This window comes from Festucalex cinctus, chromosome 7, assembly GCF_051991245.1.
Source record: "Festucalex cinctus isolate MCC-2025b chromosome 7, RoL_Fcin_1.0, whole genome shotgun sequence".
Classification (NCBI taxonomy): Eukaryota; Metazoa; Chordata; class Actinopteri; order Syngnathiformes; family Syngnathidae; genus Festucalex; species Festucalex cinctus.
In genome coordinates this window covers 30007868-30296225 of record NC_135417.1, presented here as the reverse complement: position 1 = coordinate 30296225, position 288358 = coordinate 30007868, and the positions used below count along the sequence as shown (strand labels likewise).

At 41.8% G+C, this 288358-nt stretch overlaps 1 protein-coding gene and 1 long non-coding RNA gene across 7 annotated transcripts; both read right to left on the bottom strand.

Annotated features, from left to right (window-relative positions):
* Positions 1–77020: 77020 nt before the first annotated feature.
* On the bottom strand, positions 77021–79413 carry LOC144022592 (uncharacterized). The gene is made up of 3 exons (XR_013284370.1): positions 79056–79413; positions 78815–78869; positions 77021–78739 (listed from the first exon to the last, which is right to left on the bottom strand). It is a non-coding gene; the product is annotated as an uncharacterized LOC144022592 (long non-coding RNA).
* A 54162-nt stretch (positions 79414–133575) lies between these two features.
* On the bottom strand, positions 133576–287649 carry ddc (dopa decarboxylase). Of its 6 annotated transcripts, none has more exons than XM_077526806.1 (15): positions 287525–287649; positions 273851–274059; positions 266213–266326; positions 266007–266126; positions 236856–236990; positions 219934–220077; positions 216918–216984; positions 216204–216298; positions 183087–183154; positions 178089–178277; positions 175055–175131; positions 173957–173976; positions 173757–173855; positions 146556–146657; positions 133576–135799 (listed from the first exon to the last, which is right to left on the bottom strand). In XM_077526806.1, the coding sequence occupies exons 2-15, from the start codon at positions 274049–274051 to the stop codon at positions 135641–135643; spliced, it is 1590 nt and encodes a 529-aa protein (XP_077382932.1). In that variant the 5' UTR covers positions 274052–274059; positions 287525–287649; the 3' UTR covers positions 133576–135640. The 6 variants fall into 6 exon arrangements, with proteins under 6 accessions (XP_077382932.1, XP_077382935.1, XP_077382930.1 ...); XM_077526804.1 differs by lacking the exon at positions 133576–135799 and adding an exon at positions 145224–145655; XM_077526807.1 differs by lacking the exons at positions 133576–135799; positions 178089–178277 and adding an exon at positions 145224–145655.
* Between the last annotated feature and the right edge of the window lie 709 nt (positions 287650–288358).

The window sequence follows — 288358 nt, the reverse complement described above, 5'->3', positions numbered from 1 at the left end:
CTGTATTGCCTTTTAAATTGCTTTTATTGAATAAATGATTTGAAAAACATAATCCGTTACAGACAATGACATTTTTTAAATTTGTTGAAAGAACATGATTTTTGTCCTCCGCATGGTTTGCAGGTAAAAAACCGGTGTCGCCGAACAAAAGCAGATACCATAGCATCATTCTTGATTACATCGTCGGTGTAGCAGTCCATCACATCCTGGTAAGACTCTCCACACCCTCTGTGGCTCAGGTAGTACACACAATGAGGGCCGCAGGCCGCTGACAGTTCATGTTGTAACTGGCGATTATGGTAAATTACACGGTTAGAATACTTTTCCAGAAAAGACTTTATACTTTGTGGGTAATATTTAAAATCAGGGGGAAAGCCGAAGGGGTCGAAAAAAGATGCAGAGTCGTCCTTTTCCAAGGTGAGCGCCAACCAATGTTCTCCGGGTTTAGAGCGGGGGTGTGTATTAACTATATAGTATATGGGGGGCGAGGGTTTCAAGGAGGATAACTCGTCCGAAGAGTAAACGCCTCCAAATAAATGTCCTTGTAAACGTGTCATCAAACTCTCCAATTCCCTTCCGTTCATCTCCTCAGTAATAGTCCATTAACACTTCCCTCTTCGAGTTAATTTCTAAAATAGAGTCGTAACAAGCGTACACAATAAGTGTGGCGGTATGGGGAAGCGGGGTCCTGAATCTCATCTCCAATCTGAGTGTACCGCTGGACACAGGGGATAAAGCCTCTGTGTCCTGGTTAGGATTTAGATTAAAGGCAAACAGAGCATAGCCTTGTTGAAAGTCTTCGTGGTCTATACTTAGAGGTAAATCTTTTAAAAACCTCCCCGTCGAGGAAAACAAGTTATGAAACTCGCGCACTGCGTTTCCTGCGTTAAATTGGGGTTGAAACGCCTTAGATGGGATCTGCCGCCCTTCTTGAGTTAGGGCTAGGTATTCAATATTGTGGTGGGCAAAGTTAAAAGGATTTAAATTCTTCCGCCCCACAAAAGCGCTGTGATTGACGAGTGCTAAAACCACATACTTTGGCGTATGTCCCAAAAAGAGATTGTCTTGATGGCAGATCCTCGATAACTGGGGTATAGAGTAAGTCTTTACGTTGATCCTCGATAGGGGGTACAGCGCGTTGTCTTTGTGGAGAGCCGCTGCGTGACCCAAAGAAACGGCCGGTGCGACCGCTACTTTTTTTACAAAAAGGGTGGCTCCTATTATCTTCAGAGAGCAATCAGCGTCGGGGGGACTCATTAAACAAAAATCATCGCTGGCTCTTGTTAGCTTTAGCCTTAGATCCACGTTATTTAAGAGGTATCTCTCACAAAAGAAAATATCCGAGTGAATGGGGCCTAGGAGTTGAAATTCCCTGGACCCCTCAATCAATTGGGCTCTGTGAACCAGCCCTTCATTAACATCGTTGCCCGTGAGCGATGTTGAATCCATCCGCCCTCGTGTATCTTTGAAGAACATGGCTGTGCTAAATTGGCTTTTGAGAGAATCCTCTGAAAAGTTTAACAATGTTTCAATCATAGCAAGGGTGAGTAGCGCTTGATTGTGAGATGAGTCTATCCCCTAATGTAACATCTACTTGGGTAAAGATTGTGTTTAACGGATAGTTAATGATGCCTACGTGGTCGGTGGGGCCCAGATGAGAGCCGTCTCTGTGTGTTACTCGCAAACGCAGGTAAAGCATTGTGTCCGAGAGATCCATATATTTAGAACCGTCCCCCGGTATGAAGAATTCAATGGGTCCTTGCTCCGTCAAAGCTGATAAGGGTGAAATTTCGACGTATTGGCTTTGTTCTATCGAAAGTTGGGTCATTGGGGGTGAGAACAAATCTAATTCCGACAGAGTGCATTCTTGCGACTTGTGATGTAAAAGAGCCATTTTCGTCAGATTGTTTAAGAGAAAATGTCGGCGTTGCTTCTTCGGCGCTTCCTTCTTGAGACTGATTTCCTTTTGACTGCACGCCTACGCTTTTTATGAGTAACCAGTCTCTGACCTATCGGTCTCCTCGAAGGTCTTCGAGCCAAAACCATTAACCCGGATCCATCTTGATTCTTTTCTCTTCTCTGTATTCTTTCCATCGCACGTCCTGCTACATCCATGGCAATATTTTTAGCCGCCGACTGCAGGTGAGGTTTCGCTACTGTAAAACCTTTTTTGACTAAAGGTACGACAAAACGGAAAAGTTTAGAAAAAATGGAGCCCAAACCTCGCCCATATTGCACAGGGGCCCCGTGAAAACCCGGAAGCGACCCTCCTGCTTGGGTTTCGTAATAATTAACAAAGCGATACAGGTCAGGGTGTGTCTCCATCACGACCATTGTTTTTTACCTCGGTTTAAAATGCAGGGTAATAATTATCTTTCCGTATTTAAAATTAACCGGCTGATTCTGATCCGTCTTAATCTGTATTCCTACTTCTTCAATATGTCTCCTACTAATAGGCAGGTAGTAAGCAGGGTTGAAAGTTTTAAAAATAAACTCCCCGTATCTCCCTTCGATCGGAACAGTCCTCAATAACGGAGCATAGGCATCCCCTACCGTCTGGTGTTGCACCACGTCTGTATAAACGTATAAATGGTATTGACCCGCCTTTATATCGGCTGGGTACGGGGCAGGTAACCAATTAGGTTTTATAGTAAACCATTGTCCTTCCTTCATACCAAGTATGTAAGCCAACGGTGCATTAAAGCGGATCTTATAACATCCGGTTGACGACATCCAAAGAAATTTCCGCATATTAATATTGTAATGGAGTAAAATTTGGTTGCCTATTTTATTTTTTATAATATACAGAACCGCCTCTCGTAGCTTGTCAAGATCTTCATATTCCCCGGATGTAATATCTAAGGTGTGGGTTACAAATTCGTTTTTATCAGACCCCCTAGCTGTCTCGGAGTTCTTTGCATCCTTAGCTTTGGAAAGCGTCATATCTTTTATATAGAAAGTAGTCTGGTTTTCGGGTACGTTTATCCAACTACGAGGGTATGAAATCTCAGTCAGGGCCACCTCCCAACTTCCTTCGAGATCAATGTGTTGGGCCAAATTCACTCTGAACTGTGAGATTGTGTTGTCCGTATACACATCCATACTAGCGTTAGAAGGTAGAGTAACGTAGAATCCTCCATCGTGTAAGGGATCCATGCCGGCTTCTGATACAAGTTGTATTTGAAACTCTTTTTTAAACGTCTACAATCTGAGAAGCGGGGACCCAGCTATCGAATTTCGAGGGCCATCCCTTCCAACGAACGAGGAATTGTCTCTGCCCCCTCATCGTGCGCCTTTTAAGGATTTTCTCAATATGGAATGTGTGGTCTTTTGATACGCTCACCTTCTGTAATTCACCTTCGTAAAACGATCCTTCTATGACATCCCCGTCATAATCTTTCAGTTTGTAGACGGGTGGAAAACGAGGAAGACATTCAGATATGGTAAACAATTCGTCCGTAAAGCTCTGCTCGTATTTTTTATCAAACACTCCTCTTAATTTAGATATCCTCACCACATCTCCTGTTTTAAAACGCATTTTTAATTTCCCACTTTGCTCTATCGGCATATTACCGTATAGATTCTGGAAAACCTGTTGAGTATTTCCGTCAGTAACTTGATTGGGCTTCATTTTTATACTTTTATGGTAGCTTTCGTTATAACTACTTACTAAATCTTGTACGACGTCGATATACCTGCGTGTGTTTCTGGCCGTAAAATATCTCCACATTCTAGTTTTTAAAGTTCTATTAAACCTTTCAACAACCTGGGCTTTCAGATCACTGGCAGTAGCAAAATGAACAATGTTGTGTTTTTTCATCAGGTTCTGAAAATGTCTGTTAAAAAATTCTTTACCCGCGTCGGTCTGTATTTTTCGAGGCGTCCCACTCTCAGACAAAACAGATTCAAAAGCTTTAACTACCTGCGGAGCCGTCTTATCCTTCAAAATGCGTACGTAGGCTTTTTTTGAAAAAACATCGATGACGGTCAGTAAATATTTAAATCCATCGTTGACGCCAGCCAGGGCCTGCATATCGCAGAGGTCTGCCTGAAATTGATTCAGCGCCCTTGGGACAAAAACCCTGTTTCGTGGGAAATTGATTCTAGCGGGTTTGTGTAAGGTGTAGGCATCTTGCTCGATTAAGAAACCCCTGACTCGATCACGATTTACTTTTTTACCCGTAACATCCTGTACACCTAAGTGTAAACGCTCTACACCACCAAAACTGGCCGGGTGTGAGGCATCGTAGTAAAGCTTCTCCATACACTTCCTCTCAGCCATCATCATCAGAAAATGAATTTAAATGATATATGCAACGATTATTTATTGATAAATTCACACAGACATGACTTCTTTTGTTTTTTTTTGGTTTATTACATGATTTCCATAGTATAATCATACACAATAGTAAAAATGATTACATGCATAATGCTAAAAGGCAATACTAAGAATTAATATACTCAAGGACTCGGGATAAGACATAGGGACTAACTTTTAATTCAACGACGGTTTGAAATTCTTTTAATTCAACAGGTAAGTCTAAAGGGTAGTTATTTTCTAGACAGTATTTTGCAGAATCAACAAACAGAGTCAAAATTGTTACCAGGTGACCTACACCCACGTCATCACACCATGCATCCAGAACGGCTTTAATTGTATTGGCCAAACCCAAATGACTCTCGTTCACAACACGTCTGACGAAACAATCCCAAGATACATGAAATAGCGAATGAGACAATGATCTGACTTTTTGCATAATCAACAACATTTTGTCAATTCGTCCGTCTCGGTCAGAAGTATGTAGAATGGTTCTCTCCAGAATGTCCGCCCAATTACACAAACCGTAATATCGAAACAACAATTTTCTGAAGATATTCCCCATCGTGTGTCTCTATTTAGAATTGTAGTACTTGTCCAGCAGAGTCTTGAGGTCGTTCGACAGCGATCCGGGGCCTTCAAGGGCGTCCAGTTGCTCGAGCTTGTCGAGTATCTTCTTCTCTTGCTCGAGATCTAGCAGGACAATCTCGGCCGCTGTCTTGACCTTTTTAATGTCGGTAGTCAGATGAAGCAAGTTCAACATGTAATGAATGCTGGGGAGGAATTTAGGCGTGCACAACAATGCTATCACACGATGATAATGTTTCCTAAAATACTCATCATCGTCTATTTCTAGACACTGGTGCTGCCTCTGGCTGGGATGGTTGATTAAACAGCCATTACATTCATCTCGACTGTATTTAACTATAACTTGATTGAGGAGATGTCCTATAGTCTGTTTTATACAGTTGTACTTATCCCGACACAGCCAACTGTCCGGGGGCCCGTTCCAGACAAGGTCCCAGTCCTTGTCAAGGTTTGTAGGTGAAGGCAAAGCTGTTGGCGGGCACCCCTCCACAACGTCCCCGTCAGAGGTTAGTTGCTGCTGAGGCTGCTGCTGCTGAGACTCCTGAGGCTGCTGAGGAGGTAGGTGTTCGTGCCGGGTATTGAGTTCCTCAGGAGTCATCAGCAGTTGTGAATACTCCAGCGAGGCAATGTACTCATCGGTCAGCTGCACTTCTTGAGAGTTCTCCGGCGGAGGGGTGTTCTCGTCGGCAGTCGCGGGGTACTGAGAACAGTCCAACTGCTCTCGCTCAAGGTGGGTCGCGGCTGCCTCAACGTCCTTTCCCTCATCAAAGTCAGAGCTGTCTGTCTGCGTACCTTTTGAGACTTTAAGCCGCGATCCTTCCACCAGAGGCACCACACTCCGGGGACCCAGAGGCGTCCACGATGTTGGCAGGCGTCTGGAACTCTGTCTGGTAGGAGGCATCGTTGTCGTCGTTGGCTTTTTCAGGCAAAGTGTAGTCCGGCTGGAGACTCCTGCTCTTATATTACATAGGGGCGGTTATATGGGAGGGATTTGTTGTAAAGAGGCGTATTTTCCCATTGTCTAAGTGGTAGGGGGGCTGTCCTTGAGGGGGGTTGGCTTATGACGTCAGAGTAGGCGGTTCATAGGGGCGTTGACTACTCAAACGTCAACGCCTTCCTTACACCCACAATGTTTCGCCAATGCCGGCTGTCCAAAAAGAGGGTGGAGATTTTTTCAGAGTGCGCATCCATCCTCTCATTCCATTCAGCCAACGGTAGGGTCAAAACCCTCAAAAAAACACCACATTCAGTGTTAAATGCTTCCAAAGTAAAAAACAGTTCATTCTGATTTGTGCGATCACCAGTCTCTATCAGGTTGTTAGAATCAATTTTCACCTTAAAAAACCAACGACCTGTAGGCGTTGTCCTCGAGACCCATGTAAATGTTAAAACATTCCATGGTTCAGACGACTTCATACATTCTTTCCACACTCGAGGTACCAGTTGATTTAATATACCCCAGTCATTAGAGTTTAGAGTCCCATAGCCACTAGGTGATGTATTTTCAACACCGTCCATGCTAAAATACAGACACAGCTCACCCATCTCGTAAAGGAAGCGGTATCCCCATGAGGCAGATGGATCCAAAGACCATATTTCCTCCAAAGACTCTGCGGGGGGTTTCTGAATACGTCGCAAAAACATCTGCTTCTTACGCGGCGCATCCAAAATCGAGTCGGTCCCAGTGCGTCCCATCTGCACTGAAACATTTGTCTCGCTGATTACATTGATTTTCCCCGCCATCCTCGCTGTAGCTCTATCGGACTGTTGAAGCGCTTGTTATATCCTTTTTACCCATACTAAACCACTCCCTCCGATCACGTCATTCAATCTAATTATTATTCATTATTCACTCAATCTAGGGGGGCGTGCACCGGATCCGGAAGTTAACCAAACAATTAGCATTTGAACCCGGGTCAGCCATGATATCTGCAAAAACAGGTAGGAACACCACCTACACATCATCCATCTTCATTAAGGGGTCATTAATCTTCATTAAATGACATCAGGAAGTCATTAAGGGTCATTCATCTTCATTATATAACACCTGGAAGTCATTAAAGGTCATTCATCTTCATTAAACGACATCCGGAAGTCATTAAAGGTCATTCATCTTCATTATACGACATCCGGAAGTCATTAAAGGTCATTCATCCTCATTAAACGACATCCGGAAGTCATTAAAGGTCATTACCCCTCATTAAATGACATCTGGAAGTCATTAAAGGTCATTAACCCTCATTAAATGACATCTGGAAGTCATTAAAGGGTCATTAATCTTCATTAAATGACATCAGGAAGTCATTAAGGGTCATTAATCTTCATTAAATGACATCAGGAAGTCATTAGGGGTCATTAATCTTCATTAAATGACATCAGGAAGTCATTAGGGGTCATTAACCCTCATTAAATGACATCAGGAAGTCATTAAGGGTCATTAACCCTCATTAAATGACATCAGGAAGTCATTAAGGGTCATTAACCCTCATTATATGACATCTGGAAGTCATTAAAGGGTCATTAATCTTCATTAGGGAGGGGTCATGACCCACACATGACCCCCCTAATCTAATTAAGAATGTCATCCATCAAATTTTGACAGAAGCGGCCTTGTAATATTCTCTCTTACCATTATTATTAGGGCCCGAGCAGCTACCGCTGCGAGGTCCCTATTGTTTTTCGATCGGATTATTATTATTATTAGGGCCCGAGCAGCGACCGCTGCGAGGTCCCTATTGTTTTTCGTTCGAATTCTTCTTCTTCTTCTTCTTCTTCTTCTTCTTCTTCTTCTTCTTCTTCTTCTTCTTCTTCTTCTTCTTCTTCTCCGTAAACGATCGCGATTTTGGGTACCTAAACATTGCTGAGCTCGTTGAAGGGATCCAGTTAAAAATTGGTCAGAAAAGCCTTAAGATGTTGATCATGCCCAACACCGAATATTGTAACTTTTCGCCAAAGGGCGTGGCCGCTACGGTGCCGCAAAGTCTGAAGATTTTTCGTGACAACAAAAGCTGCATTAACTTGACCGAGATGATGCTATCTTCTCAAAATTTTACACAATTGATGAGAGTCCAGCCCTAAAGACATCTACGAACATATATTTCATCTTACTGATAGCGCCACCTACTGGCAAATTTTTTTCTTACGATTTTTCTTCAATGTTTTTCTCCAACCACGCTAACTGGACCTACCTCATATTTGCTCAGATGAGGGTTTCGGCCTTCATGCTGTCACAACACGAAGTTTGTGAGTTTTCGCGAATCGCTGTGGGCCTGGCTAAGCGCTGTTCGCCAAGAAAACAACGCCAATTTTGAGGGCCTAAACCGGCACAGAAACACATGAAACTTGGCACACACATCTGGCCTGGCAAAATGAGCAATTTTTTATCGTCGATTGTGCTATTTTTACAAAAATGACTCAATAGCGCCCCCTAGAAAATTTTAACGAAGCAGCCCCGGTTGTACGTTTAAGCAAGATCTACGAAAATTTTTAGGTGTATGAGGGAGCCAAAGACCTACAAAAAAAAGTCTCTTGGACCCATTTGCTAAAATGAACAGGAAGTGAGCTACGAATTTTTGAATGTCCCATTTTTGACGATTTTTGCACATTTTGAGGGGTCATACTTTTGCCCACTTCTCCTACACGTTTTATCCGACTAACTTAAGACTTGACCTGGACAATGCCAAGACCTGAGCCAGCAACAGACGGAAAAATCTTGACCCTTGGAAATACTGTATGATGAGGGCGGGGCATCAAAATTTGTGTTTCGCACTGAAAAAGGATATGCTTAATAACTCCCCAATACATGCTCCAAAAAATCCCAAACTTGACATGTATGTTTATCGTCAAGGCCTGAAGGTATCTCTATGACAACATTCAGTTATATATGCAGCGCCGCCTAGCCCTTGAGGCATGAAAACAAAATTACCCCACTTACGGTATCTTTACAAAAATTGTAAACTCATTCTCAGTGTGATAACTAAGTCATTTATGAATATTATTTTACTTTCCACCACTCAAAATGTTCACTGGCATCAGACCGATCCAAACATAGGTATTTTTTATTTAGTTTTATTTATTTATGATAGCCTCTATGGACGTTAAAAGCAGTATCGTGAATGAAGGATATGCTTAATAACTCCTCGGTGAATGCTTCAAAAAATCCCAAACTTGACATGTATATTTATAGTCAAGGCGTGAAGGTATCTCTATGACAAAATTCAATTATAAATACAGCGCCACCTAGTCCTTGAGGCATAAAAAAAAAACACTTACGGGATTTTGTACAAAATTTGTGAACTCATTGTATTATAACTTCGTCATTTATGTATGTATATGTACTTTTTTATTTTGTTTTATTTATTTTTGATAGCCTCTATTGACAATAAAAGCAACATCGTGCAATGAGTATGAGCGATGATGGGTATATATACTTTTGGAAAAAATACCAATCAGGTCAACTCATTCCCAAAAAATAAAATAAGACGCTGATTTTTGCAGATCTTAACAATCACCAAGACCCATTGAGCTTGACACACACATCACACCTTGCAAAAAAAATCCACATGTAAAGGTTTATCATGCCATGTGCAAAGAAATTTTGCTCCTAATGTGCCAGTACCCCAATGTGCGAGTACCCCAACGTGCAAGTACCCCAACGTGGCCCGGGCTGCGAGGGCCCTTGATAGCTGCTCGCAGCTCTAGTTAGGGCCCGAGCAGCGACCGGTGCGAGGTCCCTCTTGTTTTTGTAAGAATTCTTCTTCTTCTTCTTCTTCTTCTTCTTCTTCTTCTTCTTCTTCTTCTTCTTCTTCTTCTTCTTCTTCTCCGTAAACGATCGCACAAAAAAGACAGTGGAAGCCATTTCCTAAAATGGAAGTGAGCTATGAATTTTTGAATGTGCAATTTTTGCCCATTTTGGCACATTCACTGTGGTCATACTTTTTCCCCCTTTGCAAATATTTTTCAGCCAGTTGACTTCAAACTTGCCATGTATCATCTCAAGACCAAACACAACAACTGGGCAAAATATCTTGACTTTTTGGAATACTATATGACAGGGGCGGGGCATCAAATATTGCCTTTAAAATTTAATTTGTCCAGAAAGACAAAATGCTGAATAACTCCCATGAACAAGCTCCAAAAAATCTCAAACTTCTCATGCAACTTAATAGTCACGGCCTGAAAACATCTATATGATACAATTCTGTTATATATATAGCGCCACCTAGTGGTGACAATAAATGTCATACTTTACGTTTTTAGCTACTGTGCCAAGCTCTTTGAAGGGATCCAGTTGAAATTTGGTCAGACAAGCCTTAAGATGTTGATCATGCCCCACACCGAATATTGTAACTTTTCGCCAAAGGACATGGCCGCTACGGTGCTTCTCAAAATTTCACACATTTGATGAGAGTCCAGCCCTTAAGACATCTACGAACTTATATTTCATCTTACTGATAGCGCCACCTTCTGGCAATTTTTTTTCAATGTTTTTCTCCAACCACATTAACTGCACCTACCTCATATTTGCTCAGATGAGGGTTTCGGTCTTAATGATGTCACAACACGAAGTTTGTGAGTTTTCGCGAATCGCTGTGGGCGTGGCTAAGCGCTGTTCGCCAAAAAAACAACACCAATTTTGAGGGCCTAAACCGGCACAGAAACGCATGAAACTTGGCACACACATCTGGCCTGGCAAAATGAGCGATATTTTATCCTGGATTGTGCTATTTTTACAAAAATGACTCAATAGTCAAGTCAAGTCATTTATGAATATTCTTTTACTTTCCACTACTCAAAATGTTCACTGGCATCAGACCTAACCAAACATACATATTTTTGTTATTTAGTGTTATGTGTTTTTGATAGCCTCTATGGACATTAAAAGCAATATCGTGAATGAAGGCTATGCTTAATAACTCCCAGGTACATGCTCCAAAAAATCCCATACTTGAAATGTATATTTATAGTCAAGGCCTGAAGGTATCTCTATGACAAAATTCAGTTATAAATACAGCACCACCTAGTCCTTGAGGCATAAAAAAAAAAAAAAGCCTCACTTACGGTATTTTTGCAAAAATTGTAAACTCATTGTAAGTGTGATAACTAAGTCATTTATGAATATTCTTTTACTTTCCACCACTCAATGTGTTCACTGGCATCAGACCGATCCAAACATATGTACTTTTTTTATTTAGTTTCATTTTCTTTGATCGCCTCTATGGACAATAAAAGCAACATTGTGCAATGAGTACGAGCGATGATGTGTGTATGTATACTTTTACGAAAAATACCAATCAGGGCAACTCATTGCCTAAAAATAAAAAAAGACGCAGATTTTTGCAGATCTTAACAATCACCAAAACCCATTGAGCTTGACACACTCATCACACCTGGCAAAAAAAATGAATAAAATCCACATGTTTATCATGCCATTTTCAAAGAAATTCTGCTTCCAATGTGCCAGTACCCCAATGTGCAAGTACCCCAATGTGCAAGTACCCCAACGTGGCCCGGGCTGCGAGGGCCCTTTATAGTTGCTCGCAGCTCTTGTTAGGGCCCGAGCAGCGACCGCTGCGAGGTCCCTATTGTTTTTGTAAGAATTATTATTAGGGCTCGAGCAGCGACCGCTGCGAGGTCCCTCTTGTTTTTGTAAGAATTCTTCTTCTTCTTCTTCTTCTTCTTCTTCTTCTTCTTCTTCTTCTTCTTCTTCTTCTTCTTCTTCTCCGTAAACGATCGCATTTTTGAGGGTCTAAACATTTACGAAAACTCACCAAACTTTGCAGTCTCTTCGGGCCCGGCGAAAAATTTGATATTATGTAGTTGTCATAACAATACGACTCTATAGCGCCCCCTAGCGTAGAAAAATAAAACCCAATCCCGGCCCGTTTGACCTAGAGCTACGAAAATTGCCAGGCACGTGTAGCACCCCGAGACGCACAAAAAGGTCAGTGGAAGCCATTTCCTAAAATGTACAGGAAGTGAGCTATGAATTTTTGAATGTCCAATTTTGGCCCATTTTGGCACATTCACTGAGGTCATGCTTTTTCCCCCTTTGCAAACATTTTTCATCCAATTGACTTCAAACTTGGCATTTATCATCTCAAGACCTGAGAGAACAACTGGGCAAAAAATCTTGCCTTTTCGAAATACTATATGACGGGGGCTGGGCATCAAACATTGCTCTTTGAAGGGATCCAGTTGAAAATTGGTCAGACAAGCCTTAAGATGTTGATCATGCCCCACACCGAATATTGTAACTTTTTGCCAAAGGGCGTGGCCGCTACGGTGATGCAAAGTCTGGTAATTTTTCGTGACAATAAAAGCTGCTTTAACTTGACCCAGATGATCCTATCTTATCAAAATTTCACACATTTGATGAGTGTCCAGCCCTTAAGACATCTACGAACTTATATTTCATCTTACTGATAGCGCCACCTACTGGCAATTTTTTTTCTTACGAATTTTCTTCAATGTTTTTCTCCAACCACATTAACTGGACCTACCTCATATTTGCTCAGATGAGGGTTTCGGTCTTCATGATGTCACAACATGAAGTTTGTGAGTTTTCGCGAATCGCTGTGGGCGTGGCTAAGCGCTGTTTGCCAAGAAAACAACACCAATTTTGAGAGCCTAAACCGGCACAGAAATGCATGAAACTTGGCACACACATCTGGCCTGGAAAAATGAGCAATATTTTATTGTTGATTGTGCTATTTTTACAGAAATGACTCAATAAAGCCCCCGAGAAGTTTTTAACAAAGCAGCCCCGGTTGTACGTTTAAGCAAGAACGACGAATATTTTTAGGTGTATGAGGGAGCCCAAGACCTACAAAAAAAGTCTCTTGGACCCATATGCTAAAATGAACTAGTGAGCTACGAATTTTTGAATGTCCCATTTTTTTTTACGATTTTTGCTCATTTACAGGGGGCATACTTTTGCCCACTTCTCCTACACGTTTCATCCGACTGACTTCAGACTTGACCTGGACCATGTCAAGACCTGAGCCAACGACAGGGAGAAAAATCCTGACTTTTCGGAATACTATATGATGAGGGCGGGACATCAAATTTTGTGTTTTGCAATGAAAAAGGATATGCTTCATAACTCTCCGGTACATGCTCCAAAAAATCCCAAACTTGACATGTATGTTTATAGTCAAGGCCTGAAGCTATCTCTATGACAACATTCAGTTATATATGCAGCACCACCTAGCCCTTGAGGCATGAAAAAAAAATACCCCACTTACGGTATTTTTACAAAAATTGTAAATTCATTGTAAGTGTGATCACGAAGTCATTTATGAATATTCTTTTACTTTCCACCACTCAAAATGTTCACTGGCATCAGACCTAACCAAACATACATATTTTTGTTATTTAGTTTTATGTGTTTTTGATAGCCTCTATGGACATTAAAAGCAATATCGTGAATGAAGGCAATGCTTAATAACTCCCAGGTACATGCTCCAAAAAATCCCATACTTGAAATGTATATTTATAGTCAAGGCCTGAAGGTATCTCTATGACAAAATTCAGTTATAAATACAGCGCCACCTAGTCCTTGAGGCATAAAAAAAAATGCCTCACTTACGGTATTTTTGCAAAAATTGTAAACTCATTGTAAGTGTGATAACTAAGTCATTTACAAATATTTTTTACTTTCCACCACTCAATGTGTTCACTGGCATCAGACCGATCCAAACATATGTACTTTTTTTATTTAGTTTCATTTTCTTTGATCGCCTCTATGGACAATAAAAGCAACATTGTGCAATGAGTACGAGCGATGATGTGTGTATATATACTTTTACGAAAAATACCAATCAGGGCAACTCATTGCCTAAAAATAAAAAAAATACACTGATTTTTGCAGATCTTAATCACCAAAACCCATTGAGCTTGACACACTCATCACACCTGGCAAATTTTTTTTAAAAAAATCCACGTTTATCATGCCATTTTCAAAGAAATTCTGCTTCCAATGTGCCAGTACCCCAATGTGCAAGTACCCCAACGTGCAAGTACCCCAACGTGGCCCGGGCTGCGAGGGCCCTTTATAGCTGCTCGCAGCTCTAGTTAGGGCCCGAGCAGCGACCGCTGCGAGGTCCCTATTGTTTTTGTAAAAATTATTATTATTATTATTAGGGCCCGAGCAGCTACCGCTGCGAGGTCCCTATTGTTTTTCGATCGGATAATTATTAGGGCCCGAGCAGCGACCGCTGCGAGGTCCCTATTGTTCCTGGAAATCTTATCAGGGCCCGAGCAGCGGCGAGGCCCTCTTGTTTTTGTAGGAATTCTTCTTCTTATTATTATTATTAGGGCCCGAGCAGCGGCGGCGGCAGTGCCGCTGCGAGGCCCTATTGTTTTTGTAGGAATTCTTCTTATTAGGGCCCGAGCAGCGGCGGCGGCGGTGCCGCTGCAAGGCCCTATTGTTTTTGTAGGAATTCTTCTTCTTATTAGGGCCCGAGCAGCGGTGGCGGCGGTGCCGCTGCGAGGCCCTATTGTTTTTGTAGGAATTCTTCTTATTAGGGCCCGAGCAGCGGCGGCGGCGGTGCCGCTGCGAGGCCCTATTGTTTTTGTAGGAATTCTTCTTATTATTCTTCTTTTTCTTCTCCGCAAACAATCGCATTTTTGAGACACTAAACGTGAACGAAAACTCAACAAACTTTACACGCACATCAGGCCTGGCCCTAAAGTTTTTGACATACTATATGACGGTGGCGGGGCATCAAATTTACAGTTTCAAAATTCTTACTTAACGAAGCATTGCCGGTGGTATGTTTAATCTAGAGCTACGAAAATTGGTACACATATGTAACCGACTATGATCTTCAAAAAAGCCTGTTGGTGCCATATGCTAAACCTAACAGGAAGTCCGCCAGAGGCGAGGCATCAAATTTTCTGTTTCAAAATTCTTACTTAATGAAGCATTCCCGGCTGTACATTTCACCTAGAGTTACCAAAATTTTAAGACATATGTACCAGCCCTCAAGGTACAAAAAACTCTTTTTGAACCATATGCTAAACCGAACAGGAAGTCCGCCATTTTGATTTACTTTGGAACGTGTTGCCATTTTTTGGGCCATATCATAGGGGTCTTATTTTAACGAACTCCTCCTACAGAATTTATCCGATCATCTCCAAACTTGGTGTGATTCATCTTAAGATGTTGAAGATGAAAACTTATTGAAAGCTTTTTATTTCGTCGCACGCTGTTGCCGTAGCATGCACAGTTTGCAAAGGAAAAAATTCCTTCTTAATGAAGCATTCCCAGTTGTACGAAGCAGCTAGAGCTACGAAAATTTGGAGACACATGTAACAGCCCACGATGTACAAAAAAAGTCTCTTGGTGCCATGTGCTAAACCCAACAGGAAGTCCCGTAGGGGCCGGGCATCACATTTTGAGCTAAAAAACTCCTCTTTAACGAAGCATTCCCGGTTGTACGTTTCACCTAGCGCTATGATAATTTAGAGGCATACATAAGAGCCCACGATGTACAAAAAAGTCTCCTGGAACCATCTGCTAAACCAAACAGGAAGTCCGCCATTTTGATTTACGTTGGGATTTGTAGCAATTTTTTGTGGCCTTTTTTCGGGGTCATATTTTAACGGACTCCTCCTACAAAATTTATCCGACTGTCTTTAAACTTGGTGTGCTTCATCTTAAGATGTTTAAGATGCAAAGTTATCGAAAGTTATTTATTTTGTCGCACGCCATTGTCATGGTGATGCATTGTTTGCCAAGTAAAATAATGCTTTTTTTTTTGTCTAAACATGTGCAAAAACTCATGAAACTTTACACACACATCAGGCTTGTCATAGGCATGAATATTTTAGAGATTTCTGATTCAATTTGCAATACATGGTTCAATAGCGCCCTCTAGACATTTTTATGAAGCTTTTGCAAATGTTTTGTATTTTATGATTCAGCTTGATTTGTAAAAATTGGGTACCTATCAGCCTAAGACTTACAAAAAGGTTTCTAAAGCCATATGCTGAATCAAACAGGAAGTCTGCCATTTTGATTTACTTTGGTATTTGTAGCCATTTTTTGGGGCCTTTTATAGGGGCCATATTTTCAACAGAACTTATCAGATCGTCTTCATTCTTTGGCGTGTTTCATCTTAAGATATTTAAGATGAAAAGTTATTGAATTTTTTTATTTTGTCACACGCCTTTGCTGTAGCCATGCATTGTTTGTGAAGAAAAATGCTTCTTTGAGAGTCTAAATATGGGCGGAAACTCACAAAACTTTGCACACACACCAGACCTGTCTGGAACATGAATATTTTATTTAGATATTTGTTGTGCAATTGTAATAAATGGCTCAAGAGCGCCCTTTAGACATTTTTATGAAGTATTTCCGTTTATATGATTCAGCTAGATGTGTGAATATTGGCAGGCATGCCGAATATATTCAAAAAGTATTCTATATAGCCATGTGCCAATCCATTTTGATTTTATTTTGTTAATTGTGCATCATTTTTGGCCTTTCCATGAAACTTTACAAACACAAAGCATGGCAAAAACGTTTACAATTTAGATGGTTTCCTATTTGACAGTACCCCAACATGCCAGTACCCCGACGTGCAAATACCCCAACGTGGCCCGGGTTGCGAGGGCCCTTTATAGCTGCTCGCAGCTCTAGTTATTCTTCTTTTTCTTCTCCGCAAACAATCGCATTTTTGAGACACTAAACGTGAACGAAAACTCACCAAACTTTACACGCACATCAGGCCTGGTAAAAAATTTGATATTTTAAAGTCGCCATACATGATAACAGAAAAATGGCTCCTTAGCGCCCCCTACATAGGTTAAACGGATCCCTGTCCCGCTACGATTGTCCGACGGCTATGAAAATTGTGTGGCACCTGTAGCACATCCCAATGAACAAAAACCTCTATGAAGTGTGTACCCTAAAATAGACAGAAAGTGAGGTATGAGTATTTAAATGTCCAATTTTTGCCAATTTTTGCACATTTACAGGGGTCATACTTTTGCCCGCTTCTCCTACACGGTTAACCCGATTGACTTCAAACTTGGGCTGTACCATCTCAACACCTGGGACAACATCATGGTAAAAAATGTAAAGTTTTTGACATACTATATGACGGTGGCGGGGCATCAAATTTACAGTTTCAAAATTCTTACTTAACGAAGCATTGCCGGTGGTATGTTTAATCTAGAGCTACGAAAATTGGTACACATATGTAACAGACTATGATCTACAAAAAAGCCTGTTGGTGCCATATGCTAAACCTAACAGGAAGTCCACCATTTTCATTTATTTTGGAACGTGTTGCCATTTTTTTGGCCATTTCATTGGGGTCTTATTTTAACGAACTCCTCCTACAGTGTTTATCCGATCATCTTCAAACTTGGTGTGATTCATCTTAAGATGTTGAAGATGAAAAGTTATTGAAAGCTTTGTATTTCGTCGCACGCTGTTGTCATGGCATGCACTGTTTGCAAAGGAAAAAAAAATATCCTTAAAGAAGCATTCCCATTTGTACAAAGCAGCTAGAGCTACGAAAATTTGTAGACATATGTAACAGCCCAAGATGTACAAAAAAGTCTCTTGGTGCCCTGTGCTAACCCCAACAGGAAGTCCCCCAGGGGCCGGGCATCACATTTTGAGCTAAAAAACTCCTGTTTAACAAAGCATACCCGGCTGTACGTTTCACCTAGAGTTACCAAAATTTGTAGAGGTATATAACAGCCCTCGAGGTACAAAAAACTCTTTTTGAACCATATGCTAAACCTAACAAGATGTCCGCCATTTTGATTTACTTTGGAATGTGTTGCCATTTTTTTTGGCCATTTCATAGGGGTCATATTTTAACAAACTCCTCCTACAGAGTTTATCCGATCATCTTCAAACTTGGTGTGATTTATCTTAAGATGTTGAAAATGAAAAGTTATTGAAAGTTTTTTATTTCGTCACACGCTGTTGTCGTGGCATGCACTTTTTGCAAAGGAAAAAAAATCCTTCCCAGCATTCCCAGTTGTACGAAGCAGCTAGAGCGATGAAAAATTGTAGACAAATGTAACTGTAAGGACTCGACCGAGTCGATAAAGAACAGATCCCAAAAAGGCAGGCTCGGAGGAGGAAAACAACCTCGATTTATTCTTTTGGAAAAACCGAAAGCACAAAGCTTGCGCGCAGGCAAGACAACGAAATTTTCAGCGGTGCCCCTGCACACAGGCGAGGGACACGGCAGTAACAAAGGACACTTGCAAAAGGCAAGGAGGAATTGGAAAACACAAAACTCCTGCAAAAGGCAGGGAACAAGAATGTAACAAAAAGCGCTTGCAACTGCAAGGAAAACTGACATAACCAAAATCGCTTGCAAACGGCAAGGAGAACTAACGTAACAAAAAACACTTGCTAACAGCAAGGACTAGAAAAACTTAAATCACTTGCACCCGGCAAGGACGACACGAAATGTACACGGAATCAATCACACGAGAATAACAACAAAAGGCGACGCGGAAACACACACGTGAATATAAGTAAACTAAAGACGACGGCAGATTCAAAAAACTTTACCAACAAGGAAACGCGGAGAACACTTGGACACGAAGATGAGCAAATAATAATCCGACAGCGTGCAGTGCTGCTAGGAGTCCTTTTAAAGTCTTGATTGCCAACTTGATGCAGGTGTGGGGCTGGGAAACGCCCCCCTCGTAATTGGCACTGAAAACACACACACAAGAGCACAACAGGGCTGAGAACCGAACCATGACAGTACCCCCCCCTCAACGGACGCCCCTTGGCGGACCACCTGGTTTATCAGGATGCGCAGCGTAGAACGTGTCGAGCAGAGACGGGTCAAGGATCCAGGAGCGGGGGATCCACTGGCGCTCTTCAGGTCCATAGCCCTCCCAGTCGACCAGGTACTGGAAGCCCCGGCCCCTGCACCTTGAGTCCAAAATTTCTTTGACCGTGTAGACAGGGTCCCCATCGACCAACCTGGGAGGAGGCGGAGCAGGAGCGGGAGGATTCAGTGGGCTGGGGGTCACAGGCTTAAGGAGGGAGACGTGGAACACTGGATGCACTTTGAGGGAGGAGGGCAGTCGGAGCTTTGCAGTCACAGGGTTAATCATGGCGAGAATCTCGAACGGTCCAATGAAGCGTGGACCCAATTTCTTAGCCCCACCAGCCAGTCGCAGGTCCCGGGAGGAGAGCCAAACCTTGTCCCCAGGTCGGTAAGCCGGCTCTGGCCGCCGCCGGCGATCAGCAATCTCTTTGTTGCGGTCAGCCGTGCGGGACAACGCCGCTCTGGTCTCCCGCCACACCTTGTGAGCCCGCCGTAGATGGTGTTGGACCGATGGGAGTTCTATGGAGCCCTCCTGTGAAGGGAACAGGGGTGGTTGGTACCCGTAGGCCGCCCTGAAAGGTGAGTGTCCCGTAGCTGAAGACGGCAAGGTGTTGGTGGCGTACTCAATCCAGGGTAGATGCGTGGACCAGGATTCGGGGTTGTGCAGGCAGACACACCGGAGGGCGGCTTCCAGGTCCTGATTGGCCCTTTCTGTTTGGCCGTTAGTCTGTGGGTGATACCCCGATGACAAGCTGGCTGTGGCTCCCAACAGTTTACAAAATCTTCTCCAGACCTGGGCTATGAACTGCGGCCCACGGTCAGACACCAAGTCCACCGGCAGTCCATGTAGCCTGAACACGTGCCGGATGAGGAGTTGTGCTGTCTCCCAGGATGAAGGCAGTTTGGAGAGAGCTATGAAATGTGTAAGCTTGGAGAACCGGTCCACCACGGTCAAAACTACTGTATTCCCTCTTGACCTAGGGAGGCCAGTGACGAAGTCTAGGGAAATGTGGGACCACGGCCGCGAAGGAATGGGTAGAGGCCGCAGTAGTCCCGCCGGAGGCTGGTGGGAAGATTTCCCGCATGCACAAGCGGTGCAGGCCTTGATAAACTCGGTGATGTCCTTCCTCATTTCCGGCCACCAGAACCGTTGGCCGATTAGGGCGAGAGTCCTATGAATACCCGGATGACAGGCGACTCTCGAATTGTGACCCCATTGCAGGACCTCCGCCCGCACTGGGTCCGGGACAAACAGTCTCCCGGCTGGGCAGTCCTCCGGGATGGTGATTCCCTCCAGTGCCTCCGTGACCCTCTTCTCCACTTCCCAGCATACCGCGCCCACAAAACAACGTTCTGGCAGAATAGGTTCCGTCCCCGTCTCGGGAGAAGCCACGTCATGCATACGGGACAAAGCGTCCGGCTTCTGGTTCCGGGAACCCTGGCGGTAGTCCACGACAAAGTGGAATCGGGTGAAGAGTAGGGCCCAGCGTGCCTGTCTGGAGTTGAGTCTCTTAGCTGACCGGAGGTACGCCAAGTTCTTGTGGTCGGTCAGTACTTGGAAAGGTTCCTTTGCGCCCTCCAGCCAGTGTCTCCATTCTTGAAGCGCCAGGACGATCGCCAATAACTCCCGATTCCCCACGTCGTAGTTGCGCTCTGCTGGACTTAGACGCCTGGAGAAGAAGGCGCAGGGGTGGAGCTTCCCATCTTCTGGCGACCGCTGGGACAGGACCGCCCCCACTCCTGAATCCAACGCGTCAACCTCGACCACAAAGGGGAGATCAGTATTAGAGTGGATCAATACAGGTGGATTTATGAACAACTGCTTAAGTTCAGAGAAAGCCTTCTCGGCGCTAGGTGTCCACCTAAACGAAACTTTGCTCGACGTTAATCTAGTCAGTGGGGCGGCCCGTAAACTATAATTCTTAATGAACCGGCGATAAAAGTTGGCGAAGCCCAAAAACCGTTGCAACTGCTTACGAGTTGTGGGACTCGGCCACTCGACCACGGCCTGTGTCTTAATCGGATCTGCTCGCAATTGCCCCCCCTCAATAATAAAGCCCAAGAACTGTACAGACTTCGAATGAAACTCGCATTTTTCCGCTTTGACGTAGAGTCGATTCTCCAATAGGCGCTGGAGAACTAGGCGAACATGTTGTCGGTGCTCGTGCTCGTTTCGCGAGAAGATTAGAATGTCGTCTAAATAGACAAAACAAAAGACATTCAACATGTCCCGGAGGACATCGTTAATTAGGCACTGGAACACCGCGGGCGCATTCGTTAACCCGAAAGGCATGACGCAATACTCAAAATGCCCTAGGGGAGTCTTGAACGCGGTCTTCCATTCATCTCCGTCTCGGATGCGAACTAAGTGGTATGCACTACGCAAATCTAACTTGGAGAAGATTCGGGCAGACTGTAACGGAGCAAATGCCGAGTCCAACAGCGGAAGCGGGTACTTATTCTTAATGGTAATATCATTCAATCCCCGATAATCCACACAGGGACGAAGGGTCTTATCTTTCTTCTCTATAAAGAAGAACCCCGCCCCCACGGGTGATTTGGACGGACGGATCTGACCATTGGCCAGCGAACTCGAGATATATTCCCGCAGGGCTTCTTGTTCCGGCTGGGATACTTGATACAGGCGCGAACTCGGAAGTGGCGCATTGGGGATCAGTTCAATCGCACAATCGTATGGTCTATGGGGCGGCAAAGCTTGGGCACGGTCCTTACTAAACACCTTCCCTAAGTCATGATATTCCTCCGGAACCTGATCGAGGCAAATAGCTTCTGGAGCCGGACTTACCGGCACCGTGGTTGTCCCTTCTGCCGACCGCAAACAGTGGGCGTGGCAGAAAGGACTCCAGTTCTCCAACGCGGGCTTATCCCAATCGATGTCGGGATTATGAGTCTTTAGCCAAGGGAGCCCCAATACTAGCGGAGCAGCGCGGGATGGCATAACGAAAAAACTCCTTTTCTCAACATGATTCCCCGACAGTCTCAAGGTAAGTGGACCGGTAACATGACGGACCTGTGCTAGTAACCGCCCATCGAGGTCAAAAACCTCCTTAACCTTTTCTAATGGTTCCACCGTGCTCCCCAACGCCTCGACCACACACGGGTCGACGAAACAATCGTCGGCCCCCGAATCTATGAGTGCCTTAATCTTTAGATTCATACCGCCATCGGACAATTCCCCTGACAATTCTAACCGTCGAATCCCACCACTAGTCCTACACGAAAGGCTGGGTTCGGTTCTCCCCGGTAAGTGCTTACCCTGGTTCGAGTCAATTCCGGACTCCTGGGTCTCCTTGGCACGTCCCCCCAGTCGTGTGGTCGGTTGTGTCCGACGTTGTGGTTTCGCGGGGCAGGAAGCCACCCGATGCCCTGGTTGACCACAATAGAGACAGGCTCCCGTGAGCCACCGACGGCGGCGCTCCTCGGGATGCAGGCGTCCACCTCCGACCTGCATGGGCTCCCCTGTGCCAGCTGGGGTGCCCGGAAGGGAACGTGCTTCCGCGTGGTCGACAAGGCTGAGTCCAGTCATGCGGGGGTTGGCGGATGGCCCATGCCGCTCACTGATTCGCTCTCGGTGCCGCTCTTGTAAGCGGTTGTCCAACCGAATGGTGAGCTCAATAAGTCCCTCGAGAGAGTTCGTATCGTCACGGACCGCCAGTTCATCTTTGAGTACAGAATTCAATCCCCGACGAAAGATACTTCGCAAAGCACAGTCATCAAATCCGCTCTCCGCGGCCAGAATACGAAACATGATCGAGTAGTCAGCGACGGATCTTTCTCCTTGCACTAAGTCTAACAACCGACCTCCGGCCTCCTTCCCCTTGACTGGATGGTCGAACACACGTTGAAATTCAGAAACAAAAATCGGGAAGGAGGACCGGAGGTCTGGTCGTGAGTTGCTCCCCACCATCGCCCATGTAGCGGCTTGACCAGACAGGAGGCTCATAATAAAAGCAATCTTAGATGGGTCACGAGCGTAGGTATACGGTTGCTGGTCGAAAATAAGCGAACATTGATGCAAGAACTGACCGCAACCACCCGGCTGTCCGTCATAGCGCGACGGGTGGGGCAAAACGGGTTCCCTTGGAGCTGCTGGGGAAGCCAACGTGGCTGAGTCCGTTCGCAGAAGTTCCGAGTCTAGTACTCCGCGGGAACCGAGCTGCTCGAGCCTCGCGAACATCTGCTCGCACCGGTGAGCAAGCCTGCCTACCACCTCTTGGAGTCCTACCAAGGTGGTCTCGGTTTGCCCAACCCGTTGCCCCTGGCTGGCCAACGCCTGTCTCACCTTCTCCGAGTCGGCGGGATCCATGGTCGGATTATTCTGTAAGGACTCGACCGAGTCGATAAAGAACAGATCCCAAAAAGGCAGGCTCGGAGGAGGAAAACAACCTCGATTTATTCTTTTGGAAAAACCGAAAGCACAAAGCTTGCGCGCAGGCAAGACAACGAAATTTTCAGCGGTGCCCCTGCACACAGGCGAGGGACACGGCAGTAACAAAGGACACTTGCAAAAGGCAAGGAGGAATTGGAAAACACAAAACTCCTGCAAAAGGCAGGGAACAAGAATGTAACAAAAAGCGCTTGCAACTGCAAGGAAAACTGACATAACCAAAATCGCTTGCAAACGGCAAGGAGAACTAACGTAACAAAAAACACTTGCTAACAGCAAGGACTAGAAAAACTTAAATCACTTGCACCCGGCAAGGACGACACGAAATGTACACGGAATCAATCACACGAGAATAACAACAAAAGGCGACGCGGAAACACACACGTGAATATAAGTAAACTAAAGACGACGGCAGATTCAAAAAACTTTACCAACAAGGAAACGCGGAGAACACTTGGACACGAAGATGAGCAAATAATAATCCGACAGCGTGCAGTGCTGCTAGGAGTCCTTTTAAAGTCTTGATTGCCAACTTGATGCAGGTGTGGGGCTGGGAAACGCCCCCCTCGTAATTGGCACTGAAAACACACACACAAGAGCACAACAGGGCTGAGAACCGAACCATGACAGTAACAGCCCAGGATGTACAAAAAAGTCTCTTGGTGCCATGTGCTAAACCCAACAGGAAGTTGGGTCCCCCAGGGGCCGGGCATCACATTTTGAGCTAAAAAACTCCTCTTTAACGAAGCATTCCCGGTTGTACGTTTCACCTAGCGCTGATAATTTGCAGGCATACATAAGAGCCCACGATGTACAAAAAAGTCTCTTGGAACCATGTGCTAAACCAAACAGGAAGTCCGCCATTTGGATTTATGATGGGATTTGTTGCCATTTTTTGTGGCCTTTTTCAGGGGTCATATTTTAACGAACCCCTCCTACAAAATTTATCCGACTGTCTTCAAACTTGGTGTGTTTCATCTTAAGATGTTTAAGATGCAAAGTAATCGAAAGTTTTTTATTTTGTCACACGCTGTTGCCATAGCAATGCATTGTTTGCCAAGTGCTGCTTTTTTTTTTTTCTTTTAATTTATACATGTGTGAAAACTCATGAAACTTTGCAAACACATCAGACTTGTCATGAACATGAATTTTTAGAGATTTATTGTGCAATTTGCAATAAATAGCGCCCTCTAGACAATTTTATGGAGCATTTCCGATTGGATGATTCAAGCGCGAAATAACTAAAGATGACTTGACTTGACCTAGATTTGTGAAAACTCAGAGGCATACCTATTAGTCTAAGACCTACAAAAAGTATTCTGTAGCCGTATGCTAAACCAAAAAGGAAGTCCGCCATTTTGAATTTATTTTGGGAATTGCACACCATATTTTGCGTTTTGATTAAACTTTGCACACACAAGGCTTGTCAAAAACATTTTAGATGGTCCTTGTCCTATTTGACAGTACCCCAAAGTGCCAGTACCCCGACTTGCAAGTACCCCAACGTGGCCCGGGTTGCGAGGGCCCTTTATAGCTGCTCGCAGCTCTAGTTCTTCTTCTTCTTCTTCTTCTTCCTCTTCTTCTTCTTCTTCTTCTTCTTCTTCTTTATTCTCCGCAAACGATCGGGATTTTGAGTATCTAAACATTCACGAAAACTCACCAAACTTTGCACACTCCTCAGGCCCGGCGAAAAATTTGATATTATTAAGTCGTCATAACAACGCGACTCTATAGCGCCCCCTAGCATAGAAAAATCAAAACCAAGCCCGGCACGTTTGAGCCAGAGCAACGAAAATTGGCAGGCACGTGTAGCACCCCGAGACGCACAAAAAAGTCTATTGGGACCATGTAGCTAAAATGTACAGGAAGTGAGCTATGAATTTTTTTATGTCCAATTTTGGCCTATTTTGGCACATTCACTGTGGTCATGCTTTTTCCCCCTTTGCAAACATTTTTCATCCAATTGACTTCAAACTTGGCATTTATCATCTCAAGACCTGAGAGAACAACTGGGCAAAACATCTTGCCCTTTCGAAATACTATATGACGGGGGCGGGGCATCAAATATTGCCTTTAAAATTTCATTTGTCCAGAAAGAGCAAATGCTTAATAACTCCCATGTTCAAGCTCCAAAAAATCTCAAACTTCTCAGGCAACGTGATAGTCACGGCCTGAAAACATCTATATGATAAAATTCAGTTATACATATAGCGCCACCTAGTGGTAACAATAAATGTCATACTTTACGTTTTTAGCTACTGCGCTGAGCTCGTTGAAGGGATCCAGTTGAAAATTGGTCAGAAAAGCCTTAAGATGTTGATCATGCGCCACTCCAAATATTGTAACTTTTCGCCAAAGGGCGTGGCCGCGACGGTGCCGCAAAGTCTGAAGATTTTTCGTGACAATAAAAGCTGCATTAACTTGACCGAGATGATCCTATCTTCTCAAAATTTCACACATTTGATGAGAGTCCAGCCCTGAAGACATCTACAAACTTCCATCCATCCATCCATTTTCTTGACCGCTTATTCCTCACAAGGGTCGCGGGGGCTGCTGGCGCCTCTCTCAGCTGGCTCTGGGCAGTAGGCGGGGGACACCCTGGACTGGTTGCCAGCCAATCGCAGATCTACAAACTTATATTTCATATTACTGATAGCGCCACCTAGTGGCAATTTTTTTTCTTACGAATTTTCTTCTACGTTTTTCTACAAACACGTTAACTGAACCTACCTCATATTTGCTCAGATGAGGGTTTCGGCCTTCATGATGTCACAACACGAAGGCTGTGAGTTTTTGCGAATCGCTGTGGGCGTGGCTAAGCGCTGTTCGCCAAGAAAACAACGCCAGTTTTGAGGGTCTAAACATGCGCAGAAACTCATGAAACTTGGCACACACATCTGGCCTGGTAAAGTGAACAATATTTTATTGTTGATTGTGCTATTCTTACAAAAATGACTCAATAGCGCCCCCTAGAAATTTTTCACGAAGCAGCCCCGGTTGTACGTTTAAGCAACATCTACGAAAATTTTTAGGTGTATGAGGGAGCCCAAGACCTACAAAAAAGTCTCTTGGACCTATATGCTAAAATGAACAGGAAGTGAGCTACAAATTTTTGAATGTCCCATTTTTTTATGATTTTAGCACATTTACAGGGGGCATACTTTTGCCCACTTCTCCTACACGTTTCATCCGACTGACTTCAGACTTGACCTGGACCATGTCAAGACCGGAGCCAACGATAGGTGGAAAAATCTTGACTTTTCGGAATACTATATGATGAGGGCGGGGCATCAAATTTTGTGTTTCGCAATGAAAAAGGATAGGCTAAATAACTCCCCGGTACATGCTCAAAAAAATCCCAAATTTGACATGTATGCTTATAATCAAGGCCTGAAGGTATCTCTATGACAACATTCAGTTATAAATACAGCGCCACCTAGCCCTTGAGGCTGAAAAAAAAAATACCCCACATATGGTATTTTGTACAAAAAATGTAAACTTATTCTAAGTGTGATAACTAAGTCATTTATGAATATTCTTTTAGTTTCCACCACTCAAAATGTTCACTGGCATCAGACTTATCCAAACATATATATTTTTATTTATTTTTGATAGCCTCTATGGACATTAAAAGCAATATCGTGAATGAAGGATAGGCTTAATAACTCCACGGTACATGCTCCAAAAAAAGTCCCACACTTGACATGTATGCTTATAATCAAGGCCTGAAGGTATCTCTATGACAAAATTCAGTTATAAATACAGCGCCACCTAGCCCTTGAGGCTTATATAAAAAAAATAAAAAATACCCCACATACGGTATTTTGTACAAAAAATGTAAACTCATTCTAAGTGTGATAACTAAGTCATTTATGAATATTATTTTAGTTTCCACCACTCAAATTGTTCACTGGCTTCACACCGATCCAAACGTATGTACGTTTCCATTTTGTTTTATTCATTTTTGATTGCCCCTTTGGACAATAAAAGTAACATTGTGCAATGAGTACAACGAGCGATGATGTGTATATACACTTTTACAAAAAATACCAATTAGGGCAACTCATTGCCTAAAAATAAAAAAGGACGCTGATTTTTGCAGGTCTTAACAATCACCAAAACCCGTTGAACTTGACACACACACTGGCAAAAAAATATTCTACATGTAAACGTTTATTATGCCATTTTCAAAGAAATTTTGCTTCCAATATGCCAGTACCCGGACGTGCCAGTACCCCAACGTGCAAGTACCCCAACGTGCAAGGACCCCAACGTGGCCCGGGCTGCGAGGGCCCTTTATAGCTGCTCGCAGCTCTAGTTATTCTTCTTCTTCTTCTTCTTTTTCTTTGTTATTATTCTTTTCCGCAAACAACCACATTTTTGAGACACTAAACGTGAACGAAAACTCACCAAACTTTACACACACGTCAGGCCTGGCGAAAAATTTGATATTTTAAAGTCACCATACATGATAACAGAAAAATGGCTCTGTAGCGCCACCTACATAGGTTTAACGGATCCCTGTCCCGCTACGATTGTCCTACGGCTATGAAAATTGTGTGGCACCTGTAGCATATCCAGATGAACAAAAACCTCTTTCATGTGTGTACCCTAAAATAGACAGGAAGTGAGGTATGAGTATTTGAATGTCCAATTTTGGCCCATTTTTGCACATTTACAGGGGTCATACTTTTTCCCGCTTATCCTACACGGTTAATCCGATTGACTTCAAACTTGGGATGTACCATCTCAAGACCTGGGACAACACCATGGTAAAAAATCTAAAGTTTTTGACATTCTATATGATGGTGGCGGGGCATCAAATTTACAGTTTCAAAATTCTTACTTAACGAAGCATTGCCGGGGGTACGTTTAATCTAGAGCTACGAAAATTGGTACACATATGTAACAGACTATGATCTACAAAAAAGCCTGTTGGTGCCATATGCTAAACCTAACAGGAAGTCCGGCAGAGGCAAGGCATCAAATTTTGTGTTCCAAAATTCTTACTTAATGAAGCATTCACGGGCTGTACATTTCACCTAGAGTTACCATAATTTGAAGACATATGTAACAGCCCTCAAGGTACAAAAAACTCTTTTTGAACCATATGCTAAACCGAACAGGAAGTCCGCCATTTTGATTTACTTTGGAACGTGTTGCCATTTTTTGGGCCATTTCATAGGGGTCTTATTTTAACGAACTCCTCCTACAGAGTTTATCCGATCATCTCCAAACTTGGTGTGATTCATCTTAAGATGTTGAAGATGAAAAGTTATTGAAAGCTTTTTATTTCGTCGCACGCTGTTGCCGTGGCATACACAGTTTGCAAAGGAAAAAAATTCCTTCTTAATGAAGCATTCCCAGTTGTACGAAGCAGCTAGAGCTACGAAAATTTGGAGACAAATGTAACAGCCCACGATGTACAATAAAGTCTCTTGGTGCCATGTGCTAAACCCAACAGGAAGTCCCGTAGGGGCCGGGCATCACATTTTGAGCTAGAAAATCCTCTTTAACGAAGCATTCCCGGTTGTACGTTTCACCAAGCGTTATGATAATTTAGAAGCATACATAAGAGCCCACGATGTACAAAAAAGTCTCTTGGAACCATCTGCTAAACCAAACAGGAAGTCCGCCATTTTGATTTACGTTGGGATTTGTAGCCATTTTTTGTGGCCTTTTTTAGGGGTCATATTTTAACAAACTCCTCCTACAAAATTTATCCGACTGTCTTCAAACTTGGTGTGCTTCATCTTAAGATGTTTAAGATGCAAAGTTAGCGAAAGTTTTTTATTTTGTCGCACGCCGTTGTCATGGCGATGCATTGTTTGCCAAGTAAAATGCTGCTTTTTAGTGGTAACAATAAATGTCATATTTTACGTTTTTAGCTACTGTGCCGAGCTAGTTGAAGGGATCCAGTTGAAAATTGGTCAGAAAAGCCTTAACATGTTGATCATGCCCCACACCGAATAGTGTAACTTTTCGCCAAAGGGCGTGGCCGCTACGGTAACGCAAAGTCTGAAGACTTTTCGTGACAACAAAAGCTGCATGAACTTGGCCCAGATGATCCAATCTTCTCAAAATTTCACACATTTGATGAGAGTCCAGCCCTAAAGACATCTACGAACTTATATTTCATCTTACTGATAGCGCCACCTAGTGGCAATTTTTTTTTAACGAATTTTCTTCTACGTTTTTCTCCAAACACGTTAACTGGACCTACCTCATATTTACCTAAAAAAAATCCCAAATTTTACATGTATGTTTAGAGTCAAGGCCTGAAGGTATCTCTATGACAAAATTCAGTTATATATGCAGCGCCACCTAGCCCTTGAGGCGTGAAAAAAAAATTACCCCACTTACGGTATTTTGTACAAAAAATGTAAACTCATTCTCAGTGTTATAACTAAGTCATTTATGAATATTCTTTTACTTTCCACCACTCAAAATCTTCACTGGCATCAGACCTATCCAAACATACGTATTTTTTATTTATTTTTATTTATTTTTGATAGCCTTTATGGACGTTAAAAGCAGTATCGTGAATGAGGGATATGTTTAATAACTCCTCGGTACATGCTTCAAAAAATCCCAAACTTGACATGTATATTTATAGTCAAGGCCTGAAGGTATCTCTATGACAAAATTCAGTTGTAAATACTGCGCCACCTAGTCCTTGAGGCATAAACCCCCCCCCCCAAAAAAAAAACACTTAAGGTATTTTGTACAAAATTAGTGAACTCATTGTAAGTGTTATAACTAAGTCATTTATGAATATTCTTTAACTTTCCACTACTCAAGATGTTCACTGGTATCAGACCAATCCAAACATATGTACTTTTTTATTTTGTTTTATTTATTTTTGATAGCCTCTATGGACAATAAAAGCAACATCGTGCAATGAGTACGAGCGATAATGTGTATATGTACTTTTGCAAAAAAAATACCAATCAGGGCAACTCATTGCCTTACAATAAATTTTTTTTAAAAAAGACGCTGATTTTTGCAGATCTTAACAATCACCAAAACCCATTGAGCTTGACACACACATTACACCTGGCAAAAAAAAATCTACATGTATATGTTTATCATGCCATGTTCAAATTAATTTTGCTCCTAATGTGCCAGTTCCCCAATGTGCAAGTACCCCAACGTGCAAGTACCCCAACGGGCCCGGGCTGCGAGGGCCCTTTATAGCTGCTCGCAGCTCTAGTTATTATTCTTCTTCTTCTTCTTCTTCTTCTTTATTCTCCGCAAACGATCGCGATTTTGGGTACCTAAACATTCACGAAAACTCACCGAACTTTGCACACTCCTCAGGTTCGGCGAAAAATTTGATATTATGAAGTCGTTATAACAACGCGACTCTATAGCGCCCCCTAGCGTAGAAAAATAAAAACCAAGCCCGGCACGTTTGAGCTAGAGCAACGAAAATTGGCAGGCACGTGTAGCACCCCGAGACGCACAAAAAAGTCTATTGGGACCATGTAGCTAAAATGTACAGGAAGTGAGCTATGAATTTTTTAATGTCCAATTTTGGCCTATTTTGGCACATTCACTGTGGTCATGCTTTTTCCCCCTTTGCAAACATTTTTCATCCAATTAACTTCAAACTTGGCATTTATGATCTCAAGACCTAAGAGAACAACTGGGCAAAAAATCTTGCCTTTTCGAAATACTATATGACGGGGGCGGAGCATCAAATATTGCCTTTAAAATTTCATTTGTCCAGAAAGAGCAAATGCTTAATAACTCCCATGTTCAAGCTCCAAAAAATCTCAAACTTCTCAGGCAACGTAATAGTCACGGCCTGAAAACATCTATATGATAAAATTCAGTTATACATATAGCGCCACCTAGTGGTTACAATAAATATCATACTTTACGTTTTTAGCTACTGTGCTGAGCTCGTTGAAGGGATCCATTTGAAAATTGGTCAGAAAAGCCTTAAGATGTTGATCATGCCCCACACCGAATATTGTAACTTTTCGCCAAAGGGCGTGGCCGCTACGGTGACGCAAAATCTGAAGATTTTTCGTGAAAATAAAAGCTGCATTAACTTGACCAAGATGATCCTATCTTCTCAAAATTTCACACATTTGATGAGAGTCCAGCCCTGAAGACATCTACAAACTTATATTTCATCTTACTGATAGCGCCACCTAGTGGCAATTTTTTTTTCTTACGAATTTTCTTCTACGTTTTTCTACAAACACGTTAACTGAAACTACCTCATATTTGCTCAGATGAGGGTTTCAGCCTTCATGATGTCACAACACGAAGTTTGTGAGTTTTCGCGAATCGATGTGGGCGTGGCTTAGCGCTGTTCGCCAAGAAAACAATGCCAGTTTTGAGGGTCTAAACATGCGCAGAAACTCATGAAACTTGGCACACACATCTGGCCTGGTAAAATGAACAATATTTTATTGTTGATTGTGCTATTTTTAGAAAAACGACTCAATAGCGCCCCCTAGATTTTTTTAACGAAGCAGCCCCGGTTGTACGTTTAAGCAAGATCTATGAAAATTTTTAGGTGTATGAGGGAGTCCAAGACCTACAAAAAAGTCTCTTGGACCCATGTGCTAAAATGAACAGGAAGTGAGCTATGAATTTTTGAATGTCCCATTTTTGACGATTTTTGCACATTTTCAGGGGGCATGCTTTTGCCCACTTCTCCTACACATTTCATCCGACTGACTTCAGACTTGACCTGGACCATGTCAAGACCTGAGCCAACGACAGGCGGAAAAATCTTGACTTTTCGAAATACTATATGATGAGGGCGGGGCATCAAATTTTGTGTTTCGCACTGAAAAAGGATATGCTTAATAACTCCCCGGTACATGCTCCAAAAAATCCCAAACTTGACATGTATGTTTATAGTCAAGGCCTGAAGGTATCTCTATGACAAAATTCAGTTATATATGCAGCGCCACCTAGCCCTTGAGGCGTGAAAAAAAATACCCCACATACGGTATTTTGTACAAAAAATGTAAACTCATTCTAAGTGTGATAACTAAGTCATTTATGAATATTCTTTTAGTTTCCACCACTCAAATTGTTCACTGGCTTCCCACCGATCCAAACGTATGTACGTTTCCATTTTGTTTTATTCATTTTTGATTGCACCTATGGACAATAAAAGCAACATTGTGCAATGAGTACAACGAGTGATGATGATATACACTTTTACAAAAAATACCAATCAGGGCAACTCATTGCCTAAAAATAAAAAAGGACGCTGATTTTTGCAGGTCTTAACAATCACCAAAACCCGTTGACCTTGAAACACACACAGGCAAAAACAATATTCTACATGTACAGGTTTATTATGCCATTTTCAAAGAAATTTCGCTTCCAATATGCCAGTACCCCAATGTGCCAGTACCCCAACGTGCAAGTACCCCAACGTGCAAGTACCCCAACGTAGCCCGGACTGCGAGGGCCCTTTATAGCTGCTCGCAGCTCTAGTTAGGGCCCGAGCAGCGACCGCTGCGAGGTCCCTATTGTTTTTGTAAAAATTATTAGGGCCCGAGCAGTGACCGCTGCGAGGTCCCTATTGTTTTTGTAAAAATTATTATTATTATTATTATTATTATTATTATTAGGGCCCGAGCAGCGACCGCTGCGAGGTCCCTATTGTTTTTGTAAAAATTATTATTATTATTATTATTATTATTATTATTATTATTATTATTATTAGGGCCCGAGCAGCGACCGCTGCGAGGTCCCTATTGTTTTTCGTTCGAATTATTATTATTATTATTATTATTATTATTATTATTATTCTTCTCCGTAAACGATCGCATTTCTGAGTACCTAAACATTCACGAAAACTCACCGAACTTTGCGCACTCTTTGGGCCCGGCGAAAAATTTGATATTATGAAGTCGTCATAACAACGCAACTCTATAGCGCCCCCTAGCGTAGAAAAATAAAAACCAAGCCCGGCACGTTTGAGCTAGAGCAACGAAAATTGGCAGGCACGTGTAGCACCCCGAGATGCACAAAAAAGTCTATTAGGACCATGTAGCTAAAATGTACAGGAAATGAGCTATGAATTTTTTAATGTCCAATTTTGGCCTATTTTGGCACATTCACTGTGGTCATGCTTTTTCCCCCTCTGCAAACATTTTTCATCCAATTAACTTAAAACTTGGCATTTATCATCTCAAGACGTGAGAGAACAACTGGGCTAAAAGTCTTGCCTTTTCGAAATACTATATGACGGGGGCGGGGCATCAAATATTGCCTTTAAAATTTCATTTGTCCAGAAAGAGCAAATGCTTAATAACTCCCATGTTCAAGCTCCAAAAAATCTCAAACTTATCAGGCAACTTAATAGTCACGGCCTGAAAACATCTATATGATAAAATTCAGTTATCCATGTAGCGCCACCTAGTGGTAACAATAATTGTCATACTTTACGTTTTTAGCTACTGTGCTGAGCTCGTTGAAGGGATCCAGTTGAAAATTGGTCAGAAAAGCCTTAAGATGTTGATCATGCCCCACACCGAATATTGTAACTTTTCGCCAAAGGGCGTGGCCGCTACGGTGCCGCAAAGTCTGAAGATTTCTCGTGACAACAAAAGCTGCATTAACTTGACCGAGATGATGCTATCTTCTCAAAATTGTACACAATTGATGAGAGTCCAGCCCTAAAGACATCTACAAACTTATATTTCATCTTACTGATAGCGCCACCTACTGGCAATTTTTTTTCTTACGATTTTTCTTCAATGTTTTTCTCCAACCATGTTAACTGGACCTACCTCATATTTGCTCAGATGAGGGTGTCGGCCTTCATGCTGTCACAACACGAAGTTTGTGAGTTTTCGCGAGTCGCTGTGGGCGTGGCCAAGCGCTGTTCGCCAAGAAAACAACGCCAATTTTGAGGGCCTAAACTGGCACAGAAACACACGAAACTTGGCACACACAGCTGGCCTGGCAAAATGAGCAATTTTTTATCGGCGATTGTGCTATTTTTACAAAAATGACTCAATAGCGCCCCCTAGAAATCTTTAACGAAACAGCCCCAGTTGTACGTTTAAGCAAGAACGACGAATATTTTTAGGTGTATGAGGGAGCCCAAGACCTACAAAAAAGTCTCTTGTACCCATATGCTAAAATGAACAGGAAGTGAGCTACGAATTTTTGAATGTCCCATTTTTGACGATTTTTGCACATTCACAGGGGGCAGACTTTTGCCCACTTCTCCTACACGTTTCATCCGACTGAGTTAAGACTTGGCCTGGACTATGTCAAGACCTGAGCCAACGACAGGGGGAAAATTTTTGACTTTTCAAAATACTATATGATGAGGGCGGGGCATCAAAATTTGTGTTTCGCAATGAAAAAGGATATGCTTGATAACTCCCCGGTACATGCTCCAAAAAATCCCAAACTTGACATGTATGTTTATCGTCAAGGCCTGAAGTTATCTCTATGACAACATTCAGTTATATATGCAGCGCCACCTAGCCCTTGAGGCATAAAAAAAAAATACCCCACATACGGTATTTTGTACAAAAAATGTAAACTCATTCTAAGTGTGATAACTAAGTCATTTAGGAATATTCTTTTAGTTTCCACCACTCAAAATGTTCACTGGCATCAGACTTATCCAAACATATATATATTTTTATTTATTTTTGATAGCCTTTATGGACATTAAAAGCAATATCGTGAATGAAGGATATGCTTAATAACTCCACGGTACATGCTCCAAAAAAAATCCCACACTTGACATGTATGCTTATAATCAAGGCCTGAAGGTATCTCTATGACAACATTCAGTTATAAATACAGCGCCACCTCGCCCTTGAGGCATTTATATATATATATATATATATATATATATATATATATATATATATATATATATATAAAAAAACTCACATACGGTGTTTTGTACAAAAAATGTACACTCATTCTAAGTGTGATAACTAAGTCATTTATGAATATTCTTTTAGTTTCCACCACTCAAATTGTTCACTGGCTTCACACCGATCCAAACGTATGTACGTTTCCATTTTGTTTTATTCATTTTTGATTGCCCCTTTGGACAATAAAAGTAACATTGTGCAATGAGTACAACGAGCGATGATGTGTATATACACTTTTACAAAAAAATACCAATCAGGGCAACTCATTGCCTAAAAATAAATAAGGACGCTGATTTTTGCAGGTCTTAACAATCACCAAAATCCGTTGAGCTTGACAGACACTGGCAAAAAAAATATTCTACATGTAAACGTTTATTATGCCATTTTCAAAGAAATTTTGCTTCCAATATGCCAGTACCCCAACGTGCAAGTACCCCAACGTGCAAGGACCCCAACGTGGCCCGGGCTGCGAGGGCCCTTTATAGCTGCTCGCAGCTCTAGTTATTATTATTCTTCCTCTTCTTCTTCTTTATTCTCCGCAAACGATCGCGATTTTGGGTACCTAAACATTCACGAAAACTCACCGAACTTTGCGCACTCTTTGGGCCCGGCGAAAAATTTGATATTATGAAGGCGACATAACAACGCGACTCTATAGCGCCCCCTAGCGTAGAAAAATAATAACCAAGCCCGGCACGTTTGAGCTAGAGCAACGAAAATTGGCAGGCACGTGTAGCACCCCGAGACGCACAAAAAAATCTATTGGGACCATGTAGCTAAAATGTACAGGAAATGAGCTATGAATTTTTTAATGTCCAATTTTGGCCTATTTTGGCACATTCACTGTGGTCATGCTTTTTCCCCCTTTGCAAACATTTTTCATCCAATTGACTTCAAACTTGGCATTTATCATCTCAAGACGTGAGAGAACAACTGGGCAAAACATCTTGCCTTTTTGAAATACTATATGACGAGTGCGGGGCATCAAATATTGCCTTTAAAATTTCATTTGTCCAGAAAGAGCAAATGCTTAATAACTCCCATGTTCAAGCTCCAAAAAATCTCAAACTTCTCAGAAAACGTAATAGTCACGGCCTGAAAACATCTATATGATAAAATTCAGTTATACATATAGCGCCACCTAGTGGTAACAATAAATGTCATACTTTACGTTTTTAGCTACTGTGCTGAGCTTGTTGAAGGGATCCATTTGAAAATTGGTCAGAAAAGCCTTAAGATGTTGATCATGCCCCACACCGAATATTGTAACTTTTCGCCAAAGGGCGTGGCCGCTACGGTGACGCAAAGTCTGAAGATTTTTCGTGACAATAAAAGCTGCATTAACTTGACCGAGATGATCCTATCTTCTCAAAATTTCACACATTTGATGAGAGTCCAGCCCTAAAGACATCTACGAACTTATGTTTCATCTTACTGATAGCGCCACCTAGTGGCATTTTTTTTTTTCTTACGAATTTTCTTCTACGTTTTTGTCCAAACACGTTAACTGGACCTCCCTCAGATTTGCTCAGATGAGGGTTTCGGCCTTCATGATGTCACAACACGAAGTTTGTGAGTTTTCGTGAATTGCTGTGGGCGTGGCTAAGCGCTGTTCGCCAAGAAAACAACGCCGGTTTTGAGGGTCTAAACATGCACAGAAACTCATGAAACTTGGCACACACATCTGGCCTGGTAAAATGAGCAATATTTTAATGTTGATTGTGCTATTTTTACAAAAATGACTCAATAGCGACCCCTAGAAAATTTTAACGAAGCAGCCCCGGTTGTACGTTTAAGCAAGATCTACGAAAAATTTTAGGTGTATGAGGGAGCCCAAGACCTACATAAAAGTCTCTTGGACCCATATGCTAAAATGAACAGGAAGTGAGCTACGCATTTTTGAATGTCCCATTTTTGATGATTTTTGCACATTTACAGGGGGCATACTTTTGCCCACTTCTTCTCCACGTTTCATCCGACTGAGTTAAGACTTGACCTGGACAATGTCAAGACCTGAGCCAACGACAGGGGGGAAAATCTTGACTTTTCGAAATACTATATGATGAGGGCGTGGCATCAAAATTTGTGTTTCGCAATGAAAAAGGATATGCTTGATAACTCCCCGGTACATGCTCCAAAAAATCCCAAACTTGACATGTATGTTTATCGTCAAGGCCTGAAGTTATCTCTATGACAACATTCAGTTATATATGCAGCGCCACCTAGCCCTTGAGGCATGAAAAAAAAATACCCCACATATGGTATTTTGTACAAAAAATGTAAACTCATTCTAAGTGTGATAACTCAGTCATTTATGAATATTCTTTTAGTTTCCACCACTCAAAATGTTCACTGGCATCAGACTTATCCAAACATATATATATTTTTATTTATTTTTGATAGCCTCTATGGACATTAAAAGCAATATCGTGAATGAAGGATATGCTTAATAACTCCACGGTACATGCTCCAAAAAAAATCCCACACTTGACATGTATGCTTATAATCAAGGCCTGAAGGTATCTCTATGACAACATTCAGTTATAAATACAGCGCCACCTAGCCGTTGAGGCTTATATAAAAAAAATTTAAAAAAATACCCCACATACGGTATTTTGTACAAAAAATGTACACTCATTCTAAGTGTGATAACTAAGTCATTTATGAATATTCTTTTAGTTTCCACCACTCAAATTGTTCACTGGCTTCACACCGATCCAAACGTATGTACGTTTCCATTTTGTTTTATTCATTTTTGATTGCCCCTTTGGACAATAAAAGTAAACATTGTGCAATGAGTACAACGAGCGATGATGTGTATATACACTTTTACAAAAAAAATACCAATCAGGGCAACTCATTGCCTAAAAATAAATAAGGACGCTGATTTTTGCAGGTCTTAACAATCACCAAAATCCGTTGAGCTTGACAGACACTGGCAAAAAAAATATTCTACATGTAAACGTTTATTATGCCATTTTCAAAGAAATTTTGCTTCCAATATGCCAGTACCCCAACGTGCCAGTACCCCAACGTGCAAGTACCCCAACGTGCAAGGACCCCAACGTGGCCCGGGCTGCGAGGGCCCTTTATAGCTGCTCGCAGCTCTAGTTATTATTATTCTTCTTCTTCTTCTTTATTCTCCGCAAACGATCGCGATTTTGGGTACCTAAACATTCACGAAAACTCACCGAACTTTGCACACTCCTCAGGCCCGGCGAAAAATTTGATATTATTAAGTCGTCATAACAATGCGACTCGATAGCGCCCCCTAGCGTAGAAAAATAAAAACCAAGCCCGGCACGTTTGAGCTAGAGCAACAAAAATTGGCAGGCACGTGTAGCACCCCGAGACGCACAAAAAAGTCTATTGGGACCATGTAGCTAAAATGTACAGGAAGTGAGCTATGAATTTTTTTATGTCCAATTTTGGCCTATTTTGGCACATTCACTGTGGTCATGCTTTTTCCCCCTTTGCAAACATTTTTCATCCAATTGACTTCAAACTTGGCATTTATCATCTCAAGACCTGAGAGAAAAACTGGGCAAAACATCTTGCCTTTTTGAAATACTATATGACGGGGGCGGGGCATCAAATATTGCCTTTAAAATTTCATTTGTCCAGAAAGAGCAAATGCTTAATAACTCCCATGTTCAAGCTCCAAAAAATCTCAAACTTCTCAGGCAACGTAATAGTCACGGCCTGAAAACATCTATATGATAAAATTCAGTTATACATATAGCGCCACCTAGTGGTTACAATAAATGTCATACGTTACGTTTTTAGCTACTGTGCTGAGCTTGTTGAATGGATCCATTTGAAAATTGGTCAGAAAAGGCTTAAGATGTTGATCATGCCCCACACCGAATATTGTAACTTTTCGCCAAAGGGCGTGGCCGCTACGGTGACGCAAAGTCTGAAGATTTTTCGTGAAAATAAAAGCTGCATTAACTTGACTGAGATGATCCTATCTTCTCAAAATTTCACACATTTGATGAGAGTCCAGCACTAAAGACATCTACTGACTTATATTTCATCTAACTGATAGCGCCACCTAGTGGCAATTTTTTTTATTCCGAATTTTCTTCTACGTTTTTCTCCAAACAAGTTAACTGGACCTACCTCATATTTGCTCAGATGAGGGTTTCGGCCTTCATGATGTCACAACACGAAGTTTGTGAGTTTTCGCGAATTGCTGTGGGTGTGGCTAAGCGCTGTTCGCCAAGAAAACAACGCCAGTTTTGAGGGTCTAAACATGCACAGAAACTCATGAAACTTGGCACACACATCTGGCCTGGTAAAATGAGCAATATTTTATTGTTGATTGTGCTATTTTTACAAAAATGACTCAATAGCGCCCTCTAGAAGTTTTTAACGAAGCAGCCCCGGTTGTACGTTTAAGCAAGAACGACGAATATTTTTAGGTGTATGAGGGAGCCCAAGACCTACAAAAAAAGTCTCTTGGACCCATATGCTAAAATGAACAGGAAGTGAGCTACGAATTTTTGAATGTCCCATTTTTGACAATTTTTGCACATTCACAGGGCGCAGACTTTTGCCCACTTCTCCTACACGTTTCATTTGACTGAGTTAAGACTTGACCTGGACCATGTCAAGACCTGAGCCAACGACAGGGGGAAAAATCTTGACCTTTCGAAATACTATATGATGAAGGCGGGGCATCAAAATTTGTGTTTCGCACTGAAAAAGGATATGCTTAATAACTCCCCGGTACATGCTCCAAAAAATCCCAAACTTGACATGTATGTTTATCGTCAAGGCCTGAAGCTATCTCTATGACAACATTCAGTTATATATGCAGCGCCACCTAGCCCTTGAGGCATAAAAAAAAAATACCCCACATACGGTATTTTGTACAAAAAATGTAAACTCATTCTAAGTGTGATAACTAAGTCATTTATGAATATTCTTTTAGTTTCCACCACTCAAAATGTTCACTGGCATCAGACTTATCCAAACATATATATATTTTTATTTATTTTTGATAGCCTCTGTGGACATTAAAAGCAATATCGTGAATGAAGGATATGCTTAATAACTCCACGGTACATGCTCCAAAAAAAATCCCACACTTTACATGTATGCTTATAATCAAGGCCTGAAGGTATCTCGAAGACAACATTCAGTTATAAATACAGCGCCACCTAGCCCTTGAGGCTTATATATAAAAAAAAAACCCACATACGGTATTTTGTACAAAAAAATGTAAACTCATTCTAAGTGTGATGACTAAGTCATTTCTGAATATTCTTTTAGTTTCCACCACTCAAATTGTTCACTGGCTTCACACCGATCCAAACGTATGTACGTTTCCATTTTGTTTTATTCATTTTTGATTGCCCCTTTGGACAATAAAAGTAACATTGTGCAATGAGTACAACGAGCGATGATGTATATATACACTTTTACAAAAAATACCAATCAGGGCAACTCATTGCCTAAAAATAAAAAAGGACGCTGATTTTTGCAGGTCTTAACAATCACCAAAACCCGTTGAGCTTGACACACACTGGCAAAAAAAATATTCTACATGTAAACGTTTATTATGCCATTTTCAAAGAAATTTTGCTTCCAATATGCCAGTACCCCAACGTGCCAGTACCCTAACGTGCAAGTACCCCAACGTGCAAGGACTCCAACGTGGCCCGGGCTGCGAGGGCCCTTTATAGCTGCTCGCAGCTCTAGTTATTATTATTATTCTTTATTCTCCGCAAACAATCGTGATTTTGGGTACCTAAACATTCACGAAAACTCACCGAACTTTGCACACTCTTCAGGTCCGGCGAAAAATTTGATATTATGAAGTCGTTATAACAACGCGACTCTATAGCGCCCCCTAGCGTAGAAAAATAAAAACCAAGCCCGGCACGTTTGAGCTAGAGCAACGAAAATTGGCAGGCACGTGTAGCACCCCGAGACGCACAAAAAAGTCTATTGGGACCATGTAGCTAAAATGTACAGGAAGTGAGTTATGAATTTTTTTATGTCCAATTTTGGCCTATTTTGGCACATTCACTGTGGTCATACTTTTTCCCCCTATGCAAACATTTTTCATCCCATTGACTTCAAACTTGGCATTTATCATCTCAAGACCTAAGAAAACAGCTGGGAAAAAAATCTTGCCTTTTCGAAATACTATATGACGGGGGCGGGGCATCAAATATTGCCTTTAAAATTTCATTTGTCCAGAAAGAGCAAATGTTGAATAACTCCCATGTTCAAGCTCCAAAAAATCTCAAACTTCTCAGGCAACGTAATAGTCACGGCCTGAAAACATCTATATGACAAAATTTAGTTATACATATAGCGCCACCTAGTGGTTACAATAAATGTCATACTTTACGTTTTTAGCTACTGTGCTGAGCTCGTTGAAGGGATCCAGTTGAAAATTGGTCAGAAAAGCCTTAAGATGTTGATGATGCCCCACACCGAATATTGTAACTTTTCGCCAAAGGGCGTGGCCGCTACGGTGACGCAAAGTCTGAAGATTTTTCGTGACAATAAAAGCTGCATTAACTTGACCGAGATGATCCTATCTTCTCAAAATTTCACACATTTGATGAGTGTCCAGCTCTAAAGACATCTACGAACTTATATTTCATCTTACTGATAGCGCCACCTAGTGGCATATTTTTTTCTTACGAATTTTCTTCTACGTTTTTCTCCAAACACGTTAACTGGACCTACCTCATATTTGCTCAGATGAGGGTTTCGGCCTTCATGGTGTCACAACACGAAGTTTGTGAGTTTTCGCCAATTGCTGTGGGCGTGGCTAAGCGCTGTTCGCCAAGAAAACAACGCCAGTTTTGAGGGTCTAAACATGCACAGAAACTCATGAAACTTGGCGCACACATCTGGCCTGGTACAATGAGCAATATTTTATTGTTGATTGTGCTATTTTTAAAAAAAAAGAATCAATAGCGCCCCCTAGAAATTTTTAACGAAGCAGCCCCGGTTGTACGTTTAAGCAAGAACGACGAATATTTTTAGGTGTATGAGGGAGGCCAAGACCTACATAAAAGTCTCTTGGACTCATATGCTAAAATGAACAGGAAGTGAGCTACGAATTTTTGAATGTCCCATTTTTGACGATTTTTGCACATTTACAGGGGGCATACTTTTGCCCACTTCTTCTCCACGTTTCATCCGACTGAGTTAAGACTTGACCTGGACCATGTCAAGACCTGAGCCAACGACAGGGGGGAAAATCTTGACTTTTCGAAATACTATATGATGAGGGCGGGGCATCAAAATTTGTGTTTCGCAATGAAAAATGATATGTTTGATAACTCCCCGGTACATGCTCCAAAAAATCCCAAACTTGACATGTATGTTTATCGTCAAGGCCTGAAGCTATCTCTATGACAACATTCATTTATATATGCAGCGCCACCTCGCCATTGAGGCATAAAAAAAAAAATACCCCACATACGGTATTTTGTACAAAAAATGTAAACTCATTCTAAGTGTGATAACTCCCATGTTCAAGCTCTCAGGCAACATAATAGTCATGGCCTGAAAACATTTATATGATAAAATTCAGTTATACATATAGCGCCACCTAGTGGTAACAATAAATGTCATACTTTACGTTTTTAGCTACTGTGCCGAGCTCGTTGAAGGGATCCAGTTGAAAATTGGTCAGAAAAGCCTTAAGATGTTGATCATGCCCCTCACCGAATAGTGTAACTTTTCGCCAAAGGGCATGGCCGCTAAGGTAACGCAAAGACTGAAGATTTTTCGTGACAACAAAAGCTGCATGAACTTGGCCCAGATGATCCAATCTTCTCAAAATTTCACACATTTGATGAGAGTCCAGCCCTAAAGACATCTACGAACTTATATTTCATCTTACTGATAGCGCCACCTAGTGGCAATTTTTTTTTTTTACGAATTTTCTTCTACGTTTTTCTCCAAACACGTTAACTGGACCTACCTCATATTTGCTCAGATGAGGGTTTCGGCCTTCATGGTGTCACAACACGAAGTTTGTGAGTTTTCGCGAATTGCTGTGGGCGTGGCTAAGCACTGTTCGCCAAGAAAACAACGCCAGTTTTGAGGGTCTAAACATGCACAGAAACTCATGAAACTTGGCACACATATCTGGCCTGGTAAAATGAGCAATATTTTATTGTTGATTGTGCTATTTTTACAAAAATGACTCAATAGCGCCCCCTAGAAGTTTTTAACGAAGCAGCCCCGGTTGTACGTTTAAGCAAAAACGACGAATATTTTTAGGTGTATGAGGGAGCCCAAGACCTACAAAAAAGTCTCTTGGACCCATGTGCTAAAATAAACAGGAAGTGAGCTACGAATTTTTGAATGTCCCATTTTTTACGAATTTAGCACATTTACAGGGGGCATACTTTTGCCCACTTCTCCTACACGTTTCATCCGACTGACTTCAGACTTGACCTGGACCATGTCAAGACCTGAGCCAACGACAGGGGGAAAAAATTTTGACTTTTCGGAATACTATATGATGAGGGCGGGGCATCAAATTTTGTGTTTCACAATGAAAAAGGATAGGCTTAATAACTCCCCGGTACATGCTCAAAAAAATCCCAAATTTGACATGTATGTTTAGAGTCAAGGCCTGAAGGTATCTCTATGACAAAATTCAGTTATATATGCAGCGCCACCTAGCCCTTGAGGCGTGAAAAAAAAATACCCCACTTACGGTATTTTGTACAAAAAATGTAAACTCATTCTCAGTGTTATAACGAAGTCATTTATGAATATTCTTTTACTTTCCACCACTCAAAATCTTCACTGGCATCAGACCTATCCAAACATACGTATTTTTTATTTATTTTTGATAGCCTTTATGGACGTTAAAAGCAGTATCGTGAATGAGGGATATGCTTAATAACTCCTCGGTACATGCTTCAAAAAATCCCAAACTTGACATGTATATTTATAGTCAAGGCCTGAAGGTATCTCTATGACAATATTCAGTTATAAATACTGCGCCACCTAGTCCTTGAGGCATAAAAAAAAACAAAAAAAAAACACTTAAGGTATTTTGTACAAAATTAGTGAACTCATTGTAAGTGTTATAACTAAGTCATTTATGAATTTTCTTTAACTTTCCACTACTCAAGATGTTCACTGGTATCAGACCGATCCAAACATATGTACTTTTTTATTTTGTTTTATTTATTTTTGATAGCCTCGATGGACAATAAAAGCAACATCGTGCAATGAGTACGAGCGATGATGTGTATATGTACTTTTGCAAAAAATACCAATCAGGGCAACTCATTGACTTACAATAAAAAAATTTAAAAAAGACGCTGATTTTTGCAGATCTTAACAATCACCAAAACCCATTGAGCTTGACACCTACATTACACCTGGCAAAAAAAAAAAAAATCTACATGTATATGTTTATCATGCCATGTTCAAATTAAATTTGCTCCTAATGTGCCAGTTCCCCAATGTGCAAGTACCCCAATGTGCAAGTACCCCAACGGGCCCGGGCTGCGAGGGCCCTTTATAGCTGCTCGCAGCTCTAGTTAGGGCCCGAGCAGCGACCGCTGCGAGGTCCCTATTGTTTTTGTAAAAATTCTTCTTCTTCTTCTTCTTCTTCTTCTTCTTCTTCTTCTTCTTCTTCTTTATTCTCCGCAAACGATCGCATTTTTGAGGACCTAAACATTTACGAAAACTCACCGAAATTTGCACACTCTTCGGGTCCGGCGAAAAATTTGATATTCTGATGTTGTCATAACAATGTCACTCTATAGCGCCCCCTAGCATAAAAAAATAAAAACCAATCCCGGCACGTTTGACCTAGAGCTACGAAACTTGGCAGGCACTTGTAGCACCCCGGGATGCACAAAAAGTCAATTGGGACCATGTAGCAAAAATGTACAGGAAGTGAGTTATGAATTTTTGAATGTCCAATTTTGGCCCATTTTTGCACATTCACTGTGGTCATACTTCCCCCCCCTTTGCAAACAGTTTTCATCCGATTGACTCCAAACTTGGCATTTATCATCTCAAGACCTGAGAGAACAACTGGGCAAAAAGTCTTGCCTTTTCGAAATACTATATGATGGGGGTGGGGCATCAAATATTGCCTTTAAAATTTAATTTGTCCAAAAAGAGCAAATGCTTAATAACTCCCATGTTCAAGCTCCAAAAAATCTCAAACTTCTCAGGCAACGTAATAGTCACGGCCTGAAAACATCGATATGATAAAATTCAGTTATACATATAGCGCCACCTAGTGGTAACAATAAATGTCATACTTTACGTTTTTAGCTACTGTGCTGAGCTCGTTGAAGGGATCCAGTTGAAAATTGGTCAGAAAAGCCTTAAGATGTTGATCATGCCCCACACCGAATATTGTAACCTTTCGCCAAAGGGCGTGGTCGCTACGGTGCCGCAAAGTCTGAAGATTTTTCGTGACAATAAAAGCTGCATTAACTTGACCGAGATGATCCTATCTTCTCAAAATTTCACACATTTGATGAGAGTCCAGCCCTGAAGACATCTCCAAACTTATATTTCATCTTACTGATAGCGCCACCTAGTGGCAATTTTTTTTTCTTACGAATTTTCTTCTACGTTTTTCTACAAACACGTTAACTGAACCTACCTCATATTTGCTCAGATGAGGGTTTCGGCCTTCATGATGTCACAACACGAAGTTTGTGAGTTTTCGCGAATCGCTGTGGGCGTGGCTAAGCGCTGTTCGCCAAGAAAACCACGCCAGTTTTGAGGGTCTAAACATGCGCAGAAACTCATGAAACTTGGCACACACATCTGGCCTGGTAAAATGAACAATATTTGATTGTTGATTGTGCTATTTTTAGTAAAATGACTCAATAGCGCCCCCTAGAATTTTTTAACGAAGCAGCCCCGGTTGTACGTTTAAGCAAGATCTACGAAAAGTTTTAGGTGTATGAGGGAGCCCAAGACCTACAAAAAAGTCTCTTGGGACCATGTGCTAAAATGAACAGGAAGTGAGCTATGAATTTTTGAATGTCCCATTTTTTACGATTTTTGCACATTTTCAGGGGGCATACTTTTGCCCACTTCTCCTACACGTTTCATCCGACTGACTTCAGACTTGACCTGGACCATGTCAAGACCTGAGCCAACGACAGGCGGAAAAATCTTGACTTTTGGAAATACTATATGATGAGGGTGGGGCATCAAATTTTGTGTTTCGCACTGAAAAAGGATATGCTTAATAACTCCCAGGTACATGCTCCAAAAAATCACAAACTTGACATGTATGTTTATAGTCAAGGCCTGAAGGTATCTCTATGACAAAATTCAGTTATATATGCAGCGCCACCTAGCCCTGGAGCCGTGAAAAAAAAATACCCCACATACGGTATTTTGTACAAAAAATGTAAACTCATTCTAAGTGTGATAACTAAGTCATTTATGAATATTCTTTTAGTTTCCACCACTCAAAATGTTCACTGGCATCAGACTTATCCAAACATATATATATTTTTATTTATTTTTGATAGCCTCGATGGACATTAAAAGCAATATCGTGAATGAAGGATATGCTTAATAACTCCACGGTACATGCTCCAAAAAAATCCCATACTTGACATGTATGCTTATAATCAAGGCCTGAAGGTATCTCTCTGACAACATTCAGTTATAAATACAGCGCCACCTAGCCCTTGATATATAAAAAAATGAAAAATATCCCACATACAGTATTTTGTACAAAAAATGTAAACTCATTCTAAGTGTGATAACTAAGTCATTTATGAATATTCTTTTAGTTTCCACCACTCAAATTGTTCACTGGCTTCACACCGATCCAAACGTATGTACGTTTCCATTTTGTTTTATTCATTTTTGATTGCACCTATGGACAATAAAAGCAACATTGTGCAATGAGTACAACGAGCGATGATGATATACACTTTTACAAAAAATACCAATCAGGGCAACTCATTGCCTAAAAATAAAAAAGGACGCTGATTTTTGCAGGTCTTAACAATCACCAAAACCCGTTGAGCTTGACACACACACTGGCAAAAAAATATTCTACATGTAAACGTTTATTATGCCATTTTCAAATAAATTTTGCTTACAATATGCCAGTACCCCAACGTGCCAGTACCCCAACGTGCAAGTACCCCAACGTGCAAGGACCCCAACGTGGCCCGGGCTGCGAGGGCCCTTTATAGCTGCTCGCAGCTCTAGTTAGGGCCCGAGCAGCGACCGCTGCGATGTCCCTATTGTTTTTGTAAAAATTATTATTATTAGGGCCCGAGCAGCGACCGCTGCAAGGTCCCTATTGTTTTTGTAAAAATTCTTCTTCTTCTTCTTCTTCTTCTTCTTCTTCTTCTTCTTCTTCTTCTTCTTCTTCTTCTTCTTCTTTATTCTCCGCAAACGATCGCGATTTTGGGTACCTAAACATTCACGAAAACTCACCAAACTTTGCACACTCCTCAGGCCCGGCGAAAAATTTGATATTATGAAGTCGTTTTAACAAAGCGACTCTAAAGCGCCCCCTAGCGTAGAAAAATCAAAACCAAGCCCGGCACGTTTGAGCTAGAGCAACGGAAATTGGCAGGCACGTGTAGCACCCCGAGACGCACAAAAAAGTCTATTGGGACCATGTAGCTAAAATGTACAGGAAGTGAGCTATGAATTTTTTAATGTCCAATTTTGGCCTATTTTGGCACATTCACTGTGGTAATGCTTTTTCCCCCTTTGCAAACATTTTTCATCCAGTTGACTTCAAACTTGGCATTTATCATCTCAAGACCTGAGAGAACAACTGGGCAAAACATCTTTCCTTTTCGAAATACTATATGACGGGGGCGGAGCATCAAATATTGCCTTTAAAATTTCATTTGTCCAGAAAGAGCAAATGCTTAATAACTCCCATGTTCAAGCTCCAAAAAATCTCAAACTTCTCAGGCAACGTAATAGTCACGGCCTGAAAACATCTATATGATAAAATTCAGTTATACATATAGCGCCACCTAGTGGTAACAATAAATGTCATACTTTACGTTTTTAGCTACTGTGCAGAGCTCGTTGAAGGGATCCATTTGAAAATTGGTCAGAAAAGCCTTAACATGTTGATCATGCCCCACACCGAATATTGTAACTTTTCGCCAAAGGGCGTGGCCGCTATGGTGCCGCAAAGTCTGAAGATTTTTCGTGACAATAAAAGCTGCATTAACTTGACCGAGGTGATCCTATCTTCTCAAAATTTCACACATTTGATGAGAGTCCAGTCCTAAAGACATCTACGAACTTATATTTCATCTAACTGATAGCGCCACCTAGTGGCAATTTTTTTTCTTACAAATTTTCTTCTACGTTTTTCTCCAAACACGTTAACCGGACCCACCTCATATTTGCTCAGATGAGGGTTTCGGCCTTCATGATGTCACAACACGAAGTTTGTGAGTTTTCGCGAATTGCTGTGGGCGTGGCTAAGCGCTGTTCGCCAAGAAAACAACGCCGGTTTTGAGGGTCTAAACATGCACAGAAACTCATGAAACTTGGCACACACATCTGGCCTGGTAAAATGAGCAATATTTTAATGTTGATTGTGCTATTTTTACAAAAATGACTCAATAGCGCCCCCTAGAAATTTTTAACAAAGCAGCCCCGGTTGTACGTTTAAGCAAGAACGACAAATATTTTTAAGTGTATGAGGGAGCCCAAGACCTACAAAAAAGTCTCTTGGACCCATATGCTAAAATGAACAGGAAGTGAGCTACGAATTTTTGAATGTCCCATTTTTTACGATTTTTGTACATTCACAGGGGGCAGACTTTTGCACACTTCTCCTACACGTTTCATCTGACTGAGTTAAGACTTGACCTGGACCATGTCAAGACCTGAGCCAACGACAGGGGGAAAAATCTTGACTTTTCGAAATACTATATGATGAAGGCGGGGCATCAAAATTTGTGTTTCGCACTGAAAAAGGATATGCTTAATAACTCCCCGGTACATGTTCCAAAAAATCCCAAACTTGACATGTATGTTTATCGTCAAGGCCTGAAGCTCTCTCTATGACAACATTCAGTTATATAAGCAGCGCCACCTAGCCCTTGAGGCGTGAAAAAAAAATACCCCACTTACGGTATTTTGTACAAAAAATGTAAACTCATTCTCAGTGTTATAACTAAGTCATTTATGAATATTATTTTACTTTCCACCACTCAAAATCTTCACTGGCATCAGAACTATCCAAACATACATATTTTTTATTTATTTTTGATAGCCTTTATGGACGTTAAAAGCAGTATCGTGAATGAGGGATATGCTTAATAACTCCTCGGTACATGCTTCAAAAAATCCCAAACTTGACATGTATATTTATAGTCAAGGCCTGAAGGTATCTCTATGACAAAATTCAGTTATAAATACTGCGCCACCTAGTCCTTGAGGCATAAAAAAAAACAAAAAAAAAAACACTTAAGGTATTTTGTACAAAATTAGTGAACTCATTGTAAGAGTTATAACTAAGTCATTTATGAATATTCTTTAACTTTCCACTACTCAAGATGTTCACTGGTATCAGACCGATCCAAACATATGTACTTTTTTATTTTGTTTTATTTATTTTTGATAGCCTCTATGGACAATAAAAGCAACATCGTGCAATGAGTACGAGCGATGATGTGTATATGTACTTTTGCAAAAAATACCAATCAGGGCAACTCATTGACTTACAATAAAAAAATAAAAAAAAGACGCTGATTTTTGCAGATCTTAACAATCACCAAAACCCATTGAGCTTGACACACACATTACACCTGGCAAAAAAAATCTACATGATTATGTTTATCATGCCATGTTCAAATTAATTTTGCTCCTAATGTGCCAGTTCCCCAATGTGCAAGTACCCCAACGTGCAAGTACCCCAACGGGCCCGGGCTGCGAGGGCCCTTTATAGCTGCTCGCAGCTCGAGTTCTTCTTCTTCTTCTTCTTCTTCTTCTTCTTCTTCTTCTTTATTCTCCGCAAACAATCGCGATTTTGGGTACCTAAATATTCACGAAAACTCACCGAACTTTGCACACTCCTCAGGTCCGGCAAAAATTTGATATTATGAAGTCGTTATAACAACGCGACTCTATAGCGCCCCCTAGCGTAGAAAAATAAAAACCAAGCCTGGCACGTTTGAGCTAGAGCAGCAAAAATTGGCAGGCACGTGTAGCACCCCGAGACGCACAAAAAAGTCTATTGGGACCATGTAGCGAAAATGTACAGGAAATGAGCTATGAATTTTTTTATGTCCAATTTTGGCCTATTTTGGCACATTCACTGTGGTCATGCTTTTTCCCCCTCTGCAAACATTTTTCATCCAATTGACATCAAACTTGGCATTTATCATCTTAAGACCTGAGAGAACAACTGGGCAAAAAGTCTTGCCTTTTCGAAATACTATATGATGGGGGCGGGGCATCAAATATTGTCTTTAAAATTTCATTTGTCCAGAAAGAGCAAATGCTTAATAACTCCCATGTTCAAGCTCCAAAAAATCTCAAACTTCTCAGGCAACGTAATAGTCACGGCCTGAAAACATCTATATGATAAAATTCAGTTATACATATAGCGCCACCTAGTGGTAACAATAAATGTCATACTTTATGTTTTTAGCTACTGCGCTGAGCTCGTTGAAGGGATCCAGTTGAAAGTTGGTCAGAAAAGCCTTAAGATGTTGATAATGCCCCACACCGAATATTGTAACTTTTCGCCAAAGGGCGTGGCCGCTACGGTGATAAAATATAAATAAAATATAATAAAAGCTGCATTAACTTGACCGAGATGATCCTATCTTCTCAAAATTTCACACATTTGATGTGAGTCCAGCCCTAAAGACATCTACGAACTTATATTTCATCTAACTGATAGCGCCACCTCGTGGCAATTTTTTTTCTTACGAATTTTCTTCTACGTTTTTCTCCAAACACGTTAACTGGACCTACCTCATATTTGCTCAGATGAGGGTTTCGGCCTTCATGATGTCACAACACGAAGTTTGTGAGTTTTCGCGAATTGCTGTGGGTGTGGCTAAGCGCTGTTCGCCAAGAAAACGCCAGTTTTGAGGGTCTAAACATGCACAGAAACTCATGAAACTTGGCACACACATCTGGCCTGGTAAAATGAGCAATATTTTATTGTTGATTGTGCTATTTTTACAAAAATGACTCAATAGCGCCCCCTAGAATTTTTTAACGAAGCAGCCCCGGTTGTACGTTTAAGCAAGAACGACGAATATTTTTAGGTGTATGAGGGAGCCCAAGACCTACAAAAAAGTCTCTTGGACCCATATGCTAAAATGAACAGGAAGTGAGCTACGAATTTTTGAATGTCCCATTTTTTACGATTTTTGTACATTCACAGGGGGCAGACTTTTGCACACTTCTCCTACACGTTTCATCTGACTGAGTTAAGACTTGACCTGGACCATGTCAAGACCTGAGCCAACGACAGGGGGAAAAATCTTGACCTTTCGAAATACTATATGATGAAGGCGGGGCATCAAAATTTGTGTTTCGCACTGAAAAAGGATATGCTTAATAACTCCCCGGTACATGTTCCAAAAAATCCCAAACTTGACATGTATGTTTATCGTCAAGGCCTGAAGCTCTCTCTATGACAACATTCAGTTATATATGCAGCGTCACCTACCCCTTGAGGCTTAAAATACCCCACATACGGTATTTTGTACAAAAAATGTAAACTCATTCTAAGTGTGATAACTAAGTCATTTATGAATATTCTTTTAGTTTCCACCACTCAAAATGTTCACTGGCATCAGACTTATCCAAACATATATATATTTTTATTTATTTTTGATAGCCTCTGTGGACATTAAAAGCAATATCGTGAATGAAGGATATGCTTAATAACTCCACGGTACATGCTCCAAAAAAAATCCCACACTTGACATGTATGCTTATAATCAAGGCCTGAAGGTATCTCGATGACCACATTCAGTTATAAATACAGCGCCACCTAGCCCTTGAGGCATATATAAAAAAAAAACCCACATACGGTATTTTGTACAAAAAATGTAAACTCATTCTAAGTGTGATAACTAAGTCATTTATGAATATTCTTTTAGTTTCCACCACTCAAATTGTTCACTGGCTTCACACCGATCCAAACGTATGTACGTTTCCATTTTGTTTTATTGATTTTTTATTGCCCCTTTGGACAAAAAAAGTAACAATGTGCAATGAGTACAAGGAGCGATGATGTCTATATACACTTTTACAAAAAATACCAATCAGGGCAACTCATTGCCTAAAAATAAAAAAGGACGCTGATTTTTGGAGGTCTTAACAATCACCAAAACCCGTTGAGCTTGACACATACACTGGCAAAAAAAAATATTCTACATGTAAACGTTTATTATGCCATTTTCAAAGAAATTTTGCTTCCAATATGCCAGTACCCCAACGTGCCAGTACCCCAACGTGCAAGTACCCCAACGTGCAAGGACCCCAATGTGGCCCGGGCTGCGAGGGCCCTTTATAGCTGCTCGCAGCTCTAGTTAGGGCCCGAGCAGCGACCGCTGCGAGGTCCCTATTGTTTTTGTAAAAATTATTATTATTAGGGCCCGAGCAGCGACCGCTGCGAGGTCCCTATTGTTTCTGAAGGAATTCTTATTATTAGGGCCCGAGCAGCGACCGCTGCGAGGTCCCTATTGTTTTTCAAGGAATTCTTATTATTCTTCTTTTTATTTGTTATTATTCTTTTCCGCAAACAATCACATTTTTGAGACACTAAACGTGAACGAAAACTCACCAAACTTTACACACACATCAGGCCTGGCAAAAAATTTGATATTTTAAAGTCGCCATAGGTGATAACAGAAAAATGGCTCCATAGCGCCACCTACATAGGTTAAACAGATCCCTGGCCCGCTACGATTGTCCGACGGCTATGAAAATTGTGTGGCACCTGTAGCACATCCAGATGAACAAAAACCTCTTTGATGTGTGTACCCTAAAATAGACAGGAAGTGAGATATGAGTATTTAAATGTCCAATTTTGGCCAATTTTTGCACATTTACAGGGGTCATACTTTTGCCTGCTTCTCCTACACGGTTAATCCAATTGACTTCAAACTTGGGATGTACCATCTCAAGACCTGGGACAACACCATGGTAAAAAATCTAAAGTTTTCGACATACTATATGACGGCGGTGGGGCATCAAATTTAGAGTTTCAAAACTCTTACTAAACGTAGTATTGCCGGTTGTATGTTTAACCTAGAGCTACGAAAATTGGTACACATATGTAACAGACTATGACCTACAAAAAAGTCTGTTGGTGCCATATGCTAAACCCAACAGGAAGTCCGCCAGAGGCGGGGCATCAAATTTGGAGTTTCAAAATTCTTACTTAATGAAGCATTCCCGGCTGTACGTTTCACCTAGAGTTACCAAAATTTAAAGACATATGTAACAGCCCTCAAGGTACAAAAAACTCTTTTTGAACCATATGCTAAACCTAACAGAAAGTCCACCATTTTGATTTACTTTGGAACGTGTTCCCATTTTTTTGGCCATTTCATAGGGGTCCTATTTTAACGAACTCCTCTTACAGAGTTTATCCGATCATCTTCAAACTTGGTGTGATTCATCTTAAGATGTTGAAGATGAAAAGTTATTGAAAGCTTTTTATTTCGCTGCACGCTGTTGTCGTGGCATGCACTTGTTTGCAAAGGAAAAAAATTCTTCTTAATGAAGAATTCTCAGTTGTACGAAGCAGCTAGAGCTACGAAAATTTGTAGACATATGTAACAGCCCACGATGTACAAAAAAGTCTCTTGCTGCTTTGTGCTAAACCCAACAGGAAGTCCCGCAAGGGCCGGGCATCACTTTTTGAGCTAAAAAAACTCCTCTTTAACGAAGCATTCCCGGTTGTACCTTTCACCTAGCGCTATGATAATTTGGAGGCATACATAAGAGCCCACGATGTACAAAAAAGTCTTTTAGAACCATATGCTAAGCCAAACAGGAAGTCCGGCATTTTGATTTACTTTGCTATTTGTAGCCATTTTTTGGGGGCCTTTTATAGGCCTCATATTTTCTACAAAACTTATCAGATTGTCTTCATTCTTTGGCATGTTTCATCTGAAGTATTGCCGGTTATACGTTTAATCTAGAGCTACGAAAATTGGTACACATATGTAACAGACTATGATCTACAAAAAAGCCTGTTGGTGCCATATGCTAAACCTAACAGGAAGTCCGCCAGAGGCAGGGCATCAAATTTTGCATTTCAAAATTTTTACTTAATGAAGCATTACGTTTCACCTAGAGTGACCAAAATTTGAAGACATATGTAACAGCCCTCGAGGTACAAAAAACTCTTTTTGAACCATATGCTAAACCTAACAGGAAGTCTGCCATTTTGATTTACTTTGGAACATGTTGCCATTTTTTTGGCCATTTCATAGGGGTCTTATTTTAACGAACTCCTCCTACAGAGTTTATCCGATCATCTTCAAACTTGGTGTGATTCATCTTAAGATGTTGACGATGAAAAGTTATTGAAAGCTTTTTATTTCGTCGCACGCTGTTGTCGTGGCATGCACTGTTGGCAAAGGAAAAAAAAATCCTTCTTAATGCAGCGTTCCCAGTTGGACGAAGCAGCTCGAGCTACAAAAATTTGTAGACATATGTACACATTTGTCCACATATATATATTTACATATGCATGTAAAAAAATTATGTCAGGCTAAACTAAATGGTTGATTAGGCCCCACACATTTTCACCTTACCATACCCGGCCCTCTTTGCAAAAGGTTTGAACACTCCTGGCCTAAACCTAGGTGTATACTCAAACTATGCACGCACATAAAGCCTGGAACAAAATGTGTAATTTAGAGGGTTCTTGTTTTGTTTTTTGTATTCCTTATATTTCATGTCATTATACTTGACACACTATTTTTACTACTCACTGAATCAGTTATAAGAACATTTAATTGATACAATCCAATCACATCCTAGAGAATTGAAAACACATTCAATCATGAGGTTGTTAAGACACATTTACTTCTGTAGCACTTAACCACAAACAAGTTGCGACATCCCCTGATCTAACCCTCCAACCGGGCAAGGAAAAACTTTCAGGGGTCATATTTTAACGAACCCCTCCTACAAAATTTATCCGACTGTCTTCAAACTTGGTGTGTTTCATCTTAAGATGTTTAAGATGCAAAGTAATCGAAAGTTTTTTATTTTGTAACACGCTGTTGCCATAGCAATGCATTGTTTGTCAAGTGCTGCTTTTTTTTTTTATACACATGAAACTCATGGAACTTTGCAAACACATCAGACTTGTCATGAACATGAATTTTCAGAGATTTATTGTGCAATTTGCAATAAATAGCGCCCTCTAGACCTTTTTATGAAGCATTTCCGATTGTATGATTATGCTAGACCTACAAAAAAGTATTATGTAGCCATTTGCCAAACCAAAGAGGAAGTCCGCTATTTTGATTTTATTTTGGGAATTCTACATCATTTTTGGCCTTTTTCATTCAACTTTGCACAGACAAGGCATGGAAAAAACTAACATTTTAAATGGTCCTTGTTCCATGTAACAGTTGTCAAGTGCTGCTTTTTTTTTTTTTTATACACATGAAAACTCATGAAACTTTGCAAACACATCAGACTTGTCATGAACATGAATTTTCAGAGATTTATTGTGCAATTTGCAATAAATAGCGCCCTCTAGACATTTTTATGAAGCATTTCCGATTGTATGATTATGCTAGACCTACAAAAAAGTATTATGTAGCCATTTGCCAAACCAAAGAGGAAGTCCGCTATTTTGATTTTATTTTGGGAATTATACATAATTTTTGGCCTTCTTCATTAAACTTTGCACAGACAAGGCATGGAAAAAACTAACATTTTAAATGGTCCTTGTTCCATGTAACAGTACCCCAACGTGCCAGTACCCCGACGTGCAAGTAACCCAACGTTGTGCTCAATAGCGCCCTCTATGCATTTTTATGGAGCATTTCCAATTGTATGATTCAAGCGATACACAACTAAAGATGACTTGACCTAGATTTGTGAAAACTGGGAGGCATACCTATTAGCTTAAGACCTACAAAAAGTATTCTGTAGCCGTATGCTAAACCTAAAAGGAAGTCCGCCATTTTGAATTTATTTTGGGAATTGCGCACCATATTTTGCGTTTTGATTAAACTTTGCACACACAAGGCTTGTCAAAAACATTTTAGATGGTCCTTGTCCTATTTGACAGTACCCCAACGTGCCAGTACCCCGACGTGCAAGTACCCCAACGTGGCACGCCTTTGCTGTAGCGATGCATTGTTTGCAAAGAATTTTTTTTTTTATATGATTCAGCAAGATGTGTGAATATTGGGAGGCATACCTATCAGCCGAATACCTTGACAAAGCATTCCATAGCAATGTCAACAAACACAAAAAGCATGGCAAAACATTTACAATTTAGACGGTTTCTTATGAAACAGTACCCTAACGTGCCAGTACCCCGACGTGCAAATACCCCAACGTGGCACGGGTTGCGAGGGCCCTTTATAGCTGCTCGCAGCTCTAGTTCTTCTTTTTATTTGTTATTATTCTTTTCCGCAAACAATCACATTTTTGAGACACTAAACGTGAACGAAAACTCACCAAAATTTACACGCAGATCGGGCCTGGCGAAAAATTTTATATTTTAAAGTCGCCATACATGATAACAGAAAAATGGCTCTGTAGCGCCACCTACATAGCTTAAACGGATCCCTGTCCCGCTACGATTGTCCTACGGCTATGAAAATTGTGTGGCACCTGTAGCATATCCAGAGGAACAAAAACCTCTTTGATCTGTGTACCCTAAAATAGACAGGAAGTGAGATATGAGTATTTAAATGTCCAATTTTGGCCAATTTTTGCACATTTACAGGGGTGATACTTTTGCCCGCTTCTCCTACACGGTTAACCCGATTGACTTCAAACTTGGGCTGTACCATCTCAACACCTGGGACAACATCATGGTAAAAAATCAAAAGTTTTTGACATACTATATGACGGTGGCGGGGCATCAAATTTACAGTTTCAAAATTCTTACTTAACGAAGCATTGCCAGTTGTACGTTTAACCTTGAGCTACGAAAATTGGTACACATATGTAACAGACTATGACCTACAAAAAACTCTTTTTGAACCATGTGCTAAACCTAACAGGAAGTCCACCATTTTGATTTACTTTGGAATGTGTTGCCATTTTTTTGGCCATTTCATAGGGGTTTTATTTTAACGAACTCCTCCTACAGTGTATATCCGATCATCTTCAAACTTGGTGTGATTCATCTAAAGATGTTGAAGATGAAAAGTTATTGAAAGCTTTTTATTTCGTCGCACGCTGTTGCCGTGGCATGCACAGTTTGCAAAGGAAAAAATTCCCTCTTAATGAAGCATTCCCAGTTGTACGAAGCAGCTAGAGCTACGAAAATTTGTAGACATATGTAACAGCCCAAGATGTACAAAAATGTCTCTTGGTGACCTGTGCTAAACCCGACAGGAAGTCCCCCAGGGGCCGGGCATCACATTTTGAGCTAAAAAACTCCTCTTTAACAAAGCATGCCCGGCTGTACGTTTCACCTAGACTTACCAAAATTTTAAGAGGCATGTAACAGCCCTGGAGGTACAAAAAACTCTTTTTGAACCATCTGCTAAACCAAACAGGAAGTCCGCCATTTTGATTTACGTCGGCATTTGTAGCCATTTTTTGTGGCCTTTCTTAGGGGTCATATTTTCATGAACTCCTCGTACAAAATTCATCCGACCGTCTTCAAACTTGGTGTGTTTCATCTTAAGATGTTTAAGATGCAAAGTTATCGAAAGTTTTTTATTTTGTCACATGCTGTTGCCATAGCGATACATTGTTTGCCAAGTAAAGTGCTTCTTTTTTTTGGTCTATACATGTGTGAAAACTCATGAAACTTTGCACACACATCAGACTTGTCATGAACATGAATTTTTAGAGATTTCTTGTGCAATTTGCAATAAATCGCGCCCTCTATACATTTTTATGGAGCATTTCCGATTGGATGATTCAAGCGCGAAATAACTAAATATGACTTGACTTGACCTAGATTTGTGAAAACTCAGAGGCATACCTATTAGTCTAAGACCTACAAAAAGTATTCTGTAGCCGTATGCTAAACCTAAAAGGAAGTCCGCCATTTTGAATTTATTTTGGGAATTGTACACCATATTTTGCGTTTTGATGAAACTTTGCACACACAAGGCTTGTCAAAAACATTTTAGATGGTCCTTGTCCTCTTTGACAGTACCCCAACGTGCCAGTACCCCGACGTGCAAGTACCCCAACGTGGCCCGGGTTGCGAGGGCCCTTTATAGCTGCTCGCAGCTCTAGTTATTAGGGCCCGAGCAGCGACCGCTGCGAGGTCCCTATTGTTCCTGAAGGAATTCTTATTATTAGGGCCCGAGCAGCGGCGGCGGCGGTGCCGCTGCGAGGCCCTATTGTTTTTGTAGGAATTCTTCTTATTATTCTTCTTTTTCTTCTCCGCAAACAATCGCATTTTTGAGACACTAAACGTGAACGAAAACTCACCAAACTTTACACGCACATCAGGCCTGGCGAAAAATTTGATATTTTAAAGTCGCCATACATGATAACAGAAAAATGGCTCCTTAGCGCCCCCTACATAGGTTAAACGGATCCCTGTCCCACTACGATTGTCCGACGGCTATGAAAATTGTGTGGCACCTGTAGCACATCCCAATGAACAAAAACCTCTTTGAAGTGTGTACCCTAAAATAGACAGAAAGTGAGGTATGAGTATTTAAATGTCCAATTTTTGCCAATTTTTGCACATTTACAGGGGTCATACTTTTGCCCGCTTCTCCTACATGGTTAACCCGATTGACTTCAAACTTGGGATGTACCATCTCAACACCTGGGACAACATCATTGTGAAAAATGAAAAGTTTTTGATATACTATATGACGGCGGCGGCGCATCAAATTTAGAGTTTAAAAATTCTTACTTCACGAAGCATTGCCGGTTGTACGTTTAATCTAGAGCTACGAAAATTGGTACACATATGTAACAGGCTATGACCTACAAAAAACTCTTTTTGAACCATATGCTAAACCTAACAGGAAGTCCACCATTTTGATTTATTTTGGAACGTGTTGCCATTTTTTTGGCCATTTCATTGGGGTCTTATTTTAACGAACTCCTCCTACAGTGTTTATCCGATCATCTTCAAACTTGGTGTGATTCATCTTAAGATGTTGAAGATGAAAAGTTATTGAAAGCTTTGTATTTCGTCGCACACTGTTGTCATGGCATGCACTGTTTTTAAAGGAAAAAAAATATCCTTAAAGAAGCATTCCCATTTGTACGAAGCAGCTAGAGCTACGAAAATTTGTAGACATATGTAACAGCCCAAGATGTACAAAAAAGTCTCTTGGTGCCCTGTGCTAAACCCAACAGGAAGTCCCCTAGGGGCCGGGCATCACATTTTGAGCTAAAAAACTCCTCTTTAACAAAGCATACCCGGCTGTACGTTTCACATAGAGTTACCAAAATTTGTAGAGGTATATAACAGCCCTCGAGGTACAAAAAACTCTTTTTGAACCATATGCTAAACCTAACAGGACGTCCGCCATTTTGATTTACTTTGGAATGTGTTGCCATTTTTTTTGGCCATTTCATAGGGGTCATATTTTAACAAACTCCTCCTACAGAGTTTATCCGATCATCTTCAAACTTGGTGTGATTAATCTTAAGATGTTGAAAATGAAAAGTTATTGAAAGTTTTTTATTTCGTCACACGCTGTTGTCGTGGCATGCAATTTTTGCAAAGGAAAAAAAATCTTATTAATGAAGCATTCACAGTTGTACGAAGCAGCTAGAGCGACGAAAAATTGTAGACATATGTAACAGTCCAGGATGTACAAAAAAGTCTCTTGGTGCCATGTGCTTAACCTAACAGGAAGTCCCCCAGGGGCCGGGCATCACATTTTGAGCTAAAAAACTCCTCTTTAACGAAGCATTCCCGGTTGTACGTTTCACCTAGCGCTATGATAATTTGCAGGCATACATAAGAGCCCATGATGTACAAAAAAGTCTATTGGAACCATGTGCTAAACCAAACAGGAAGTCTGCCATTTTGATTTATGATGGGATTTGTTGCCATTTTTTGTGGCCTTTTTCAGGGGTCATATTTTAACGAACCCCTCCTACAAAATTTATCCGACTGTCTTCAAACTTGGTGTGTTTCATCTTAAGATGTTTAAGATGCAAAGTAATCGAAAGGTTTTTTATTTTGTAACACGCTGTTGCCATAGCAATGCATTGTTTGTCAAGTGCTGCTTCTTTTTTTTTTTATACACATGAAAACTCATGAAACTTTGCAAACACATCAGACTTGTCATGAACATGAATTTTCAGAGATTTATTGTGCAATTTGCAATAAATAGCGCCCTCTAGACATTTTTATGAAGCATTTCCGATTGTATGATTATGCTAGACCTACAAAAAAGTATTATGTAGCCAGTTGCCAAACCAAAGAGGAAGTCCGCTATTTTGATTTTATTTTGGGAATTATACATCATTTTTGGCCTTTTTCATTAAACTTTGCACAGACAAGGCATGGAAAAAACTAACATTTTAAATGGTCCTTGTTCCATGTAACAGTTGTCAAGTGCTGCTTTTTTTTTTTTTATACACATGAAAACTCATGAAACTTTGCAAACACATCAGACTTGTCATGAACATGAATTTTTAGAGATTTATTGTGCAATTTGCAATAAATAGAGCCCTCTAGACATTTTTATGAAGCATTTCCGATTGTATGATTATGCTAGACCTACAAAAAAGTATTATGTAGCCATTTGCCAAACCAAAGAGGAAGTCCGCTATTTTGATTTTATTTTGGGAATTATACATCATTTTTGGCCTTTTTCATTAAACTTTGCACAGACAAGGCATGGAAAAAACTAACATTTTAAATGGTCCTTGTTCCATGTAACAGTACCCCAACGTGCCAGTACCCTGACGTGCAAGTAACCCAACGTTGTGCTCAATAGCGCCCTCTATGCATTTTTATGGAGCATTTCCAATTGTATGATTCAAGCGATACACAACTAAAGATGACTTGACCAAGATTTATGAAAACTGGGAGGCATACCTATTAGCTTAAGACCTACAAAAGGTATTCTGTAGCCGTATGCTAAACCTAAAAGGAAGTCCACCATTTTGAATTTATTTTGGGAATTGCACACCATATTTTGCGTTTTGATTAAACTTTGCACACACAAGGCTTGTCAAAAACATTTTAGATGGTCCTTGTCCTATTTGACAGTACCCCAACGTGCCAGTACCCCGACGTGCAAGTACCCCAACGTGGCCCGGGTTGCGAGGGCCCTTTATAGCTGCTCGCAGCTCTAGTTCTTCTTCTTCTTCTTCCTCTTCTTCTTCTTCTTCTTCTTCTTTATTCTCCGCAAACGATCGCGATTTTGGGTACCTAAACATTCACGAAAACTCACCGAACTTTGCACACTCCTCAGGCCCGGCGAAAAATTTGATATTATTAAGTCGTCATAACAATGCGACTCAATAGCGCCCCCTAGCGTAGAAAAATAAAAACCAAGCCCGGCACGTTTGATCTAGAGCAACAAAAATTGGCAGGCACGTGTAGCACCCCGAGACGCACAAAAAAGTCTATTGGGACCATGTAGCTAAAATGTACAGGAAGTGAGCTATGAATTTTTTTATGTCCAATTTTGGCCTATTTTGGCACATTCACTGTGGTCATGCTTTTTCCCCCTTTGCAAACATTTTTCATCCAATTGACTTCAAACTTGGCATTTATCATCTCAAGACCTGAGAGAACAACTGGGCAAAACATCTTGCCTTTTTGAAATACTATATGACGGGGGCGGGGCATCAAATATTGCCTTTAAAATTTCATTTGTCCAGAAAGAGCAAATGCTTAATAACTCCCATGTTCAAGCTCCAAAAAATCTCAAACTTCTCAGGCAACGTAATAGTCACGGCCTGAAAACATCTATATGATAAAATTCAGTTATACATATAGCGCCACCTAGTGGTTACAATAAATGTCATACTTTACGTTTTTAGCTACTGTGCTGAGCTTGTTGAAGGGATCCATTTGAAAATTGGTCAGAAAAGCCTTAAGATGTTGATTATGCCCCACACCGAATATTGTAACTTTTCGCCAAAGGGCGTGGCCGCTACGGTGACGCAAAGTCTGAAGATTTTTCGTGAAAATAAAAGCTGCATTAACTTGACCGAGATGATCCTATCTTCTCAAAATTTCACACATTTGATGAGAGTCCAGCCCTAAAGACATCTTTGAACTTATATTTCATCTAACTGATCGCGCCACCTAGTGGCAATTTTTTTTCTTACGAATTTTCTTCTACGTTTTTCTCCAAACACGTTAACTGGACCTACCTCATATTTGCTCAGATGAGGGTTTCGGCCTTCATGATGTCACAACACGAAGTTTGTGAGTTTTCGCGAATTGCTGTGGGTGTGGCTAAGTGCTGTTCGCCAAGAAAACAACGCCAGTTTTGAGGGTCTAAACATGCACAGAAACTCATGAAACTTGGCACACACATCTGGCCTGGTAAAATGAGCAATATTTTATTGTTGATTGTGCTATTTTTACAAAAATGACTCAATAGCGCCCCCTAGAAGTTTTTAACGAAGCAGCCCCGGTTGTACGTTTAAGCAAGAACGACGAATATTTTTAGGTGTATGAGGGAGCCCAAGACCTACAAAAAAGTCTAATGGACCCATATGCTAAAATGAACAGGAAGTGAGCTACGAATTTTTGAATGTCCCATTTTTGACAATTTTTTCACATTCACAGGGGGCAGACTTTTGCCCACTTCTCCTACACGTTTCATCTGACTGAGTTAAGACTTGACCTGGACCATGTCAAGACCTGAGCCAACGACAGGGGGAAAAATCTTGACCTTTCGAAATACTATATGATGAAGGCGGGGCATCAAAATTTGTGTTTCGCACTGAAAAAGGATATGCTTAATAACTCCCCGGTACATGCTCCAAAAAATCCCAAACTTGACATGTATGTTTATCGTCAAGGCCTGAAGCTATCTCTATGACAACATTCAGTTATATATGCAGCGCCACCTAGCCCTTGAGGCATAAAAAAAAAATACCCCACATACGGTATTTTGTACAAAACATGTAAACTCATTCTAAGTGTGATAACTCAGTCATTTATGAATATTCTTTTAGTTTCCACCACTCAAAATGTTCACTGGCATCAGACTTATCCAAACATATATATATATTTTATTTATTTTTGATGGCCTCTGCGGACATTAAAAGCAATATCGTGAATGAAGGATATGCTTAATAACTCCACGGTACATGCTCCAAAAAAAATCCCACACTTGACATGTATGCTTATAATCAAGGCCTGAAGGTATCTCGATGACAACATTCAGTTATAAATACAGCGCCACCTAGCCCTTGAGGCTTATATTAAAAAAAACCCCACATACGGTATTTTGTACAAAAAAATTTAAACTCATTCTAAGTGTGATGACGAAGTCATTTCTGAATATTCTTTTAGTTTCCACCACTCAAATTGTTCACTGGCTTCACACCGATCCAAACGTATGTACGTTTCCATTTTGTTTTATTCATTTTTGATTGCCCCTTTGGACAATAAAAGTAACATTGTGCAATGAGTACAACGAGCGATGATGTATATATACACTTTTACAAAAAATACCAATCAGGGCAACTCATTGCCTAAAAATAAAAAAGGACGCTGATTTTTGCAGGTCTTAACAATCACCAAAACCCGTTGAGCTTGACACACACTGGCAAAAAAAATATTCTACATGTAAACGTTTATTATGCCATTTTCAAAGAAATTTTGCTTCCAATATGCCAGTACCCCAACGTGCCAGTACCCCAACGTGCCAGTACCCCAACGTGCCAGTACCCTAACGTGCAAGTACCCCAACGTGCAAGGACTCCAACGTGGCCCGGGCTGCGAGGGCCCTTTATAGCTGCTCGCAGCTCTAGTTCTTCTTCTTCTTCTTCTTCTTCTTCTTCTTCTTTATTCTCCGCAAACTATCGTATTTTTGAGGACCTAAACATTTACGAAAACTCACCGAAATTTGCACACTCTTTGGGTCCGGCGAAAAATTTGATATTCTGATGTTGTCATAACAATGTCACTCTATAGCGCCCCCTAGCATAAAAAAATAAAAACCAATCCCGGCACGTTTGACCTAGAGCTACGAAAATTGGCAGGCACTTGTAGCACCCCGGGACGCACAAAAAGTCAATTGGGACCATGTAGCAAAAATGTACAGGAAGTGAGTTATGAATTTTTGAATGTCCAATTTTGGCCCATTTTTGCACATTCACTGTGGTCATACTTTCCCCCCCTTTGCAAACAGTTTTCATCCGATTGACTTCAAACTTGGCATTTATCATCTCAAGACCTGAGAGAACAACTAGGCAAAAAATCTTACCTTTTCGAAATACTATATGACGGGGGCGGGGCATCAAATATTGCCTTTAAAATTTCATTTGTCCAGAAAGAGCAAATGCTTTACTCTTTCAATCCCACGCATTTTCTGACAAGGTAACTCCAGAATCCCACCAGATTTCGCATATTTTCACCCATTTTCAATGCTTATTAGAATATTGTGCTATGGCTAAATAGACATGGTGGGTGTCGTTTGAAAGATTGGGGTCTCCTCTTTCATTAGAAAAAAAAAGTATGATTCTACCTTATTCTGTTCTTTAGTAATCATCATTTGAAAATGGCTTGATTTGACATAATTCCAGAATCTCGGGCAAAATAAGGAGAAATGAAGCTTTTTGTGAAATTATGCATTTTCTGCAAAACAGTGACTTTTACAGTAATATTTTTTGGTTTAGTGACATCTCAAATATCTCAACAGTCCTTGCCTTCCATAAAACATGAAAAAAAAAATGAAAATGTGTTTTTGATAGCAAAATAAGGATTTATTTACATATCTGATAGCGTGTGTAAACAGCAATATTTTCACATTTCACAAACTATTTACAAAATGTTGATCATTTACAGGAATGTTTGTGCATGTGTGTGGGCGTGCGTGTGCGTGCTCGTGTGTGCGTGCTCGTACGTGTGCGTGCGTGCTCGTGCGTGTGCGCTATTTACGTACTTCTTCTTCTTCTTCTTTCGGCTTTTCCCTTCAGGGGTCGCCACAGCGAATCAGTTGTCTCCATCTAACCCTGTCCTCTGCATCCTCTGCTCTCACACCAACTTCCTTCATGTCCTCTTTAACTACATCCATAAACCTCCTCTTTGGTCTTCCTCTCGATCTTCTGCCTGGCATTTGAAAACTCAGCATCCTTCTTCCAATATAGTCACTATCTCTCCTCTGGACATGTCCAAACCATCTAAGTCTGGCCTCTCTGACTTTATCTCCAAAGCTTCTAACATGTGCTGTCCCTCTGATGTACTCATTCCTGATCCTATCCAACCTGGTCACTCCCAAAGAGAATCTCAGCATCTTCATCTCTGCCACCTCCAGCTCTGCCTCCTGTCTTTTTCTCAGTGGCACTGTCTCCAGACCAAACAACATTGCTGGTCTCACCACAGTTTTATAAACCTTTCCTTTCATTTTAGCTGAAACTCTTCTATCACACATCACACCTGACACTTTTCTCCACCCGTTCCAGCCTGCCTGCACACGCTTCTTCACTTCTATTCCACACTCTCCATTGCTCTGGACTGTTGACCCTAAATACTTAAACTCCTCCACCTTCTTGGTTTCTTCTCCCTGTAACCTCACTCTTCCACTTGGGTCCCTCTCATTCACGCACAGATACTCCGTCTTGCTACGGCTAACCTTCATTCCCCTCCTTTCCAGGGCAAACCTCCACGCTTCTAGCTTCTCCTCCACCTGTTCCCTGCTCTCACTACAGATCACTATGTCATCTGCAAACATCATAGTCCATGGGGATTCCTGTCTAACCTCATCTGTCATCCTGTCCATAACCATTGCGAACAAGAAGGGGCTCAGAGCTGATCCCTGATGTAGTCCCACCTCCACCTTGAACTCCTCCGTCACACCTACAGCACACCTCACCACTGTCTTACAGTCCTCATACATGTCCTGCACCACTTTAACATACTTCTCCGCCACTCCAGACTTTCTCATACAAAACCACAGTTCCTCTCTGGGCACCCTGTCATAAGCTTTCTCCAGGTCAACAAAGACACAATGCAGCTCCTTCTGACCTTCTCTATACTTTTCAATCAACATCCTCAAAGCAAACACTGCATCTGTCGTACTCTTTTTTGGCATGAAACCATACTGCTGCTCACAAATGTTCACATCTGCCCTCAGTCTAGCTTCCACTACTCTTTCCCATAGTTTCATTGTGTGGCTCATCAGCTTTATTCCTCTGTAGTTGCCACAATTCTGCACGTCTCCCTTGTTCTTAAAAATGGGCACCAGCACACTTCTCCTCCATTCCTCAGGCATTTTCTCACTATCTAAGATCCTGTTGAACAACCCAGTCAGAAATTCTACTGCTACCTCTCCTAGACACTTCCATACCTCCACAGGTATATCATCAGGACCGAGTGCCTTTCCACTCTTCATCCTCTTCAATGCCCTTCTCACTTCATCCTTACTAATCTTTGCTACTTCCTGGTCCACAACAGTCGCCCCTTCTACTCTTCGTTCTCTCTCATTTTCCTCATTCATCAACTCTTCAAAGTACTCTTTCCATCTTCCCATCACACCGCTGGCATCTGTCAACACTATTCCATCCCTATCCTTTATTACCCTGTAACGATTATCGGCCGGTTGTAACTTTTTGCAACCTCAGTTCCAAAGGAATTGAGCTCCTGTGGCCTGAACATGCCACTGTGGGGGGTGGGGAGCACAAGAACATCCCCCACAAACAGCCACAAATGCTCTGATTGACACGCGCACGCGCACACACACACAAATCAGAACAGTAAAAGCCTTCTTAGAAACTTGACTTTCTTATTTTGCAACAGAACAATGAATTATGAAATGTTATGTTTGCCATTTGTGAAATGTTGACTCCATGAAATGTCATGAAAATGTTCCATTGCAGTGGCAGACTCTCCACTAAACTTTCATGTGTATGTACGTTTTAACAGTGTAAGCTAGGTAACATTTTATTTGAGGTATTCAATTGTACGTGTTGCATTGGTTAAATTCTGACCTTAGAATCTTAACACACATGGGATCCAGATTCAATCTGATTAGTCAACCAAAAACCTCCCCCAGCTGGTAACTTTCCACTGTGGTCTCAACCGGCACCCCTGGTGTGGAGGCCGCCGCCTTCCCAATTTAAAAGCACGCTCCCTGCGTGCTGCTTTCTCTCTTCTCCGCTGCTCTTTGGCTCCCGCTTCTTCGCTGCTCCTTGGCTCCTTCCTGGTCTCCATCGGCGCGGCTGCCAGACAAAGGGCTAGCCCAGCTAGCTTAACCTCCAGCACACGGCAACGCACAGAAGCCATCGCGTGTAGCGACAGGCGCAGCGAAACACGCTGCTTTTAGTCCCTGCAAAGGCTCAACGGATGGTGCTTTTCCCAAGCACGCTGAGGCCTTCACCAAGAGGGCCTCTCCCAGCCAGCAGGTTGACCCCGTGACGCTCAGTTGGCCAGCCGGACGACCTGTCTCTCCCTCTCCTGAACTGAACCTTCTTCATCCCTTCTTCAAACGGGCTTGGCGAGTCTCCATCCAGGGTCCTGCTTCTGAGACCAACCCCCTCTGTAAGTGCAACTTTGCAGGCCTTCGCCCTAGTACAAATTGGTGCAAACTAGGTTGATTGTGGGTCCCATGTTGGTTTGATTTAAGAAATCCATCACCTTGGTTAAGACCGTTTCTCTTTTCTTCTTTTCTTCTCCCTTGATTATTTTTATTATTTTAGTTCTCGTTTCATTTCCTATCATAGTAGTTAGTTTTGCTTCTTGAAATTCTAAGTAGATTATCCCACCTAGGTTAGAGAATAAACGTGCACAAAACTCAAAACCTGGTTTACTGTGTGTGTGTTTCATCAATTTATAGTGACCTCTAAGCTGAACAAAGAACTCACAAAATTGTAGTAAGGGCACAACCTTCATTTTAATGACTGATTCAACGAGGTTCTCATCTGTTATCCTGATAAAATTATCAAAAAGAGATATGGTGCTCCGCAGGCAAGCTCAACTTAATTTAAATATTAAGTTTGAGTCTCCTTCAATTAATGAGCCAATTGATTATTAATTTAATAATTAACAATTATTGATTTAATAATTAATTGGACCGATTTCCCTTACATAATGGTGCCCCGTGTGAGGCCAATTTATGTTACATATTTTGTGAAACACACACATGTAACAATCCAAAAACAGCTTGTGCAGCGTGTTCTTCTGGGAAAATTTCAGCTCGTTTCCATAGCAATCTAACTACAACTTTATGCCAGAGCCAATCCGCTGTATAAAAGCAGTGTATTTGAAGCGCTAAATAACAGTCTAACAACTAGTTATTGAGAAGAGAATGAATTTGTCGATATGTGAATGTTACACACACAAAAGTGGAAGAGTAACGATCACATTTTTTCTATTGCATGCAAAACTTTTTAGGCCTGGGAATGTTTTTTCTAACTCGTCACGAATTCTGATTGGGTTAAAAATATATTCCAAACCTCACGTGGCGCAATCAGCTTAGCTACCTGATTACGTTACAAGCCTTTAGGCTGAGGAAATAGTCTAGTGCACGAAATTCTGCATTCAGACCACCATTTGAGTCACAGCACATTTCTCAAGGTATTAAGTTGACTCCCTTTTGTCGGGTTTAGCGTAAGGCACATGGTGCTAAAACTGCTAGCCTTTTGTGTAAAACACACGTGTTAAGATCCGCCATCTTTGGAGGCGTATCCTTAACTTAACTAGGATTCAGGTAACCACCCCTTGAAACCAGTCGACCAATAAACTAATTTAAGGGGCGGGCCCAACGGCCAGACTTCCAAGTCGCTCCTCATTTGGCTGTGGCCTCCAAGAGAGGATCACGTCTCACCACGTGACCCCCCACTGAGAGCCCAGTCTCTGCCAAATTGTAGCACTGAACAACTAGTTATACAGTTCGCTTAAATTGTTGAAATTAGATTTCCATCTGATTAACACTAAAGTGTACTGTTTACTTAATACTCATATTGCTACACGGCCAGCTGCCAAACTACAGCTAGTATAGTTGATTCCTGCTTTCTAGCAACTAACGTGTGAAGAGGGACACATCGCAGCCCCCTCCCCCCCGTGAGCCTACTGTCTGCCTTCTTCAACATCGCATTCAAAGCACTTTATAATTTAAATAATTAAGTTACCGTGATTTGAAACTAATCGAGGGATTTAAATTACTACTATACCGTCCTAATCTATGATTCTTACTGGATTTAAGACAATTTAACATCACGTGTCTTCGCCACTCTTAAACGTTACATTATAATATTTTTCCTACTCCTGTTTCACCAAGTGTTAACATTGAGTTTAGGGTTAATATTTTTGTACGTTTTACACTTTTTAATCTTCATTAATTCCGTCGTGTTTAATGAATTAACACCGTTTTACAGGAAGTAGTAGTTTTCTCTTTCCCCTCGACGCGAGTCCTTAGTATCGCGATATAAACCCGTGGGAATTAAAACGTTTCCGTGGTTTCCGCTCCTTGATTTATTTAAATTATAATTATTAGTGTCTTCTTGATAATTCGGCGTCAGTGCCGCGCATAACAACACGCGCGATTATCCGTAAGGAGTGAATTTAACGTGTTTGACAGATTGACAGCTGGCGACACACGCACGCGCAACTTCCGGTGACGTGCCACTCATTGACAAAGTTTACGTTAGCGGCGTCTTGCTAACAACTTTGCTTGCCAAGTGCTACGATTTTAAAACTTGTGCAAGGTATTTAAACACTCGTTTTAAGACACATTCTGTGTCACTTACGAGCGACGGAGTTGTTTTGTCTATGCGGTAAAGTCATAAAACTTTATTGATCGAACAAAAGTACGACTCTATACTACACACAGGAGCCTCGTTGCGTTTTAAACGCCGACGGCGTCCTCCTGTGGCTATTCACGGTACCGCAGCCGAGGAACTTTTTCCAACAAAATTAAAACGCTTGATAACTTTAATTATTGACTAACCAAAGAGTTTGTTTAAATAATTAACCACCGTTTTCAAGTACTTAATTTTGTTTTAATTAAAAGCAACACTCAACCAGTAGTGTATAGCTTTTCTCGTTGTAGTAAAAGTGTTTACCCAATTTTTAGGCACTTTTGGAAACCTCTATTGAATTAAATATAATTTTAATTTAATGTGACTGTCCTTAGTAGACTTTTGTTTCCTAAAACCTGTAACCTCAAATGTATGCTGTGGTTAATAGTAATTTAGCAGACTAAATTGCTTAACACAATACTTTGTTGAGGGTTCTCAATTATTTAATGCATTGCCATTTAAAATAATTGGTAACATATTTGGATACCATCCTTTAATCTGTGCCTTAAGAATTTTGGTAAAACAGTTTGAATCAACTAATTGAGCCCAAAAAGCCAATCTTTAAGCATTAAGCATTTCCAGCATTGTCTAATTGGCTAACAATTAGTCCTTCCAAATTGAGTAAAGTGAGCTTACGCATATCTTGGATATCATAACGCTACTTTTAACAATGGATGCTTTGGAAAATACCCTTGCGACCGTGACTAACAATCTCATTCCAGGCTATGCCGACGCGACAGCCAGCGCTAGCGCAGAGATTCTTGACACCAACATTGCGCAACTCGTTTGCGACGCTCAACAAGGGTCGTTAACCCACGAAGATATGGCACAAATCCTCAGCCGACTAATGGTGAATTTAGTGGCTAGGTGGAAATTGAGTGACCATGAGCTTGAACAAGTGAAAAGCGTTCTGACAGCAGAACAGCAAATTCACGCCCAAGTTAGCAGCAAGCTAACCGAGTTGGAAGCATGGTTGCATGAATCTGACCGCGTGGACTTGGGAAACCAAGTTACAAAATTGACACAGGAACTTAAAGTGAGTACACAAACTGCCCGCACGCATGAACAAAATTGGCATAATGCCACATCTGAAATTCGTGAGCTAAAAGAATGCATTGTAGAACTATCAAATCAGCCCACTGAAGCCCATTGGATTGATCTCCAAACTGAGCATGAATTTGACAAGTACTTGCTAGCTCTCGCGAATGATGAAATTGCGGAATTAACTCAAAAGATTAGACTTTTGAAAAATGAACGCCTTGAAGGAAAAAGGCAGACGTTTCGCTCGAAATCTCAGTTGATGGCAATGGAAGAAAAACTCCGGCGATTGCAGCATCCATCCTTCAACACTGGCCGGGATGACGAGTCATCCCAGGCTGAATCAAAATTGCAGCAAGTCCCACAAGGTAACACCAGGTGTCCATTGACACCGTCCCAAACCACTGCTTTGGAGGTCCCCGTTCAGGACCTGTCTCAGGTGAACTCTCCTTTGCATTTTGATCCACTTGTGGTGCACGCACCTGTTCCTTTTTCAGACGCTGCCACGTTGTCTGATGTGCTGCAGACTTCCTCTGCAAATCTTGGACCTGTTTCTCAGCCACCTGTGCCACTTCCGGTTCCTACTCGCTCCATGGCAAGCACGTCTCTAAGTGCTGCTCAACACACACAGGGGCCCCCTCCCTCTGCAGTGTCACTGAGAGGAGCAAGCTCACCTGTCTCTGTGCTTCCACCAAGAAGCACACTTCTTGTTTCGGCACCCCCGCTAGGCGCCACGCCTTCTTGTGCGTCTCCAGTTGCTGCCAACCTTCCTTCTCCTGCTCAACAAGCAGATGCTTCTTCACCTCATCATGTGGCGCAACCAGGCATGTCTACAAAAGAGTTAGACACGATTGCCAAGCACATTCAGAAATTTCAGCCAAAACAAGATTGCTCTGATAATACTTCTGTGTACCTCAAAGACCTTGATTTTCATTTGAGGAGATTCCCACAGGCAACAACGGAAGACAAGATTTACCTCATAAAATTGACGTCCACTCGAGAAGTAAGTGATTGGATCGACCGCCAGCCGATCCACATCTTGAATGATTATCGAGCACTGTGTCACGCATTGTCTCGTGAATTTGATGGCCCAGTATCAGCAATGAGCTTTCTTGCTGCCTGGTCAGTAAAACAAGGCCGAAAGGAATCACCCAGCCTGTATTATAGTCGCCTGCGCAAGGCATACTTTGGGCATCGTAACGAACCCAACATGGAAGAACAGGTAGAATTCAAAACACTATTTTTGAACAACCTCCACCCAAACACAAGCCGCCTCTTGGGTGTGACAACTTGTCCTCGCACGCAAAGTAGCCTAGAGCTACGTGAACTTGCATCCAAGGCCTTTGTGTTTTTACGCGAAAACGCTGCTAAATCAGTGGAATCCTCTGTTTACCATGTTGCAGGTGGTTCAGACGAGGTCGAACGACAGTCCGAATCACAGCAAAGCGACGATGACATCGCCGCTTCCCCATCAAATCCTGCACAACGGCCTCAAAATGGTTCTCATCGGCAGCACCAGTACGGCCGCAGTGCACCTGCGCGGTTGAGTCATAGCTCCAGCCGTGGTTGTGAACGGGAGAAACCCTTTGCGAAAACAAAACCTCGCAAAAAGAAACCCCCCCGCACAAATAGTCCTCAGGAGCCCCCATCCACGTCAGGTGACTCCTCAATTGACAGCAGCATCTGGACAAAAGTTCTTGATGGGCTGCGCAAATTGTCCAACGACAGTCAGCCGACAGCCATCAATGAGCCAGAGGTGTCGGACAACACCGTTCTTTCAGTCCAACTGGATCCAGCACCTTCTTTGCCTTCTGCCAGTGCACCTGTTACCGAGTCGAATCAACCATTCAAACAGCTCTTAGGTAACCTCAAGATTAAAGGTGCATCGCGTAAGTTCTATTTGAGGACGACACTTGAACAAACATTAGACTATGACGCTTTGGTTGATCCTGGCGCTGACATTACAGTAATGTCCAACACGCTCTTCAACCAACTTCAAGCCATGCTGAAGAACAGTGGCCGGACGCTCCGCGTCAACCACTGCTCATTGGAGATCGGTGCATTTGCACTGACTAACACCCATCTGGACTCCATGGCAACGTTACACTGGACGATTGGACCACACAAATTGGTCCACCCTGTGTACGTGTCTGCTGTGGAATCAGTCCCGCTCCTCATTGGTCAAGATCTGCTGGGCCGCTTCAAGCCCCTGATAGATTACGACCGACGCAAAATCTGGTCACAGGTGCGGCAGCCTCTGCCAGCAGCACCGTTGACCAAAACTGCCAATTGTTATGCGGTAAGCCTAACAGAGACTTCTTGTGAACCTGTTCGGAGTGTACAAAACTCACACCAGGACTCTCACCCAACTCAAGGGGGGACCATGCCTGTTGTCCCCGAGATGCCCTCAAGAGGTCACCTTCGCAACACCAGCTCTCCCCTCGGCCAAGTTGAACGTCCCACTCAGGGTGTGCAACTCTGCCACCTTACGGAACGCGACTTGGATTGCACCTCTGAGCTATGCATGACACAAATTGAGGCCGTTGTCCTCACTTTTGAAGCAAACCATTCAGCTTCACCGCGGACTTTGAACTTGAAATCACACTTGAAATTGTCATCGAACAACCCAAACAACACAGTGGTTGTTCTTTGCAATCTGCTTCTGAGCAATTTGTTACCCACCCTGCCCACCCTTGCAATGCAGATGGTGCACACCACTGTCCTGCCATTCACTGCCCCCGCTTTCGCGCGTGCAGTACTTCTTTTGGGCCACACGTTGTCAGCCTTTGTGCTCAACAACACTTATCTGATTTCAATGAACTTGCAGTCCATTGTTCTTCTCTTACTTTTGCTCATTGTGTGGCTCACCGCCGCCGCGTGTCTTCCTCGTTCGCCTGTCGACGGCTCACCTGTTCATGCCAAGACATTCGCTTTTGGTGGTCACCTTTTGCTTCCTGTCATGGGCTTTCTTCTTGCTCCTCCGTGGACCGCACATCTCTGCCGTTCGTGGCTCCACGTAGCCGAAGGGGGGGTCATGACATCATACGCCCATGACATGACACATAGCTGTCAAAGGGAGGTCATCACAACAGGACTGGACCAGCCAATCAGGTCCAACCTCCATGACCTCACTTCCTTGGTTACAATTGAGGGACGAACCTCGCCCACCTTTGTTGACCACCATCAGCAGGTACAAGATACACCTTTGATTCTTCCTGTGGTTCATCCAAGATGACTTGGAGCTTTTGGCTCCCACCCATCAGGCACCTATGGGTGCATTTGCCTTTCCAACTGATGCAGGACCCAAACGGTCACTTTCCAAACAGTGGTTTCAGACACCCTGGCGCCTAATGGCTAACACATTTTTGCTGCTGTTGTGTATGAATGCGCTAACGACATATTTAAAGTGGCTAGGGCCAAACCTAACCCCCATAACCCCATTGAATAGCCAATTAAATTTGTGCTTCACCCATTCGCACACCTGCACTCATACGTATGACACCATGTGCATAAACAAACTTCCTAGAAAGTGTACAGTGACTCAAATGATCTTCAGCAGACTCCCCAAACGACTAAAGCGATTGGTAAGAAATGTGCTTTTAGCTACTGCTTTTATTAGCTTCTTATTTAAAATAAGAACCTTAACTGTTAACGCTGTTAGTCCAAACACCGTTAACTTTAAAATGGCAAAACACGCGAGTCACGACCGAGATTCCTTTTGCCTAACAACGCGTAGCAAACAAATTACCAATCTACCGTCTCCCGACAAAACAACCAAAAGGACTACGCTAGTCCTCAATCTGCCTAGCATCACGCTAAGCTGAACCAAACTAACCACGAGACAGTTTGTTTCTTCTCGGTGTCCCAACCAGAGCACGCTCACACGCAAGGTGTGACCGCGCTGAGACTTGACATGCTGCACTAATCTGTTTGATACATCAACAGCTCAGTTGTGAGAACGTCTTCTCGGCCTGCATGCTCCCTTAATACAGCTTTCTTTTGCCCTAGAAAGATCCAAAGTCATAGTAAGAACCGAAAGTGCCCCCTTTCAGTCACATTGACATGACATTCCTACACAGGCCTCTAGACAACTATTGGACTTCTATTTTTCACTCTCGTGTTCTTCTCCTGTTGCGTCTGTTACTTTCCCCTTCCACTCTATACACGACACGTAGTGTAGACCTAGAGGGAAAGATAACATCATAGCCAACTGCCGAGTCTAGCTTTAGCAAAGGGAGGGGAGGGGTGGGTTTGCACCAACTTTATACTCTGGTAACTGCATTATTGTGCTTCACCTGTCCACCTGCCGATGCCACGTCTAGAAGTGCCGACCGAAACGTTCTGTCGAAGAACGTTTCCATCGCCAAAGGGAGGATCTGTAACGATTATCGGCCGGTTGTAACTTTTTGCAACCTCAGTTCCAAAGGAATTGAGCTCCTGTGGCCTGAACATGCCACTGTGGGGGGTGGGGAGCACAAGAACATCCCCCACAAACAGCCACAAATGCTCTGATTGACACGCGCACGCGCACACACACACAAATCAGAACAGTAAAAGCCTTCTTAGAAACTTGACTTTCTTATTTTGCAACAGAACAATGAATTATGAAATGTTATGTTTGCCATTTGTGAAATGTTGACTCCATGAAATGTCATGAAAATGTTCCATTGCAGTGGCAGACTCTCCACTAAACTTTCATGTGTATGCACGTTTTAACAGTGTAAGCTAGGTAACATTTTATTTGAGGTATTCAATTGTACGTGTTGCATTGGTTAAATTCTGACCTTAGAATCTTAACACACATGGGATCCAGATTCAATCTGATTAGTCAACCAAAAACCTCCCCCAGCTGGTAACTTTCCACTGTGGTCTCAACCGGCCCCCCTGGTGTGGAGGCCGCCGCCTTCCCAATTTAAAAGCACGCTCCCTGCGTGCTGCTTTCTCTCTTCTCCGCTGCTCTTTGGCTCCCGCTTCTTCGCTGCTCCTTGGCTCCTTCCTGGTCTCCATCGGCGCGGCTGCCAGACAAAGGGCTAGCCCAGCTAGCTTAACCTCCAGCACACGGCAACGCACAGAAGCCATCGCGTGTAGCGACAGGCGCAGCGAAACACGCTGCTTTTAGTCCCTGCAAAGGCTCAACGGATGGTGCTTTTCCCAAGCACGCTGAGGCCTTCACCAAGAGGGCCTCTCCCAGCCAGCAGGTTGACCCCGTGACGCTCAGTTGGCCAGCCGGACGACCTGTCTCTCCCTCTCCTGAACTGAACCTTCTTCATCCCTTCTTCAAACGGGCTTGGCGAGTCTCCATCCAGGGTCCTGCTTCTGAGACCAACCCCCTCTGTAAGTGCAACTTTGCAGGCCTTCGCCCTAGTACAAATTGGTGCAAACTAGGTTGATTGTGGGTCCCATGTTGGTTTGATTTAAGAAATCCATCACCTTGGTTAAGACCGTTTCTCTTTTCTTCTTTTCTTCTCCCTTGATTATTTTTATTATTTTAGTTCTCGTTTCATTTCCTATCATAGTAGTTAGTTTTGCTTCTTGAAATTCTAAGTAGATTATCCCACCTAGGTTAGAGAATAAACGTGCACAAAACTCAAAACCTGGTTTACTGTGTGTGTGTTTCATCAATTTATAGTGACCTCTAAGCTGAACAAAGAACTCACAAAATTGTAGTAAGGGCACAACCTTCATTTTAATGACTGATTCAACGAGGTTCTCATCTGTTATCCTGATAAAATTATCAAAAAGAGATATGGTGCTCCGCAGGCAAGCTCAACTTAATTTAAATATTAAGTTTGAGTCTCCTTCAATTAATGAGCCAATTGATTATTAATTTAATAATTAACAATTATTGATTTAATAATTAATTGGACCGATTTCCCTTACAACCCTAACCTGCTGCACATCCTTCCCATCTCTATCTCTTTGCCTTGCCAACCTGTATAGATCATTCTCTCCCTCCTTACTGTCCAACCTAGCATACAAGTCATCGTAAGCCTCTTGTTTGGCCTTTGCCACTTCTACTTTCACCTTACGCTGTATTTCCCTGTACTCCTTTCTACTTTCTTCAGTCTTCTCAGTGTCCCACTTCTTCTTAGCTAACCTCTTTCTCTGTATCCACTTCTGCACCTCCTCATTCCACCACCAAGTCTCCTTATCTCCTATCCTTCCAGATGACACACCAAGGACTGTCCTACCTGTCTGCCTGATCAAATTTGCTGTAGTTGTCCAGTCATCTGGGAGCACATCCTCACCACCCAGAGCCTTTCTCAACTCCTTTCTGAAAGCCATACAACACTCTTCCTTTTTCAGCTTCCACCATTTCGTCCTTGGCTCTGCCCTTGGCCTCTTTGTCTTCCTCACCACCAGAGTCATCCTACACACAACCATCCTATGCTGTCTGGCTACACTCTCACCTACCACTACTTTGCAGTCGCTGATCTCCTTCAAATTACACCGTCTACACAAGATGTAGTCTACCTGTGTACTTCTACCTCCACTCTTGTAGGTCACCCTATGTTCCTGCCTCTTCTGGAAGAAAGTATTCACAACAGCCATTTCCATCCTTTTTGCAAAAACAACCAGCAGCTGTCCTTCTGCGTTCCTCTCCTGGATACCAAACCTGCCCATCACCTCCTCATCTCTGTTTCCTGCACCAACATGTCCATTGAAATCTGCACCAATGACAACTCTCTCACTTCTAGGGATGCTCTGCATCATTTCATCAAGTTCCAACCAAAAGTTCTCCTTCTCCTCCAGCTCACACCTACCTGTGGTGCATACCCACTAACAACGTTGATCATCACACCTTCGATTCCTAACTTCAGGCTCATGACCCTATCTGACACTCTTTTTACCTCCAGAACGTTCTTAACAAACTCCTCCTTCACGATAATTCCTACTCCATTTCTCTTCCTATTTAACCCATGATAAAACAATTTGAAACCAGCTCCTAAACTTCTAGCTTTGCTCCCTTTCCACCTGGTCTCCTGAACACACAGTATGTCCACCTTCCTCCTCTGCATCATGTCAACCAGCTCTCTACCTTTTCCTGTCATACTCCCAACATTCAAAGTCCCTACTCTAAGTCCTAGACTAGTGGTGTTCCTCTTCTCTTTTTTCCTACGAACACACCTTCCTCCTCTCCTTCTTCGACCAACAGTAGTCCAATTTCCACCGGCACCCTGTAGGTCAACAGTACCGATGGCGGTCGTTGTTAACCCGGGCCCCGACCGATCCGGTATCAAAGTCATATATTTGATTCGCATGTTTGTTTTGGCCAAAGTTTTACGTCGGATGCCCTTCCTGACACAACCCTCTGTATTTATCCGGGCTTGGGACCGGCACAAGAAGACACTGGCTTGTGCCCCCTCGCGGCTACATTGCGCTATTTACGTACTATACAGGGAAATAACAGCTCCATTTTCACATTTGATAAACTATTTACAAATTTGGGGTTATTTACAAAATATGCATGCATGAGTGGGTGCATGGGTTTTGTTTTGAAACCCAATAGTGTCTTTTGTGTGATCGCGTGTGAAGCTTTCTTCTGCGTTCAGGGGGACACTGCAAGATGTTCACAGTTCTGCCAGTGTAGTAGCTGCTTCTGTAAATTACAGAAAATACTGTGATCAAGATGTAATTTTTATTATTGTTGCAAGGTATTGTGATTTTTTTTTACCTCTCGGTCGCACTGCGTGTGACTGCGAAGGGGCCATTTGTGTACGCTGCCCCAACTGTAATCGAATGTTGTGCAACATGCGTTAGTTAGTACGAGGTTACAGACATTGCACATACAGTATACAGAAGCATGTCTGTGAATACTCTCATCCATCCAAGTCATTTCATCCCTGTCACATGCAATATACTGAACTAGTACAATTGTGATCACTCGATTTACAGAATGCTAAACGTTAGCTTACCTCCGGGGCTTCCAGAAGCTTCCGGGGAGAAATCGCTGCTGCTGCTACCTTTGCCACACTTGAATTGATCTGTTCAACTGGTGAAGGCGGCTCGAGTTCGCCAAATTCGTCACGGATTCCTCGTCAGATGACGTGGACTGGTCAGAGATACGACGATGCAAACTTTCACTCCGTGTCTCAGAGAACCCCGGAGGCGGTGGCTTCTGAAGTGGGCGCCCGTGACGTTTTTGTCGCTTTTCACACTCTCTTATGCAGAATCCGGCTCCTTGATCTTTCTATTCGTCATCTCTTGACCGATCGTGACAAACGCTCTGCTCAAAAGCGTGAGCTTTTGTTTTTAGGGGCCTCCGGTTAGCCGCCGTTAGCACTCGTCTTCTCCCCCCAGCCACAACACTCCGCCTCTACTAGGAAATCACATCCTTCTCGTGTAAAGAGACCATCACTGCCATCAAGAGGGCACAGTTCGTCACTACAGTGCTTCACGGGCTTAATATTCAGAGGGAAACTGCCCAAGAGTCTCAGCCACCCATTCATAAAAAAAAACACGTTTGACGAACTAGTTCGTCTTCGGGTGACGCCCACCGGGTGTCACGTGACGAACTAGTTCGTCGGCGGATTGCAAAGAGTTAATAACTCCCATGTTCAAGCTCCAAAAAATCTCAAACTTCTCAGGCAACGTAATAGTCACGGCCTGAAAACATCTATATGATAAAATTCAGCTATACATATAGCGCCACCTAGTGGTTACAATAAATGTCATACTTTACGTTTTTAGCTACTGTGCTGAGCTCGTTGAAGGGATCCATTTGAAAATTGGTCAGAAAAGCCTTAAGATGTTGATCATAAACCACACCCAATATTGTAACTTTTCGCCAAAGGGCGTGGCCGCTACGGTGATGCAAAGTCTGAAGATTTTTCGTGAAAATAAAAGCTGCATTAACTTGACCGAGATGATCCTATCTTCTCAAAATTTCACACATTTGGTGAGAGTCCAGCCCTGAAGACATCTACAAACTTATATTTCATCTTACTAATAGCGCCACCGAGTGGCAATTTTTTTTCTTACGAATTTTCTTCTACGTTTTTCTCCAAACACGTTAACTGAACCTACCTCATATTTGCTCAGATGAGGGTTTCGGCCTTCATGATGTCACAACACGAAGTTTGTGAGTTTTCGCGAATTGCTGTGGGCGTGGCTAAGCGCTGTTCGACAAGAAAAAACGCCAGTTTTGAGGGTCTAAACATGCACAGAAACTTATGAAACTTGGCACACACATCTGGTCTGGTAAAATGAGCAATATTTTATTGTTGATTGTGCTATTTTTACAAAAATGACTCAATAGCGCCCCCTAGAAATTTTTAACGAAGCAGCCCCGGTTGTACGTTTAAGCAAGAACGACGAATATTTTTAAGTGTATGAGGGAGCCCAAGACCTACAAAAAAGTCTCTTGGACCCATATGCTAAAATGAACAGGAAGTGAGCTACGAATTTTTGAATGTCCCATTTTTGACGATTTTTGCACATTTACAGGGGGCAGACTTTTGCCCACTTCTCCTACACGTTCATCCGACTGAGTTAAGACTTGACCTGGACCATGTCAAGACCTGAGCCAACGACAGGGGGAAAAATCTTGACTTTTCGAAATACTATATGATGAAGGCGGGGCATCAAACTTTGTGTTTCGAACTGAAAAAGGATATGCTTAATAACTTCCCAGTACATGCTCCAAAAAATCCCAAACTTGACATGTATGTTCATAGTCAAGGCCTGAAGGTATCTCTATGACAACATTCAGTTATATATGCAGCGCCACCTCGCCCTTGAGGCAAAACAAAAAAATACCCCATATACGGTATTTTGTACAAAAAATGTAAACTCATTCTAAGTGTAATAACTAAGTCATTTATGAATATTCTTTTACTTTCCACCACTCAAAATTTTCACTAGCATCAGACCTATCCAAACATACGTATTTTTTAATTAGTTTTATTTATTTTTGATAGCCTCTATTGACGTTAAAAGCAGTATCGTGAATGAAGGATATGCTGAATAACTCACCGGTACATGCTTCAAAAAATCCCAAACTTGACATGTATATTTATAGTCAATGCCTGAAGGTATCTCTATGAAAAAAATTCAGTTATAAATACTGCGCCACCTAGTCCTTGAGGCATAAAAAAACAAAACAAAAAAACAAAAAACACTTACGGTATTTTGAACAAAATTTGTGAACTTGTAAGTGTTATAACTAAGTCATTTATGAATATTCTTTTACTTTCCACTACTCAAGATGTTCACTGGTATCAGACCGATCCAAACATCTGTAGTTTTTTTTTTCAGTTTCATTTTTTTTGATCGCCTCTATGGACAATAAAAGCAACATTGTGCAATGAGTACAAGCGATGATGGGTATACATACTTTTGCAAAAAAAATAAACAGTCAGGTCAACTCATTCCCTAAAAATAAAAAAGGAAGCTGATTTTTGCAGATCTTGACAATCACCAAAACACATTGAGCTTGTCACACACATCACACCTGGCAAAAAAAAAATCACATGTAAAAGTTTGTCATGCAATGTTCAAAGAAATTTTGCTCCTAATGTGCCAGTACCCCAATGTGCGAGTACCCCAACGTGCAAGTACCCCAACGTGCAAGTACCCCAACGTGGCCCGGGCTGCGAGGGCCCTTTATAGCTGCTCGCAGCTCTAGTTATTATTATTAGGGCCCGAGCAGCGACCCCTGCGAGGTCCCTATTGTTTTTGTAAAAATTCTTCTTCTTCTTCTTCTTCTTCTTCTTCTTCTTCTTCTTCTTCTTCTTCTTCTTCTTCTTCTTCTTTATTCTCCGCAAACAATCGCGATATGGGGTACCTAAATATTCACGAAAACTCACCGAACTTTGCACACTCCTCAGGTCCGGCGAAAAATTTGATATTATGAAGTCGTTATAACAACGCGACTGTATAGCGCCCCCTAGCGTAGAAAAATAAAAACCAAGCCCGGCACGTTTGAGCTAGAGCAACGAAAATTGGCAAGCACGTGTAGCACCCCGAGACGCACAAAAAAGTCTATTGGGACCATGTAGCTAAAATGTACAGGAAGTGAGCTATGAATTTTTTTATGTCCAATTTTGGCCGATTTTGGCACATTCACTGTGGTCCTGCTTTTTCCCCCTTTGCAAACATTTTTCATCCAATTGACTTCAAACTTAGCATTTATCATCTCAAGACCTGAGAGAACAACTGGGCAAAAAATCTTGCCTTTTCGAAATACTATATGACGGGGGCGGAGCATCAAATATTGCCTTTAAAATGTCATTTGTCCAGAAAGAGCAAATGCTGAATAACTCCCATGTACAAGCTCCAAAAAATCTCAAACTTCTCAGGCAACGTAACAGTCACGGCCTGAAAACATCTAAATGACAAAATTCAGTTATACATATAGCGCCACCTAGTGGTTACAATAAATGTCATACTTTACGTTTTTAGCTACTGCGCTGAGCTCGTTGAAGGGATCCAGTTGAAAATTGGTCAGAAAAGCCTTAAGATGTTGATGATGCCCCACACCGAATATTGTAACTTTTCGCCAAAGGGCGTGGCCGCTACGGTGACGCAAATTCTGAAGATTTTTCGTGACAGTAAAAGCTGCATTAACTTGACCGAGATGATCCTATCTTCTCAAAATTTCACACATTTGATGAGAGTCCAGCTCTAAAGACATCTACTAACTTACATTTCATCTAACTGATAGCGCCACCTAGTGGCAATTTTTTTTCTTACGAATTTTCTTCTACGTTTTTCTCCAAACACGTAAACTGGACCTACGTCATATTTGCTCAGATGAGGGTTTCCGCCTTCATGATGTCACAACACGAAGTTTGTGAGTTTTCGCAAATTGCTGTGGGCGTGGCTAAGCGCTGTTCGCCAAGAAAACAACGCCCGTTTTGAGGATCTAAACATGCACAGAAACTCATGAAACTTGGCACACACATCTGGCCTGGTAAAATGAGCAATATTTTATTGTTGATTGTGCTATTTTTACAAAAATGACTCAATAGCGCCCCCTAGAATGTTTTAACGAAGCAGCCCCGGTTGTACGTTTAAGCAAGAACCACGAATATTTTTAGGTGTATGAGGGAGCCCAAGACCTACAAAAAAGTCTCTTGTACCCATATGCTAAAATGAACAGGAAGTGAGCTACGAATTTTTGAATGTCCCATTTTTGACGATTTTTGCACATTCACAGGGGGCAGACTTTTGCCCACTTCTCCTACACGTTTCATCCGACTGAGTTAAGACTTGGCCTGGACCATGTCAAGACCTGAGCCAACGACAGGGGGAAAAATTTTGACTTTTCGAAATACTATATGATGAGGGCGCGGCATCAAAATTTGTGTTTCGCAATGAAAAAGGATATGCTTGATAACTCCCCGGTACATGCTCCAAAAAATCCCAAACTTGTTGTTGTTGTTGTATGTTTATCGTCAAGGCCTGAAGTTATCTCTATGACAACATTCAGTTATATATGCAGCGCCACCTAGCCCTTGAGGCTTATAAAGAAAAATACCCCACATACGGTATTTTGTACAAAAAATGTAAACTCATTCTAAGTGTGATAACTAAGTCATTTATGAATAGTCTTTTAGTTTCCACCACTCAAAATGTTCACTGGCATCAGACTTATCCAAACATATATATATTTTTATTTATTTTTGATAGCCTCTATGGACATTAAAAGCAATATCGTGAATGAAGGATATGCTTAATAACTCCACGGTACATGCTCCAAAAAAAATCCCACACTTGACATGTATGCTTATAATCAAGGCCTGAAGGTATCTCTATGACAACATTCAGTTATAAATACAGCGCCACCTAGCCCTTGAGGCTTATATAAAAAAAATAAAAAATACCCCACATACGGTATTTTGTACAAAAAATGTACACTCATTCTAAGTGTGATAACTAAGTCATTTATGAATATTCTTTTAGTTTCCACCACTCAAATTGTTGACTGGCTTCACACCGATCCAAACGTATGTACGTTTACATTTTGTTTTATTCATTTTTGATTGCCTCTTTGGACAATCAAAGTAACATTGTGCAATGAGTACAACGAGCGATGATGTGTATATACACTTTTACAAAAAATACCAATCAGGGCAACTCATTGCCTAAAAATAAAAAAGGACGCTGATTTTTGCAGGTCTTAACAATCACCAAAACCCGTTGAGCTTGACACACACACTGGCAAAAAAATATTCTACATGTAAACGTTTATTATGCCATTTTCAAAGAAATTTTGCTTCCAATATGCCAGTACCCCAACGTGCCAGTACCCTAACGTACAAGTACCCCAACGTGCAAGGACCCCAACGTGGCCCGGGCTGCGAGGGCCCTTTATAGCTGCTCGCAGCTCTAGTTTTATTTATTTTTGATCGCCTCTATGGACATTAAAAGCCATATCGTGAAGGAAGGTGTAACAACTATTGCCTAGGTCCATTCCACCCTCTAATTTTTTTTTAGTTTGCTTCTCTTAAAGCAAATTCTCTGTCTGGGCATGAATGCCCAGACAGGATCCAGCCTGATCAGCTCTACAGGTGGTCCCCAGCCACCAACAAAACTCTTTTGAAGCCGCTGACCAGGTGACAAAGGAATTTATGCGTCTGCCGAAGGAGTGTATTTCAAGCAGTCTTCTCGGAGCCCCAACAAATGGCTCCAATGGTTTGGAATACACAAATGACCGATCAAAGGAATGTTCATGACTTCTTATCAATCACAAAAGGATACTCTGGCGCCTCGCCCTTCCTGGAACGTCTAGATGGAGCAACAACACCTCCAAGTGGCGAAACTTGGAACTATCCTTAGTGACAATTCACATAAGTAACCGCATTTTACACATCTATACCATGATAATTCTTGACAGACAACTGAACTACGAATGATTCATGTCATATATTTGTGTGTATGAACATCCTATGTCATGTGTACTCCATAAAGAATGAAAGATAGTCAATATCTCTCAGTTCAGTCAGATTAGACAAGTAGAAGTTACCTCACAAGTTAGTTTATGATGCATTAATTATAATGTGTGTTAAACGGGTTGTGTGGGAAAACTGATTTGCCAGACTGACCAAATTTAATGCCAAATTATTAATCTTTTAATAATTCTCCTCTGGAAGTCTGCTCGAGCGAACAGAAGGGTGTGCCTTCACCTGCTCGCCCCACCCAGAGACTATAAAAGCACGAGCAGACCACTGCCCGCTCTCTTGCCTTCTTCCTGCTCTCACAAGCCTCAACCAAAAAAACTCTCTGGCACGACCTGCTAGTGTCCCAGGCTGCTCGAACTCTTTGTTCCAAGAAACCTGCCAACCACGTGGCTTTTTCTTTCCTGGCAGTAACCGCTGGCGAGAATCGGACGCTCGCTCCACGCCACGCCAAAGCAGGTTCAACTGCAACGCTGACTAAAGACTCTTTTTTTTTTTTTTTTTTTTTTTTTTCCACCATCATCGGTGCTTGCCGCCCGGACTCCGCGGCCCCCGGGGTACACTTGCAACGTACCGCCGGACTCAAGGTTGCGCACCTCAGCCGCTCAGCACCTCACCTGCTATTCGCTGGCGCTCCGCCGCGGTGCTAGCTCACCTCCAACGGCTGGCCTTCCCCGTAGGCAGGCGCGTAGCGGACCGAACTCCACCTGGAACCGGGCAGCCGTCCGGCAGAACCAACCTCGCCAAGTCGACCAACCGATCAAGGGACGAGCCGCGCATCTACGTCAGGCCCCTGGCGTGGCTCCCTTGCTCACTTGTGGAATAACCCCTCTTTTTTTTATTATTTTTATTGCCTTTTCCAACGAACATTGACTATTTTTCCCCCTTTTCAAAAGGCCGCCACTTCTTTGTTCCTACGCAACTCCCATTCCCGTAAGTGTGCTTGATTTCTACCTCGGCGTATCCACTGTGTGCCACTTACGTTTGAAACATCACAAGTCTGGCAGGTCAAATTTTCCCTTTTCCCTGTTTCTTTATTCATTCGCATTCCTTCCTTATTTTTATTCGCTTTATTTTATTCCTTTTCTTCTGACGGTAGAATAGTTAGATAGGCAGTGCTTTGATTCTGTAGTGTAGCAATCGTGAATAAATGCATGTTTTATGAATTCTATTCCGCCTATGTCATCTGTGTTTCCGAGTGGATTATTATTCTTTTGTTAGTACAACGAACCACTGAATGTCGAGTGTGGCGACTTTAGATTATCAATGACTGATGAAAGAAGGATTTTGGTCGTTGTTTGCTCCTGTTAACCCAAAGCAAAAAAACAACGTGGTGCCCCAGAGGTTATCGAGGTAACTACAATTTACCTCTGTAACGTCCAGATTATTAAATCGTCCAAAAGACGACCCAATTATCGCTACAAAGGATATGCTTAATAACTCCACGGTACATGTTCCAAAAAAAATCCCACACTTGACAGGTATGTTTATAGTCAAGGCCTGAAAGTATCTCTATGACAACATTCAGTTATAAATAAAGCGCCATCTTGCCCTTGAGGCATAAAAAAAAAAAAAACACATACGGTATTTTGTACAAAAAATGTAAACTCATTCTAAGTGTGATAACTAGGTCATTTATGAATATTCTTTTAGTTTCCACTACTCAAATTGTTCACTGGCTTCCCACCGATCCAAACGTATGTACGTTTCCATTTTGTTTTATTCATTTTTGATTGCCCCTTTGGACAATAAAAGTAACATTGTGCAATGAGTACAACGAGCGATGATGTGTATATACACTTTTACAAAAAATACCAATCAGGGCAACTCATTGCCTAAAAATAAAAAAGGACGCTGATTTTTGCAGGTCTTAACAATCACCAAAACCCGTTGAGCTTGACACACACTGGCAAAAAAAATATTCTACATGTAAACGTTTATTATGCCATTTTCAAAGAAATTTTGCTTCCAATATGCCAGTACCCCAACGTGCCAGTACCCTAACGTACAAGTACCCCAACGTGCAAGGACCCCAACGTGGCCCGGGCTGCGAGGGCCCTTTATAGCTGCTCGCAGCTCTAGTTAGGGCCCGAGCAGCGACCGCTGCGAGGTCCCTCTTGTTTTTGTAAGAATTCTTCTTCTTCTTCTTCTTCTTCTCCGTAAACGATCGCATTTTTGAGGGCCTAAACATTTACGAAAACTCACCAAACTTTGCAGTCTCTTCGGGCCCGGCGAAAAATTTGATATTATGTAGTTGCCATAACAATGCGACTCTATAGCGCCCCCTAGCGTAGAAAAATAAAAACCAATCCCGGCCCGTTTGACCTAGAGCTACGAAAATTGCCAGGCACGTGTAGCACCCCGAGACGCACAAAAAAGTCAGCGGAAGCCATTTCCTAAAATGTACAGGAAGTGAGCTATGAATTTTTGAATGTCCAATTTTGGCCCATTTTGGCACATTCACTGTGGTCATACTTTTTCCCCCTTTGCAAATATTTTTCAGCCAGTTGACTTCAAACTTGCCATGTATCATCTCAAGGCCCAAGACAACAACTGGGCAAAATATCTTAGCTTTTTGGAATACTATATGACGGGGGCGGGGCATCAAATATTGCCTTTAAAATTTAATTTGTCCAGAAAGACAAAATGCTGAATAACTCCCATGAAGAAGCTCCAAAAAATCTCAAACTTCTCATGCAACTTAATAGTCACGGCCTGAAAACATCTATATGATACAATTCTGTTATATATATAGCGCCACATAGTGGTGACAATAAATGTCATACTTTACGTTTTTAGCTACTGTGCCAAGCTCTTTGAAGGGATCCAGTTGAAAATTGGTCAGACAAGCCTTAAAATGTTGATCATGCCCCACACCGAATATTGTAACTTTTTGCCAAAGGGCGTGGCCGCTACGGTGCCGTAAAGTCTGGTAATTTTTCGTGGCAATTAAAGCTGCTTTAACTTGACCCAGATGATCCTATCTTCTCAAAATTTCACACATTTGATGAGAGTCCAGCCCTTAAGACATCTACAAACTTATATTTCATCTTACTGATAGCGCCACCTAGTGGCAATTTTTTTTCTTACGATTTTTCTTCAATGTTTTTCTCCAACCACATTAACTGCACCTACCTCATATTTGCTCAGATGAGGGTTTCGGTCTTCATGATGTCACAACACGAAGTTTGTGATTTTTCGCGAATCGCTGTGGGCGTGGCTAAGCGCTGTTCGCCAAGAAAACAACACCAATTTTGAGGGCCTAAACCGGCACAGAAACACATGAAACTTGGCACACACATCTGGCCTGGCAAAATGAGCGATATTGTATCCTGGATTGTGCTATTTCTACAAAAATGACTCAATAGCGCCCCCTAGAAAATTTTAATGAAGCAGCCCCGTTTGTACGTTTAAGCAAGATCTACGAAAATTTGTAGGTGTATGAGGGAGCCCAAGACCTACAAAAAAGTCTCTTGGACCCATATGCTAAAATGAACAGGAAGTGAGCTACGAATTTTTGAATGTCCCATTTTTTACGATTTTAGCACATTTACTACTTACTTTTGCCCACTTCTCCTACACGTTTTATCCAACTGACTTATGACTTGACCTGGACCATGCCAAGACCTGAGCCAACAACAGGGGGAAAAATCTTGACTTTTCTAAATACTATATGATGAGGGCGGGGCATCAAAATTTGTGTTTCGCACTGAAAAAGGATATGCTTAATAACTCCCCGATACATGCTCCAAAAAATCCCAAACTTGACATGTATGTTTATCGTCAAGGCCTGAAGGTATCTCTATGACAAAATTCAGTTATATATGCAGCGCCACCTAGCCCTTGAGGCGTGAAAAAAAAATACCCCACATACGGTATTTTGTACAAAAAATGTAAACTCATTCTAAGTGTGATAACTAAGTCATTTAGGTATATTCTTTTACTTTCCACCACTCAAAATGTTCACTGGCATCAGACCTAACCAAACATACATGTTTTTGTTATTTAGTTTTATGTATTTTTGATAGCCTCTATGGACATTAAAAGCAATATCGTGAATGAAGGCTATGCTTAATAACTCCCCGGTACATGCTCCAAAAAATCCCATACTTGAAATGTATATTTATAGTCAAGGCCTGAAGGTATCTCTATGACAACATTCAGTTATATATGCAGCGCCACCTAGCCCTTGAGGCATGAAAAAAAAATACCCCACTTACGGTATTTTGTCCAAAAAATGTAAACTCATTCTCAGTGTGATAACTAAGTCATTTATGAATATTCTTTTACTTTCCACCACTCAATATGTTCACTGGTATCAGACCGATCCAAACATACATATTTTTAGGGCCCGAGCAGCGACCGCTGCGAGGTCCCTATTGTTTTTGTAAAAATTATTATTATTATTATTATTATTATTCCGCTTCTTCTTCTTCTTCTTCTTCTTCTTTATTCTCCGCAAACGATCGCATTTTTGAGGGCCTAAACATTTACGAAAACTCACCAAACTTTGCAGTCTCTTCAGGCCCGGCGAAAAATTTGATATTTTTTAGTTGTCATAACAATGCGACTCTATAGCGCCCCCTAGCGTAGAAAAATAAAAACCATTCCCGGCCCGTTTGACCTAGAGCTGCGAAAATTGTCAGGCACGTGTAGCACCCTGAGACGCACAAAAAAGTCAGTGGAAGCCATTTCCTAAAATGTACAGGAAGCGAGCTATGAATTTTTGAATGTCCAATTTTGGCCTATTTTGGCACATTCACTGTGGTCATGCTTTTTCCCCCTTTGCAAACATTTTTCATCCAATTCACTTCAAACTTGGCATTTATCATCTCAAGACCTGAGAGAACAACTGGGCAAAAAATCTTGCCTTTTCGAAATACTATATGACGGGGGCGGGGCATCAAATATTGCCTTTAAAATTTCATTTGTCCAGAAAGAGCAAATGCTTAATAACTCCCATGTTCAAGCTCCAAAAAAATCTCAAACTTCTCAGGCAACGTAACCGAATATTGTAACTTTTCGCCAAAGGGCGTGGCCTATACAGTGACGCAAAATCTGAAGATTTTTCGTGAGAATAAAAGCTGCATTAGCTTGACCAAGATGATCCTATCTTCTCAAAATTTCACACATTTGATGAGTGTCCAGCCCTAAAGACCCCTACGAACTTATATTTCATCTTACTGATAGCGCCACCTAGTGGCAATTTTTTTTCTTACGAATTTTCTTCTACGTTTTTCTCCAAACACGTTACCTGGACCTACCTCATATTTGCTCAGATGAGGGTTTCGGCCTTCATGATGTCACAATACGAAGTTTGTGCGTTTTCGCGAATCGCTGTGGGCGTGGCTAAGCGCTGTTCGCCAAGACAACTACGCCAGTTTTGAGGGTCTAAACATGCGCAGAAACTCATGAAACTTGGCACACATATCTGACCTGGTAAAATGAGCAATATTTTATTGTTGATTGTGCTATTTTTACAAAAATGACTCAATAGCGCCCCCTAGAAATCTTTAACGAAGCAGCCCCGCTTGTACGTTTAAGCAAGAACGACGAATATTTTTAGGTGTATGAGGGAGCCCAAGACCTACAAAAAAGTCTCTTGGACCTATGTGCTAAAATGAACAGGAAGTGAGCTACGAAGTTTTGAATGTCCCATTTTTGACGATTTTTGCACATTCGCAGGGGGCATACTTTTGCCCACTTCTCCTACACGTTTCATCCGACTGAATTCAGACTTGACCTGGACCATGTCAAGACCTGAGCCAACGACAGGCGGAAAAATCTTGACTTCTATATGATGAGGGCGGGGCATCAAATTTTGTGTTTCGCAATGAAAAAGGATATGCTTAATAACTCTCCGGTACATGCTCCAAAAAATCCTGAACTTAACATGTATGTTTATAGTCAAGGCCTGAAGGTATCTCTATGACAATGTTCAGTTATATATGCAGCGCCACCTAGCCCTTGAGGCATGAAAAAAAAACACCCCACTTACGGTATTTTTACAAAAATTGTAAACACATTTCACAATGAAAAAGGATATGCTTGATAACTCCCCGGTACATGCTCCAAAAAATCCCAAACTTGACATGTATGTTTATCGTCAAGGCCTGAAGGTATCTCTATGACAACATTCAGTTATATATGCAGTGCCACCGAGCCCTTGAGGCTTAAAAAAAATACCCCACATACGGTATTTTGTACAAAAAATGTAAACTCATTCTCAGTGTGATAACTAAGTCATGTATGAATATTCTTTTACTTTCCACCACTCAAAATGTTCACTGGCATCAGACTTATCCAAACATATATATAATTTTATTTATTTTTGATAGCCTCTATGGACATTAAAAGCAATATCGTGAATAAAGGATATGCTTAATAACTCCACGGTACATGCTCAAAAAAAAAATCCCACACTTGACATGTATGCTTATAATCAAGGCCTGAAGGTATCTCTATGACAACATTCAGTTATAAATACAGCGCCACCTAGCCCTTGAGGCTTATATAAAAAAATAAAAAATACCCCACTTAACGGTATTTTGTACAAAAAATGTACACTCATTCTAAGTGTGATAACTAAGTCATTTATGAATATTCTTTTAGTTTCCACCACTCAAATTGTTCACTGGCTTCACACCGATCCAAACGTATGTATGTTTCCATTTTGTTTTATTCATTTTTGATTGCCCCTTTGGACAATAAAAGTAACATTGTGCAATGAGTACAACGAGCGATGATGTGTATAATATACACTTTTACAAAAAATACCAATCAGGGCAACTCATTGCCTAAAAATAAAAAAGGACGCTGATTTTTGCAGGTCTTAACAATCACCAAAACCCGTTGAGCTTGACACACACACTGGCAAAAAAATATTCTACATGTAAACGTTTATTATGCCATTTTCAAAGAAATTTTGCTTACAATATGCCAGTACCCCAACGTGCCAGTACCCCAACGTGCAAGTACCCCAACGTGCAAGGACCCCAACGTGGCCCGGGCTGCGAGGGCAATTTATAGCTGCTCGCAGCTCTAGTTATTCTTCTTCTTCTTCTTCTTCTTCTTCTTCTTCTTCTTCTTTATTCTCCGCAAACGATCGCGATTTTGGGTACCTAAACATTCACGAAAACTCACCAAACTTTGCACACTCCTCAGGCCCGGCGAAAAATTTGATATTATGAAGTCGTCATAACAACGCGACTCTATAGCGGCCCTAGCATAGAAAAATAAAAACCAAGCCCGGCACGTTTGAGCTAGAGCAACGAAAATTGGCAGGCACGTGTAGCACCCCGAGACGCACAAAAAAGTCTATTAGGACCATGTAGCTAAAATGTAGAGGAAGTGAGCTATGAATTTTTTTATGTCTAATTTTGGCCTATTTTGGCACATTCACTGTGGTCATGCTTTTTCCCCCTTTGCAAACATTTTTCATCCAATTAACTTCAAACTTGGCATTTATCATCTCAAGACCTAAGACAACAATTGGGCAAAAAATCTTGCCTTTTCGAAATACTATATGACGGGGGCGGGGCATCAAATATTGCCTTTAAAATTTCATTTGTCCAGAAAGAGCAAATGCTTAATAACTCCCATGTTCAAGCTCCAAAAAATCTCAAACTTCTCAGGCAACGTAATAGTCACGGCCTGAAAACATTTATATGATAAAATTCAGTTATACATATAGGGCCACCTAGTGGTAACAATAAATGTCATACTTTACGTTTTTAGCTACTGTGCCGAGCTCGTTGAAAGGATCCAGTTGAAAATTGGTCAGAAAAGCCTTAAGATGTTGATCATGCCCCACACCGAATAGTGTAACTTTTCACCAAAGGGCGTGGCCGCTAAGGTAACGCAAAATCTGAAGATTTTTCGTGACAACAAAAGCTGCATGAACTTGGCCCAGATGATCCAATCTTCTCAAAATTTCACACATTTGATGAGAGTCCAGCCCTAAAGACATCTACGAACTTATATTTCATCTTACTGATAGCGCCACCTAGTGGCAATTTTTTTTTTTAACGAATTTTCTTCTACGTTTTTCTCCAAACACGTTAACTGGACCTACCTCATATTTGCTCAGATGAGGGTTTCGGCCTTCATGGTGTCACAACACGAAGGTTGTGAGTTTTCGTGAATTGCTGTGGGCGTGGCTAAGCGCTGTTCGCCAAGAAAACAACGCCAGTTTTGAGGGTCTAAACATGCACAGAAACTCATGAAACTTGGCACACATATCTGGCCTGATAAAATGAGCAATATTTTATTGTTGATTGTGCTATTTTTACAAAAATGACTCAATAGCGCCCCCTAGAAGTTTTTAACGAAGCAGCCCCGGTTGTACGTTTAAGCAAAAACGACGAATAATTTTAGGTGTATGAGTGAGCCCAAGACCTACAAAAACGTCTCTTGGACCCATGTGCTAAAATAAACAGGAAGTGAGCTACGAATTTTTGAATGTCCCATTTTTTACGAATTTAGCACATTTACAGGGGGCATACTTTTGCCCACTTCTCCTACACGTTTCATCCAACTGAGTTAAGACTTGGCCTGGACCATGTCAAGACCTGAGCCAACGACAGGGGGAAAAATTTTGACTTTTCGAAATACTATATGATGAGGGCGGGGCATCAAAATTTGTGTTTCACAATGAAAAAGGATATGCTTGATAACTCCCCGGTACATGCTCCAAAAAATCCCAAACTTGACATGTATGTTTATCGTCAAGGCCTGAAGTTATCTCTATGACAACATTCAGTTATATATGCAGCGCCACCTAGCCCTTGAGGCATGAAAAAAAAATACCCTACATACGGTATTTTGTACAAAAAATGTAAACTCATTCTAAGTGTGATAACTAAGTCATTTATGAATATTCTTTTAGTTTCCACCACTCAAAATGTTCACTGGCATCAGACTTATCCAAACATATATATATTTTTATTCATTTTTGATAGCCTCTATGGACATTAAAAGCAATATCGTGAATGAAGGATATGCTTAATAACTCCCCGGTACATGCTCAAAAAAAAATCCCACACTTGACATGTATGCTTATAATCAAGGCCTGAAGGTATCTCTATGACAACATTCAGTTATAAATACAGCGCCACCTAGCCCTTGAGGCTTATATGAAAAAAAAAAAATACCCCACATACGGTATTTTGTACAAAAAATGTACAACTCATTCTAAGTGTGATAACTAAGTCATTTATGAATATTCTTTTAGTTTCCACCACTCAAATTGTTCACTGGCTTCACACCGATCCAAACGTATGTACGTTTCCATTTTGTTATATTCATTTTTGATTGCCCCTTTGGACAATAAAAGTAACATTGTGCAATGAGTACAACGAGCGATGATGTGTATATACACTTTTACAAAAAACACCAATCAGGGCAACTCATTGCCTAAAAATAAAAAAGGACGCTGATTTTTGCAGGTCTTAACAATCACCAAAACCCGTTGAGCTTGACACACACTGGCAAAAAAAATATTCTACATGTAAACGTTTATTATGCCATTTTCAAAGAAATTTTGCTTCCAATATGCCAGTACCCCAACGTGCCAGTACCCTAACGTACAAGTACCCCAACGTGCAAGGACCCCAACGTGGCCCGGGCTGCGAGGGCCCTTTATAGCTGCTCGCAGCTCTAGTTATTCTTCTTCTTCTTCTTCTTCTTCTTTATTCTCCGCAAACAATCTCATTTTTGAGGACCTAAATATTTACGAAAACTCACCAAACTTTGCACACTCTTCAGGCCCGGCGAAAAATTTGATATTCTGCCGTTGTAATAACTATGCGACTCTATAGCGCCCCCTAGCGTAAAAAAATAAAAACCAAGGCTGGCACGTTTGACCTAGAGCTACGAAAATTGGCAGGCACGTGAAGCACCCCGAGACCCACAAAAAAGTCTATTGGGACCATGTAGCTAAAATGTACAGAAAGTGAGCTATGAATTTTTTTATGTCCAATTTTGGCCGATTTTGGCACATTCACTGTGGTCATGCTTTTTCCCCCTTTGCAAACATTCTTCATCCAATTGACTTCAAACTTGGCATTTATCATCTCAAGACCTGAGAGAACAACTGGGCAAAAATCTTGCCTTTTTGAAATACTATATGACGGGGGTGGGGCATCAAATATTGCCTTTAAAATTTCGTTTGTCCAGAAAGACAAAATGCTTAATAACTCCCATGTACAAGCTCCAAAAAATCTCAAACTTCTCATGCAGCTTAATAGTCACGGCCTGAAAACATCTATATAATAAAATTCAGTTATACTTTTAGCGCCACCTAGTGGTGACAATAAATGTCATACTTTACGTTTTTAGCTACTGTGCCAAGCTCGTTGAAGGGATCCAGTTGAAAATTAGTCAGAAAAGCCTTAAGATGTTGATCATGCCCCACACCGAATATTGTAACTTTTCGCCAAAGGGCGTGGCCGTTACGGTGCCGCAAATTCTGAAGATTTTTCGTGACAATAAATTTGCTTTAACTTGACCCAGATGGTCCAATCTTCTCAGAATTTCACACATTTGATGAGAGTCCAGCCCTTAAGACATCTACGAACTTATATTTCATCTTACTTATAGCGCCACCTAGTGACAATTTTTTTTCTTACGAATTTTCTTCAACGTTTCTCTCAAAACACGTTAACTGGACCTACCTCATATTTGCTCAGAAGAGGGTTTCGGCCTTCATGATGTCACAACACGAAGTTTGTGAGTTTTCGCGAAACGCTGTGGGCGTGGCGAAGCACTGTTCACCAAGAAAACAATGCCAATTTTGAGGGTCTAAACATGCACAGAAACTCATGAAACTTGGCACACACATCTGGCCTGGTAAAATGAGTAATATTTTATCATGTATTGTGCTATTTTTACAAAAATGACTCAATAGCGCCCCCTAGAAATTTTTAACGAAGCAGCATCGCTTGTACGTTGAAGCAAGATCTTTGGAAATTTTTAGGTGTATGAGGGAGCCCAAGACCTACAAAAAAGGTCTCTTGGACCCATGTGCGAAAATGAACAGGAAGCGAGCTACGAATTTTTGAATGTCCCATTTTTTACGATTTTAGCACATTTACAGGGGGCATAATTTTGCCCACTTCTTCTATACGTTTCATCCGGCTGACTTCAGACTTGCCCTGGGCCATGTCAAGACCTGAGCCAGCGACAGTGGGAAAACTCTTGACTTTTTGGAATACTGTATGATGAGGGCGGAGCATCAAATTTTGTGTTTCGCACTGAAAAAGGATATGCTTAATAACTCCCCGGTACATGCTCCAAAAAATCCCAAACTTGACATGTATGTTTATAGTCAAGGCCTGAAGCTATCTATATGACAACATTCAGTTATATATGCAGCGCCACCTAGCTCTTGAGGCATGAAAAAAAAAATACCCCACTTACGGTATTTTTACAAAAATTGTAAACTCATTCTCAGTGTGATAACTAAGTCCTTTATGAATATTCTTTTACTTTCCACCACTCAAAATCTTCACTGGCATCAGACCTATCCAAACATACGTATTTTTTATTTATTTTTGATAGCCTTTATGGACGTTAAAAGCAGTATCGTGAATGAGGGATATGCTTAATAACTTCTCGGTACATGCTCCAAAAAATCCCAAACTTGACATGTATGTTTATCGTCAAGGCCTGAAGTTATCTCTATGACAACATTCAGTTATATATGCAGCGCCACCTAGCCCTTGTGGCATAAAAAAAAATACCCCACATACGGTATTTTGTACAAAAAATGTAAACTCATTCTAAGTGTGAGAACTAAGTCATTTATGAATATTCTTTTAGTTTCCACCACTCAAAATGTTCACTGGCATCAGACTTATCCCAACATATATATATTTTTATTTATTTTTGATCGCCTCTATGGACATTAAAAGCAATATCGTGAATGAAGGATATGCTTAATAACTCCACGGTACATGCTCCAAAAAAAATCCCACACTTGACATGTATGCTTAGAATCAAGGACGGAAGGTATCTCTATGACAACATTCAGTAATAAATAAATAAAGCCATCTTGCCCTTGAGGCATAAAAAAAAACACACATACGGTATTTTGTACAAAAAATGTAAACTCATTCTAAGTGTGATAACTAAGTCATTTATGAATATTCTTTTACTTTCCACCACTCAAAATGTTCACTGGCATCAGACCTATCCAATCATACGTATTTTTTATTTAGTTTTATTTATTTTTGATAGCCTCTATGGACGTTAAAAGCAGTATCGTGAATGAAGGATATGCTTAATAACTCCCCGGTACATGCTTCAAAAAATCCCAAACTTGCCATGTATATTTATAGTCAAGGCGTGAAGGAATCTCTATGACAAGATTCAGTTATAAATACAGCGCCACCAAGTCCTTGAGGCATAAAAAAAACAAAAAACAAAAAAAACAACCCCACTTACGGTATTTTGTACAAAATTTGTGAACTCATTCTAAGTGTGATAACTAAGTCATTTATGAATATTCTTTTACTTTTTCCATTACTCAAGATGTTCACTGGTATCAGACCGATCCAAACATATGTACTTTTTTATTTTGTTTTATTTATTTTTGATAGCCTCTATGGACAATAAAAGCAACATCGTGCAATGAGTACGAGCAATGATGGGTATATATACTTTTGCAAAAAATACCAATCAGGTCAACTCATTCCCTAAAAATAAAAAAGGACGCTGATTTTTGCAGATCTTAACAATCACCAAAACCGATTGAGCTTGACACACACATCACACCTAGCAAAAAAAATCCACATGTAAAGGTTTATCATGCCATGTTAAAAGAAATTTTGTTCCTAATGTGCCAGTACCCCAATGTGCGAGTACCCCAACGTGCAAGTACCCCAACGTGCAAATACCCCAATGTGGCCCGGGCTGCGAGGGCCCTTTATAGCTGCTCGCAGCTCTAGTTTATGAATATTCTTTTAGTTTCCACCACTCAAAATGTTCACTGGCATCAGACCTATCCAAACATACGTATTTTTTATTTATTTTTGATAGCCTTTATGGACGTTAAAAGCAGTATCGTGAATGAGGGATATGCTTAATAACTCCTCGGTACATGCTCCAAAAAATCCCAAACTTGACATGTATGTTTATCGTCAAGGCCTGAAGTTATCTCTATGACAACATTCAGTTATATATGCAGCGCCACCTAGCCCTTGTGGCATAAAAAAAAATACCCCACATACGGTATTTTGTACAAAAAATGTAAACTCATTCTAAGTGTGAGAACTAAGTCATTTATGAATATTCTTTTAGTTTCCACCACTCAAAATGTTCACTGGCATCAGACTTATCCCAACATATATATATTTTTATTTATTTTTGATCGCCTCTATGGACATTAAAAGCAATATCGTGAATGAAGGATATGCTTAATAACTCCACGGTTCATGCTCCAAAAAAAATCCCACACTTGACATGTATGCTTATAATCAAGGACGGAAGGTATCTCTATGACAACATTCAGTAATAAATAAATAAAGCCATCTTGCCCTTGAGGCATAAAAAAAAACACACATACGGTATTTTGTACAAAAAATGTAAACTCATTCTAAGTGTGATAACTAAGTCATTTATGAATATTCTTTTACTTTCCACCACTCAAAATGTTCACTGGCATCAGACCTATCCAATCATACGTATTTTTTATTTAGTTTTATTTATTTTTGATAGCCTCTATGGACGTTAAAAGCAGTATCGTGAATGAAGGATATGCTTAATAACTCCCCGGTACATGCTTCAAAAAATCCCAAACTTGCCATGTATATTTATAGTCAAGGCGTGAAGGAATCTCTATGACAAAATTCAGTTATAAATACAGCGCCACCAAGTCCTTGAGGCATAAAAAAAAACAAAAACAAAAAAAACAACCCCACTTACGGTATTTTGTACAAAATTTGTGAACTCATTCTAAGTGTGATAACTAAGTCATTTATGAATATTCTTTTACTTTTTCCATTACTCAAGATGTTCACTGGTATCAGACCGATCCAAACATATGTACTTTTTTATTTTGTTTTATTTATTTTTGATAGCCTCTATGGACAATAAAAGCAACATCGTGCAATGAGTACGAGCAATGATGGGTATATATACTTTTGCAAAAAATACCAATCAGGTCAACTCATTCCCTAAAAATAAAAAAGGACGCTGATTTTTGCAGATCTTAACAATCACCAAAACCCATTGAGCTTGACACACACATCACACCTAGCAAAAAAAATCCACATGTAAAGGTTTATCATGCCATGTTAAAAGAAATTTTGTTCCTAATGTGCCAGTACCCCAATGTGCGAGTACCCCAACGTGCAAGTACCCCAACGTGCAAATACCCCAATGTGGCCCGGGCTGCGAGGGCCCTTTATAGCTGCTCGCAGCTCTAGTTTATGAATATTCTTTTAGTTTCCACCACTCAAAATGTTCACTGGCATCAGACTTATCCAAACATATATATATTTTTATTTATTTTTGATAGCCTCTATGGACATTAAAAGCAATATCGTGAATGAAGGATATGCTTAATAACTCCCCGGTACATGCTCCAAAAAAAATCCCACACATGACATGTATGCATGTATGCATGTATCAAGGCCTGAAGGTATCTCTATGACAACATTCAGTTATAAATACAGCGCCACCTAGCCCTTGAGGCATAATTATATATATAAAAAAAATACCCCACATACGGTATTTTGTACAAAAAATGTAAACTCATTCTAAGTGTGATAACTAAGTCATTTATGAATATTCTTTTAGTTTCCACCACTCAAATTGTTCACTGGCTTCACACCGATCCAAACGTATGTACCTTTCCATTTTGTTTTATTCATTTTTGATTGCACCTTTGGACAATGAAAGCAACATTGTGCAATGAGTACAACGAGCGATGATATACACTTTTACAAAAAATACCAATCAGGGCAACTCATTGCCTAAAAATAAAAAAGGACGCTGATTTTTGCAGGTCTTAACAATCACCAAAACCCGTTGAGCTTGACACACACACAGGCAAAAAAAATATTCTACATGTAAAGGTTTATTATGCCATTTTCAAAGAAATTTCGCTTCCAATATGCCAGTACCCCAATGTGCCAGTACCCCAATGTGCAAGTACCCCAATGTGCAAGGACCCCAACGTGGCCCGGGCTGCGAGGGCCCTTTATAGCTGCTCGCAGCTCAAGTTATTATTATTCTCCGCAAACAATCGCATTTTTGAGACGCTAAACGTGAACGAAAACTCACCAAACTTTACACGCACATCAGGCCTAGCGAAAAATTTGATATTTTAAAGTCGCCATACATGATAACAGAAAACTGGCTCCATAGCACCACCTACATAGGTTAAACGGATCCCTGTCCCGCTGCGATTGTCCTATGGCGACGAAAATTGTGTGGCACCCGTAGCACATCCAGATGAACAAAAACCTCTTTGATATGTGTACCCTAAAATAGACAGGAAGTGAGGTAGGAGTATTTAAATGTCCAATTTTTGCCAATTTTTGCACATTTACAGGGGTCATAACTTTTGCCCGCTTTTCCTACACGGTCAACCCGATTGACTTCAAATTTGGGATGTACCATCTCAACACCTGGGACAACATCATTGTAAAAAATCAAAAGTTTTTGATATACTATATGACGGCGGCGGCGCATCAAATTTAGAGTTTAAAAATTCTTACTTACGAAGCTTTGCCGGTTGTACGTTTAATCTAGAGCTACGAAAATTGGTACACATATGTAACAGGCTATGACCTACAAAAAACTCTTTTTGAACCATATGCTAAACCAAACAGGAAGTCCACCATTTTGATTTATTTTGGAACGTGTTGCCATTTTTTTTGGCCATTTCATTGGGGTCTTATTTTAACGAACTCCTCCTACAGTGTTTATCCGATCATCTTCAAACTTGGTGTGATTCATCTTAAGATGTTGCAGATGAAAAGTTATTGAAAGCTTTGTATTTCGTCGCACGCTGTTGTCATGGCATGCACTGTTTGCAAAGGAAAAAAAAATATCCTTAAAGAAGCATTCCCATTTGTAGGAAGCAGCTAGAGCTACAAAAATGTGTAGACATATGTAACAGCCCAAGATGTACAAAAAAGTCTCTTGGTGCCCTGTGCTAAACCCAACAGGAAGTCCCCCAGGGGCCGGGCATCACATTTTGAGCTAAAAAACTCCTCTTTAACAAAGCATGCAGCTGTACGTTTCACCTAGACTTACCAAAATTTGAAGAGGTATGTAACAGCCCTGGAGGTACAAAAAACTCTTTTTGAACCTTATGCTAAACCTAACAGGAAGTCCGCCATTTTGATTTACTTTCGAACGTGTTGCCATTTTTTTGGCCATTTCATAGTCTTATTTTAATGAATTCCTCCTACAGAGTTTCTCTGATCATCTTCAAACTTGGTGTGATTCATCTTAAGATATCGAAGATGAAAAGTTATTGAAAGTTTTTTATTTTGTCGCACGCTGTTGTCGTGGCATGCACTTTTTGCAAAAGGAAAAAAAATCCTTCTTAATGAAGCATTCCCAGTTGGACGAAGCAGCTAGAGCTATGAAAATTTGTATACCTATGTAACAGCCCACGATGTACAAAAAAGTCTCTTGGTGCCATGTGCTAAACCCAACAGGAAGTCCCGCATCACATTTTGAGCTAAAAAAAAACCCCCTCCTCTTTAACGAAGCATTCCCGGTTGTACGTTTCACCTAGCGCTATGATAATTTGGAGGCATACATAAGAGCCCACGATGTTCAAAAAAGTCTCTTGGAACCATCAGCTAAACCAAACAGGAAGTCCGCCATTTTGATTTACGTCTGCATTTGTAGCCATTTTTTGTGGCCTTTCTTAGGGGTCATATTTTCACGAACTCCTCGTACAAAATTCATCCGACCGTCTTCAAACTTGGTGTGTTTCATCTTAAGATGTTTAAGATGCAAAGTTATCGAAAGTTTTTTATTTTGTCACATGCTGTTGCCATAGCGATGCATTGTTTGCCAAGTAAAGTGTTGCTTATTTTTTTTGGTCTATACATGTGCAATGCATTGTTTGCCAAGTGCTGCTTTTTTTTCTATACATGTGTGAAAACTCATGAAACTTTGCACACACATCAGACTTGTCATGAACATGAATTTATAGAGATTTCTTGTGCAATATGCAATAAATCGCGCCCTCTATACATTTTTATGGAGCATTTCCGATTGGATGATTCAAGCGCGAAATAACTAAAGATGACTTGACTTGACCTAGATTTGTGAAAACTCAGAGGCATACCTATTAGTCTAAGACCTACAAAAAGTATTCTGTAGCCGTATGCTAAACCTAAAAGGAAGTCCGCCATTTTGAATTTATTTTGGGAATTGCACACCAAATTTTGCGTTTTGATTAAACTTTGCACACACAAGGCTTGTCAAAAACATTTTAGATGGTCCTTGTCCTATTTGACAGTACCCCAACGTGCCAGTACCCCGACGTGCAAGTACCCCAACGTGGCCCGGGTTGCGAGGGCCCTTTATAGCTGCTCGCAGCTCTAGTTAGGGCCCGAGCAGCGACCGCTGCGAGGTCCCTATTGTTTTTGTAAAAATTATTATTATTATTATTATTATTATTATTCTTTATTCTCCGCAAACAATCGCGATTTTGGGTACCTAAATATTCACGAAAACTCACCGAACTTTGCACACTCCTCAGGTCCAGCGAAAAATTTGATATTATGAAGTCGTTATAACAACGCGACTCTATAGCGCCCCCTAGCGTAGAAAAATAAAAACCAAGCCCGACACGTTTGAGCTAGAGCAACGAAAATTGGCAGGCACGTGTAGCACCCCGAGTCGCACAAAAAAGTCTATTGGGACCATGTAGCTAAAATGTACAGGAAGTGAGCTATGAATTTTTTAATGTCCAATTTTGGCCTATTTTGGCACATTCACTGTGGTCATGCTTTTTCCCCCTTTGCAAACATTTTTCATCCAATTGACTTCAAACTTGGCATTTATCATCTCAAGACCTGAGAGAACAGCTGGGCAAAACATCTTCCCTTTTCGAAATACTATATGACGGGGGCGGAGCATCAAATATTGCCTTTAAAATTTCATTTGTCCAGAAAGAGCAAATGCTTAATAACTCCCATGTTCAAGCTCCAAAAAATCTCAAACTTCTCAGGCAACGTAATAGTCACGGCCTGAAAACATCTATATGATAAAATTCAGTTATACATATAGCGCCACCTAGTGGTTACAATAAATGTCATACTTTACGTTTTTAGCTACTGTGCTGAGCTTGTTGAAGGGATCCATTTGAAAATTGGTCAGAAAAGCCTTAAGATGTTGGTCATGCCCCACACCGAATATTGTAACTTTTCGCCAAAGGGCGTGGCCGCTATGGTGACGCAAAGTCTGAAGATTTTTCTTGAAAATAAAAGCTGCATTAACTTGACCGAGATGATCCTATCTTCTCAAAATTTCACACATTTGATGAGAGTCCAGCCCTAAAGACATCTACTGACTTATATTTCATCTAACTGATAGCGCCACCTAGTGGCAATTTTTTTTCTTACGAATTTTCTTCTACGTTTTTCTCCAAACACGTTAACTGGACCTACCTCATATTTGCTCAGATGAGGGTTTCGACCTTCATGATGTCACAACACGAAGTTTGTGAGTTTTCGCGAATTGTTGTGGGTGTGGCTCAGCGCTGTTCGCCAAGAAAACAACGCCAGTTTTGAGGGTCTAAACATGCACAGAAACTCATGAAACTTGGCACACACATCTGGCCTGGTAAAATAAGCAATATTTTATTGTTGATTGTGCTATTTTTACAAAAATGACTCAATAGCGCCCCCTAGAGGTTTTTAACGAAGCAGCCCCGGTTGTACGTTTAAGCAAGAACGACGAATATTTTTAGGTGTATGAGGGAGCCCAAGACCTACAAAAAAGTCTCTTGGACCCATATGCTAAAATGAACAGGAAGTGAGCTACGAATTTTTGAATGTCCCATTTTTGACGATTTTTGCACATTCACAGGGGGCAGACTTTTGCCCACTTCTCCTACACGTTTCATCTGACTGAGTTAAGACTTGACCTGGACCATGTCAAGACCTGAGCCAACGACAGGGGGAAAAATCTTGACCTTTCGAAATACTATATGATGAGGGCGGGGCATCAAAATTTGTGTTTCGCAATGTAAAAGGATATGCTTGATAACTCCCCGGTACATGCTCCAAAAAATCCCAAACTTGACATGTATGTTTATCGTCAAGGCCTGAAGTTATCTCTATGACAACATTCAGTTATATATGCAGCGCCACCTAGCCCTTGAGGCATGAAAAAAAAATACCCCACATACGGTATTTTGTACAAAAAATGTAAACTCATTCTAAGTGTGATAACGAAGTCATTTATGAATATTCTTTTAGTTTCCACCACTCAAAATGTTCACTGGCATCAGACTTATCCAAACATATATATATTTTTATTTATTTTTGATAGCCTCTATGGACATTAAAAGCAATATCGTGAATGAAGGATATGCTTAATAACTCCACGGTACATGCTCCAAAAAAAATCCCACACTTGACATGTATGCTTATAATCAAGGCCTGAAGGTATCTCTATCTTCAGTTATAAATACAGCGCCACCTAGCTCTTGAGGCATAAAAAAATAAATAAATACCCCACATACGGTATTTTGTACAAAAAATGTACACTCATTCTAAGTGTGATAACTAAGTCATTTATGAATATTCTTTTAGTTTCCACCACTCAAATTGTTCACTGGCTTCACACCGATCCAAACGTATGTACGTTTCCATTTTGTTTTATTCATTTTTGATTGCCCCTTTGGACAATAAAAGTAACATTGTGCAATGAGTACAACGAGCGATGATGTGTATATACACTTTTACAAAAAAATACCAATCAGGGCAACTCATTGCCTAAAAATAAAAAAGGACGCTGATTTTTGCAGGTCTTAACAATCACCAAAACCCGTTGAGCTTGATACACACACTGGCAAAAAAATATTCTACATGTAAACGTTTATTATGCCATTTTCAAAGAAATTTTGCTTCCAATATGCCAGTACCCCAATGTGCCAGTACCCCAACGTGCAAGTACCCCAACGTGCAAGGACCCCAACGTGGCCCGGGCTGCGAGGGCCCTTTATAGCTGCTCGCAGCTCTAGTTATTATTATTCTTTATTCTCCGCAAACGATCGCGATTTTGGGTACCTAAACATTCACGAAAACTCACCAAACTTTGCACACTCCTCAGGCCCGGCGAAAAATTTGATATTATAAAGTCGTCATAACAATGCGACTCTATAGCGCCCCCTAGCGTAGAAAAATAAAAAACAAGCCCGGCACGTTTGAGCTGGACCAACGAAAATTGGCAGGCACTTGTAGCACCCCGAGACGCACAAAATGGTCAGAGGAAGCCATTTCCTAAAATGTACAGGAAGTGAGCTTTGAATTTTTGAATGTCCAATTTTGGCCCATTTTGGCACATTCACTGTGGTCATGCTTTTTCCCCCTTTGCAAATATTTTTCATCCAATTGACTGCAAACTTGCCAGGTATCATCTCAAAACCTGAGACAACAACTGGGCAAAATATCTTGACTATTCAAAATACTATATGACGGGGGCGGGGCATCAAAAATTGCCTTATAATTTCATTTGTCCAGAAAGACAAAATGCTTAATAACTCTCATGGTCAAGCTCCAAAAAATCTCAAACTTCTCATGCAACTTAATAGTCATGGCCTGAAAACATATATATGCTAAAATTCAGTTATTCATATAGCGCGACCTAGTGGTAATAATAAATGTCACACTTTACGTTTTTAGCTACTGTGCCGAGCTTGTTGAAGGGATCAAGTTGAAAATTAGTCAGAAACGCCTTAAGATGTTGATCATGCCCCTCACCGAATATTGTAACTTTTCGCCAAAAGGCGTGGCTGTTAACGGTGCCGCAAAGTCTGAAGATTTTTCGTGACAATAAAAGCTGCATTAACTTGACCGAGATGATCCAATCTTCTCAAAATTTCACACATTTGATGAGAGTCTAGCCCTTAACACATCTACGAACTTATATTTCTTCTTACTTATTAGTGGCAATTTTTTTTCTTACGAATTTTCTTCAACGTTTTTCTCCAAACATGTTAACTGGACCTACCTCATATTTGCTCAGAAGGGGGTTTCGGCCTTCATGATGTCACAACACGAAGTTTGTGAGTTTTCGCCAAACGCTGTGGGCGTGGCTAAGCACTGTTCGCCAAGAAAACAATGCCGATTTTGAGGTTCTAAACATGCACAGAAACTCATGAAACTTGGCACACACATCTAGCCTGGTAAAATGAGTAATATTAAATCATGTATTGTGCTATTTTTACAAAAATGACTCAATAGCGCCCCCTAGAACATTTTAACTAAGCAGCCCCGCTTGTACGTTTAAGCAAGATCTTTGGAAATTTTTAGGTGTATGAGGGAGCCCAAGACCTACAAAAAAAGTGGTAACACTTTATAATAACTACCCGTTATATCTAGTTAATAGACCATTAGTAAACTGTTAATTAATGAGTTATTAATGACTTATTAAATGTTTGTTAACTGTTTGTTAAGGTTTTAAAATGATGTCTATAAATAGTAAAAAATTTATTTTTAAACTGTTAGTTATTGAGCTCTAAATGACTTGTTAACTGTATAGTAATTATTCATAACTATATTTTATAAATTAGTAATACATCGTTAACAAGCTATTAGAAAATTACTTACTAATGACTTGATAAGTATTACTTCATAGTTTGTATAGGTTATTGGGACGTTATTATAAAGTTGCCACTATTCCTCATTTATTACGTGTTAGTAAATGTGGAGCAGTTGCAACTTTAGAATAACGTCCCAATAACATAAATAGAGTAATAACTAATATTTAAGTTGTAGATTAACTCACTTCTTTACAGCAGTTGTTAATAGTTTGTTAACCATCTACTAATACTATACCAGTGAAACTTTGTAGAGGAGCACATGAGTGGAAAAAGTTCAATGGTACGGAAAATTGATATTTAGGCATGGTAAGGCATAGTAATTTTATATTTTAAATTTCACCTTCAAATTCTGTACTTTCAACTTGTTCCACCTGTTTGTTGTTTGACAAAGTTTCATAGTTATTAGTAGATGGTTAACATCTACTATGTAAAGAATTAGCTAATATATAAGTTAAATATTAGTAAGTAGTAGGGGTGTTTAAAAAAAAAAAAAATCGATTCGGCGATATATCGCGATACTACATCGCGCGATTCTCGAATCGATTCAATAATCGGCAGAATCGATTTTTTTATTTTTTTTTTTATTTTATTTTTTTTTAGGATTCACACCTTGAGCATGGAAGAATGTTATATGAACGGAACATTAAGCCTTAATATTTTATTTTAATGCTGTTCAAACATGAAACAGATTACAACCTCTATAAGACTGAAATTTCAGATAAATAAATAATACATTTTCATATAAATCTTACACTCTACAAGCTTACTGATTAGTATTTTCTAAATTTGAATGAAAAAAAATCGCAACAATCGACTTATAAATTCGTATCGGGATTAATCGGTATCGAATCGAATCGTGACCTGTGAATCGTGATACGAATCGAATCGTCAGGTACTAGGCAATTCACACCCCTAGTAAGTAGCTAATTTATACTATTGGGATATTATCGTAAAGTTGCAACTGTTCCTCATTTAATAATAGTTAATAAATGAGGAATAGCTACCACTTTAGAATAACGTCCTAATAACAGATATAAACTATTAACTGATACTTAACAAGTCATTATTAAGTAATTTACTAATAGTTTGTTAACTTAGTCTTACTAATTTATAATATATAGTTACAAATGATTAATATACAGTTAACAAGTCATTTATAACTCAATAACTAACAGTTTAATAATGACATATTAACTGTTTATAGTCATAAGTATAAATCCTTAACAAACAGTTAACAAACATTTAATAAGTCATTAACAACTCATTAATTAACAATCAACTAATGATCTATGAACTACTTATAACGGATAGTTATTATAAAGTGTTACCAAAAAAGTCTCTTGGACCCATGTGCTAAAATGAACAGGAAGCGAGCTACGAATTTTTGAATGTCCCATTTTTTACGATTGTAGCACATTTATAGGGGGCAGTATTTTTACAAAAATTGGAAACTCATTCTCAGTGTGATAACTAAGTCATTTATGAATATTCTTTTACTTTCCACCACGCAAAATGTTCACTGGCATCAGACCTATCCAAACACATGTATTTTTTATTTAGTTTTATTTATTTTTGATAGCCTCTATGGACGTTAAAAGCAGTATCGTGAATGAAGGACATGCTTAATAACTCCCCGGTACTTCCTTCAAATAATCCCAAACTTGAAATTTATATTTATAGTCAAGGCCTGAAGGTATCTCTATGATAAAATTCAGTTATAAATACAGCGCCACCTAGTCCTTGAGGCATAAAAAAAACCCAACCCCACTTAAGGTATTTTGTACAAAATTTGTGAACTCATTGTAAGTGTTATAACTAAGTCATTTATGAATATTCTTTTACTTTCCACAACTCAAGATGTTCACTGGTATCAGACCGATCCAAACATATGTACTTTTTTATTTTGTTTTATTTATTTTTGACAGCCTCTCTGGACAATAAAAGCAACATCATGCAATGAGTACAAGCGATGATGGGTATATATACTTTTGCAAAAAATACCAATCAGGTCAACTCATTCCCAAAAAATAAAAAAGGACGCTGATTTTTGCAGATCTTAACAATCACCAAAACCCATTGAGCTTGACACACACATCACACCTGGCAAAAAAAATCTACATGTAAAGGTTTATCATGCCATGTTCAAAGAAATTTTGCTCCTAATGTGCTGTAGCGATAATTGGGTCGTCTTTTGGACGAATTAATAATCTGGACGTTACAGAGGTAAATTGTATTTACCTCGATAACCTCTGGGGCACCACGTTGTTTTTGCTTTGGGTTAACAGGAGCAAACAACGACCAAAATCCTTCTTTCATCAGTCATTGATAATCTAAAGTCGCCACACTCGATATTCAGTGGTTCGTTGTACTAACAAAAGAATAATAATCCACTCGGAAACACAGATGACTTAGGCGGAATAGAATTCATAAAACATGCATTTATTCACGATTGCTACACTACAGAATCAAAGCACTGCCTATCTAACTATTCTACCGTCAGAAGAAAAGGAATAAAATAAAGCGAATGAAAATAAGGAAGGAATGCAAATGAATGAGGAAATAAGGAAAAAGAGAAATTTGACCTGCCAGATCTGTGATATGTTTCAAACGTAAGTGGCACGCAGTGGTACCAATTTGGGAATCAAATGCAGACTTACGAGCGTCGTTTGCGTCGAACGAGCAGAAAGGTCTTAAAAAAAGGGGGAAAAATAGTCAATGTTCGTTCCAAAAAGGCAAGAAAGAAATAAAAAAAAAAAAAGTTATTCCACAGGTGAGCACGGGGAAGCCGCAAAGGGGCCTGGCGTCGTTGCGCGGCTCGTGCCTTGATTGGTCGGCGATCCGGCGAGGTTGATTCTCGCCGAGGTTGGTTCTGCTGGGCAGCTGTCCGAGTTCAGGTGTTGCAGCTCGGTCAGTACGCGCCTGCGTACGGGGAAGGCCAGCCGTTGGAGGTGAGCTAGCACCGCGGCGGGGCGCCACCGAATAGCAGGTGAGGTGCTGAGCGGCTGAGGTGCGCAACCTTGAGTCCGGCGGTACGTTGCAAGTGTACCTCGGGGGCCGCGGAATCCGGGCGGCAAGCACCGATGGTGAAAAAAACCAAAAAACCAAAAAAACAAAAGAGTCTTTAGTCAGCGTTGCAGTTGAACCTGCTTTAGCGTGGCGTGGAGCGAGGGTTCGCTCTCGGCCACCAGGAAAGAAAAAGCCACGTGGTTGGCCAGTTTCTTGGAACAAAGAGTTCGAGCAGCCTGGGACACTTAGGTCGTGCCAGGGAGTTTTTTTGGTTGAGGCTGGTGAGAGCAGGAAGAGGGCAAGATAACGGGCAGAGGTCTGCTCATCCTTTTTAAAGTTTCTGGGCGGGGCTTCAGCAGGCGGAGGCACACCCTTCTGTTCGCTCGAGCAGACTTCCAGAGGAGAATTATTAAAAGATTAATAATTTTGGCATTACATTTGGTCAGTCTGGCAAATCAGTTTTCCCACACAACCCGTTTAACACACATTGTAATTAATGCATCATAAACTAACTTGTGAGGTAACTTCTACTTGTCTAATCTGACTGAACTGAGAGATATTGACTATCTTTCATTCTTTATGGAGTACACATGGAATAGGATGTTCATACACACAAAGATATAACATGAATCATTCGTAGTTCAGTTGTCTGTCAAGAATTATCATGGTATAGATGTGTAAAATGCGGTTACTTATGTGAATTGTCACTAAGGATAGTTCCAAGTTTCGCCACTTGGAGGTGTTGTTGCTCCATCTAGACGTTCCAGGAAGGGCGAGGCGCCAGAGTATCCTTTTGTGATTGATAAGAAGTCATTCCTTTGATCGGTCATTTGTGTATTCCAAACCATCCATCCATCCATCCATTTTCTTGACCGCTTATTCCTCACAAGGGTCGCGGGGGCTGCTGGCGCCTATCTCAGCTGGCTCTGGGCAGTAGGCGGGGGACACCCTGGACTGGTTGCCAACCAATCGCAGGGCACACAGAGACGAACAACCATCCACACTCACACGCACACCTAGGGACAATTCAGAGCACTCAATTAACCTGCCATGCATGTCTTTGGAATGTGGGAGGAGACCGGAGTACCCGGAGAAGACCCACGCAGGCACGGGGAGAACATGCAAACTCCACCCAGGAAGGTCCGAGCTTGGACTCGAACCGGAGACCTCAAAACTGGGAAGCGGACGTGCTAACCACTCGACTACCGTGCCGCCCCGTATTCCAAACCATTGGAGCCATTTGTTCGGGCTCCGAGCAGACTGCTTGAAATACACTCCTTCGGCAGACGCATAAATTCCCTTGTCACCTGGTCTGGCTTCAAAAGAGTTTTGTTGGTGGCTGGGTAGCCACCTGTAGGGCTGACCAGGCTGGATCCTGTCTGGGCATTCATGCACTGCAGAGAATTTTTTTTAAGAGAAGCAAACTAAAAAAAAAAAATTAGAGGGTGGAGTGGACCTAGGCAATAGTTGTTACAGTGCCAATACCCCAACGTGCGAGTACCCCAACGTGCAAGTACCCCAACGTGCAAGTACCCCAACGTGTTGTTTTTGTAAGAATTATTATTATTCTTCCGCTTCTTCTTCTTCTTCTTCTTCTTCTTCTTCTTCTTCTTCTTCTTCATTCTCCGCAAACGATCGCATTTTTGAGGACCTAAACATTTACGAAAACTCACCAAACTTTGCAAACTCTTCGGGCCCGGCGAAAAATTTGATATTATGTTGTTGTCATAACAACGCGACTCTATAGCGCCCCCTAGCGTCGAAAAATAAAAACCAATCCCGTTTGACCTAGAGGTACGAAAATTGGCAGGCACGTGTAGCACCCCGAGACGCAAAAAAAAGTCAGTGGAAGCCATTTCCTAAAATGTACAGGAAGTGAGCTATGAAGTTTTGAATGTCCAATTTTGGCCCATTTTGGCACATTCACTGTGGTCATGCTTTTTTACCCTTTGCAAACATTTTTCATCCAGTTGACTTCAAACTTGCCATGTATCATCTCAAGACCCGAGACAACAACTGGGCAAAAAATCTTGACTTTTTGAAATACTATATTGTGGCAATTTTTTTTCTTACGAATTTTCTTCAACGTTCTTCTCCAAACACGTTAACTGGACCTACCTCATATTTGCTCAGATGAGGGTTTCAGCCTTCATGATGTCACAACACGAAGTTTGTGAGTTTTCATGAATCGCTGTGGGTGTGGCTAAGCACTGTTCACCAAGAAAACAACGCCAATTTTGAGGGTCAAAACATGCACAGAAACTCATGAAACTTGGCACACACATCTGGTCTGGTAAAATGAGCAATATTTTATCGTGTGTTGTGCTATTTTTACAAAAATGACTCAATAGCGTCCCCTAGAAATTTTTAATGAAGCAGCCCGGCTTGTACGTTTAACCAAGATCTTCTGAAATTTTTAGGTGTATGAGGGAGCCCAAGACCTACAAAAAAAAAGTCTCTTGGACCCATCGACTAAAATAAACAGGAAGTGAGCTACAAATTTTTTGAATGTCCCATATTTGATGATTTTTTCACATTTACAGGGGGCATACTTTTGCCCACTTCTCCTACACGTTTCATCTGACTGACTTCAGACTTGACCTGGACCATGTCAAGACCTGAGCCAATGACAGGCGGAAAAATCTTGATTTTTTGAAATACTATATGATGAGGGCGGGGCATCAAATTTTGCGTTTCGCAATTAAAAAGGATATGCTTAAAAACTGACTGGTACATGCTCCAAAAAATCCCAAATTTGACATGTATGTTTATAGTCAAGGCCTGAAGCTATCTCTATGACAATATTCAGTTATATATGCAGATAGGAGCCCTTGAGGCATGAAAAAAAAAACTACCCCACTTACGGTATTTTTACAAAAAATGTAAACACGTTTCACAATGAAAAAAAGACATGCTTAATAACTCCCCGGTACATGCTCCAAAAAGTCCCAAACTTGACATGTATATTTATGGTCAAGGGTATATGACAACATTCAGTTATATATGCAGCGCCACCTCGCCCTTGAGGCATTAAAAAAAATAAAATACCCCACTTACGTTATTTTTACAAAAATTGTAAACACGTCTCGCAATGAAAAAGGATATGCTTAATAACTCATTGTAAGTGTGATAACTAAGTCATTTATGAATATTCTTTTACTTTCCGCCACTCAAAATGTTCACTGGCATCAGACCTATCCAAACATACGTACTTTTTATTTTGTTTTATTTCTTTTCAATAGCCTCGATGGACAATAAAAGCAATATTGTCCAATGAGTAAAACGAACGACGATGTGTATATATACTTTTCCAAAAAAATACAATCAGGGCAACTCATTGACTAAAAATATAAAAGGACGCTGATTTTTGCAGAACTTAACATTCACCAAAAACCCATTGCTCTTTCCAAGAAAAAAAATCCCACATATAAAGGTTTATCATGCCATTTTCAAAGAAATTTTGCTTACAACGTGCCAGTACCCCAACGTGCAAGTACCCCAACATGGCCCGGGCTGCGAGGGCCCTTTATAGCTGCTCACAGCTCTAGTTATGCTTGTTATAGTAAAAAGCTCATTTATATTGGTAGTAGCAAACTAGAACTTATTATCCATGTTAAAATGCAAACTATAAACTAAATGCTGCTTACTCGCTGTCTTAAGAAGTGAAGCCACCACTGCCACTTTTACATTGCCACATGCCAACCTCTGTGAGACTCAATGGGCTCTTTGCACAAAATCTCTAGCGCTGTCGCAACACGGCTCGCTCACTTCCGGTTTCGAAAAAATGGCGTCATTCTACACGCGATGTCTACAGGACCTACCAAAGTTAAAAGCAATGGAAATGGTAAATGGCAATGGTAAAAGCAATGGACTTTTTTTTTTTTTTAAATGAATGAATGATTTTTTTTCCACCCCCAACTTTCATTTCAGACATTGACATGTTGACATTGTTCAATTGTTTTACATAAAAAAATCATATACTAATCCTAAATTCTGTAAAGATAGCAAGCCCCATCACCTTATTACTACAACATTGGAGCAAGTCTTCACGTACTTTTTTTTTTTTTTTTTTGTGCAATCAGGCTGTTATTTCCATTATGCTGACAGGCTGTTTTGAATGTTCTTGTGTTAGATTTAGCTGGCCTTTTTTTTTCTTTCTTTTTTTTTTTTTTTTTAAATTATCCCACTTTCTGCTTTTCCTCCTTTCCCCTTCTCCTTTTGTAAATATAACATTAATGTTAGGAAGGTAACGTCATTGCGAGTCCATCCGGTGCGCCCCCCCCTTTTTTTTTTCTTCCTTCCCTCCCTCCTCCTCCTTTCCCCTTTATAAATACAACATTAATGTTATGATGGTAACATCATTACGAGTCCGGCCGACCCCCCTTTTTTTTTTTCTCTCTCTCCCCCCTTTCTTCTTCTTCCCTTCCCTTGCTTTAATATAATTTCATAACCATGCCTTAAGATATGATGGCGACGCCATTAAGATTATTTATCTTACATAGATTGATGACAATTTGATTTATGCTTTATAACATGGATCTTTATATTAGGCATAGGTATGTTGATTGTGCCAGCTTTATATATGAGTTCACTTGTCTTGTCTTTGAATACTTGGAATGACTGCGGAGTTACTCTTACCACGTTTTTCTGGATTGTTGTTATTGGTTAATTTTTGATTACTAGTTGTTGAATACTTGCATTTTTGTATTGCTTCCTTTATTATTATTATTATTATTATTATTATTATTATTATTTAGGAAAATATTGTTTAGATATTTTTTTCGTTTTTTTATTTTATGGAGCCGCATTGTGCCGTGCGTTTTAGTCATTGCGAGGGTTTGGGGTTTTTCTTTTTGTTTGAGTTAAGACTACGGAAGAAGTGTTTTTTTTAGTACAATACTGTACGTGCAAGCTACTACAAAGTTGAGCCAAACTGAAACTAAACTAATTAGATCGATATTTTAGTGCCAGTATCGATCCGGTATCGATACTGTCGAGGTATCAATAATATCGATGACCTAACTTGTCGGGCTAAAAGTCATGGGTTATTGTGTAGTCATATTTAAAAGTGCATCTGATGCTGAAAACTGAATGGACACTGGCAAAAAGAATTGTCTGCAACATGGCCTTGGCTGATTTCTCATACTCTGCTGCCACCTGCTGACCGATTTTGAAACATGGAACCGAATAACTTCCGTTGTTTGAAGCCATCACTTTCTGTCAAGCTGCTTGTCAAAGCTTTCTCTCTACTCTTGTGTAAAAAGAAAAAAAAAGAAAAAAAAAACCCGAACATGTACACGTGTTTGGGAGTGAAAAGTACTCAACGTTTTTGGGTTTGAATGTTGCTCATTTAAAACGTTTTTAGTCATAAATGTTCAAACAAAAATACTATTGTGAAGATATTTTGTGTCAAATTATTACAAAGCGCCTACTATGACTAAAAAAAAAAGTTGCTCCATCCAGGGTTTGAACCAGCAAACCATTCGTAGGGCTGTCTTTCCTATGCACCTGGCTCAAGCGCTTAACCCCGTGAGCCAACCGGACCTGAAAGCATCAGAGCGAATTGGTGTATTTGTAATTTAAAGTGTCACCTGATGAAAGCCATCAGCGCTGATTTAGGACACATGTGTTTGATCATGTCAGTATAACGCCACAATAAGTATAATAATAAAGGTTAGAAACAACATGTGGGAATGCTGAATTCCCACAACTAGACTAAGCAATTTCTGGAGAAATTGCGTGGGAATGCTGAAAGCTGAATGCTAATAGCTGAATGCTAATGAAGGAAACAAAGAAACTGTGAAAATTCCGAAGTAATTACCTATTAATTACTAGTAATAATAGTAGTAGTAGTAGTAGTAGTAGTAGTCATAGTAGTAGTAGTAGTCGTAAAAACAGTAGTAGTATTACTAGTAATTATTAAGTAGTAACTTGTAGTTAAATGATTGTGACATTTTATGTAATTGTAGTGAACAACAACAAATATAAAACCAAACAAACAAAAGAATATTTTTTGGGGTTAGGGTTAACCCTAACACTAACCCTATACTACCCTGTACCTAGCTATAAGTTATTTAAAGATGGCCTTAAACAAACGCATGCAGGAGTTGTATTACGACCCTAAGCATCCAGCTAGCTTCGGTGGTGTAGATCGTCTTCACAGGGGGTTACAAGACAATTTAACTAAAAAAAATAATCGGAATATTGTTAAATAATATTTAGCAGGAGAAGATACATATTCTTTACATAAACCAGCGCAGATTCATTTTCCAAGAAATTAAGTTTTTGTATCCGGTCCTATGAGACAATTTTAAGCGGATCTACGTGATATGCAAGCATTGGCCGAATTTAATGATGGATATAAATATTTATTAACAGTTATCGACGTCTTAAAATGCGCACGCATTTTAAAAGATAAGACGGCTGGAGAGGTCACAGACGCGTTTAAATCCGCCTTGAGAGAGGCAGGAACTTCGTCAAAAGTACAAACGGATAAGGGGAAAGAATTTTGTAATAAAAAATTTAGTACATTAATAGGGATAATTAAGGATTAGAAAATCAACCATTTTTTTTTCACATAGTGAAAAAAAAGCCAAATAGTGGAGAGGTTTAACCAGGCTTTAAAACCTAGAATGTGGAGATAATTTACAGCAAAAAATACACGAAGATATATAGAAGTTTTACAAGATCTTATAAAGAGCTAAAACGCGAGTTTTCACAAGAGTATCAAAATGAGGCAGATGGACGTAAATTCCACTACCACCTGCCACGTTTTCTATAATTTATATGGAAAAATGAGTTTGGACGGAAGCAAAGTTAAAATGAATTTTAAAATCGGAGCTGTAGTAAGAATATCTAAATTGAGAGGAGTGTTTGATAAAAAAATATGAAAAGAGTTTTACGGATGAGTTATTTACAGTAGTGGAATGTATCCCACGAGCGCCACCTGTCTACAAGCTTGCAGATTACGATGGGGACGTCATAGAAGGTTCATTTTCCATCCATCCATCCATTTTCTTGACCGCTTATTCCTCACAAGGGTCGCGGGGGCTGCTGGCGCCTATCGCAGCTGGCTCTGGGCAGTAGGCGGGGGACACCCTGGACTGGTTGCCAACCAATCGCAGGGCACACAGAGACGAACAACCATCCACACTCACACGCACACCTAGGGACAATTCGGAGCGCTCAATTAACCTGCCATGCATGTCTTTGGAATGTGGGAGGAGACCGGAGTACCCGGAGAAGACCCACGCGGGCACGGGGAGAACATGCAAACTCCACCCAGGAAGGTCCGAGCCTGGACTCGAACCGGAGACCTCAGAACTGGGAAGCGGACGTGCTAACCACTCGACTACCGTGCCGCCCAAGGTTCATTTTATGAGGAGGAATTACAAAAAGTAAATGTAGAGAAAAATAGAACGTTTCACATTTAGAAAATTATTAAAAGACGCACGGTAAAAGGTCAGAGAGAATTCCTTGTTCGCAGGAAGGGGTGGCCCTCTAAATTTGATAGTTGGATCACCGCTACTCAGATTGTAGACGTTTAAAAAAAAGAGTTACAAATATAAATTGTATCAGTCGCCGGCATGGATCCCTTGCATAATGGTGGATTCTACGTTACGCTACCTTCTAACACTAGTGCGGATGTGTATGCAGACAACACAATCTCACAGTTTTGAGTGAATTTGACCCAACACATTGATCTCGAAGGAAGTTGGCAAGTGGCTATGACTGAGATTTCATACCGGCATAGCTGGATAAACGTACCAGAAAAACAGACTACTTTTTTTTTAATAAAAGATATGACGGCTTCCAAAACCAAGGATGCAAAGACCCCTGAGACAGCTAGAGGGTCTGATAAAACAGATTTTGTATCCCACACCTTAGACATTCTAGCGGGGGAATATGAGGATCTTGATAAGCTACGAGAAGCGATTCTGTTTATTAAAACAAAAAATAGGCAATCAAATTTTACTCTATTACGATCCTAATATGCGGAAATTTCTTTGGAAGTCGACAACTAGAAGTTATAAGATTCGTTTTAACGCACCGCTGGCTTACATACTCGGTATGAAGGAAGGACAATGGTTTACTATAAAACCTAATTGGTTGGAAGCTCCGCACCCAGCAGATATAAAGGCGGGTCAGTATCATTTATACCTTTATACAGATGTGGTGCAACACCAGACGGTAGGAGATGCTTATGCTCCTTTACTGAGAACTGTCCCGATCGAAGGGAAATACGGGGAGTTTATATTTAAAACTTTTAACCCCGCTTACTACCTACCTATTAGTAGGAGACATATTGAAAATATAGCGATTGATATTAAGACGGATCAGGATCGACCTGATAATTTTAAATACGGAAATATAATTATTACCTTGCATTTTAAGCCGAGGTAAAAAAACAAAAAAAAACAAATAAAATACGGTTGTGATGGAAACACATCTCGACCTGTATCGTTTTGTTAATTATTCTGAAACCCAAGCAGGGGGCCGATTCCGGGTTTTCACGGGGCCCCTGTGCAATATGGGCGAGGTTTGGGCTCCATTTTTTCTAAACTATTCCGCTTCATCGCACCTTTGTCAAAAAAGGTTTTACAGTAGCGAAACCTCACTTGCAATCGGCAGCTAAAAACATCGCTATGGATGTAGCCAGACGTGCTATAGAAAGAATACAGCGTAGAGACAAGAATCAAGACGGATCCGGTTTAATGGTTTTGACGCGAAGGCCATCGAAGAGGCCGCTAGGTCAGAGACTGGTGATGCATAAAAAGCCTCGACGGGGTACAAAAAGAAAATTAGTTGCGAGAAGAAAATCAGTTCCAAGAAGGAAGCGTCGAAGAAGCAACGCTGATATTTTCTCTTAAATAATCTGACGAAAATGGCTCTTTTACATCACAAGTCGCAAGAATGCACTCTATCAGAATTAGACTTGTATTCACCACCATTGACGCAACTTTCGACTGATCAAAGTCAATATGTCGAAATCTCGCCGTTAGGGGCAATTACTGACCAGGGGCCTCTTGAATTTTTTATCCCAGGGGATGGTTCTAAATATATGGACCTCTCGGCCACAATGCTTCACCTGCGGTTGTGGGTAACACACAGAGACGGCCCTTATCTGGAGCCCACCGATCACGTAGGCATCATTAACTATCCGTTAAACACAATCTTTTCCCAAGTAGATGTTACATTAGTGCCCTGTGATTGGCTGGCAATCAGTCCAGGATGTCCCCCGCCTACTGCCCAGAGCCAGCTGAGATAGGCGCCAGCAACCCCCGCAACCCTTGTGAGGAATAAGCGGTCAAGAAAATGGATGGATGGATGTTACATTAGGTGATAGACTCATCTCGCAATCAAGCGCGACTCATCCTTACAGATCTATAATTGAAATGTTATTAAACTTTTCAGAGGAAACTCTCAAAAGCCAATTTAGTACAGCCATGTTTTACAAAGACACATGGGGGCGGATGGATTCAACATCGCTCACGGGTAATGATGTTAATGAAGGGCTGGTCCACAGAGCCCGATTGATTGAGGGGTCCAGGGAATTCCAACTCCTAGGTCCCATTCATTCTGATATTTTCTTTTGCGAGAGATACCTCTTAAATAATGTGGATCTAAGGCTAAAGCTAACAAGAGCCAACGATGATTTTTGTTTAATGATACTAATTGTTGTCTAAAGATATTAGGGGCATCCCTTTTTGTAAAAAAAAGTAGCGGTGGCACCGGCCGTTTCTTTGGGTCACGCGGCGGCTCTCCACAAAAATAATGCTCTTTACCCCATTTCACGAATTAATGTGAAGACTTACTCTATTCCCCAGTTCTCAAGGATCTGTCACCAAGACAATCTTTTTTTGGGGGGCATACGCCAAAGTATGTGGTTTTAGCGCTAGTCAATCACAACGCTTTTGTAGGCCGGAGGAATTTAAATCCTTTTAACTTTGCCCAATACGATGTCGAATACCTGGCTCTCACCCAGGAAGGACGTTAGATTCCGGTTAAGGTGTTTCAACCCCAATTTAACGGGGGGAACGCAGTACGCGAGTTTCATAACTTGTTTTTGTCGACGGGGAGGTTTTTAAAAGATTTACCACTGAGTATAAACCATGAAGACTTCCAGGAGGGCTATACTCTATTTGCCTTTAATTTAAATCCAAACAGTCTATCGACTGTTTCTAGCAGGACACTTCGACTACAGATGCGTTTTTGTACACCGCTACAACATACTACTACTATGATAGTTTATGCATGTTACAACTTTATTTTAGAAATTAACTCGAAAAGGGAGGTGTTGATGGACTATTACTGAGGTGATGAACGGAAGGGAGTTGGAGAGCGTGATGAAATGCATGCAAGGAAATTTATTCGGAGGTGTTTACGCCTCGGATGAGTTGACACGCATAATAGTGCCCTCTATCCCCTCTGACTATATCGTTAATACACACCCCCGTAACAAACCCGGGGAGCACTGGTTAGCGCTGTTTCTGGAAGAAAAAGGAACTGCTACTTTTTTTTATTCATACGGATTTCCCCCCAATTTTGCATATTAACCCCAAAGTATACACTCTTTTTTTTTTTTTTTTAAATACGTATAATCTATCACGATCGTCAATTACAACACGAGCTATCTACCGTCAGCGGTCAACATTGTATTTTCTACCTAAGTCTAAGAGGATGCGGTAAATCTTACACGGACGTGTTAACGTGTTACAACGATGACGTCATCGGAAATGACGCCATGGTTTCAGCATTCTTTAGAAGACGAGCAACGGTTCCCATGACGACGTGCCACAGCGGTCTGACAGCGTGTTCTCTAAGCGAGTTTAAAAAATGCTATTGTCTGTAACGTCTTTTTGAAAAATCTTTTTATTTAATAAAATTAATCTAAAAAGATACAAAGTCGTACGTGCGTTTGCCTTTACAATGGGTATACATTTCTAAAATAATAATAAAATAACAATATACTATACGTTATTAAAACCCCTCCCACTTAATCGTAGGGCGATTTTTCTTCTTCTTTTTCTTTTTTTCAGCGTCATTAGTCTCGGACGTTATAGCAGAACCGTTTTTCAGACGTTTTAACTGTTCTCTGGTGTGGGGTTAGAAGGGTTAGAAACGGCAGTCTCTGGTATATTGAGTTCATAAAGCAGGTGTAAAAAATCCATCCAACCACGAGGGCCGCGGCCGACTATCTTCTTACCGTTTACGGTTAGATAGCTGAGTAAATCGCTAATGTGAGATCCGTTGATGGGTTTACCCTTTAAAATAACCTCGCCTCGAGGGTTCCAAACCCTGCCGTGGGGAGAGTTTTCCTAAAATATATTCGGCGTTTTTACGACGTCGGGGCGGAATGGAATATAATATATCGGCACGCCCTCGTTTGTCATCATCATCATCATCATCATCATCTTTATTATTATTATTTACTCCGCGACTCTCTTCGGAGGTAGTTAGCGTAATTGGGATTAGCTCCGCGTCTCTTTGTTTAAGGAGACCTAAATAACGTTGCATCAGAGCTTGATACTTTTTAATTTTTTCATATTGATCCAATGAAACATCTTCCAGCACATCTCTCATCTTTGAGTCTAAATCATGTTCCGCTTTGTCACGGATAGTCGGTGCAGGTCTGCTAAAACGTTCCATTTGACGCGGAGAGACTAGAAACATTTTCGGAGTATTTTTCAAGCTCATAACGTATTATTTATTGACTAAACCCCCTACTAGACTTCCAAGGACTGGTGCGATTGCGGCCAGTAGAGGGAGCAAGAATCCACCTTTTTGAATCAACGATACCCTTTTATGTTTCAGACTTTTTTCTTTTTCTTTTTTTTTTTATCCGCCAATATTCGATAAACGTCTTTTGTCTCTTCAATTTCTTGTACTGAGAAGGATTTAGAGGTATGTGCCCTTTTAATAGATTCAAAGGGATCTCGCAGAGCGCTTTAATAAGACTATCGGGGGCTTTACGTAGTATAACAATACGTTTCTTAGGGGTCGCATTTCAGAGAGAGTTCAATAGCGTTTTATTTTTTTTCCAAAAGCTTCGACATTTCAACTTTTAGCGATATAACTACAGGGAATTGATGAGGTAGTATTTGAGCACGCAGACGAAGCGTTTCTGAACACGTCGGGGTTAAATCTACCAATAAATAGCCGTGGGCTTCACTCGTAGCGTCTTCAAAACTTTCTAGAAAATATATTTTCTTTGTAGGAAATATTTGATTAGCCAGTATACTAGCTTGTAATTTATCACGAGGATTTTTAAACAACACCATATAATTGGTGTTGAGGCTGATTGTTCTACTGTATTTGCCTTGATGGAAAATGTTTTGCGTCAACAACATAACACTCATATTTTTATGATGTCTATACTGTGTAAATATTTTTACCACCTCGGGATTATCGGATGCCTGGAAAATGAGGTCGTCCAGGATGACCAGGTGGCTCTGATGGCTTGGAAATAGATTCTCATCATCGAATGACTCGGGCAAATCACGCACAAATGTAATCTTTTTATTCACTTTTGCAAGGTCATCATACAACGTTTGGTTTGATGAAAAAAAAAATACAATATTCTCTGGAGCTCTTTGCATCACATGTTCACAATTTTCCAAAACACTTTTAACAAAATAGGTTTTACCACACCCGCTAGGGCCAGATATCAGACAAGAAAAAGGTACTTGCAATCTAGGATCAAAATCAACTTGGGTCATTTCCATTTTTTTTTCCCCCCTCCTCAAATAAAACACAGTATCGCTTTAATAACCGATTGGAAGAGTATAACCATCGGATAGCAGACGTCGTTTGTCATACTCCACCTTGAACTTTTTTATAAATGACGTGTTTCTCAGATGAAACCCCTTCTTATCACGTGTAATGTTGAATTGGGGGGTGCTGATAACATCTGACCGCGCCCCCTTGGTACTAATGTATCCCTCCACCAAATCCTTGATGCTGTCAAAATTGACGCGATGACAGGTGTCAAAAGTTTGAGTAAGAACTTTTACCTTCATTACAGTTTTTCCGCTATCCCTGGTTCTGTACGCGTAGCTCTTTGGTCCTGCTGAGACAAATTCTTGGATACTATCGTCACAAAGTTCATCCGTCAATTGTCCGACTAAATCACCTATAGGAAGCATATTCTCACCCTCTTTTACCGTATAGATTAGACTGTCTGTGTAGCACTCTAGTTTGCAGATTTTCCAGATACGCGTACATTAACATACGCGCGTAAGCAGTTGTCATGCATGCTACAAAAATATTAGCTGACTTGGCAGAATGTATTTGACAGCTTTGGCTGTAATTGTACTGTATCAGCGACACTCTGTCATTGAGGAAATGGAAGAACTTAACTTTGTACACCCCCGAAAACAGCAGACTGAAAAAACGATCAAAATTATTAACAATTTCCGTTTTATTTAAATTGTCACGCTGTCCACATTTGCCCCAGAGAGAGTTCATGCATCATTTAGACCCCTGCCTTTTTGTCGGATTAAATGCTATTTCAGCAGCTTCAAGTTGAATACCTTGATTTTTGTGATAGTCGTCGATATACTGTTGTTTATCCTCTTTGCTGACGACATGAGAGGGATACCCGGAAGCCTCTTGTTTTCCCTCGAGAAAAGTGTCCATATATTGTTTAAAAATGTCATTACTCGCCTTATCAAAATGCCATACTTCTTCAATTTGTGACACTGTGTACCCTAAATCGAGTGCTTTAATGAATTCGAAACTCACCCACATGCCCGACAGCGCTCTCTGCTCATCGTTATGCTTACATTCGCTTTCTTGATTGTTTATTTCTGCGCAGGTGCGACAAAGTGTAAACATCAATTTACCTTTAGTAGATTTATAGGGCAGTACCGGAAAGTACAGCCCTCTCGGTGGTTTGACTGTGGCATTGATAAAACCAAAGTATTGCCTCGGATCTCCAAAATCTTTATAAATATTACGAGGATGACCCAGAGGATATGAGCAGGTGCTATTGACAAAAGGATACAACGAAGTAACATCCATGTACAAAACGCGCTCATTAGCTGCTGCGGTATAACGCAAAACAAAGGCGTTTGTTCTGCCCCCAAATAGAGCCTCGCGTGCGTCAAGAAGTTCATTTTGAATTACGCTTATCTCAGGATCAGAACGTGTCATTTGCTTCCATACGTGTTCGTGCATAACAATAAGATATACGCCGTGTTTGTAAATCAGCGCATTTTCTTTTCGGACGCTTCTAATTTTTCTGCGAAAGGTTTCTTAGTCATCGGACAAATCTTAGCGGGGTCAAAACATTCAACACACCCATGATAAAAACATCCTAGATATTCAAATACCCAGTCCTTACCATTTACATTTGCATAACCATCGACATAATATTCGATTCTCTACCTACACATATACATTTTTTTTAAAGAATTTTATTTAAAATCTATAAAATATCCCATTAATATTACCGTCGTTGATCGAAGGGGAGGGTCTCCTTCCGCGTTCGGTACCGCTGATCGGGATCTTCTCCTCCTCCTTCTCGGTTCATAATCTATATATAATGGACTTTAAAAAAAATAAAATAAAATCCTTCACAGTTATAAAATATACTATCGTTATAATAATATCCGTCATATTATAATTTAAAAACAAACGTTTAAGATACTCTAATTTCATTTAACGCTTCATTTAAAAAAAAAAAAATCACACATTCCCCCTCCATCTTGTCAACGCAAAGCCTTTTGGGAGATGCAGTCTTCCGCAACCTTGCAACCCTATGCCTACCGGGAGATGTAGTTCTATACCCCCACGTGTTCTAGTATTAGTTTACAGATTATAACAATATATTATAAACTTTTCTGAACTGTACATAAAGTTAAATCTTATATAATATTGACTTACCGCATGATGTATTACGTCGGATAACGCTGATCCTAGCTTGTCCGGTAATCACGGGCGCTGTGGGTTGTTGGACTTCTGCATCAGACGATAGCCGGAATCTGTCGTTCTGGAGCCCGCTCACCCGCATCCGTCGTGCCGTGTGTCTTCTCGCTGATTGTCCGGCAGATTCACACGGGGTTGAGGTTCCTCCAGAATTGTCTTGGCATTGTCACGCATGCGGGTTTCTTCCTCGTATACGCTGACACGGTTCAAACGAGAACCAATCCTCGCAGTAGCCCCCTCTACCGGTCTTTCACCGGTATTCATATAGCGTATCGATTTAATGGTATTTTCATAAATTTCCCCCGTCTCCATCCGTGTCAAATCGTCTATAAAAAAAAATAAAAAAACTATATTAAAATCTAGACATATATATATATATATATATATATATATATATATATATATATATATATATATATATATATATATATATATAAATATAATATATATATATATATATAATATAATATATATATATATATATATATATATATATATATATATATATATATATATATATATGTATATATATCATCTGCAAAAAACAGAGATGCAATGCTGTGGCCACCAAACTGGAACCCCTCAACGCCTCGGCTGTGCCTAGAAATTCTGTCCATAAAAATTATGAACAGAATCGGTAAAGGGTGAAGAAAGAGCTGAGCCAAAAGGCAAAGCTCTCGATTTACCGGTCGATCTACGTTCCAACCCTCACCTATGGTCACGAGCTGTGGGTCATGACCGAAAGAACAAGATTCCGGATACAAGCGGCCGAAATGAGTTTCCTCCGCAGGGTGTCCGGGCTCTCCCTTAGAGATAGGGTCAGAAGCTCAGTCATCCAAGAGGGACTCAGAGTCGAGCCGCTGCTCCTCCGCGTTGAGAGGAGCCAGCTGAGGTGGCTCGGGCATCTGGTTCGGATGCCTCCTGGAGGCCTCCCTGGGGAGGTGTTCCGGGCATGTCCCACCGGCAGGAGGCCCCGGGGATGACCCAGGACACGCCGGAGAGACTATGTCTCTTGGCTGGCCTGGGAACGCCTTGGGATCCCGCCGGAGAAGCTGGTTGAAGTGGCTGGGGAGAGGGAAGTCTGGGTTTCCCTCCTAAAGCTCCTGCCCCCGCGACTCGACCTCGGATAAGCGGTAGAAGATGGATGGATGGATGGATGGATGGATGGATGGATGGATGGATGGGTAAAACATAAAGCTCACTACTTCGCGGATTTCATTTATTGCAGGTATTTTTTGGAACCTAACCCAAGCGTAAACCGAGGGAACACTGTATACACATCAGTGGTCTAGCAGGAGGCGCGAGGTGAGTGGAGCTTCACCAGGGAGGAGTGCTCTCCAGCACATTGTCCAAGGACTCCAAAAAGGGTGGGTACTCTGAGCTGCATTTTGGTGCATAGGAACAAACAAGTTAGGACCTGTCCGAAAGGTGGAGGAAGGTTAATGTCACGTCCACCGGGATTAAATGTTATGTATAGGCGACAAGCTTGCACCTCTCACCGTGGGCAACTCCAGAGCGGAAAGAGTGCAGCACCAATTCCAGAGGACCGGTGCCAGAGGGCAAGCTGTGTGTGGAGGCGAGACTATGCCAAATAGATTCTGTCTTGCACACCAGCTTAGGCTCCTACCCCACCAGAGTGGTGACATTCTATGTCCCAAGAGCCAGCTTCTGTAGCCGGGGATCAGACAGCCACCCAGCTCACTACGCAGCCGTTTGGCTCCTCCCACAGATGGTGATCCCATGGGAAGGGGGACCCACGTTTCTTTTTCGGTGGCCGGGCCGGCCCCCATGGGAGCTTGCCTTGAAGCCCCACCTCCTGGCCTGGCTCCCGAGGCGGGGCCCCCAGTGAACCTCATCCGGCAAGGGAAAACAAAGTACATTTTTATCACTCATCATAAGGGATCTGTAAGTCGTGCTTTGTCTGGTCCCTCACTTTGGGACCTGTTTGCCATGGGTGACCCTGCCAGGGGCATAAAACCCCAGACAACTTAGCTCCTAGGAACACACAAACCCCTCCACCACAGTAAAGGAGACAGCTCACAGAGGGGAAGACATTTGTTTTGATGAATAATCCTGGTTACCAAAGGTATAGTTCATTTGACAAAGTAAAATGCCATTTTGTTTAATTTAGTCATATTTAATTCATATCCATGTGCATTATATACTTGTGTGTTCATTATTGACATCTCCCAATCATTGTTTTACAGTAACGGTGGCTGTCAGAAGTTTAAGTAAAGTTCAAGTGTGCCTTCGGAGGTTTACTCTTTTACGTATCCTTCATAATAATCAGGTAATTTGTTATCACTAATGTTATGAACAAAACACATCACAATAAGTAGTGGTGTTAAAAAACAAAACAAAAAACAAAAAAAACAGCCAACCAATCAGTATTGTAATGAATCAAAACTAACTAGTTTCGGACTTCACTAAGTACATACATTTACAGATAACTTAAATCAAAACACTCATCGCGTACACACAAACAAAGTGCAATACAGTATTCCCTCGCTATAACGCGGTTCACTTTTCGCAGCCTTGCTGTACCGCGGATTTTTCTAGTGCAATTTTGCATGCATTTTATTCACAGTAATGTACCTATTTTAGAAAATTTATGAAGGTTTGAACATTGAAAATGTTTAAACAAGATAAATGTATGAAAATGTAAGGGCCTTTGTAACAAGTATTGCCCAGCTCACTCTCAATGTTTTTTTTTTTTGTTTGTTTGTTTTTTCTTTTCCCCAAAGTAAACTCTCTACAGTTCTACCACATTCCTAGCTGGAGGAATATAGTCTCAATCTAGATGAACTCTGTGGTTGAAGCCAACTAAAACAGACCAAAAAGGAATGTAAGTGTTTTTCAAAGGATTTCCTGTAAGCCAGAACAACAGGTTTATGACATATTTTTACAACTACTGGCAACCCATATGTGCACATCGGAATTTGAACAAATCTTTTATAAGCTACAAAGCCAGGCCTGTTTTTCTGATCTAACATGAGTCATCAAAAACCAAACCCTGGAACATTTAGATAGAGCAAGATTGCCATCAAGTGGTAACAATCGGAATTATCCTCATGTACCTTTTTTTCAGGGGTGTACAAACTTTTTCATTTAAGGGCCACATACAGAAAATCAGAAGGACGCAAGGGCCACATAATGTTATGAAGAGAAATTGTGTTTAGTCCTAAAAATTGTACAAATAATTTATTTGTGCTTTTGAATATTTATAAAAATTCTACAGTGTATAAACAAATTTATTTGTAATATGGCAGTAGGATTATTATAGTTTTGGAATTTTTCATTTTAGTTTAAAATGTTTTTATATATATATATTTTTTAAATGTGTATTACTCGTGCACAACATTTAAAAAACACCATGGGCGCGACGTCATTATTCCGGTTGATATCAAGATAAATCAACTAAAAGTCACGTTTAAAATCATCCCCAAAGGCTCATGAATTAAATTAATTAGCAAAGACTAAAACGAAGGACATTTTTGCTATAATTATAGTTTTATTTTAGTTAGTTTTGTAAACATAAAATGTAATTTCAGTTAGTTATCTTTTTGTTTAAAAGCATCTTCGTTTTTGTTTTATTTCGTTAACGAAATTGTTTAATTTTAGTTTTTTCGTTAGTTGTAGTAAACTAAAATAACCTTTAATAGCACCTGTGTTTCGATACCCTCCCTTCTTACTTTGACCATCTCCAAACATTTTTGTTTTTATTTTATTTGAATTGAGTAAAATGCCGGGCGGCCCGGTGGATGACTGGTTAGCACGTCCGCCTCCCACTTCTGAGGAGTCCACAATCCGGCCTTCCTGGGTGGAGTTTGCATGTTCTCCCCGTGCCCGCGTGGGTGTTCTTCGGGTGCTCCGGTCTCCTCCCACATTCCAAAAACATGAATGGCAGGTTAATTGGGCGCTCTGAATTGTCCCTAGGTATGTGGATGGTTGTTCGTCTCTGTGTGCCCTGCGATTGGCTGGCAACCAGTCCAGGTTGTCCCCCACCTGCTGCCCAGAGCCAGTTGAGATGGGCGCCAGCATCTCCCACGACCCTTGTGAGGAATAAGCGGTCAAGAAAATGGATGGATGAGTCAAATGCCATTTTTAGCATATGTCGCGGGCCACTAAAAAATGGACAGGGGCGCAAATGGCCCCTGTGCCGTAGATTGGACACCACTGCTTTATACTAAACCAAGCCATCTTACAAGTTTATACAAAGTCAATTCTTGATAGATAACTTAACAACGAATGATTTACATTATGTTTTTGTATGTATGAAAGTCATATCTCATTTGCATCCCATAAGGAATGAAATGTAACCAGTATCTGTCAGCTTAGTCAGACAAGGCCAACAAACTTCATCACAAAATTATTTCATGATGTCTCAATCGCGATGTGTGCGAAATGTTTTTGGGTTTTTTTTTTGTGGGAAAACTGACTTGCCAGCATGACCAAATTTAATGCTTAATAATTAATCCTTTAATAATTTGTTTTTTAAGTCTTCGGACATGTGTTGAGTGAAAAGAAGGGATTGTCCCCACACCCCCTATTAGACACACCCACATCATTTAAAACAACCGTCGCGAGCCCCCCTTGCTTTTTTTTTTTCTTCCATTAAAGACTTGTCTTCCGTTCAGGACGCTCTTCCATTCCAAAACTGCAAAAGACTCTCCAGTGCCGTGCTACGTTTCTCCAAACAAGTGGCGCCTATGTTCTCTCAGCGACTAGTTTTACCAGCGCAGTTGCGGTCCCATCCACCGCGCTCCACTAACGTCACACGTCACCGACCACACGTCACCGACGAGCTCCGCGACCCAGTGTTTCACCCCGCAACGACAGTGGGACTCTTGCAGTGTGCGTCACCTGCTCCATCCTGTGCACGGGCGCCCCAAAGCGGTGCAAGTTCCTCCAATGGCTCTTGCCTCCCCAGGTATGCAGTGGACCCGAGCTCTAACACCTAAGTTTGGACAGCGGAGACTCATCTCCTAACACCCGCCGGCCGCACCAGAGCTGCACCGTTCTGCATCCCGCACCGAAAGGATAACTCCGGCAGAAGTGCTGACTCACCAACCGGGGAAGCCGAGTTGCACCGACCTTGAAGCGGTGCCTTCCTCGCCCCACCTGTGGAATACCTTGTGATTTTTCTTGCCCCTGTTTAACGGACATCAACTTTTTTTCAAACGGCTTTCCCTTTTTGCTCGCGTGACGCCCAAATTGTAAGTGCACGTTTGATCACCAATTCGACATACCGCTGTGTGCAGCTTACATTTTCCCATCTCAAAGCTGGCATGTTAAATTTTTCCTTACCTGTTTCCTCGTGGGTGGTGTAATCTGTTTAAGTAAGCGATGTTTTATTTTGCAAGGCCTAACCGGAAGTGCTAAGGTGGCCATGTGCTGGCTTGTTTGGATGTGGAGAGACATGCAGAGAAAAATAAATGCGATCTAGTTACTCTACAACGTGTCGCTTGAATCCTTTGCCCAACAACACAACATGGTGTCAGAAGTGAAGCGGCAGTGAGAGCTTCTACGCCGGGGGAGTGAAAGTGAGCCATCTGGGAGGGGACAAGTATATCTGACTTGGACTGAAAAATGTCGCAAGGTGAGGCGGGAGCAAATGCGCAGGCCGCACAGCCTCTCGTGCTAGCGCCCCAGCTAGGAGCAAATGACGGCAATAATGCTAATGCCAATCCACCCCTGAATGCTACGTTCACGATTCAGCCTCCTGAAGCATTTGATTTTACCAAGCCACAGCAGTGGGAGAAGTGGATACGGAGATTTGAAAGATTCCGACTGGCTAGCAACCTACACCTTAGCTCTGAGGCTAACCAGGTGAACACGCTCATCTACTGTATGGGGGATGAAGCAGACGATATTCTTTGAGGTCAAGCAATGTCAGATGCCCAAAGACAGCAATACCAAGCAGTAAGAGACACGTTAGACACATACTTTGTGCCAAGGAAAAACATTATCTATGAAAGAGCCAGGTTTAATCAAAGAGTGCAGCAAAGTAATGAGACAGTTGACTCGTTTGTCACAGCGCTTTATGCTTTAGTTGAAAACTGCAACTACGCAGCACTGCATGATGAGTTAATAAGAGATAGCCTCGTCGTGGGACTGAGGGATACCAGCTTGGCGGAAAGACTTCAGATGGACAAGGATTTAACACTAGAAAAAGCAGTGAATCAAGCCCGGCAATCTGAAGTCATCAAAAGTCAACAAACATATCAGAGGGGAAAATAAGGCAGAAATAGATGCTGTAACGGCAAAATACAAGAAACAAAAGCATCCAACCTTCAAGCCTCTAAGTCAAACAAAATGTCCAACAAAGTCCAAAACATCAACGGAGATACCTTGCTCCATATCCGGGAAAACCCCGACACATGGTAAAGGAGCCCAGCAAAAGATGTAAATTGTCATACATGTAGAAAAAGAGATCATTACAGTAAAGTATATAGATCTGTTAAATCTGTGCATGTGGTAGAAAGAGAGAAATGTAATGACACACCCCTGTTCCTCGGTTCTGTAGACGCAGGTTCTGATCCGTGGTATGCAGAACTTACTGTCCGGAATCACAAAGTCAGATTTAAAATAGACACTGGTGCTGATGTGTCTGTGATACCAGCCCAGATGTACTACGGTATAAACAAAAATGTGACAGTTGTGTAAACCAGATAAACCATTATTTGGACCAGATGGAACTCCACTCAATGTATTGGGCACGTGTAACGAAACACTGTGCAAAGGTGAACGCAAAATACAGGAAAAGTTGTATGTTGTCAAAGATTTGCACGTGGCTCTGTTAAGCAGACCAGCAAGTGTCAAGCTAAATCTTGTGTCTAGAACAGAGAGCATAGACATCAAAGTGTTGAATGAGAACTACCCAAAGTTATGTCAAGGTTTGGGTTTGATGCAGCAGCCTTATACTATTAAGTTGAGGCCTGATGCTGTACCTTTTTCCCTTGCTACACCGAGACGTGTACCGATTCCATTGCTGGGAAAAGTGAAACAGGAACTGGAAAGAGTGGAGTCGATGGGTGTAATCAGCAAAGTCGAGGAGCCAACTGAGTGGTGCTCAGGTATGGTCCCCGTGCCAACAAAAAATGACTCAGTGCGCATTTGTGTGGATCTCACCCACCTCAACGAAGCAGTGTGCAGAGAAAAGTACATTTTGCCTTCAGTTGAGCAGAAACTTGGATCCCTGGCCAGAGCGAAATTCTTCAGCAAGTTGGACGTGAACAGAGGCTTTTGGCAGGTTCCATTGTCACCTGAGTCGGCACACTACACGACATTCATCACCCCATTCGGACGATTCCATTTCAATAGACTTCCCTTCGGAATTGCTTCAGCCCCAGAATATTTTCAGCGGAAAATGTCAGTGATCCTCAATGGGCTGCCAGGTGTTGCTTGTCATATGGATGACGTCCTTATTTGGGGACAGGAGCACAACACCGGACTTCACACAGTGCTTACGAAGCTACAAGAGGCAGGTGTGACATTAAATATGGAGAAATATGAACTGAGCAGCATGAGGTAAAGTTCCTCGGGCACATTTTGTCTGCAGAAGGACTCCAACAAGATCCGGACAACATCAGAGCTGTCAGATCGATGAGAGAGCCATCAAATGTTGGAGATGTACGCAGCTTTCTCGGGATGATCAACCAGTTAGGCAAGTTCATTCCAGGACTGGCTGAAATAGATAAGCCCCTCAGAGACCTGGTGTCAAAGAAAAATGAGTTTGGAGCTTCGCACAACAAAAAGCATTCGATCAATTGAAAAATGATCTGACATCAACACCGGTGCTCACACTCTATGACCCGAAAAAAGAGCTGAAACTTTCAGCAGATGCCTCATCCTACGGTCTTGGAGCAGTCATTTTTCAGAAAGAGGGTGAGGAGTGGAGACCTGTATCTTATGCTTCAAATCCCTAACAGAGACAGAGCAAAGGTATACACAAGTAGAGAAAGAGGCGCTTGGACTAACGTGGGGATGTGAAAGATGTAAAGATTTTCTCATCGGGAGACACTTCTCCATGGAGACTGACCACAAGCCACTCATCAGCCTTGTGGGACGTCAAGCACTAACAGAGCATCTATGGAATCAGATTTGTGCCAAAAAGAATCAAGCAAAACTTCTTGAAGCGTAAACAAAACTAAAAGGAGTCAAGCAAAACTTTTTGAAGTGCAAACAAAAATTAAGACTTTAGAAAAAATTTTGTCCTCGATGACATCATTTTTCATTAACGCTTCCTGGTTTTCCCTTTACGCTCCCTCGTTTTTCGTTTACGTCCCCTTGTTTACGCTTCCTTCTTTTGCGTTGACGTTCAGAGTTTTGCTTCTGACTTATTGCACAAATCTCACACAGATTTGTGCCAAAAAGAATCAAACAAAATTTTTTGAAGCGTAAACAAAACTACAAGGAGTCAAGCAAAATTGCTTGAAGTGCAAACAAAACTTTTAGTTTCAAACAAATTTTTTTGAAGTGCAAACAAAAACTATGAGTTAGAAAAACGTTTGCTCTCGATGACATCATTTCTCACTTACGCTCCCTGTTTTTTGTTTACGCTCCCTCGATTTTCATTTACGCTCCTTCGATTTTCGTTTACGCTCCCTCGTTTGCGCTTCCTCATTTTGCGTTGAAGCTCAGACTTTTGCTTTTGACTTTTGGCACAAACATCACGGGTGGGCGGGCTTAATAGAGAATGCATTTTCATTGGCTGGTTTTTCTTGAGTGACAACTCAGTGGCCCGGATGTATCAATACCACGGATTTTTACTTGTAAAGCGGTGATCTATGCTTTTCTGTTCCGCCAGAACAGTGTATTGCGCATGTGCAGCGGCCATTTTGCTTTGAGACAAACAATGCAGCGATACTCCGGCGTGGACTTGTGTTTTTACGAGTCACATCTTAAGTAACGTGTATCAACTCGTTTTTTCATCATAAATATCCTAAATAGATGTATTATGTTTACAACAAACCTCTGCTGCTTTGGTGTCTGCTGGCGTGTGACTGGCTATTATGGTGACCGTGATCGAAGGAAGGCAGCTCTGCATTAAAACTTTACCATGGCCCGGGAGACATTTGGGAGAGTGAAAAATGTCACCGAAGGCACATATATGTATGTATTCTCTTTATTTCGTCGATGTTAAATGGACCAACAGCTGAAAATCCAGACCCAATAACCAGCGATTGCAGTGTCTGTGCAGGCATGTGTAACGTTCTCAGCAGCGAGGCATGATAGTGAATTGCAAATGCACCAAAACAGACTTCGAGTTCCTGGATTGGCAGCACGAAGCCAGTTGGGATAGGCTCCAGCACCCGCGACCCTTGTGAGGAATAAGGGGTTAAGAAAATGGATAGATGGATGGACTTCGAATTTACCTACGTACGGAGGCAAATGCAGCTTAGTTATGAAAATTAAGATAAACTGGAGTATCACTTATAGAACTCAGTAGGCCTATTGGATGTTTTAAAAGATAACCTATGACCAGGCGTGGACAGTACTCAAGTGTATAAATACTACTTCTAACTTGGGCAACGTTTTGAATAAATTGTGCCGCTTAGACTAGCTTTGTGATTTTTCCTTGTACTTCAGTAACATATTGAAGTATCTGTACTCCTATTATAAAAATGAAAACGTTTTCATGTGAGCAAGTCTTTAAGCGGCTATTTTAACCTGAACCATCATACCCTAGATTAGTTTCTTGCAAAATATTTGTAATTTTACAATCATGTATGCTTTCATCCATCCATTTTCTTTACCGCTTATTCCTCACAAGGGTCGCGGGGGGTGCTGGCGCCTATCTCAGCTGGCTCTGGGCAGTAGGCAGGGGACACCCTGTACTGGTTGCCAGCCAATCGCAGTCATGTATGCTTTGCAAACAGTAAATCAGGCACCAATGCTGTCATTACTCATAGTACTGAAGTTTTGCAAAAAACAAAACAAAAACTCTTTACTAACTTATTTTAACTTTTAGTATATTTACTAGTGTTGTTCCGATGCCGTTTTTTTGCCCCCGATACCGATACCCAGCTTTGCAGTATCAGCCGATGCCATGCCGATACTTAAGGTTTTTTTCCCTCAACATGAAAAAGCTGTCCTGCCATTGGTTCAGAGCATTCAAGGGCAAATAGGACATCTTAGATCGGCATGCAGTGAACATGTCGCATATCAGTGAATGTCGTGCACGAGCAAGACGCAAGATGCTGCATCCAAAATCCTATATTAGGAATTAATGGTATCGGCATGTTACTTGTGAGTACTCACGATACCACTATTTTAATGCAGTGTCGGCCGATATCAGTATCGGAACAACACTAATAATTACTCGAGTACATATATTGGCTACTCTGCACCTCTGCCTTTGACATGTCTGTCAGTGTTGCAGAGATGTGAGGAGTGTCAGCAAGCCATTTTGTTAACATAACGAGGACAAATGTTATTATGGCTTGTTGTATTGAACATAATCTCAAAAGTATGAATATCTTGCTACTAGGTGGAGGAAATAGCCCGTCAAAGGATAACCCACTTCATCAGCCAGCAGTCAAGCAAGTCAGCTGATCTTCAAATCAACGCTGACACAACAGCCCTTCTGGACCTTTCATCAAATAAAACATTTCAAATTCATCTGGTTTATTCTTCATTTTGAATACAGCATTTTATTTTATTTTTTTCTGTAAATCTTGATATGTTTTAACTTGTACTCAATATTTCAAACTCAAAATTGGAAGATGTCTTGGAAGCATAATTTCTTCAATTTCTGGGCAAAGGTACAGTGACATTCTCTCCAAACAGCAAACAGAATCTTCAGATGCTAGACTTGACTGCACCTTGATGTCATACCATTTGCCACCGTCTCACTGATGGATCAATGGGTAGTTCTATTTCGTTCCTCGCCGACCGTCAGAGGTGGTGCTGAACAGCATGCAGTGTCTCCTCCACGCACACACAGACAATAATGCATACCAAAGAGACATGTCGCTAGAGTGTCCTCCAAGTGACTCAGCGTATGACTGCATGCTGGCACCTGTACAAACAAAATATTTATGCCATAAATAAATAATGATTTCTAAAACTGTCAGGTAAAGGTCCAGTATATTTCCCCCTTTATATTAGATGGGTCATTATCAAAACACAATCATCATCCTACATAGGTTAACTTTTAGCTTTGTCTTGTGAACCAGAAGAGAAAATATTGATCACATCAGAATATTAGTAACACTGATAGACATAATACAGACATTGCATAAATGTTTCAATTTGTATTTTTATTTTTATTTTTTTATTTTTTTTTAAAGAGCTTAGAATTGTTCATTCGGTAGTCTTACCGATTCAACGTCTTGTCATCATTGCTCTTTTTTTTTTTTTTTTTTTTTTTGTGTGTGCGTGCGTTTGTGTGCGTTTGTGTGCGTGCGCGTGCGTGCGTGCGTGCGTGCGTGCAAATACGTATAAATTTATACTCATTAATTCATCTAAAACCTTATAAATATCCCATTACCCTTCGCCTTAACCAGGTACTTCAGAATCTTGCCAGAATCGTGAGGTTTAAATGGTCAGGAGACCAGAGAAAAGGTCAGAAAAAAAAAGAAATAAAGAGAAAAGAAAGGTAAATCAAAGTGAAATCCAGCACCGACCAAACACTTCCTGCCTTCCCCATGATTACAAAATCAAAGTCTTACGCCAACCCCGGAAGCCTCTAGATTCCAGCAAATTTAGCGAGATCTCAAGAGACCAGAGGAAAAACTAAAGAGAGGAAGGAGGGAAGGATCGATAAGGCAGAGTGAGATCCAAAGAAGCCAGTACATCCAATCCATCAAAGTGAAGTCCAGCACCAACAAGACCCCTCCTACGTGGTTACAAAACCAGAGTCTTATGCCAACCCCAGAAACCTCATACTTCTAATAAATTAAGATCTCAAGTGACCAGAGGAAAAACTAAAGAGAAGAAGGATAGATAAATAGAGTCCAGGATAGATAAAGCAAAGTGAGAACCACAGACACCAGCACCCACTGATTCAAGGGGCTGTGGGAGGGAGAGGCTACTTCTGTAGAGTTTCAGTAGATGCTGGTGCGACGGATCTGGCATGCATAAGGACCACCACCAAAGAAAGAAGCCGTCAACCGCGGTCCAGCAAAGCGAGCACTCCCCACCCCCACCCCCGGAATCCCCAGGCCACGGCAGCACCAAGGCCACCCCCAAGCCACCCGAGCGGACACCGGTCGGCGAGCTGACCCAGACGCCCGGAACACCCCCGCCCCAGCCCCGGCCCACACCCCCGAGCCCAAGGCCGCAGAACGAGGCCCAGCGGGCCCCCACAGCGCCCCACCGGTCCCCAGCCCCCATCCCCCCACGACCCCCCCGCACCCCACCCAAACCCGCCACCCACCACGACACAGGCCCCACCACCCCCGACCCCCAAACCCCTGAACACACCCCGACCCCCAACACCCAACCCCCCAACCACCCATACCTCCACCCCCCCCCCAAACAAGCCGACCGGTGCAGAGTCGGTGGTTACGGGGCACACCGGAGGCCCACCCACCCCGAACCGCGCCGCCGGCGCCTGGACGGCACCGCCCCGGGCACCAGGGGAAGCACCCCAACACCGCACCCCACAGGGGGCCCAGGGAGCGGCCAAGACGCAACCGCCACCGAGCAGACAACGGGGGGGAGCAGAACCACCCCCGCCCGACCACAGGGGACGGCGTCAAGAAAATTGACTAATTAGCATGCAGTAACACCAAGTGTTGATGCTTAGTGCCCACTAGAAATAAATCTTAAGGAGTTAATGAGTATAGTGTCGTATAGTGTGGTATGCTCGAGCCCACTAGCAGCAACTAGGTTCCTGACTATATAAAAATAAAAACAATCAGATACAAAATACCAAATACAGAAGCAGCGAAAACAGAAGTTGTAACGATGTGGTGGCTCTCGTTAACAGGCAGAATCTTGGCAGGATTAAGTTGCCAAATTGAGATTAAAATATTCTATGTACATAGACCATATTTGTTTAAATCTTGATACTTGATTTTTATTTAAGGCAGAGATTTTTTCCATTGAGATATAATTTATTAGTAAGTTTAACCAGTGGTCGATATTTAGAGATTGTTTATTTTTCCAATTAAAGGAAGCCTACAGTTTAATATATCAGCGAGCTTTTCCAAGATTTTAGTCCAGAAATGCAGCACTGGAGTACATGACCATAAAGCATGAAGATAAGTATCGGCAGTGTTTTGTGAGCACTGGAGACAAATGTCGGAGTCAGCGAGTCCCATTTTTTTCATCATATACTGTGTAATATATGTTCTATGAAGTATCTTATATTGGATAAGTTGCAAATTTGTCTGTTTGGTCATTTTAAATACATTTTCACAGATTTGGGTCCAAAAGTCTGGTTCCGGAACTATAGACAAGTCTTTTTCCCATTTTAAAGTCGGTAAATACGTTTTATTTGTGTATAAAAATAACTTATATATTTTTGATATTTTCTTTATTGTTGTTGGAGAAAGCTTTATAATATCTTTAGCTAAGACAGGCAGTTGGAGCGTATCCTGAAGTGTTGGGATTTGTTTCTTAACCATATTTTTAACTTGCAGATAATGTAAGAAATTTCCCTTTTTTATTTCATATTTCTGGACCAAGTTTGTATACGATATAAACTTATTATCTGAGAAAAGATGATGAAGGTGTGTAATTCCTTTCTGCTCCCATAAGCTTAAATGGAACGACTGATTATTAAGTTGAAAGTCGGGGTTATGCCAAATGTGAGAGAGCCCACAGGGCGCCAATTGGGAGTTTGTAATTTCTAATGCCTTCCACCAGGCAGTCAGGGTGGCGGCTATCATTGGGTTTTTAAAACAATTATGTCGTCTTATTGATTTTGTAATAAAGAGTAAATCTGACAGTCTAAGATTATTACAATCCTTCTGCTCCAATTCCAACCAACAGTTAGTATCTCTGTTGGGTTGTATCCATGGTACAAGATATTGTAGTTGATTAGCTAAATAATAGTACATAAAGTTTGGTGCCTCTAAACCTCCTTTAGATTTACTTTCCTGAAGAGTAGATAGACTAATTTTGGCTTTTTTTTTTATTCCAATAGAATTTTATGATAGCAGAGTCCAGCGATTGGAACCAGTTAGACGTAGGTTTAAATGGAATCATTGAAAATAAATAATTAATCTTTGGTAAAACTTTCATTTTTATAGTAGCTATCCGTCCTATTAAAGAGATCGGAAGATTATTCCAGCGCTCCAGGTCACTACGGATACTATCCAATAATGGTGAAAAATTTAAAGAAGTTAATTCAGTTAACTTAGGTGAAATTTTAACACCTAAGTATTTTAAATTACCTGTAGGAAAGGAGTAGTGTGGATCCTGACTTGTAGGATTCCATGAATTTTCTGTAATAGGTAATAATGTTGATTTTGTCCAGTTAATAGAGTAATCTGATAAGTGAGAGAATTTAGTTATTAAGTTAAATGCTTCCCCTAGCGAGATAGCAGGTTCTTCTAAATAGAGTAATATATCATCGGCATATAGATTAATTTTATGTTCTATTGTCCCGGAGTGGATTCCTTGGATCCGTCTATCCTGACGTATAGCTAATGCAAGCGGCTCAATAAATATAGCAAATAATAAAGGAGACATTGGGCACCCTTGTCTTGTTCCTCTTTGTAGAGTAAAACTCTGTGATGTAATCCCGTTAGTAGTAACTGTAGCTTTAGGAGAATCATATAATATTGAGACCCATTGAATGAATGACTCCCCGAAGCCGAATTTATTTAAGACAGCAAAGAGGAAGGACCAGTTAACTTTATCGAATGCTTTTTCTGCATCCAGCGAAATGACAACTGCCTTTTTATCATACCGCTGTGACATACTAATCAAGTTAAAGAGTCTCCTAATATTATTAGTAGAATGACGACCTTTAATAAAACCTGTTTGATCACTATGAATAATTGTCGAGATTACTGTCTCTAGTCGAGATGCCAAGGCCTTAGCGATAATTTTAATATCGGTATTAATTAGTGATATCGGTCGGTAACTTGACGGGAGGGTGGGGTCTTTTTCTGGCTTTAATAAAAGTTTAATTGCTGCTATATTCATATCTTGACGTATATCACCCTTACTTTTAATTTCAGTTACTACTCTCAGAAATAATGGAGCAAACATTAACCAGAAATGTTTAAAAAATATAGCCGGAAAGCCGTCTGGACCAGGTGCTCTGCCATTAGGCATATTGTCTAAAGCACGATACAACTCATCTATAGTAAGCGGGGTATCGAGAATATCTTTATGTTCAATAGATAACTGAGGTATATTTAAGCTGTTTAGGAATACCTCAATATATTCAGGGTTAGGTTTATTAATTTCTGTGTATAGATTTCGATAATAGTTATAAAAAATATGGTTAATTTCTTCTGGTGATTGTGTGCATTCACCGTTTATATCTTTAATAGCCGTTATAAGAGATTTTTCCCGATTCCGTTGAAGTTGATTTGCCAGGAATTTACCTGATTTATTATTATGTTCAAAATTATTATATCTCAACTGTTGTATTATAAACTCTGTCTTTTTAGATAACATGTTATCTAACTGTATTTTTGTATTCTGTAGTTCTATCCATATTTGATTATTTGGGTTTAATGCATATTCATCCGTTAGTTGTTTAATTTTATCTTCCAGGTATTTTTCTAATTTTTGATCCTGTTTCTTTTTATAAGTTGAATATGATATAATTTTCCCTCTAATTACCGCTTTCCCTGCTTCCCAGAGAAGAGATGGAGATATATTTGGAGAGTCATTTATTTCCAAAAAATCTGCCCACTCCCTTCTAATAATTTTATCAAACTCTACGTCTTTCAGTAATGAGATGTTAAAACGCCATATCGGGGGAGGTTTAAAGGTAGAATCAATTTGTAGAGTGAGGGAGACTGGTGCATGATCACTTATAATTATAGAATGTATTTTTATAGCAGTTTTATCAACAATAGAATTATTTGTAAGGAAAAAATCAATTCTTGAGAATGATCGGTGCACAGCAGAGAAGAAAGTAAATTCCTTCTTAGTTGGGTTTTGAAGTCTCCAGCCATCGCTGAGGCCAAAATCATCCATATATTCATCTATTACTTTAGCGGATCGTAATCGCCTTGTATATATCGTATTATTAGAACGATCTATTAACGGGTTTAAGACCGTGTTAAAATCACCTCCAATAATAATAGTAGAATTTGTTGCTAAATCGAGTAACCGAGAGAAAAATTCATGGAAAAAATCAGGGTCATCATTATTTGGGGCATATAAATTACCAATTGTATATACTTTATTAAATATAGTTACCTGGATAATAATATATCGGCCCTCTAAATCTGTTACTATATTATTTAGAGTAAAGAATAAATTATTATGTATAAGTATAGAGACACCTCTTTGTCTACTATTATAGGAGGCAGAGTAAACTTGACTAAAATTTTTATCTATAAATAATTTTTCTTCTGATTTTTGTAAGTGGGTTTCTTGTAGGAGACAAATATCTGCCTTAAATTTTGAGAGATGGTCTAAAATTTTTATTCTTTTTGCCTGGGAGCGAGCGCCACACACATTCCAAGAGACCAGAACTAATTTCTGCATACAGGCAATATAGACTCAGTCTTATGAATACATCTATATAAGCTACTTATTAATATTAACATATTGTAGGATAGCAAAAGAGTAATTAGGCAATTTGTATAATTTATATAAAGAGAGAGATAACAAGTAGATAAGTATAATAGTGAAGAAACGAGGGGGGAAGTGAGTGTGAAGGAAATCTGTGGGGGATTCAACATAACAATACACCAGTAAATAGTGACCTAAGCGAGATTATTATTATTATTATTATTTTTTTAAATATATTGTTATATTATTATTATTATTATTATTATTATTATTATTATTATTATTATTATTACTATATAGCCTATGCATAATATAAATTCATATTCTATTTCGTAACCCATTATCCATACATATACATACATATACATACACATACATATACATATATATATATATATATATATATATACACATATATACACATATACATACACATACATATACATATACATACGTCAAATAATCACACAATACTCGGCTCTGCCAATTATCAGTTAGAACAGCCAAGGGGTCGAGGTTGGGTTTCGGAATAGCTGGCCGTCGATATATAATTTATCAACGACCATCGAAGTCCGTTTACCCTCCTGTCTATTTTGTTTCATTATAGGAAACAGAACTTTTCGCCGCTCGTTTATCTCTCTTGGGAATTGATCATTCATCCCGAAAGAGGTCTCTTTGAGCTCCCGTCCTTTACTTTTTACCAATTCTTTATGTTTAAAATGTTCAAACTTAGCAATAATAGGACGGGGCTTATTGCCCTTACGAGCTCCGAGCCGGTGTACACGGTGAAAAGAGATATTATTTACCGTCTCCTAAGGGATCTTTAGCGATAATGTCATAAAATTTTTTATCTCGAGCTCAGGATTTTCTGGGGCATTTTCGGATATACCTGAGAATATTAGATTTTCCCGCATACTACGGGATTGAACATCTAAGACCGTTTCCTTTAGCATTTTGTTTTCCTTTTTAATCGTCTCCAACTCGGCTGTGACAGCGACGAGAGAGGAGCGTAGCTCGGAGTTATCTCGTTGGAGATCGCTTACCTGTTGGCTAACGAATTCCAAACTTGCCTTTAATTCTTTGACGTCCTCGCGGATAAGACAGAGGACGTCAAGTTTTTTATTTATGGAATCCAGCATACTCACCGATACGTCGGCGGTTGCTAAATCGTCCGTATCTGTTGACGAGTCATTTTTCCTTTTTTTCGAGGGATTATCACGACTAGCCGCCAGATCATCCATCGCGCAGCTATAAAAATAATCGTCAATAAAACGTTCAAAGTCTGAGCTTCAACGCAAAATGAGGAAGCGCAAACGAGGGAGCGTAAACGAAAATCGAAGGAGCGTAAATGAAATTCGAGGGAGCGTAAACAAAAAACAGGGAGCGTAAGTGAGAAATTATGTCATTGAGAGCAAACGTTTTTCTAAATCATAGTTTTTGCTTGCACTTCAAAAAAATTTGTTTGAAACTAAAAGTTTTGTTTGCACTTCAAGCAATTTTGCTTGACTCCTTGTAGTTTTGTTTACGCTTCTAAAAGTTTTGTTTGATTCTTTTTGGCACAAATCTGTGTGAGGTTTGTGCCAAAAGACAGAAGCAAAACTCTGAACGTCAACGCAAAAGAAGGAAGCGCAAACAAGGGGACGTAAACGAAAAACGAGGGAGCGTAAAGGGAAAACCACGAAGCGTAAATGAAAAATGATGTCATCGAGGACAAACATTTTTCTAAAGTCTTAATTTTTGTTTGCACTTCAAAAAGTTTTGCTTGAAACTAAAAGTTTTGTTTACACTTCAAGCAATTTTGCTTGACTCCTTTTAGTTTTGTTTACGCTTCAAGAAGTTTTGCTTGATTCTTTTTGGCACAAATCAGATTCCATAAGCATCTACCCAGGATCCAGAGGTTCCGACTTAGGCTCATGAGGTACAGTTTCTCCATCTCACACACACCAGGCAAGGCACTCTTCACAGCAGACACATTGTCACGCGCACCTGCCGAGCATGAACCAGATTCTAAAGCTACAGCAGAATTGTTGGAGGACACAAAGATCTATGTGGATGAATTTATTAAAAGTCTACCTACAAGCCCAACATACCTCATTAAGCTAAAAGAACAGCTCAGAACAGACAGCACATGTTCAGAAGTCATGTCATATTGTCAGAAAGGATGGCAGGTGCTATCAAAGCGTATTGGCCACACAGAGACACTTTAACTGTACAGGACAAACTGTTACTGAAGGGCAGCAGACTAGTTATCCCTCCCGCTTTGCGCAACTCCGCCCTCGTAGCGCTTCATGAGGGACATCAAGGGATGTCTAGATGCAGGGAAAGAGCTCGAGAGTCTGTGTGGTGGCCTGGTTTAAGTAGCCAAGTGAACGATCTTGTGAGAAATTGCACTATATGCATTAAGGAACGTGATAATCCAGTGGAGCCTTTGAAGCCCAGTGAGCTCCCTGAGAGACCATGGCAAAAAGTTGGAGCAGATCTTTTCACTCTGAACAACAGCAACTATATTTTTCTAGTGGACTACTACTCTAGATTTGTGGAGATAGCCAAACTGACTCCCATGAGATCAGAAGATATTATTGTTCACATAAAGTCAATCTTTTCCAGACATGGCATTCCAGAAATTTTCTACAGCGATAATGGTCCACAATTTTCAAGCCAACAGTTCAAAGACTTTTCATTGGCATATGGGGTCATATCACCAGCAGTCCAAAATATGCACAAAGCAATGGTGAGGCTGAACATCACATCCAAACTTTTAAGTCTCTTAAAGAACGCAAAGGATTCATGAAGGTACCATCATCTGACCTCATTCCACACCCCGCTCTTACGTGGTGGAGAGTCTTCCGGAACCATCAGGAGGAACAGACGTCATCTATTGCCACTACTTGAAGTCACACAAGTTGAGCAAATGCCAAGTACACCAGGCAGACCAACAGAGGGCGTTCTTTCCATTCCAAACCTACCCGAGACTGTAGTTGAGTCTCCAAAGGCAGTTACCCCAAGTCTTGTCAGAACTAGGTTTGGCCGAGTTGTCGTTAAACCGCAGAGACTTGATTTATAAACATGATTTGAGTTATTTGAGCAAAGAGTTGGAAATTGTTCAGTGTTTTGTTCATGCAGAAAATTGTTTGTGTAAATCTGCATTCATTTCAAAGAAAGGGGGATGTGGTGTAATCTGTTTAAGTAAGCAATGTTTTATTTTGAAAGGCCTAATCGGAAGTGCTAAGGTGGCCGTGTACTGGCTTGTTTGGATGTTGAAAGACGTGCAGAGAAAAACAATAAATGTGATCTAGTTACTCCACAACGTGTCGCTTGAATCCTTCGCCCAACAACACGACACTCATTAGTTCGGATTCCTTTCCTATTTTCATAAGCGTTATTTTATTTAGTTTCTTCTTACGGTAGAATAGTTAGTTAATCAGTGTTTTGATTCTGTCATGCAACAATAGTGAATAAATGCATGTTTTTATAAACTCTATTCCGCCCAAGTCATCTGTGTTCGAATGGATTATTATTATTTTTGTTAATACAAAGAACCATGGATATTGAATGTAGTGACTTCAGATTATGAACGACTGACATAGGATTTTATCATTTGTTTTGCTCCTACTAACTAAAGCAGAGTCAACGTGAGTTAATTACAGCTTCCCTCAGTACCGTCCAAATTATTTATTCGTCAAAACGACGACCCATTTTTGCTACACCTTGATGCGAAAAGTGTATAAACTGTGGTGATGGGATTAAGAACCTTAAAGCATTTAGAATAAATGTAAAAACTTAAAGCTAACTACTTTGCAGATCTCTTTTATTGAGGGTATTTTTTGGAACCTAACCCCAGTGGAAAACGAGGGAACACTGTACTGCACATTCATCAAAGACCACAGTTTTTCAGTGCGGTGGCTAGGTTGACACAACGACTTATGAGTTCATAAAATGACACTTTACACAAGACACAAAAGCTACAAAGGCACTAAGCACTAAGAACTAAGAAATATGGGCATTTCTCGCTTGCTCAGTCCTCATTGAATGGGATTTTTCAGGAGTTCAAAGGTCAGCTGTGTGATGTGCCGCCATGCTTTCCGGATGTGACGAGACTCGGTGGTGCGCGAGCAGATGGCGAAGCGCAGGACAAAGCGCCCAGACAGATGACAAGGCACCAAGTGGATCTCTCTGCTCTTTGTGATCTTCTTCAGCAGATTCTGATTCAGCTCATTGGAGCCCTTTAAGGGTGTGAAAAACAAAACAACTGATGTGAGCATGTGAAAAACAAAACAACGTGATGCGATTGATCATATTGCCTCACGCAGCAATTTGCCAATGATAATTGCGATTTTTCTTTTTTTTTTTAAAGCTCAAACTTAGAAAATATTAATCAGTAAACTTGTACATGTACACTATAAGATTTGTATGATAATCTATTCAACTGAAACTTCAACACTGTAATTAAGAAAGTTCTGTTTCATGTTTGAACAGCATTACAATAAAACATTAGGTCCTAATGTTCCATCAATATAACATTTTTCCATGGTTAAAGTATAAATGCTAACCCTAAGTAAGACTTTTTGTTGAATATTTTCTATAAAATTTGATGTTTAAATATCGATTCGACCGCATATTGAATCGATATAAGAATTGCGTGCTGTAATATCGCAATATATTGCAGAATCGATATTTCTCAACACGTCTAATATATGTCAAATATAAAGTATAAATTATTCACAGCTAATTACTATTACTATGGTATTCTTATTTAAATTATTATTATTATATTGATGCCAGTGGCATTTAGTGGTTAACCTTGCTCTCGCAAGATGAATTCTTGCGGTTTTTGTGAGTTCTTTGTGAGAACTCCCGAGAATACATCTTATACCGAGCCCGTTGATTTCCACCAATCTGAACCACTGGTAGTTCGGAGCAATTACAGAGCGACATTGTGTTTGGGGCGGTACACGCAGCTGTGATGAAACGAGGAAGCCAGCGCCGACGCCGCAGCAAAAAAACCCAAACCTAATATGGACGAATGGAATAATTACCTGTCAGAGTCCGTATTGGCTCCAGGCCAATGCAATTAGAAATAAAGGTTTTATCTAACAACATATTTTAGAGTTGGGTGGTGTTACCTTAAGCCTGAAGCAAACCAGACCCATGATGACGTCAGCACAGATCTCAAACCTCTTGTCTGCTTGTACAAGACTCTCAAACTCCTTGGCCAGGGCCACTTGCTGAAGACAATAAGAAGACAATAATGGTAATGTCATTCAATGTATATGGATATATGTGTTCATGATATGCATTGCATACTGTACAGGCATTTTTCAAAAATAATACTAATGCAACATTAACCATTCCTGTGTGTACAGTGTACACGGTTTCTGTCCGCTAGATGCAGTGTTCCCTCTAATTTTCCTAGTGCATTCACACTCCTTTCTTGGACCATGGTGAGCAATATCAGTCATGGACAGCCAAACCAGCATCACACCCAGTGGCGCTCCTGCCATTAGGCAGATTAGGCAGATTCTTGGGACACTCGTGAGCAAAAAGGGCGACAGGGAGAGGAGAAGTTGTTTTTTTTTAATCCTCAAAAACTATTCCGGTGAGCGCTGCTCATTCACAGATTTATATATAGTATGGAAGTCCTACGCTCATCACATCACCATGCCCACGCATAATCCAGTATTTAAGATGCCTCGCTAACCAACAATTCTTCCTATCAGTCACGTAAACTTGCTCCTTCTGTTTCAAGTAAAGCATGGCGTGCCAGCCAACCACATACCTCCTTTCAAGTTTGGCTTTGCTTGACAGCTAAGGTTAGGCAATGACAATCGGGATCGGGAGGGGTGGGGTGGGGCCGGGGTGGGGGGGGGTAGACGCACGCTCCGGAGACGCACATTAGCCAAATCTACTTCCGGGTTAGATAGTGCGCGTTCGCGGGCCGGCGCTGGCTCAAAGAAAAGACTGAGCAGTGAGACATGTCGTGCCGCTTTAATGGGAGCCACGAAACGCCAAACCTCGATCCAGGATGACACAGTTGACTAAACAACGTTTACAGGTGAGTGGCAAACTTTTGTATTGATTAGTCAAGCCGCACAGCACAGACGAATTGTAACAATACACAATTTGCGGTTAACAGACCCACGCAGTCACACATACACGACAACTTTGGAGCATAAAATTATTTGTCACTAAAGCACAGTTGCAGTACAATGTAAGTTGAATTCTTTTTTTTAGTACAAGGTTTGTTAATGTTAATGACTGTCACTAAGTTCTAATTAAAAAACAGCACTTTACACATCCTTTTGGATAGATATTTTGCTTAGTTTTTCACTGACCCCGTTTCTCTATATTATCAATATATCTCAACTCAACCTTATTTATAAAGCACTTTAAAACATCCATTGCTGCATACAATGTGCTATGCATGGAATAGAAATCAGTCTTGCAGTCGAGACAAGTGAAAGAAAATAATAAAAAAATAAAATGAATTAGGGCGGCACGGTGGTCGAATGGTTAGCACGTCCACCTCCCAGTTCTGAGGACTCCGGTTCGAGTCCAGGCTCCGGCCTTCCTGGGTGGAGTTTGCATGTTCTCCCCGTGTCCGCGTGGGTCTTCTCCGGGTACTCCGGTCTCCTCCCACATTCCAAAGACATGCATGGCAGGTTAATTGGGCGCTCCGAATTGTCCCTAGGTGTGTGTGTGTGAGTGTGGATGGTTGTTCGTCTCTGTGTGCCCTGCGATTGGTTGGCAACCAGTCCAGGGTGTCCCCCGCCTACTGCCCAGAGCCAGCTGAGATAGGCGGCAGCAGCCCCCGCGACCCTCGTGAGGAATAAGCGGTCAAGAAAATGGATGGATAAAATGAATTATAGTAAATGTCACAAGTCGGTAAGTATACAAGCAAATAAAATTAATATTAAAATAATTATAACAAGATGTAGGGAAGTGAATAAGTAAATATGATAATCCATCCATCCATCCATTTTCTTGACCGCTTATTCCTCACAAGGGTCGCGGGGGGAGCTGGCGCCTATCTCAGCTGGTTCTGGGCAGTAGGCGGGGGACACCCTGGACTGGTCGCCAGCCAATCGCAGGGCACACAGAGACGAACAACCATCCACACGGACAAGCACACCTAGGGACAATTTGGAGCACCCAATTAACCTGCCATGCATTTCTTTTGGAATGTGGGAGGTGACCGGAGTAGCTGGAGCAGACCCACACAGGCACGGGGAGAACATGCAAACTCCCAGAAAGGCCGGAGCTTGGACTCGAACTTGAGTCTTCAGAACTGGGAGGTGGAGGTGCTAACCACTCAACCACCTAGGCATAAATATGATAAGTATACTGAAAATAACACAAAATAGAGAAGGCACTATAAAACACTGAAATGATGCAAAGTCTCATGCTGAGTCTAAGACCAAATAATAGAGATGTCTGGCAAAAATGATCAGAAATTTTGTCCATATCGTACAGTCCTAATCCAAAAAGTAAATGAAGCCAACTGCTAGCCAATCACAGATAGAAGTGGTTGGGTAACCGAGTCATTCATTCGGACATCGTTGTTTATAGAAGTGACGAGTGATTTTGTTGCAAATGAACTTTTGAGTTGAATAAATGCAAAATGAACTACACAATTTTTTCCCGATTGTCTTTTAGATTTCAGAATGAACTGCTGCTTTTAAGTGACAGAAAATATTTCTGAGTACTTTTGCAGTGGTCACAATGCCACTGTTCAATCTGAAGAACGTTAGTTTAGGTTGATGAAGTGTGCTCCCACAAAAAAAGGTAATGTCCCCGCCCTGCACTTTCTTTCTGGTGACGGGTCTGGCTCTTTAGTTAAGAAAATGAAATGAAAACGCTAGTATGCTGTCCTGGCTCAAAGCTTAAAAAAAAAAAAAAAAAAAAAATCACTGTCAGACTCTCAGGTGGATGCGCAGACTGCTACAGCACGGATGTACCAAATAAATGGCGCTGCTCATGCTCAAGCGAAAAGTGAAAAGTGGGGGCCATCCTGCGTTGCCACACTTACAGTAAATTGACTTTTCCACAGCATTTCATCAGTAAGAGTGTGAAAACAAATGTTCTCTCATAAGGTACTGAGTGCTACTCAAATTGGTCTGCATCATTAGAACCAGTTATCGGAACCATCAACAATGAAATGAAAGCAAAGCACACAAGGAAAAACAATTCTTGTGAAACGTAAACCTAACTTCTGCCAGTCCCGATTCACGATTCTGAAATAATATTCTGAATGGTTGATGTAAATAATTAAGTTTGTTCTTTGCTAGGCTATCATTGTCCCATACAGGGATTTATTGTAGTACAATTATTACATCTTTAATTTTGCACTGCAATTGAGGTTTTAAAATTACGGAGATGTGAATATACCGTGTGCCCTGTGTGAGTTTATGATAAAATATTTTGTGGTTGGTCTAAGAAGTTGCGCGGGGTCGTGTTTGTAGTTGGTCTTATAAGTTGTTCACCCTCTGGGGGGGCACTACCAGAAATCCTACCTTTAACATCTAATGTTATGAGGATGTTTTCAAAATTTTTTGTTTTTTAATCTACTGCACACGCTTATCCTCCTCTTTTTTTTTTAGTCAGGTGATTATTTGTATAATTTAAAATGGAAAAAGATGACTCCTATATTTTGGCATGAACAAATATTCTGAATATTATACACAAACATAGTAAATGATATATGTTAACACATGTAGTTATGTTTGTTTAAACATAACATGTGCTACCTTTAACCATCCGCAGTTAGCTGAACCATCTTCAGTTAAGATTAATAGTGTGATTAACCCACGTTAATATAGGACTTATGCAATAATTTTTTTTTATTATTTAATTAGTTAACGCTTTAATTTTGAGAACACTAGAAATGACACAGGATATAAAATACTACAATACTAATTGACGAATATATCTGTTAATTAAAGTCACCCACGATGGAAAAACTGTTACTGTGAGAATAGATCCACTGATTTTGATCCCTGTATGTTTACATCGTACAAGTCTTTGGCCATTGAAAGATGCAAATCCTGGTGTTGACCAATTCTCTTAAATACTCTGACAACAATAGAAGAGTGACTTCGGTCTGGAAAAACTGTGGCACAAAGGAGGACTTTTGTTGTGTGAGGGGGGCACAACATCACACACAGGACAATGATGAACACCTGTTATGTGTGATAAACTGTTTCTGAAAGGACTTACAGTTGCATCCTAAGGAGCTTGGATGAACAAAAAACTGGACTGGCTGGACGAAGTCCCGAGCATGGATGGACACACTCATGAAAGCTCAATGGACAAAACTTTTGAAAGATTGTTGGGAGACGCTGGAAGGACGCTTTGGAAGGTGGACATGGACTGTATGGTGTTGACATATTGAAGGAGTTTTGATAAGTAAACCAAAAATCAATCATTCTAGGAAAGTTTGCTAAAATGAACAGAAAATAAGTGTAACATCAAAACATTAGCGTTGAAATTTTGTATACAGTAAAGTGGTGAACCTTTATGGTTGCTTATTGAGATGCAATAACCAAGAAAATTGATCAGAATAGGTAATTAGGATGTATATTTTGCTAAAAGGGACTAGATTTTATATTACTTGGCTAAATTCAATGTAGGATCAGATTTAGCTATTATTTTAAGGAATTATTAGGATTATTGATAGTGATGATTACTATCTGCCAAATATTGGCATTGGCAATACAGATTTAGCTACATTAAATCTATTTTACACTGTGTAGCTATTTAATGGAGTAGATAAAATATAATGGTATTTTAAATCTTAGAAAACTTAGACTAAAAGTATGCTGAAATTAACATGCCAAATTGCTAAGACTTAATTGAATAATTAAGGTCCATTTTATAACTCTTAACACACACATTTATGGATAAAATAGTTGGAATTTGAAGGTCAACTTTATTAAAATTATTAAATATAGTGACATTTCTACTGCAAAACAGAAACAAAAAAAGAGACATAGGATTAAACAAATCACCTGAGTACGTTTAATTTTTGTGAATTGTAGGTTAGGAGGGCGGCACGGTAGTCGAGTGGTTAGCACGTCCGCTTCCCAGTTCTGAGGTCTCCGGTTCGAGTCCAGGCTCGGACCTTCCTGGGTGGAGTTTGCATGTTCTCCCCGTGCCCGCGTGGGTCTTCTCCGGGTACTCCAGTCTCCTCCCACATTCCAAAGACATGCATGGCAGGTTAATTGGGCGCTCCGAATTGTCCCTAGGTGTGCGTGTCAGTGTGGATGGTTGTTCGTCTCTGTGTGCCCTGCGATTGGTTGGCAACCAGTCCAGGGTGTCCCCCGCCTACTGCCCAGAGCCAGCTGAGAGAGGCGCCAGCAGCCCCCGCGACCCTTGTGAGGAATAAGCGGTCAAGAAAATGGATGGATGGATGTAGGTTAGGAACGGGAGGAGACTTTTTTTTTCTTTTTTTTTTCATCAGAAGCTCTTATTAGTTGGTTTGCAAATGAGTGTAATTCGCTACTTTTAATTTATTGTAAATTCATACAAAATTTTATCTTATTTTTATGAAGTATGGTTGTTTAATGTTGTGCTTATGGATAGCCCTTGAGACTGGTTATTGTGTTTAGGGTAGTTAGGGCAAATTTTAAATACGAGTATATGTAAAGTGAGAACCTTTTTTTTTAAGTTTATATGTTATTAAAGGGGGACGTTGTGGAAAAATGTCCCAATATTTAGCTAGACTTGTGGATGTGTGAAAAAGTACTGTCAGTGCCTTGAGGAGTTAGAGTTTATGGATAAGAACCTTGGGATTCTACTAGTGATTAACATTAATGCTAAACAATAGCTTAGATAAAGAATAATGGTGTGGTTGTGTAAAATTTAGATGGAGGTCGTACAGTATGTATGTTTGATAAATGTTAAATTGGTTAGTAGAAAATATTGCAACAAAAGAGAAAGAAAAAGCAAAACAATCAGATTACACGTGTGAAGTATACTGGAATTGAACTGGCGTCAAAAAATTACTGTAATGGACAAATCTATTATTGTTAAGTGATTGTAAGAAGAAGACAGGATGAGAATGATAAGTTGGAGTATTGTAGCTATCCTTGTTAGTACTTTGTTTAAAGTAATTGATTTTTTTTACATTAGATTGAAAGAGTTTAAAAACAAACAAAAATGGGTAAGTGACATGAACTGCGAGCTTTGAATTACATGTGTTGAGAATGTTGGTAAGATGAATAGCTCAGCGCGTGATTTGAAGTTGAATTTGGAAAATGTTAGGTTAATCAGAGCTTCGCAGGAAAGATGACGTATTTTTAGAAAAAAAGGTTAGGATGGAAAATTTGGGATTTGATATTCATGAGTGAAGGGGAGCTGTGAGATGCCAAAAAATCAGTTTTGATTCTCTAGTATAGCTCCTGTATGTTTGTGTACTCACATTACTTCTTGAGTGTTTGTCTGTGTATGGATCTTGATGTTGTGTACTCACATTACTTCTTATAAGAAGAAGAGAAGAATAAGAAAAAAAAATACTGCAGTCGCCTATGGGGGTAGTAAACAATTGCATGCATAATATGGCAATGATGATTAGTTTAAGTCAGGGTGTTGTGATCACAAATAAGAGAGTAACTGCCTCTCACCCGAACCTGTATATTTTATGACTAGTCTAATTGAAGATGTTGACGGATTAGTTAAAATTTGACTTTAACCTGAATTAAAGGAATATTTATGATCGTGACAATTTAAGGGCACCATTTGACTGACAAAATAGTCATATGGAGAAGGCCTAATTTTAATGATGTGGCTTGAAACGACTGTGCCACTTCTGATTGTTTGCATGTTAGATGTTGAATGTTTGCATCACAGTGTTGTGTCAGTCTGCCAAGTCTTCCGAGTCATCCACGCCACGCCAGGTCTTCCGAGTCATCCATGCCACGGCAAGTTTTCAGAGTCATCCACGCCACAGCAAGTCTTCCTAGTCATCCACGCCAGGTCTTCCTAGTCATCCACGCCAAATATCAGCAACTGTCCACGCCAAGTATCAGCACCTGTCCAAGTCATCCACGTCAAGCCAAGTCTTCCAAGTCATCCACGTCAAGCCAAGTCTTCCAAGTCATCCACGTCACGCCAAGTCTTCCAAGTTATCCACGCCACGCCAAGTCATCCACGCCAAGTCTCACCATCAGTCCACGCCAGGTTCGTCATGCCAGTTGTGCCCCCGTTCTTCACGCTAGGTCTATCCCCATTTCATCCCATCAATAAAGTTATTCTAGTTGCTGTCATTCCCCTTCTCCCTGCCTGGTTTTTCCGTCTTTGGGTCCACCCATCACACCCCCACCATAACAAGTACCAGGAGTCTTCTGGTATCATTTGTGTTGACACATGTGGTATGTGTCAAAAGAGGGAAGTGAATCTGAGTAAGGCAATTTTTTTTTTTTATCATTTTCAAAATTTATATTGTTCACTCAATTGGGAAAAGTGCTCATGTTTGATGTTTGTCTAGGGGACTTGGTGATAGCAGCTGCTGAATGGCCTGAATAGCAGCCCGGTTATGGTGGGAGATTACAACATGGTACCAGCTGTGACCCTCAGGTGCAACCATCAGCCGTGCCCCCCAGCCACCTCCAACGCAACCACCAACAGCCCTGTGAGGCAACCAGCTCTGCCTTCAGCGCCTGCACCGTCGTCACCTCCAGTTCCTGCTGAGAAGTGTTCAACTCCAACCAGACAGGAGCGTCCGCTAAACCGCAAACGTCTCCAGGACCATCGTCAGGCCCACCAACAAATCTACAGTAAGCTCGAGATACAGCTCAACATACACAACCTTCAGAATCTCAAACACCAGGAGGGCAAGCGGCTTGACATCATCAACCACATTTTCACGATACATTGTCCCTTATGGGGCACAATAATCCCCAGGCAGTGCCAAATCATAATCAGCCGGATGGTGCTGATCACATATGCCCTACCCTCCCCCAGCCTGATCGCCCCGTTTGAACTTTGAACATTCCTACCTCATCAACAATTGGACATTTTCAGCCTCGTCATGTTTCTGCCCCAAAAGACAATTCTACAATCATTATGTTCTGTGTTTAACTAATGTATCCCATTTAATCACCAAGTTTTTTTTTTTTTCGAAAGATTGAACTTTGATGCTTACATATTTGATGTGTTCAACATATAAGCAGGAATCGTTTTGTTTGATCATGATGTATATACATCATGAAAGGAAGGAACGTTGGGAATGATGTGGATTGATTTTAGCCAAATATATAATTTTAAAGGTATCCAAGTGACACTATACATCATAAACTAATTATATTGTGTGTATTACATTCTATTAAGTGCTGTATTAAAATATGAAACTGCATTTAACCCCCCGAAAAAATGCAGACTGTATTAACAATAGGATGAGGGGCTCACCGCTTACTTCAGTCTTACAAAGAACACTACGTTATTCAGCTAACGGCAATAAAAAAAAATTCACACAGCTGACAGCTATAAAAACTTAGTTTCTTGACAACTATAATATATTTTAAATGATTTAAAGGTCATTAACAGCCTGACTACTACTGTAAAAGAATGAGCTGACCGAGACATCACCCTCCAGGTGGCCGCCCGAGGCATTTATGATGTATAGACAGTCATCCTGTTGTTCCTAAGGTCATCCAAAGTTGAATTCACAGTCAAGGAAATGCTAGCAATATGGAGTTGTCTGTAAGCAAATGGCGCACTCTAGTGCCCAAAAGTGTTTAATTATGTTAATAAGAAGGTGTGCACGATATTTGAGAAGCCAATAACGACGAAATGGTTTGCCCTTAAACCAATCAAACCAAGGGGGGTGTTTCTGTATATTTTCTATTTAAGCAAATGTATTCCATTGTACTGAAGCTCAACTTCGTGTCAAAACGGAGCATCTCACTTGTCTTTGTCAATAAAACCATTGTGTTCAGCCTGAATCTCGGCCAGGACTTTTTCATTTTAATGTGATTCTTAGTACAAAGTTTTTTGTAACCTGACTGCCAAGAATGGACCAGTGGAAATCTACTTCGTAGACTCTTGCCTGGAATGGACGACTGGAACAGACAACCACTTTTTTATACGATTACAGCCGGAGAGGACAAAGGTTCCTCTTATCCTTTTTCTTGAAGTGTCAGCCTTCGGAAACACCAGTTGGTGATCATGTCCCCATCTTCGGGACATGTCTACCTGCACTGAGGGCTGACGGTACAATAATACCACAGCGCTGCCTAGTGGTCACATTAGTAATACACCACAATGCGTTGTTACTCTGTTTACAAAATTATCTATTTCTGCCATTCTGGCATTTTTATTTTTCATGTGCCTGTATGTGTATTATTCCCATGCTGTCATTTTATTGTATTAAAAACATGAAAATACTTATATGAGTCATTATTCTTGCATCACTGACAACGCTGTCGGATTTCCATAGCAACCATGTTTCAGCATGTCATCATGGGATGACATGAAAAAAATAAACAGCAGAGGCATTACATCTGCTTCAAAATATTGACGTTGGCAAAGAGACGTGGCCGAAGAGGAGGCTACAGACCAGAGAGGAGTTGTTGGTTGGTTGGTTTATTGAACATATTAGCACATTACAAAATATAAGTTTAAATTAAAATAAAAATTTGAAGAAAGAAAATAATTCATCACTGTCATAAATTACATTTTCAAAAGGAGTAGGAAGAAGTGCAATAATTGATCTAGTCCTACTCCCTATTCTATTATGTTAATGTACTAATAAACTATTCTTATCTAATAACGTATCATTAAAATAAAAGAAAAACAAAAAATAAATAAATAGAAATGGAACAATGAAAATCTTAGATGTTATGAACAGTTAGCCGGCAGGTTCCATCTGAAGATTCAACACCTCACCTATACACCGTCTGACCCACTGATGGGCATGACAGTTCTTTTAAGTGAACTGAATCACTAGAATCAGTTCATTAAAAAGAATAGTTCAACTGATTCGTTCATCTCCCGCGCCACGGATGGAAAAAAAAATAAAATAGTGCACGCGCAGTTAATGTTATGTTACAGTTTTTTCCATGTGTCTATTATTATTATTTCTATCAAAAACACTGTAACTATAATGTAGTAACTAACGAGAATGGCGGTAGAAGTTCACTCAGACTCGTTCGTGAACCGGAAATGTCAACACGTTCACTTTCACTCATTTGACTCGTTCATTCACATTGGCGAACGGAAAGTTCTCGATATATCTTTGGTGAACGCCAATAGCATGGGAGTACGTTCAGTAAAGTCCCTCCTCCTCCTGACACTGACTGATGATATGTCGTTTGCGAAGATTCACGGGTGAGTGACAGACAGTTACGTTCCAATCCCAGCCCACACACGATGAGCACAAATTACCAGACAGTGTAAATTTCATATGCTTGTCTCTTAAAAAAAAAAAAAAAAAAAAAAAAAAAAAAAAAATAAAAAAAAAATAAAGTGTTTTTGACCACATGTTTGGTGGTTGACTGAGGTTGGGTTTATTGCACACAAATGAAAACAAAAAAATAGTCAAAGTGGGAAATAGTGACAAAGGAAATAAACGAGCAAAAAATAAATTAAGAGCCAAAAAAAAAGCCAACAAAAAATCTAAATTACACATCAACATAGTGAACATTGGAAATAATAAATAAAAAGAAAAATGACAAACTAAAACTATTATAAAAACTTTAAAAAAAAAAAAAAAAATCCATGGATCAGTTCTTTACAAAACACCAGGCAAAAAAAAAAAAAAAAAAAAACACTTCTGAGAGAGGAGAACATGAACAAGAGGGCAAAAAACGATGAGGACAGCAGTTAAACGTGTGTATGTATGATATATATAAATATATATGTGTTGTCAAACGATTAAAATTTTAAATTTGATTAATCACACTTTTAAATTTTGATTAATCACGATTAATCAGCTAAATTACTGGTGTATTTGCGTAATATAAAATAAATACAAAATACCGTAATATTTTGACATTAACGCATTTTATTATCTGAATGTTGCAAACATTGATTAAATGCATGTACGCAATTGCATGCATGCGTGTATTGCTCAAAACAGACACGACAAGAAGCGGTAGGACTCAGACGCAGGATAAAGGTAGGCAACCAAGGCAACAGGTTTTTTTCCGGTCAGCAGCTGTCTCCTCTCAAACTGAGAGGAGAAGGGGAAGTCAAAAAGTGGAGAACTAAAAACGCTCCACTGGGGAGGAAAAAACAGGCAAAAGGTACAGGGGACAACAAAAAGCGCTCCGCCAGGGAGGAAAAAAGGGCTCAAGGCACAAGGGGTAACTAAGGGCGCTCCGCTGGGGAGGAAAAGGCACAAAAACAAGGCAAAACGACAAGGCAACGGGAACAAGGACTCGAGGACTGTGGGACGCTTCCATGCACTGAGATGTGACACTTTGGCAATGGAGGGGAGAATGCAGATGGCTTTTATTGTGGCTTGATTGGTGGCAGGTGGTGATAATCATGGGCGGGGACCGGTAATTAGGGAGCGGCAGGAAGGCCAAGTGACCTGGGGTGAGAGGAGAGTTAGACTTTCAGTGTAAGACAGGAAACATGGACACAAAAATAAAAGCATGGACCGCCACGCCGGTGGCGGCGTGACTGGGATTCAACCCAGTCAACCCCCCCTCAACGGCCGGCTCTTGACGGCCCAGGAATGTCAGGGTGTTCTTCATAAAAATCATCAATTAACGAGGGATCTACGATGAACCGGGAGGGAAACCATTGCCTTTCCTCCGGGCCGTATCCCTCCCAGTCAACCAGGTATTGTTTCCCGCGGCCCCGATTACGAACATCCAAAAGTTTTCTGACCTTGTAAACGGGGCCACCTTCAATCATCTCTGGGGGGGGGTGGGTCGGGTTCGGAGGGTACAAGTGGGCTTTCATGGACCGGTTTGACTTGACTGACGTGGAATCTTGGATGAACTCTGAGGGATCTTGGCAGGCAGAGTCGAACGGCGCCTGGACCTAAAGTCTTGGTTACAGGAAACGGCCCCACAAATCGCGGGGCCAGCTTTGGACATGGTACCTTGAGTCGAAGGTGTTTGGCAGAGCCACACCTGTTGGTCTGGGCGGTAGTCGGGCGCCGGTCTCCTCTTCCGGTCGGCGGCCCTCTTTACCCGGTCTCCCTGGCGTTGAAGCGCCATCCGGGCCGCCGACCAGACTTTGTGGCACCGACGGATCATGGTCTGGACCGAGGGTACCTTCGCCTCCTCTTCCAATTCGGCGAAGAAAGGGGGGTCATAGCCATGGACGCATTTGAATGGGGTGAGACCTGTGGCAGATGTCGGCAGAGAGTTATGTGCGAGCTCGACCCAAACCAGGTAAGTGCTCCAGGTAGTCGGGTTCTGGGAGACGAGGAATCAGAGTCCGGTTTCGAGTTGCTGGTTTAATCTTTCAGCCTGCCCATTGGCCTCCGGGTGGTATCCTGAAGTCAGGTTGGCCTTGGCTCCTAGGGCTTTGCAGAATTGCGTCCAGAATCGGGAGACGAACTGTGGTCCACGGTCGGAGACGATGTGTAGTGGGAATCCATGAAACCGGAATATGTGGTGGATCATGATGTCTGCGGTCGTTTTGGCGGATGGGAGCTTGGATAGTGGAATGAAGCGAACCATTTTGGAGAATCTGTCGACAACAGTGAGGATTGTGGTTTTACCATGGGATGGGGGCAGTCCGGTCACAAAGTCTAAGGAGATTTCTGCCCATGGTTTGGATGGGATTGGTAGCGGTTGGAGAAGGCCCATCCGGGACTGATTTGAAGTCTTGTTGCGGGCACAAGTCGGACAGGCAGCGACGTAATCTTTTATGGTGGTTTCCATTGCCGGCCACCAGAATCTCCGGGCAACAGCATACATGGTCCTGCGGACTCCAGGATGACAAAATAGCTGTGATGTGTGAGCCCAGTGTATTACCTGGGACCTTAGCTCCTCAGGCACGAAGAGCCGACGTGGAGGGCATGTCGTGGGAGGAGTGACGTTTCGAAGCGCCTCCTTGACATCGTCTTCAATCTGCCATCTCATGGCCCCGACTATGCAGTCGCGGGGCAAAATTGTCTCAGGCTCGGTCTCTAATGGCTCGGACTCGTGGACTCTTGATAAGGCGTCAGCTTTGACGTTTCGGCTGCCTGGCCTGTAGGTCAGAGAGAATGAGAAGCGATTAAAAAACAAAGACCATCTGGCCTGTCGAGGGTTGAGTCTCTTGGCCTGGCGTAAATATTCCAGGTTTCGATGGTCGGTCCAGATCACGAAGGGGTGTTCAGCTCCTTCCAACCAGTGCCTCCATTCTTCGAGAGCCACCTTCACTGCTAGCAGCTCCCGATCTCCTACAGAGTAGTTGCGTTCTGCTTTTGATAGCTTCCGTGAGAGAAAGGCGCAGGGATGCGTCTTGCCGTCCTCTTGGCAGCGCTGGGACAATACGGCCCCAATCCCAATGTTCGAGGCGTGGACCTCAACCACGAACTGGTGCTTGGGGTCAGGAATTTTGAGCATTGGGGCGTTGGTAAATCGAATTTTAAAGTCTTTGAATGCTCTTTCGGATTCCGGGGTCCACATGAATCGAACCTGTGGGGAGGTCAAGGCGTGTAGGGGAGCGGCAATGGTGCTGAAGTTTCTTATGAACCGTCGGTAAAAGTTGGCGAATCCAAGGAACTGCTGAACCTTCTTTCGCGAGTCCGGCGTGGGCCAATCTCGCACGGCGCTGACCTTGTCGGAGTCCATCTCCACCCTCCCGGGTGAAACGACAAATCCCAGGAAGGAGATGGTGTTGACGTGGAACAGGCTTTTTTTCCGCTTTCACGTACAGTTGATGATCCAACAGGCGTTGCAATACTCGGTTCACATGGTTTTAATGGCTTACTTGGTCAGGAGAGTAGGGTCGGGCTGACGGGGAACTCACCGGTGAGCCTCTTTTAGCGGTGCAGGTTCCCACCAGGTGGCCAAGTTCACCACAGTAGTAGCAGCGGCCCTCTCGGCGGCGACACTGTCGCTCCTCGGGCGTTAGCTGAGCCCGTCCAAGCTGCATGGGTTCCTCTCTGGCGTGGCCCACCTCCCTTGGTGCCGGTCGGGGTGGAAAGATGGGCTGCGGTCTCCCTGTCACCAGTGGCTGTGACCGGGAGGTGGGTTCCTCCCTCCTTCGGAGTCCGCTGATCTTGGTCAGTTCTTGGCGACGATGATCTGTGCGGATCGCGAGGGAGATTAAAGCGTCCAAGTCAGCTGGCAGTTCCACAGGAATCAGGAGTTCCTGTATGGCGGGTGTGAGTCCTTTCAAAAAGTGATCCTGTACAGCTGTGGAGTTCCAGCCACTGTTCGTTGCCAAGGTGCAAAAGCGGATTGCGTAGTCGCTGACGGGTTCTCTGCGTTGTTGGAGCCGGCTCAAAGCTTGTGCCTTCTCTCGGTCGTTGTTCTCGGGATCGAAGACTTGGCGCAAGGCGGCTTGAAAGTCCTGTACACTCTGACAGACCGAGGAAACCCTGGCCCATTCTGCGGTTGCCCAGGTTTTGGCCCGTCCAGTCAGGTGAGAAACCATGAAGGTCACCCGGGACCGGGCTGTGGAGAATGCCTGTGGTAAATGTTCGAAGTGGATATCACATTCCGTGAGGAAAGTCTGACAGCGTCCGGGTTCACCGGAGTATCGTTCTGGGGAGGCCAGTCTTAATCCTACCCCGGTGAATGACATGGTCGGGACGGAGAGTTCAGGGTGGGGAAGTTGTCCGGTGGGGGCTGGAGCTCGACGCCGCGTGTGGCTCACCAGCTCGTGGACCTGGCTGGACAGTTCCCCCAGCTGGGACATCATGGCTTGTTGAATCCGGTCCTGGTTGTCAAGCCGGGCCTCCTGGCTCTGCAGTGTAGCCTCGACCTTTCCTGCTGGGTCCATGCTGGCCGAAGTGTACTGACACGACAAGGAGAGGTAGGACTCAGACGCAGGATAAAGGTAGGCCACCAAGGCAACAGGTTTATTTCCGGTCAGCAGCTGTCTCCTCTCAAACTGAGAGGAGAATGGGAAGTCAAAAAGTGGAGAACTAAAAACGCTCCACTGGGGAGGAAAAAACAGGCAAAAGGTACAGGGGACAACAAAAAGCGCTCCGCTAGGGAGGAAAAAGGGCTCAAGGCACAAGGGGTAACTAAGGGCGCTCCGCTGGGGAGGAAAAGGCACAAAAACAAGGCAAAATGACAAGGCAACGGGAACAAGGACTCGAGGACTGTGGGACGCTTCCATGCACTGAGATGTGACACTTCGGCAACGGAGGGGAGAATGCAGATGGCTTTTATTGTGGCTTGATTGGTGGCAGGTGGTGATAATCATGGGCGGGGACCGGTAATTAGGGAGCGGCAGGAAGGGCAAGTGACCTGGGGTGAGAGGAGAGTTAGACTTTCAGGGTAAGACAGGAAACATGGACACAAAAATAAAAGCATGGACCGCCACGCCGGTGGCGGCGTGACAAAAACGAAACAGCATCAAAACAATTGGGTGCAATTTTGCAATTAATTAAACGCAAATTACTTTTGTTTTATCTAAAGTCCTGTCGGCGTGTTTTTGAGAGTGAAAGTTACCACCGAGCACACCAACTGGAGTCATCCCGCTCATTTTGGAACAACAGGTGTAGGAAATGCCGTGCATTGACCTCATCACTGAACTGCGCAGCCTTCAATGTAACCATCCGCGGTTACGTTCAAGGCTCAAGTGCGGTGCAAAAAAAATAGTGCGATTAATCTGCGTTAATATGTGATTAATTTAACTTTTTTCTGTGATTAATTAATCAATTAACGCTTTAACTTTGACAGCCCTAATACATATATATATATAAATATATATGAATCAGGCCTCATTTTAGTGCAAAAACAAATATTGAATCAAGAGTCAGAAATGTCATCATAAAATGTGCAAGCCGACATGAGCGTGGCTGAGCTCAAATGAACTGAGAAAAGATACTGAAGGGGTGGGGCGGGGGGCGTTTGGTAGGATATTTTGTGGACCCATAGAGTAGCTACAATACATAATTTACATTAAATAAAAAAATAAAAATAAAAAAAAGCTTTCTTAGTTACTTAAACGGCTTGTATTTTACGTGTACTAATCATTTTAAGCAATTACATCATTTCCACAGCTAAAGCGGTCAAAATTTCGGCTCTGGGAGATCTAATTAGTAGTTTTAAAATTCTGTTCGATATATTGATATAGCAAGGAACGGCCTGTTCTTTTTGAGTGGTTTAAGGATTTTGGATTGCCGCTTTACATCACATTAACAGTGCGTTCCGCTGAAGTCTCCCGGCACCGGAAGGTTGGGTGCACCATCCGGCGAATGCGGAAGTGATTTGTGCATCTAGTCCATTTCTTTCTCTTGTTTGGCACTTAAATACATCAAGTGCATGCAATGCATAATGACAAAAATAATATTGTAGCGTTCTAATACTGCAAACAGTATGGACATCTTTGTCTAAAATGAGTGTAAATGACGATATAGACGATATGTAAGGAAGGGCACGATAAACATTTTTCTATCGTCATGGTGATATCAATCGCCATATCGCCCAGCACTAGTAGAGAGTTCCATCCATCCATCCTTCTTCTTCTGCTTTTCCGAGGTCGGGTCGCGGGGGCAGCAGCTTTAGGAGGGAAACCCAGACTTCCCTCTCCCCAGCCACTGCAACCAGCTCCACCGGCAGGATTCCAAGGCGTTCCCAGGCCAGCCGAGAGACATAGTCTTTCCAGCGTGTCCTGGGTCGTCCCCGGGGCCTCCCGCCGGTGGGACATGCCCAGAACACCTCCCCAGGGAGGCGTCCAGGAGGCATCCGAACCAGATGCCCGAGCCACCTCAGCTGGCTCCTCTCAACGCGGAGGAGGAGTGGCTCGACTCTGAGTCCCTCCCGGATGACCGAGCTTCTCACCCTCTCCCTCAGGGAGAGCCCGGACACCCTGCGGAGGAAACTCATTTCGGCCGCTTGGATCCGGGATCTTGTTCTTTCGGTCACGACCCACAGCCCGTGACCATAGGTGAGGGTTGGAACGTAGATCGACCGGTAAATCGAGAGCTTTGCCTTTTGGCTCAGCTCTTTCTTCACCACGACGGACCGATAAAGAGTCCGCATCACTGCAGACGCTGCACCGTTCCGCCTGTCAATCTCTCGCTCCATCCTACCCTCACTCGTGAACAAGACCCCAAGATACTTGAACCCTCCACTTGGGGCAGGATCTCATCCCCGACACGCCACCCTTTTCCGACTGAGGACCATGGTCTCGGATTTGGAGGTGCTGATCTTCATCCCAACCTCTTCACACTTGGCTGCGAACAGCTCCAGTGAGAGTTGGAGATCACGGCTTGATGAAGCCAACAGCACCACATTGGCATATTTGTTATTTCAGAAGTTTGCATCAAACTGGTTCCCCTACACATTAATCAGTTCCCAAGAATTAGCGTTCAGCCTCAAAAAGGTTGGTGAATCCTGAATTGTTGAGATGCTTGTTGGATAATAATCGTAGCTCAGGAAATTTTCTCGCTTAAGCTGTCAAATCATTGTTTAAAAAAACAAAAAAAACAAAAAAAAACAAATCAAAACATTGTGGCCAAAAATTTCAACAATTGTAAAAAATGTGACTGAAGTATGTTGGGTGAGGCTGTGACTGTGGCTTTTACTATGTTTACTTTGGGCTTCCAAATAATTAGCTATGGTCCTGGACTGAGCCAGCCAAAGTGTCATCATTCGTGTCTCATGCATTCGTGACAAAAGCTGCCAGAATTCATATAATTTCTCAACACATCGACCATTGACACGTGCGTCGTGTTAATATGCTTCAATTGTGGAGAGACATTCTCACTCTGCATCGTTGCTCCTTCTCCCGATCAGTTATTGATTGGGTTGGTGAGGTGATGAGTGGACAACGCTGGATAACATCATCGGCTCTATTTTTGTAGACTGACGCACGTGCACGCGACATAATAATGGACATCTCAGTTTTCGTGGCAGCGTAACATGATCCCGTGCTGTGAGTCGCCTTTCACCTTTCCAGTGGACTCAGTTGCTGCTCCTCCAGCACATCTGGCAATTTGGTAACAGAAAGTGGACTGTGCTTGTCTTTAGGTTTGCCAACTGTCCCGTACTAATTTAGCCCTGTAATTTGGGCTAAATTGGATGCTTCCTCACCCCACGAGGCAAGCTACTAGTGGCTTCAATGGATCACAAAAGTCATGGATCGGATCAATTCAAAATGTCTAATATGCCCATTTAAGATTTAAGAAAACAACTTTAATAGCAATATGAGGCAGATACATTCTTATTTTATACATGGTGTAGAAATTATTGCCCGTCACCCTTTATTTATTTATTTATTGTTTCTTGTTGAATTTCTTTTTGAAACATTTCCTCCTTGGAAATGTGTGTGTGTTCACTCATATAGAGTAACCCTGGGTTTCTTTTTTTTTCTTCCACCAAACCTCAAAGGAATGTGAGTCTTTTCAATGAAGCTACAGCCTTTGAAGTAAATTCCTGCGCAAACCAGAGCCAGTTCCAGAGACCAAAAACTATTTGAACTCCAGTAAGGGTCATGACTTGTGAGTTTCGGGAGTCATGAAGGAGTGATGTTTGAGTGATGCGCCGAGAGAACTACTACAGCTGAAGACCTCATCCACACGGAGCCCGAGCTGTGCCATTCCTCACCAAACTCAACTCTATTTATAAAGCACTTTAAAACAAGCATTGCTGTATACAAAGTGCTGTACATGAAATCGGTCATGCAGTAAAGAGTAAGATAATCAAAATAAGAACAAAACAAAACATTTAAGTAACTATTAGTGCTGTCAAACGATTACAATTTTTAATCTGATTAATCACACTTTTCAATTTTGATTAATCACGATTAATCAGCTAAATTACTTGCGTATTCGCGTAATATAAAATAAATACAAAATACCGTAATATTTTGACATTAATGCATTTTATTATCTGAATGTCATTTGGATTAAAGGCGCAGTCTGCCGGATTCGCTCAGGAAAATGCACTTTTTAAATACAGGATGTACACACTTTAACCTTCTCTCAGTCTACACATCTAGAAGAAGAAGAAGAAGAAGAAGAAGAAGAATCCAAACAAAAAACAAGAGGGACCTCGCAGCGCTCGCTGCTCGGGCCCTAACTAGAGCTGCAAGCAGCTAGAAAAGGCCCTCGCAGCCCAGGCCACATTGGGATACTGGCACGTTGGGGTACTGGCACATTGGAAGCAGATTTTCTTTGAAAATGGCATAAATAAACCTTTACATGTGGAATTCTTTTGCCAGGTGTGATGAGTGTGTAAAGCTCAATGGGTTTTGGTGAATGTTAAGATCTGCAAAAATCAGCGTCCTTTTTTATTTTTAGGCAATGAGTTGCCCTGATTGGTATTTTTTGTAAAAGTATATATACATATCATCGTTCATTGTATGAGCATTTGCTCTTTTTTGACAAATTAAATTTTAAAGGCAATATTTGATGCCATGCCCCCGTCATATAGTATTTCGAAAAGTCAAGATTTTTTTGCCCAGTTGTTGTCTCAGGTCTTGAGATGATACATGCCAAGTTTGAAGTCATCAAAACATAGAGAATCACCTCTAGTTACTAAAAGAGAAATTACATTTTTATATCTGGACTTGATTTGGTTTCACTTTAGAACCACTGTTTAGTCATCCCAAAATCACCAGTGTCTGAACTAAACTAAGTTTGTAAAATGTTCAAGATCAGGGGTGTCCAAACTTTTTCATTTGAGGGCAACACATACAAAATCAGAAGGACGCAAGGGCCACATAATGTTGTGAAGAGAAATTGTGTTTAGTCCTAAAATTTGTAAAATAGATTGTAAAAAAAAAATTGTACAAATAATTTATTTGTATATAAACCAATTTATTTGTAATATGGCAGTAGGGTTTTTCTAGCTTTGAAGAATTTTTCATTCTTGTTAGTTTTTATTAGTTTTCGGGGTGGTTCTGTTAGTTTTTATTAGCTTAGTTAATTAAAAAATGCTTAGTTTTTATTTAGTTTGTTAGTTTCAGTATTAGTATTAGTAGTTTTTTTTTTTTTTTTTTTTTTAATGTGTATTACTTGTGCGCAATATTTAAAAAACACCATGGGCGCAAAGTCATCTGAAGGTGCTTTTCTATTGGCTGCTGCTAGATGACGTCACTGCTGTGTGACATACTTTCAAACGTCATTATTCCGGTTTATATCAAAATAAATCTACTAAAAATCACATTTAAAATCATCCCCAAAGGCTCATGCAATAAATTAATTACCAAAGATTAAAATGAAGGACGTTTGCTATAATTATAGTTAGTTTTAGTTAGTTCTGTAAACATAAAATGCAGTTTCAGTTAGTTTTCGGTTTTTAAAAAGCATTTTGATTTTGATTTTATTTCGGTAACAATATTGTTTTTTGAATTTTATTTTTAGTTTTTTCATTAGTTTTAGTTAACTAAAATAACGTTTAATGGCACCTGTTTTTCGATACCCTCCCTTCTTACTTTGACCATCTCCAAGGTGGTTCTGCCCCCCCGTTGTCTGCTCGGTAGCGGTTGCGTCTTGGCCGCTCCCTGGGCCCCCCGTGGGGTGCGGTGTTGGGGTGCTTTCCCTGGTGCCCGGGGCGGTGCCGTCCCGGCGCGGTCCGCTGCTCCATGCCCGGCGGCGCGGTTCGGGGCGGGTGGGCCTCTGGTGTGCCCCGTGGTTCCCTCTCCCCTCCCCCTTCCTCCCCCCCGTCGCCTCTCCCTCTTCGCCTCCTCCCGCCCATCCTCCTCTGCCTCCCGGTCCCTTTTCCCTTGTCGCCCCCCCTCCCCCCGCCCTTTCGCCTTCTTGTCGTCTTCTCCCCGCTTCACCCTCCCCCCTTCCCTGTCTGCCCCGTGCCCCCTCCCCCTCCCTCTCCCTGGGCCTGGGGCTCCCTCCCCGGCCCGGGCGTCGGGCTCCGGGGGCCGGGCGGGGGTTTGAGGCCTGCCCCACTCCGGTAGAACTCCTGGCGCCCCGGGCGGGCTCCGGTGGCCGGTGGGCTGTTCAGTAGCCCTGCTGCGCTGGCTGTCCGCCTATTGTGGTGCCAGATGGATGGGGTGGGGGGAGGGTGTGTGTGTGTGTGTGTGTGTGGGGGGGGGGGGGGCGGCTGGGGGGCAGGCGTGCCACCTACACCCGCCGGGTTGGGTGAGGCCCCGCTGGTCGCTCCTCTTACTCACTTCACTAGTTTTGCACTATACACTTTGTAAATATACACATAGGGACTCAGTAACAGGGTTAGGTGTCACTAGTACGCTGGCGTGACGACCGGGGCCTCTCCCCACCGGGCTCGGTGTTCTGGTGTTCCGCCTTTTCCCCTGGTGCTTCCTCCTCTGCTTCCCCCCTCCCGCAGCTGTGCTACTCTCGCACGGCTGGAGGTGGGGTGGGCACGTCTTCCCTCTCTGCGCTGCTGCCCGGTGCCGGTTTCCGGGGGTGAGGTGGGGGGGTTGGTGGTCATCGGGGGGGGGCTTGTTTGGGGGGGTGGAGGCATGGGTGGGTGGGGGGATGGGTGTTGGGGGTCGGGGTGTGTTCGGGGGTTTGGGGGCCGGGGGTGGTGGGGCCTGGGTCGTGGTGGGTGGCGGGTCTGGGTGGGGTGCGGGGGGGTCGTGGGGGGATGGGGGCTGGGGACCGGTGGGGCGCTGAGGGGGCCCGCTGGGCCTCATTCTGCGGCCTTGGGCTCGGGGGTGGGGGCCGGGGCTGGGGCGGGGGTGTTCCGGGCGTCTGGGTCGGCTCGCCGACCGGTGTCCGCTCGGGTGGCTCGGGGGTGGCCTTGGTGCTGCCGCGGCCTGGGGATTCCGGGGGGGGGGGGGGGGGGGGTGCTCGCTTTGCTGGACCGCGGTTGACGGCTTCTTTCTTTGGTGGTGGTCCTTATGCATGCCAGATCCGTCGCACCAGCATCTACTGAAACTCAACAGAAGTAGCCTCTCCCTCCCACAGCCCCTTGAATCAGTGGGTACTGGTGTCTGTGGATCTCACTTTGCTTTATCTATCCTTCCCTCCTTCCTCTCTTTAGTTTTTCCTCTGGTCACTTGAGATCTTAATTTATTGGAAGTTTGAGGTTTCTGGGGTTGGCATAAGACTCTGGTTTTGTAACCACGCAGGAGGGGTTTTGTTGGTGCTGGACTTCACTTTGATGGATTGGATGTACTGGCTTCAATGGATCTCACTCTGCCTTATCGATCCTTCCCTCCTTCCTCTCTTTAGTTTTTCCTCTGGTCTCTTGAGATCTCGCTAAATTTGCTGGAATTTAGAGGCTTCCGGGGTTGGCGTAAGACTTTGATTTTGTAATCATTGGGAAAGCAGGAAGTGTTTGGTCGGTGCTGGATTTCACTTTGATTTATCTTTCTTTTCACTTTATTTTTTTCTGACCTTTTCTCTGGTCTCCTGACCATTTAAACCTCACGACTCTGGCAAGATTCTGAAGTACCTGGTTAAGGCGAAGGGTAATGGGATATTTATAAGGTTTTAGGTGAATTAATGAATATAAATTTATACGTATTTGCACGCACACGCACGCACGCACGCAAACGCACGCACGCAAACGCACACACGCAAACGTACGCACACATACACACACACACACAAAAAAACAAAAAAAACAAAAGAGCAATGATGATAAGACGTTGAATCGGTAAGACTACCGAATGAACAATTCTGAGCTCTTTAAAAAAAAAAAAAAAAAAAAAAGAACATCTGGCATCAGGTAAGTCTTTCTACACACAATATAGTACAGGTGAGTCTCATGCATGTCTGTTTGTGCTGTTAACCTAATATTTGTATCTATTTATTTTAACAGCGCTTAAAAAAAATAAAAAAATAAAAAAAAGAGGACCAACGTGCCACCCAAGCAATCCACTTGCTCTCATCTTCCTCATGTGACAACTCAGAAGACGATTCCTCTGATGCCGTGTCTGACTCCTCCTCTAATCATCCTCATCAGAGGAGGACAAGAAGAAGAAGAAGGAGAAAGACAAAAAATTGCACATTATTGTATTTATTCAATAAATGTTTGTTTCATATTGTGTTCATGCTTGCTGATGATCGGATCATATATAAGCTGTTTTGGAGAAGGGAAGCATCCAAAAACCTGCAGGACTCCGGCCCGTTATATATACACACACGCACGTACACACACGCATAAACACCTTTATCTGCTGCAAACAATTTTGAGTTCTCTTTACGTTAATTTATGACAGAAGTATTTTCTACTTTTTTTTATATTGAAACTTCTTATTTTATTTACATCAAGTAATTTTATTTTTAACTTCCTCTGTTGGTGTTGTTAATGTCACGCCGCCATAAGCGGGCCAGTGTTTACTTTTATTCTGTCAAGTTACTTCCTGTTTTATTTTGAAGTCACTAACCACCCTCTCACCTCAGGTCACTTACCCTTCCTTCTGCTCAGCTCATTACCGGTCCACGCCCTTGATTGCTTCCACCTGCCACCAATTACCCACTCAATAAAAGCCATCATCCACCACCTGCAGTTTGCCGAAGTGTCACAACCCGTGCATGGAAGCGTCCTCACAGCCCTTGTACCACAGTCCTTGTTTTTGCCTTGCCTTGCCTTGCCTTGCCTTGCCTTGCCTTGCCTTGCCTTGCCTTGCCTTGCCTTGCCTTGCCTTGCATTGCATTGCGCCTTGAGTTTGCCCCTCTTTTTCCTCCCTAGCGGAGCGCCTTTTGTTGTCCCTTTTTGAGTGCCCTTTTTTCCCTTTCCAGTTCATCAGAGGAGGGATATGTTCAGCGTTTTGTCCCTCTGTAAGAGGTGTTTTCTGTTTCCTGTTATTAAACTGCAGCCTTTGAGGCCAACTGTTCACCTGCGCCTGAGTCCTCCATTCTCATGTCGTGTCAGTTAATGGGTGAAGGGGTGACTTCCCTTTGTCTTCTAACAGATTTTTACGAGTCGGTATTGAGGTATTGTCAGCTTTTAAATCTCATTTATAAATGTTTTACAAGGCATAGATAGTGCTCACTTTAGATGAGCTCACAAAAAATCCTTTATTAATAAACAGTAAATGATTTGTAACTACTTCATTTGATGAATTAATGTGTTAATAAGTGTTTTTAGAACACCTATTGAAAAGAAATGTTTAAGTTTTTATAAAACATCTACTAACACACTAACTGTAATATTATATGTATATCCAAATCGTTTGTTAATCACTTACATACCCCTTCTAAATGATCTTAAAACACTATTGACGATTCTTAAATAGCTGCTTCGTAAATGATGCAATACATAATCTAGAAATGCCATAATTTCTAAAGTATGAAAATGCAGTCATTAAGGATATCATAGATGAGCTTATTAACGGTGGGTAAAACATTTATGACTGTGTTTATTAACTATATATACTAATGATTATTAATTTCAGAAACATGCTTTATAAATGATTAACTCACTTTTAGCCAATGCTTAATAGATGCTTACTAGTGTGTACTCATTATAAAGTGTTACCTACAAATCATATGTCTAGCACAGCATACCTCATTAACTCTTTAAATACCACACATTTTCTGAAAAGATAACCCCTAGAATCCCACCGATTTTGAACATTTTCACTTATTTTCAAGGCGGACTAGAACATTGTGTGTTATGACTAAATAACATGTTGTACCATTTGAAAGATTGGGTTCTGCTCTTTCATTAGGAGAAAAAAAAAGTATGGTTCAAGCTTATTCTGTTCTTTTGTAATCATCATTTGAAAATAGTTCGGTTGGAAAAAAAATCAGTAATCTCAGGCAAAATAAGAAGAAATGAAGCTTTTTGTGAAATGATGCATTTTCTGCACAACAGTAACTTAGACACTAATATTTTTTGGTTTAGTGACATCTCAAATATCTCAACAGTCCTTGCCTTCCATAAAACATGAAAAAAAAAAAAAGAAAATGTGTTTTTAATGGCAAAATAAGGATTTATTTTCATATCTGATAACGTGTGTAAACAGCAATATTTTCACATTTGATAAACTATTTACAAATTTAGGGTTATTTACAAAATATGTATGCATGAGTGTGTGCATGTATTTTGTTTTGAAACCCAATCGTGTCTTTTTTGTGTGATAGCGTGTGAAGCATTCTCCTGTGTGCAAGGGGACATTGGAAGATGTTCACACCCTTGTGCCTCTGCCAGAAGGGGAGTGTTGTCTTGCTCTGGGACTACCTGTAAATTACTGTACCGCATGGTAACCGCCACCAAGTCTCACTCGCTTACCCCACCCCTTGCCCCGCTCGGCGCAAGAGATGCCAAACGTGCACGTTCGTAACATTGTTCAAGTGGCAGAAATACACGTTTAGTTCATGTTCACCCAAAATATTGTCACGACGTGAAGAGGTAGGACTCAGACGCAGAGGATAAGTTGGCCAACAAGGCTGCAGTTTAATGACAGGAAAACTCAAGACGCCTCTTAAAGAGGGAAAAAACGCTGAACAAAAGGAGCTCCAAACTGGAGATGAAAACAGGGCACTCAAAAAAAGGGACCACAAAAGGCGCTCCGCTAGGGAGGAAAAAGAGGGGCAAACTCAGGACGCAAGACAAGGCAAGGCAAGGGCTGTGAATCAAGGACTGTGAGGGCGCTTCCATGCACGGGTTGTGACACTTCGGCAAACTGCAGGTGGTGGCTGATGGCTTTTATTAGCGGGGTAATTGGTGGCAGGTGGAAACAATCATGGGCGTGGACCGGTGATGAGCTGAGCAGAAGGAAGTGTAAGTGACCTGAGGTGAGAGGGGAGTTGGTGATTTCAAAATAAACAGAAAACATGAGTGCAAAAATAAAAGCATGACCAGCGTGGCGGCGTGACAAATATGACAACTATCATTTAACTCCTCGGATATTGCACTTAGTGAACAAACACTCTTCCTCCTACAAGCTCCATGGCTCTGATGTTCGCCGTCGCTGTGGCGGCCAAGTAGGCACTTTGGGCAGCTTGTACTCCGTGGTTAAAGTAGACACATGATTTCAGCATACGCTGTGGTTGTTTAAAGCTAATAATATACAGGTATCCCAGTGCTTCTCAATTATTTTCTGTCAAACTGAATCAACAGCCTATACCAGTAGTTGGGTTCAGAGATCACTACATTTTATTTTATATTGTGGGTGGAGCATCTCTGACCCAGCAGATGGTTTAATAATTTAGTCAAATTTTAACCTAATATTTAATCAAACTGGCCAAAAAGATGACCCAGCAGCATTGACCCAAAAGTTGAGTAACAACTTTGACCCAGCATTTTTAAAGTTGTATAGGAAATGAAAACTGACCAAAAAAGTGAGAGAAGTTTATCCAGTTCTATTAAAATGACATATCTACACATTAACGATAAAGTTTGCCCAGGTATACCGTAGGTCTTTCAATTCATCCATGAGAACACATCCATCCATCCATCCACTATCTACCACTTATCCGTAGTCGGATCGCAAGGGCTCAAGGGGGGGTCCAGGAGGCACCTGAATCCGAGATTCAACTTCCCGACAGACCCTCCTCTCAAGCACCCCTGAATAGACCTAAACAGCGAGGCTGACGAGTGAGATCGCTCAATAGTTTAAACGCAACCACCCAGAGACACTGCCCCAGATGTCCATGCAATGTTGTAGAGTCAACCACGACAGCCCGACAAACATCAAGAGCCTTTCGAATTTATCAAGAGCCTTTACGAATTTGGGGTGGATCTCATGCACCTCTGGGGCTTTGCGATCGAGGAGCTTTACAACCACCTCAGTGACTTCAACCCAAGAGATAGGAGAGTCCACTTCAGAGTCTCCAGATTCTGCTGTTCATTATGGACAATCCGTGATGAGCATGGGGGTGCTATTTCTCCCAATCACGCCGTTCTAGGTCTCACTGTCATTGCCCACGTGAGTGTTGAGGTCCCTGTAGAACGAGGGTGTCCCTAGGGGGAGCACTCTCCAGCACACCCTCCAAGGACTCCAAAAAGGGTGGGTACTCTGAGCTGCTGATTGGTATATATGCACAAACAACAGTCAGGACCCATCCCCCCAACCTGAAGGTGAAGGGAGGCTACCCTGTCGTTCTCCGCGGTGAACCCCAACATACAGGCGCCAAGTATGCCCACAACTGCTTTGCGCCTTTCACCGTGAGCAGATCCAGAGTGGAAAAGAATCCAGCCCCTCGAGGACTGGTACCAGAGCCCAAGTTGCACACCTGACTATAATCATTTTTTTCCATGCAGAAATATACAGTATAAAGATCGGCTATTGAGTTTTTATGAAAACATCTGCAAACATCAGGTAATTATAACTTTTATGGATCAGAACAAGAAGCCAAAACTAACTGGGTGTAATGAATGGAATACCTTGCGTATGTGAGCCTGTAATCCTTGGAGGCCATACATGCGAAAGACAAACCACATTTTGAGGGAACGGAATCGTCTGCCCAGTGGAATCTGCCAATGCTAAAAAATAAATAAATAAATAAATAAATAAATAAATAAATAAATATATATATATATATATATATATTTTTTTTTTAATAAAGAGTAACACGTGTTCTTACCCTATAATCTGTTACTAGCCCTGTTGATGAAAAATACACAAGTCATTTACCACAATATTATCAGTCATTTACCACACAATGACACACCCCGTTGGCCCCATTTTATTTTATTTTTTTAATTAGATTGTCACACATATCAGAAGCCCATATAAAGATCTGGTACATCATACCATAAATTCTAATTGCTAACACTGTATGTATTTTATAGAGCTTGTCTTATATGAAACTTACTCTTCTTGTTTATCATCCTTCTGAACAATACTAAATAGCCTTTCCTATATATTTGTTCTTTTGGTCACACGGCCACATTTGCAAATAAATGTGTCGGAATGTTCGTCAACTGTGCATAAGTTGAGCATCTACACAAAATCACCTTCGGCTTCACGACACGTGTATATCAGCTCATTTAGCTTGCACTACTCTGTGAATGTTGATGAATCAGAATTATTCCTAAATAATAGTGCGACCGTGCTAATTTGCATTATCTACGCCCATTTCTCCCGAAAAGGGCACCCGTTTGACAGCTGTAGCCAATGTGCAGAGTAACTTTCTCAGTCTTTTTCCTATTTGCAATAGGTTCGTATCAAAAGCTGAAGTACAGAACCTGACAACATATGACAATTATATTAATTTATTTTTAAGAAATTCCTCTCCTAAATTAGAATATGCTGCATACAAAATAAATACCAAAAAACACCCCAAAATAAATTATAAGGTGATCAACAAACAGAAACTGCATATGTTAAAATATTGCACATGGAGGCATTTGTAGTTGATGAAATTCATGCATTGTCGTAGTTACGTCACAAGCAAGCTAGTGGCGATGTGTGTCTGTCAAACAAATTACCATCTGCATAAATGCAGCAGTAACGCATTTTCCACCCACAATGTATATTGAATAATGGCAATTAAGTCATTCTACTATTGGTTTGTGTCTGGGCCAGTATTATACTATAATAGGAATTTGATTTTAACACAATCATAGGAGGTTGTTTTTCAAAGTGTAGCAGCATTGTTGGGTTTTGATGTACACCAACTGACCTAATTTGACTCTTTTAGTATGTAGCATATGCTCAAGTTCAGGTGAGATTAACCTACCTGACTCCTGGTTCTCATGTCTCAGGTAGAGTGGTTCTACTTTGAAGGCTCCAATCATGTCATGCCTCTTCTTCACCCTGTTAGTAAGTGTTGTTCCATAGACAAACGTCTTTCATTAAAAAGCAAAATTACAGGGTAATTATTGTTATTATTAATTCAATCTCTGGTGTAATAACCTTATTTATTGATTGATTGAATTATTTTTTATTTTATTATCTGTTCTCATTGCTGCTGGACATGTACAGTGGTATGAAAAAGTATCTGAACCTTTTGGAATTTCTCACATTTCTGCATAAAATCAGCATCAAACGTGATCTGATCTTTGTCAAAAACACACAGATGAAACATCAGTGTCTGCTTTAACTAAAACCACCCAAACATTTACAGGTTTTCATAATTTAATGAGGATAGCATGCAAACAATGACAGAAGGGGGAGGAATAAGTAACTGAACCCTCTGCCTAAGGATACTTAAAGAGCAATTGAAACCAATTTTTACCAAACAATTTAAGTCAGGTGTGTGCCCAATCACTGATGAGTGACTTAAAGCTGCCCTGCCCACTATAAAACACACACCTGGTCAGAATTGTCTTGATGAGAAGCATTGTCTGATGTGCACCATGACTCACTCAAAAGAGCTGTCGGAAGACCTGCAATCAAGAATTGTTGGTTTGTATAAAACTGGCAAAGGATACAAAACCATCTCTAAAAGTCTGGATGTTCATCAATCAACAGTCAGCGAAGTTGTGTACAAATGGAGAGAGTTTGGCACTGTTGCTTCCCTCCCGAGGAGTGGCCGCCCACCAAAGATGACGCCAAGAGTTCAGCGCAGACCACTCAGAGAGGTAAAAAAGAACCCTAGAGTGTCTGCTAAAGACTTACAGAAATCACTGGCACAGTCCAATATCGCTGTGCATGCATCAACTATATGTAAAACATTGGCCAAGAATGGTGTTCATGGGAGGACTCCACGGAGGAAGCCACTGCTGTCTAAAAAAAACATTGTGGCTCGTTTAATGTTCGCAAAAAGGCACTTGGGCACTCTACAGAAGTTTTGGCAAAATATTTTGTGGACTGATGAAGCCAAAGTTGAATTGTTTGGGAGGAACACACATCGTCATGTGTGGAGGAAAAATGGAACAGCTCACCAACATCAACACCTCATCCCCACCGTGAAGCATGGTGGAGGGCGCATCATGGTTTGGGGCTGTTTTGCTTCCTCAGGGCCTGGACAACTTGAAATCATTCATGGAAAAATGCATTCAAAAGTTTATCAGGATGTTTTTCAGGAAAACCTGAGGCCGTCTGTCAGACAGTTGAAGCTAAAAAGAGGATGGATGCTGCAACAAGACAATGATCCAAAACACAGAAGCAAATCGACTTCAAAATGGTTTCAGAAGAACAAAATACACGTTCTGGAGTGGCCAAGTCAAAGTCCAGACTTGAACCCCATTGAGATGCTGTGGCATGACCTCAAGACAGCGATTCATGCCAGACATCCCAGGAATCTGACTGAACTACAGCAGTTTTGTAAAGAAGAATAGGCCAAGATCAGTCCTGATCGATGTGCCAGACTGATCTGCAGCTACAGGAAGCGTCCGGTTGAAGTTATTGCTGCCAAAGGGGGGCCACAAAATATTAAATGTGATGGTTCAGTTACTTATTCTTCCCCCCTTCTGTCATTGTTTGCATGCTATCCTTGTTAAAATATGAAAACCTGTAAATGTTTGGGTGGTTTTAGTTAAAGCAGACACTGTTGTTTCATCTGTGTGATTTTGACAAAGATCAGACCACGTTTGATGGTGATTTTAGGCAGAAATGTGAGAAATTCCAAAAGGTTCAGATACTTTTTCATGCCACTGTAAATTTCCCAGAGGGAGCCATCACAAAGGGATCAATAAAGTCAAGTCTAAGTCTAAGTCTAAGTCTAATTCAAAAAGAATATCATCATGTGATATCGCAAAAACGAAAATCAATAGAAAACTTTATCTTGGACACATCTGTTAGACATACCTTCAAGTGTTTATTTAATGTTTTACAAGTGCTAAATGTGGCCATCGCTGGCAGCACGGACTACATTAAGCCGATATGAGAATTCCTCCCATGTATTAGGGGGTGTGCTCAAAAAAATCCATATGGCAATACATCGTTACGGGCCTCATTATAATACACGTATCGAAGGAGTCAGAATCGATAATGCTCGTTAACTTTAAATAGGCAGTTAAAGCAAGGTTGCTTGCACAGGAACAGCAGCCTCTGAAGTTTCACTCATGCACTTAGCAGCAGGGGCGGCACGGTGGACGAGTGGTTAGCACGTCCGCCTCCCAGTTCTGAGGACTCCGGTTCGAGTCCAGGCTCCGGCCTTCCTGGGTGGAGTTTGCATGTTCTCCCCGTGCCCGCGTGGGTCTTCTCCGGGTACTCCGGTCTCCTCCCACGTTCCAAAGACATGCATGGCAGGTTAATTGGGCGCTCCTAGGTGTGCTTGTATGCGTGGATGGTTGTTCGTCTCTGTGTGCTCTGCGATTGGCTGGCAACCAGTCCAGGGTGTCCCCCTGCCTACTGCCCAGAGCCAGCTGAGATAGGTGCCAGCACCCCCCGCGACCCTTGTGAGTAATAAGCGGTCAAGAAAATGGATGGATGGATGGACTTAGCAGCAGGTGCGGGGCGGGGGGAGGCAGAGCGCCTTGCATTGTACTTAAGCAGTCTTTGAAGCCAATTAGTCCGCATGTCGCATGAGCGCAGAAGAGGAGCGGAGTGGGGGAGCAGACAAAAGGGACATGAGCCTTATTAAGGCCTCAGTATACTTCTGCTTGAGGCTCACGCAGAGATGTTATGGAGGAGCTCCGCACATGCGTTTGCCTTCCAACTTGTGCGCAATACACATCACAATACACATCGGTTTCACTCCCAGTCGGGCTGTTGCTAAGGCTGGGATGCCACAGAGTGGAGATTCCTCTGCATTTTATGACGAATTCAGTAAGTTCAATTTAATTCAAAAACATGAAACAAAGCCGGAGGGAGATTAGGCTCATCACCGTGCCAATTTGCACCCGGTGTCGGCCGTAAACTCGCCAAAACACAACAGCCACGTGAACAGTTTTTTTTGTTGTTGTTGTTGTTTTCCGCCTCTCGTTCCAGGCACATATCCACATGCACAGCCGTGGTCTCCGAGCAGGAAGTCGATTTGCGCCGCCAAACAGTTGCCTTCATGGAAACTATCTGGGCTGGGGGCGGGGAGGGAGAGAGAGAAAAAAAAGAAAGAAAAAAAATCGAACGGACCAATCACGAGCGAGCTACGCCCCGCCATCTACGGCGTGCAAGGATTGGCGACGTGTGCACCGCAGCCGGCCATGAGCTACGCGGCACTTAAAATTCATGGCTCGCGTAGATCATGTGATCTATGCCGGTCATTAACGAGAGAGCAAACGTAGAGGCATAAATCAGGCTTTAGGTGTTTAGTTTGCATTGTAGCCCTACTTTTTTTTTTTTTTTTTTTAAGTGTACATGTGAAGTCTGTTTTAAAAATAGCCCATCAGTGATTGGATACTGTCTTGCTAAGAAAAATTTAAACAGAGGAAGAATAAACATTTATTTACTTATAACATAGTACATATTTCTAAATGTACCAATTTTTCTATATTTTGTTTAAAAACAAAATAGAATGTGTTACATGAAAAACTGCTGTTATTATTTCCCTACATATTTCAAATAAGCACATTTTAGAGCTGTAATTTTAATTCTTTGATATTTTTTACTCAAATCGGTCCATGCTTATTTATAAATTGTCCTGTGTGTCTGTGAAAGCTGCTCCTTGCTGTGCAGTGCGTGCACATTTAGACCAGGCATGCCGCTAAACCGCTAAAGAGCTGCTAACAAAAACATTTTTGCCATCCAGCCTAATAAACATATCATTTAGGTATACATATGACTGTTACAATAAAAATGCAAATAAATTATTGTAAAATATTGGCATATCGCCTTGAAAATCATGTATTGGGATACATATGTATTGCAATACGTATCGTATCGTGACCCTAGTATCGTGACGTTGTTGGCAATACAACGGCATGTGTGCCGTGTTGATTACTGATGTTATTCCATCATTCATGTCATCGATATTTGCTGGAAGTGGTGTAGCATAAACTTTGTGTTTAGCAGCCCCCACAAGAAGAAGTCACTCACAGTGAGGTGTGGAGCTAAGGCGGTCCAAACGCCGAGAGCGAGGTCTACCAATTGAACAGTGGTGGAAGGAGTACGAAACGACAGCGGTGAAATTGACACCAAACAAACTTGGATAACTCCCTAATCATATGATCACTGATTCAATCTATTACATAATCAATGAGATGAAAGATGAAAAAACAGGTGCAATCAAATGGTGGACAGCGACATCCTGAGGTGCGTTTGATAACCTTACATTTAGTTTACTCATTTATCCATGTAACTGTTCTTGACTGAACTTTGTTTCAGCCCTCGAATTTGATGTACGCGGACGGCGACAGACGGTCACGGTGAAATCAGCGACACCTGGACGGAGGGAGCTGCCGCTTGAAGGTACATATTTCCTCCAAAAAGTCACCATAAAACGTTGTTAAATGGTAGTGGTAGAAGCTTGCGCCTTGTGTGATTACGGTGTAATAACCTTATTTATTGATTGATTGAATTTTTATTTTATTATTATTATGATGATTATTATTATTAATTCAATCTCTGGTGTAATAAGCGTATTTATCGATTTATTGAATTTATTATTATTATTATTATTATTATTATTTTTAATTCAATCTGGTGTAATAACCTTATTTATTGATTGAATTATTTTTTATTTTATTATCTGTTCTTATTGCTGCTGGATATGTAAATTTCCCAGAGGGAGCCATCCCAAAGGGATCAATAAAGTCAAGTCTAAGTCCAAGTCTCCATGAAGACTGAATAAACTGTCTGGCATGTTCCGTGTGTGGTTTGCATACTAAAGCTGTAAGTTGGCAAGCTAATGTCGCTCGTGTTCACGATGTAATATGACTGGTCTGATATAAATACAAAGTTTTATTCAACGCTCTGTTTAGCTGTGAATAATGTCTCAGAATAGTGCTTAGTACATAATACAATTAGGCACTTTCAAACTATATTTAAGCGAACAAAGGTATAGAGACGGTGACCAAACTTGTTTACGAAGCAGCATGTTATAGTTGTCATAAAACATATTTCTGCTAGTAATATCCCTAGTTATATTCTTTTGTTGTGTGATCTTTTCATTTTTTATGGGCAAATTGCTATATTAAAAAAAAAAGAAGTGATATGTAAGTTTTGTTTTTAAGCAGTGTGACTACTTTAGACATACTTTTTTGTATCTGTCATGTATAAAAAGTACAGATATTTATTTTTTTCTACGTCTGTACTCAACTTTCTTCTAGCTTTCCAGGTCTTAATTTTATTGTGGTTTGTATTTGTGCATTTGCAGGAAAATTAGGCTGACAGTGGAGTAAGTAACCATGGCGATATCTGCCACTAGGAGAGAGGATTCTTTGCACCCACCACAAGACATTAAGATATTGATTGATGGAACAGGTTTCCCTTATTGTTTAAAATTCACTGTTAGCCATTTGTGCTGAAAAATAAATAAATAAATAATTGAACGATATAAGTTGATTATGTTATTTGTTGGGAAAATGAAAATGAAATCAGGCCCAAGTGTGAATGTTGCTTTCAAGTCCAGGCTAAAAACTGCTATGATTATTTTCCCATGTGTATGAATGATTGAGCGCTTATAAAGCAGTTAAAAAAAAAAAAAAAAAAAAAGAATATATTTTTCTTTCACTGTAAATATTGTAACTATTTTTCTGTACTTTGTTTAAAATGTCTTTAGCTCTCTTATAATATACTTTGTTTCAATGTACAAATATGGTTTACATAAAAAAATAAAATAAAATAAATAAAATGTACCCTTATAATTCCTGCCATTTTTGCCGAAAATGCCTAAAAAAAGGTGCATCCAAAGTAAATCTGAAGCTATTCTTGAACCATTTGGAATATCAGCGTCGTTTTGGTCTTTGTGAAGATAGCACTTTGAATTTTTCCCCCAAGCAGTCAGAATTGAAGTGCTACTGCCACTGAGTAATAGAAGTTTGAATTAAAAAAAAAAAAAAAAGGACAATTTTAATGTTTGTCTAGGGCTGGGCGATATGGCTAAAAAATCAAATGTTGATTTTTGCAGTCATTCAGGACGATTACGATTTTAATCTAATAAATTCAACAAACGTTTATTTAAAGGTTTCTCTTGTTCAAAAATAATTCCTGTGCAAAATGTTCAGACACACATTAAGAACATAAGAACAACAGCTTTTTCTAATCCAGAAGACAAAACTCAATTTCACGATTTAACACATTTTCAACGAATCAATTTTTTAAAATGACGATGTATCAAATTAATTTGATTTATTGCCCATCCCTAGGCTGGTGTGTTGAGACTAATGAGCAGTGTTGTTGTTACACCAAACACAGTGTTTGTCATGAGCACCTTTTTCCATTAGTCTGCAATGTCTCTTTCATGGCTGCTGGCAAACTGCAGACGTGACTTCTTGTGGCTCCCTTTTAGAAATGGCTTTCTTCTTGCCACTGTTACATACAGGCCAGATTTGTGCAGTACTCAGCTGTAGGTTGTTCTATGGACAGATACCCTACCTCTGCTGTGGATCTTTGCAGTTCATTTAGATTGATCAAAGGCTGTTTGGGTACTTCTCTGACGAATACACTCCTTCTTCGGTCGGAAACTTTAGAAGCACGGCATTGTCTTGTAGATTTGTGGTTGTTTGGTACTCCATCTACTTATGGATGACTGATTGAACAGTACTCTGTGATTTACAAAGCTTTTGAAATCTTTTTCTGTCCTCCTGCTTAACATCTGTCCAAAATATTGACCCGGACCAGCCTGGTCTTCATAACGCTGACTAAAGAGTAGGGATGGGCGAGTACCGATACCAGGTAACGTATCGGGCCGATACCAGCCTTTTTTCAAGTACTCGAGTACTCGTGACGCAGACGAGTACAAGCGACCGATGGCAGAGGGGGAAGACGGTAAGTGAGTCCTCCTTGCCTGTAACTGGCGCTAGCTTGCAGCAGTTTTTCACCAAAACTTCACCGGTTTGGAAATACTTCAAAATTGTGAATCTAAAAGAGCATTTTTGTGTTTTATTTTGAGCGTTAAGACTATTGAAGAGTGACTGTGCTGTTTTTTTTGTCAAAATTAAAGGAAATATATTTGTTTAAAAATATCTTTTAGTGATTTTTTTTATTTGTCAAAATGTACTACTAGTATCGGCAGTTGGTATCGGTATCGGTGAGTACTGAGGGTGTGAGTATCGGTATCGGTCTGAAAAAAAGTAGTATCGAACATCCCTACTAAAGAGTATAGGGTATATGCCACGGAAGAGGCGGGACTGTTTTTGCACAACAGTTTGGTTCCGGTTCGTTTTGCGACATGTCGCGTGCGTCAAAATACTTGTGCTTCTGTTTTTTGTGCCCCTTGGTTGCGCGTTCGCAACCCGGACCGGAACCAAACTGATGTGCAAAATCACGTCCCGCTTCTTCCGTGGCATATACCCCATTGATAAAGGTTCACAAACGCTCTCCATATATCTTAGCTGAGCTAGAGGTGTTTTGCAAGGAGGAATAGGCAAACATTTCAGCCTCCCGATGTGTAAAATTGATAGACATGCCCCAAGACAAGCTGTATTTGCAGCAAAAGGGGGTTCGACAAAGTATTAATTCAGGGGGGGCTGAATACTTTTGCACACCCCACTTTACAGTTTTTTTTTAGTTCTAAAACCAGTTTGAAATAAGATACACACTTTGTTTCACTTCATGATTGTGTGCTATTTTTTGTGTTTAACTTTCACATAAAATTTCAATGAAATATATTTGTTTGTGATCGTACCGTGCTAAAATGTTCAAAAACTCAAGGGCGGTGAATACTTTTTGAAGCAGCTGTATTTAAATGTGTTTATTCTTAATTTATGATGAAGACGACATCTTACCACATGGCAGAGCAGTCAAAGTTGATTAAAAGCCATTTGTGTGGGTTCAAGTTGAAAGAATCAGCAAACTGTAACACAAGACAGATAAGCAACCATTTCAAGGCGGAACGGGCAAACATTTCAGCCTCCCAATGTGCAAAACTGATTGAGACATACCCCAAGACTTGAAGCTGTATTTGCAACAAAACTGCTATTTAAAAATTAGATGCGATCACATTAGGAATCAACATCAAGTTGAAACATCAAGTTGAAACCCAGGGTCTAACAAGACTATTATTTTATCCTTTGTTACGTATGTGATGTTAGGCCAGCAGACAGGCCACGGAGCAAGGGAATGGTGGGGATAGGACACACTTACAGGTGGACATCATGAGCCGTAACATCCTTATTTTTCATTTAATGTGATGTATTCCGGTAGATGCTGTTCTATCTACTATGTTTTATCTTTTATGCCAGGAACGCATTGTGCGGTACATTGCATCATCCCTCGTTCGTATGAGAAAGGGAACTGTCTAGCAGTCCAAGCCAGTTGGAGTAGGAAGCAGCTCTGATAGAAAAATGAAAGACTTAAAACCTAGAGTTGAATCCTGTGGTGTGTTTTTTTTTCACCAAGGACAGTGAAATGTTTGAAGAGAATTGAATCCTGGCTCTTTTTCTTTTTTTTTTTTTTAACTGATAAACTCAACGAAGGATTGAACTGCCATGTATGGACTGTATGCCACATGGTACTTCGACGAGGGATGTTCATTTCCATAGCTACCTATTCCCAGAAGGTGCTAGGACTGCTGTTGTCACGATATCAAAATTTTGACTACGTAAATATACCTGCATAGAATACATCCATACCGATACTACCTTGATACCAGTACTGAAACGGTACCTCGACAAAAATCTAAAACAGCAAAAGCAGCAAAATTCAAACTAACAAAAGAACTTCAAATTAGTTTAATTTTTTTATTAGTTGTAAATATTAGGATGTATACATGTTAATTTCTGTATATACTGTATATATATGTGACCCGCTCTGGCAAATCAATCTCGAGATAATGGACGATATTAGAGAGTTGAACATTTTTTGTCAATTTTGACATTTCTCCACAAATAGCTTCCTTGAGGTCTCTAGTTTCATCTCCAAGCAGCACAAAAGTCAAAATTGTAATCAAAGTGTATGAAAATAAGCAATTATTAGACAGTATGCCTCGTAACGAGGGGGCGTGTTTTTAGCCGAGCTGCTTGCTATAGCACCGCGCGCAACCTTGTTAAAAACAACCCGAATTTCCTAGCCTCAGACATAATTCACAAATGATTTATATAAATACTGTGAGGATAAGCGAATCTGCTAATGGATGGATGGATGGACATAGCAACGAAAAAAGTCGAAATACACCAGTCAGCACTCAGCACGAAAGTGAACATCCTACTTTGGAGCAGAAGCTGTTGTCATCGGTGCGGTTACCGGCGAATAGTCATCCAAAAGGAGATATTCTCCAGGATCGTTTTCTTAATGCATCAATGTCTACTTTTAATTCAAATTACTACATTCACAAACTTGACTAAACCATGTCGAACTCTCGAGAGGGATGCAACCGCGACACACCCGTGGAGCAGGCTACACTGCTCCTCTCAGACCAAGTAGGGAATTAAAAGTTGTGACAGTGCCTTGTATGCATTGTAAACTAATTTAATAATGCATCGTAAATACTAATGTAATGGTTTGATCACTTGTCGATGTTGTCTATTTCATACGACGCCAGATGTTTCTTTGATGCGTCAAAAAAAAAAAAAAAGTCTGCATGCATATGTCACAAATATCACGACACATTTTCACTTTATGCTCTTTAAATGGGATGACATGAACATAAAAATGAGCTATGAAATAGTTAACTTGAAGATGAAAAACGGTCCTTTCAAAAGAGTCACAATGACACCCCGCCCCAAAATGCATACAGGCTATATTGTCTTGTAAATACAATAGTTTAGTGTCACTCGTGTATTACTCGGGGTGGGGGTGGTGGGACAAAACAAACAAACAAACAAACAAAAAACAAACAAACAAACAAACAGGAAAAAACAAACAAAAAACAAACAAACAAACAACAACACACATTTTCATTTTCTTCATGTGACCAAAAGCATTTGAGACATCACATCCATGATCCAAGTTATCAATAAAGCACTTTTCACAGGCCACATCAAATGGCAAATAATGTTTTAATTGACACAAAATTATGAAATCAAATTTCCCACTGTGGTAATATGACCTCATTTATGCAAGAAAATACCACATGGAGCAACAATAAAATAAGCAAAGCCTCAGCAAATGAATTGTATGCTCAGCATGATCTTCAAAGTTGAGGCTGATTTCATCTCTTGAGAGGTCAAACTTCCAAAACGTTTAAAGGGTTCAAATCTCGGACGATGACCTTGCCTGCTATTGGAATTGACTTTCCACAGATATTTGAACAGTTCCTGAAAATTTCAGGTTCATATCTTTTTCCTAAGGTTCTGGTTGCTATGGACATTTGAAAGATGCAAGTACCACAACTTTAAAGCCCTTTTACTCAAAACTAGGGAATTCAACCTTCCAACATTAAAACTGCTGTAACTTTGTCAATTTTTGAACTACATCCATGTATTATATATCATTTTAAAGGGAATTAAGTGCAGAATTCGAATATATAAATATTTCAATTGTGATTTTTTTTGGCACATGGGGACCCTTTTGCCAGAGCCAGTCACATATATATTTATGTATATACTGTTATTTGCTTTCACATTGCATGCCATATTCTTGAAGTACTGTATTTGACTACATTTGATGTCATTTTTGGTGCACCATGAGACTTGTTTTGGTGCTTTGTGGTGTCTGCTATATTTTCTGTTATGAATTTGATGTTTGTTTATTTATTTAGTTAATTATTTAATTATTCATTTATTCACTTACCTACTTCTTATTATTAATTTATTGATGTAAATTGTATTCACTTCTATACTTACTTAAAATGTTTTGTTTTGTTCTCATTTTACTTATCTTACTCTTTATCTTTACTGCATGACCGATTAATTATAAAATAATTCACACTCGACTTATTGTTTAAGGGAAGGGAATTGTCAAAAATGCGTCACAACCTGTCGCTCTGTCAGTCGTCTGAGCTTTTTCTCCGTATAACTGTGATTTCCAACTGTGTGCCTGTTCATTGTACGCACCTTGAGTCCACTGCAGGAGTGATTGTTGCTTTTTCTTCTGCTTCTCCGTGAAAAACATTTGCTCTTGTTACAAAACGTTTCTAAAACTGATGCTTCCCAACGAGGAGTGCGCGGCAAGTGAGCGCTTCCATGTTCAGTGCGTGACGCCATCTTCCTGCGCCCTCTCGCATTCAAGCTGAAAGAGGCGTGCGGCTTACTTAAGGCATTTGCCACATATTGGTAGACAGGCATGTACCTGCCTTTAAAGCAGAGTTGGCGGGCTGGCTCGTATTTATTTTTTTAAGTACCGGTACGAAAAAAAAAAAAGAAATGATACCGAGCCGTGTTTGACGCTAAAACATCGAGGTATGGTACTGGTACTGGTATCCCATGCAACACTAGGTAGGACAAATCTATAGGATTTCCTATTTTTCCTTATTGGACTTTTTTTGTGAGCTCTCTCTCTCTCTCCCTCTCTTTTTTTTTTTTGTGGATCAGGCCTGATACCCGAGTTGACACCAATTTGACACCCATACTAAACTGATACCAAACTGATCCAAATGCTTGTCCACGGAGCTAAAGTGTTGCATGCAAATCTAAGACAACTGAGCCCAAAAAGTTCTTAGCTCTTTACGCAAGATAACCACGAAGGTCTACTCGGATCCCTGGCATTCTTCATGCATGGTTTTGCTTAAAGTGTGGAGAAAGCAATCACAAAGAAAGCAGCTCATTGCACAAAATGAATCAAACCTGAGTCTCATCAGAGAAAAGAAAGGTACATTGAAGAAGAAGCAAGCTTTGTTGCACGGCAGGCTTAATTGAGCCCTGTCCTGCTACGTTTGTCCTACGGCTCTGAAAATTGTGTGGCACCTGTAGCACTCCGAGACAAACTATAAAAGGCTTTGGTAACTGTACCCTAAAATAAACAGTAATAAATGAGCCCTCTAATTTTCTGTGTCTGTGCATTCACACAGACTTCTTGAGCGTTCCATGGACTACGGTGGGCAATATCCATTGACTTATATATCAATGGACTCACAATGCCTCTTATTCACCATAGTGAGAAGTGAAGCCACCGGCGGCCATCTTATGTTACCGCCCACCTAATCAGCTTTTTCATGTTATTTACTCTCTTTTACTCTCTATGGTGAAATGTCGCCGTGTGTGACATGTGGTTGTACCAATAAGTCTGCAAGAAGCACTACATGCACCATTCATTGGTAAGAATGCATTTATAAATTTCTCTTATAAGCTTTACCTGTGCGTGTTATTCAAATATTTGTCCACATCATGTTGTCAGAACCCTGAACAATGAAATGAAAGCAAAGCCCATCAGGACAAAATTGGCTGTGAATTGTAAACCTAACTGTTAGTCCATTTATATACATCCATTTTCTTGACCGTTTATTCCTCACAAGGTGTGCAGGGGGTGCTGGAGCCTATCTCAGCTGGCTTTGGACAGTAGGCGGGGTACTATGAGGTGCCTTCTTTGTCACGCCGCCACCAGCGTGACGGATCATGCTTTTATTTTGGTCACTTATTTCCTGTTTACTTTGAAAATCACTAACTCCCTTCTCACCCCAGGTCACTTGCCCTTCCTGCTGCCTAATCATTATTGTCACCACCTGCCACCAATTATCCCCTGCAATAAAAGCCATCAGCCTCCTCCCTCAGTTTGCCGAAGTGTTTTTGTGCTTTTTCCTCCCCAGCGGAGCGTCCTTACTTTCCCCCTGTCCCCTGAGCCTGTTCACCTCCCCAGCGGAGCGCCTTTAGTTGTCCCCTGTACCCTGTGCCTGTTTTTTCCGCCCCAGCGGAGCGCCTTTAGTTGTCCCCTGTACCCTGTGCCTGTTTTTTCCTCCCCAGCGGAGCGTTTTTAGTTCTCCATTTTTTTTTTTTAGTTCTCCATTTTTTGAGTCCCTCTTCTCAGCTTGAGAGAAGATTGCTGCTAGGAGAAAATAAAACTGCTGCCTTTGTGGCCTACACTCTCCCTGCGTCTGAGTCCTACATTTCCATGTGTCAGTAGGTGCGTTTCCATTATCGTTTTTCGCAAAAATAAAAGCGATATTGTACTATTTCGATAAAGTACAATTTCGAATTGTCGGTGTTTCCATTGACGAGAGTTTCGCTTCTGAGGCGCAATTCTCGGAATGTCCCGCCTCGTGAGACCTCGCTGTTCTGTAGGAGGTGCTCATGATGTTTACGGTAGATGGACGCCCGGTGTAGTTATACTACTTGAAAAACACTCACCCCTCATCGGGCGGTTTCGGGCATTTATTGTTAGTGTTGTTGTGTGTATTCCTCGGCAGTCGGCAAGCAGTTCTGACACGAAAGCGAGTGGCACCGTACTTCCTACTTCCTGTAATCCTAAAATGTTGTTGTTGCAATGCAGAAGCTGGGTAAAAGGTGGGTTACAAATTATTAAAAGGGTCTGATGTTTTCTGCTAAATTAACCAGACATGGCAGGACAGGATTTCAAGCTCTCCTCTCCTTCAACTTTTCGAAGGGGGCTCGCTCGATTACACCTCTCTCTCTTTTATGCTCATGACGTGCAGTAGCCGATACAAATCACTTCAGCATGTAAAACAAAAATACAAAACCGAAATTAATCATTCTCAAAAGAAATAATAATTGCAAGTTTATTAAAAATACACATAAACAACGTGTTACAGTCCTTTCGTCCGTGACCGGGCGGGTGTCACATGACTACTAATGCGCAAAAAGTGTTTCAATTACCCTTTTGCGAAATACTTCTTTTTCGATACGTCTCAAAAACCACCTCATGAGAGTGCAAAAACTTTCTTGCGATATTTGAGAGTTTTTTCACAAATCCGGTGTTTCCATTACCATCTTACTTTTGCGAAACATGCCTTTTGCGCAAAACTGAGGGTAATGGAAACGCACCTAGTCTGGGCCATAATTCAGGATTAGCTCTCACATGTATAACTCAAAAGCTCTTATAAACACCACTGAAATGTTTTCTGCTTATGAACACTAGTCAAATGTGTTCATACATATTAGTGAAATACGCTCATAAACACCACTGAAATTCTCTCATACGCACGGGTAAAATAGTCTCATAAACACCACTGAGATGCTCTCACACACACTAGTAAAATCCCTTCATAAATACAAGTCAAATACTCTCATAAACACAACTGAAATGCTCTTATAAACAGTACTGAAAAGTTTTTGCTCACACACTACTGAAATCCATTCTTAAATACAAGTAAAATACTCATTAACACAACTGAAATGCTCTGATAAACAGTACTGAAACGTTTTTGCTCACACACACTAGTGAAATCCGTTCATAAACACAACTCAATTACTCTTAAAAACAGTACTGAAAGTCTCTCACACGCACAGGTGAAATACTTTCATAAACATAACTGAATTGCTCTTACAAACAGTACTGAAATGCATCCACACATACATGTGACACATTCTCATACACGTTAATGAAATACCTTCATACATGCAAGTGGAATTCGTTCCTCCATCGCTTCGCTTCTTTTTTTTTTTTTTTCCTCGATCCATTACCATACGTCAAATGACACCTGACTATCACACAGCTTCCTATTGGCCGAAGGAATTTTCATATCCTATATAATAAAGGAAAACTTTCAAATTAAAAGATTTCATATTAACAAAATGTTATTGTAAGGCAATAAGTAAACGGCAAATAGATGGATCGTTATGTGCATTTACTATACAACATGTCACCAAGTTACGCTGCGGCTTGAGTTAGGTTTACTTAATGCTTTTTGGCCAGCCATTGTGTTTTACTTTGAAAAACGTAAAGAAATGACTTCCGCCGCATTTAATATGTATTCCTCTCACACAACCTACTGAAATCCTTGACGCACATCAAAAAGAACGCTCATAACCACAGCTGAAACACTCACTAGACTGAAAGTCTTTCAGACACCCAGACCCGTCACCAGAAAGAAATTGTTGGGGGGGCATTACCTTTTTTTTGGGGGGGGCACACTTTATCAACCTAAATCTAATGTTCATCAGGTTGAACAGCGGCATTGTGACAACTGCAAAAGTGTTCAGAAATATTTTCTGTCACTTAAAAGCGGCAGTTCATTCTGAAATCTAAAAGACAAACTGAAAAAAAATGTGTAGTTCAATGTGTAGTTCATTTTGCATTTATTCAACTCAAAAGTTCATTTGAAACAAATCCACTCTTCACTTCTGTAAACAACTATGTCCGAATGAATGACTCTGTGACCCTTCTATCTGGAATTGGCTAGCAGTTGCCTTCATTGGCGTGTTGGATGAGGGCTGTACGATATGGACTAAATTTCCTTTCATTTTTGCCAGACATCTCTATTCTTTGATCTTTGACTCAGCATGAGACGTCACATCATTTTACTTTTTTTTATGGTGCCTTCTGTATTTTGTGTTATTTTATTTCTATACTTATAAAGATTTTTTTTTTTTTTTTTTTTTTTAGTATTTTATTTGCGTGTATACATATCTACTTATATTTACTCAAATTAATTTTATTTTGTGTTATTTTTAGGGCTGTCAAAGTTAAAGCGTTAATAGATAAATTAATCACAGAAAATTGTCACTTGAGCCTTGAACGTAACCGCGGATGGTTACATTGAAGGCTGCGCAGGTCAGTGATTAGGTCAATGCACAGCATTTCCTATGCCTGTTGTTCCAAAATGAGTGGGGTAACTCCAGTTGGTATGCTCGGTGGTAAATTTCGCTTTCAAAAACACCCCAACGGGACTTTAGATAAAACAAAAGTAATTTCCGTTTAATTAATAATTGCTTAATTGCACCCAATTGATATGATGCTGTTACGTTTTGAACAATACACGCATGCATGCAATAGCGTACATGCATTTAATCAATGTTTGCAAATGACATTCAGATAATAAAATGCGTTAATGTCAAAATATTAGGGTGTTTTATATTTAATTTATATTACGCGAATACGCAAGTGTAAATGTGATTAATCAGATTAAAAATTTTAATCGTTTGACAGCACTAGCTATTTTATTTCACTTGTGTCTACTAAAAGACTAATTTCTATTCCATGCACAGCACTTTGTATGCAGCAATGGATGTTTTAAAGTGATATCAATCCAAAAGGATGTGTAAAGTGCTGTTTTTTTTTAATTAGACATTAGTGACAGTCATCAACATGAACAAACTTGGCAATAAAAAAAGAGAATTCAACTCACATTGTACTGCAACTGCTTTAGTGATAAATAATTTTATGCTCCATAGTTGTTGTGTATGTGTGACTGTTTGGGTCTGTTAACAGCATACTGTGTATTGCTGCAATTCATCCGTGCTGTGTGGCTTGACTAATTAAAATAAAAGTTTGACACTCACTTGTAAACATAATCAGTGGACTCAGGATTCCCGTTGATATCAACTGTGTCATCCTGGATCGAGGTTTGGCGTTTGGTGGCTCCCATTAAAGCTGCACGACATGCTCACTGCTCAGTGCTCAGTCTTTGTGCCAGCGCCAGCCGGCAAATGCGCACTATCTACCCGGAAGTAGATTTGGCTAAGGCACGTCTGCAGAATAGTTGGTAAGTCATCTTGCTAGGGCGGGCACGGCTGACTGACAGGGCGGGCACGGACCCCCAAGGCCCGCCCATGGCGACGGGTCCGCAGACACCTATATGAAATAAATGCTCGTATACATACTAGTGAAAATTTACTCACATATTACTGAAAAGCTTTCTGACAAAAAATATATAAAAATTAGTGCTGTCAAACGATTAAAATTTTTAATCTGATTGATCACACTTTTTAATTTTGATTAATCACGATTAATCAGCTAAATTATTTGCGTATTCGCGTAATATAAAATAAATACAAAATACCGTAATATTTTGACATTGTAACAACTATGGCCTATGGCCCAGGCCACCCTCTAATTTTTTTTTTTTAGTTTGCTTCTTCAAAAGCAAACTCTCTGCAGTCGCATAAACATTCCACAACTCAGACAGGATCTAAACGTGGTTAGCTCTGCAGGTGGTCACACAACCACCAACAAAGCTCTTTTGAAGCCGCTGACCAGGTGACAAAGGAATTTATGCGTCTGCCGAAGGAGTCTATTTGGGCCCCGACTTCCCGGAGCCCGAGAAAACGCCTTCAATGAATTGGAATATACAAACGACTGATCAAAGGAATGTTTATGAAGTTTCTTATCAACCAGGGGGGACTCTCTGGCGTCACCCCTCCAGGGGGCACTCCTGGAATGCCTAGATGGAGCAACAGCACCGTCAAGTGGTGAAACTCGGAACTATCCTTAGTGACAATTCATACAAGTAACCGCATTTTACACATTTATACCATGATAATTCTTGACAGATAACTGAACTACGAATGATTCATGTTATGTCTTTGTGTGTATGAACGTCCTATGTCATTTGTACTCCATAAGGAATGAAAGGTAATCAATATCTTTCAATTCAGTCAGATTAGGCTCAAGGACGACCTCACAAATTAGTTTATGATGCATTAATTACGATGTGTGCTAAACGGGTTGTGTGGGAAAACTGATTTGCCAGACTGACCAAATTTAATGCCAAATTATTAATCCCTTTAATAATTTGCTTTTGTTTTTTTTAAGTCTGCGTGAGCGAACAGAAGGGTTTGCCACTCCCTCCTGGAGCCCCGCCCATAGACTTTAAAAAGACGAGAGGATCTCTCTCTCGCCCTCTCTCTTCTTCCGCTCTTCTTCCGATCTCTCGTCCCCCCCAATGCCTCTTCACCTACAAGTAGCCCAGCTTGCCCACTGACTCTTTTTCCCAAGAAACTTGTCCAGCACGTGGCCCCCTTTTGTTCCTGGCAGAAACCATTGCCACGAGAGCCGACGCTCGCTCCACGCCACGCCAAAGCAGGTGCAAACTGCAACACTGACCCCAAAGAGACTCTTTTACTCCCTTTTTCTTTGTTGTCCCTTTTTTTTCTTCTTCACCATCGGTGACTGTCCGCCAGCAGCGAGTTCCGCGGCCCCGGGATACACTTGCAACCTACCGCCGGACTCAAGGTTGTGCACCTAAGCCGCACCACATCTCACCTGCTATTCGGTGGCGCCCCGCCGCTGTGCAAGCGCACCTCCAACTGCGGGTCTTCCCCGTACGCAGGCACGTCGCGAACCGAACTCCAACACCTGGAGTCAGACAGCTGTCCGGCAGAAGCAAACTCAACCAGGGAAACATCTCTCCGACCAATCAAGGGACGAGCCGCGCAACTACGTCAGCCCCCGAGCGGCTCCCTTGCTCACCTGTGGAATAGCCCCTTTTTGATTTTTCTTGCATTTTTGAACGAACATTGACTATTTTTCCCCCTTTTCCAAAGACCTCCCGTTTGTGCTCGTTCTACGCAGTATCCAACTCGTAAGTGCACATTTGATTTCCTCTAATTCAGCATACCGCTGTGTGCAACTTACATTTGAAACATATCACAGACCTGGCAAGTTAAATTTCTCTTTTTCCTGTTTCCTTATTCGTTCGAATTATTTCCCTATTTTGATTAGCTTTATTTGATTTCTTTTCTCCTGACGGTAGGATAGTTAGTTAGGCAGTGTTTTGATTCTGTAGTGTAGCAATCGTGAATAAATGCATGTTTTATTAACTCTATTCTGACCAAGTCATCTGTGTTTCCGAGTGGATTATTATTCTTTTGTTAGTACAACAAACCACTGAATATCGAGTGTGGCGACTTTAGATTATAAATGACTGATGAAGAAAGGATTTTGGTCGTTGTTTGCTCCTGTTAACCCAAAGCAAAGCCAACGTGGTGCCCCTAGAGGTTATCGAGGTAAATACAATTTACCTCTGTAACGTCCAGATTATTAATTCGTCTAAAAGACGACCCAATTATCGCTACATAATGGTGGCCCCGAGTGAGGCTATATAACATAAGAAGATGCACTCGAAAATACAAGATTTTGGACTTTAAAAGTAAAACACATTTCACGTAGTGTACCTAATCATTTGGCTCTGCGTAAAAAGGAAAACATTTCTGCTTACATAGAACTGCACTGACTTTACCCTTCAGCGTTGAATCGAGCGTCTGTTAGCCGCCATCTTGCGTGTGTTACCACCGGAGTGGCTTGCTATTAGTAAACGAGAAGAACGGGATTGATTGATGGAAGAAAAGAAAGAGCCAGTCACCGTTTGAGAAAATAGTGGCTTGTATTTGAAAACGTATTTGATAGAACTCGAGTTGTGCAACTTTTAAATTTCAGCTGGCTGAATTTGAAGTTGTTTGTCTTTGTGTGTTGTGTTTCCGGAAATTGTGGGAAGTCAGGTGACAGCCGATATGCATCGCTTTGACCAGACTCTAGTTACGTGCTTCGGAGTAGCTAACCACGAGCAACGTTAACGACGTCCGAGTCATTTTCCCCGTGTCCTCCTACACCTAGCTTGTGGGAGAAGTTTGAGTCGTGATTGAGCTTTCTGTAGCCGCCGACTCAAAGTTTCAGCTCTTGGCGAGCGGATTAACAGGGCGCTAAGACGTTAGCTGCATACCTGTACCGTGTACGCATTTCCACAAGGTGGCGCCATAGTCCTTGTGAAGTCGAGCTGTGTGGCTCGTGGAGGCGTGGTTGAGTACCACCCCTTCTCGTTGGCGAGTTTGAGCCACGCCTGCAGACGCCCCGAAAGGGAGAGAGTCTCACAGGCTATAGATGTCAGTCAGTGTTTTGAGTGATACAGATCACTTGAGCTTGCTCCGCTGTCAATACTGACAACTGACCCCCACTGCTGCTGTAACGCCGGTGGTCCTTGCTCCGCGATAATTCTGATTCAATGTCACTTCACATTGCTTTTTTGAATTGTTTTCCGTGTCGAGCGTTGTACTGAGTGATTGTTGTCACCGTTAGTACGCAAGGATAATAAAAAAAATTATCCACGTCCGATTAAACGCAGTGTAGGCTCAATTGACTGCTTGCGGTTGATGATTATAGTAATAGCCGAGCGCATTCTAGCCTTTTACGCTGCCTTTCTGTTTTTCGGTTGTGTCTAGTTAATAAGAAGGTGTGAGTTCTAATGAGCTATTATTAGAGAGGAAGCTCTAATATTTCTGTACAGTTTCGCAGTTTTTGTGTCCCAAACCCCATCCACAAGACATTCACATAAAATTGTACGAGTACTATAACCAGTCATTTGACTAAGACAATTGACCCCTTTTAAGTTTATTTTCCCCTTTTCTGCTTTGTTGTTTATTTAATTTAATTTTAATTCCAACTTTTACCTCGACTTCCAAAAAAAAAAAAAAAAAAAAAAAATACTTTTTATTTTTTATTTTTTATTTCGCTTTTGGAATTGACCGCTGTAACATTTCAGAGTTACTCTGTCCCTCATTTAAGCTATTCGTTGCTGAGTGAATCAAGTTGAAGTTAGCATTATTATTTTTAATTTTTATTTATTATTTTATTTTTGTTTGTTTTTGTTTGTTTTGATAACTGGAATTGATTTTCCACAACTATAGTGTAAGCTGTGGGTTGCACAGCCCACTACAAATCTTTTGCTTTGTGGCAATTTCCCTTTTGATAATTTGAACCCAGTGTGTATTGTTGACGATATTACTTGATAGAGGTAGTTAGTTAACTGCGAACGCTAATTGACTATTAAAACGCTAGTATAAGTTTGATCGTCTAAAAGCTATTGACAATATGGCAGCACTCCGAGAGACTCCCAGCCCTTGTGAGAGCTTAGACACCTTGGCTCAACTGGTGCAAAAGATGACCAAGGACTTCTTACCTGGCTACGCTGAGTCTATTAGGGATGCGGATGTCAATATGCTAAATGATAACCTCGCGCAGCTCATGAGCGACGCTGAGACAAAAGCCCCAAAGGACAAATCACTCATTCGAATGCTCGGATGTCTGACTTTGAAGCTGAGCGATGCCGAGGATTGTCAAGTGAAACACCAACTTGACATGGCACGACAGCAGAGCCGTGATGCCACGGCACAACTTGAAGCCGCCCATGACCGATTGAAGGTCATGGAGACCCAGCTGGTTGACGTTAAAGCGCAGCTGGATGAGGCAGAAGCCCGCGCAGATGCGGTGCTAGCCGGAAATTTGGTCAGTGATGCAGATGAGTCTGCTTCCACTGATGACTCCCCTCAAAAGATTGGTGAGTTAACCCAAGCTCTCGCGTCCGCCAAAGAGACAAATCGAGAGCAAGAACAATTGCTGAGATCCGCGGCAAATGAAATTCACAAACTAAAAGCAGAGGTGACTGACTTGACTGAACGACAGTCAAAAGACCAACTTCGGTTAGCAGAAGCGAATTACTTTCGGATTAGTTCGTCGCTAGCTCAGTCAACCGACGAAGTGAAGCGCCTCCAAGTTCAGGTGCAAACCTTGAGGGAGGAACGCAATGCCGAAGTGGACCGCTCGTATGACCTGTGAACCAAATTAGCATTGACTGAAGCCGAGGTTACCCGCCTCCGACAATGCCAGCAGGAATATGAGACAGAGTTAGCTCAAATTAAACATGAGTTGCAACGCACGCAGCAGTTAAATGAGGTCTCCCGAGGAGCCTCCCTGTCGGGAGCTCCACCCCCACACAGACCTCCTGATCCCAGAGCCACCGCACCACAGCTGAAACTGTCACCTGACTCCGGAGCCGCCTGGAGGACGCCGTCAATGACCACCGCCGCTTTAGGCCTGGCACCGCCAATGGCCGCGTCCCCACACGATTTCGGGCCATCAGGTGCTGACAGTTTCCAACGTGGACCCATTTTGACTCCCCCGTTGGAGTGACAAATGGGCGTGGCCTGGAGAGATTTGGACAAGCTGGCTCGAAACATAGTCAAATTCGAACCGAAACCAGGGGGGTCCCACAACACAACACAACAGAGTACTTGAAAGACATCAACTATCATCTCCAGAGGTTCCCAATGGCAACCGTGGAAGATAAGTTGTACTTGATTAAAATGACGTCCAGCCGAGCAGTCAACAGACTGCTGGAACGGCAGCCTGCTGATGTGTTGTCTGATCCCTTGGCACTGCACCAAGCCATCTCACGCGAGTTTGACAGCTCTCCTGGGTTGTCGGGAATGGAAGCCGCCATGTTCGTCAAACAGGGAAAGCAGGAGTCTCCTCAGGCTTTCTATAGTCGTCTTCGCGATGCCTATTTTGGAACTCGTAACGAACCCAACATGGAGGAGGATCCAGGGTTTAAAACGTTGTTTGTCCGGAACCTCCAACAAAATCTTAACCACTACTTGGGACTGGCTTTGTGTCCTGAGACACTGAATAGCTCGCAGCTCCGTGACTTAGCAGCTAGGGGCTATGCAAAGCTAAAATTGTCCGCTCCCAAGGTAGGCGACGCAGGAATTTATAAAGTGGACGTGGGTCCTCCTTCGGAGCTGGAGGGAGCTTGCTCCTACGCTCTGAAGGAAGACCAGGCTAAATCAAAAAAGTTAAACCAGTCCTGTGGCCCGCGAAACCGAAAGCCGCGCTCCAAAACAGACTACTCGCGTGACGAGAAATCAGACGGAGAAAAGCAAGCTGACGACCGCCGGCGCTCCAAATTTGCTAAAGGTAAGCCCGATTCGCTCTATAATCCAAAACGTGATAAAGTCGAACGCGCGCCAGCAACCGACTCCTGCCGCGAGTCCCGGAACCGCCAAGTTGACTCCGAGACCGACCACAATGCAGTTGCCGACGGCATATGGAAGGCACTCCTGAAATTGTCAAAAGACTCGGCAAAAGACCCGTCTTTATGACTAACCGACGGCCGGATGCCCACTGAAGTGACCCACCATTAAAGGTCACCAGAGGGGCCTCCAGTAGCCGACGCTCAGACACCTCCTAAACCGCCTTCTGACTCAACGATATTGGTGATGCAGGTTGATCCAAATATAGCAGACCCACATGTATCGCGATCTACCGATGACGTGAGACCGTTCCAACAGCTTTTAGGGGATCTCACCACCAGGGGGACAGCTCGTAAATTATATCTGAGCATCACCCTGGAGAGAGCTCTAACCTACGAAGCCCTTGTAGATCACGGTGATGTCCAACACGGTGTTCGAACAACTCCGCACCGTGTCACAAGCTAACAGTCGACCGCTCCGCCTACGGCGGTGCCCACTTACCGTTAGCGCCATCTCACCTACTAACACAAAGCTGGAGTCTGTCGCGATGGTACACTGGTCCATTGGCCCCATGGAATTCATCCATCCAGTCTATGTGGGACCCATTGAGTCCGTCCCCCTTCTTATTGGCCAAGACCTGTTGTTTCGCTTCCAACCCATCATAGACTACCAGAGACTCCAGATTTGGGCCCAGGTGCGGCAGGCCCTGCCGACATTTCCTTCGGGCCATGACCAGGCTCAGCTCTGCACTGTGACTCGGGCGCAGCCACCCCACGGGGAAGCAGACGCCCCCACAGGGAGCTGGGACACGATTCAGCCCAAGGCCGGACTCCTCGGGTCCCCAACAAAGGACCGGCTGAGAAGCCATGACACCTTCCTTTGTGACCTTGACCCCCCACCGCCTGATGCAGGGTACGCCCCGCGCATCATCGGAGGTGTCCACGTACAAGGTGCACCTGTTCTTGATGCTGTCCTCGCCTTGTGGGCTGACAAATAAGCCATTTCTGCAGCATTTGCTGACAACTTGCGAGACCTCGACCCGAACATTCTTTTCGTCTCCAAGTCTTGCCGGTTTCCGTTGAACACGGAACCTCCTCTTACAATAACCGCAGTGGGCGTGTGCGCCTTAAACCTTCAGTGGAAGCAGCGCTCACTGACCCACTACTTCTTGGTTGTCCCGGACGCGCCTCACACCCTTTTCGTGGGTGCAGATTTGCTTGTTCGTCTTGCCGTCCATGTGGACACCATCAACAAACTGCTGTGGTCCCTCACCAACTCGGAACCTCTAGCTTGTGTTCCCAGTCTTCCAAACAGGAAGTCCGGGCAGACCATCCCAGATGCTTGCGAAGTCTTAAACGAGGATGAAGTGATCGCTCCGGCGACCACGATCAACATTCCGATTCGCTTGGTGGCGCGAGCTAACCAGGTCTTGAATGCTCGCTCCGCTTTCTTTCAACCTTCATCGGAATTCAGGAACCTGTCGTTACTCTTGGAGGCCACGTCCATCGTGGACGCCTCCCTCACCACTCTGATCTTGGTTCACAACCCCTTTGCGTACGATGTTCGCATACCAAAACCGACCCGTCTGGGTCTGCTCATCCGTTCCGACTTCCACGACTTCACTCTAACGGTGCCTGTGGTTGGACACATCCCATCCGACTTGTTCTTGACTGAAGACACCGGTGGCCAAAGACTCACCAGGCCATCTCAGCTTGTTACGGTCAACCCTGCCGGTCCCACCAACGATGAAGACATCGTCCGGGTGGACCTGGGGGCAAACCAAAAACTGTTGATTTATGCCTTCAACGCCCTCTAGCATTCCCTCTGGAAACCCAGAGACACCTCAACCAACCACGACTCCAAATGGGGACCTTCAACCGTACCCGAGTTCGAGGCGCACCTCCAGGAAGTCCTGCACCACGCTGACGCACTCCGATCCGAACAGGACCGCGAACGTTTGCTCACGGTGTTAATGAAATACACACCCTCTTTTGCCAAGGACTCCTTGGATTGCGGGTTGACGGCACTACATGTGGTCCGCATCCCGACTCAGCCCGGCGCTCCTCCAACTTTCGTGCGCCAGTACAAGATTCCTATCGACGCCATGCTGGAAAAGGGCATCATTCGCCCCTGTAACAGCACCTATTCGGCTCCATTGTGGCCAGTCTTGAAGCCAAACGGCACATGGAGACCACCCATTGACTATCGCAAACTGAACCAACAGGTTCCTCTTTCGCGATGGCCCATGACACAACTTGAACAGGAACTTCCCAAGGTTCGAGATGCCAAATTCTTCACCACCATTGATGTGGCTTCGGGGTTCTGGACGATTCCAGTGGATCCCAGGGATCAATACAAGTTGGCATTCACCTTTGGCAACAAACAGTACACTTTCAACCGGTGTCCATTCGGCTACGCCAACTCGCCAGCCGAATTTAACATCTTCCTCAACAAGGCGTGCCCTGAAGCCGCCGCCAGGGGCAACCTCATTTATGTCGATGACATTATGATGAGGAGCTCCTCTTTGGATGACCACTTGATGGAAATCGACCACGTTCTTGGACAGCTGTCTTCTGATGGCGCCAAACTGTCCCTCCTGAAAGGTCAGTGGTGCCGCACAAAGGTCAACTATGTGGGGATTTTGGTCGGGCCGAATGGGCCGACCAAAACCACTGTATGTATATATATATATATATATATATATATATATAACAACTATTTCCTAGGTCCACTCCACTCTCTATTTTTTTTTTTTTAAGTTTGCTTCTCCTAAAGCAAATTCTCTGCAGTGCATGAATATTCCACTGCCCAGACAGGATCCAAGCCTGGTCAGCTCTGCAGGTGGTCACCCAGCCACCAACAAAACTCTTTTGAAGCCGCTGACCAGGTGACAAAGGAATTTATGCGTCTGCCGAAGGAGTGTATTCAAGCAGTCTTCTCGGAGCCCGAACAAATGGCTCCAATGGTTTGGAATACACAAATGACCGATCAAAGGAATGTTCATGACTTCTTATCAATCACAGAAGGATATTCTGTCGTCTCGCCCTTCCTGGAACGTCTAGATGGAGCAACAGTACCTCCAAGTGGTGAAACTTGGAACTATCCTTAGTGACAATCCACATAAGTAACCGCATTTTACACATTTATACCATGATAATTCTTGACAGACAACTGAACTAAGAATGTTTCATGTTATATCTTTGTGTGTATGAACATCCTATTTCATTTGTATTCCATAAAGAATGAAAGATAATCAATATCTCTCAGTTCAGTCAGATTAGACAAGTAGAAGTTACCTCACAAGTTAGTTTATGATGCATTAATTACGATGTGTGCTAAACGGGTTGTGTGGGAAAACTGATTTGCCAGACTGACCAAATGTAATGCCAAATTATTAATCTCTTTAATAATTTTCCTCTTAAAGTCTGCCCGAGCGAACAGAAGGGTGTGCCATCACCTGCTGAAGCCCCACCCAGAGACTTTAAAAGGACGAGCAGACCTCTGCTCTCTCTCTTGCCCTCTTCCTGCTCTCCCAAGCCTCAACCAAAAAAACTCTCTGGCACGACCTGCAAGTGTCCCAGCCTGCTCGAACCCTTTGTTCCAAGAAACTTGCCAACCACGTGGCCCTTTTCTTTTCTGGCAGCAACCGTTGCCGAGAGCGGACCCTCGCTCCACGCCACGCCAAAGCAGGTGCAAACTGCAACGCTGACTAAAGACTCTTTTGCTTTTTTTTTTTTGTTTTGTTTTTTTTCTTCACCATCGGTGATTGCCCGCCCGACCTTCGCGGCCCCCGGGGTACACTTGCAACGTACCGCCGGACTCAAGGTTGTGCACCTCAGCCGCTCAGCACCTCACCTGCTATTCGGTGGCGCCCCGCCGCGGTGCTAGCTCACCTCCAACGGCTGGCCTTCCCCGTACGCAGGCGCGTAGCGGACCGAACTCCACCTGGAATCGGGCAGCCCTCCGGCAGAACCAACCTCGCCAAGTCGACCAACCAATCAAGGGACGAGCCGCGCAACTACGTCAGGCCCCTTAGTGGCTCCCTTGCTCACCTGTGGAATAACCCCCTTTTTTTTTTTGATTTTCTTGCCTTTTTCAACGAACATTGACTATTTTTCCCCCTTTTCAAAAGGCCGCCGCTTCTGTTTGTTTCGACGCAACTCCCATTCTCGTAAGTGCGCTTGATTCCTAGCTCGGCGTATCCACTGTGTGCCACTTACGTTTGAAACATCACAAATCTGGCAGGTCAAATTTTCTCTTTTCCCTGTTTCTTTATTCATCTGCATTCCTTCCTTATTTTCATTCGCTTTATTTTATTCCTTTTCTTCTGACGGTAGAATAGTTAGATAGGCAGTGCTTTGATTCTGTAGTGTAGCAATCGTGAATAAACGCATGTTTTATGAACTCCATTCCGCCTAAGTCATCTGTGTTTCCGAGTGGATTATTATTCTTTTGTTAGTACAACGAACCACTGAATATCGAGTGTGGCGACTTTAGATTATAAATGACTGATGAAAGAAGGATTTTGGTCGTTGTTTGCTCCTGGTAACCCAAAGCATAACCAACGTGGTGCCCCAGAGTCAAAACAGTCCCGCGCCCCGCGAAACCGGAAACCGCGCTCCAAAACCGACTACTCGCGTGACGAGAAATCGGACGGAGAAAAGCAAGCTGACGACCGCCGGCGCTCCAAATTTGCTAAAGGTAAGCCCGATTCGCGCTATCATCCAAAACGTGATAAAGTCGAACGCGCGCCAGCACCTGATTCCTGCCGCGAGTCACGGAACCGCCAAGTCGACTCCGAGACTGACCACAACGCAGTTGCCAACGGCATATTGAAGGCACTCCTGAAGCTGTCAAAAGACTCGTCAAAAGACCCGCCTTTATGACTAACCGACGGCTGGATGCCCACTGAAGTGACCCACCAACAGAGGTCACCAGAGGGGCCTCCAGTAGCCGACACTCAGACACCTACTAAACTGCCTTCTGACTCAACAATATTGGTACTGCAGGCTGATCCAAACATAGCAGACCCGCATGTATCGCGATCTACCGATGACGTGAGACCGTTCCAACAGCTTTTAGGTGATCTCACCACCAGGGGAATGGCTCGTAAATTCTATCTGAGCGTCACCCTGGAGCGAGCTCTAACCTACGAAGCCCTTGTAGATCCCGCCGCAGACATCACAGTGATGTCCAACACGGTGTTCGAACAACTCCGCGCCGCGTCACAAGCTAACAGTCGACCGCTCCGCCTACGGCGGTGCCCACTCACCGTTAGCGCTTTCTCACCTACTAACACAAAGCTGGAATCTGTCGCGATGGTACACTGGTCCATTGGCCCCATGGAATTCATTCATCCAGTCTATGTGGGACCCATTGAGTCAGTCCCCCTTCTTATTGGCCAAGACCTGTTGTTCCGCTTCCAACCCATCATAGACTACCAGAGACTCCAGATTTGGGCCCAGGTGCGGCAGGCCCTGCCGACATTTCCTCCGGGCCCTGACCAGGCTCAGCTCTGCACTGTGACTCGGGCGCAGCCACCCCACGGGGAAGCAGACGCCCCCACAGGGAGCTGGGACACGACACAGTCCAAGGCAGGACCCCTCGCGTCCCCGACAAAGGACCGGCTGAGAAGCCATGACACCTTTCTTTGTGACCTTGACCCACCCCCACCTGATGCAGGGTACGCCCCGCGCATCATCGGAGGTGTCCACGTACAAGGTGCACCTGTTCTTGACGCTGTCCTCGCCTTGTGGGCTGACAAATCAGCCATTTCTGCAGCATTCGCTGACAACTTGCGAGACCTCGACCCGAACATTCTTTTCGTCTCCAAGTCTTGCCGGTTTCCGTTGAACACGGAACCTCCTCTCACAAAAACCGCAGTGGGCGTGTGCGCCTTAAACCTTCAGTGGAAGCAACACTCACTGACCCACTACTTCTTGGTTGTCCCGGACGCGCCCCACGCCCTTTTCGTGGGTGCAGATTTGCTTGTTCGTCTTGCCGTCCAGGTGGACACCATCAACAACGTGCTGTGGTCCCTCACCAACTCGGAACCTCTAGCTTGTGTTCCCAGTCTTCCAAACAGGAAGTCCGGGCAGACCATCCCAGATGCTTGCGAAGTCTTAAACGAGGATGAAGTGATCGCTCCGGCGACCACGATCAACATTCCGGTTCGCTTGGTGGCACGAGCTAACCAGGTCTTGAATGCTCGCTCCGCTTTCTTTCAACCTTCATCGGAATTCATGAACCTGTCGTTACTCTTGGAGGCCACGCCCATCGTGGACGCCTCCCTCACCACTCTGATCTTGGTTCACAACCCCCTTTCGTACGACGTTCGCATACCAAAAGCGACCCGCCTGGGCCTGCTCATCCGTTCCGACTTCCACGACTTCACTCTAACGGTGCCTGTGGTTGGACACATCCCATCTGACTTGTTCTTGACTGAAGACACCGGTGGCCGAAGACTCACCAGGCCATCTCAGCTTGTTACGGTCAACCCTGCCGGTCCCACCAACGATGAAGACATCGTCCGGGTGGACCTGGGGACAGACCAACAACTGGTGATTTATGCCTTGAGCGCGTTGCCTCCAACGCCCTCTAGCATTCCCTCTGGAAACCCAGAGACACCTCAACCAACCACGACTCCAAATGGGGACGTTCAACCGTACCCAGAGTTCGAGGAGCACCTCCAAGAAGTTCTGCACCGCGCCGACGCGCTCCGGTCCGAACAGGACCGCGAACGTTTGCGCACCGTGTTAATGAAATACACACCCTCTTTTGCCAAGGACTCCTTCGACTGCGGGTTGACGGCACTACATGTGGTCCGCATCCCGACTCAGCCCGGCGCTCCTCCAACTTTCGTGCGCCAGTACAAGATTCCGATAGCTTCTTACGAACCAGTACAGAAGACTATCGACGCCATGCTGGAAAAGGGCATCATTCACCCCTGTAACAGCACCTATTCGGCTCCATTGTGGCCAGTCTTGAAGCCAAACGGCACATGGAGGCCAACCATTGACTATCGCAAACTGAACCAACAGGTTCCTCTTTCGCGATGGCCCATGACACAACTTGAACAGGAACTTCCCAAGGTTCGAGATGCCAAATTCTTCACCACCATCGATGTGGCTTCGGGGTTCTGGGCGATCCCAGTAGACCCCAGGGATCAATACAAGTTGGCATTCACCTTTGGCAACAAACAGTACACTTTCAACCGGTGTCCATTCGGCTACGACAATTCGCCAGCCGAATTCAACATCTTCCTCAACAAGGCGTGCCCTGACGCCGCCGCCAGGGGCAACCTCATTTATGTCGATGACATTATGATGAGGAGCTCCTCTTTGAATGATCACTTGATGGAAATCGACCACGTTTTGGACAGCTGTCTTCTGCAGGCGCCAAACTGTCCCTCCTGAAAGGTCAGTGGTGTCGCACGAAGGTCAACTACGTGGGGATCTTGGTTGGGCCGAACGGGATTGAACCACAATCCAGCCGTATTCAAGGCCTTCTTGACATCAAAACCCCCACCGATGTGTCAAAACTGCGCAGCTTCCTTGGCGTGTGCAACTATTCGCGCCAGTTCATTGAACATTTTGCTGACATAGCACGCCCTCTTACTAACCTGCTGAAGAAAGACACGCCCTTCGATTGGGGTGACGAACAAAGCAACGCGATGAATATGCTAAAACAAAAGCTGGGCTCCGCCCCCTGTCTCGCGTACCCCGATAGCAACAAGGAATTTTTCTTGGAAGCAGGATTCTCCGACCATTGTTTGAGTGCGGGACTATACCAAATGTACGACCAGGATAAACGCGTCGTGGCGTACGCCAGTAAAACGTTGAACGGCCCCGAGTTGAAATACTCCGACTGCGAAAAAGCCCTGCTTTCCACAGTATGGGCAATCAAACATTTCTCGAACTACATTGGATGCCAAAAAGTAACGATTGATACTAACCATCATCCGGTTACTTTTCTTAACAACCAACGCATTCGAGACGGTGTCGTAACGAACGCGCGCATTGCCGGCTGGCTTATGGCGTTACAAAGTTACGATGTTCGAGTCCGGTACGCGAAAAACGCAAAGTTACCGCTGGGTACCGATCTAGCGATTTGTCAGAACTGTGTGTCAACTTCCCCGACCCCGCCTACAGACGTCGCCGTGGCACCGATGCCGGAATTCACGCGTCACCGCTATTTTGAGGAACATGTCTGCAAAGACATGCCGACAGCTTACGTGGATGGCTGCTCTTACCACCACCAAACCCAGCTGCAGGCTGGGGTGGGCATCGCTTGGGTCGACGACACACCGTGCAAACCACTGCAATTCCAATTGGGCCCCCACTCTTCTCAATATGCGGAAATCGCTGGCATCCTGATTACACTCAAATTGGCAGTTGAACACGGTGTAACTATGCCCGCCTCGCCTTCACCTGTCATCTACCGGTGTGGCGGCGAAATGGTTTCCTTACGTCAGCAAAGAAACCCGTTAAACACCGCAACCTCATTTTGACATGCGACCATTTGGTTTCCTCCAATGATATGCATGTCTATTGGAAAAAGGTCCGGGGACACTCAAAAGTCCCAGGACCTGACAAACATTTTAACGACCTAACGGACACGTTAGCCAAACGAGGGGCCCTCAACGGGACTCCTTGGACATTTGATACAGCATGGCTGCCCACCCAGCCCACCCTGGAGGTCCACGTTCTCACGCGCCGCCGCGCTGCGGCCGCCGCTGAGTCTCGCGACGCCCCCACACAGACCCCTACGGGGCCCGTGGCGTGCGTACCGCCCGTCCGAACCTCCGACTTGGTCGCCCAACAGGCCGGCGACCCCGCGCTTTTCAAAATAATTCAGCACCTTTCTGATCCTGTCGCCAACCCCGTGTCGCCTGACGCGTTGAGTGACGACAGCGACCTCAAAGACTTGCTCTCTGTGCTGCAAAGGCTGCGTCTCGTTAAAGGCCTTCTGGTTTATGACTCCGCGTCTCCGACTGCCCTGCGGTTGGTGGTTCCACGGAGCCAAAGGGGGGTCTTGCTAACATACGCCCACGACGCGCCTTATGCAGGCCACCGCGGATTCAAGGCCACTGTCACCGCACTACAACAGGTGGCATACTGGCCGCGCATGCATAATGATGTAGCAAACTACATCAAAGGATGCCTGGTTTGCTGCCAGTTTCAGCCAGCAAACCCAAGTCACCGAGCACCACTCCAACAGAAAGGAGTCAACTTCCCATGGTCTGATCTCCAAATTGATTGGGTGGGACCACTGGTCAGATCTCTGAGAGGGAACAAATACTTTCTTACAGTAGTTTGCGCGTTCACCAAGTGGGTAGAATGCCTGCCCGCTCCAAACGACACCGCACACACCACTGCATGCCTGCTGGTGAACCACGTGTTCTCCCGTTTCGGGTTGCCCTCACGGGTTAACTCAGACAGGGGAACCCACTTCACAGCCGAGGTAATGCAACAACTTTGGCAAATGCTCGGAATCAAGGCCCAGTTGCACATTAGCCATCACCCGCAGTCATCAGGACAGGTGGAGCGGACTAATCGCACCGTGGTAAATTTGCTGAAAAAGTTTGTTGTTTCCAACCATCGGGACTGGGACACCCGACTCCCACTGATCCTCATGGCGATTCGAGCCACCCCTCACGAATTCACAGGGGTGGCCCCCTTTGAAATGATGACCGGACGGCGAATGACGCTCCCCCTGCACCTGATGTACCAGCCAGGAGAAACAAACCTAGCCACGGCATACACGGCCTCCCAGTATGTGGAGGACTTGCAAGCCCACCTCCGGGCCACGTTTGCATTTGCTCAACAACGGCTTAGGCAAAGTGCAGAAGGTCAGAAAACCTACTACGATAGGAAGGCCTCACGAACCGAGTTCGAAATAGGTGATCGAGTATGGTACTACTTGTTCGCGCAACCAAATGCTACTACTCCGCGTGCCCAGAGCGGCATCGCCCGAAAATTTCTTCCCCGGTGGTCAGGACCATACGAAATCGTCGACAAACTGTCACCCGTCGCCTATCAAATTAGGATGAATAAAGGACGTCAGGGGGACCAACTGAGGTGGGTCCACCGAAACCAGATCAAAAGTCACTGCGGTTTTGAACGTCTGAGAACGCGATCGAGCGAATCTCAGGACCAGCATACGTGCGAAACTGACAAAGGGGGGTCACCAGCTGACTCCGAGTCAGCGACCCAACCAACACCCTCGACAGACGCGCCAAATTCCGCCGACCGACCTCGCTGACTACGATGTTTAATAGTATCACACGTGCAAAAGGGGGGTCAACACCCCGCTACACCTACCGAACCCCTAAGTGACACCGCACCGAGCGACGCTAATTTGCTTGTCTTTGTTGGTTGCTAGAGGATTGTGTGATATGATGACGACCCTGATATTGTGCATGACCGCTGTGGTGAGTTGACCAGACACGGTTGAACCCGGACTTGCCGCGGAAATTGCCTTGATTGAATAACCAGGATTGCTGACGAATGGTTGCGAGAAGTTAGCATACTGTGTTTTTCTACTTATTTATAGACGCTTGATGCAACACTTAAGGATACGGTCCTAGCTGTAACACCGATAGCATTATGCAGAACTAGACTAGACAACTATAAAACGATTTGCAACTCGAATTCAAAAGATTATGTACACTCAAGGTGTTCTAATATTTATGAATGGTATGCTGCGTGAAATCAGTTTTTTTTGCTAGCCATGAAAAGCTCCCCCGTACTTAAGGCCTTCAAAAGCAGGTCAGAGTACTCTTTTTAAAGCGTTAGTGAGTCTAGCTAATCTAACTAAGCCCCTTTGCCTTCCTTCCCTTAGTCTAGCGCGACTGCCGAGGATACTCTGATTTTTTTTTTCCCTTTTGCTTCTTTTTCTCCCCTCCTCCCTTTTTTTCCCTTTTCCCTTCAGTTATTCTTGGATAACGCACGACTTTTGGGGTGTTTAATTACACTATAGGAAGATGTGATAGCTAAGTACCTAGCAACGATAGTGTCGCGCTAACCGACCTAAGACTTTTTTGTGACGAACACCCCCAGGGGTGGAGATTTGCACCGACACGCAGGTGCCTGAGACAACCTCCCCATCTTTATAAGAGAGTTATGGCCTGAGTATAGTCCCGTTTTTTTTTTTTTGAGTTTTAGAAGGCGACAGCCTCTTCTCTCGTTCTCTCTCTCTTTTCTTTAATTTGCTGTTCGTTTCCCCTAGTTACTCATAATATGATACTAGCCTTATAGCCTTAGGAAAAGTTTTCTTCCTTTTCTTTTGTTTGGAACTTCGCGTCTTGCGTCTTTCCCAGGCCCGTGCCTGTTTTGGGACCCGAGTCCCTCAGTTAGCTGACACAGTACCAAGTTAGACACACACTGTTAACTGAATACACATAGAGACACCTTGAAAACACACAGACATACCCTGCATACACATAACCAGGCAGAGGTTAGGGAAAAGTGGCACCAGTGGTATGTCTTGAGTGTTGCAGCAGAGCGTGAGTGGGACTCCGGCCGTCTGACCGTGGCCTGGACCCTGGCCACGCATCATCTGGACCCGCCAACCTGGACATCCTGAAGATTCATCCCGCTTGACGAAGGGGGGTCTGTAACAACTATTTCCTAGGTCCACTCCACTCTCTATTTTTTTTTTTAAGTTTGCTTCTCCTAAAGTAAATTCTCTGCAGTGCATGAATATTCCACTGCCGAGACAGGATCCAAGCCTGGTCAGCTCTGCAGGTGGTCACCCAGCCACCAACAAAACTCTTTTGAAGCCGCTGACCAGGTGACAAAGTAATTTATGCGTCTGCCGAAGGAGTGTATTCAAGCAGTCTTCTCGGAGCCCGAACAAATGGCTCCAATGGTTTGGAATACACAAATGACCGATCAAAGGAATGTTCATGACTTCTTATCAATCACAAAAGGATATTCTGGCGTCTCGCCCTTCCTGGAACGTCTAGATGGAGCAACAGTACCTCCAAGTGGTGAAACTTGGAACTATCCTTAGTGACAATCCACATAAGTAACCGCATTTTACACATTTATACCATGATAATTCTTGACAGACAACTGAACTAAGAATGATTCATGTTATATCTTTGTGTGTATGAACATCCTATTTCATTTGTATTCCATAAAGAATGAAAGATAATCAATATCTCTCAGTTCAGTCAGATTAGACAAGTAGAAGTTACCTCACAAGTTAGTTTATGATGCATTAATTACGATGTGTGCTAAACGGGTTGTGTGGGAAAACTGATTTGCCAGACTGACCAAATTTAATGCCAAATTATTAATCTCTTTAATAATTTTCCTCTTAAAGTCTGCCCGAGCGAACAGAAGGGTGTGCCATCACCTGCTGAAGCCCCACCCAGAGACTTTAAAGGGACGAGCAGACCTCTGCTCTCTCTCTTGCCCTCTTCCTGCTCTCCCAAGCCTCAACCAAAAAAACTCTCTGGCATGACCTGCAAGTGTCCCAGCCTGCTCGAACCCTTTGTTCCAAGAAACTTGCCAACCACGTGGCCCTTTTCTTTTCTGGCAGCAACCGTTGCCGAGAGCGGACCCTCGCTCCACGCCACGCCAAAGCAGGTCCAAACTGCAACGCTGACTAAAGACTCTTTTGCTTTTTTTTTTTTGTTTTGTTTTTTTTCTTCACCATCGGTGATTGCCCGCCCGACCTTCGCGGCCCCCGGGGTACACTTGCAACGTACCGCCGGACTCAAGGTTGTGCACCTCAGCCGCTCAGCACCTCACCTGCTATTCGGTGGCGCCCCGCCGCGGTGCTAGCTCACCTCCAACGGCTGGCCTTCCCCGTACGCAGGCGCGTAGCGGACCGAACTCCACCTGGAATCGGGCAGCCGTCCGGCAGAACCAACCTCGCCAAGTCGACCAACCAATCAAGGGACGAGCCGCGCAACTACGTCAGGCCCCTTAGTGGCTCCCTTGCTCACCTGTGGAATAACCCCCTTTTTTTTTTTGATTTTCTTGCCTTTTTCAACGAACATTGACTATTTTTCCCCCTTTTCAAAAGGCCGCCGCTTCTGTTTGTTTCGACGCAACTCCCATTCTCGTAAGTGCGCTTGATTCCTAGCTCGGCGTATCCACTGTGTGCCACTTACGTTTGAAACATCACAAATCTGGCAGGTCAAATTTTCTCTTTTCCCTGTTTCTTTATTCATCTGCATTCCTTCCTTATTTTCATTCGCTTTATTTTATTCCTTTTCTTCTGACGGTAGAATAGTTAGATAGGCAGTGCTTTGATTCTGTAGTGTAGCAATCGTGAATAAACGCATGTTTTATGAACTCCATTCCGCCTAAGTCATCTGTGTTTCCGAGTGGATTATTATTCTTTTGTTAGTACAACGAACCACTGAATATCGAGTGTGGCGACTTTAGATTATAAATGACTGATGAAAGAAGGATTTTGGTCGTTGTTTGCTCCTGGTAACCCAAAGCAAAACCAACGTGGTGCCCCAGAGGTTATCGAGGTAAATATAATTTACCTCTGTAACGTCCAGATTATTAATTCGTCCAAAAGACGACCCAATTATCGCTACATATACATATATATATATATATATATATATATATATATATATATATATATATATATATATATATATATATATATATATATACATATACATACAGTGGTACCTCTACTTATGAAATTAATTGGTTCTGGAAGAAAGTTCTTAAGTAGAAAAATTTGTAAGTAGAGACGCATTTTCCATGTAAATGCCCTAATCCGTTCCAAGCCTCCCAAATTTCAGACATAAATGTTTTATAAAGCATAAAAATGCATCAAAACATGTTGTGCATAATGTAAATAACAAAGAATAGAGTAAAGAATAAAAATGATGGTCGTCTACCTTTTTAATTGTTGTCCTCATCGTTTTTTTTGCCCTCTGGTTCATGTTCTCCTCTCTCAGAAGTGTTTTTTTTTTTGCCTGGTGTTTTGTCAAGAACTGATCCATGGATGTTTTTTTTTTGTTTTTGTTTTTTTTTTTTAAACAATCCTTCGTTAATGTCCAATGCAAACATCATCTTTGTGAGCAAACGCCCGACTGGTGAACACTTTTTCTGGGCGATTCTTTTAAACAAATTATGAAACTTCATGGAAACTTCCGGTATGACAAGGCATCTTTTTTTAAAAAAAAGGCCCGTCTCGTCGCAATTAAAAACTTACTATGCCTTCATCTATCACCAATTGTTTGAATTTTTGCACAAATTCGTTGGTCGTTAGTTCATACTTTTACGAAAAAACTATCGAACACCTCATGGGCTGCGGGATGAATGATGAGGACGCTGTATAGACACCGATCTAGTATACGCTCATACCTATGGTAAAGGTTCCTCTTAGCCAATGGGATGTCAGAAACATGCACAAACACTGATCTAGTATACGCTCATAGATACCTATGGTAGAGGTTCCTCTTAGCCAATGGGATGCCAGAAACATGCACAAACACCGATCTAGTATACGCTCATACCTATGGTAGAAGGTTCCTCTTAGCCAATGGGATGCCAGAACGATGCACAAACACCGATCTAGTATTTACGCTCATACCTATGGTACCTATGGTAGGAAATAGCCATAGCCGAAAGTATGTTGCGTTCGGTAATGTATTTTTACCTTTCGTATCTAGAAATTTCTTTCATAACAAGAGGCAATATTTTCCCGTTGAGGAGTTTCGTAACTCGAAAATTTCGTATGAAGAGACGTTCGTAAGTAGAGGTTCCACTGTATATTAGGCCTGGTTTTTGAAAACCGTTAAAGCTGATCTTATCAGTTCAACAGTTTCGGTTCGGCCCGTCTGTGTTCTGTTCGGTCGCTTTCACACGACTTATTTATTTATTTTTTTGTACCCCTTGAGCGCTAATACTATATGGCGGCATCCATGGTTACGGAGCGCGTCCATGGTTACGAGGCTGTAGCCAATCATTGCAGCGGGGCGGGTACCGCCTCGGAACAGCTACCAGCTAGCTTGCTACAACACACCAAAAAGCCGGGGTGTAGCATTTTGGCGGCGCGTTTGAAATATCAGCAATGGGCTTGGAACGAAAATGCGTGGGGTGGCGTGGAATCGGGACAGAAAGGTGAAAAAACAAAACATCCAAGTACTGATGAGTCTATTTACTTGCTGTTGAACTGTATCGAGCTAACAGCAGTGTTTGTGTTGACTCGCAAAAGTGCTCTACAGAGCAAGATTTGTTACATAAAACGAACGTGGGAATTACAACTGGCTGGAAATCGTTATGTTCATGACTGAGTTGTGTGTTTTGTTTCAAACGGGATCTTGGTTTAACGCGATGATATTCGATGTTAGCATAGCACCACTGAAGTCTTGTAAAACTAGTAGGCAGGTAAATCCCCTCAAAATAAAGGTGGAACGTCTGCAACGAGAGCGCATCTTGTCCGTTTCATTTGAAATCCTGTGTGGTGGTGTTTAGAGAACGTGAATGAAGAGATGAGGTGCATCAGAGGAGAATCAGCTGAGCTCATTCACACATCATGTACACAAAGTAATACACACGACATTTTCGCTATCCATATTCGATATGACTTATGACACATCCCGGTCTTATGTTCATCAAATAAACCTTATTTAATAACTTGATCTTACAATTTGAATAGTATAATTATAATTTGATCTGAGAATAATTCAAGATCAGTGTTTGAGTGAGTGTTTTACTACTACTAATAATAATAATAGATTTTATTTATTTTTAAACCACTTTACATTTATAAAAAAAATCTCAACCAACGTGCACAGTAAAAGCAATGGAAGCACACAGTAACTAAAACGGTCAATTACAAAAAAAAATAATAATAATAAAAAATAAAAATAAAAATCAACCAGGAAAAGCTTTGTTAAACCTGTGCAGCTAAGGCACTTATAAGTGAAGAAAAACCTCACAATACACCAACAAACAAAAATAAAAAGTTTACATACTAAAATAATTATCTTAATTCTGTTTAGTCACAAATTATAGTGTGAAATATGGGCTTATATAGTTGAACACAAAGCTGATATATTTGCAGGTAACCATGACTTTGTCAATTGTATGAATGGCAACAGAGGGACACACACAGGTTGCTTTTACCTTCAGTTATTTGTTATGCCTGCCACTATATGCCACTGGCATAAATTGAATGATAATTGAAATGATAATACGATAATAATAATAGTAATAATAATAAATAAATAAATATATGCCACTGTCATGAATTGAATAATAATTTAAATAATAATAACAATAATAATAATAATAATAATAATAATAATAATAATAGTAATAATAATAAATAAATAAATTAATTAATTACTTACTTAATTAGCTGTGAATAATGTACACTTTATTAACTCCATGACATATTAGATTTTTTATTTATTTATTTTTTAAGTCACTAGTACCGAACTGAACCGAAAACCAACCGTCAGCACAAAAACGAAAACCGAACCAAACAGAGGATTTAGTGAACCGTTCCAGGCCTAATATATATATATATATATATTACTGATTTATTTATCGTTTTCCTACCTTTAGACGAGTGACAAAGAGGAACTATACTTGTGGTGGCAGAGAAGTCTCACACACACACACACACACACACCCCCACACACACACACACATCCTTGTACATATATCTTTGTGACGACATCCATTGACATAATGCATTTCCTAGAGTCTTACCCTAACCGCAACCATCAAAAATGATTGCCTAAACCTAACCCTTACCCTAACCCCAACCATAACCCAATTCAAACCTAAACTCTAAAACCAAGTCTTGACCTTCAAAAAGAGGTCTTGCAAAGTGAGGACCGGCCAAAATGTCCTCTCTTCACAAAAATGTCCTCATTCTGTTGGATAAAGACGTATTTTTGTCCTCACTATGTATTATGTACAAGAACCCCCCCCCCCCCCCCCCCCCCCCCCCACACACACACACACACACACACACACTTATCTGCCTCTATCTTTTTTAATATCCTCTCCCTACCGCACAAATGCAATATGAGCTACAATAAGAAGGAAACAATGTGCGAGACAGTTGCCATGCCGCCTGATGCTGCTAGTCCATCATTTCTTCAACCAACCATCCATTATATCTCCATGTTTCTTTTTCTTTTACCTCACACTGTAGGTACACTTTCTAAAAATACACTAAACAGCTATTATGTAGTATTTGTCTATGGCAGCTGCTCCTTTTAAAAAAAAGTCCCTCTGCTGTTTGAACATGTGTCGAATAAAGAGTGATATATAAAGGTCTAATGCCGCCCCAGGAAATGACTGGCATTATCTCTGCATCTGCACAGCTGCCCGAGACGCAGAAGCCTCGGCTGATTTAAAAAAGCAAGCACAGTGCCGATTGTTCCTCCTACTTGACATTAACGTCAATGAGTGTCAAACAAGAACAAAGCAACAGGATATAGCCAGCATGCAATCAAATGTTTGCTTTCACTGACGTGATGATGAGTTTCACGCACACATATTGACATCAACAGGTGGTTATTTAATGCTACAATAATATTGCACAGGGTGCATGCTTCTGTGTTTCCTGATTTAATTGGTTTGAGCCAGGGCTTGACAATAACTTTTTTGCTCACCAATCACTGTGGCTAGTGGTTTCACAGAGTTAGTAAGCTCCTGGCATTTCACCAGTCGTGATTTTTTGTTGGATAATACATATTGGGTGTATTTCACAAAGGAGGTTCAACAAACTGTGAGATTAACCCTGAACAACGAGTTGACAAACTCTCTGATAGGAAACTCTGCGTTTTCGGTTCCAGTCCAGCACAGCTGTCCAGAAAATGCACTTAGTCTAGTTGTTCATGGTTCTGACAAGATGCGGGCAAAACTGAGTAGCACTTACAGATATAGCTTAAAAGCATAAGAGAAATTGTATAAATGCATTGTTACCTATGAAATGTGCATGTAGTGCTTCTTGCAGATTAATTGGTACAACAATAAGCTGCACACGGTGGCAATTTCATCGTAGAGACAGTAAATAACATGAAAACGCTGCAGGAAAATCAACATTTTCAGGTTCGGTGGGCTTAGTGGGTGGCAAAATAAGTTGGCCGCCGGTGGCTTCACTTATCACTTTGGCGAATAAGTGGCATTGTGAGTCCATTCATACGAATATAAGTCCATGGATACTGCTCACCGTAGTCCAAGGAATGCTCAAGAAGTTTGTATGAATGCACACACAGAAAATTAGAGGGAACAGTGCTCCCATTTCCGTCCCATTTCATTGAATTGCGCAAGTGGTCAAAGATATGGCCAGATGGTTCATGCATTTGATTCATTTTTCACATACCTCTACGCCATTCAACAAAGGCCGAAATTCAGGACAGATAAATGCACTCCCAGCATATGCAGCATCAACATGCATCCACATGTTTTCCTCATTACCTATAGGGGCCAACAAACAACATTGTGATTGATCATGTGCATTGTGTTTATTTATACTGCAACTGCATTTATAAAACAGGATTGTGTATTAGCTGTACTTGTTCAATCAGGTCAGACTAAAAATAGTATGAAACTACAAATGTACATTACAAATTCTGTACAATGGGGTATATGCCACTCTTTCCGGTTGCTGTTTGCGACATGTCCCGTTGCTTGTGCTTCCACCATTGTGCTCCTCGGTTGGTGTTCCCGTCGATGGGTGAGAGTGTGTAGGCTGTCTGTCTCAGTTGTCCAAAGCATGTCAGAGAGCTGAGACGCCTCGCGTGCTCGCGCCTATTTGCGGGAGCGCGTGGTTGCGGGGAGCAGGAGTGTGTGCGAGTGTTGGGACGTGACGCGTGTGTCGCAGCGGTGGCCGGAAGCGGCGTTAGTGTGTGAAACCCGGAAGTCGGAATTCCGTGGCATCTACCCCATATAAAGTAATAGTGTCTATACTTGTCAAATCTATACTTCTCTGACAGAAACATACAACTTCTGGTAATGAACATCATTAACCTCTGAAAATGTACTAAATGTGTTGCATTTTACAAAAGTAAGTGTAATTGCTTCCAAGGTAACTTACAGATAAGGCCCAGCTCAGAAATATGATCAAACGCACATGACGCAGTGGTGCCAAGTGTTGCACAGAACTAAAGGACAGAAAATGAAAATACAATTAAATGTCAATGTTATCATTGTCATTTCACTCATTGGTTTCACATTTTTATTTTGACACATTCCTAAGAAATACACAAACCGCTAAATGACACTGAATCTTTGTGGAGTAGGTTATGGTAAATGGACTGTTTTTAATATAGCGCTACTCTACACCATATGGTGTTCAAAGTGCTTTACAATACCGCACATTTACTAATTCATGCACACATTCACACACCAGTTGTCGACTGCTACCACGCAGGGTGCTGCCAGATCTGGGAGCAAATCGGGGTTCAGTGTCTTGCTCAAGGACACTTCGACACAGTCACAAGGATCAAACCCACAACCTCACGGATGGGAGATGACCACTGAGTTAACAAACATTGGAACATTGTGTTACTAATGTTACCATTGGAAAGATAACCTTGTGGCCAATATGATTCTGGAAAGCCCTTTGTGCGCTTCTTTGATATCCTTGATTTTCAATTTAAGTTCCAGGTAATAGTGTGCTCTTTCATTCAGTTTATTTAAAGTGCAAAATCACCATGGTACATGGTCCCAATACACTTTATAACACAGGTCTCAAACTCCAGTGCTCAAGGGCCGCATCCCTTCATGCTTTAGAGGTCTCCCTCCTCCAACACACCTGATTCAAATGATCAGGATCATTATCATGCTCCTGCTGGCTAATAAGCTGATCATTTACATCAGGAGTGTTGGAGGAAGGAATCCTGTAAATCAGGGGTGTCAAACATAAGGCCCGTGGGCCGGATCAGGCCCGCAAAGGGGTTTAATCCAGCCCGTGAGATCATTTTGTAAAGTTAAAAAAAAAAATAAATTGCAATGTCGGACTAATTAATCAGTCGGCCACAATCGAAATATATAAAATTTGTAACTTTACAAGCAGTCCTCAGATGCCCAATGCAATTTGTACGGGGGAATCGTACTGGATGTCATTATTTTACACACAAATTCAAGTTACGGTTTGTTTAATTATTATTATTATTTTTAATCATAGACCTACAAAGGTGTGAAATACGACACAAATTCAATTATTGGTAACACAAATAGATATGACAAGGATTAGCGTCTTTATAACGTCATTAACTGTGCCATGCAATGCATTCTGGGAACAATATATATGCAAAACAGGTCGATTTAACACGTTCAGGACTCAGTGTTGCCGTGTTCCATTTGCATTTGTATTATTTTTTGGAACAATATGATGACAGCGGGGGGTTGGTCCGGTCCTGCAATTTACGCAGTATGTATAACTAAATAGTACAGAAGTCTATTTAATAAGTTGAAGTGCTGCAAAAAGACACCATTAGGGAAGTGGGTCCTTATCCAAACCAGAAATCAGAAATCTCCAAGGTAACAACTCTTGAGAGATCTCGGAAAGTAAGAGGTACTGATGAAATGTGACAAGAGGTTTGTTACAGAAGATGGATGGCCAGAGTTGTTCCGATTAGTTTAAAAACAACTCTGCCCTCATCGGGCGGGATTGGACATTTTGTGTGTGTGTGACTGGATTATGTTCAAGGCACAATAACCTCAGTGATGGAGTGGTGATCCTCCAACTGGATGATTGTGGGTTCAATCCACACCCCTGGTGACAAGGCGGAAGTGTCCTTGAGCAAGAAACTGAACCCTGAATTGCTCCCAGTGGACCTGGCAGCAGCCGACCACTGGTGTATGAATGTGTGTGTGAATGATTGGCGTGAGTGTGGTCAGATCACTTGACAAATAGAAGAGGAAGTACATGGGGGCATGGATTGGCCCACGGTTCCCTGTGTTTGTTTCTTTCGAACCGCTGTCTCTCGGTCCTTCTTTCTCACCCCACCTCTACTCCACTTTTCTCAGTGTGACTTGTATGGCTCTCTGTGTTCCCTTCAATTGATAAGCATGGCTATTTGTTTAGTCTACAATCCTGTATACTTTGGTTTTGGAGTAATCAGATGGTGCCACAGTTGATACTCACATATTAACAGTGGAAACTGTATTGCCATCCAAATATGTTGCCGTGCATATTGTCTTATTAATGAGGGCATAGAGCATCTTAAAGGCGCAGTCTGCCGGTTTCACTCAGGAAAATGCACTTTTTAAATACAGGATTTAAACAAACAAACAAACTACTTCTCAATTCACAGATCTGAGCTTTTCTTCACGTGTGGGGTGATTTTGTCGTAAACCCCCACCCCCCCAGCCTGTATTTTGCCATTTTGTGTTTCTTTTGTAAAAAGTGGGACGTTTCTGTGGAAAGGCAGTGTTTGCAACCCTCCAGCCAATTGCAGAGAGGGGTTTGGCGTGTCGCAAATGGGGCCGGGCGATTTTTTTTTTTTCTTCACTCACTCATTCACACACGTAACCTTCTGTGAGTGAGTGAGTGAGTGAGTGAGTGAGTGAGTGAGTGAGAAAAATAATAATAATCCGTGCGTGCTTTCAAATTGCAGCGGGAGTGACGTCATGCAGCCGACACGTTCGCCTGTCTCCGTTTGCAACACGCAACCACCCCCCTGTTCTGTGATTGGCTGGAGGGGTGTAAACACTGTCTTTCCACAGAAACGTCCCGCTGTTTACAAAACACAAAATGACAAAATACAGGCTGGGGGGTGAGGGTTTAGGACAAAATCACCACCAAAGATTAACATAAACCCAGATGTGAAGACTGATAGAAAGTTGAAGTGTGTACATCCTGTATTTAAAAAGTGCATTTTCCTGAGTGAAACCGGCATACTGGGCCTTTAAGCTACATTGTAGCTATCAAGGGAAAAATAAATAAATAAATAAATAAATAAATAAATACTCAAACAGCTTTCCACACATGGTGACAGCCCAAGGCACTGTGATTGTCAACCCACTAAAGTGATTGAGCAACTTGAGCAAAACATTGATCCAATCATCAACATGTACCGTAGTACTTGCATTAGTGCGTGTCTTACGTAGAAAGGAATGAGTCCCGCTTCTTTGTCCTTTTCCACTATTTTCTTGAGCATATCACCTGTGACAGCATAAGTGCTGTCTGTTGGGACTTTCTTCATCATCACGCCTCCGATCAGACCTGCCCGCTCCACTGATGAATGAGACTACACAGGGGAAACGTATGTCAGATGTGCAAGGACAGTAATGACAAAACAACAATCAACAAATATTTTGAGTGGCAAAAGATGAAAAAAAGTGGTTATAAAAATTGATGCTTTGAATCACAGACATAAGACATAAGATTTGAGTTTGAAAAGATAAGTGCATTTTCTCATGACAAAATAAAGATAAGATAGGATCTGCAGTACACATCTCTACTGCAACCATCACTACCACATGCAGAAGAAGATAACAGTGGACATCAGAAAACATTATTAAATCTGCAACATCAATTCTACTCTCTTGAAAATATCTCCTTAGCCCTCTGGTGACTGCCTAACCCTATTACGGAGTCCCTGCCCGCTATTCAACCTGCCAGCTACTGCCTGACTGACCAATTGTCTCATATGTTGCCATGGCAGCCATGGAAAAATAGACTTCAAATGAATATGCTGGCTGAAACAAAACTATAAATGTGCGTATTAACTTTACATTCTAAATGAAAAATTACTTGCTATAACAAAAGAAAAGAAAAAAATAAAATAAAATAAAATCTATTAGCATGAGTACTTTACCCAGCAAGGTTATGATAGTTAATGGAAACTAATGAAATAACTAAAACTATCTTTGATCTTCAGATGTCAGGTGTAGTTTATTTAGCAACTCCAGAAATGGCTCGCAAGTGTAAGACATCAATGTCTTCTGGTTTGCTTGCAGTAAAGCGGAGTCACTTTACAATGTGCATCCGAGAACTTAACAAATTAAAAGCATTCTACGTCGTGCAAAGGAGACGCTATAACACAATTTAGCAGAACTGTAATAAATTAAATAATGCATATATTTGTGGGGACTGCCATCAAGCTGTATTTTACAATTTTAAAAATGTGCAGCAGTTTGCAATTTACTTCATGTTAATTAGATAGCTCTGAATATGAAAAGAACACATCGATCTTTTCTGGTTTGTTTGTAGTAAAGTTGTGTTATTTTATAATGCACACCTGTATTGAACTTAAAAAAAATAAAAGCATTCAACGTTGTGCAAATGAGTCACTGTAAGTCTTATTATTAGCAGTAATAATTTAAACTAGAGCTGCGAGCAGCTATAAAGGGCCCTCGCAGCCCGGGCCACTTGCACGTTGGGGTACTGGCATGTTGGGGTACTGGCACATTCGAAGCAGAATTTATTTTAAAATGGCATAATAAACCTTTACTTATGGATGTTTTTTTGCCAGTTGTGATGAGTGTGTATAGCTCAATGAGTTTTGGTCAATGTTAAGACCCTGCATTTTTTTTTTTTTTTTTTTTTTTTTTGTCCAAATGGCTTGGTGGCGCTGTATTTATAACTGTATATTGTTCTAGAGATACCTTCAGGTCGTGACTATAAACATACATTTAAGTTTGTGAATTTCCTTGTTCATGGCGAAGGAAATATGAAACACAATATATGCTGCCCCGCTCCCGTCATATAGTATTTCAAAAAGTCAAGATTTTTTTCCCCCGTGTTGTTGGCCTAGGTCTTGACTTTGCCCAGGTCTTGACATGGCCCAGGCCAAGTTTGAAGTCAATCAGATAAAACGTGTAGGAGCAGTGGGCAAAAGTATGTCCCCTGTAAATGTGCAAAAATTGGCAAAAATGGGACATTCAAAAATTCATAGTTCACTTCCTATTCATTTTAACATATGGCTCCAAGAGACTTTTTTATGTAGGTCTTGGGCTCCCTCATATAATTAAAATTTTTCGTAGATCTGCTTAAGTGTATAAGTGGGGCTGCTTCGTAAAAAAATTCTAGGCGGCGGTAGTGAGCCATTTTTGTAAAAATCGCAGAATACACAATAAAAATATTGCTCATTGTTTAGTCTACAATCCTGTATATGTGTTTGCCAAGTTTCATGAGTTTCTGTGCATGTTTCGGCCCTCAAAATTGCCGTTTTCTTGGCTAACAGTGCTTAGCCACGCCCACAGCGATTCGCGAAAACGCACAAACTTGGTGCTGTGACATCATGAAGGTGAAAAAATTGCCAGTAGATGAAATATAAACTCGTAGATGTCTTCAGGGCTGGACTCTCATCAAATATGTGAAATTTTTGAGAAGATAGGATCATCTGGTTAAAGTTAAAGCATTTTGTTATTGTCACGATATATCATCTGACTTTGAGGCGTCGTAACGGCCACGCCCTTTGGCGAAAACTTAAAGTATGACATTTCTTGTGACCACTAGGTGGCGCTATATGTATAACTGAATTTTATCGTGTAGATGTTTTCAGGCCGTGACTATTAAGATGCAAGAGAAGTTAGGGATTTTTTGGAGCTTGTAGATGGGAGTTATTATTAAGCATTTGCTCTTTCTGGACAAATGAAATTTTAAAGGCAATATTTGAAGCCACGCCCCCATCATATAGTATTTCGAAAAGTCAAGATTTTTTACCCAGTTGTTGTCTCAGGTCTTGAGATGATACATGCCAAGTTTGAAGTCAATTGGATGGAAACGGTTGGCAAGGAGGTAAGAAGTATAACTGTAGTGAATGTGTAAAAAAGGGCCAAAATATGACCTAAAAAATTTCATAGCTCATTTCCTGTACATTTTTTGCACATGATCCCAATAGACTTTTTTTTGTGCGTTTCGGGGTGCTACGCGTGCCTGCCAGTTGTCGTAGCTCTAGCTCAAACATGGATTGTTTTTTATTTTTGTCCCGTAGGGGGCGCTATGGAGCCATGTCATTATGACAACTTCATAATATCTAATTTTTCGCCGAGCCAGACGAGTGTGCAAAGTTTGGTGAGTTTTCATGTTTAGGTTCCCAAAAATGTAATCATTTGCGGAGAATAATAATAATAATAATAATAATAATAATAATAATAATAATAATAATAATAATAATAATAATAATAATAATCATAATGATAATAATAATAATAATAATAATAATAATAATAACTAGAGTTGCGAGCAGCTATAAAGGGCCCTCGCAGCCCGGGCCACTTTGGGGTACATGCACGTTGGGGTTAGGGGTGGGACAAAAAAAAACAATTCGACTAAATCATCATTCGTCAAGGAGAGCTATAACGACTGTATCGGTAGCAGACTCGTCAATCGATACAAAATCTGTCGGGAATCCTTAGATACATTGCTTGTAAAGCTGTGGACCAGATATCGCGTGGCTATGAATCGAGGCTTTATGGATTTCACAACAAGAGCAAGAGTTCTGCGCCGTGCTCAACTTGTTTTGTTCACGTTTCAGTAGCATCACTATTCAAGCTACAGTACATCCGTGTTTACAGAGCGCTAGCAAAGTACCCGGAAGTTATGACGCTTCATTCCCCGGATGTTGTAGACATAATCCAAAGACATTACATTATGGACCTTTTTTGGGGGACCCACCGTCTACGCCGGACTCGCGACATGGCACGGAATAGTGTGTGCGCATCACTGAAGACAGTAGCAGAAAGCCCGTACATCTCAGTATGGCTATCGAGTCCTTTTGGTGCACTTGTATATCCCGGTGTTGGCACTGCGCGTGACCCAAAAGAAAAACTCACGTGACAATCCAATGCATGGATTCAAACTTCACACAGGTATGTCCCAAAGCCAACACACCAGCTAAACTAAAAAACTTTTTCAATATATAGTCCATGTCATTGGGGTTGGAGCAGGTTGAACCAATTGCAACCGCTTATTTAGAAAGATAGCAGGACCGGACCAACGCCGCGCAAAGGTACAGATGTGGTTAACGCAAATATGTTTTTCTCAGTTGAATAAACAGTCTCAGATGTTTTCTATGTACTCTATGTATTGATTATGATGTTGTAATACCATGTGATCTTCAATAAAAGCTCCCGTACAACAAAAGGCGGGAGAGGCTGTTGCACCAATACACTGTTGGTCTTCATTGCTCTCCTGGCGCCAGCAGTGACTCCTCAAGGGTGCGTGTCTTTGTCTAAAACCTCTGACTTGTCGGGGTGAGAGCTGCACCTCGAAGGAAGTGCAGTTCTCCCTTGACATTTTAAACTGGTCCTTGGAGCCGGATTTGTGACATAATCAGTTGCGAGGGGAGACAAGACGAACGACTGAAGACTGTGCACAGCAATTATAAAGTCCTCTGTATTCCAGGGGCCAGTCCTCCTTCCTGAATCATCCCGTTGCGGGTTTCAATCACAATCTGAACCAGAAGACACGACACGATCCTCAAGGTTGAGATGACTTCATTTTTGTGGTAGCTAGACGCTAGACGATTTTCAGTATGATACTCTAACTTCGAGTTGGAGTCAAAAGGACACTGCTGCAGATAACGAAACTTCTGTAAGTGGAAAATCAGTCATAATAGCGTGGTTCGGATAACGTGCCTTCCGAACAGATAACAGAGACAGGCCTGAATAGACTTCAAACTAACACTTGGCTTTGTTGTGTGACTGGTGAGTATTTACTTAGTTGTGTGACTGGTGAGTATTTGAAGGAGATCTAAAACTGTTCAAAATCTGTGAATTTTAACCACCTAGCTGATGTCCGCCGATAGACCCAAGGTCAACGGTAGAGGCTTTACATCAGAGATAGCGAACAGGCACATAGCATTTCTCCAGAAAATCTCACATTCTGTATTTGTGACTACTAACTAAAGGACAATGGAAAATGTTCAGGTTATGATTAAGAAAGTACCATCGTCCGCTATTACAGATTGGATTAAATATGGAGATAAGATAGAAGTATCTCCCTCCCTGGCCATCGGTGGAAGGATACATGAAAAAGAAGGGGGGAACTTCTGCCATTAAGTTAAAGTGTGCATGTTCAGTGAGCATGTGTCCTCTTTTTGTTTTTTTTTCTTTTTTGCTTGTTTTTGAGCTTAACGAGCCACTTAAAGTTAATTGTTTGTTTGACACTAATATACAAAGAAGACATGATCAGTGAGCGTGGGGAAAGAGAGAGAGAGAGAGAGAGAGAGAGAGAGAGAGAGAGAGAGAGAGAGAGAGAGAGAGAGAGAGAGAGAGAGAGAGAGAGAGAGAGAGAGAGAGAGAGAGAGAGAGAGGACGTGACGTTCAACGAGGAAGGAACTTCAACCGCTGGACATCGGAAACTCTGGATGACACATGGAGAACACAGCTGAACCAAGACTGGGAGGCAGTGCTGTGAGAGTTACACCACAATTTATCAATGCATCGTGAATGCAAAAGCCGGCATGATTTCCGAGGAGCGCACGTCAACGAGACAGACTGACAATGAGACGGAGCCTCAGCCTGGTGTGTTTGATGGAGAACTTGCCCAGTTCGTTTCGGATACAGAAGACGAGGACTTTGAGGGATTTGTGATTGATCAAAAGCAACGTGAGTACATTGTTATTGCTTAGACTTAGACTTGACTTTATTGATCCCTTTGGGATTGCTCTCTCTGGGAAATGTATATGTCCAGCAGCAATGAGAACAGATAAATAAAATAAAGAATAATTTAATCAATCAATAAATAAGGTTATTACACCGGAGATTGAATTAAATAAATTAAAGTACAGCAAAGTGCCATATTTGTGAAGTGAAGTGCACGCTACACCCTCCTCCCCCTCAGTGAGGAGTTGTAGAGTACAATGGCACGGTGGACAAAGGAGTTCTTTAGTCTGTTGGTCCGGCACTTGGGGAGCGTCATCCTTTTACTGAACAGGCTCCTCTGACTGCTGATGGCACTGTGCAGAGGGTGGCTGGTATTGTCCATAATATTCAGCGGTTTGCCCAGAGTCCTCTTCTCTGCCACTGTCACCAGAGTCTAGCTTCATGCCGACCACAGAGCCGGCCCGCCTGATAAGCTTGTCCAGTCTATTAAAGTCCTTCTTGGATATGCTGCCCCCAGCACACCATGGTGTAAAAGAGGACACTGGCAACCACAGACCGGTAAAACATCTTCAGAAGTTTGCTGCAGATGTTGAAAGAACGCAGTCTCCTCAGGAAGTACATCCTGCTTTGTGTCTTCTTGTACAGGTGACTGGTGTGTGTTGTCCAGTCCAGTTTAGTTTATTGTCCAGCCACAGCCCAAGGTATTTGTAACTGTCCACCACCTCCACCTCAGCTCCCTCTAGCAGGACTGGTCGCAGTCTTGGTCTGGACCTCCTAAAGTCAATGACCAGCTCCTTCGTTTTCGAGGTATTGAGCTATAGGTGGTTGGTGTGGCACCATGCAGCAAAGTCTCTGACCAGTCTCCGATACTCCTCCTCTCTGTCGTCCTGGATGCACCCAACGATGGCTGTATCATCGGCGTACTTTTGGACATGACACATCTCTGCCTTTTTAAAAAGTAGCGCTAGCATGTGTTAGCGTATGTTTTAGCATACTGCTAATGGCATGCTACCATGTGTAGCGTTGCTGGGAGCTTGGAGGCGGTCCCAGCATGCTTTGTGGCACTGGCGATTGAAAGGGTGTTTAAAATGCAAGTTCTGTGTTAATTATTCTGCTATTTAGTGGTATAGTTGATGTATTGGTTTTGGTAGTGCTTTCTAGTTTGTTGCTACATGGTGATTTAATTTTGCCGTGACACCGTAATTGTACATGACATGGGGAAGAATGACTTGCCTGCATTCTGCGAGTTGAAAGTGGGTAAGCGTGATCTTCTGCTTACAATAATAAAAGTGGTCACTGGTCCTCACTTACATAGTACCGTCTTTCTTTGTAAATATCTCATTTTCAATGTGGGCACATGCGGTGAGGCTTATGTATGGACAAAATGCTTTTTCCTTTAGAAATATAGTGGGTGCGGCTTATAATCAGGTGCGCCTTATAGTCCAGCAATTACGGTACAAGCTTCTGACTTTGTGAAACAACTTTGGCTGAGAAAAGGAGCTACACTTGCAAATGACCTTTACAGTGGACCAGACAACAAACCTTGTGCCACGTTCTCTGTTTGCTTGTGCGGCTAATATCACCCATGGACTTGCCATGTGTCAACAGGGGGTATGGTCGACCAAGTAAACAGACATTTTAACTCATTTGGGTCACACAATATGCAAAAAACATTTGCAGACAATGTGTGATTTGTATAAAAAACAATCAATAAGGCAATGTAAGAATAAAAAAAAAGGCTAATTTCCCGAGCCAGAACATCCATTTCACACAATACACATGGACTTCATTCAACTGTCAAAATCAAAAGGTTTTGAATATTGTTTAGTGATTATTGATGTGTATTCAAAATGGGTTGAAATATTCCCCACAGCTAAACCAGACTCTTTGACAGTAGCCAAAGCATTATGTAAACGCATAATACCAATATTTGGAATCCCGAGAGTTATAATAAACCTGAAATGACACTGTATTTATCATCCACAGAGTGCTGGCTCAGTTGAAAGAACTAATGGTACAATTAAAAACAAATTAATTAAAACAATGAAAAAATAGGTAGACCATGGCCTGATTGTATAGATATTCTGCCTGCAGAAGGAAAAACGCTAACACCCTTTGAACTTTTGTATGGCAGACCATATACAATACCTAACTTTACATTGAAAACTAAAGATGCTCCTGATTCAGTACAGACGCTATCAGTAAGATGAAATATAAGTTTGTAGTTGTCCTAAGGGCTGGACTCTCATCAAATGTGTGAAATTTTGAGAAGATAGGATCATCTGGGTCAAGTTAAAGCAGCTTTTATTGTCATGAAAAATCATCAGACTTTGCGGCACCGTAACGGCCATGCCCTTTGGCCAAAAGTTACAATTTTCGGTGTGGGCCATGATCAACATCTTAAGACTTTTCTGGCCAATTTTGAACTGGAACCCTTCAACGAGCTCGGCCCAGTAGCTAAAAACGTAAAGTATGACATTTATTGTCACCACTAGGTGGCGTTATATGTATAATTGAATTTTCTCATATAGATGTTTTCAGGCCTTGACTATAAAGTTGCATGAGAAGTTTTGGATTTTTAGGAGCTTGTACATGGGAGTTATTTAAGTTCATTTGGCCCCTGCTTGGAAATACACGTGCTTGCTCTTTCTGGACAAATGAAATTTATTTATTTATTTTTTATTTATTTATTTATTTATTTTTTTAAAGAGCTCAGAATTGTTCATTCGGTAGTCTTACCAATTCAACGTCTTATCATCATTGCTCTTTTTTTTTTTTTTGTGTGTATGTGTGCGTGCGTTGGGGTGTGTGTGTTTGCGTGTGTGTGTGTGTGTGTGCGTGCGTTTGCGTGTGTGCGTTTGCGTGCGTGCGTGCGTTTGCGTGCCTGCGTGCGTGCGTTTGCGTGCGTGCGTGTGCGTGCAAATACGTATACATTTATATTCATTAATTCACCTAAAACCTTATAAATATCCCATTACCCTTCGCCTTAACCAGGTACTTCAGAATCTTGCCAGAGTCGTGAGGTTTAAATGGTCAGGAGACCAGAGAAAAGGTCAGAAAAAAATAAAGTGAAAAGAAAGATAAATCAAAGTGAAATCCAGCACCGACCAAACACTTCCTGCTTTCCCAATGATTGCAAAATCAAAGTCTTACTCCAACCCCGGAAGCCTCTAAATTCCAGCAAATTTAGCGAGATCTCAAGAGACCAGAGGAAAAACTAAAGAGAGGAAGGAGGGAAGGATCGATAAGGCAGAGTGAGATCCATAGAAGCCAGTACATCCAATCCATCAAAGTGAAATCCAGCACCAACAAAACCCCTCCTGCGTGGTTACAAAACCAGAGTCTTATGCCAACCCCAGAAACCTCAAACTTCCAATAAATTAAGATCTCAAGTGACCAGAGGAAAAACTAAAGAGAGGAAGGAGGGAAGGATAGATAAAGCAAAGTGAGATCCACAGACACCAGCACCCACTGATTCAAGGGGCTGTGGGAGGGAGAGGCTACTTCTGTTGAGTTTCAGTAGATGCTGGTGCGACGGATCTGGCATGCATAAGGACCACCACCAAAGAAAGAAGCCGTCAACCGCGGTCCAGCAAAGCGAGCACCCCCCCCCGAAACCCCCAGGCCGCGGCAGCACCAAGGCCACCCCCAAGCCACCCGAGCAGACACCGGTCGGCGAGCCGACCCAGACGCCCGGAACACCCCCGCCCCAGCCCCGGCCCACACCCCCGAGCCCAAGGCCACAGAACGAGGCCCAGCGGGCCCCCACAGCGCCCCACCGGTCCCCAGCCCCCATCCCCCCACGACCCCACCGCACCCCACCCAAACCCGCCACCCACCACGACCCAGGCCCCACTACCCCCGGCCCCCAAACCCCCGAACACACCCCGACCCCCAACACCCAACCCCCTACCCACCCATACCCCCCCCCCCCCAAACAAGCCGCCCCCCCCCCCCGATGACAGCCAACCCCCCCGCGAACCCGGCCCCCCGCAAGCCCCCCCCCCCCCCCCCCCCCCCACCACCCCCGGAAACCGGCACCGGGCAGCAGCACAGAGAGGGAAGACGTGCCCACCCCACCTCCAGCTGTGCGAGAGTAGCACAGCGGCGGGAGGGGGGAAGGAGAAGGAAGCACCAGGGGAAAAGGCGGAACACCAGAACACCGAGCCCGGTGGGGAGAGGCCCCGGTCGTCACGCCAGCGTACTAGTGACACCTAACCCTGTTACTGAGTCCGCCAGCTCGCCGACTGGCGAGCTCTACCCTTACACCGTGAATGTGGCCCCACCCAGTGTATATACAAGTGTGTGCGTGTGGTGCATTAAAATTGGGAGCAGGTGAGTCGGAGCAGAGGGAAAAAAATTCCCCTACTCCGACACACCCGCATCCCCCTCAAAAAATGAATATGTACATGTGTGGTGCATTAAAAAAGGAAATGGAGGGACAAAGTGGTGGGGCAGGGACACAGATGGGGGGGACCACAGCTGCCAGGCACTGCAGTCCATCCCCTCTGATGGCTCCCCGCCCCAACTCACCCCTCCCCTTGGACATGAAGTGCATTAAAATTGGAGGGGAGTTGAAGGGTGAAGACGGTGTTTCCACCCTTCCCCACCCCACCAACAAATGTGTTGTGTGCCCTATGTGTATATTTACAAAGTGTATATTTCAAAACTAGTGAAGTGAGTAAGAGGAGCGACCAGCGGGGCCTCACCCAACCCGGCGGGTGGAGGTGGCACGCCCGCCCCTCAGCACCCCCCCCCCCCCCACCCCATCCATCTGGCACCACAATAGGCGGACAGCCAGCGCAGCAGGGCTAATGGACAGCCCACCGGCCACCAGAGCCCGCCCAGGGCGCCAGGAGTTATACCGGAGTGGGGCAGGCCTCAAACCCCCGCCCGGCCCCCGGCGCCCGACGCCCGGGCCGGGGAGGGAGCCCCAGGCCCAGGGAGAGGGAGGGGGAGGGGGCGCGGGGCAGACAGGGAAGGGGGGAGGGGGAAGCGGGGAGAAGACGACAAGAAGGAGAAAGGGCGGCTGCAGGGCAAGACGGGGGGGGAGGAGGAGGGAGGGCGACAAGGGAAAAGGGACCGGGAGGCAGAGGAGGATGGGCGGGAGGAGGCGAGGAGGGAGAGGCGACGGGGGGGAGGAAGGGGGAGGGGAGAGGGAACCACGGGGCACACCAGAGGCCCACCCGCCCCGAACCGCACCGCCGGACACGGAGCAGCGGACCGCGCCGGAACGGCACCGCCCCGGGCACCAGGGAAAGCACCCCAACACCGCACCCCACAGGGGGCCCAGGGAGCGGCCAAGACGCAACCGCCACCGAGCAGACAATGGGGGGGGGGGGGGGGGGGCGAGAGAACCACCCCCGCCCGACCACGGGGGACGGCGTCAAGAAAATTGACTAATTAGCATGCAGTAACACCAAGTGTTTATGCTTAGTGCCCACTAGAAATAAATCTTAAGGAGTTAGTGAGTATAGTGTCGTATAGTGTGGTATGCTCGAGCCCACTAGCAGCAACTAGGTTCCTGACTATATAAAAATAAAAACAATCAGATACAAAATACCAAATATAGAAGCAGCGAAAACAGAAGTTGTAACGATGTGGTGGCTCTCGTTAACAGGCAGAATCTTGGCAGGATTAAGTTGCCAAATTAAGATTAAAATATTCTATGTACATAGACCATATTTGTTTAAATCTTGATACTTGATTTTTATTTAAGGCAGAGATTTTTTCCATTGAGATATAATTTATGAGTAAGTTTAACCAGTGGTCGATATTTAGAGATTGTTTATTTTTCCAATTGACAAGGATTATTTTTTTTAGCAATAGTAAGGGCTATAAATATAGATTGAGATTGTTTACATGGTAGCTCAGTTATTGTTAAGTCACCTAGTAAACACAATCTTGGAGATAAAGGAAGCCTACAGTTTAATATATCAGCGAGCTTTTCCAAGATTTTAGTCCAGAAATGCAGCACTGGAGTACATAACCATAAAGCATGAAGATAAGTATCGGCAGTGTTTTGTGAGCACTGGAGGCAAATGTCGGAGTCAGAGAGTCCCATTTTTTTCATCATATATTGTGTAATATATGTTCTATGAAGTATCTTATATTGGATAAGTTGCAAATTTGTCTGTTTGGTCATTTTAAATACATTTTCACAGATTTGGGTCCAAAAGTCTGGTTCCGGAACTATAGACAAGTCTTTTTCCCATTTTAAAGTCGGTAAATACGTTTTATTTGTGTATAAAAATAACTTATATATTTTTGATATGTTCTTTATTGTTGTTGGAGAAAGCTTTATAATATCTTTACCTAAGACAGGCAGTTGGAGCGTATCTTGAAGTGTTGGGATTTGTTTCTTAACCATATTTTTAACTTGCAGATAATGTAAGAAATTTCCATTTTTTATTTCATATTTCTGGACCAAGTTTGTATACGATATAAACTTATTATCTGAGAAAAGATGATGAAGGTGTGTAATTCCTTTCTGCTCCCATAAACTTAAATGGAATGACTGATTATTAAGTTGAAAGTCGGGGTTATGCCAAATGGGAGAGAGCCCACAGGGTGCCAATTGGGAGTTTGTAATTTCTAATGCCTTCCACCAGGCAGTCAGGGTGGCGGCTATCATTGGGTTTTTAAAACAATTATGTCGTTTTATTGATTTTGTAATAAAGAGTAAATCTAACAGTCTAAGATTATTACAATCCTTCTGCTCCAATTCCAACCAACAGTTAGTATCTCTGTTGGGTTGTGTCCATAGCACAAGATATTGTAGTTGATTAGCTAAATAATAGTACATAAAGTTTGGTGCCTCTAAACCTCCTTTAGATTTACTTTCCTGAAGAGTAGATAGACTAATTTTGGCTCTTTTTTTTTTATTCCAATAGAATTTTATGATAGCAGAGTCCAGCGATTGGAACCAGTTAGACATAGGTTTAAATGGAATCATTGAAAATAGATAATTAATCTTTGGTAAAACTTTCATTTTTATAGTAGCTATCCGTCCTATTAAAGAGATCGGAAGATTATTCCAGCGCTCCAGGTCACTACGGATACTATCCAATAATGGTAAAAAATTTAAAGAAGTTAATTCAGTTAACTTAGGTGAAATTTTAACACCTAAGTATTTTAAATTACCTGTAGGAAAGGAGAAGTGTGGATCCTGACTTGTAGGATTCCATGAATTTTCTGTAATAGGTAATAATGTTGATTTTGTCCAGTTAATAGAGTAATCTGATAAGTGAGAGAATTTAGTTATTAAGTTAAATGCTTCCCCTAGCGAGATAGCAGGTTCTTCTAAATAGAGTAATATATCATCGGCATATAGATTAATTTTATGTTCTATTGTCCCGGAGTGGATTCCTTGGTTCCGTCTATCCTGACGTATAGCTAATGTAAGTGGCTCAATAAATATAGCAAATAATAAAGGAGACATTGGGCACCCTTGTCTTGTTCCCCTTTGTAGAGTAAAACTCTGTGATGTAATCCCATTAGTAGTAACTGTAGCTTTAGGAGAATCATATAATATTGAGACCCATTGAATGAATGACTCCCCGAAGCCGAATTTATTTAAGACAGCAAAGAGGAAGGACCAGTTAACTTTATCGAAGGCTTTTTCTGCATCCAGCGAAATAACAACTGCCTTTTTATCATACCGCTGTGACATACTAATCAAGTTAAAGAGCCTCCTAATATTATTAGTAGAATGACGACCTTTAATAAAACCTGTTTGATCGCTATGAATAATTGTTGAGATTACTGTCTCCAGTCGAGATGCCAAGGCCTTAGCGATAATTTTAATATCGGTATTAATTAGTGATATCGGTCGGTAACTTGACGGGAGGGTGGGGTCTTTTTCTGGCTTTAATAAAAGTTTAATTTGTTCCATGACTTTGGATACAATATATTTTTTGTTGTTGTTGCACATTGCACATTATTTTAAGAGGAACACACAGCACACTGTTGTAACCAAAAACAGTCAATAGATGGCAGGCACCCACTGTGACTTTTTGTTTTTGTTTTTTTTATTTTTTATTTTACACTTCAGTAAGAACAAGACGGTTAACTTTATATTGTAAATAAATTCTTTGAATTTGATCATTCCTGCCTAATGTCAATTATCATATATTACGTAAATTTACACAAAAATAATATGGAAATTGCATCACCTATATGTAGCCGATCTTTTGAAATAAGATTTACTGTACAATGAATAGAACCAATGATCATAGACTAGCCTTAGCCTACAGAAGCATATGCCTCTGTGTTATAAAGTGGGGGAGCGCAAAAAAAAAAAAAAAAAAAAAAAAATCGAAAAAAAAATCGAATCGTGACCCCAAAATCGAAATTTAAATCGAATCGTGGAGTTGGCGAATCGTGACACCCCTAATACATATACATACATATACATACACATATATATACATATACATATATATACACATATATACACATATACATACACATACATATACATATACATACGTCAAATAATCACACAATACTCGGCTCTACCAATTATCAGTTAGAACAGCCAAGGGGTCGAGGTTGGGTTTCGGAATAGCTGGCCGTCGATAAATAATTTATCAACGACCATGGAAGTCCGTTTACCCTCCTGTCTATTTTGTTTCATTATAGGAAACAGTACTTTTCGCCGCTCGTTTATCTCTCTTGGGAATTGATCATTCATCCCGAAAGATGTCCCTTTGAGCTCCCGTCCTTTACTTTTTAGCAATTCTTTATGTTTAAAATGTTCGAACTTAGCAATAATAGGACGGGGCTTATTGCCCTTACGAGCTCCGAGCCAGTGTACACGGTGAAAAGAGATATTATTTACCGTCTCCTGAAGGATCTTTAGCGATAATGTCATAAATTTTTTTATCTCGCTCTCTGGATTATCTGGGGTATTTTCGGATATACCTGAGAATATTAGATTTTCCCGCATACTACGGGATTGAACATCTAAGACCGTTTCCTTTAGCATTTTATTTTCCTTTTTAATCGTCTCCAACTCGGCTGTGACAGCGACGAGAGAGGAGCGTAGCTCGGAATTATCTCGTTGGAGATCGCTTACCTGTTGGCTAACGAATTCCAAACTTGCCTTTAATTCTTTGACGTCCTCGCGGATAAGACAGAGGACGTCAAGTTTTTTATTTATGGAATCCAGCATACTCCCCGATACGTCGGCGGTTACTAAATCGTCCGTATCTGTTGACGAGTCATTTTTCCTTTTTTTCGAAGGATTATCACGACTAGCCGCCAGATCGGGTTAAATTCGGGTTTAATTAGAAATATAAAGCTAATTCTATTTTAGCAGCAGGGCGCCGCCATGTTAGATTTTCCCAGTCTCGCTACCGGTCTCGCGATAGTCACAGCATCTCGCGATAGCTCTCTGCGTGTCTGCCTGTCTCTACTGGACAAATGAAATTTAAAAGGCAATATTTGATGCCCCACCCCCGTCATATTGTATTTTGAAAAGTCAAGTTTTTTTGCCCAATTGTTGTCTCAGGTCTTGAGATGATACAACTTTTCCCTGAAAAAAATGCAAATTTATGTTGAGCAATTATGATTTTATTGCACTTTTTATGAATATTTTTATGTTAAGTACTGTATCGGCGTTTTGGACAGTCACGTTATCATCGTGACGTATCGCTTGCGTAAAATACACATTGAATGACATGGCTGCTAGTGGCAGCATTGAACTCGCGAGGATTTATTGCGTCCCACGGCGGACATCATAGGTGGAATTTTACCTTACCACAAAGAAGCACTTCTTCAAAAGCAGTACAGACATGGAGGACACCGAAAGCCTGGATAAAACTGACAGATTCGGCCACCGGCGAGTTGAATGGGCGTTAAACTTCTGGGTGACTTTTTACTCTGCTACATGTCGTGTGCTAAGCCTGCTTCAGTCCAAATTAGGAGCGGCCACCCCCCACCGCCCCAACCCCACATGGAATGACATGAAACCGGACGTGTTGAGGACTTTACTCTTTACAGAATTGGCGCAGTATTTGGTACCGAAGACGCCTTTTACTTACACATTATATCAGCAAGTTCCCATTGAAATGAGTGAAGACGGCTTACGCCTGGGATACGTCATCACGATCACGTGACCAGGTACATGGCGTCCCACACCATACGATCGAATTCGGACACTTAATCGGTTTAAACTAAAATTCAGGGAATAAGATGCTAAGGATGTAACAATAAGGGCAATATCGTGATATTGTGATATTAAAACTGCCACAATATCGTAATCGTCATGTTCACAATATTTAAAAGGTACACATCTGTTAAAAAACTCAGGTTGATTTCTATTTGTGCAGTTCTAGCACCCTCTAGTGGCTAGTTTATTAGTGCAATTTAATTTTCATGAGGGATGTTTTGGCCTTCTATGTTTAAATTCTATGCTATTTGTTAGATCACCTAATTTTCTTGTGAAGTGATCAATGTGTGCTTACATTACCAAGTAAGTGCCTCAATATTGTTATTTGCAATTGTAGGTGGTTTATATGCATTGCTGTTATGTACAAAAGCACAATATTGTTTTTTTTTTTTTTAGTAGGAGCTCTCTTTTTTTAGAATATTGTGATCTTTTTTAAATATCGCCAGTGCTCCCACAATATTGTGATAATTATCGTATTGTGACCTTCATATCGTGATAATATCATATCGTGATGTTTTAATATCGTTACATTCCTATAAGATGCCAAAGATACTTGTACTTTTATCCATTGTACACAATACCTAATACAAAACTGGAAAATGATTAATAAGGCTGGTGTTGCTTTAAGGCTTTTCTGACCAATTTTCAACTAGAGCTTTTTGAAGACAAGCTCAGCACAGTAGATAAAAAGGTAAAGTATGACATTTCTTGTTACCACTAGGTGGCGCTATATGTATAACCGAATTTTATGATATAGATGTTCAGGCCGTGACAATTAAGATACATGGGAAGTGTGGGATTTTTTGGCGCTTGTACATGGGATTTATAAAGCATTTCCTCTTTCGTGACAACAGACCGGCCGAACTACGCTCTGAAGTGGAAAAACTGGTCATCATGGAAGAAATCTGTTCCTCACTCAAGTGACCAGGGTTGAGTTCGACTTACCAGATAATATCATCCTCTGAGAGAGAGAGAGAGCGAGAGCGAGAGAGAGCGAGAGAGAGAGAGGGAGAGAGAGAGAGAGAGAAAGAGAGAGAGAGAGAGAGAGAGAGAGAGAGAGAAAGAGAGAGAGAGAGAAAGAGAGAGAGAGAGAGATAGAGAGAGAGAGAGAGAAGCTTCTCTCCAACAACTTGCTGTAATTATTTCTTTTTTTCCCACATTAGGATTGGGACCCATTACACTCCAGCTTCAAAGCCTGAGTTCTCACATAGTTCTCGTATTGGATATTATTTGTGCTTTGTTATGTATATGTGGACATGTCTTTGTTAGAAGCATTATGGCATTAGATATCTTGCTTACTTGCTCTGATGTGTATGCCACCAATTTGTTGAGGATCTCTGGTTCAGACATTTCCGGCTTGATGGACAGGATTCGACGGACAGCTTTACAGCGAGCAGCAAGCAAGGACATGAGGGTTGCCTCGCTGGCTGAGCCCTGTTAGAGAATTAGAAGGTCAACATACACCCAAGACATAATAATTGCCACTTGATGCAACAGCCATCTCAAAAATGAATTCTACTAACAAAACGCAAGCAAATACAATTTATGTCAGAAAAAAAAAACTAAAATAGATTGGCAGGAAACAAAACAAAAGTAAATTACTGTTAGGATGAGAGTACTACCAAACCCCCCCCCCCCAAATGTTCAAGGTATACACCTCGTTGGGATTGCCATGGAAATCGAAGATAATGGTGTGCATTTCTCAATAGAACCAGCTATTGAACATTTTGTCAATTGTTTTGTACGCCACGTACAAAACAACGAGGGGTGACCAAATTTTTTTTTAAATTGCGGCTCACAGTTTCTCAGTGTAAATCTTATCTTTTCAAGGTGGAGAATGCTAAACATTTCACTAAGCCATCGTTTAAAGGTAGGGACATCCTTCTTCTTCTAAAATAATAAACATAAGTTCCTTGGCTGTAACGCTGTCCCAATTATTTTGATTATTATATTATTATTATGATTATTTTTCTCCCGATTAATCTATCAACTATCTTTACGATTAGTCGATTAGTCTAACAATTTTTCAACTAATCTACCGATTATTTTTGGGGTTGATGTAGGGCTGGTCAATTATGGAAAAAATAATAATCGGTATTTTGGTAATAATTGAAATCACGATTATTCAAATAATTTTTTTGGTACAAAACAAAAACACAATTTATAATAACGTATATTTATTTATGTTAGCAAAAACTTGGAGTTGGAGTGCAGCATGTGCAGTATGGCTTGCGTGGTGCAGGCTAGCTAGCTTTGATAGGCGGGCGTGGCATAGGAACTCCTGTGCATGCCACAAAACTAACTAAAAATTAATATTAGGGCTGCAGCTTTCAAATATTTTGTTATTCGGATATCCTACTGAAAATTCCAGTGAATAATCAGGTATTTGGATAGAGCAGCACCCCAGCGACTAAGGGTGTCACGATTTCGATTTTTTATCGAAATCGATCGAAATTACGTCACGATTTCGAGCATCGAAATAGAAGAGAGGACACGTTCACGTTGTCGATAAAAAGACCACAGTTGCAAGATATGCTATGTGCGCGTACTGTACTCGGCCACGGTGTTACGCCCGGCTCGTCAAGGGGAAGGGAAGTAACACAATAACAGAAAATATAGAGTAGATAAACACGGGTCGACTTTAACATCTGAGTAGTTTTAATTGAAATTTCAGGCAGGGGTTTGACAAGGGAGTGAAAGTGGAAGGTGAACAAATAATAACCGCATTTGACAGAACTGACAGAACGGAGGAGAAACAACAATAACCAATAGGGGTATAATACACGGATACACAATAGCGTCGCGCTGGCACAGTCGTCCAATCGGAGTGTCGCGCTGGCACAGTCGTCCAATCGGAGTGTCGCGCTGGCACAGTCCTCCAATCAGAGTGTCGCGCTGGCGCATTCAAACTGAAGTACCATTATACGGGCACCAGCCGACACAAACACACACATACATACTAGGGGAGCGGAGCCGGCGGCGGGCCCGAGCCGCCAGCCGTAACAACGGGAAACACGACAAACATGACGGGACATTTACGCAGGCATCACAAAGATTTAGATTTATCAAATTCAACTAGAAGTGGGAAAACAACGGTCCAACCAACTATTTCATCCTCATTTACAGTGAAACTTCCACACACTTCAGCTCGCGCGAAACGCCAGATCCATAGGTCTATTTATAGCAGCAGACCTGCAGCCTTGGAAAACGCTGGATTCAAACATTTAATTAGTGTACTTGAACCACGCTACAGTATGCCCAGCAACTGTAAATGTTGGGATATAGTTTGTTCAGGCTGTATTTGTTCCATGACTTTGGATACAATATATTTTTTGTTGTTGTTGCACATTGCACATTATTTTAAGAGGAACGCACAGCACACTGTTGTAACCAAAAACAGTCAATAGATGGCAGGCACCCACTGTGACTTTTTGTTTTTGTTTTTTTATTTTTTATTTTACACTTCAGTAAGAACAAGACGGTTAACTTTATATTGTAAATAAATTCTTTGAATTTGATCATGCCTGCCTAATGTCAATTATCATATATTACATAAATTTACACAAAAATAATATGGAAATTGCATCACCTATATGTAGCCGATCTTTTGAAATAAGATTTACTGTACAATGAATAGAACCAATGATCATAGACTAGCCTTAGCCTACAGAAGCATATGCCTCTGTGTTATAAAGTGGGGGAGCGGAAAAAAAAATAAATAAATAAAAAAATCGAAAAAAAAATCGAATCGTGACCCCAAAATCGAAATTTAAATCGAATCGTGGAGTTGGCGAATCGTGACACCCCTACCAGCGACCCTTGTGAGGAGTAAGCGGCGAAGACAATGCATGGATGGATCATCAGACTAACAGAAGGCAAATTTATCAGCCAACAAGAGAAAGAAATCATCTTCAGAAATTCATTTTGTCATATCTAGTGATATTTCTGTAATTTAAAACATTAAATACAGTTTACAATGTTATTGTTTGCAAAAAAGAAGCATTCACATTCTGTTTTATGCTAACATTCGCTGGCTACTTTATTTTTTGTACTCCCTTCTCTCTCCCCTTATCCCTCTCTGATAATCCCAGAACCCAGGCCCTTGAGGCTACACTGCCATCTATTGTTCAGCACACATCACTACATTTACTTTTACAAAAAATGGTAACAGACATTTCTCTTTCTGAAATACAAAGTATTTAAAAAAAAAAAGTTTTATGTTTGAATGTGAATTACTAATTAAAAAATGTTTCTGTCATAAAATGGTCAAACAAAAATGCTATTGTGACGATATTATGGGTCAAATTATTACATAGAGCAGCTTTAAATAACTGGACAATGACTCAGATGCAAAAGTGAAGTTGTGCTTAAACATGTTCCAAGGGTGACTTGAACCTTTACCGTCCACATGCCAGTCAGTTGCATTGACCCCTCGACTATTATGGATATGGAGGTGGCTGTTACAATTTATATAATTGTACTGAGTAATCGAGTGACATTGATTAAATTTGAAAAACGTTCATGTTAAATGACATTTAATGAAATAGATATTAACTTGTTGTATTATTACTATTCTGGAATTAAAAAAAAAAAAAAAAGATTGCTCCACGCAATATTTGAACCCACGCATTGGCTGGCATAGTTAATACAAGAAGGATGTTTTACCACTGAGCTAAGCAAGTGCATGTGCATTTTCTGTTCTGGTTGTCAGTTGGTACACATTTATAGGCCATTTCATGGATATATTTTCAATGAGGTGAGTCAGAAGGGACCGACCAGAGACTGTGCGATTGTCGAATCACATCTCCGATCCATTGAGAGAGGCGTTGCTTGAGTGTATAAGAGGCACACCTCCTATGTACGACAGATTGCCGGACAAACCGCCGGCAGTGCAGCAACAGGTCCCGACCCTCATCAGTCCAACACCCACACACAGGTGGAGACGCCGTGAATCGGGCTGCCAACCCACCGAACCTGTCAACCGGGTGGAGAGCCCGGGTTGGAGGGGCAGAGACTGCGGTGGAGGGTGAACCTCAACTGGGCTGGCCAACAAAGGGCCACGAACAGCACTCCAGATGGACCCCCAGAAAGGTCAGGACGAATGAGGGAGAGAGGCCGCTCCCGCAGAGCAAACCAGAGGGGCGAGCGGACTCCACAGAGGCCAAGAGAGTGACAGCCACCCTGCCGCAGCGACTCCACGTGTCGCTCAGCACATCTCGCCGCATCCACAGGGATGACGACGCACCATCCTGATGAATGATGTGGCGCACGGAGCAACCGCAAAGCCACCAGACACTCGGAGACGCCGACGCCAACTCAGCGGCGGTGGGGAGACGAACCACTTACCCTTGCAGTGGCCGCAGTGACCGCAGGGCCAGGGGAAAAAAACGCCGTCAGGTACCCTCGCATGCCCCATCGTCGCAGGAGAAGGCCAGAAGGCCGCCTCCTGTCGGCCCGGAAGAGGGAGACGAAGTGCAGAACAACATCCCCCACTGTGAGGTCGGCCGAGCATCCAAGGATGTGGCATCCAACGACAGCCCAAGCGACAGTCGCTTTCGCGACACCTGTGAACACTGTGGGAGAGAATGACTTTTCAAAAGCCAGCCCCACAGCCCCTTGCGCTGAGACGCAATCGGGACGAGGAAGCAAACGTCCATCCCCTCGATGACAGTGAACCATTCCACCGATCATATGCAACACCACAGACGTAGGCATCCACGGGATGAAATGGAAAATCCATGGCAGCCCGCAATCGGCGCGCAGCCAGTGAGCTCGCGTCGGTATGCTGCTATTTTCGTCCGGGAGAGGAGGCGCGCACCGCCTCGTCACCGACGGGATCAAACGGAGACTCCTTAGCAGCCCCCAATCGATACGCACCACGGGACAAAATGGAGAATCCATGGCAGTCCTCAATCGACGCACAGCCAGTGAGTGCGCGCCGGTATGCCGCTATCTTCGTCCGGGATAGGAGGCGCGAACCGCCCCGTTACCAACGGCATCAAACGGAGTACCCTTAGCAGCTCTCAATCGACGTGCAGTCAGTGAGTGCACGCCGATACTCTGCTTACTTCGTCTGGGATAGGAGGCGAAACCGCCCCATCAACAACAGCATCAACTGGAGAATCCGTAGCAGCCCTCAAGCGACACGCAGTCAGTGAGTAAGCATCGATATACTGCTACCTTTGTCTGGGATAGGAGGCGAGAACCGCCCCGTCACCAGCGGGACCAAACGGAGAAGCGGCTGACTCCGTGGGGGAGAACGGGCGGCCACCAGCCCTGTCACCAATGGTACAAGATAAACAAGTTCCGCGCATGCAGACGAAGAGCCGTGTATGGAGAGCGGTAGACCCCGTGTGGAGAGCGGCCAACGCTGTGTGGGACAGGAGGCTGCACCTAGCCTCATCCTCAACGGACCAAACACAGTGCTGCGTCTGGAGGAACTTTCCTGAGACCGCAATGGAAACGGCACCTCTGCGACATCGTCCGCCTCGAAGGGCAGCCAGCGGGTTGCATCCGGCATGGCCACCCCTGCCGCGAACGACGTCCCCGCAGAAGCCTGACAAGCGGAAGGGGTTTGATCACCCCAATGAGCTTATTCCACCCTCCCAGTCGCCACCAAGTTGCAAAATTGCAACGAAAAGTGATAATCAGCCCGAACATTCCTTTGACACTCCCAAGGCCAGGTGCCGCAGGATAAGCAGATCTGCAGTGTGCCCTGCCCCCCCCAGGGGGGCTGGGGTCCACGAGGTGGTCGGGTCCTGGCTCCACCGGGGATGGTGCGTCCTTCCCAGGAGTAACATCCGCTGCCGTCGAGGGAAGACGGACTTCCGACATCACTGCACGACAGTCAAGACAGCTGTCGGCGCGGCCATCTATGGATCAGAAGGACTGACATAGTGCTGACATCAAGCGCCGTCCCCCATAGCAGCCATCAATCTACGTGCAGGGAGTGTACACCATCAACTGGCTGCTATCATCATATAGGAGAGGAGGCGGCAACCCGCCCCGTCCCCAACGGTAGCAAAGCGAAGCTCTGCGCAGCGAGGGCGGCAGACTCCGTGCGGGAAAGGAGGCAGCAACCAAACCCATCACACACGAAACCACAACGAAGCCCTGAGCAGAGAGGGCGGCAGACTCCGTGTAGGCGGCCGAATTCCCGTAGAGAGTGGCCGACCTCGTGAGGGAGAGGAGGCAGTAACCAGTCTCGTCACCAACTGAAAAAAACCAAGCTCCGTGCACGGACAGCGACAGAAGTCGCGTTGACCGCGGCAGACTTCGCGTGGGAGAGGAGGCTGCACCTTGCTCCTTCCCCCGTGGAACAAAACGAAGATCCGCACATGGAGAACCGTAGACTTCATGTAGAGAGCGGCTGACTCCGTGGAGGAGAAGGGGCGGCCACCAGCCCTGTCACCAATGGTATAAGATAAACAAGTTCCGCGCATGCAGACGAAGAGCCGTGTATGGAGAACGGGAGACCCCGTGTGGAGAGCGGCCAACGCTGTGTGGGAGAGGAGGCTGCACCTAGGCTCATCCTCAACGGACCAAACACAGTGCTGCGTCTGGAGAGCAGCAGAAGCTGCGTCGAGAGCGGCCGACTTCGTATGTGAGATGGAGGCGGTCCTAGACTCGCACCCAGCCACTTTGCATTCCGAACAAAACGAAGCCACAAATCAATCAATTAAACATGCACGTGGTCGTTTGTGCCGCCATAAGTTGACAATGGTACTGAAGCTCCACGCATCGAGCGCAGCAGACTTCGTGTGAAGAGCGGCAGACCCAATGTTTGAGATGGAGGCGGTCCCTGGCCTCGCCCTTGCCCCCTTACAGGTCGAACAAAATGAGACCCAAAAGCAATCAAACAAACATGCATGCAAGTGGTCGTTTGTGCTGTCCTAAGCTCGCAGTTGGTATGGCAAACAACATCCCGGCTAGCACACAACATCAAGGCAGCTGATGCCCTTCACTTTGATGGGCCGGGGCAGAGAGAGGCAGACTGGTGCCTTGATCGGTCTGAGGGGGGCAGTGAACCAATGCCCCCACTCCGATGACTGCCCCTGGTGACGCCACCAGCTGAAGGCGCCATGTAACCGGCAACAGCCGCTGCCGGTAAATGAGTGGACACCGCAGCGGAAATGCACCGCTCCTACTAGGACAGCAGGCCATTTCATCCTCCAAGGTGCCTCTACGGCGGCGTCCTCCATAACGCCATGTCAAGTCAATCTGCTGCTATTTTCGTGTCGTTAACGGAATAAAGTGAAACCCTGTGCATTGATAGCGGCCGAGTCCGTTCGGGGGCGAAGCGCATCACACAGCGGCCCTAACGACACGTAAGAAGACGTTTGTGCCGTCATAAGCTCGCAGTTGGTATGACCCGTGGTACCTCAGCTAGCTAAGCGCATCAAAGCCGAAATAATGAGACAATCCAAGCTAGGAGAGGATACAAAATCAATGATTTTGTATCCTCTCCTAGCTTGGGACAGGAGCCCCGTAAAGCAGTGAAGCCCTGCAGTGAAAAGCGTCACACACACGTAGGGGCTTCAAGATGATTCATTTCCTCGACTACGCCATCATGTGGACAGAAAAATGTATAACATGCTTGGTGCACGCAATAAAATGGTGGGGTGTAATTTTGTAAATCATATTTTCTATATTTCTGTGATTCCAGGACTGAAGGGGACTTTCAACTGTGAACAGAAAAATGTGAATTTTATGTGTTGTCACATTTTATTTTATTATTGGAATCTGTTAAAATAGTACCGTAATTGCAGTGCATTATTTTCTGAGGTGAGATCTGCTCAAAGTGCTCCAGTCTCAAACAAGGGAAAATCTCTTTCTTGCTGGTTCCATCGCAAAAAGAAGCTCGGCAAATCGAATGCCAAAAGCAAAAAAAAAGTAGCGCAATAAGGGACCCGAAAACAGAAAAAGTGAAGGGGATTCCATAGCGTTTCTTTGCCGCTTTTATTTCGAACTCCACTCAAACCTAGCGAATCATTTCCTGAATCAGTCACGTGGTACACCCGCTTCGCGGGGCTTCAAACGTCATCACGTACGTCATCGACACACGCATTGAATCGCGGTTCATGAACCACTCATCTACATTACTCGGCACACGATTCAGGGATTCGACCCGAGAAGCACATCACTAAAAATCATTCGTACTGTCTCCGCCAGCCCGCATGGTGAAATCCTGCAATTGAGGCAGGAGGATATCAATACGTCTCCCAATTACACACCCTTACACAACGGAGGCAACCGCATCGGGTGCGACACTGCAACCTAGGCGGGTGTCGGGACACCATACTAACCCTCAGCTACCGCAAATCTAAACAATGGGTTGCTGACACACAACGTAGGCCACAACTCAGGTTGTGCTGGCACAAGCTAGCAGAGTGCACGATAACCAATGCCGCAAGCCGCAAACATCAAGGCGGTGTCGTCTCCCAGCCATCCGCTGAGTAGCGTGGCGCCACAATTTCGGAAGAGGAGACGAAAATGCCTTACCTTCCCTGGCAAGCTCTTTTCAGAACAGTAAAAGGCAACATGGTATCGAAAGCATCGGTTGCCGTGTCAGCCCCTGAGCAAACCGTCGAGGCAGCAGTCCTCCTTCCGGCAGGAAGGAACCTCCAGTGTTTACAGTGAGCGACATCCTCCACGGCCGTCTCCACTCAATGCGGAGTCAGTGAGTGCGCGTCGAAATGTTGCATATATATATATATATATATATATATATATATATATGCAACATTTCGACGCAGTGGTACCTCTACTTACGAAATTAATTGGTTCTGGAAGAAAGTTCTTAAGTAGAAAAATTTGTAAGTAGAGACGCATTTTCCATGTAAATGCCCTAATCCGTTCCAAGCCTCCTAAATTTCAGACATGAATGTTTTATAAAGCATAAAATTGCATCAAAACATGTAACAAACACATGTTACAATAAGATTATTGCACAATAAATGAGAGTTGTGCATAATGTAAATAACAAAGAATAGAGTAAAAATAAAAATGATGGTAATTTACCTTTTTAACTGCTGTCCTCATCGTTTTTTTGCCCTCTGGTTCATGTTCTCCTCTCTCAGAAGTTTTTTTTTTTTTTTTGCCTGGTATTTTGTAAAGAACTGATCCATGGATGTTTTTTTGTTTTTTTTTGTTTTTTTTTTAAACAATCCTTCGTTAATGTCCAATGCAAGCATCATCTTAGTGAGCAAACGCCCGACTGGTGAACACTTTTTCTGGGCGATTCTTTTAAACAAATTCTGAACTTCATGGAAACTTCCGGTATGGCGAGGCATCTTTTTCCAAAAAAAGGCCCGTCTCGTCGTAATTAAAAACTTACTGTGCCTTCATTAATCACCAATTGTTTCAATTTTTGCACAAATTCGTTGGCCGTTAGTTCATACATTTTACGAAAAACTATCGAACAACTCATGGGCCGCGGGATGAATGATGAGGACGCTGGATAGACACCAATCTAGTATACGCTCATAGCTACCTATGGTAGAGGTTCCTCTTAGCCAATGGGATGCCAGAACGATGCACAAACACCGATCTAGTATTTACGCTCATAGGTACCTATGGTAGGAAATAGCCATAGCCGAAAGTATGCTGTGTTCGGTCATGTATTTTTATCTTTCGTATCTAGAAATTTCTTTCGTAACAAGAGGCAATATTTTCCCATTGAGGCGTTTCGTAACTCGAAAATTTCGGATGAAGAGACGTTCGTAAGTAGAGGTTCCACTGTATTGTAAAATATCGATAGTAGTGCTCTGGTATTGATCCGATTCGATACGTTAGTATCAATTCTCTCAATATTTGGATCGTTTTGCACAGCCCTAGGAGTAGCATAAAAAACAACATCAATGATAATGTTTATTATGATAGTTTGGGGTGAAACCACTTGTTAAAAAAACAAAACAAAACGTGTTACTGTGACAGGCCTAGGAGAGTGAACCTACGGCCATCAGATACAGAATTTTGAAACTATCAGTCATTCTTTTAACTCATTCACTGCCATTGACGGAAAAAGACGTCAAATGATGCATTGATGCTGGCCTGGCAGTGAATGTGTTAAAGGTTTCAAATAGAATTTGATGGTAATGTCATCACATTTATCAACTCTGCTGTTTATGAGAGGAGGCCACTTCTTGAGTGAGCTGAGAAGCTGTGCTGAAAATAAGATCACCAAGACAGAAACAACAACACAATGAATTAATCAGGCAAGCACATGTGCACACACCCCACTTCCTCACACACAGGTGGTCATAATAAGAAGGGCATGAAATGATCCATGCTCTCAGGCTCCACTTCACAACATGGACCCTCCCACCCACAAACACACATACACACTACACACAATTTCAGATTAGAGTGAGAATAATGTCCTCTGAAGTGGAGAAATGGTAACGTACACTTTTTCCACAAAACAGCATTTGTGTATAGCAAAGGGCTATTGATTTACTGTTGCATGATCTTAATGTGGCAAGAAATATGGGCAAATTATGTATTTGTACACCCCTTTGTAGCGTGGTTGCTATTCCTAATGTACAGTTGCAAATTATGTGATCACAATTGCTTATTTGTTTGCTTTGCACACAGAATCCATCACTAAGTATGATTACATGGATTCCGATTAGAATGAATCAGAACGGCCAAACGGAATGAAACTGCTCCATAAACACCTCAAATGGAATGAAAAGCCTGAATCTGAATACAATTTCATTTGGAATCACAGGGGTGGTATATTCCTTTTGTCAAGCCGAACGAGCGTCATGTAAACAGCTCAATCGGAATAGCCAGGCTGCAGCCGTTATGCGCATGCTCTGTGTTAGGATTATTATGTATATATTATTCCATATTTTCTCTATTATATAGATTTAATTGTAATAGCATTTTATTCAAGTGTTGTGCTATCTGTTTGGACCGGCTACATGCATGTTTATTCAACCTCAGGACATCTTCAATGTGGGAATGAAGATCTTCGGACCAGGACAAAAGACAGCCTTCAGGGATTAGTGGTCGTAAAAAAGTTTTATGGTTAGTGGATGTCTCCTGTGTTTATTTTGTGATGCCACACCGCTGCTATGTCTCCACCTCCCTTTGTGACCATTTGTTAGCGAACTCCATGAAATAGATAAGAAATGTGAATGTTTGTCAGAGTGGGCTAGAGGATTGTGACCAGCACACATCTCTCGCTCATCTCTCCTTGTACAAGTAAAGGCCTTGTTTTTCTCATTTTAATGTCTGTCTCCTCATTTGTGCAGTTTAAAAATGTCATAGATGGTGTTTAAACCTGACATTTATTTGGTCCTTCGAAGAGCCGGAAGGCAAGATGCCTAAGGATTCCAGCGGGTGTGGTGGACTCCAGAAAGACCATGGCCATGGCACAGGCTCCCTAGAGTGAGCCTAAGATCCTTTTTTGAGGACTGGAAATTCTGCCCGCCAGCTGGGATCTACAGGCTGACGGCTTTCCGATGGAGAGAAGACATCTGGGTGAGAAAAAGTTTACTTTCCGGGGGAAAGTGTGAATGAATGTCGACGTAAAATCTGCGCGAAGGTACTGTCGCAGCCTGCACGAAGGTACTGTGTGGGAGGAAAAACCTTGTGAATACTAGTCAATGGCAAGTGAAGGGAACGGAGCCCAGTAACGTCCGTGTAAAGAGACGATGGCGGAGTCGTGTACGTACTTAAATTCCGTGTAATGCTGGAAAAGGCCTTGTGTGAGTGTGTGAAGTGAATGGAAGTATAGTGTCACTTGATACTTACTTCATTTTAAACAAACAGGATTGTAAGTGACAACTCATTGTGGAAGCAAAAGCAAGAATTCTCCGCCCTGTTGGGTAGAAGCTTGAGAATTACCACAGTGAGAAATTTATTGTCACCCTGTTATTCGAACATATCAGTCCTTAGGAAACTCTAGGTTCGCGGACTGTACCAAATTCATATAAAATGGGGGAAAATAAACAGTAAAAGTGAGCTACAAGATGAACTATCCAGTAAGGATTGGAAGTTCATAGAAAAATTAGATTCATCTAAAATATAGCATTGAAATTGACAAGGCGGGGTCAGGTAGGACTCAGACGCAGGCGTAAGGTAGGCCACCAAGGCAGCAGGTTTATTTCCGGCCAACAGTGGTCTCCTCTCAAACTGAGAGGAGAACAGGGAGGGTAAAAAGTGGAGAACAAAAGGCGCTCCACTAGGGAGGAAAAAACAGGCAAAGGGTACTGGGGACAACAGAAAGCGCTCCGCTAGGGAGGAAAAAGGGCACAAGGCAAAAGGGGTAACTAAAGGCGCTCCAAAAGGGAGGAAAAGGCACAAAAACAAGGCAACAACGCTAGGCAACAGGAACAAGGACATGAGGACTGTGGACGCTTCCATGCACTGACGGTGACACTTCGGCACTGAGGGGAGAATGCAGGTGGCTTTTATTGCAGTAGGTGATTGGTGGCAGGTGGTGATAATCAAGGGCGGGGACCGGTAATTATGGAGTGGCAGGAAGGGCAAGTGACCTGGGGTGAGAGGAGAGTTAGGATTTCAAAGTAAAACGGGAAACAGAGACACAAAAATAAAAGCATGAACCGCCACGCCTGGTGGCGGCGTGACAGTACCCCCCCCTCAACGGCCGGCTCTTGACGGCCCAGGAATGTCAGGGTGCTCAGCATAAAAATCATCAATGAGGGAGGGATCAACGATGAACCGGGAGGGGACCCATTGTCTTTCCTCCGGGCCGTACCCCTCCCAGTCGACTAGGTATTGTCTTCCGCGGCCCCGATTACGCACATCTAAGAGTTTCCTGACCTTGTAAACGGGGCCGCCTTCAACCATCTCTGGGGGGGGTGGGTCGGGTCCGGAGGGCACAAGTGGGCTTTCGTGGACCGGCTTGACTTGACTGACATGGAATGTTGGATGAACTCTGAGGGATCTTGGCAGGCGGAGTCGAACGGCGGCGGGACCTATGGACTTGGTTACTGGGAAAGGCCCCACAAATCGCGGGGCCAGCTTTGGACATGGTACCTTGAGTCTGAGGTGTTTGGCAGATAGCCAAACTCGCTGGCCTGGGCGGTATTCTGGAGCCGGTCTCCTCTTCCGGTCGGCGGCCCTCTTTACCCGGTCACCCTGGCGTTGAAGCGCCGTCCGGGCCGCCGACCAGACCTTGTGGCACCGACGGATCATGGCTTTGACCGAGGGGACCGTTACCTCCTCTTCCAGTTCGGCGAAGAATGGGGGATCGTAGCCATGGACACACTTGAACGGGGTGAGACCTGTGGCAGAAGTGGGTAAAGAGTTATGTGCGAGCTCAACCCAAACCAGGTAAGTGCTCCAGGTAGTCGGGTTCTGGGAGACGAGGCATCGGAGGCCCGTTTCGAGTTGCTGGTTTAATCTTTCCGCCTGTCCATTGGCCTCCGGGTGGTATCCTGACGTCAGGTTGGCCTTGGCTCCTAGGGCTTTGCAGAATTGCGTCCAGAAACGGGAGATGAACTGTGGTCCACGGTCGGAGACGATGTGTAGCGGGAATCCATAAAACCGGAATATGTGGTGGATCATGATGTCTGCGGTAGTTTTGGCGGATGGGAGCTTGGATAGTGGAATGAAGCGAACCATTTTGGAGAATCTGTCAACAACGGTGAGAATTGTGGTTTTACCATGGGATAGGGGCAGTCCGGTCACAAAGTCCAATGAGATTTCTGCCCATGGTCTGGATGGGATTGGTAGTGGCTGAAGAAGGCCCATCCGGGACTGAGTCGAGGACTTGTTGCGGGCACAAGTGGGACAGGCAGCGACGTACTCTTTTACGGTGGTTTCCATTGCCGGCCACCAGAATCTCCTGGCAACAGCATACATGGTCCTGCGGACTCCAGGATGACAAAACAGCTGTGAAGTGTGAGCCCAGTGTATCACCTGAGATCGTAGTTCCTCAGGCACGAAGAGTCGACGTGGTGGACAAGACGTGGGGGGAGTGACGTTGCGCAATGCCTCCTTGACATCGTCCTCAATTTGCCATCTCATGGCTCCAACAATGCAATCCCGGGGCAGGATGGTCTCAGGCTCGGCCTCCAATAGCTCGGATTCGTGGATTCTTGACAAGGCGTCAGCTTTGGCATTTTTACTGCCTGGCCTGTAGGTCAGAGAGAACGAAAAGCGATTAAAAAACAAAGACCATCTGGCCTGTCGAGGGTTGAGTCTCTTGGCCTGGCGTAAATACTCCAGGTTTCGGTGGTCAGTCCAGATAACGAAGGGGTGTTCAGCTCCTTCTAACCAGTGCCTCCATTCTTCGAGAGCTACTTTCACTGCTAGCAGCTCCCGATCTCCAACACAGTAGTTGCGTTCTGCTTTCGATAGTTTCCGTGAGAGGAATGCGCAGGGATGCGTTTTGCCGTCCTCTTGGCAGCGCTGGGACAGCACTGCCCCAATCCCAATATTCGAGGCGTCAACTTCAACCACGAACTGGCGTTTGGGATCAGGAACTTTGAGGATTGGGGCGTTGGTAAATCGGATCTTCAAGTCATTGAATGCTCTTTCGGCTTCCGGGGTCCACATGAATCGGACCTGTGGGGATGTCAAGGCGTGTAGGGGAGCGGCAATGGTGCTGAAGTTCCTTATGAATCGTCGGTAAAAGTTGGCAAATCCTAGGAACTGCTGAACCCTCTTTCGTGAGTCCGGCGTGGGCCAATCTCGCACGGCGCTGACCTTGTCTGAGTCCATCTCCACCCTTCCGGGTGAAACAACAAATCCCAGGAAGGAGATAGTGTTGACGTGAAACAGGCTTTTTTCCGCTTTCACGTACAGTTGATGATCCAGGAGGCGTTGCAGAACTCGGCTTACATGGTCTCGATGGCTCGTTAGGTCAGGAGAGTATATTAGTATGTCGTCCAAGTAAACGTACACGAAGTGATCAATAAAGTCCTTTAGTACCTCATTAATCATGGCCTGAAAAACTGCTGGTGCATTGGTGAGTCCGAAAGGCATGACGAGGTACTCGTAATGTCCCCGGGGCGTGTTAAAACCAGTTTTCCACTCATCTCCCTCGCGGATCCGGATGAGGTGATAGGCGTTGCGGAGATCGAGCTTTGTGAAGATTCTAGCTTGTTGCAACTGGTCAAACACAGAGGACATCAATGGCAATGGGTACCGGTTCTTGACCGTGATGTCATTCAAGGGGCTGTAGTCAATGCATGGGCGTAGGGATCCATCCTTCTTGCTCACAAAGAAGAAGCCTGCTCCTGCAGGCGAGGAAGACGGTCGGATGAGGCCGGCTTTCAAGGATTCGTCAATGTAACTGTTCATGGCTTGGCGTTCGGGTCCAGAGACCGAGTACAGTCTCCCCTTGGGAATGGTTGAGCCGGGAATCAGATCGATCGGGCAATCATATGGGCGGTGTGGAGGGAGAGTCATGGCTTTGGTCTTGCTGAAGACCTCCCGCAGATGGTGGTAGCAGGAGGGAACAGTGTGCAAGTTCGGGTACTCTTCTTGAGCCGGTGGGACGAGAGTCACCTGGTGAACCTGGGCTGTGGAGTTTCGGGGTGCGGGTTGTTCCAACCTGTGAGAGCTGCAGTCTTTTCCCCACTCCAGCACAACTCCAGTGTTCCAGTCGATTCTGGGACCATGTAGACACAGCCAAGGGTGTCCCAGAACCAAAGTGGGGGAAGCGGCGTGGAAAACATGGAAACGGAGAGTCTCGAAGTGAGGTCCGATTCGGACTTCCAGAGGTTCAGTAATATGGATGATTTGGAAGAGCTCCTTGCCATTCAGCGCTCGAGCCTGGATGGTCAAAGAAAGGGGTTCGGTGGAGGCTCGTATTTGCTTTACGAGCTCCCAGTCCATGAGACTTTCGTCGGATCCGGAGTCGATGAGGGCTGACAGCTCTATGGTGACATTGTGGTGGATTATCTGAATTGGCGTAAGTCTGTGATTCTTGGCGGGTCGGGGTGACGGAGGACTCACCGGAGAGTGAGTCTTTGTGGTGCAGGATTCCACCAAGTGCCCAAGACCACCACAATAGTAGCAGCGGCCCTCTCGGCGTCGGCGCTGCCTCTCCTCCGGCGAAAGCCGAGCCCTTCCCAGTTGCATGGGTTCGTCGCTAGCGAGGTCCACCTCTCCTGGTTCCGGTCGGGAAGGAGCGATGAATCGCGGCCTTCTGGCCTCCGGTGTCCGCGTCCAGGGGATAGGTTCCTCCCTCCTTCGCGGTCCGCCGATCTTGGCCAGCTCCTGGCGACGATGATCGGTCCGGATGGCGAGGGAAATCAAGGCGTCCAAGTCCGCGGGGAGATCTACGGGAACCAGAAGCTCTTGAATGGCAGGTGAGAGTCCTTTCAAAAAATGGTCATGAAGTGCGATGGCGTTCCAGCCACTGTTCGTTGCCAACGTTCGAAAGCGAACTGCATAGTCGCTGACAGATTCGTTGCCTTGCTGAAGTCGGCTCAGTGCTCGTGCCTTCTCTCGGTCATTGTTTTCTGGATCAAAGACTTGGCGCAAAGCGATTTGAAAGTCCTGTACGCTTTGGCAGACCGAGGAACCCCTGGCCCATTCCGTGGTCGCCCAGGTTTTGGCCCGTCCCGTCAGGTGAGACAACATAAAGGCCACTCGGGATCGGGCTGTGGGAAATGCCTGTGGTAACTGTTCGAAATGAATGTCGCATTCCGTGAGGAAAGTCTGACAGCGTCCGGGTTCACCGGAGTATCGTTCTGGGGAGGCCAGTCTCAATCCTACCCCGGTGAATGGCGTGGTCGGTACAGAGAACTCAGGGTGAGGAATCTGTCCAGTGCGAGCTGGCGCTTGACGCCGTGAAAGGCTTACCAGCTCGTGGACCTGGCTGGTCAATTCCTCCATCCGGGACAGCATGGTCTGTTGGATCCAGTCCTGGTTGTTGAGCCGGGCCTCCTGGCTCTGCAGTGCGGCCTCGACCGTGCCTGCTGGGTCCATGCTGGCCGAAGTGTACTGACAAGGCGGGGTCAGGTAGGACTCAGACGCAGGCGTAAGGTAGGCCACCAAGGCAGCAGGTTTATTTCCGGCCAACAGTGGTCTCCTCTCAAACTGAGAGGAGAACAGGGAGGGGAAAAAGTGGAGAACAAAAGGCGCTCCACTAGGGAGGAAAAAACAGGCAAAGGGTACTGGGGACAACAGAAAGCGCTCCGCTAGGGAGGAAAAAGGGCACAAGGCAAAAGGGGTAACTAAAGGCGCTCCAAAAGGGAGGAAAAGGCACAAAAACAAGGCAACAACGCTAGGCAACAGGAACAAGGACATGAGGACTGTGGACGCTTCCATGCACTGACGGTGACACTTCGGCACTGAGGGGAGAATGCAGGTGGCTTTTATTGCAGTAGGTGATTGGTGGCAGGTGGTGATAATCAAGGGCGGGGACCGGTAATTATGGAGTGGCAGGAAGGGCAAGTGACCTGGGGTGAGAGGAGAGTTAGGATTTCAAAGTAAAACGGGAAACAGAGACACAAAAATAAAAGCATGAACCGCCACGCCTGGTGGCGGCGTGACAGAAATACGTGGATTACAAGATATACTTTTGCTGGCCAGCTTAATTTACAATAGTGAAAATAATAACAATAATAATGGTAATTCACTACAATATTAAATAAGGAATAAAATGAAATGGAAAGTTGGAGCTTTAACAGCCTAATGATATCGAGGCATAAGTGTATTGTCTGTAAAAGTGTATGTGTGTGGCTTCTCACTGTTTGTCTCTGTGAGCTCTTGTGTATGTGTCTGTGTGTCATATTGTCTAAAGATGACGGCTAAAAGGGTTTAAATTGTGTATAAGGGGTTGTTAGATCCTGTCTAACATAACTATGTTAAAACGGTGAAATTGAGAAATTTTGGTGTGTATCAAATATGAGGTGCGTGGACCAAAAAGTGGTCCAAGAAGAGGTCATCACCCGGTCCTCAGGTGAAAATTGTGTATTTTGTTTTTGGATGGTAAAGCTAATTGTTTGAGAGTGAGTTAAGTAGGTGATTGATGACAAGTTGTTGAACTTCTGACAGGAAAAAAAAAATCCTTTTTGTTGGATTGTTTTGAGCATGGGAAATGATAAAAGTAAGAGAGAAACGTGAAAGTAGAATTGTGATGGTAGAATTAGAACAACTGGACAAAGAGAAGATGAATTAGTGGATGATTTTAAAGTGGGATTTGTGAAGTGTTTAGAACAAGTTGTGGTGGTGTAGATGATGATAAGACAGGAAGGAAGTGTAATGTTAGAGGACACTGAGTTAAGAAATTACCCTCAAAAGTATAAAATGGATAGTTTAAAATGATTAGAGGAGTTAGAAAAACACAGAACCGGTAAAGGACTGCTGTTTTAGTCATATATATGAAATAATATGATTTTCATGGAAAATTGACAGTGATAGGAAGCAATGTAAGTAATTGATTACACAATTATACAATTTCTATTCTAGGTTTGAATGGTAATTAAAAATTGTGATCAGATGACAGGTAAAATGTGTAGTTGTGATGATTATTTAGGTGAATGATTCTTTAAAAAAAAAAAAATCAATAACTTTTGGAAGAAGATGGTGTTATAACTGAATTTAATAACTGAGAAGATTTTTGGTTATTGTTGGGATAATAACTAAGTGGTACAGATATTGAGTCGGATTTCAAATATCACTATATTTGAAATGTAGTGGATGAATGATTTAATGTTAAGCAATAAAGACATTTTTATACCTAATATTATGCTACCTCACTACATTAGGCGGGTGTGAAGCTCTGATAGTTGGTTGTATGTTTGAATGTTGATAAAATTAAATAAAAAAAAAAATGGATAGATCTCCAGTTAAGTTAAAGATTGACAGGGAGTGGTAAAATTAGGACTCAGGGATAAGAATTGACCTCTAAGGTATTTATGGATATAAAACACCTCATTTTGAGGGAAAAGCAAAGGCTATAAAATGAAATAAAATAAAAGCGCTCCAAAAGAGAGGATAGCTAACAGGCCACAGAAAAGTCACTTTTAAACTAAAACTATACTGTGCCTATGAAAATGTACGAATAAAAGTTTATACAGAAGACAACTGATAATAAGGCTGAGTAATTAAATTAGAAACATTTGGCACAAGACATGAAGTGGGGAGGTGCAGTCTGACCCAGGAGAGCGTGACCCTCCTCCACTTTCTGTGAACATGAATTTTCCTTCCTGTGAAAGATTTATGATCTAAGTGGAAAATTCCTATATGTAAAGAGGCAGAACAATTCTTGATTACAGACTTTGGTTAGAAGAGTATGTTTAAATTATGGTAATGAACCCTCTGAGTGTATACAGTTAAGGCAAATGATATAGATTATTTGATAAATAATGCAAATCTAGTCTACTAAATACTAGTTTAAAGAAATTTGAAACTTTGAATTAAGTAAGTAATGATGGTTTTCAGCTATGACTATATTGTAAAGTGTGTAATGGCACCATTTGTCAAATTGCCAAATGGGGAAGGCCTTGATATCACACTGATAATAGAAGCTTCTATATGGAAATGCAATGACTTCATGACTTTCTAACAGAGTAAGACAGGTAGTAATTTAAACCTTGTTGACTGAATTTGAAAATACTTACTAGGAGTTAAATGTTCTAAAAATTCATTACTGTGGTGTTTACATTTACTAATAGATTTGGTGTGACTCATGCAGATCCAGATTAGAGAACAACATAAAATTGTAAGAAAGAGCCTTTACAATGTTGTTTTGAATATAGTCCTGAAGTTTGTATAAAAGATTAGTTATACGGAGGAATGTTTTCCTAATTGAATTCTGATTTAGCTCCTGCTGTGATTGACTGTGGAATTTAACAAATTCTCCCTCACCAGAACCTAATAAGTAAAATAGGCATTGAAGGAAAAAGATTATTAAAATGGTTTGAAAGGCAAACACATTATTAGTGGTAAGTTAATTAAAAAAATAAATAAATAAATAGCTGAGATTTGTATTTGATTAAGAAAAAAAATGGCATTTATAATTGAACTTGAATGTTCTTAAAGGAGCACAATTATTAATAGCTGCTTTTCCACCAACAAGCCCAGGATCTTTGAGTTCTGGGTAAAGTGAGTTTTTGGTTGTAAAAGTTCAGCAGGGAATTTAGAATTGTGTTTTTACAGTGTCTTAGAGTTCTCTGTAATTATTTTAAATGAGTTTGATTGAGACGAGCTGCTGTAAAAATACTGACCCCTCAAAGTAACCCCCCTAGGTTAGCGAGACCCTGCTGCCGAGATAGTACTTGGATGCCCCATGAGGAATTTTTATTACCCTGGTAATTGTTGTTGGTGGAAAAACGGCCATTTATTTGAACAAGGTGAACATAAGAAATAAAGATGAAACGAAACCAGTAAGCAGAATTATATTAAATGGGATTAGGCCTAGTCTTGGTGTCTACATTAGATGGGAACATGGTAATAAAAAGATAAGCTGTGTAGAAAAAGGGATATCGCTATGTGAAAGGTGTAGGATCTTTGCATTTTTACGACGTAGTCTATATCCTAAATAAATTCTTAAATGGTAGTTGACGCCTTATTACAAAAAGCGAGGGAACTGATTGTAAAGAAGGGAGATGATAAGCTATGTCACTCTGAGCATAAATGTGAGAACGAAAACAATGCCACACCTACGAGTGTCACAGTTGACTGACTACCTGTAAACTGATGATGAGTTTGATACAGTGACACTGTATATAACAATTATGGCAGAACAAATAGAGATGACAGAACTTTTGTTTTTCTTTAAAACTAAAGAGGAAGAACTGTTTAACCTTCTTCCTTATGAATTCTGGATATAAAGTTATTCTGATTTTGGGTTTCTTGACAACATGTAAGTAAGTGGAAATCAGAGCAAACAGATCAGATATCATCTATGCTAAAGATGATTTATTGAAGTAAAATGCTGAATTGGAGATAAATTAGACTAGTGATTAAGCACTCGCAAAGGGCAGGAGTGCTGATTGAAAATACGAAACTTACTAACTGGAAATATATTATTAGATAATTTGGATTCTTGATGAAAATTTGAGGAATGAATAAGTACTATAACAGTACACCCAAATTGTATATTCTGGTCTAAATTTGCACTGGAAGGGAAATATACATACATATATATATATATATATATATATATATATATATATATATATATATATATATATATATATATATATATATATATATATATATATATATATATATATATATATATGTATATGACACACATATATATATATTGTTACTACAAGGATATTGTACACAATACCCTCTCAAGCAATTCAAAATTGTTTGGGTACATTTGGGAAGTCAGATTTTGGACAAAATTCTTTTATAGCATGATAGAAAATTGAACTGTGAAATGAAAACCAGCAATAGCTAAAAAGGAAAAAAAAGAAAGAAGAAATTGGAGATTGATGTAAATGAAGGTGTATTACACTTTTGTGCAACAAGGGTGTAATATTTAGATTGTTTTGATTGTAAAGTGGTTATGATGGAGACCCAATGATAAACAAAGTAATTTTGTCGGCCCTAAGATTTGAAACAAATTACAAAATGATATTTAAATTCTTGAATGAAATTGTGACCTGTTATGAACTTTTGATGTTTGTGATTATGCTGTTTTAAAACGAAAACACCCACAGGTTGATTTGGCTGTGCAATTATACATGAATTGGGTGGATAATTAGGCTAGCAATGTTACGACTGAAATTGAATTGAGATACTGATAACAACGACAATGTTTTGACAAATTTGAATAGATAGATGAATGTAAAAAATGCAGTTTGTGATTTAAATTGAACAATGATAGTAGTGGCTTTACGAAGATATTGGAAGGCCATTTGAACAGGCAATTGATTGCTGACATGGTTATGAGTTTTGTTTAGAATGCATGAAGTAGGATTTAAGCCAGTATTTTATATTAATTGTTTACAAGATGATTGATATTCATGGTGGCTTTATTATTAACTACATATAGCTTTGGGAAAGATGTGTCACATTTAAACTTGATTATATGGTTGTAAACAATACAAGATGTAGTATGATACAATTAGTTTTGAAGAAACGCCAGACTACTACTATGCTATGGGTAGACTATAAAATTCTATCCGTCCAAGACATGTAAACTACAGTGTTCTTTCGCAAATTAGGGCCAGAGCGGTGAAGGCTACAGGGTCCCTATTGTTTTTAAATTCCATAGTTGTTTTAAGAAAAAAAAAGAAAAGAAAAAAAAGTGCTGATTTTGTGGATTTTTGTACAACTGTGTAATTTTTTGAGAAGGGGAAAATGACTGAATGAAGGTTAACCCAGTGATATACGAGGGAACACTGTAGTGGAAAAAAAAAAAAAGGAAAAAGGAAACCCTTTTGTAAATATTATGAAATTATTTTAAAGTGCATGCAGCATAAGATTATATGAAGTGGCTTGGATAATGATTTTGAGTTGTGAGCCATAAAGATGTCTCAAAAGGGGGGAGTTGGTAACAATACTGCAATACCACATATAAATTTTATATTTTTAATTTTTCATGTTTTTACGTTTTTGGAATTTTGTTTTAGAATTTTGTTATACATGGAATTGATGTTTCTAATATTATATATCCTGTTTTTATATTATATAATTTCTGTTAGTGGCTATGGATTTTATGGAATTGAAGAAAAAGTAAGACAATGTCAATATTAACAAGTATTGATTGATGGTCTTAAAAAATTTTAACAATGAGTTGAAATTGTTCCAGAAAAACAACTGGATGTTATTATTATGGCAGAAGCATTGTGTGAATAGATAATGTCTCTATATGACATACTAGTTATTTGGAGTAATGAATGAAAGTCACTTTATATGTTACATTGTTAAGGGAAAAAGAGAAACGAGAGAAAAACACATGATCAAAGCATGGAGATAAGATAATTGATGATTAAGTGATTTTGGGAAATTGTAAAAGGAACAAGACAGTTAAACTCGTTTGAAATTTCGTGTGGTGGACCATTTAAATTTGCCTATTGTAATGACCTGTTAAAACATACAGATGAAAGAAATTGATTTAAGTGACTATATGAGATGACTAAGTGACTAAATGATAAGGAAGTGAAAATGTTTAATCAAATGCCAGATGACTCTCTATCTCAGCAGGAAGGCAAGCCTCCCATCAAGGGTAGTGACTGACTTTGATTAAAGGTCCAGCCTAAGGTGGGAAGGCCCTTGTAAGTGTTGTTGGCCCCGAAGGTTGTGAAGATCGCTGAACGACTCTCCTAGATTCACCTATCACATGGCACAAAACAGGTACCATTGACTAACAGCTTGCCAGGTTGCGGAGTGAAGCCTGACTGAAGTGAGGTCAGAGGAGAAACAAGCAGCTTGACTAGCTGTGAAAAGTCTGACCAAGTAAGTCAGTGAAGACTTTGGGAGCACATTGTTTGCTACCCTCGAAGTTCCCCCAACCGCTGTGAAGTCCAGGGCCTGTCTATTGTGCAGGATGTGTCAGAAGGGACAATTCAAGGAGACGAGTCCCTTTCCTGAATCGAATGGAGAGTAAGATGCGATCAGACAGTTGGGGCTGTCTTTTTGATTTTGATGTTTGTTTTTGGGGCCATCTAGAAGAGGAAGAGAGACAGCTGGCTGAATTATTAATGCTGAGAATTACATACAGAAACATTGGACATTGCGCACACTGGATTTTAAACATTGGATAATGTACACACATTAGAGCAACAACATATTGATTGCACTTTAAAGACGACACGTTGAATTTTATTGTGCTTATGATAATTTTACTAATATGGCGTTTTGTGATGGAAAAAGAAATGTTACGTCATGCTCTATGTGATAGTGTTGACAAAGGACTTATTTGTGTTATGGGAAAAATTGTATTATGCACTGTGATGGTGATGTTTTGCTTTTTTAACAAATACATGGTATGAGACTTTGAGTAAATATGTAATAACAGGGGGGAAATGTTAGGATTATTATGTATATATTATTCCATATTTTCTCTATTATATAGATTTAATTGTAATAGCATTTTATTCAAGTGTTGTGCTATCTGTTTGGACCGGCTACATGCATGTTTATTCAACCTCAGGACATCTTCAATGTGGGAATGAAGATCTTCGGACCAGGACAAAAGACAGCCTTCAGGGATTAGTGGTCGTAAAAAAGTTTTATGGTTAGTGGATGTCTCCTGTGTTTATTTTGTGATGCCACACCGCTGCTATGTCTCCACCTCCCTTTGTGACCATTTGTTAGCGAACTCCATGAAATAGATAAGAAATGTGAATGTTTGTCAGAGTGGGCTAGAGGATTGTGACCAGCACACATCTCTCGCTCATCTCTCCTTGTACAAGTAAAGGCCTTGTTTTTCTCATTTTAATGTCTGTCTCCTCATTTGTGCAGTTTAAAAATGTCATAGATGGTGTTTAAACCTGACACTCTGTCTTGACGTAAATGCGTCGTGACATCATCGTTTCTGCACATTCAAATGGCGGCATCTTGCCAAGAACTCATCTGCGAGGGGTGAACTTGTTTGAAAGTATTTGGAACTTACTTGTTTTTCAATAAAAGTGTTAAAACTATCACAGCTACTGTGCTAAATGATTCATGAACTCCATCTTAATAAATCAAGTGATCGATATCTGCGCGTCTGACGGTTGACGTGGGGCTGATCTGATTAAAAGAGTGGAGCATGTCAACGGCAGATCGGAATGGATCATGTCCCATGAAAACAGGTGACCACAGAGCTTCAGTCGGAATGATTTTAATCAGAATAACTAAAAAGGCTCCATGTAAATCAGAGTGTTGAGTAGGGCTGGGTCAAGAATATCGATATTGAATCGATATTTATTTTCATAGCCCAATATCGATTCAAAAAACCATAAATCGATACTTTTAATAGTTTTTTTTACCCTGTAAATTAATGTGCCAAATCGGGCCCGGTGATTATTTTCCCCTTAAAACGTTAACAAAGAAAGCCGAAGTTTCCGACGCTATGAAAGTACCCTGAATGCACCATTTTGCTTGCGTAACATTAGCAACTAGCAAGTGTGTAGCGTATTATTCTGTTGACACGAGGCATCCTTTAAGATGTTTAATGACACTGCATTTGGAGTTAACTCTAAAACTAAATACATAATGTTAAGAATTACATCCACTGTATATTTAAATAGAAAATACATTTCGTTTTTAAAACATCGCTAGCCTAGCGCAAACAGGAAGTTAGCAAATGCTAACGGGAAGTTAGCATTGACTTCGGGAGTGTTTTTCCTTCAAATAACTAATCGAATCGGGCCCATCTGAATCGAATCGAATTGATTTTGGAAATTTGAATCGGTACCCAGCCCTAGTGTTGAGTCACTGAAGCATTAAAGTTGCACCACACTAGGGAAAAACAGCATCATCGCTGACGTTTCAGCCTGCCAGTGAACAACACATGACACAAATGCAATATCAATATGTCAATTTTGATTTTGATTTGAGTTGCTGCGCACTATTTACAACAGGAAAGGACAAATCAATAGAGAAAAAACACTTGCCAGCAAACTGAGCTGTGAGAGTGCCCAATTTTTGGAAACCCTTTAAAGGAATACAATATTTTTTAAAAACTAACCAGCTATTCAGTAGAATGATTCATTTCATCAACCCTTCCCGGAAAAAAAAAAAGTAAATTTATGTTGAGCCATTATGATTTTAAAGTAGTTTTTTATGAATATTCTGCATTAAATGAGCACGATGCAAGATTCCGAGTTTTTGCACATTTGCGACCCTTCTGGCGAAACGTGGAATGGACCCCAGTGCACACGGCCAGGAGCGTGCGCGACTTTTCGGGCACAAGCAAACCTCCAAGTTAATCGAACAAACGTAAACACGGAGCACAACGCCTTTTTCATAGGCTTAATAACGTCTACAGAGGTAAGAAACGTATTAATCTTCAAGTTACTTTGTTTGTGGAAGTCATTTTGAGGTACAAAAGCTTACGTAATTACAACCTTCCAAACGTAAATTGTGCGTCCCGTGAATCCGATGACATTGAGGATAGCAGTGCGTTGCTATTATGCCCAAGTGCGGAGACATTAGTTAGAGACCGTATGGTAGTTTTATTCTGCACTGCTAATCATAAATAGACCCTATCGTATTTTCGTTACGAATTCTTACCTTTTTAGCAAAAAGTCAGCAAGCTGTGGGTCCCATTTCATCCCCAGGATAGCTCTTAGCTCTCTCCACCTGTCAAACGCTGCTCTTATATTTATCCCTGTCTTCCCGTGACGCTGGTCTGAATTTTTTTTTTACTTCTCTTTGTCTTCCGTGTAATCTCCACAAGGGATTGAGACGTATCGGGTGCAGGTCTCTTTAAATCCAGTTTGAATTCGCTGTCCTGTCTATAAAGTTGCGTGAACAATCGCGAGAGCTAACAGGGACAATAGCGTGCACGCTCATGACGTCATGCTCAGAGCAAAAGCTAAAGTTTCCGGCCCAAACCCTCCAACATTTTCTCCTTTTACAAAAAATAGGGGCAACAGTCACTGTGCCACAGTCGTGCCTCCTGTCCATGAGACAATTCTTAAAACATGTGCGGGTGAAAAATATGGTTATTTTAACGCTCAAATTTGAGTCTAATCTTGCATCGTGCACCTTTAAGTACAGTATCAGCGATTTTTGGACAGTCACATAATCTCTGTAAACGCACAAAGAATAACACGGCTGCCAATGACTTTATAGTTAAAGAGACTCACGAGAAATTACTGTGTCCCACGGCAGACATCAAAGCGGAAATTACGCTCTGTAGCAAAGAAGCACTTCTTCAAAAATCTATACAGCTACGGGGAACTCGCCGAAGATTTGTGTCCAGCCGAAAGTGAAGATTAAACTATGGCCAATACGGATGGCCCATTCAGTCGGCCCATAGCGAGTAGAAGTTAGGGACCACAAGTTGCGTGTTACAGAGGCTCAAGTTACCAGTCAAGTCACCATTGACATCGGTCACTCTGGAAATTTAAGAGTGAGACAGTCCTAACCTGGACGATAAACATTCAGCAGACTTATGCCGATTTTTCATTAGCCCTGTACGGCATGCTACCACAACACACCGTATGCACAGCCTGGACAGCCTCCATTGCATTTACCTTACAACAGGCGCGCGGCGAGATGAGGGAAGGAACTGTCCTAGCTTGCACACCCGCAGTGTTTGTGCATCTGCCATAACATTTCACTAGTGGCAAGTCACGCCAACATTGAACCGTATTTAATTTTTCATATGGACTACCATGGATGAAATATTGCAATCTTGATTTTGCAAAACTATTTCTGAATGGAGAGCTCTATGGACGTAAATATGGTGAAAAAGTAACTCATAAAAAAAATAAAATAAAATAAAAAAATTGTACCTGTAGAAAAAAGTATAAATTTGTATCTGTAAAAGTTGTGATTTGTACCTGTAAAGAGAAATTATACCTGTAAAAAAAATTGTACCTGTAAAAAAGAAAATGTGTACAAAAAAATTGTACGTAAAAAAATTACGGTACGGTATAAGGTAAAAAAAATTTTTACAGATAATTTTTTTTTTTACGTACACACTTTTTTTTACAGGTAGTTTTCTTTATTACAGGTACAAATCACGACTTTTGCAGATACAAATGTATACTTTTTTCTACAGGTAATTTTTTTTTTAACAAGTTTACGAGCTTATGCACCATATTACTTCTAGGGGTGGGACAATACGGGTAAACCACGATTCGATACTGTGATGATATTTGGCTCACAATATCGATAATATCACGATACCCGATATCTACGATTTTTGATATAGTGTCAAAATTTTTTTTGCAATATATCATGATATGTGACTGAAAAAGCAAACAAATTTATTCAATGGCTCGGGCATCTGGTTCGGATGCCTCCTGGACGCCTCCCTGGGGAGGTGTTCCGGGCATGTCCCACTGGCGGGAGGCCGCGGGGACGACCCAGGACACGCTGGAGAGACTATGTCTCTCGGTTGGCCTGGGAACACCTCGGGATCCCACCGGAGGAGCTGGTTGAAGTGGCTGGGGAGAGGGAAGTCTGGGTTTCCCTCCTGAAGCTGCTGCCCCCGCGACCCGACCCCAGATAAGCGGAAGAAGATGGATGGATGGATTATTCAATGCCAAAACATTGTACAACGTACAAAGTTCTGCATAGTGCCTCACTGCCTCTGAGCCTTTTAACTGTAAACATTATAAAGTGAGACAAATTAAAGTGCATAAATATTTATAACATAACACTGTACAACTGGAGACATTATATCGATATCTACCGTCAGTGAATCGATAATTTATTGCAACAGAGAGCGCAACGATATATTGCAATAGCGATTTTTTTTCTCCCACCTCTAATTACCTCCATCAAGCTCAGCCTCATTCATTTAACTGCGGCTCGAGGTCTCATTCTAGTGAATGGGAACACACAACCAGACAAGTGGTGTGCATTTGCGATTTTTTTTTTTCAACCACAATCATTACAAATCCATCCACAAGTACCTTTTAAATTGTAAATATTGTTCATTGTTGTTGTGAAATATTATATTTATTGTGCCGGTATATACTGTATTGTTATGACTTTGGTGAAGACCTGCAGGCGCCTCTTGCCTTGCTTGCGTAAAATAAGGAAATGGGCGTGTGCCACGACGTTGTTTTCTGCGTTGCTGTCGGCTAATCAGATAACAGTGACAACACGACCCTGCTCGACACCAGACGACCGACGCTGCAGAACCGCCTCTGTGATGGTTCTAAAAAGCGGTTCCGTTGTAACCGCTGGGTCCCGAAAATGTTACATGGAAATGCGAACATCCGGGGACAAAAAATTCTGCTTCGGTGTGGAACTAGTCTGGTGGAAAAGTGGCATTACTCTGCAAGGCCAGCAACATGTGCACTCACTGTGCTTTAGCCCACACTAGGAGAGGCCGCCCAACACGGGAGGACACAAAACCTGCGATTACTCCGATCAAAATTGACGCATTATTTGGCGATAAAAAAGATGCATTTTTCTTGCCCGTCAGCAAACTGAACTCCCATTCAAATGTACAAAGGCAGCTGTCGTTTATGCACCGGATACGTCATCACGATCACGTGACCACGATAATGGCATTGCCCGCGGTATGTTCTTATTTTAATACTTTTAACGGTTTTCAAAAAAAATTCAGGGAATAAGATGCCAGAGATATTTGCAATTTTGTTCTTTATGCACAACGCCTAATCGAATACTGGAAAATGAATTATAAGTGGTGTGTTCTTTTCAAGAAAGTAAACAAAATCCATCACCCCACATCAAAGGCGTGCAAAGGGTGGGCAACCGTCATGTGTGGGTCTGCACGCGCGCGTGTGCGTGTGTTCTGTTATAAACATCCGTAAAATTTTAAATAATGTTGGAATTCAATCAATTTAGGTTTGATGTAACACTGTTATGTTGTGGCATAATTGGAGTAATGTTGTTAAATAGTCACATAGATTTGAAACTTACCTGGATGACACCACCTCCTTGACCATGAGTTCCAGCTATGAAAGATGCTGGCAGCTGCAGCATCTTCGCTAACCAGTCTAACATCACCGTCTCCAGCTCTGTGCAAGCTGGACTGGCAGCCTGAACATGCAAACAGACATATGAAATGTTCAACACTGAGAACAAAAGATGAGTCTCAGAGGCAGCAATATTTAGTTTTTTGTTACCCAAGAAAATCCAATGCATCCAATGGCTCCACATAGCAGATCCGCCAACATGGCAGGGTAAGAGGAAGCTGCAGGGAAGTATGCATAGAAGTATGGACTGTGCCAGTGGGTAATCTATAATTAAAAGAAACAATAGATGCTTTTCCACCAACAAGCCCAGGATCTTTGAGTTCAGGGTAAATGGAGTTCTTGGTTGTAAAAGTTCAGCAGGGAATTTATAATTGTGTTTTCACAGCGTCTTAGAGTTCAAATGAGTGTGATGATGTAAAAGTTTGATGAGCTCAGCTGATGTAAAAACACCCCCCCGTCCCCCTCCAAATTTGACCAACCAGCCTTGGTTATTGCAGCCCGCCCCCTCAAAGTTCTAGCCTGGCTCACCCGGGATTTACACCGGTTGCGTGTGCGGTGCAGCTGCGGTGCGTCTTGACTGCGTGCTCCGGACGCGTCAATTTTTTGGCCAAATCACACCGGCTCCGCACAGCTGCGGTCCGGCAGCTCCGTCGCCGACCACTTCCCGCCGTGTCTCGCGTGACCGCGTGCGATCATGTGGCATTAAAAACAACGACAAACATACAGAAAGTCTGTTCTCAACGGAGAAGCAGAACGAGAGGTGGACTTTTATTATTTTGTGGCTTTCCACCTCCAATATAAAACTCTCCTCATCCATGTTCGCTGGTGTCTAAACCGTGAATGAGCACCTCGCCTGTTAACTCCAGGCCCGGATACGCCCACATCACGTTTTGCTGAGAAGCTTGTGAAATAGGAGCTGGCGAGTGTTTTATTCTGAAAGGTAACCGGAAATTTATTTTGAAACTGCTTCGATCTTCCTGTCCCGCTCGATGTGTTTTGTGCTAGCTTGCAATTTGCCGGAGGCCGACGGTTGCGGCGTCCGGCAAAAATAGAAAATAGGTCTATCCGCGCGGGAGGGCTGCAGCATGACGCAGCTGAGACGCAGTCGACACGCAACGCACACGCAAGTGATGTAAATCGCACCATTCGAATGAATGGAATCTAATTGGTTGTGTTGCCGTAACGCACCGCATCAGCACCGCAGCCGCATCCGGTGTAAATCCCGGGTCAGCAAGACCCTGCTGATGATATAGTACTTGGATACCTCCTGGGGAATTTAATTACCCTGGAAATTGTTCTTGGTGGAAAAACTGAATTTTACCAAGGTAAACTGAAAAGTTCTCCGAAAGTTCCTGCGTTGGAAAAGCCCCTATTTCATGACTATCATGTCAATTACTTGGAAAATTGAGAATCACAGATTCTATGATACAAGCAGGTGTATCATACCTTAAAGTACACACAAATCTCAAACAACGTACAATTTGGAGTCCAACCCAAATTTGGGTGAACAACACTATGGAATAAGATTTTTAAAAATATATCGAGTTGTTGGTGTGAGCTTTCAGCATACATCAGTAGAACTGGATAGTGCACTACTGTTGTGAGCTGATGTTTGCATCTGCCTTTGTTGCATCAGCCTTTGTTATCTAAGGCCCTGTTGACACGGAAGCCTGTTCCTCAAGCAAATCTTGTACAGGCAGAAAAGTTTTAAAACATGCGAGCGCCCAAAAGAAGACGTTCAGGACGTTTAATGGCTGTAAAACGCCAAGTCTGGAGTGGTACAATAGCACAGCCACAGGGAGTTAACGGAAAGCGTAGTAGAAGAATCTGCGAAGAAGACGAACCACTGATCTGAATAGCCGATTGGCCAAGACTTTTGAAGCCGCGAGGCCGCCATTTTAGTCTTCCCAAGAAACGTTTCTCGGAATACGATCCTATTGGACTATATGCACAATTCACTTCCGCATTCGCCGGACGAACGCACCCGCCCTTCCGGTGCAGGGAGACTTCAGTGGAACGCACTGTTAAAGTGATTGAAAACTCCAATCCTAAATCCTTAGCACACTCAAAAAGAACAGGGGCCGCTCCTTGCTATAACACTATGTCTATCAGAATTTTAAAACTACTAATTGTAATTTTGACGGTGTAAGCTCTGGCAATGACGTAATTGCTTAAAATGATTACTACACGGAATTACAAGCCGTTACAAGCCTTTTTTCTTTTTTTTTTAATGTAAATTACATATTATAGCTCCTCTACGGGTCCACAAAATATCCTACTTTTATTGTTTATTAGTACATTAACATCATAGAATAGGGAGTAGGACTAGATCAATTATTGCTCTTCTTCCTACTCCTTTTGAACATGTAATTTATGACATTAATGAATTTTCTTTTTCTTTTCTTTTTTTTCTTTCTTCAATTTGTTTATTTTAACTTCAACTTATATTTTGCAATGTGTTAATACGTTCAATAAAACAACCAACCCTCTCTGGTCTGTAGCCTCCTGTTCGCCACGTCTTTTCACAGACGTCGTCAATATTTTGAATCAGATGTAATGTCTTTCCTTGCTGTTTATTTTTTTTCATGTCAGCCCATGGTGACATGCTGAAACGTGTTTACTATGGAAATCCAACAGCGTTGTCATAGGTCAAGAATAATAACTCGTAAATTTTTCATGTTTTTAATACAATAAAATGGCAGAAAGGGAATATACATACAGGCACATGAACAAAGTTTAGCTTCCAAAATACAGCTCTGGTTCTACTGTTAACAAACGGCGCCCTTGTGCGATCGAGTAGTTATCCCTGCCGATGTTGACAAGTTAACACAAAGTGTCTCCGGTGGTTAGCATTAGCATAAGAGGGGAGAAAATAAGGCAGAGTTAAACCTGTCTATCTACGCACACAGCAGTGATTGCGCGATGTATTGTCTCTGCCTCTTCTTCAATGCCTTGACAAATGCACGCAACCACACTCATAAGAAAAAATGATGAAAATATACTCCAAAATGCTGACAACTGGTGAGGTTCTCTGAAGGAAAACAAATGGCAACCGCCCCTACCGGAAAGGGCGGTGCGCTCATAAATTTTCCCGGAAATACGTCACAGCTATTTGTGCATAGAGTCCATAAATTTACAGTATTAAAATTAGAAAACATTTGAAACAGTACTTTAATAGAAACAACAGGGGTCTAGCAACTGAGCGATAAAAGAAAAGGGGGTCTTCAAAATAATTTAAACAGTAGTCTGCTCGTGAGATGGGAGGAGTAAGATGGTTGCCCTGTCGCTTCAACGTTTGCACGGGCGTGTATGAGCTATCCAGTCATATATACAGATTATTGAGACGAACACATCAGAGGTGACTCAAGTGATTCAAGTAGAACAACATCACGCAAAACATTTTGCTGTAAAACAAACAATAATAAAATAGAGAAATAAATAAATAAATGAATATATATATATATATATATATATATATATATATATATATATATATATATATATATATATATATATATATATATAAATAATTAAATAATCACAGGGAATTTAATTAATTAATGACACTTTTATTTAATTATTTAATGAAGTATTTATTTATTTAATGTTGGCACTTTTGGTCCTCCATACGCACCAGCCCCCCTCTTTTTACAATAGCCTATTTCTATTTACATTTGTGTCTACATCACCACAATTTCATTTACAGCATAGAGCAATTTTATTAGCCCTTCCAGTGTTACCAACTCCCCAAAAAAGAAATAGCTATTGGCCGTCCTAAAAGTCAATAGAGGTAGCCAAATGACGTTGTTTCCTAATTTGCATTATGGGCAATTTGCATGTAATAGTAATAGACGCTGTAACACAGAAGACTAACTTTGTGGCAGAGGTAAAAAGGGAGTAAAACAGAACACCATAGAAAAGTTGTACTTGTACTTGTACAACAGTTAAACATGTGAAAATGTTACTTAAACATTTCTTGTACAGTTAATAAAACCTTTATGGTAATGACAGGTAGGAATCTGGTATTATACAACGTATAAGTGATGTCAAGGGGAAATTTGTGTTGCAGTCCTCTCACTCTGATATGGAAATTTAAGCTTTAGGATCTGAAGCTTAAAAAGTAAAAGGTTTTATCTTGCCCAATCATTTTTTTTAGTATGGAAAATCATGTTAACCCTAGTACTTTATTATCTTCATATATTTTCTCATCCCAAAACATTTACCTGTCTGTGAACTCCCGTTGATGCTGCTTATACGTATTTTATTATCTATAATATATTATTATTAGGGCGGCACGGTAGTCGAGTGGTTAGCACGTCCGCTTCCCAGTTCTGAGGTCTCTGGTTCGGGTCCAGGCTCGGACCTTCCTGGGTGGAGTTTGCATGTTCTCCCCGTGCCCGCGTGGGTCTTCTCCTGGTACTCCGGTCTCCTCCCACATTCCAAAGACATGCATGGAGGGTTAATTGGGCGCTCCGAATTGTCCCTAGGTGTGCGTGTGAGTGTGGATGGTTGTGCGTCTCTGTGTGCCCTGCGATTGGTTGGCAACCAGTCCAGGGTGTCCCCCGCCTACTGCCCAGAGCCAGCTGAGATAGGCGCCAGCAGCCCCCGCGACCCTTGTGAGGAATAAGCGGTCAAGAAAATGGATGGATGGATGGATATTATTATTATGTATATATTATTACAAAGCTCACTGGTAGAAGAAGCATTTCACACTTTTCAATTAGTGTGCAAAACTGTGCAGTTGACATAAGATGCTCGCCTTCCACTCGTGATCTCAATATTAAATAATTAAATGTTTTACAAGATCCAATTCATGCTGCAGTTGTTCTCAATGGACAAAACTGTGTTGTAGTTAGAGCCCCTTCTTTTGTTCTCATTTTATTATTGTTGAATAGACACTTTGCATTGGTTTTGAGAATTTTTTTCCCCCATTTCTATTTTAATACATTTGCACAGTAGCATGCAATAATATGTGGAGCTTGATATGTTGTGAAAATGTTTCTGCAATTTCATTTCCAATAATTTTAATACTCTTAAATGCTATCCGTGACCCAGCCCCGGTCAATATCCCCTGCAAATAGCAGGGGTCCACTATATTGTATTCTAAGGCTTGACAGTTAACCAATTTTTAATTATGATTTCAATTTTGGCTTCACTTGATCATTAAAATGTAATGATGGAAGGACAACAAATAATGTGAAGAATGTGTCGCTTTTACAATTTCCCTAAGCACCCTGAATGCACCATGTAGCTTGTAGCAAGGCCGGAGCAAATCAGTGTGATTCGGCAGTATCTATCTATCTATCTATCTATCTATCTATCTATCTATCTATCTATCTATCTATCTATCTATCTATCTATCTATCTATCTATCTATCCATCTATCCATCCATCCATCCATCCATCCATCCATCCATTTTCTTAACCGCTTGCTCCTCACAAGGGTGGCTGAGGTGCTGGAGCCTAACCCAGCTGGCATCGGGCAGTAAGCGGGGTACACCCTGAACTGGTTGCCAGCCAATCGCAGGCCGTCCCTGTTAATTGTAAAACTAAACACATGAAAAGGAGACTTAGATACAGTGTGTATTTAAATACAAAACATGCTTCATTTAAAACATTATCAGCCTTGTGCTAATGCTAAAGAGCATGGGTGATCCCATTCAAATGCTAACAGGAAGTTAGCATCAACTTCGGGGGTAATAGTCCTTCAAATAACGACAAAAGACAAAAATGCTGTGGAAACATATCCACAGGTAAGATAACATTACTCAAAGGCACAAATTATTCCCACTATTAATAGAATTCAATCGCAACACTCGTTCTCATTGTAAGCGTGAACACCATGGATGCACGGCACCACACTGCTCCTAAGAGACCAAGCGCGCAGGAACATCCAGTACAGTGATACCTCAGCTCACGAACATAATTGGTTCCCATAAAGTGTGTGTAAGGCGAAAAGTTCTTCTTCTGAACATTTATTTCCCATAAGAAACCATTAAAATGAGAATAATCCGTTACCAGGTCCCTATAAAACATAATTTTCTTCTAAATAAGCCTTAAAACTACACAAAAATATACCTTATTTTATGTATAATAAATGTGCTATTGTATTGTAATTAAAGAAATAAACTGTACTGTATAATAAAGTCGTTTTATTTACCTTTGTGATGGTAGTTCTTAAGGATGGTAGCAGACTTACTTCATTCGCGAGCATTTCACCGCGGAGAGTGTTTATGGAACGTTTGCCATTCATTCGCGCTTTCGTGCTCACCGGAGCGGAGGAGGCGTGTTCCTTGGTGAACAAGGAAGTGGAACACTTTAGCAAGTCAACAAAAAGTGAGCACCGCCAACTATTTTCACTTCTTTCCTGGGACTAAACAGCCGTGGCACTATTTTCTCCTATTTTGAGGTACGTGATAGCACATTCGCTTTTTTTAGTGGCACGAACTCCATTGACTACAATGCAAACGCGCCGCCGAATCGCCGTCCCTCGCTTTTGGTTGAGAACGCAGCATTAGGCTTAACACTAGCCTGTGGTGGGGTCTTTTTCGGTCCCATTATAGCAAAAGTACACTCAATATGTTCCAAAATGTCGATCAAACACAAACCGCATCCGCACTCAAAGAAAGGGGGTGACGAACTGGGACGCCGATGCGTGCGTCAGCTTCTCGTGGCCGCCACCGTGGCGCTGTTTGACCGCGTGGTTTGGTTCGTCCGCCGAAAAAAAGTTCGTCAGCAGAGACTATATGCTCGCGAATTTAATGTTCTTGAGGCGAAAGGTTCGTGAGCTTAAGCGTTCGTCAGCGGAGGTTTTACTGTATTTGGTTTGCAATTACTGTTTCAGACACAGTATTATTATTTTTATTTATTTTTATTTTACTTTTTTTTAGTTGAAGGATTCCTAGAATTTTATTTTCCTCAAAATTCAAGGATACAAATATCCATCCATCCATCCATCCATCCATCCATCCTCTTAACTGTTTACTCCTCACCAGGGTCACGGGGGTGCTAGAGCCTATCTCAGCTGGCTTCGGGCAGTAGGCAGGGCACACCCTGAACTGGCTGCCAGTCAATCGCAGGGCACACAGAGACGAACAACCATCCACACTCACAAGCACACCTAGGGACAATTGAGAGTGCCCTATTAACCTGCCATACATGTCTTTGGAATGTGGGAGGAGACCGGAGAACCCGGAGAAGACCCACACAGGCACGGGGACAACATGCAAACTCCACCCAGGCAGGCCGAAGCCTCTTGCGTCCTCAGCACTGGGAGGCGAACATGCTAACCAGTCAGCCACCGTGCCGCCCGGATACAAATATATCCAAGGGTGTTTTTTTTTGTTTTTTTTTTAATGTATTTTTATTTTCCACATGACATACTAGCACAAAATACAATCCCCGAGGTCCTAGGATAGCCCACTAAGTCCCCAGACTTGTGAAGATAACATAAGATGAAATAAACATGATAACTAAGGTAATGTAATGATTAAGTTTGAAAATGAAGAATGAAAATGCAAAAGGCTTGAATTTCATATGATGATATTTATAAGGTTTTGTTATACTTGACAAAAAGAATAGTGTTAAAAGAATAAAGTGTTTAATGTTAAGGGATGAATGGGCATTAGACTATGATCATATGATCAATCAATGAATAATCATTTTATTAATCCTATTATTTTTCCCATAATCGTCCAGCCCTACTGTATTCTGTAAGAACATAAGACAAAGTACATTACTACACTGTATAATGATTAAACAAAAGAGAATAAGAGGTGAAAATGTTACCCCAGGCATTATGACTCGTTCCACATCCTTCATTATCTCCTCATAGTTCTCTGGTTCCAGCGGGGCCTCAGTGGGGATTAAGGATTGTAAATAACCTGGCTTGACATCTGGATAGACTGGTCGTTGCTCCAGATTCTCCAAATAGTCGGCTACAAAGTCGACCATCTCCTTTCCTCGACGCCGGAACTCCGCTGCATTCATAGTGTGTACTGTTTGATAAACACAACAGAAAATTCCCAAAGCATTTTTCATTGTAATATATGAAGTGTCCACTGCATTCTTTTTTATCAGTAGTACAGATTGTTCTTCTTTTTTTTTTTTTTTCTAAGAGAGAGCTCAGAATTGTTCATTCGGTAGTTTTACCGATTCAATATCTTATCATCATTGCTCTCTCTTTTTTATTTGTATTTTATTTTGTGCGTATGTGTGCGTTTGTGAGGGTGCGTGTGTGTGGGTATGCGTGTGCGTGTGTGCATGTGTGTGAATATGTGTAAATTTGTATTCATTAATTCACCTAAAACTTGATAAAAATCCCATTACCCTTCACCTTAACTGGATACTTCTGAGTCTCGCCAAAGTCGTGAAGTTCAGAAGGTCAGGAGACCAGAGGAAAGGTCAAAGAAAAGAAAGATAAATCAAAGTGAAATCCAGCACCAACTAAACACCTCCTGCCATCCACATGGTTACAAAACTAGAGTCTTACTCCAATCCCAGAAACCTCTAAATTCCAATAAATTAAGGAGATCTCAAGAGACCAGAGAAAAAACGAAAGAGAGGAAGGAGGGAAGGCTAGATGAAGCAGAGTGAGGTCCACAGACACCAGCACCCACTGATTCAACGAACAGTGGGAGGGAGAGGCGAATTCTGTTTGAATTTCAGTAGATGCTGGTGTGATGGATTTGGCATGCATAAGGACCGCCACCAAAGAGGGGAGCCGTTGACCGCGGCCCAGCAAAGTGAGCACGGCCCTCCCGGAATCCCACAAGCCCCGGCAGCACCAAGGCACAACCCCCCACGCCACCCGGGCGGATTCCGGCCGGCGAGCCAACCCAGACGCCCGGAGCACCCCTACCCCTGCTCCGGCCCACGCCCCGAGCCCAAGGGACACAAGGGCTGTGTTTTGCTCATTTCTTGAAACAGAAATGACATTATTAAAACGATAAGATTTGGCCAAACTAATCACAATGCACTAATCTAAGTGCCCTAATCCCAATTTTCCGGCCGATCACCGATCTTTTAAAAAGTCTGACCTGCCGATCCCGATTTCTGCCGATGCCAATTTTTTTTCATAACAGGGAGCATATACCTTCAGGGGTATATTCACTAAGAATGCGCTGTGTCCGGTAATAGTGCGAAATATTGCACCACAACTGCACCCGCAGTCTGCGCCCAATTACCCACCTATTCACTAAGGATATTGCTCTAATCCAGGGTTCTCCAAGTTCGGAGCCCCTATCTAGCTTCTTTTCCATGTTTCTCTCCACTAACACACCTGATTCATGATTGGGATCGTTATCAGGCTTCTGCAAAGCTTGCTGATTAGCTGATCATTAGATTCAGCTGTGCTGAAGGACGGAGACATGGAAAACAGGCTGGATAGACTCTCGAGGACCGAACTTGGAGGCCCCTGCTCTAATCATATACCAGCGCAAACACTCCCACGAAACTGACAGCTTGGAGCAAATTTTCACTTGATTTACCACACATGGGAATGTATTTGCGCCAAGAACATGGTTGCTATAGTAACAGTTGCGAGAAAGATGACATTATCAGAAAGCGAGGTTGGACCGAGAGTAAGCGTTTATAGTGCCATTAAGTTGTACAGAGCAGAGAGGACGACAACGACGTCATTCATTCATAAAGTATAAATTATTGGTGCGGTCGTTTTTTAAAAATATATTTTCAGAGGTTGACGTGGGCGTACAGTATGCATCTGGCACGTAAAAATGATCGTAAAAATATGTTATGTGTCCTAAAACAAACAGAAAAATGTCCCCCCCTCCTCTCTCTCTCTCTCCTCTCTGCGTGATCAGCCGTGCATGTTGTGCTGCAAATGGCATGCACTGCTGTCATGATCCCAGGATCGAGGTTGCGGCAGGTTAGTACATATTTCCAAAAACGTTATTTGCGTCACGCAAACTCGATGTGGCTATTTGCGCTGGCGTTAGTGAATTAGACGCTGCATATCAATCAGTCTCATTTGCATTGGGGTGGGCATATTTTTCGCAAATGTATGCAAATTAGCTAATTTACATACGCGCAAATACCACCGTCGCACCAGGGCGCAATCTGGTTGGCAGAGCACTTAGTGATGGATTTCCCCATCTGCGCGTGTTTCGTGAATTAGGCGCTCCCGGATTGCTCCATTTTTACCGGTTAGCGCGGTGCAAAGGCGACGCAAACCTTTAGTGAATATGCCCCTCAGTGTTCCAATCTTATTTCATTGGAAAACATGGAACAATATCGGTAAAATAATTTGAAGGACAGGTATTGAAATATTTTGAACAACTCACGGGAGGGAACACTGTAAATATCTATATATATATACATATATATATATATATATATATATATATATATATATATATATATATATATATATATATATATATATATATATATATATATATATACACCCACACACACTATTTTTTTTTTTAACGTGCGATTATACTTGAAAGCCTGTACTGGGGGAATACTAGTCGCAACATAACAGACACTTCCACATCAAAATTTAGCAGAAATATAATAAAATATAAAAAGAAAAATGCACTGAGCGGTCATCACCGTCTTACAAATGCAGTTATGCAACTTAGTGACAGAAAAATGACCTCAACACTAATCAATATCACACTTTTTTTTAATCGCACAGTACATCTTTTGTAATTTTAACTCAATTTTATGAAATATTATTTTAATTACTTAATTACTGTATCAATGACTAAAATATGCAGTCATATTTCTATTTAACTTTTTTTCCATTTTTATGTTAACAAGATTATGAAAACTTAGGGAAAAATATGTAATTGTACATTTTATTGTACAGATATAATATTTGTGATTACTCGTCAGTTAACTATTGAAGTCATGCGATTAATTCCAATTAAAAATTACACACATATATATATATATATATATATATATATATATATATATATATATATATATATATATATATATATAGCAAATGGACGTAGCATTACGGCACCGTATTTATTGGAAATGTCGGAGTGACTGCCAGGGGTACAAATAACAGAGAACAGTATATCTGGTAATTACCTAATGCATCACCGGCCAAACTGGCTGGTAAATTGTTTATCAATACACTGCAAAAACACATCTGCTTAATATGAGATAAAATACACTTGTTCTTAGTGTAAATTTACTAGAAACAAGTGAAATTATCTGCCAGTACAGTAAGACCATTTTACTTACTTAGATTTCTTGAATTAAGAAAAATATGTAGCGCTATATTAATCTTATAATGAACTTTAAACACTTATCCTAAGCAACAAATCAAGGAAATAAAATCTTAAAATAAGCTTTATGCACTTACTCAAAGTAACAAAATAAGCAATTAAATTTTAAATTAAGCCATAAACACTTGTTTTTTTTAAAGGTTATAAAATGGCCTTATTTCAAGTAAATTAAATCTTTTTTAAAAGTGTAAATCACTACTGAAACAGAGCTTCAACTGTCACTCTTTATTTATTTTATTTGAAGTTGACTGTCAAGCAAGGAGATGCCACAATTTTTAATTGCATTCGGTTTGACTGAGCCTGGGATCGAACCCACAACCTCTGAGTCTGTGGACAGACACTCTTCCACTAGACCACAGAGATGATAGCCTGTTAACTGGAAAGAGCGAAAATGAGCTTAGTAAGTATGACAGAATTAGGAAATTGCTTACAATAATGTATCAGAAAATTAGAAAATTGTGCTAAAGTCCTTTATTTTCTGTCATGCAATCAAAAAAACAAAAATGTCATACATTCTGGATTCACTTGGAAACACTTGCAGGTGTTTCGAGTTAATTAGACGATTCAAGTGATTAGTTGAATAGCCTGAATAGTATACTTTTGATATTTTAATATTTTGAGAAAGGATATTTGAGTTTCGTTTAAGCTGTAAGCCATAATCAGCAATATTAAAAAAAAATAAAAGACTTGAAAAATATTTGAAAAATATTTCAGTTGATTTGTAATTAATCCAGAATGTATATGGCAATTTTGTTTTTTTAATTGGATTTCAGAAAATAAAGGACTTTATCACAATATTCTAATGTTATAATTTTTTAAGACAGTCCTGTATGTTGTAGGGTTGTGCAATTAATCTAAATAAATTCAATTACAATTTAAACTAGAGCTGCGGGCAGCTATAAAGGGCCCTCGCAGCCCGGGCCACATTGGGGTATTTTCACGTTGGGGTACTTGCACGTTGGGGTACTCGCACATTGGGGTACTGGCACATTAGGAGCAAAATTTCTTTTAACATGGCATGATAAACCTTTACATGTGGATTTTTTTTGCTAGGTGTGATGTGTGTGTCAAGCTCAATGGGTTTTGGTGATTGTTAAGATCTGCAAAAATCAGCGTCCTTTTTTATTTTTAGGGAATGAGTTGACCTGATTGGTATTTTTTGCAAAAGTATATATACCCATCATTGCTCATACTCATTGCACGATGTTGCTTTTATTGCCCATAGAGGCTATCAAAAATAAATAAAACAAAATTAAAAAGTACATATGTTTGGATCGGTCTGATACCAGTGAACATCTTGAGTAGTGGAAAAAGTAAAAGAATATTCATAAATGACTTAGTTATTCCACTTATAATGAGTTCACAAATTTTGTTCAAAATACCGTAAGTGTTTTGTTTTTTTTGCCTCAAGGACTAGGTGGCGCTGTATTAATAACTGAATTTTGTCATAGAGATACTTTCACGCCTTGGTGTGGGGCATGAACAATATCTTAAGGATTTTCTGACCAATTTTCAACTGGATCCCTTCAACGAGCTCAGCACAGTAGCTATAAACGTAAAGTATGACATTTATTGTTACCACTAGGTGGCGCTATATGTATAACTGAATTTTATCATATAGATGTTTTCAGGCCGTGACTATTACGTTGCCTGAGAAGTTTGAGATTTTTTGGAGCTTGAACGTGGGAGTTATTAAGCATTTGCTCTTTCTGGACAAATGAAATTTTAAAGGCAATATTTGATGCCCCGCCCCCGTCATATAGTATTTCGAAAAGGCAAGATTTTTTGCCCAGTTGTTCTCTCAGGTCTTGAGATGATACATGCCAAGTTTGAAGTCAATTGGATAAAAAATGTTTGCAAAGGGGGAAAAAGCATGACCACAGTGAATGTGCCAAAATAGGCCAAAATTGGACATAAAAAAATTCATAGCTCACTTCCTGTACATTTTAGCTTCATGGTCCCAATAGACTTTTTTGTGCGTCTCGGGGTGCTACACGTGCCTGCCAATTTTCGTTGCTCTAGCTCAAACGTGCCGGGCTTGTTTTGTTTTTTTCTATGATAGGGGGCGCTATAGAGTCGCGTTGTTATGACGACTTCATATTATCAAATTTTTCGCCGGGCCTGAGGAGTGTGCAAAGTTCGGTGAGTTTTCGTGAATATTTAGGTACCCAAAATCGCGATTGTTTGCGGAGAATAAAGAAGAAGAAGAAGAAGAAGAAGAAGAAGAAGAAGAAGAAGAATAACTAGAGCTGCGAGCAGCTATAAAGGGCCCTCGCAGCCCGGGCCACGTTGGGGTACTTGCACGTTGGGGTACTTGCACGTTGGGGTACTCGCACATTGGGGTACTGGCACATTAGGAGCAAAATTTCTTTGAACATGGCATGATAAACCTTTACATGTGAATTTTTTTTTTTGCCAGGTGTGATGTGTGTGACAAGCTCAATGTGTTTTGGTGATTGTCAAGATCTGCAAAAATCAGCTTCCTTTTTTATTTTTAGGGAATGAGTTGACCTGACTGTTTTTTTGGTTTTTTTGGCAAAAGTATGTATACCCATCATCGCTTGTACTCATTGCACAATGTTGCTTTTATTGTCCATAGAGCCAATACAAAAAAATGAAACTGAATAAAAAAACTACAGATGTTTGGATCGGTCTGATACCAGTGAACATCTTGAGTAGTGGAAAGTAAAAGAATATTCATAAATGACTTAGTTATAACACTTAGGAGTTCACAAATTTTGTTCAAAATACCGTACCGTAAGTGTTTTTTTTTTTTTTTTTTTTTATGCCTCAAGGACTAGGTGGCGCAGTATTTATAACTGAATTTTGTCATAGAGATACCTTCAGGCCTTGACTATAAATATACATGTCAAGTTTGGGATTTTTTGAAGCATGTACCGGGGAGTTATTCAGCATATCCTTCATTCACAATACTGCTTTTAACGTCAATAGAGGCTATCAAAAATAAATAAAACTAAATAAAAAATACGTATGTTTGGATAGGTCTGATGCTAGTGAACATTTTGAGTGGTGGAAAGTAAAAGAATATTCATAAATGACTTAGTTATCACACTTACAATGAGTTTACATTTTTTGTACAAAATACCGTATATGGGGTATTTTTTTGTTTTGCCTCAAGGGCTAGGTGGCGCTGCATATATAACTGAATGTTGTCATAGAGATACCTTCAGGCCTTGACTATGAACATACATGTCAAGTTTGGGATTTTTTGGAGCATGTACTGGGAAGTTATTTAGCATATCCTTTTTCAGTTCGAAACACAAAGTTTGATGCCCCGCCTTCATCATATAGTATTTCGAAAAGTCAAGATTTTTCCCCCTGTCGTTGGCTCAGGTCTTGACATGGTCCAGGTCAAGTCCTAACTCAGTCGGATGAAACGTGTAGGAGAAATGGGCAAAAGTCTGCCCTCTGTAAATGTGCAAAAATCGTCAAAAATGGGACATTCAAAAATTCGTAGCTCACTTCCTGTTCATTTTAGCATATGGGTCCAAGAGACTTTTTTGTAGGTCTTGGGCTCCCTCATACACTTAAAAATATTCGTCGTTCTTGCTTAAACGTACAACCGGGGCTGCTTCGTTAATAATTTCTAGGGGGCGCTATTGAGTCATTTTTGTAAAAATAGCACAATCAACAATAAAATATTGCTCATTTTACCAGGCCAGATGTGTGTGCCAAGTTTCATGGGTTTCTGTGCATGTTTAGACCCTCAAAACTGGCATTGTTTTCTTGGCGAACAGCGCTTAGCCACGCCCACAGCAATTCGCGAAAACTCACAAACTTCGTGTTGTGACATCATGAAGGCCGAAACCCTCATCTGAGCTAATATGAGGTAGGTCCAGTTAACGTGTTCGGAGAAAAACGTACAAGAAAATTCGTAAGAAAAAAAAATTGCCACTAGGTGGCGCTATCAGTTAGATGAAATATAAGTTCGTAGATGTCTTTAGGGCTGGACTCTCATCAAATGTGTAAAATTTTGAGAAGATAGGATCATCTCGGTCAAGTTCATGCAGCTTTTATTTTCACGAAAAATCTTCAGACTTTGCGGCACCCTAACGGCCACGCCCTTTGGCGAAAAGTTACAATATTCTGTGTGGGGCATGATCAACATCTTAAGGCTTTTCTGACCAATTTTCAACTGGATCCCTACAACGAGCTCAGCGCAGTAGCTAAAAACGTAAAGTATGACATTTATTGTTACCACTAGGTGGCGCTATATGTATAACTGAATTTTATCATATAGATGTTTTCAGGCCGTGACTATTACGTTGCCTGAGAAGTTTGAGATTTTTTGGAGCTTGTACATGGGAGTTATTCAGCATTTTGTCTTTCTGGACAAATGAAATTTTAAAGGCAATATTTGATGCCCCGCCCCCGTCATATAGTATTTCGAAAAGGCAAGATTTTTTGCCCAGTTGTTCTCTTAGGTCTTGAGATGATAAATGCCAAGTTTGAAGTCAATTGGATGAAAAGTGTTTTCAAAGGGGGGAAAAGCATGACCACAGTGAATGTGTCAAAATAGGCCAAAATTGGACATAAAAAAATTCATAGCTCACTTCCTGTACATTTTAGCTACATGGTCCCAATAGACTTTTTTGTGCGTCTCGGGGTGCTACACGTGCCTGCCAATTTTCGTTGCTCTAGCTCAAACGTGCCGGGCTTGGTTTTAATTTTTCTATGCTAGGGGGCGCTATAGAGTCGCGTTGTTATGACGACTTCATATTATCAAATTTTTCGCCGGGCCTGAGGAGTGTGCAAAGTTCGGTGAGTTTTCGTGAATATTTAGGTACCCAAAATCGCGATTGTTTGCGGAGAATAAAGAAGAAGAAGAAGAAGAAGAAGAAGAAGAAGAAGAATAACTAGAGCTGCGAGCAGCTATAAAGGGCCCTCGCAGCCCGGGCCACGTTGGGGTACTTGCACGTTGGGGTACTTGCACGTTGGGGTACTCGCACATTGGGGTACTGGCACATTAGGAGCAAAATTTCTTTGAACATGGCATGATAAACCTTTACATGTGAATTTTTTTTTTTGCCAGGTGTGATGTGTGTGACAAGCTCAATGTGTTTTGGTGATTGTCAAGATCTGCAAAAATCAGCTTCCTTTTTTATTTTTAGGGAATGAGTTGACCTGACTGTTTTTTTGGTTTTTTTGGCAAAAGTATGTATACCCATCATCGCTTGTACTCATTGCACAATGTTGCTTTTATTGTCCATAGAGCCAATACAAAAAAATGAAACTGAATAAAAAAACTACAGATGTTTGGATCGGTCTGATACCAGTGAACATCTTGAGTAGTGGAAAGTAAAAGAATATTCATAAATGACTTAGTTATAACACTTAGGAGTTCACAAATTTTGTTCAAAATACCGTACCGTAAGTGTTTTTTTTTTTTTTTTTTTTTATGCCTCAAGGACTAGGTGGCGCAGTATTTATAACTGAATTTTGTCATAGAGATACCTTCAGGCCTTGACTATAAATATACATGTCAAGTTTGGGATTTTTTGAAGCATGTACCGGGGAGTTATTCAGCATATCCTTCATTCACAATACTGCTTTTAACGTCAATAGAGGCTATCAAAAATAAATAAAACTAAATAAAAAATACGTATGTTTGGATAGGTCTGATGCTAGTGAACATTTTGAGTGGTGGAAAGTAAAAGAATATTCATAAATGACTTAGTTATCACACTTACAATGAGTTTACATTTTTTGTACAAAATACCGTATATGGGGTATTTTTTTGTTTTGCCTCAAGGGCTAGGTGGCGCTGCATATATAACTGAATGTTGTCATAGAGATACCTTCAGGCCTTGACTATGAACATACATGTCAAGTTTGGGATTTTTTGGAGCATGTACTGGGAAGTTATTTAGCATATCCTTTTTCAGTTCGAAACACAAAGTTTGATGCCCCGCCTTCATCATATAGTATTTCGAAAAGTCAAGATTTTTCCCCCTGTCGTTGGCTCAGGTCTTGACATGGTCCAGGTCAAGTCCTAACTCAGTCGGATGAAACGTGTAGGAGAAATGGGCAAAAGTCTGCCCTCTGTAAATGTGCAAAAATCGTCAAAAATGGGACATTCAAAAATTCGTAGCTCACTTCCTGTTCATTTTAGCATATGGGTCCAAGAGACTTTTTTGTAGGTCTTGGGCTCCCTCATACACTTAAAAATATTCGTCGTTCTTGCTTAAACGTACAACCGGGGCTGCTTCGTTAATAATTTCTAGGGGGCGCTATTGAGTCATTTTTGTAAAAATAGCACAATCAACAATAAAATATTGCTCATTTTACCAGGCCAGATGTGTGTGCCAAGTTTCATGGGTTTCTGTGCATGTTTAGACCCTCAAAACTGGCATTGTTTTCTTGGCGAACAGCGCTTAGCCACGCCCACAGCAATTCGCGAAAACTCACAAACTTCGTGTTGTGACATCATGAAGGCCGAAACCCTCATCTGAGCTAATATGAGGTAGGTCCAGTTAACGTGTTCGGAGAAAAACGTACAAGAAAATTCGTAAGAAAAAAAAATTGCCACTAGGTGGCGCTATCAGTTAGATGAAATATAAGTTCGTAGATGTCTTTAGGGCTGGACTCTCATCAAATGTGTAAAATTTTGAGAAGATAGGATCATCTCGGTCAAGTTCATGCAGCTTTTATTTTCACAAAAAATCTTCAGACTTTGCGGCACCCTAACGGCCACGCCCTTTGGCGAAAAGTTACAATATTCTGTGTGGGGCATGATCAACATCTTAAGGCTTTTCTGACCAATTTTCAACTGGATCCCTACAACGAGCTCAGCGCAGTAGCTAAAAACGTAAAGTATGACATTTATTGTTACCACTAGGTGGCGCTATATGTATAACTGAATTTTATCATATAGATGTTTTCAGGCCGTGACTATTACGTTGCCTGAGAAGTTTGAGATTTTTTGGAGCTTGTACATGGGAGTTATTCAGCATTTTGTCTTTCTGGACAAATGAAATTTTAAAGGCAATATTTGATGCCCCGCCCCCGTCATATAGTATTTCGAAAAGGCAAGATTTTTTGCCCAGTTGTTCTCTTAGGTCTTGAGATGATAAATGCCAAGTTTGAAGTCAATTGGATGAAAAGTGTTTTCAAAGGGGGGAAAAGCATGACCACAGTGAATGTGTCAAAATAGGCCAAAATTGGACATAAAAAAATTCATAGCTCACTTCCTGTACATTTTAGCTACATGGTCCCAATAGACTTTTTTGTGCGTCTCGGGGTGCTACACGTGCCTGCCAATTTTCGTTGCTCTAGCTCAAACGTGCCGGGCTTGGTTTTAATTTTTCTATGCTAGGGGGCGCTATAGAGTCGCGTTGTTATGACGACTTCATAATATCAAATTTTTCGCCGGACCTGAGGAGTGTGCAAAGTTTGGTGAGTTTTCGTGAATGTTTAGGTACCCAAAATCGTGATCGTTTGCGGAGAATAAAGAAGAAGAAGAAGAAGAAGAAGAAGAAGAAGAAGAAGAAGAAGAAGAAGAAGAAGAATTTTTACAAAAACAATAGGGACCTCGCAGCGGTCGCTGCTCGGGCCCTAATAATAATTTTTACAAAAACAATAGGGACCTCGCAGCGGTCGCTGCTCGGGCCCTAATTATTATACTCCACAATATACAAAATTAGTATAATTGTAAAAAAAAAAAAAGATTAATTTTGAGTTGTTTAAATTTATACATTTGCACCTTGCTTTTTTATTTTATTTTATTTTATTTTTATTTTTAAATAACTATTCAATTAAGTTTCATCCAAAGGGAACTTGCATAATTATAGTGTCAAGATTTTTATTTGTCTGAATATTTTTACGATTAAACATTTTCTTGTTTTCTACCAAAAAGAAATTATCTTCCTAATCGTGTTTTCAATTATTACCAAAATAATTGTGATTAATATTTTCTTCACAATTGAGCAGCCCTACTATATTGGGCTTTTATCTGTTTTCACACTTATATTTTCTATTTATCTTGTTAGTACATTCTGCACAATCTTAAAATAAGAAAATAAAATTTATGAAACCCCAGTTCAGGCCCTTTGATGTTGGTTAGTCATCTTAAAATGTGGAAATATTTGTCTTAAGCCTCACAGTCCTTAAAACTGGCTGTTAACACTCAAGGCTAATAAGTATCTTAAAATAAGCAGAATGATATCTAACAATCTTATTTTATGTAAAAATAACTTGTCAGACTCTTCCAGCATTTTAGCTTATTGTGCATAAAAATTAACCAATTTTAAGATTTACAAACTAAGTGAGAAATGAGACAAATAATCTTAAAAGAAGATTAATAATCTTTGAAATTCTGCTCTTGCAAAGTATATAATTCTCAAAACAAGACAAAGAAGACTATGGCTTGATAAAAGCATTTAAAGTCTAGGTTAAGCCTGGTTCACACGGCAAGATTTTAAAATTGTCGGCCGATTTCCAATCTTTGACAGACACCACACGTCAAGAGAAAAAAATCACGGGAGTTCCAGTTTTGAACGTACCGTGCGTGGTGTGCGGCCACACTGCACAATCAACACACCCCACACGAGCCGAGTTCATTCAAGAATGTGACGGGAAGTCTCGCAAAACCTCGAGATTAAACGTGGCTTCTGTGTCGTCAACATGAGTGGATCCTGGTTTTCAGCCAAAAAAGCGGCATAAAAAGAAAAGGTGTTGTTTAAAGGAGCGTAAATGGGCACTGGCGAGACATCGCTTGTCCTCCGCTCGGTGCTGGTGGCGGGTGTTGGCATCCCACCCGGAGACCACGTTTATTTGTGGAGAATGTGTGTGCGTGTATTTAAAAAAAGAAAAATAATTAAATAAATAATTAAAAATAAAAATAAAGAGTGTAATAGCGCGAGCACGGACTTTCTGCTGACTCATGACTGTTTTGATTTTGGATTCCCCACCGGCTTCCTCGCTGGCTCGCTTTCTGATTGGCTGCACGTCACTGTCAATCTGCTGCGTGGAGCGAAATCGGGCCAAAAAATCCAACATGTTGGATATGCCCGATTTCAAGTCGGGGGTCCTTCCGAGCGCCGATATCGGAGGGTGCCGTGTGTGGTGACAATACACACGGCAGGATTATCTGTGAAGATTATCGCTTGCGTCTTGGCACATCCTTACGATTGTCGGGAGGGGAAATTCGGGGCTAAAATCGGGCCAATTCTCCTGCCGTGTGACCCAGGCTTAAGATATCTGATTTTTTTTTTTTAGTGAACATAGACTCTTAGAGCATATTAGCTTATTATGCGTGAAAATTAACTAATTTTAGGATTTACAAACCAAGTAAGAAATAAAAGACAACCTTAAAACAAGATCAATAATCTTAGAAAGTCTGCTCCTGTATAGTAAATAATTTTCATAACAAGATCAATAAGACTTTATGGCTTGATATAAGTGTTTAAGTCTAGGTTAGATTGCTTAAATTTGCAGTGTACCCTGGTACCACCAAAATGTACTTCAATTCACATTTGGTGGGTTGGCGGGTGTTAATTTAGAACCCTGGGTGTGTGACAATTAAACAGAGATTATAATGAAATGCGATCAACATGACATACGCAATTGTTCATGTGAAAAACAGCAGTGAATTGTGCGTCATTTGCATGGAGGTGGAACGCATTTGTTGAAATTGTTCAAACGCCAAACTGCAGTTTTGATATGCACAAGTGACACAACAATTTCAATGAACTATAGTTTGGAGAAAATTCTGATCTGAGAACCAAAGCACCTGAGAAAAAATTGTAACATAAAGAGACAATCTCTCTGTGCAGGATGTGTGTCTTGGAAAATAACGGCTTTTTAGTCACACTTCTCACCTCCTCTAAAATAACAGTGAGTGTCATCTGTCTGTCCATAACCTGCCTATTATGCCTATTTCATAACCATAAAAAAAAGGAAAAAAGAAATCAAACAAATATTTATGTGGATAGGAAGCACAATTCATAGGGGTCTAAAAACACATCATTTGTCCATATTATTCTACCATTTTAAAAGCATGCAAATTAATACTAGCACTTGCTCTCCACTAATGCTTTATTATGCAACAAGTGTACTTCACCCTTTCTCCACTTCAGTGGCCATCATTATCCTTACACTAATCTGAAATAGGATTACAAGTGTGCGTGTGTGCGTGCGTGTGTGTGTGTGTTCAAGTGTGTGAATGTGTACTCACATTTCCAGCACCAAAAGCAAGAAAAATGGTATATCGTGGGTCTCTTCCTCGCTTTTTGTTGCTCAAAAACAGAAAAATGTACAGCTTGCCTTGAGTGTGTTTATAAGTAGATGTGTCGGTGTATACAGGGCAAGGCGCATTCACTGCTTTTATCTCGCTACTATCCACTCCCACCTCACCAACCCGCAGTGGGCTAGCCAATAGGCGACGGGCTCACATGTACAAAAAAAAAAAAAAAAAAACAGAATCACAAGCAGATCCTGAAAGCTGCTGTCATTGTTGACCTTTAACAGACATCCCTTCGTGCACGTTCAACCATGCGTTCTTAGCAAACAGATTAAAAAAGCAGTTAAAGAAAACAATGTCACCTGCAAATAATGATGACATTTTATGGTTCTTTTATGTGGTCTTCACAACAGGATATGAAAATTATGTTTCAGTGTTTGACTCTTGAAAGGGCATTCATTGAACTACTGTGAAATTTATGAGGGATTTTTTTTTAAGTAGAGTTAACCTTTATGTGAGTGGTAGGCTCGAGCTTTGAGAAGGATCTACTCAAGAGCCCAAATAAACACTCGTCTGAGGTAAGGACATGGCTTGGGCTTGCATTTTGTTTTCTGGGTTTACTAATCTTCATTAATGATGGACTGTACACATGATGACAGCAGCAAGATTGTGTTGCTGTGCTGTGCTGCACTGCAAATTTAATCTAATTTAGACTTAAACGGTTATATCTAGCCATAAAGTCTCATTGATCTATTTATGAGAATTATTTACTATGCAAGAGCAGAATTTCTAAGATTATTAATGTTGTTTTAAGATTATTTATCTTTA

Excerpts from the sequence above, each read along its gene's own strand:
- ddc (XM_077526804.1), bottom strand. The coding sequence starts at position 274,051 with ATGAATGCAGCGGAGTTCCGGCGTCGAGGAAAGGAGATGGTCGACTTT. Across the intron at positions 178,278-183,086 it reads TTTGACTGCTCTGCCATGTG|CCCAGATAGTTTCCATGAAG; the intron begins GTAAGATGTCGT and ends CCCCGCCCCCAG. Across the intron at positions 173,977-175,054 it reads ACATGAGAACCAGGAGTCAG|GGCTAGTAACAGATTATAGG; the intron begins GTAGGTTAATCT and ends TTTCATCAACAG.